Here is a 288,358-nt window from a genome sequence, read left to right as displayed (position 1 = left end):
GCACCCAAGTAGCATGCGTGCACGCCTAGAAGCAGGGTGTCCATGGGAGGCTTCCCGGCGGTGCGACCCCCGCGGGGACGCCGCCAAACAGGCCGCAAACCAGGCCTCCAGAAGCGGGAACAGGTCCAGGAGCATGGAGGTAAGTCTCTGGTCGCGGCGGTTGCGGCCAGAACCGTAACACAGGGAGAGGTTCATGCTGCCGCCGGTGGACCCAATTCTACTGACAGCAGAAGAGGAGGCCCGTGGGGCTGCCAGTGGATCCAATCCGTGCAGAAGAAGAGCATCTGTGGTGCCACCAGTGGACCCGATGCCACTGGCTGTGGAGGAAAGAGGTCCGTGCTGCCAAGAAAAAGCAGCGTGGTCCTACTGAAATCGACGGCATGGTCAGCGCTGCCTTACTGAGTGGAGAAGCAGTGCAGCCCCGCCAAAATCAGCAGTATTGCCAGCAGGGCTGCGCTGCTTTTCCACTTACTAAGGCACCACTGACCATGCCGTTGATTTCGGTGGGGACACACTGCTGAGGAGGAAGAGAAGTGCACCCTATAGGAAGAAATCCAATGCCCATAGCCAGAGGTTGATCCCTTGGCCACGGGGGTTGAAGAAGGAGACTCTGCTGCTGCCTGCTAAGTCAAGGGAAGTGAGTGAGAGAGAGCATGTGTGCATGGTATCTCTATCACTTCCAATCCCAAAAGCTTACCAGTCCCATGGTATGACCACCGGATCATCTTCACCAAGCTCGAGGTCAAGGACCATCCTCCCCTCTCCTTCCCTAAAAAACTATACAGTTTAGAAAACCATGCCCCTCGGACATCCTCAACCCCTACCTCACTAATGAACTATCCCACCTCGATCTCTCAGACGCAGACTCTGCCATCACCTCATGGATTAAGCTTACAACAAAAGTGGCAGAGCAAATGTGTCCTACCTCCACCAAAGTCCTACACCACCCTTCGCATAACAGAAAACCATGGTTCACCCCAGAACTAAAAGCCCTTAAGCAAGACCTTAGGAGGAAAGAACACTTCTGGAGGAAAAAACCGTCCACTACCTCATTAGCCACCTACAAGTCGCTTCTTAACACTTACAGAACCACCATCCTCAGATTGAAGAAAGACTTCTTCGCTAAGAAAATTCATCATTTCATTTTTGACTCTAAAGCCTTATTCGCATACGTCTCAGCACTCACTAAACCTGCACCACCCATCATACCCGGTGACCTAGCACTAGACAAAGCCACAGAACTCTCGATTTACTTTGAGAAAAAAATCTCCAACTTAACCTCCGCACTCAGCTCCCCTACTACATCTCCCTCAACTCTCATCTTCACCTCCCCGACTCATCAGAAACCTATACTTGATGCCTTCGAACCAAACTCATCAATGGAAATTGAAAATATCATCAAAAAACTGAAACCAGCGCTGCACCCTGCCGATCCGATACCGACAAACCTACTCCTTAGCATCCCAAACACCATTTCAAAACCAATCTCTGAAAATATCAACCTCTCCTTAGCCCAAGGACTGGTGCCCGACCAACTTAATATCGCCATCCTCAAACCCATCCTAAAAAAGCCCAACTTGTCTCCTATGGACCCATCCAACTTCCGCCCAATAGCCAACCTGCCCATGATTGCTAAAATTATGGAAAAAATAGTTAACAAGCAGTTATCAGATTACCTGGAGGAACATCACATTCTGTCTCCCTCTTAACATGGATTTTGGAAAACGTTAAGCACAGAAACCCTTCTCATTTCACTCGCAGACAACATCCTAACAAACATGGAAAAAGGTCAAACTTACCTACTTGCCCTTCTTGATTTTTCCGCCGCCTTCGATACGGTGAATAATGCATCTCTCCTAGATCGATTAACAGACATTGGCATCAATGGAGCTGCACTCAGCTGGTTCAGATCCTTTTTGTCCAACAGGCACTTTAAAGTTAGGATCAACAATAAAGAATCCCCCGCTGTCCTCTCCAACCTAGGTGTTCCACAGGGATCCTCCCTATCACCCACCCTCTTCAATATTTACCTTCTCCCGCTCTGCCACCTCCTTTCAAAGCTAAACCTATCTCACTATTTGTATGCAGATGACGTACAAATACTCATTCCAATCACAGAATCCTTACAAAAAACCTTAAACTACTGGAACCACTGCCTCCAATCAATTAACCACCTACTCTCCACCCTCAATCTGGTTTTGAATACTAACAAGACGGAGATTCTTATTATATCGAGAGAGGACACCGCCTCCAACCGCTCTCTATCACAAGCAGCCAACTTATCCTTTAAACACTCCCCTGTCATCAGAGACTTAGGCGTCACTCTGGACAACCAGTTCAACCTCAAGAAGTTCGTGAACAACACCACCAAGAAGTGCTTCTTCAAACTCCAAGTCCTCAGAAACCTTAAACCGCTTCTTCACTTCCATGATTTTAGACTGGTACTTCAATCACTAATCCTGTCGAAACTAGATTATTGCAATTCTCTACTACTTGGCCTACCAGCCAGCACCCTAAAACCCCTCCAGATGGTTCAAAACTCCGCAGCCAGACTGCTCACCAACACCAAGAAAAGGGACCACATTAACCCTACTCTTCAGAACCTACACTGGCTCCCCATCAAATACAGGATCCTCTTCAAGGTACTCATCATCATTCATAAAACTATCCATGACCTCACTACCCTACACACATCCATGCAACTAAAACCGCACACCTCCTCCAGACCTATCAGGAGTGCCTATAAAGACACTTTGTATGTCCCCCAAGCTAAAACCTCCCTTAGTAAACGCGCCATATCGACAGCAGGACCTCATCAATGGAATGCACTACCTCCTGACCTCAGACAAGAACCCTGTCATGCCACTTTCAAAAAGAGACTGAAAACATGGCTGTTTAGTCAAGCCTTTATGGACACCTAATTTCTCACCCTTTATCTGCACCCTCTCTATTAATATTCACATTCGTACTCCTTGGCCCACCTTCAATTTCTTCACTTTGTCCTATTTCCTCTAACTACCATCTCTGCCATTTCAGAGATGATACTTGAGGTCTGCTTTGCATTTCTATTATAGTTAATTATATCTTATGATATATCAAGAAGATTTATATATATATATATATATATATATATATATATATATATATATATATATATATATATATATATATATTTATATATTATTTATTATGTTTTATTTTATATTATGTTTTACGTTCTCTTAGTTTTCTTTGATATCTGTAACCTATGTTCCTTGTACCGCCTCCGAGCGACTGTTAACGTTACACTGTAAACCAATATGATTTGTATATTTTACAGGAATGTCGGTATAGAAAAAAATAAAAATAAATAAATAAATAAATAAATGTGTGTGGGAAAGTGAGAGAGAGAGAGCATGTGAACTTATGTGTGGGAGAGTGAGAGAACATATGTGCTTGTGTGTGGAAAAATGAGAGCGAGCATGTGTGTGGGAGAGTGAGAGAGCATGTGTGCTTGTGTGTGGAACAGTGAGAGAGAGCATGTATGCATGTGTGGGTTAGTAAAAGGGAGCATGAGTGCATGTGTGGGAGAGTGAGAGAAAACATGTGTGCTTATATGTGGGAAAGTGAGAGAGAGCACGTGTGCTTGTATGTGGGGGAGTGAGAGAAAGCATGTGTGTGTATGAGAGGGAGCATGTGTGTATGCACAACTACCCCAATTACTCTCTGCCTGATAATCCATGACAATTTCAGGGTATCTGGAAATCAAAAGTTCCCAGGTATGGAGTGTGTGAATTTTTAAAATCCTTTTTAGTTTAATTTTTCAGGTGTTATTTTCTGTGTCTGCTGTTTTGAAATATTTTACTGTTGTTTAGGACATTTAAAAAAAGCTTGTATATGAATTTTTAATTATGTGATCTTTTATTCATCAGTTTTTAAATAGTATTATTAGTATGTTTTTAGTATTATGATTATGTATTTATTTTACTTCTTGATTTTATTGTTTGATGTTTGAGGAATGGTGATGGTTCTGTTTTCTTCATTGTTGCACTGCATAAAGAATCTGACTTCTTGCGGTTTCCAGTTTGGTTTTTATCTGCCCATTTGTATTTCTACTTTATGGTTGCTCTATTCTGTATTTGGTGAGGGTCTGTTTATGTTCTGCATGTGTGTCTGAGGTGAGGCATTTTTCTAATAGGAAGTATATTAGTGTATTCGGGCTTTCAGAGAGTCAAATTCACACCCAACACACATCAAAATAGACCTAATACCATATGCATTCCAAATATCTTTTTTGCAGGGATTTCGTACTTTGATTTTTTCATTTATAATATAAATGCATAACTCTTTAACCTTGCACCACCCATCAGTTTGGGGGGGGGGAGGATGGTGTCAGTTTTTAAAGTTTGTATCATTAAAGGGAGTTGGTTTTTTTTTAAATGGGCCTGGGATAGAGAATTAATGAACGGCGGGGAGGGGGGGGGGGGGCTGGGGTTGCACAGTAATTGTCCACACAGAGCAGCAAAAAAGCTAGCACCGGCCCTGAAAGGGTGATGTCACCTGTACACATCTATTGACGTACTCATGCTCGTTTGGATGGAGCACTTGTATGGGGGGGGGGGGGAAGTGGCAGGGAAGGGGATGGGGGAGGGGTTGGGGAGATTATGTTTTAAGCGGGAGGGGGGTTAAGAATGGAGGTGCTTCCAAACTATATTTATTTATTTATTTAATTTTGCGAGTTTTATATACTGTCATTCGGTTTCGCCATCACAACGGTTTACAAAGTTACGATGTTTAACAATGTTTCCAAAAGTTTCATATGGTTGCTAACATAGAAGATATCATTTTTATGAACTTGGTTTGTAGGTTAATCAAGACATGTTACAGATCTGAGTAATAATCACATCTTTTCTTGGGTCTATCAGTTTGCCTAGTGTTAATAGGAGGGGAATGGTGTTTAAAGTCATTGGGTGAGTTGGTAGGCTTTGGTAAACATCCATGTTTTTAGCTCTTTTTTGAAAGTTTTAAGTTTTCTTGTATTCTGAGTTCGATTGGGAGGGTGTTCCAGAGTTTAGGGCTTCCTAGTGAAATTGCTCTCTTTTGAGTTGAGGTGAGTTGTTTAGATCGAGAAGGTGGGATCTTTAATAGTCCTTTATTTGCTGATCTGAGGTTTCTGTTTGGAGTATGCAATTTTATGGATGGACTTAGCCAGTTTGTTTGTTTATCGTATATTATTTTATGTAGTATGGATAGTATTTTGAATTCAATCCTAAATTTTATTGGGAGCCAGTATAGTGATATAAGTGTAGGAGTAATGTGATCATGTTTTTTAGATCCAGTGAGTATTCTTGCAGCTGCGTTTTGTAGGATTTGGAGTGGTCAGATGGTGTTAAGAGTTAAGTTGGATAATAGAGAGTTACAGTAGTCCAGGTTGGAGAAGATGAGTAGTTGAAGGACTGATCTGAAGTCGTTGGGGGAGAGGAAAGGTTTTAATTGACGTAATGTTAGGAGTTTGTGATATCCGTCTTTGATTTTAGTTGTGATGTAGTTCTTGAAGGAAAGTTCCTTGTCAATTATGACTCCAAGGTTGCGTGCATGATTGACTGGAGAGATAGCCACTTTTTGGTTCATTAGGTTGAGTGGTGGTGGTTGAGGATTGTTGTTCTTTCTATCCAGTATGATTATTTCAGTCTTATCGAAGTTTAGTATGAGTTTCATGTTGGTTAGTAGTTGCTTTATTTTGTTTAGGTAAGTGGCTGTTTTTTGTAGGTTTCTTCCGAGTTGTTTATTGGGATTAATATTTGAATGTCATCTGCGTATATGAAGTGGGTCAGGTTAAGGTTTGAGAGGAGGTGGCAAATCGGAAGCAGATAAATGTTGAAGAGTGTTGCTGATAGCACAGAGCCTTGGGGGACTCCGGTGTCTAGATTTATTTTTTTTGAAAGGGTGTCATTGATCCATACTTGGTATGTTCTTTGTGATAGATATGATGTGAACCATTGTAGGGTTTTTTCTTTTGCACCAATTTCTGATAGTTGTTCAATCATGATAGGTCGAGTAGGACTAGAAGGTAGTTGTGGCCGTTTTTGAAACCTTTGAGTATTGTTATGCCCAGGCTTGTGAAACCTTGGGCCGATGGGAGGATGGTATACCTTAGGAGGATCCTTAGGGTCTCTCGTCGGGTGGCGAGGCAAGACAGAAGATGTGACTGGCTGACCCTCGGCACTGGAGACTGAGGCAACTGTGGTGAAGGCAAAGAGTCGAGACGTCGGAGAAGCCAACTGTGTCTTCGCCACTGGAAGCCCACGGTCTCCCCGGGAGGAGCCCGTAGAGACTCGGGCCGCTGGGACTTAGGTGGACCTTTGAGAGGTCAAGGAGTCATGAGGATGGTGCAAGGGCTAACTGGAGCTTCACCCCTGGAAGCCTGAGGTCCCCCCAGGAGGAGCCCGTAGGGACCCAGGCTGCTGGGACTTAGGTGGGCCCTTGGAGACGATGGTCCCGAAGAAGTCCAAGGTCAAGTGCAGAGGGTTGTCACTTACCAGTCCAAGGTCACATACCAAGGGATCGCCACTTGCCAGTCCGAAGTCACACACCAGGAATCACCGCTTGCCAGTCTGAAGTCACACACCAGGAATCACCGCTTGCCAATCCAAAGTCAGGAACCAAGGAATCAATGAAACGAGACAGGAACCAGGAAGCAAGGATCTGAAGCACAGGAAGACTCACCGAAGCAAGCAGACTCGAACAACGCTGGAAGCTGTTGCCAAGTCAAGGAATGAGCAGAGGACGTCTCCTTATATACTTTCTCTGCTCTGGCTCATTGGAAACAGGTGCAGGCACTTAAAGGGATGAGGTCCCTTTAAATTCAGAAAGGAGGCGCGGCCTCGCACCTAAGGATGGCGGGGGCCATCTTGGATTCCCGACCCGTGGGGGAAGCCGCCCGACGCCGCGAGGAGGGAGCAGGGACACCTCACAAGCCTTGCAACCATCGCAGACACCCGCGCCGGTGTGCAGGAACGACAGGCCTCAGCTTCCCACGACTTACCCGACGCTGCCGCGGCGGCCTGCCAGTCCGGGTCAGGTAGGGGGCTGTGGTCGCGGCCGTCCGCGGCCACGGAACACAACAAGTATGGTGTCGTTTAATGATAGTAGTAATGTATCCGTGTTCAGTTGTTTCCTGAAGCCAAATTGTGTGGGTAGTAGGATGTTGTTTTCTTCAAGGTGGTCGCTGAGATGGGAGTGGATGATTTTCTCAATGATTTTGGCAATGAAGGGTAGGTTTGATATGGGTCGGTAGTTCAGTGGGTTTTCTGGATCAAGGTTGTTCTTTTTCAGTATGGGTTTAATAATTGCTGATTTTAGGCATTCTGGGTAGTTTCCTTCAGTGAGGGATAGGTTTACAATGTCAGTTAATATTTTAGTTATTGATAGAGATGTGAATCGGAACCGGAATCGGTTCTGATTCCGGTTCCGATTCACATCGTGGGGTTTTTTTCGTCCGGCCCAATCACGGTTTTGTTTATCGGCTGTGCCTGAGCCGATAAACAAAAAACTCACCCCGACCCTTTAAAACTAATCCCTTAGCTTCCCCCACCCTCCCGACCCCCCCAAAAACTTTTTACAGGTAACTGGTGGTCCAGTGGGGGTCCCAGCAGCGATCTCCTGCTCTCGGGCTGTTGGCTGCCACTAATAAAAATGGCGCCGATGGCCTTTGCCCTTACCATGTGACAGGGTATCCGTGCCATTGGCCGGCTCCTGTCACATGGTAGGAGCACTGGATGGCCCGCACCATTTTTAAAGATGGCGCTGGCCATCCAGTGCTCCCTCCATGTGACAGGGGCCGGCCAATGGCACGGATACCCTGTCACATGGTAAGGGCAAAGGGCCATCGGCGCCATTTTGATTAGTGGCAGCCGACAGCCTGGGAGCGGGAGATCGCTCCCGGGACCCCCACTGGACCACCAGGTACCTGTAAAAAGATTTTGGGGGGGTCGGGAAGGTGGGGAAGCTAAGGGATTAGTTTTAAAGGGTCGGGATGGGTTTAGGGGTTATTTTTGTGTGCCGTTTTTCCCGCCCTCCCCCAAAACGATAAGAGAACCCCCACGAAATTCCTATTGGTTTCGGGGAGCCCCTGATTTCTGACGATTTTGAAAATATCGTACGATATTTTCAATCGTCCAAAGCCCGATTCACATCCCTAGTTATTGATGGTTCGTTATTTTTGATCATCGTTATGGGAATGGATTCAATAGGGTTTTAAGCTAGGTTCATTTTTTTTGTGATCGTTTGGATTTCCAGTGATGATGCTGTTTCAATGTTGGGCCAACTTAATGTTTGAAAGTTCTGTATTTTCTGGTCTTGTGAGTTGTTGAGGTTATTTATGAGGTTTTTGATTTTTTCGTTAGAGAATTCTCGAAGTCGTTACTTGTGATCTTGGATGTTGAAGATAACTGGTCATCATTGAATGATTTGGTTAGGCTTTTTACAATATTGAAAAGTATCTTTGGGTTATGTTGGTATTTGTTTATTTTATTTGAGTAGAAGTCTTTTTTTGTTTTGTGGATGAGTTTTTTGTATTATGCTAGTTGTGTTCTGTATGCTTTAAGTAGTGTGGTTGTTTTATTGTTGTTCCTCCAAGTTTTCTCTTTTTTTCTGAGTTCATGTTTGGCTGATCTGATGTTGTCATTGTACCATTGGTTTGATGTTTTGGGTTTTTTATTGTTTTCTTTATCATGGGGTTTATCTTATCTGCTACTGTTTTAGTGATGGTGAGCCAGGAAGAAGTTGCGTTCTCTGCATTTGATAGGTCTATGTTTGTTAGTTCTGTTTCTAAATGTTCTTGAAGTGTTTTGATGCGAAAAGGTAGTCTGTATGAGAAGGATTTAGGTGGGTTTTTTATTCTAGTAAATTTACGGTTTGAATATAAACTTGCGTGGATTATAGAGTGGTGCAACCAGGGTATCTTCGTGATCTTTGTTTGGTGGTTAGTCCATATGTCAGTATTTATGAAGACGAGGTCAAGTGTGTGACCTGCTTTGTGCATTGGGCCATTGATGATTTGACTAAGGCCTAGTGATGAGAGCACGTCAATGATTGAGGAGCATGTGGGGGAATGGGGGATGGTATCGATATGTATGTTGAAGTCACCTAAGATAATTATGAGCTTGTTGACAGATATTTTTGTCAAGAAGAATTCAATAAGTGGTGAGCAGTTCCGATCCAGAATATTGGGGGGCAGTATATCAGACAGATTTGTAGTTTTGGTGAGTCAAATAGTGCAATTTCCAGTGGGGTATAGTTGTTAGTTGGGAGTAATTTCATCTATAGGGTTTTTTTTTTATGAGTAGCATTAGGCCTCCGCCTTTCTTTTTTGGTCTGGGGATTGAGAAGGTTCTATAGAAAGGGTTGTTGATTTGGTTGATTAGTACTGTGTCTGTGTTTTTTATCCATGTTTCCGTGATTGCTATTAAGTCCAGCTTGTCATCTTGAAGTAAGTTTTTGATGATGGGTAATTTCTTTATTAAGGATTGTGGATTAAATAGCATGAATGATAGTGCTAAGTAGCTGCTGTATGTTTTTGTGTTGTTGTGAGTTAAGGTAGGGTGTTAGTATTTGTGGTTTTTCTTTGTTTTCTTGCTTGTGTCGTTCTGGTTATTATCTAAGTTCAGGTAATTTCTGTGGTTCTTGCTGTAGTCAGGAGGATGAGGGTTTGTCATTTCTTGGGTAGTTTGGAAGGAAAGTATTTTTAAGGTTTGTAGTGCTTATTAGTGCTAGCACTAAGGCTTTCATTAAGGGGTGCACAAAGGGGAGTGCCCCTTTATCACGCCCCTTTGGCGCACGACGCATGGCGCGCAATGCTTGGTGGTCGCGTCCGAGGTTAACGGTCCACCATTTGAGGTGATGACGTTGGGGGGGGCGGGCCTCCCGATCGCGGACGTCATGCCTCTCGTTGGTTTTTTATTTTTTTTCAGGCTCTTGCCTTCTTTTTTTTTCTTTTCTTTGTGGGTGCCTGGTGCTGGGCCTCCTCACGGCTCAGGTGCCGGTGGTCGCATCTGAGTTAATGGTTCGCCGCTTGAGGTGATGACGTCGGGGGGGGCAGGCCTCCCAATTGCGGACATCACGCCTCTCGTTGGTTTGTTTTTTTTCTAGGCTCTTGCCTTCTTTTTTCTTCTTTTCTTTGTAGGCGCCTAGTGCTGGGCCTCCTCGCGGCTCAGGTGCCGGTGGTCGCATCCGAGTTAACGGTCCGCCGCTTGAGGTGATGACATCGGGGGCGGGCCTCCCGATCGCGGACGTCGCACCTCTCACTGGGTTTTTTTTTCCAGGCTCTTGCCTTCTTTTTTCTTTGTGCTTTTTCTTTGTGCGAAGAGGCCCAGTGAGGAGGCCTGGTGCTGGGCCTTCCTCATGCTGCAACATGCTGCAACATGCAGAACACAACGTCTTTTGCTTTGGAAATAAACCAGGAAAGACCTAGCTAATGTATATAATTTCAAGGGGGAAATCATTTATTGAGAAACTTTAAAACAATCAAGGTAAGAAAGTCACAAGTAGCTTAGATATCTGTGCCGTACTTTTTATAAAAGGCTTTACTCTGAAGATAGGCAGGAGGAATAAAGGAGGAAAACAGTTTTTTTCAGGACCTGCCCATGCCGTTGGAATTTTTAAACAGGCCCATTCAGACATATGAAATCTTGCAAGTTATAAAGACAAGTAAATCTTGTAAGAACCCTGATGGTTCTCCTATGATTACTATAAGATATTACACCAGAATGTTTAAGTTCTGTGTGTAACTTCTTTATAGGGGTCGTGCAAGAAGAAGGTTTCCCACCAGGTTTCAATCAGGCACACACTTTCATTGCTTCATACAGACCCATTTCTCTTCTGAATTGTGACTTAAAGATCCTTGCCAAACTCTTAGCAGACAGATTGAGTTTAATGATTCCATCCATTGTTTCCAACAATCAGGTGGATTTTGTCAAGGGAAGGGCGGCCTGCTCTCATATCGTAAAATTAACTATGGCCTTAATCATATGTAAGACTAACAATATATAAGCAGTGACAATATGCTTTGACTCTGAAAAGGCCTTCGACAGGGTCTCCTGGTGATATCTGTTTTCAGTTTTAAAGAGATTTGGTTTTGCTGGAGATATTCTCAACTAAATAACTTTCTTTATAGATCACCACGTTCAAACATTATTGCCAATGGCTATAAATCGGAAGATTTCATTATTCAGAGAGGAGAGAGGTAAAGATGCCCCTTATACCCTTTGTTGTACATTTTGTATATAAATCCTCTTCTGAGGAAAATTGATAATGATACTACAATTCAAGGTCTTAAGGGAGGCCATGCTTTTAAGATTTCTGCATTTGCAGATTGTTGTAGATGATACCCATCTGGCTATGAAGGAGAGATATTAGAGAAATAAACAACAGGTTCAGACTCTTCTTGTGGAGGCAGGGGAGGGCAAGAATATCGCTGAATTTACTTATTCGTTCTTATACTGAAGGAGGCCTCAAATGTAATAATATACAATTATATAATTTGGCATGCATGCTGAGGCATGTAACTGATTGGTTGTTTGAGACCTCTAAGTATACCCCTTTCCACCTATTACAAAGTTGGTTTGGTCCTTTCTCTTTGAACTCATTGATTCAAGTTGCAGAGAAGGACATTCCAGGGGGTATAACAGAACATCTCATAGTTTCTTTCTATAGGAAGGCCTGGTCTTTACTTTGTAAACTTACACATAAGGAAGATAAAAGTCTCCTCGTTCATTTCTATACAAGGTAATCCTCAGTTTGTACCTGGTTTAACCAATCCAGTGTTCAAAGTCTGGTCTTCAAAGGGACTCTCACAAGTTTCTCAATTCTTTATTAGTGATTCTAATGTGCTACATAGTTATCAAGAACTACAGTTTAGGTTCCAATTATCACGCAATGACTTTTATGCCTACATACAAGTACGCCACTATGTCCAAGATCTTCTCAGAAGAAATCCGGAATTTGCTAAAATTGGGTTTTAGAAGATGTTTTCATAGATAATAAAAGAGGAAATCCTTCCTGTGCTAGATTCCACAGAACACTTTTAAATTTACAGTCTGGAGATGATCTTGTGAACATTTTCATTAAATGGAGATGCTGGCCAGATTTTCTTTAACATTGCAAGAATTCCGTTATTTTAAAAATATAGAAAAATGCGCAGAAAATGTATTATTAAGAGAGACACAGAATACGTTTTTATGCTGGGCCTGCTTGACACAGGAAAAAATGTTTTGATTCACATTATGTGAAACTTCTATCTGCCAGAAGTGCTCTAAAGATATTCGCACTTATACACATAGAGGTTGATTTTTAAAAAATATGCGCACACGTCCATATGCGTGTGCTACCCAGCGCACACATATCGACGCGTGATTTTATAACATGAGTATGCAGGTGTGCGCATTTTATAACAGCGGGGGTGGCGCGCACAAGGGGGGCTTGAATTTGGCAACTTTTGCACAGCAACGCATCACAGCCTTCCCCAGTTCCCTCCCAGACCGCTCCAATTATGGAGCGGACTGGGAGGGAACTTCCCTTCCCCCTGTGCTAGCCTCTCTTCCCCTTCTCCTCTCTTCCCCACCCCGTAAACCTAATCTGCCGAACCTGGTTTTTTTTCTTCTTTAAGTTGCTGCTCCTCTGGAGCAGAAACAACTTGCGCATGCCAACCTACTGCTGGTGTGCGCTCCCCCGGCACAGTAGCAAATGGCCGCTGTAATGGCACCTCCAGCCCCACCCCCCCCCTTGCCCCTCCCTACCCCCAGACTGCCCCCTCCACCCCCCCGGACAGTCCCTTTTTAGGCTCCGGCACTTACTCGCATCCCAGGGTTTACGCACGTGACCGAGCCTGTTTGAAAATTGGCCCGGCGTGCATAAAGCCCAACCACGCTTGTAAAGCCAGGGATTTATACGCAACAGGATTTTAAAATCCTGCCGATAGTTTGTTTTGTGGCAGTGCCATGTGATTCAGGGTTTCTGGAGGGACCTACAGGTTTTTGTGGGTCCTCTTCTAAACATTCAATTGCCTTTAGATCCTACGATATGGCTTCTCAGTGACCAGTAAAGTCTTACCTAATCTGGACCCCAATACCCGTTTATTTTTTAATAAGGCCCTCTTAGTGGCAAAAAAAAAAAACCCTATCCTATTTAATTGGGTGGGGGTGGAGCACCCTAAGCTGATCCAATGGAAATCCAGAATGACAAAGCTCTTAATTTTTGAACACTTAAAATTAAGTATGACGTCAGAAAATGACATCAGAAAAAAGTTTATATTTTCTATTACAAATTTGGCAAGCTTATATTGATGTGCTACCACTGTTAGTCAGAAACACCGTTCTCAATTTGTGAGAATCATTTATTTATCTCTTTTTTTCTTTTTCCCCCAATTACTATTCCTTATACTTGTTACGATTCTGCCCTCAGGCAGCCTCTCCACCTTTTTTTGTTTTTTGCCTTCTTCAGCAGCCTGGAGGCTGCTGACGTACTCTCTCGCAGCCAGAGCCTTACTGCTGTTAGCAACGCGATTAGGAGGCCACCGACACACCTTACAAGCGGCAGGAGCCGCACTGCTATTTTCTTCCTAAATGGCCTGGAGGCTGTCGGCACGCTTCAGACGCGGAAGGAGCCGCTGCCAGCGTTGCCATGTGGCCAGGAGGCCACTGCCTGCATTTCTATGTGGCCTGGAGGCCACCAACCTACCTTGGGCCTTCTGTGGGAGAAGGGCCTATATCTTCGGACTCGCCTGCGGCGTGGAGCCGTCTCCGGTGCTCTCCCTGTGGCTTGGGAGCAGCTGAAGGCCTTGGCCTGGTTTGCAGCCTAGCTCCAGTTCCTGCTCCTGCAGTCTTCAGCATCTTCGCAGGATTGCTGTCCAGGGTCCTGCACTGCTTCCTGCTTCCACCTAGGTGATGAGCCTGACTCTCTCTTCAGTATTTAAAGGAACAGCAAAGGTGTGGTGCTCTTCTAACATCATCGTTGGAGTCGCCTCTTCAGCCCTACAAAAGGGGCTAGTCGTCATTCCTTCCTTGCCTTTGCAAGGAGCCAGTCCTCCCTAGGACGTCTCAGCCATCCAGCTTCTAAAGACTTATGTTCTTCGTTGGAATTCCATGTCTGTCTTCATTGTCCATGGGCTCACGTCTTCACACATCCAGACCATCTTCGTCTTCAGATGTCAAATCATCCTCTCGTCCACCTCCATGATGGACTTTCCTAACCTGCACCTTGGCATTCCCTTGCCTTTTCTTTACTGGCTGTGTAAGGCATGCTACGGTTCATGCTTCGTCTGAGATATTGTTGGATCTCTCTTTTCTCTACCTGTTTGGGGAACCATGTCTGTGGTCTGCAACCAGCCATGTTGGGCTGTGTAGGGCGCGCCGGCCGGCGTGGTCTACAACCAGCTCTCATCGGTTGTGTAGGGCGTGTGTCATGGCAGTACCTGTTCAGGATGGGTGACCTTGTGACTCTTTGTGAAATCCTCATGTACCTTGAGTCGTCCTTTTAATTCTTCAAGCAACTTCGTCTCCGTGATGCCCTCACGTATTTTGAGTGTTGTCTCATTCCTTTCGTCTTCGTCTGATGTCTTCATCCTTCGACCACCATTCGCCCTGTCGAAATTGTTGTTCCGGGCAGCAGGTCCGAAAGGGCTAGGAGTAGTCGGAGGACCACTCATGAGACCAAACATTGCGTTGTCTGGGTCTCTCTACTGTACTGCGTACAGGTGTGACAGCCTGCACTCGGACGCCTCTCACCTGCCTCGGCGCTTGCTGGAGCTCCTCTACAGCTGCATCATCGCCCAGGGATACACGTCATCACCAGAGATGGGTCCGCTACCCGCGGCCATAACACTACTATTTTGATATGTATTAGAATTAAGCTATACAGAATTGGTACAGGACCATAGAATTAGGAAAACACAGTTGCTTAGGAGCTTTGACCTCCTGTTTATAATTCACTGGAGTATGTTTATATGGGTAAGGGAGAAGGGGGAAACAGAGACTATGAGTCTTGGTTTAATATTTAATGGCTGTTTAGGAATGTTTCCTAATTTTATATGTTTTTGCCTTTGTGATTTGTTAATGGAGATTATATACTGCTTATTTTACTGTATTGTGACTCATGGTTTCTGAAAAAAACAATAAGATTGCAATATAAAAAAAAATCACAAGTGGGGTGAACAGGTAAATAGGGAATAGTTGTTTACCCTTTCAAACAACCCTAGGACTAGGAGACACTCCATGACACAAGAGTCCGGCAGATTTAAAACAATTGGTAGGAAGTATTTTTTCACTCAGCGCACAATCAGGCTATGGAATCTGTTGCTGGAGAACGTGGTTAAGGCAATTAACATAGTGGGGGTTCAAAAGAGGATTGGACAAGTTCCTGAAGGAAAAACAGTTATTAGCCAGGTAGACCTGGGAAAACCAGCGCTTATCCCAGGGAGTGAGAATCAAGAAATGGATCAATTATTTGAAATCTACTGGGTGCTTGTGAACCAGACTTGCCACTGTTGGAGACAGGATGCTGGCTCGAGGAACCTTGGTCTGACCCAGCTTGGCACTTCTTATGTTCTTACTATCAGGTGGTCTACTTATTGCCATCATATTGGAAGGTCACAAGGGTCTAGTGCTTTGTACAATATTATTTATTTATTTATTTAGAAACTTTTATATACCGGTATTAGTGGGGACATCATACCGGTTCACATATTAACAGAAAGGCTTGGAAAATACATTTCAACAAGGGAAGGCGAACTGGGCAGGGGGTTAACATAAGGCAGTATGGAAGATAGATTAAATAATAGTAAATCAACAATCTGTGATCTTTCTAAAACACAGAGCTCCATCTGGAAGCAATCAACCACTTATCAGACATATTGTGCAAGGTATGAGCATACATGGCTTACAATAGGCAGCACATACATACTCTACTACTACAAGCAGCCACATCTTGAGAGCAGTATCAGTTTTTTTCTGTGCTGCACTTACATTCCAAAGCAAGATGCGTACGTTTTTAAAAAATGTTTTAACCTTAAAAGTGACTACCAGTAGATGCTCGTTGAACTGAATTTTCACCAAAGCCATTTCTATAAGTGCATGTGTTCTTTTGTTGTTGTTATCGCTATTTTATTATAATTAGCATGAAAGAAAAAAATAATAAAGAAATATGGCAAAATGAACAAAATGCTAAATTCGTCAAAAGTAAAATGCCCGCCTGGAAGGAGGTACATCAGGGAGGAGGGCACTGCTGCTCAATCTTCCAGTCCAGCAGTGAAGCAAGTGGAGGGAGCAGAGAGCATGGCAGCACATCTCTGACTGGTAGCTGATTTAAAAATCTGCTGATGTGTTTCTGGTAGCTTTGTGAAAACTTTTAGAGAACAGTAATTACCAGGTTGCATAGTACTGTAGCTATTTCGGGAACATTAAAAGAAGAACAATGCGCCGAGCACTGACATATTAATACAGCTCCTTGCCTCTGTTCCTTCTTCTTCAGAGTTGCCAGCTCTCCCTTGTATAGAAAGGAGAATCACACCTCATTGGCCAAAAAACTGCTACCTCTTATTCAGTCTCCCGCTCTAAATTCTCTTCCTGCAGTGTACATGAGTGGAAGACTGAAATCTCCCTTTCTCTCTCACAAGATTTCCCCCCAAGGAGATCCTTCAGATATTGGGATATGGTTATTTTATTTGTTGTTGTTCTTTAAAGCAGTAAATGCTTTTTACAGTGAACACGAGGCAACATTGACCTTTCTTCCTGAGCTGGACTGCCACGGTCAGGAGACTGGGTTCAGGTCCCAAGCTTAGCTTCTATCCTCAGGAAAGTTATGGAGGCAGACTTTACACAGCCCCCTGGGGGTGAGGATAGGGAATACCATCCATCGCTCAACAGCGACGCCTACTGGACAGATTCAAGGCTCACACATAACAAAGGTCCAGAGGGAACAGCCCCCTGGCTGATGATTGCCACTGTGATAGCTGGACTACATTGTTGGGAATGAAGGCTCATAGCATTGAAGCCCCAATAGCATCTGGAAGCATAAAGAAGCAAGAAGAATGTGCAGAGTAAACCTTCTTCCCAAATACATTTGTAAACCTATTAGAAACTGCAAGGCAACCTCCTAACAACAGGTCATCTTACAATGAATGAACAATACACTAGAGAGAGAATTAAATGCTAACTGTCCTTGTGATTATGCTAGCGCAGGCCATAAATATAGTTTTTACTAGGCATTAATGACTATGAGACTGTTTTGTGTCCTTTAATCCACTGCCAGGCATGGAGGGCTAGGTTGTGAAGCCCAGATTTGCACAGATATTACACGTATCTGCCTTCCTGCATGCAGGACTTGCAAGAGAGGGATCTGCTATCTATCATACCCTTTCTTTGTTCCTTGCATAACTGTGTGTGCATTGTATCATCCTTCTCTTTCATAGCTCTGTTTACTCTGGTGAGGCTCCATTAATAATGAAAAGTAATAACAATAGGAACAATAACCCAGTTCTGGAGTTTATTAAAATAATGTTGCTCCTGCTGTCGGCAAAGTCAAATATTAAAGTGTTGTGCCTTATCTTGCGCGAACCAGCACTTTACATTTTAGTGTGAATCCTGCTGATTGGTGATCCAGGATGGATGACACCTGCCTTTATAAGTTTTAGAAGGTGTAAAAAAAAAAAAAAAACCCCACATACATAAAAGTGAGCCAGCTGATATAATGTATTTGTATTTTTAAAAGGCGTTTGACAAAGTCCCTCACAATAGACTCCTTATGATCGGAGGCAGAGTCCTGTTGTGGATTGCTTAACTGGGTAAAAGATAGGAAACAGAGAACAGGACTAAATGCTCATTTTTCCAGAGGGAGAAAGGTCATTAGTGGAGTAATCCAGGGATTTGTACTGGAGCCTGTACTGTTTAACATATTAATTATTCATCTGGAAAAGGGATCAGCAAGTGAGGTGAGCAAATTTGTAGATGACATAAAATTATTTACAACTGTTAACACAGCAGCAGATTGTGAGGAACTGCAAGAGGACCTTGTGAAACTGGGAAACTGGGCATCTAAATGGCAGATGAAATTTAATGTGGAACACGATGCACATAAGGGAAACATAATCCCAACTATAGGTACAGAATGCTGGATTCCATATTAGAAGGCACCACCCAAGAAAAGGATCTTGGGACTTCTTGTGGACAATACACTGAAATCATCAGCTCAGTGTGTAGCAGTGGTCAAAAGAGCAAATAGAATGGTAGAAAAGATCCAAAAAGGAATTGAGAATAAAAGGGAGAATATCATATTGCCTCTGTATTGAGTCATGGTGTGACCACAACTTGAGCATTGTATGCAGTTCTGGTCACCTCATCTCAAAAAAGACATAACAGATCTAGAAAAAGTACACAGAAGGGCAACAAAAATGATAAAGGGGATGGAGCAACTCCCCTATCATGAGAGACTACAGAGGTTAGGACCCCTCATCTTGGAAAAGAGACAGCTGAAATGGGACATGATTAAAGTTTATAAAATCACGAGTAGGGTCAAATTGGTAAATAAAGGACAATTATTTACCCTTTCAAATAACACTAAAACATGGAGATGCACCATGAAAGTAAAAACCAGCCAATCTGAAACAAATTGTAGAACGTACTTTTTCACTTAATGCACAATCAAGCTGTGGAATCTGTTGCCAGAGGATGTGCTCAAGGTGACTAGCATAGCAGGGTTTAAAGAAGCCTTGGACAAGTTCCTGGAGAAAAAGTCCATTAACAGTTATTAGTCAGGAAGACTGGGGAAAGCTATTGCTATCCCTGGGAGTAAGTAACAAAAAATATATATACATTTTGGAACCTGCCGGGTGCTTATGACCCAGACATCTCAGAGACAGGATGCTAAGAGCAATGGACCTTGGTCAGACCCAGCATGGTGTACCTTATGTTGTTTTGCTCTAAATCTAGATATCTGCTGCAGGACCTCCACTGGCCAACATTTCTACAGACACCTGTGTTTGTCCTTTTGCCTGAATTGTGGTTAAACAGAAGGGTAAACCAAGATATTTCCCAAGTGAATCCTCAGTCTGTTTGGCTGGCCCAAAGGATTAGTTTGTCCAGCAGTTAATGTTGTCTGGGATTTGGGGAACATAGTTTTAAGTGCTGGGTATTTTTTGCTGTACAGTGCTCTCCTTAGCAGCAAGATCTTTATCCCCCAGAGTGCGCCCCACCCTCACTGCCAATTTCAGCGGGCTTACTGGATTTCCCCACCGAGTTGAACCACCAAGTTCAGATTACTTCTGGAATGGCAGATGAGATCCATATTGCTTCCCGAATTGGGTGGGGGCATGTGGTTTAATTTAGGGTAATGCAGCAGGGATCAGCCTGGATAAATTCTACTGTTGCAGTCTTTAGGAACAATGGAATCAGTCATGGAAGAAATACATGTATTGACAAAAGATTAACCCCAGATGTACAAATAAAGAACAGGAAATTCAAAGCCATCATAAACGTGTTTGCACCAAGACAAAAGAAGACATCCAAACGTTTTTGAGCATGGTAACTTATGTGGCAATATTTGTACCTAACCTTTCTTAGAAAAGTAGGCCAAGTAGGAGGTAGTTCCAACACACAAACCCAAAAGATTAGCATCAGGATGCAACATAAAACAAAGATTTTGAAACATTAATAAGAACTGCTTAATGCACATGTGGAAAATAAAACATAGAACCTCAAAAGACAGATGGCTATATCTATTAATGCCTATAACGATAATTCAAAATGTAGTCTTACTACAGGGCTATAGACAAAGAAGGCAACCAGTGGCATATGCTTCAAAAAGGTGTATATATACTAAAATGAATTTTGTATTTATTGAGAGAGAGAGAGGTTAAAAGTATTTTGCACAAAATTCCAGAATTCTATTCATGGCTTAACAACCATAGCAGAAACTGATCAGAAAATGCTCATTTTAGTTGCCAGTAAGAGACAGAATTACATCTTCAAGAATTCAAAGACTTTTTTTTTCCAGCTACTGAAGAAGCGTCTTACAGACGTAATTGTGGAAGATGCTCTTTCAAAGGCATTCAAATCTCAGGGAGCTCAGTACAAGAGACAGCAGGGGAAAGAAAGAAAAAAAAAGGAAAACTGACAAAGAGATGTGAAGCGGGGAAGAAAACGAGACATAAAGAAGTAGCAGAAGCGTATGCTTCTAGCATAATACTGAAGACATGTTAGCTCATCAGGGGCCCTCTCCCTAGATAGATGTGGCTGAAATTGGGCAGAAGTGTTGGCACCACAGTACCACACTTCTATCAAATGTCAGCCCAATCTGTCACAAAGACATACATGTAGAAAGATGGACAGACAGCGAGACAGACTGGGCATCAACAATACGCACTCTTGTTTACTGAAATGCACCTAAAATCTGAAATAATGGAGATATGCTAAAGCATGGTGGAAATTAAATGGCAAACCTCTACCCTTTCACACACTGTATTCCAGCGTACCTTATATGTGAACCCACAAAACCAAAAACAATTGTTACACTGGTAATTAATTCATATGAATTACTCTCGCCAAATATATGTAGGCCCCTCACTCTAAGGGTCTGTCAAAATCATACAGACTCCTAATTAGGTATAGGGCCACCTTGCTTTAATTATAAACTATTTAAATTTTTGAACTTTTTTGCAGTTTTTTCTTTTTTTTAAAAAGTCAAGCAAAATGATCACTACTGGGCATTAAATCACCGCTGTTCATAGCACAAAAGTATCAAAAGATATGAGAGGAACCGCAATACTCATCTGTTGCCAAATACAAGAGCGGCGTGATGCGGCCGCTGGAAAATGAAGATAGCTCTAAAGAAGCCAAGAAATTGAGTGAAGGAGGCAAATCGCGATTTGAAAGCCGGGTAATTCTTTGAGTACCAGATACAGAAGGACATCCCCCTGAGGCAGAACTTCGGGTTCGAAACACGCGTGTGTCGGGGAGAGGGAGACCAGCCAAAATTTGGCAACAGATGAGTATTGCGGTTCCTCTCATATCTTTTGATACTTTTGTGCTATGAACAGCGGTGATTTAATGCCCAGTAGTGATCATTTTGCTTGACTTTTTTAAAAAAAGAAAAAACTGCAAAAAAGTTCAAAAATTTAAATAGTTTATAATTAAAGCAAGGTGGCCCTATACCTAATTAGGAGTCTGTATGATTTTGACAGACCCTTAGAGTGAGGGGCCTACATATATTTGGCGAGAGTAATTCATATGAATTAATTACCAGTGTAACAATTGTTTTTGGTTTTGTGGGAAATTAAATGGCTCCAGGATACGAGAGACTTAAAAGAAATGTTTGAAAATATTAAAGTGATTATAGTGACAGCATGCGGGCAGGGCCGGTGCAAGGAGATTTGGCGCCCTAGGCGAGCCTTCTTCCTTGCGCCCCCCCCCCCCCCCCGGTCTCGGCCCCGACTCCTACCTCATTCTCAATCACGCCCGCTGACTGGGGTTTTCTGGGTCGCGAGCAGATTGGGCACTGCTTGCGGCCCGCCAAATCTCCACTCCTCTTTGCCACCACTTGCGGCCCCATATGGCTCGCACCCAGTGGCGCACCAAGGGTCTCCAGCGCCCAGGGGCCAATGCATTTGTGTGCCACAGAAAATCAGTGGCATCTCTAGACAGAAGAATTTGTTTTGGGTGGGGGGGGGGGAGCCAAAATGACATTTCTTCATCACACCCACCTCTATAGCATGGATCCTGCTTTAAAATTGGTTATAAAAAAAAGTGTTGTTAAAAAAAGTCCAAAGGGTCCTCTGCATTATTTTAAAAAGCTGGCCAGTTTCACACTTCTAGTAAAACTACTATAAATTATTTGATAGCCTCATTCAACTAATTCTATATGGATTATGAGAGTGAAGTCTGGAATATATAGGAAGGGACAGAATGTCAATACAAATCCTGCACCTCCAGTTCTGTATCTCTGTGCATCCACTGAAATTCCCCCAAACAATGGAGCTTGGATGTTTCCCTTACAGCTCATCATACTAAAAGATATTTTCAAATTCTGGTGTCACCTCACAGTAACAGCAGCACAAACACCTTCCACTGCCAGACACATTGTGAACTAACATAAAGCACCGCAAAAGAGACACCCAAAATCTATACTGCAATCCCATCATAACATAACAGTAATAACACCAAGGACTCAAACAACAATAACCCTACCTGTGAATAAGCAAGGATAAATATTACACTGGGTCCTAGAATACCAATACACCACCTACTGAGGAAACAAAACAAACCCAATTGCTATAGATCCCTATGCTAGCAGAATCTCTCATCATGGTCACACACACAGAGCAGAGACAGACCTTCACCAAATACAGAATACAAAATAAAGGAGCACAAATTAGAAAAAACTGAAATGGAAACCCCAAGAAGCCAGACTCTGTGTATTAGCAATGGAAAAACAGAACAACCATTCCTCATAAAACAAATAAAATCAAGAAACAAAGCATCAGTTATAATAGTAAAACCATACTAATAAAATATTTTAAAACTACTGATAAATAGAATTTCTATTAATTAAAATCATATACATTTTTTACAATTTCCCAAACACCAATAAAATATTTCAAAACAGTACATATATCAAATAACACACAATAATTAAAACTAATAAGGATTTTAAAAAGCCCCTGCTGTCCATACATGGGAGCTCTTGATTTCCAGTCACCCTGATATTGTCGAGGATTAGGAGGTTATCCTCTCTCTCTCACACATACTCACATGTCCATTCTCTCTCACACATACACTGTCACATACATACACATTCATGCTCTTATACCCAACCATAACCTCTCGCTCTCTCAGACACTGACACACTCTCAGGGTGTAAGACACTCTCTTCCCCCCCCCCCCCCCCCCCCCACTCACACACACTCTTACTCCCCTGGATTTTCTCATACACACTCATGCTCTCACTGGCTCCCTCACATACACACAAACACACACTCCCAGGCAAGCTCCCACTCGTTCTCACACAGACACACACACACAGGCAAGCTCCTAGTCATTCTCACACTGAACCCCAGGCAGGCTCCCATTCATTTTCACACCACTCCCTCTCCATCCCCCAGGCATGCACACATTCATTCTCACACACACAGACCCCCAGGCAGGCACCAATTTATTCTCACACACACACATACACCACAAACAGGCAGGCACATATTCTTACACATACAAACCCCAGGAAGACACCCATACATTCTCATACACAGACACACCCTCAGGCAGGCACCCATGCATTCACACACATACACCGCCAGGCAGACTCCCATTCATACACATGCACACACTAAAGGCAGAGACCCCCTCTCTTTCTTTTGCCAGCAACCTCAGAGCCTCTCTCATCCCTCTGCTGCCACTGTCACTGCTGCTGTATGGCTATTGCGGAGGTGCTGATTGCTGCTATTGGCACTGAAGCCCATTCTGCTGCCTCCTCTGTGCAGGCCCCATGGGCTTCCAGTTGCTCTATGCTGATCTCGTACATTGTGAGATCTGCATAGAGAAAGTGCTACTCTTGCACATTCCCAAAGATTACATGTTCCAATCAGTAAAAAGTAATTTATTTCTTTTTACATTTGCTGTCTTATCTTAGTTTTCTAATCGGTTGGTCACAGGCTTTTTTTTTCCACCTTCCCTTTCTTATTTTTTTGCCAATTCCTTTTATAACATATTTCTTTTCTCTCCATCTGTCTGCTTCCCTCAAACACACAGTCAGGTTCTCATTCTCACATGCTTTCTCTCTCTCACATACACAGGCATTCTCACATGCTGTCCCTCATACAATTATTTATACACAGTCTCTCTCTTGCACATCCTAACTCTCACTCCCACATGCTGTCTTGCTCAAGCACAGGTTCTCACTGTCACATGCTCTCTCTCATACAATCATTCCTACACACAGGCTCTCACTGTCACATGCTGACTCACACACACACACACACAGGCTCTCTCTCACTCCCACATGCTGTCTTGCTCAAGCACAGGTTCTCACTGTCACATGCTCTCTCTCATACAATCATTCCTACACACAGGCTCTCACTGTCACATGCTGACTCACACACACAGGCTCTCTCTCACTCCCACATGCTGTCCTGCTCAAGCACAGGCTCTCACTGTCACATGCTCTCTCTCATACAATCATTCCTACACACAGGCTCTCACTGTCACATGCTGACTCACACACACACACACAGGCTCTCTCTCACTCCCACATGCTGTCTTGCTCAAGCACAGGCTCTCACTATCACATGCTGTCTCTCACACACACAGAGGCTCTCCCATGCTGTCTCTGCAAACATTCAGGTCTTCACTCACACCCACACACACATTCTCTCAACTCATCTCATACACGCACACATACACACTGTACAAACCCTCAGTCTCTCTCTCACCTCTGGGCCTCCTCTTCACGGGCCACTGCAGGATGGGCTCTGCAGCGGCCCCGGTCTTCTCGAGCCGCGCTGATCCTCTTCTGCACGCGGCTGATGCTCCTTCTCTTTCCTGCCCGCGCTGCTCCGGCCACATTTTTCTTCCGGGGCCGCGGGGGCAGGAAGGAGGAGAAGTTCCTGCATTGGCTGATGCTCCTCCTCTTTCCTGCCCGCGCGGCCCCGGCAACATTTTTCTTCCGGGGCCGCGCGGGCAGGAAGGAGGAGAAGTTCCTGCATTGGCTGATGCTCCTCCTCTTTCCTGCCCGCGCGGCCCCGGCAACATTTTTCTTCCGGGGCCGCGCGGGCAGGAAGGAGGAGGAGGAGCACCAGCATGTTTAGACGCGACTGTACCACGGTCCTGCCGATCTTCTTGCTGTGTGTATCCGGCACACAGCATAGCAGTAGTTCACCGCTCAGCCGCCATTGGGATGACGTCCACCGGCGGCCATTGGCCATCAGCGGCTCGGCGCCCCCTAATGCTCAGCGCCCTAGGCGATCGCCTAGTTCGCCTAGTGCTTCCGCCGGCCCTGCATGCGGGACCTGTTTCTGGGGAAATTAAATAACCATTTTGGGATAATCTTCACTAAGCCACCTATTCGCAAAGTCCCAGGTAATTTCTTTTTGAAAATTTGCTAGCAGTTACACAGATACAAAAGTAAGCCACATACTACTTTGCTCCTGTTATTTCTACAGTTGGGGTTAGGCAGGAGAAACTTATATGCAGCCATTGAAATATTTTTTTTTTAATTTCACATTTTAGACAAAAAATACACACTTGAGAAGAATTAAGAGCTAAATTGACAAACCAAAACATATAAAATTCATAATATAAAATATAATTACATAATTCAATATTGTATTTGTCTAATATAATTTAAATTTCACCAATCCACATAAGATCTCTGAAAAAAACAGCAAAGCATTAATGCCATCAATCTTTATACATAAACAATTAAAACAACAATAAACAAAATAAATAAAACAAAACAAAATAACAATAATAATCCATCAGGGAATGCTCATGTAAAAAGCCATCCTTAACGTTGTTTCTGAAAGGTCAGGGCTCTGAGCTCCACAGAAAAAGCTCTAGGCCTGGTTTTAACTAACCGTATCTTTTTAAATGAGGATAGAACAAACTTATGTGAACTCACAGATCACAAAGGGTAGGCAGGAGTGTAAATAGTGAGCACAAATGCAGAGGAAGGGGAAGATCATTGGTGCAAGCTTTAAAAGTTAATGAAGCAGTCTTAAATTGAATTCTACAAAATATGAGTAGCCAGTGTAATGAGAATATGATCAAAACATGAGCATCCTGTATAATTAGCCTGGCAGCAGCATTCTGGATCAATTGAATGATATGTAGCGAAGTGACAGATAAACTTAAATATGGAACATTACAATAGTATAGATGAGAGAAGACTATCGCTTGAACTATAGTTAAAAAATCAACCAAAATAAAAAAAGGTTTAACCTGCCATACAGTTTTTAATTTATAAAAAGCAGTTATTGCCATCATTTTTCTTTGAGATTTTTAAAGTTTTAGGGGTGGATTTTTAAAGTTATGCACGGGCGTAGATTTGTTCGAGCAACCCGGCACAAACAAATCTATGCCTGATTTTATAACATGCACGCGCTGCTGCATGCATGTTATAAAATCCAGGGTCGGCGCACGCAGGGGGGTGCACAATTGTGCAACCTGCGCTCGCCGAGCAGCCTGCCTCCGTTCTCTCTGAGGCCGCTCCGAAATCGGTGGCCTCGGAGGGAACTTTTTTTCTGGCCCCCCCACCTTCCCCTCCTTCCCCTACCTAACCCACCCCCCAGCCCTAACTAAATCCCCCCACCTTTGTTATGAAAGTTACGCCTGCCCGAGGCACGCCCCCAGATTCCGCGCCACCCCCAACACGTCCCAACACGCCCCCTAAGCAAAGCCCCGGGACTTACGCGCGTCCCGGGGCTTTGCACACGCCGGCGGCCTATGCACCATAGGCGTGCCGGCGTGCAAGTCCTCTGCGCGCGTAAATCTGGCTGGATTTACACGCGCAGGGCTTTTAAAATCTGCCCCAAATAGCACACCTCAAATAAGATACAGGCCGATTCAATATAAAGTGTGGGAGAGCCGGAGCTCTGTGCTGAGCGCCCGATGCGTGCCCAGCCACCTCTCCTATTTAAAAGAGGCCGAGTGCAAATAAGGAGGTGCTAGGGACAATAGCGCGTCCCTAGCACCTCCTTATTAGCGGAAGCGGAGGCTGTCAGCTTAATTTTACTGGCATCAGTTTTCGAACCCGCTGACAGCCACATGTTCGGAAAACGGGCGCTGGCAAAATTGAGCATCCTTTTTCAAACCTGCGGATCAGCAGACAGATTTTTTTTTTTAGTTTTTGGGTTTTTTTATTTTTGGGACCTCCGACTTAATATCGCTATGATATTAAGTCAGAGGGTGTACAGAAAAGCAGTTTCCTGGAGCTGTCTATGACTAATGCCTGCCTTTGGACAGACGTTACTTTCAGAATCCCAGGCAACTAACTAATAGGCTGATCAACATGCATTTGCAGTAATTAAAACCTTACCTAGCTTAAAATTATCCATATTAATAGGAGGGAGAGAGCAGTAACTGCATGCAAAAAATCATGCATCTTAGAACTAGGAGTAATGACAAGATCTGTTAAATTAAGTGGAAAACGCAATAAAATATCATCATCATTAAAATGAAACAAAAAGGAAAAAAAAAAGAAAAGAAAAGACAATCGTTTCCAATCAAGCCCTCAGATAAGAAGAGAAGAACAAGAAGAAAATGCATAAAGAGAAAACCATAATTAAATAGGCAATGAAAGTGACATAACATTGTCGTCTAGCTTTCACCGGGTTTAATGAATTCATGCCGCAAACTGCAAATTGATAGCTTTCCTGTACATACACAACATATATCAGTGCTGCTCGTGTTCATCAAGAAACTTCCTTAACGGAACTGGGTGATAAACATGTATTTAAGTCCTTGATATTTAATTATATATACACTTTGTGGGAAATTTAATAAAGAAATCTGCACCCACCTGAACCACCTGAGTACTTAATTCTAAGAAAACTTTTAACCTGAGCAGCTTTACACAGGTCTGGGAAATCTAGCCCTTGTGATTGTAGAACGTGTAATCTTTATTGCGGAAAAATGTCTTCAATGCATTGAACCTGACTGATTCAAAAACAAAAGAGGTTGCCAGTGTGGCCCTAAGCACAATTAGCTCCTGGGTTTGCTCCAGCAGCACGGAAACTAAGGTGTTTGGCTCTTCTTCAGCCTCATTCCTCTTACAAGTGGGCACATAATAAATCCTAGAAAGCAGAGGAAAAGGCTCGTCAAGATATTTAAGCACCTCTATAAAATACTTTTCTAACATGTCACATGGAGAAAAAAACAGAAGATTTAGGTATATTAATTCATCTTATATTCTATTTCATATTTCCAGCCTATCAGTTAAACTCAAATTGTCCCTGCACGGGGCTGCATCCATTTTCTGCAGGAAAGAAAGTTGAGATTAATATCTCTGCAGGGGCACCTTACAATCCTTAATTTCAGCATCCTGGCTTCCAGTCTTGGCAAGAATCAGACCAAGGCATCCCATCATAGATTATGTGGTTCTTGAAACAACAGACCAAATATTCTGCAGGGGAACCACTGCGGGTGCTACTGGAGTAGGAGAAAGTGCACACTTAACTGTAACAGGCAAAAGAACTGTCTCCAGAACTGATAATCCATGAGTTTCGATCTCTAACCTCCCCGCAGTGCCTCTGGATCCTATTTCAGTCAAAGTGACACCACTTCTGGGGTTAGAGAAATCCTGGGGACACACTTTTCATCCCCACTCCAATTTTCTGATTGCTCCTGCCATGGCAAAAAAATTTGAACTGTGAGATCAATCTCCTTCATCACTGGCTATGACATTGTCCAACAGTGACCCCACATCTGCAGAGGAACTGGGTGGAAGACAGCAATTATGACATTGGAGGGGAAGATCTCCCATCAGAGCTTCGGGTCACCTCCAGGGCTGCTGGTCAATGGGTCCCCAATTCTTTCATTTGCAAACCAGCTCCATCTGAGAGGCCAAATGCTGTCATCTGATGAATGAAGGTGCTTATGGGACTGATCACAGCTATGGGGGGAGGGGTTCGCCAAATGTACTCTGGCTCTTCCCTTCAACTTTGCCATTTTATAAAACGTAAAGAAAAACTGCAAATCACTCATTGTCCTCTACATCAAAGCTCCTCTGACATGCATGTGTCTGGTGAGCATTATCTGGCTCCTCTATTGAATATTTAATATGCTCACATAGTTCCCCCTCCTTCCAACCAAGTTACACCTCTGGAAATGCCTACATTTAGAACATCTAAATATAGCCATACTGAGAAACTACAGGGTAGATAATCAAACTTATCTGGATAAGTAAGTTAGCCAGATAAGACTTATCTGGCTAGTTTATAAAGAATTTTCAGTAGCACGGTTATGCTGCTGAATATACCCGTAAGCGTCACTAGTTAGCTGCTATTGAGCAGGTCTAACTTATCCGGTTAACTTAACCAGATAAGTCTGAATACCGGCACTAAGTTAACCAGATAAGCAGCTCTTCTATGATCCACCCACATCCCGCCCACCACTTATCCAGCTAACTACTTAGTCATATAAGCACTTATCTGGCTAAGTGGTGACCTTTGATTGCAGGCAAATGTTCAGCCATTGCCACTTAGCTGAATAAGTTGTTATCTAAATAATTAAGTAGCACTGAATATCGACCTCATTGTGATTAGATTTAGCTGCCCTGTGCAGGGCAATTCGGAGATTGGGAATTGGGGGAGACAGCAGGGACTCAGCAATTGAGTAGGAGGGTATGAGTGGAGGTGTGTTAGATGGGTTAGGTGGTATGAAATGAAGAGTTGGAGATGAGATAGAGTCATGAGAAGGATGGGGGAAACTAAAGGCTAAGGTTGTGACAGGAAGTGGATGAGAGGCAATGGAAAGAAATGGGAAGGGGTGAGAGACAGAGGGAAGGGATGGTCCAGTGAAGGGTTTGAGAGGGAGAAAATGGGACAGGGAAGGAGGTGAAACATAGGTAATGGGAGACTGGGTAGGGGATAAAAGACAAAAGAAAGGTTAGAGGCAAGGAAGAGGATGAGTGAAACAAGAAGCTGGAGCTAATGAGAGCATCGCGGCAGAAGACAATAGTTGAGAGTTGAGGAGTGGTGAATATAGATGATACAAATGGGAGAATAGGGAGTGAGTGAAAGATAGAGGTGGAAAGCTGAGGAAGGATTGAGAGCAAGAGTTAAAAACATGTATTTGGATTTTCAAATAATAGAAAGACTAGGGGGCACTCCATGAAGTTAGCATGTGGCACATTTAAAACTAATCAGAAAAAGTTCTTTTTCACTCAACGCACAATTAAACTCTGCAATTTGTTGCCAGGGGATGTGGTTAGTGCAGTTAGTGTAGCTGTGTTTAAAAAAGGATTGGATAAGTTCTTGGAGGAGAAGTCCATTACCTGCTATTAATTAAGGTGACTTAGAAAATAGCCACTGCTATCACTAGCAACAGTAGCATGGGATAGACTTAGTTTTTGGGAATTTGCCAGGCTCTTGTGGCCTGGTTTGGCCACTGTTGGAAAGAGGATCTGGGCTTGATGGACCCTTGGTCTGACCCAGTAAGGCATGTTCTTATGGGGGAATAGCAGGGCTTTGAAGGAGTGAGAAAGTAGGGAGATGAGCTGGTGTGAGAGAAGAAAAAAATGGTAAGTAGTTGAGGTGAAAAGAGGGAGATTGAGGACTGCAGAATGAAAGTGTTGAAGGAGTAAAATCTAGCTTGGAGTAGAGAAGCAGAAAAAAGGGAAAGATCAATGTCAGAGATAGGAAGGGGAGCCAGAGAAGAATACAGGAGAGAGAAGATACAGAAAATGTAAAGGAGACTCTGGAAGTTAGGAGAAAATAGACAAGAGGAAAGCAGAAAAGAGAATGGGACCAATTTGATTAGAAAAATAAAATGCCCATACAACAAAGGTAGAGAAAAATATATTTTATTTTCACTTTAGTGACTGGAATATGTCAGCTGAGGAATGTGTGCCTCTTATATTGCGCACATCTTGTATTTAGCCCAAGCTGAGAAGAAATACATATCTGCTTCACTTTCTCCAGTGTTGTACTGCATGCAGAGTTTGACTTCTCAGGGTTTCCATTTCAATGTTTGTCTGCATGTTTCTAATTTTTGGTCTTGGATTCTGTATTTGGTGAGAGTCTGTGTTCTGTGTGACTGAGGTGAGGGATCCTACTAGCCTGTAGTTTTTGTGTAGGAATCTATAGCAATCCAGCTTGTTTTGTCAGTTGGAGGTGTATTGGTGCTCTAGGTCCTGGTGTAATATTTGCAGTGCTGCTTTTTCATGGGTAGGATTGTTGATGTCTGAGTCTGGCCGTTAGTGATGTTCTGGCATGGAAGGTTTGCTCTATAGGGTCCAAGTGCATTTTTTTTTTTTTTTGCAAGGTTCACAATGTGCCTGATAACACAGGGAGCTTGGGTTGTTACTGAGGTGACATAAAATGTGTATGTTAAGCATTAATTTTTAATATTTAAAAGAGCGATGTTCAATTAGGTGTTTTTACAGGCTTGTTTTTGGGATGGACGGAGGAAGCTGATCGTGCTGAGTTTATGTATTTTGGAAATTTATTTCTCACCTTATCATCCTAATGCCAAAAGCGAGGTACAAAATCTTGGTGGGGGGGGGGGGGGAAGGGGTTGGAAGGACCTATGGGCATGAGCCCTGGGTCTGTTAAGTACTTAGCAACGTCCCTGAGAAATGCTGAAAACTTTATGGCACTGCGCCTTTGTCCTGCTCTAGAAGGACCATTTCTGTGAGGGGGGGGAGAGAGTGCTGCAGTCTGTCAGCAGTGGTGCCAACTGCGCCAAACTTGTGATGGGGGCTTTGATGGTACGGACACCTCTCCTCTGGGAACCGGACTGAGACCTCCAACTCGCTTTGCATTGCCCACCTCTTTAAGCCCCAGTTCAGCCGAGCCCGAGCTGACTTAGAGGCGAGAGGCTCTGTATCACTGGGGACCGTTCCTTGAGCTATCCTGTCTGGCTTTGAACATTTTACAAAGCAGGCATTGAGAGCTGCCGGCAGAGTGTGGCCAGTTCCTGCCATAAACTGACCCCAGAATGTAAACTAATCCAGCAGCTAGATTTGTCTTTGGACCTTGTCGGCAGTTACTGTTCAAGTGCAGCAGAGCTGGGATCTTTTTTTTTCTATTGCCGTCTTCTAGAATTGCACTTTAAAATGTAACAGGCTACAGCCAGTCTCTACTAAAGTTCATTTCCAAAGCTGTTTCTGTTCTGAATGCAAAGTGATGGTCCTCCTTATGTAGGTCACATGGCTAATTTGCATTTTGATTTACCTTCATATTGTATGGAGCATATTCTGGCTCATTTGTAATATGAAACAGGGCACTGTATTTCACTCCCCCCTCCATTTCCTCTACCTTCAGTTTATCTCCGCAATTCCTCCTATCCCCTCGCTCTCTCTCTCTCTCTCTCTCTGCCTACTTCACATTACTCTGCTCTCCGCTCAGTAATTTCTCTCACAAGTGCGTGCATATAAAATTGAGCAAGACATTCTTTAATCACAGGAGCACACTGCTCACAGTCATCTTTTCCTGTAATATGTACATCGTGTGCGATGCATAGACACAGGCTCCGTACCAATTTTCAGCAGCATCACCTACGAGGATTAGGCTGCTTTGCAGTCCACCGGGGCGTGCCAGCTCTTGCTTTCACATGCAGCAAGAAATGACACCGGAGGGCTGATGCGGCTGCCCTGGCGATGCGTCCCGGCGACTCTGAAACAGTCATTGCTTCATGGCATTGCAGCAGCAGCAGCAGATGATGCACTCCTGCCCCAAGTGCAGGAGAAGCTAAGTGAAGCAACCCCGCCTGTATGTAACCTGTGCACATCCAGTTCCTATATTTAATTGCTATCTACTGTCAGGAGGAAGAGGAATTGGGTGGAGTTCTCTTAAGGAAGGATCTGGCTCCCCACAGTTTCCGTTCCCATGTGGTCTTCCCCCCCTGGTGGTTTCAGAAAAGCAGAACCGAGGACCTTGTGTTGAAACTGTACTGAGAATTCAGCTCGTGGGGGGAAAAGGGGAGGGGAGTCGAGGGAGGGGGGTTAGGACACAATAATGCAGCAGCCTAAAAGAGGCAAACATTTAGGGGTGGATGCGAAATTAAGAATGGGACACATCTTTATAGGATCTTGTTTCCTGGAAGTCTACACGTGATAGTTCTCCATTGATTTCTTTCACTTAATGGTCTCTGCTGTACTTAATTTTTTTTAAGGTCCAATTCATTTTTTACATAGTTTATTCTTTTTCATTATTTTTCTCGTTATTCAGAGACAACTTGGTTTACAAGTGAGACAAGTGTTTCCACAACAAATGTCTTAATACAAAATATAAGGCAACTGCCGGGGTCTCCAAGCCTTTTTTCCTTCCTCTCTGTTAGGATCCGTGAGTTAGTGGGCCCTTGACCCGAGGTGAGAGGTGGTACCGCCCACGGGGAGGAGCCCCACGGGGCCTCACCGTCAGGAGGCGAGGTCTGTAGCAACAGTTGTCACAGCCCAGGGAGTACAAAGAGAGCAGGAGACTGGGGTGTGAATATGAATGCCAGAGTAGGTCCTCCTGGTGGTGAAGTGCAGAGCAGGTCCCGAGGAGCAGGGAATGCAAGGCAGGGTATGGAGGAGTGCTGAGAGAGCAACCCCCAAGGGGCAGAGCCACGGAGTGAGTCAGCATGGGAGGAATGACATAGGCTTACCCAAGGAGCAGGGAAGCCCAGGGGTCTCTGGCAACGCACAAGGACACTACCCCGAGGAGCGGGGGAGTGCGGGTACAGTCTCAGAGGTAAAAGCAGAACGCTACCCCGAGGAACTGGGAGCGAGGCGTAGTCACTGAAGTACACAAGGCGCTGCCCCGAGGAGCGGGGAAGCACGGCACAGTCACTGAAGTACACAAGGCGCTGCCCCGAGGAGCAGGGGGCACGGCACAGTCGCTGAAGTACACAAGGCGCTGTTCCCCTGAGGAGCGGGGAGCACGGCACAGTCATTGAACTACACAAGGTGCTGCCCCAAGGAGCAGGGAGCATGGCACAGTCACAAACATAAAGGCAGTGGCCCGCAGAGTGGGGTACACCAACGCTGAGTCTCCACGAAGCAGAATAGTAAGGCAATGGTCCACAGAGCGGGGTACACCAACGCTGAGTCTCCATGAAGCAGAGTAGTAAGGCAATGGTCCGCAGAGCAGGGTACACCAACGCTGAGTCTCCACGAAGCAGAATAGTAAGGCAATGGTCCACAGAGCGGGGTACACCAACGCTGAGTCTCCATGAAGCAGAGTAGTAAGGCAATGTGAGTCTCCATGAAGCAGAGTAGTAAGGCAATGGTCCGCAGAGCGGGGTATGCCAATGCTGAGTCTCCATGAAGCAGAGTAGTAAGGCAATGGTCCGCAGAGTGGGGTATGCCAATGCTGAGTCTCCATGAAGCAGAATAGTAAGGCAATGGTCCGCAGAGCGGGGTATGCCAATGCTGAGTCTCCATGAAGCAGAGTAGTAAGGCAATGGTCCGCAGAGCGGGGTATGCCAATGCTGAGTCTCCATGAAGCAGAATAGTAAGGCAATGGTCCGCAGAGCGGGGTATACCAATGCTGAGTCTCCATGAAGCAGAGCAGTAAGGCAATGGTCCGCAGAGCGGGGTATACCAATGCTGAGTCTCCATGAAGCAGAGTAGTAAGGCAATGGTCCGCAGAGCGGGGTATGCCAATGCTGAGTCTCCATGAAGCAGAGTAGTAAGGCAATGGTCCGCAGAGTGGGGTACACCGATGTTGAGTCTCCACGAGTAGAGTAGTTCCGGAAGCAACCCAGAGGAGCGGGGAAGCTGACAGACAGCGTCCAAGGAGCAGGGCCCTCCGAGGAGCAGATAGCCAGAGACAGGAAGGAGCCCCCGAGGAACAGGTACCCGAGAGTGTCTCACGCCAGGAGATGCAGAATACAGGAACCAGCATCCGTAGAGAGATCAGCAGGATTCAGCAAAGAAGGAACTCGTTACCAAGTCGATTAGAGCCAGGCCCCGGTGGTGCTTAAGAGTCCAGGGCTAGTGATGTCATCAGGAGGAGACGCCCCTGAGGTTCCCACCCTGGCGTCCTTAAAGGAGGGCCATGTAGTGCATGCTGAGGAAGGCCCGGAGGAGACATGGCGGTCGGTGGCATCCTTGCCGCCCTGGGGGGTCCTGGAACAGGGCAATGCACATCGGAAGCGGCTAGCCACAGCCGGGAGTTCCCCCCCCAAGGAAGCGAGCGATCACAGCCGTCTGCCACCGACGGTCATAACAACCCCCTCACAACCCTCATATTCCAGACCTTCACATAATCTGATTTACATACAAATGAGCTTATTTTCCTCCAGTCACATTCAGCCCTTTTCTCTTCTAAAGACTTTTCACTTGAGCATTAGCTCTTGGAGAAGGAGACACTAACATTTTGGCATTTAAACTTGTTTTTAAATACCCCCCCCCCCCCAAAAAAAAAAGATCACTCTTTAGTGAACAGATTCCTATTCACTAAAGATAATAGATTCCTCCATTGATCCAGAAACTGAACTGATATAAAAAAAAAAATACCTTGAAATATAAAACAATGGATGACGTAAATTAGTACAGCGTTTCCCAACTGGTGGGCCGCGGCTGCAGTCTTCAGCTTCTCTTTTCCTCCTGGCCTGCAGGATGTCCTCCCGCCAGCAGGGGGATTGAGGAGCAGACTTTATCCATTGCTGCTCCTGCTTCCTCCCTCTGCTGGCTTTCCTGTGCAGTTCTGTTTGAGAGGGACACCAGGCAGAGGAGGAGGAAGAAGCAACACCAGCTAAGTGCTGTTTAGACTTCTGCCAGTTCCAGGAGAGGGGAGAGGAAAGGGCAGCTGAATTTGCCATGGGTGAAGGGGAGGGGAAGGGGGAAAGGAAGGTGATGATGCCAGAGGGCTGGAGGACAGGGAAGGAAAGGGAAGATAATGATGCCAGAGGGGGAAGGGGTCACAGAAGGGAAGGGAAGGGGAAACTGATGCCAGGGGTGTGGAGAGAGGGAAGATGATCGTGAGGCCAGAAGGTGAGGGGGAGGGGGAGAGGGGGAGAGAGAAGGTCCTAATAATGCCAGGGGTGGGGGAGAGGTTATGATGATGATGCCAGGGTGGAGGGAGAGGGAAGGGGATGTTGATGAGGCAGGCGTTAATCATAGACAGCACCAGGAAAGTGTACAGAAAAGCAGAAAAAAAACTGCTTTTCTGTACACCCTCTGGCTTAATATCATAGCGATATTAAGTCAAAGGTCCCACAAATTTAAAAAAAAATGTCCATCAGTGCGCGGGTTCGAAAACGGACGCTCAATTTTGCCGGCGTCCATTTTCCGAACCCGTGTCTGTCAGCGGGTTCAACAACCGACGCCGGTAAAATTAAGCGTCTGTTGTCGGACCCGCTGACAGCCGCCATTTCCGCTAATAAGGAGGCACTAGGGACACGCTATTATCCCTAGCGCCTCCTTATTAGCACGCGGCCTCATTTAAATACAGAATTGCGCATCTAGGAGAGCTGCCTGGGCGTGCGTCGGGAGAGCGGGCGCTCAACACGGAGCGCCGGCTCTCCCGCACTTTACATTGAATCGGCCTGTGTGTAGGTAGGTGTCCTTATTACAGACCTCTGGGTAGAGCCCATGGTGATTTTAAATGCGCTTAACTCTCCCAGCAGCTGTGTTGGAATCCTAGTGGAGGGGTCTCCTTTGTTTTGCAAAAGTCCTACCTTCAAACATCTTCCTTCTTCAATTCGCTCCAGATTTTCAGGACAGGTTGATCCAGTCCTGATTTTACTCCCCTGAATGCAAGTACTCATAGTCTTGATTTTCTTAGGGAATGCAATAGTGAAATCAGAATAAGTCCCAGTATACAATGGGGTAAAACCAGGACTGGATTAACTTGTCCTAAAAGTCTGGAGCCAGTTGGCAACCCCACTTCCTTCTCTCAGACACCCGGCTTGTCCTGACTCCTTGTTGTGCAGAGATCCGGATGGGAACTCCTTCTCTGAGTCTTCCTTCCTTTGGTGCAGCTGTTCTTTTATCCTCAGCTGTTACTTCAGGTGATTTCTCTTGTAGAAAAATCTGTGGGATAACTGCACTGCAATCCCAGTGAGGAAGGGGGATCCAAAAAATCCTCCCCACTAACTGAAAGTCCGAACAATCTTAAAGCTTATCTGGATACTTCTTTCTAAACTGGAGTTCATGCCGTCACAGGTGCTTGCCACATTCAGGTGGTGAATGGGCTCACTGGTCTTCAGCCCCTGTCCTCTGAGTACGGGCCAGCAAGGATGACTTTCTCCAAAGAAGCAGGGTGAATTCAGTTCCTTCCAAAAATAAGGCTCCTCTAGCCTTCACTGACTCCCGCAGCAGGATCCATCACGGGTGCTTGCCTATCTGGGGTTTAGAGTAAGCTCACAGGTCTTTGGTCCCCTGGTGAGAGCCCTTTTGCCCCTAAAGGGTATCAGGCTCAGCAATCTATCTCTCTGTAATTTAAATTAAGAAGGACCCTCTGGCAGGAAGTGCATGATGAGGTATCCCCTCTGAAAGAAAACTCCTTAGGGCAAGGCCGGGAGGCCCTACCAGAGTGTGGAAAAAATACATCTTTACTCTGCAGCTGCTTTCTCGGGCTGAGTGTTAAAATGGCTGGGCTAAATAGACCTGAGTCACCCACTCCAAAGGCTCCTGCTGGGAGGGCCTGAAGGGATGGATGACTCCCTTTCTAACAGGCCGATACAGTACAGTGCGATCTGGCGGAGCTCACTGTTAACCCGCGTTTGGAAGCGCTATCTTTACCCCTTATTCAGTAAGGGGTAATAACGAGTCGAAAACGCACGTCCAACCCCCCCCCCCCCCCCCCCCCCCCCCCCCCCCCCCCCGAGACTAATAGCGCCCGCAACATGCAAATGCATGTTGCGGGCTCTATTAGGTATTCCCGCACGATTCAGAAAATAAAATGTGCAGCCAAGCCGCACATTTTACTTTCAGAAATTAGCGCCTACCCAAAAAAAGTTAAAAAAAATTTGAAATGGGCCCGCGGCTCCCGGGTTGAAAACTGGATGCTCAATTTTGCCGGCGACCGGTTTCCGAGCCCGTGGCTGTCAGCGGGCTCGAGAACCGACGCCAGCAAAATTGAGCGTCGGCTGTCAAACCCGCTGACAGCCACCTCTTTTTACCGCTGGCCCTAATTTAAATATTTTAGTTTACTGTATCGTGCGCACAGGACACAGGCGCTCGCCCGCTCTCCCGCGAACTTTACTGTATCGGCCTGTGTGTTCTAAGGACAGGGACAGTGACATCTAGTGGCCAGACCCGGTAGGGGTGCCACACTTCTTTTTTTGTACTTGACTTGTCATATGATGCAATCATCATTGTTTGAATCATTCAACCCACATATTTGAATATTTTTTCAATAAAAAGAAAATAACTTTAAAAATAAGAAACATGAGGGAATACTCAGCTGTTTTGAAAACTGACCATATGGAAGGATTAAACCTCCTGTTAAAAAAAAAAAACAGTGTGGACTTGAGAATGACCTTTGAGAGTACCTCATCAATTGCCTTAATCAAAGCTCCTGCATTGCAATGGTACAGTGGCCAGTGTGACTTAGGAAGAACACATTAGATAATCCTTCGCTGGTCCTGTACCCTCTATATTAATGCAGCCATAATAACTATACAGGGCTATATATGAATCATAGCTTTATTTTGGGAGAAAGGAATAGGGGAGTGCAAAAATAAGCAAACAGAATTAGAGCAAAAGTTTCCAAAATCCTTCTGTCAAACAGAATGTCTATGGCCTCAAGGATATAAAGAATCCTAGAGAGTCAAAGTCAAAATGAGGCAACTGCCACTGCTGTCTAATGTAGGTGCCCGCACTTGGCAGATGTTCAATCAAACTGGTAGTTGTGGAGCACAGGGTGCAGTTATAGGAGAAATAATAAAGATCAAATGAAAGCACACTTAAATTGGATAAAGTAGTTGGTCTTTAACCTCAAAGGCTATATGACCACCCTTTCAAATGAGGAATTTAGCCAGGAATTTCTAACTTAACTAGACATAATAGAAACATGACAACAGAAAAAGTCCATGTGGCCTATCTGGTCTGCCCATCCATCCACACCACCTACTCAGCTCTACAATCCCTCTCTGTAAAGAAATATTTCCTTAGATTACTCCTGAGTCTACCCCTTTTCACCCTTATCCCAAGACACCTCATTCCAGAGCCTCCTTTCTGTTGAAAGAGATCTGCCGTTTGTGCATTGATACCTTGAAGGTTTTAAATGAAGCTATCCTATCTCCCCTATCCCACCTTTCCTCTAGGGTAAACATGTTTAGATCTTTAGAACACAGCTACCCGTTGGACCAAATCCATCATGTTTATATCATTTTGAAGATATGGTCTCCAGAACTGAATAAATGAGGTCTCACCAGAGGCAATATCACTTCCATTTGTCTGCAGACCATTCCTTTCCCTAGGCACCCAAGTATCTTTCTGGTTTTTGCCTTCACCTTATCTACCTGTTTGATCACCTTAAGATCATCAGATACAATGAACCCTATATCCCTCTCTTCTTATATGCTTAGACAAATTTCACCTCCTAAACTGTAGCTCTCCCTTGGGTTTTTGCAGTCCAAATGTATGACTGAATTTTTTTTTTAACATTAAATCTTAGCTGCCAGACTCTAGATCATTCCCCAAGCTTCACTACATCCTTCCTCATGGTTTCTACACCTTTCTGGGTGTCTAGCCTGTTTCAGATTTTGGTATCTTCAACAAAAAGACAAACCTTTCCAGATAGTCCTTCTACAATATTGCTTAAGAAAATGTTGAAAAGAACCAGTCTAAGGACCAATCCCTGTGGCGTACCACTAGTGATGCCCCTCTCCTCCCTTTGTCGCCTCTCGCTCAACCAGTTTCTAACCCAGTCTGTCATTTTAGGGCTCATACCAAGGGCGCTCAGTTTGTTTATGATTCGCCTCTCTGGAACTGTGCCAAAGGCCTTACTGAAACTAAACTATATCTAGTGCTCTCTCCTAATCCAACTTTCTGGTTTCCCAATCAAAGAAATTGATCAGATTCATCTAACAAGAACTACCTCTGGTAAAATCATACTGCCTTGGATCTTGCACTCCATTGGATTCCAGAAACCGCAGTATCCCCTGTTTTAGCAGCGATTCCATTCATTTACTGATCACAGAGTTCAAACTAATCAGCCTGTAGCTCCTGGCCTTCTTCTTCCATACACTTTTGTGAAGAGGAGCCACACCCGCCTGTCTCCAGTCTTCCAGAACTTTTCCTGACCCTAAAGAAGCATGGAAAAGGACAGCCAGCAGAGCAGCTAGGACATCTCTAAGTACTCTTAATTCTCCCATTGCTCTATCTACTTTTAGTTTAGCTAGCTCCTCAAAGACACAGTCTTCTGAAAATTGTTTGAGGTTTACCTTGCTTCCAATCCTACTTGTGCCCATGTTCTATGGCCCTACCTCTTGGCTCTTCCCCAGTGAACACTGAACAGAAATATTTGTTAAGCAACTCTGAGTTTTCCTTGGCAGCCTCTACATTTTCTTGGTCTTCATCTCTGAGTCTCATAATGCCGCTTTTGCACACCTTCCTATCTCTAACAAATCTAAAAAAAAAAGTCTTGTCATCGTCCCCCCATTCTACCATATTAACTATTTTTTTCTTACATTTGCATCTTTGCATTTCTGACTACTTTCCCAACTTTTCATAGCTTTTCCAGATATCATCGCCTCTCTTTCCTTGTCTGCGATCTCTTGCTATTTATGAACATTAAGCATTTTTTCCTTTTCCTTTTCAGCTACTTCTTTTGAAAATTATAGTGGCTTTTTTTTCCTTTTATCTGTATTTGCTTTCGTTTACAATAGTTCCTCTTAGTTTTGACCACTGCCTTTTTACTTCATCATCGTTTATTTATATCATGCCTTTCTAGCTAGGGAGTTCAAGGCATGGTACAGAGAACACAAATTAGAAAATAAGTATGATTTACATGTTATAATATAACCAAGAAAGCAGATATTATATTTAGGACTTCTGATTCTAGGAATTATATAAATTTCAAATTTAGGGGGTTTCATGCAATTAGGTTATGTGGGGTACCAAAAACAGATGTTTATCAATGTCTTGATGGAACAGTTTGACATTTTTGCTGCTTTTTTAGGTAGAGTCTATAAGGCATAAATCAGTTTTTCATACTGTGTTGCTTAATTGATTCGAGGGTAGTAAGCGCCGTAACAAGCCAGCTACTCCTATGCTTATCTGTTTACCCAGACTATGTAATTCATTCCTTGTTGGTTGATGCTGAATATACATCATATTTTCTTCATTTTCCCTGCCGTTGAAGGAGAGAGCTATGCTAGATGTGCATTGAAAGTGAAGTATCAGGCTTATTTGATTTGGGGTAGTAACAGCCGTAACAAGCAAGCTACTCCCCAAGCTACTCATTGGGGTATTTTATTGGAGGCTTTTAGTTTTAAACAAAAATTAGAAGTCCTAACATGAGGCTGTATATGAAAGCTCATATGCTAGAGAGAAAGTGGAAAATCCCTTAAATTTTCCCATCCAACTAACAATTCCATGAGGTACACCCCCCATTTTAACAAAATTAGTTTTCCTGAGGTTAAGGAACTTCATGGTTGAATGAATCTTCACTGCTTGCATTCTAATACTGAAACATAACATTCAACAATCACTGGACCCCAGATGATCGTCCATTACAACATCAGAAACACTGTCCCCATTGGTAAGCACCAGGTCCAGCACTGCCTCCTTCCATATGAGTTCCTTTACCAGTTAATGGAGAAGTTCTCTCAGCAGAGAATCCAGAATCTCCCGTCTTCTAGAAGACACCATCGCCGGGACATCCAAATCAACATCCGGCAGAATGAAATCACCAAAGAATAGCACCACCCCTTTCAAGCACTTTTATAAATAACCTTCATTAAATCCCTATCCATTCCTTCTGCTTGTGATGGAGGTCTGTAGTCACACCAATATGAATAGATGTTCCATCCCTCTTTCCAGATTAACCCATACTGCCTCTTCCTTAACTCATAAATCCTACAGTTCAATTGCAGGGTTATCTGTCCCTGGGCAGTTACTCATAAGTTACCAGAATATAGAATCTCTACAAGGTGGATCAGTTTGGATCAGATACTTTTATCATAAATTATTTCTTTGATCCAACTATAGTGAGGTCCATAGTCAAACGCATTTAGCCAGATAACTAAGAAGTTATCTGGAGAAATTAAAATTTGCCCATAGCCGGATAATTTGCAGGCGCTGCTCCCATGAAGGATCTGTTGCGTGCATCTGTTCTGCTTTCTTTTGTTGACAGAGTTGTTGTGGAGGCTGCGTGTACAGATCTCGGTGGTCTGGAAGGCATGGATGAGCGGAGAGCCTTTCGCTCAGATAGATGGGTCCATCTCCTCTTAGAGCCTCTGGTCATGCTGCATTCCTGTCCTAAAGTTATCTGGGTAAATTTATCTGGCTAATACTAGTTAGCCAGATTAGTTTATCCAGATAGCTAGCAGTGCCGCACAGTGGCTGAATATAGCCCTCATAGTATGAGGAAAATGGGGTGTGAGGCTGGTGAATGTCCCAATAAAAACCGTCCTTTATTAGGGTAAGTCACTCATATGGCCAAGAGCTGTCAAATTCTGACAATGTAACAATTATTTAGTTCCTATAGCAAGGTTCAGCAACCTTTTAAAAAGTAAAATAAAATCAAGATGCACTATTATGAAAAAAAATCATAGGTACTCATTACCTGGGTGCTCCAGAGCTAGGGCACCCAAAAAATATTTTTGCAGGTGACTAACATCCAGAGAATTTGCTATCCCTATCCATGCTGTAAGACATGCCTTCCCTCAAATTCCAGTTCTGGTCACCTTCCTCTGATCCCTCTCCTGGAGCACTGGGCCATGTTTAGAGCAGGAGCTTTCACTGTGGAATCTGGAGTAAGAGGAGGATTGGCTAAGGGAATGGGAACAGGGAACTCAGCATTCTCTCTCTATTCCCAAAGCCAATGCTATCACCGCTGCTGCTGCTGCTCCAAAGACAGAAAAGAGATGAGGGCAAACAGAGGGCAGAGGGTGGAGGAGGCAGGATACAGAGGGAAGGCAAAGGAAAGCAAAGAGGCAGAAGATGAACATAGAGGGGAGATGGGAGGAAGGGATATAAGTGAACAACCACAACAAAATCCCCCTAAGAGAGGTAATACAGCCAGATGCTGAGTCACAGAGCTTTGTTGCTCCAAGACATGCCAAATAGTGTTGCTAAAGCTCAATCTATAAAACATTTTCTTTCCTCATAGAAACGATTTCACTCAAAGAGGTGTCATTTAAAAAAAAAACTCAGTGGAATGAAAGACAAAATCAAACTATTAAGTCTCAGCTCAACTGACAGTTTAGATCTTATTGCTCTTCTCTTATTGTGGGCTTTGAGGTTGAACAGCTGCCACCAATGCCTCTTCCCGCCCCATAAACTATGTGATAAAACATAGGCATGGACCATCTAAAAACAAAACACTCTGCTGGGAGCAGAGATAACTGTCGTACTGCAAAGAGAAAGGATGAATGATCATGTGAAGTTTCCTGTTAATGGAGGGAGCCTTGTAGTAGAGCACAGGTAGGGAAATATACATAACAGCAAAAATCCTGCCAAGTCGTTCTGAAAATAAACCTTGGCGTTGAACCTGCAGGAGTTGTGTTTATCATTTCTAAGTTGGCTACTTGACATCAGGTAAGCCAACAGCATATTTTCACAGTTAAAGTTGATCAAGTACAACACCCAGCCCACTTGCATTAAACTCTGTTTACAAATAATGCAAGAACACCATAGAAGCTTGACCACTTGTAGGATTGCTCTCCTTATTCCAGGGCAGTAGTTGTTGCCCTCCTCATTGGTTCTCTACCATCCTAAGTAAATGAATGTTAAGATCCCATACTTAATACAACATCCCACCCTTCCCCTCCCCACGTGTCTAACCTTCAAATTTTATAATAATCAAAACAGCTGCCAAAACTATGGGCTGATATAGTAAAGTCTGCGTGAGAGCGGGCAAACGCCCACTCGCCGGTGCGCACAATTCAGTATTTAAATTAGGTCCAGCGGTAGATCCGGGTAAAAGGAGGCGCTAGGGACACTAGCGCGTCCCTAGCGCCTCCTTTTTGACAGGAGCGGCGGCTGTCAGCGGGTTTGACAGCCGACGCTCAATTTTGCCGGCGTTGGTTCTCGAGCCCGCTGACAGCCACGGGCTCGGAAACCAGACACCGGCAAAATTGAGCGTCCGGTTTTCGGCCTGACAGCCGCGGGCCGAATTCAAATTTATTTTTTATTTTTTTACTTTTTTTACTCTTCGGGACCTCCGACTTAATATCGCTATGATATTAAGTCGGAGGGTGCACAGAAAAGCAGTTTTTACTGTTTTTCTGTGCACTTTCCCGGTACTGGAAGAAATTAGCGCCGACCTTTGGGTTGGCGCTAATTTCTGAAAGTAAAATGTGCGGCTTGGCTGCACATTTTACTTTCTGTATCCCGCGCGCATACCTAATAGGGCCATCAACATGCATTTGCATGTTGAGGGCGCTATTAGGTGCCACGGGTTGGACGTGTGTTTTCCTCCCCTTACTGAATAAGGGGTAAGGGAAAACGCGCGTCCAATAGCAGGCTAACAGTGCGCTCCGTCGGAGCGCACAGTACTGTATCAGCCTACTAGAAAGGCATTTGCTGAAACAGTAGCAGGTGCAGTGGTGGCTTTCTGTCTTGGTTATAACATTTCCTCTTCTACAGGTGATTAAATACCTCTCTGCCTGTCTTCACTCGTATGACCCCAGTTGTAGTTTGAGATCTTCCCAGCAGGCACTTTTGACCACTCCTCCTTTATCAAGTGTTCACTTGACTTGCACCTGGAACAAAGATAAAACTCCAGATAACACAAAGCTCTGCTGCACGACGTTCAGAAGGATGCAGACCGTGCAACCACATCACACCTGTGCTACACAAGCTACAATGGCTGCCAATAGCACACAGAATGAAATTCTAAACTCTGACGCTGACATTCAAGGCTCTAGGAGGAGATGACCCATCTACCTGAGCGAAAGGCTCTCTTATCAATGCCTTCAGACCACTGAGATCCTTTCATGGAGCCTCCACACAACTCCGTCAACAAAAGAAAGCAGAAGAACAGATGTATGCAAGAGATCCTTCAGGGGAGCAGCACCTGCCCTATGGCAGATGAGCTCTGACAAATGCATGACTGCTCTCACTTCAAGAAGCAATGAAAGCCTGGCTTTTCTATCCAGCTTTTAATGCTAAACCCAGAACCCAAAGCTGCTAAACTGACTATAGGAAACTGCCTGGTATTCACCTCGAATTGCCTTGAATGTGCTGTTGCTGCTATAGTCTAGGTTTTAACACAAACAAGAAACCTCACTTGATCAAATCAAGATGTGTGAAGAAATAATTTTTAAACAAAGAGAATGACCATCATATTGCACAATCACATCATTTAAGGCTCAAAATGCTGCGCTTTTAAGTGCATAAGTGCATAAATTTTAGCCATCAGTCTTTCTAGAAATTAAGATCCACCAATGTTCCGTTAATATTCCCCTTTCTTTTTTTTTTTTTTTTAGGAAACATTTGCAGTGTATAAACAGCTCAAAAAAGACTTATCTGTAAAGTTATTTTTAGGAAGCCAAAGGGATGCTGTATATAATTAGTTCCATAACATTGTAGTTGAATTACCCAACATTGCAATGTTTCAGAAGATGAAAAAAGAAATCAGCAGAGCCCCAATATAGTCACAAGAGGTACATGAAAAGCTCAATGCAGACACTGCTTGACATGTTGCAGGGGAGGAGTGCTGTCAAGGCTCCTCCCCTGCAACTATATTGGGGCTCTGCTGATTTCTTTTTTGATTTTGTTCCCCTGAAGAAGGAAGAAATTTCATCTTCCAAAAGATTGCAATGTCGGGCAGTTCAACTACAGTGTTATGGATCTAATTATATACAACATCCCTTTGGCTTCCTAAAAATATCTTTACAGATAAGTTTTTTTTGAGCTAGTTATACACTGCAAATTTTTCCTAAAAAAAAAAGGGGGAATATTGGACGGAACATTGGTGCACTTAATTTCTAGAATGACTGATGATTAAAATGTATGCACTTAAAAGGGCAGCATTTTGAGCCCTAAATGATGTGATTCTTATTGAGCAATATGATGGTCATTCTCTTTGTTTAAAAATTATTTCTTCACACATCTTGATTTGATCAACTGAGATTTTTTGCTTGAGTTGATTTTCTTCATTCTTACACTTTTGGGGTTTTTGGATCTGACAGTCTAGGCTTTGCCATGGAGCTATTTATTCTTAGTTAGAGCTTTGCCTGGTCTGTTGATCTATTTAAAGTTATGCCTTAAGGTGTACATAAGGACTTAAGAAATTGCCATGCTGGGTCAGATTAAGGGTCCATCAAGCCCAGCATCCTGTTTCCAACAGAGGCCAAGCAGGCCACAAGAACCTAGCAATTACCCAAACACTAAGAAGATCCCATGCTACTGATGCAATTAATAGCAGTGGCTGTTCCCTAAGTAAACTTGATTAATAGCAGTTAATGGACTTCTCCTCCAAGAACTTATCCAAACCTTTTTTGAACCCAGCTCCTAATATGGAACCTAACATTGTGTAACTACAGCAAGAGTTATTTTTCCCTATATGCAACACCTTGCACTTGTCCATATTAAATTTCATCTGCCATTTGGATGCCCAGTCTTCTAGTCTTGCAAGGTCCTCCTGTAATGTATCACAATCCACTTGTGATTTAACTATTCTGAATAATTTTGTATCATCCACAGATTTGATAACCTCACTCGTCGTATTCCTTTCCAGATCATTTATATATATATTGAAAAGCACTGGTCCAAGTACAGATCCCTGAGGCACTCCACTGTTTACCCTTTTCCACTGAGAAAATTGACCATTTAATCCTACTCTCTGTTTCCTGTCTTTTAACCAATTTGTAATCCAGTTTGTAATCCACTACCTTATTTTGTCAAATGCACTATGAAATTGCTGCTATTTAAAATTGTTTACACCTTTGTAATATGTAGCTACAAATGACCAGGTGATAAACTAATATTCTAATACAGTATGCTGTAACCTGCTTTGCGTGAATTTTGTATTCAAAAAGGCAGGAAATAAATTCAAGCAATAAATAAATAAATAAATAAATAAATAAATAAATAAAGTTTTTCGTTATCTAGCTTCTACTTTCTGCAACAACATCCCTCTAAACCTCTTATTGAGTCTGACTATATTATATTTAGGTAGTTGATTGATTCTTATCTCTTTCAGATAGATTTTGGTTAGGTTGTTATTATTTTAGGTAATGGTCATTGACATATTTCAACATCCTTTGAATGACAGGAACTGGTGTTTTTCCATCCTGGAGGGTTTTCCAGTGACTGGCTAGGCTTGTGTAAGTTGGGGTGTATGCGGAGTAGAGTAAACAGGGGGCAGTGTCAGATTTATTAGGTACAAACTGGCCTGGGATGGTCATGTGGGTAGGTTTTGGCTACTGTTTTAGCACTGGCTGTATTATGAGTGGTGGAGCAGGTTGGGTCCAGTGTTGTTTTATTTATTTTAATGATATGCCGGGACTGTTTGGGGGAGGAGGGGTTAAGATGTACATAGTTTTATTTCAAGATCATGTGGTTTGCTTGGGGGGGTTGGTGATGGGGGGGTTATTTATCATTTTTGATATTATGTAAGACACTTTGTTGATTGCAAAACGCAGAATATTAAATGCAATACATACATTTGATTTTGTGTTTGCTTAATGTGGACTGGTCCTGTCTGTTTCTTATGTTTTTATGTATGATTTTGTGGTGAAGTTTCTTCTGCATATTTGTTCACAATTTGGATGGTTATTACCAGGGAAGCAGTATATAAATGATTTAAAATATATAACTAAGGAAGTCACGTGATGTGGTGACTGGGAGGCAGATGCAAGTTCCTTCTGCTCTGAGAGCCGCCTCCTTTCCAGTCTGATTTGACTATAATCTTCCAATTATAAAATGACAAAAGGCCTTACATTCCCTCCATGAACAGTACATGATTGTATTGGGGTGCTAAAAGCTAACATCTCCATTATGTTGGTGTACTCAGACAATGTTACTGCACAATACTATGATGGAAATGATGCAGGTTTATGTTCTTTGACGGCCATGATCTTGCAAAAATTGGCCTGAGAGTGTGTTACCTTTACTTGACTTTATGGAAACTCGATATAACTCTAAAAGGAGCAGCACAGTTGTGGCCTTAGTGCCGGACTTGCACCTGACATTGGTACTTTATGGACATTGGGGTGCTGGATGGGCCATTTTTGAGAACTGAGAGAAACATAATTCACATGTCCTCTTTGCTATCAATAAGATCATGGGCCTGTTCAAGCATTTTCTTTAATATCGCTGCCATAATAGATTTGAGTGGACTCTGGCATGTTCCATCCAGGACCTTCAGTGACTGAACATGCATGCACATCTTCATCAACAGTCTTGTGTGCAAAATTCATTTAAGTCTGAGCAGTTTCAGAGTGTGACATTGCTGGAAATTTGAAATCCTTGTTAGAGACTTTTCCTGAATTGTTAGGATGAGGGTCTTGTGGTCATGGCCTGGATCAGTTAAGATGCCTGGAGGGTTTTACACTCCCAGAAATGAAATTAGACTCATGTTTCAAGAACACATATGACTCAGTCCAGAACTGATTACCTTTTGGTGTCTACACAGGTCTTTTTTTTTTTTTTTAGAGTAATGGATGCTTGTATTGGACCTCTTGAAACTTTAGCTCATGTTGTGATTTGGATGGATCTTAATTGGACTGATTCAAATACCAAGAGGAGATTATGGAGATGTTCATCATATATGCATGGGATCCTGGATTTCAAGAATATTTGATTAAGAAACGAGGGAAATTTCAGGAAAATAATCAACAGCATATAGACGCCCCTGCTTTGTTCTAAGAAACAGCCAAGCAGGGCTGATCTGGGGGAGAGGGGGTAAACAGGGGTGATCACCCAGGGTCTCGCATTTTGGGGGGCCCACTCCACCATGGTAGCTGCTTCCCCAACGCTATAAATTCAGTGCTCCACAGTCCTGCTTTTGTTGATTCACCCTGGGCCCCACTCCTGCCAAAGATCCACTGGGCAACAAATTTTCACAAAAGTCATGTTACTGAAATGAAATTAGTCAATTCTTATAAATTTCCATGTGCTAAACACGAATGTGACTGTGAAAATGCAAAATTGGCTCTATTTTTTTGTAATATGCAATAATATAATTACATCTTGAACTCTAGGCCGATAGTAGGAGACCTACGGTTAATACCGTTTGAAAAATGAAGTCATAGACTATGTCTTAGATTTCTTTGCTTGTCTCTTGTACACCTGTTCGGGAGCATCTCTGCGGAGTGTCCAGCAGTAGTCAGCCAGCATGGATATTTCAAATGCTCACCCTTTCTGACTGGGCTTCATATAGTACACTGCTGACGTCAGCTTACTCAGCAGCAGCATGGCAGTAGAACTGCATTGCATCAGAAAAATGATGTAATAAACTCTGGATGATGTGTGCATGACGGTATTATGCAATATGATGCAATATTACATCATTCTAGGCTTATTTAGGATGTTGTTACAGTCCTACTGGATAAATTTACATGACTAAACATAGAAAGTGAACTATATTAAATATCTTCAAAACGAGAGCCAATAAAAACTTTTCATGGTCATATTCGTGTTCAGCACATTAAGATACTACAGAGTAGGACCTTTTTAGGTCAGTAACACTTTCATTGTTGCCCAGTAAGATCAGCCCTGCAACCAAGGGCCTCATTTTCCAAAGCTATTGTAGGCTTGCCTGTTAGCGCAAGCCTGCGATAGCTAGCGAAAGTAGTGCAGGCCTGCACTACTGAAATTGGGGCGGAGTCGGCCCCAGAAGAGGAGGAGTCGGGGGCATCACCGGGGCTGACTCCACGAGGACGGCGCGCACAGCGGAAAGGTAAGGCCCTTTTCGCTGGCTATTTTGCGCCCAATAACTACACCTTCTATGGTGTAGTTATTGGGTGCGATGCCGGCAGCGATCACACCGCGGCGGTGCGATCGCTGCCGGCTAGCGCAGGAGCGCCCGACCCCACGCCCTCCAGTAGCGCAATTTTCTAAAGTATCACAGGCCTGCGATACTTTAGAAAATGAGGCCCCAAGGTTGTAATGAGAGGGAAGGTCATAGCTTATATGATGAAAAGGAGAAAGACCTTGACCGCAGGTTGCTGCAATAGGAGAAACAAGTGTAGAAGGATAGGTAGACATTGCACAAGAGGACCTCAGATGTAGCCAGGACAAATTATATTTCTTCTCAGGTGGCTTTGAATACTCTAATTCAATAGAGGAGGGAAAAAACATGCTTTATTATACATTCTAATTATCTAAGCATGGGAAAAAACCTGAGAATATGCTTGCTTCTCTCACCAAAACTTGGGCAGAGCATAAATTCATAGCAGCAATTAGAAAATGATAGAAAATTAATTAAATTTAGTGAACAAATGTCTAGAGTCTTTTATGAGTTTTACAAATGATTGTATTCAGCAGAAGAAAGTGTAAGCCCTGGATGGATTGGATCTTTTACTTAGCACCCAGGGGCACATAGAAAGAAAATGTAGAGATGGACCCTTTCTACACAACTCCTCTCAATCTCTATTCATCAACTCCTCCCTATGATAACTTTCATCTGAATCCAAGAGTTCCAATATGCAGGGACGAACATGAGCTCTTATACCTTTCCTTTTTTTTGCCATTTAGCCCAATCTCCGTCCTTAGCGTAGGGCAGCAATAATTATATAGTCTCAGCATCCAATAAACACACAACAGAGGAATGAATGGTGGTTTCCAACTTCTTTACTGATAGTTTGATTAGATGATTGCACAGTATTTACACTTCTCTCATTCAATTGATTAGCAGCAATAAATAATAAGATAGCAGATAGACAGAATAAACTTGTGACTCCACTTCTTGGTAAAGACTCTACTTCTAATGGAAGATTTATATTTACACAGAATTCCTCCTTGTATCCAGTTCCTTAAATTCCTCAGATTATGCAGATTAAAGTTAGTTTAATCTTCCTTCTCTTCCCCAGTTTATTCTCTGGACCCTTCCCACTAGAGGTGGTTAGAATAGCTACACACAGTCCCAGTATTAAATCAGAACTCAATCCCAGATGTAATACTTTTCCAAAAATCCTCTTTAAATACTTTAACTCCTTATACAGCACCTGAAGGGTACTCCACTCTCCTTTTTAATTATTTAACTCCTTTGTCTGCACCTGGTGGGCACCTCTCACCCCTTTATATTGTCATGTATTTCTCTACTCTTTAGGCAGCATTGGGTTCACTTGTAGGCCCCATATCGTAGAGTCTGGGGCTATCCAAGTGAGGTCATAAACTTCTAGAAAGGGAGTTATCAATTATCCATATCTACAACAACTACTCCCCTGCATTCCCAGATCTGGTATCCTTAGCCAAAAATCAGGTGCAACCCTCACACAGCATGCCTCTGATCACTTTATAGTGATATAATTTGCAGGTTTGGGTTAAAAGTTTCCTTAAAAACAAGAAAGTTAGTGTGTTTTGGCAACCCCTGATGACCCGCTTAGTGCTGACTTTCTGGGATGAGGTGAAATCCACCATCTGGACAGAATGACTGGTCCTGGGTCGAATTTAATCAGATAGTGACAAGTCCAGTTTATAGCCCCTTGTGGCCAATACTAGTCATGGACATACAGGGGAACATACCTTCTACATCCCAACAGGCTTATTGGCCCTTTGGGACCGTGGATTTGTGACATAGGAATAGGATGGCTGTTATCAGATTGAATTTCCTCAGATAGACAAATATGGATCAGCCAAGTCTACAAAATCTGGTACTTCCACACTTGTCTTTCCAGGTCCATGGTATCTACCGTAAATAGGAATCCATGTCCTCAACGTTTTCTGTATTTGTTAGCCCTTATGGGGCTGGCCAGAAACTGCAGGTCAGTTCCCATGGCAACTGGTTTTATAATGCCAGTAGTCAGTAGTGCAGCACAGTATGCTTGATGGATGGCTAATCTGTGATGGCTGTTCTTCCTTACTTTCTTCCAGAAAAATAGTGCCCTCAATGCATTGGGTATTCAGTATATTCCCTGCAGGTATACAGAAGTCTGTTGATTTCTCTTCTGGTTGTCTTTGTATCTCTTCCCATATCCTCTGGAGCTCCCCCAGATGCTGTTGACATGCCTTTCTTGATCTCTTAGGATACATACAACTGCATTCTCTAACTAGGAGCTGAGGGACATGACCGCCTCATCAAGCGAGGAAACATCTCCCACATTCTGGCTACTTCAGTTTATATGATAGCTTCATTCTTTTTTCAATTCTAATTTCTGCACTGATGCACCTCTGAGGCACTTGGCTCTGTATGCTGTTGATGTTTTGAGGCCCCTCTATTTGAGGGGTTGGAATGTCTGGATTCTCATACTTTTCCTGCAAATATTCTGCAGCATAATGCTCATGGCTGCCAAAGTGCCGGCATTGATTTTGTTGCTGCCTTCAATCTTCCTTCTCATGGGGACCAGAGTAGTGACTTCGGAATTGTCAAGTGGGGGACCTGAAGTAGTGGCATATGGCTATGCAGTATCTCCCTTTGTTCTTCTAATACTCCCCTAATCAGGAGTCTAATGCAAATACTTCTATTTATTAGGCTCTCCAAGGTTCCTGAAAGTTCTATATGGGCCAATTCATATTTAATGTCATTTCACAATCCCAGGAGAAATTGGTGCCACTGGGCCAGTTCATTCCACTGATTGTCTGCTGTAAGCAAACTACACAGGAAATGACTGAGCCCAATCCTTGCTTCAGCTGCTGCAGGATGCTTTCATCAGTACGAGCCCAGTATGGATCTGCAAAATTATAGTTGAACTCATGAGAGAAATCTGCTAAATTCATCAGTTTGGGACTACCTTATTGTGGGCGCTCTTCAATGAGCCAACTTATCAATTGATCATCAAACTATCTTCATTGAAATAGTCAGGACGGATCCTGAAATGTAGATTGTATTGGCTGAGGGGTCCTAATAGTGCCCCCTATTCCCATCAAATCACTCTATCATCTCCTTTATCACCTCCTCCAAATGCTTAAGCTGCTGCATCAAGGCATTAATAACTTAAGTGCTGCTTTCTCCAGTATTTTATTCTGCAGGTACTAAAAAGTTGCCTTGGATCTCTTCCATGCTGATTACAGGCTGTCAGCCAAGAAGAGATCTGAACTCTGCTTAATTCCAACTGCACAATAACAAGTGTAGCATTAGAACACAGAAAGTCTCCTTAGAAACAGAATTAGTTACCACGAATTCTAGCAGGGGTTTAAAAGCAACAGTTTGTGTTGTAATTTTTAACCCCTCCCAAGAAGGATAAGTTATGCAGAAATCAGAGCAAGGACTCCGAAGCACATAGATTTTAGGGCATGACATCCTGTTGATGCAGAGATTTTTAGGTGTGCATTTCTGGGATGCAGCCCAGTGGCTGGACTCACTTTCACACTTGCATTAACTATCTCCTTAATTACACAATCAAAAAAACAATACAAAAAAAAAAAAGCCTGGCTGTAACTGAGTGCTAGCTAGACTATAGCTTTCCTATGTAACACCCCCAGTAAGGTACTCCTTTTAGCTAGGCACAGAAAAAAAGACTTCAGTTGCAGTTTGCATAGACAAGGTCCTCTTTTTTTTCCTTCTGGCTGCTTCATGCAGCAACTCTGGTGAGCTCTAGGTCTGGGAACAGTACAGGAGTTCCAGAAAATTGTCAGTTTGCCAGCCTGGAAATGTTAAATACAACACTTTCAGGTTCAATTCAGCATTTATTTTCAGAACAACTAAACACTTTATTAACCTTACCTCTAATCACAAATGTAAACTCCCTCTGGATCCCAGCAAGATAAACTCCAGGTTCAGCCCCATAGACTAACACTAGCCCTAGATGCTTTACCCCACCTCTGACCAGGAGTTACATTTCCAGCATTAAGAAAACGTGAGTTAAGACCACGCATCTCTCTGCAATGGGAAGTAATAGCTAATGCCTTGATTAACATGGCATTTGCATGGAGGAGCTCTAAGCTGTGCACACATTTCTACTCAGGTTTGCATGCCCAGTTTTATGAACAAAACTCCTTACTACATCAAGAGTAAAATTCCATGCACAGAACTGTGCATGGATATGTGTGCAAAGCCGCACACACCTTATTACATCGAGGCCTCTATGCTTGGAGTACAGCAGGTTCACAGTCCTTAACAGGTCAATTGCCAAGCAGAAAGATCCAGTTCACATCAGAATCTCACTGTAGACAAAATGCCCACCTAGAGACCAGCCATAGGATATACAGAGCAGATCACACGTGGCCAGACTCATGTTTCAGCTTCCCACCTGTCAAGATGGCACAGTGTGGGTGTGATATGGAGACAATGCTCAAACTGCTTGGATGAGGAAAAATGATTTCTCTTCCTGGAGGATTGGGTCTCGAAGGAAACCTCCCTCCCACTCTTAACAACAAGAGGAGGATGAAGATCATCTGAGGTAACCGCTTCAGGGATGTGGTACAGATGAATAAGGGAAGGAGGCCAAAAAAAATCCCACACAAAACAATTAGGGATTAAGGTGGTTAAGTATTTCCAGGCACTTTTCCGACCCAGTGTTTCAGTGACCAGTGCTGTATCTAGAGTTATTTTCCATTTACTAATGAACAAAACATAAAAAGGGATAGGAAACAGGTTTTCTCTTTCTTTGTTGCTCTTACCATGTTCTGCTTAATTTTTGTCTTCCTTATAAAAGTTAAATCTCCGTACCAAATATTAATTACTGAACTGTTATCTGATTTTTTTGGATTAAGCAGGTCTATTTCTTTCTTTCTTTCCTGCTTTACCTCTTTCCTACTTTCCTTCAGGTACAGCAGTGCGTATCTAATAGAATTAAGCCCTCTTGTTTTAGATCCAGATTTTAATCCCCTGCAATTTTCTGAATTTCAATAAGGTTTTGGCGATAAAAAGTAAAACTCGGTGTTTCCGTGCTGAAAACTCAAACTTCAAGGGAAAAGGAAATGAAGTACCAACTGCTGGAACTGTTACGAACCTCTTAGGTTCGATCTTGCATTGACTGTAAATTATTCATTTAAAAAAAAAAAATCACCGTGTGATGCAGAAGGCAAAATAGGAGTTATGTGAAGATCTTTAACATGTGAAATTCTGGGAAGAAGCAGCCCGTGTCTTCTGGCTCCTTGTTCCTGAGAGTGCCTGAACATTGCTCAGGACTGCTCTTACCTGCTTGCTCATACTCTCCTTGCTCCTGCGGTAAAGCACCAGCTTCGGACTTAGAGTCACCAACCGGCTAGCATTTGGCCAGCCTAGGCAGTAAACGGTACCAGCAGCTTGCAGGACCATTAAATCAACAATGTAATTGCTGGAATTCTGCCAACCATCAGGCTCCACGTTAGGAAACACCCCCCGCCCCCAACACTTCTCTCCTCGGACCATCCTCCCAGCCTCTCCTCTACCCTACCTCACAGACTTTTCTTATTGTGCAGGGGACATCCTAGGTTCCACCTGTAGAGATGACAGTAGTGACAAACTGTGCAGACATACAAGCTGGGGACTAAGCCAGTGCATACCCTTCTCCCAGGATCCATCTCCTGTACAGAAGCTAGGAAGGAGTGGAGCCACCAAGGCACCTGGTAGCAGAGTGCTCACTGGCTCAATCCCCAGCCCATACACCTGCTCAGTTTGTTGCTGCTGTGGCCTCAATGGTTGGGCCTAGAATGGCCCTTGCACAATAAGAAAAGAAAAGCACGTGGGAAGGAAAGGCAGAGATGGGTGGAGGTTGAAAGTTTGGGGGCAGAGGCAGGAGGGGGACTGTAAAGGAAGAGAGACGAGGTGAATGGGGCAGGACTAGGCTGGTCAGACATTTTTTTAATGTTGGAAAGTTGGCAGCCCTATTTGGACCAGATTTAAGTTTCAGATTATAGCAGGACAAACAAAAGTACAAAAACTCCAAAAGTCAGTTTGCATCTGCTTCCAGTACTGAAATAGCATATTTTTTCGCATAGTGATTTAATTTTCTGCAAGTTCTGGAAGAGGAAAGCAATTCATATCGGCTTGCTTGTCAAGTGAGGGGCAGGAAGAGTTCTCATAATCTAAACACCCCTCTCTCTCTCTCCTGATTTAGCAATAGTCTTTCAGCATCACACAAGTAGCCAACTCATGAGCCATTCTTCACTAAACACGTTAGCCAGGTTCAAAATTAGCATCAGAGCCCTGTTGGGGCTGACTAGGATTTTGACAAGATGGGTCAAAATGGTTGGAAATTAATCCAAGCCTCAACGGGACACAGACAGGAATGTTTTGTAATAATGGGATTTACATACCTCAAAGAGAAAAACAGCCAAAACAACTAGGAACTCGGCCAGAGAAGAGCAGCAAATAGGGTGCCAAAAAACAAAAGACAAACAAGTATAAATAAAGGGTCAGAGGAATAAAAAAAAAGAGAGAAACAGAAGAACAGGTGTTCCTGGAGGAGAGTTGGAGATGTGGAAGGGGAAGGGTCAGAGATCTATTCAGAGTGGCACCGTTGCACAGAAGCCTTGGAAAAGAAGAAAGACAAGTCAGTCTGGAAGGTGGAAGGAGTAAAAGAGCAAAGGTCAGAGAGGGAGAGACCTAGCCCGAAGAGAGCCACAAGTGAATTGCTCAAAGTGGCTGGAGATGAGCTAAGGAGGCTGGACACCAGGTCCTGGTCAAATGTAGGCATGGTCCTCTCTTCAAACAGCCAGAATCTATTGGTGAGATCAGGCCAAGAAGATGGTGGGGCCTGAGGGAAGCAAGGTGCTGAGGGTGATATAGGCCTGTCCAAGAGAGCAGCATTAGAGAGCTGGATGGATTCCCATCACATCACACTCAGATAATCCCAGTTGTATCAAACAGGCTTGTGAAAACAAATCCATGTCACATTCGTATAATGAATGTGAAGAGATACCATATAACAGTTGGATAATCCTGATTGTGCCAGGCCACCTTCTGAAAATGGATCCGATGAATCTGAAGAGTGAGCCACTTATTCCTGCTTTGCAGTACTAACATCACATGCCGTATCTCCTATTACGTAAAGATTGTCAGTATTCTTTTTGCTTCTCTGCAGTCTTTGGAACATTTTCTTGATCCATGAGTGAAAATGTTTGAGCATGTTGATTTTGGTTTATCACAATTTTACTAAATATTTTGATCTTCTATTAAAAACAGTCACTGAAAGTAGGGAGGAAGAGTGGCCTTGTGGTTTATAGCAAGGGGCAGCGAACCAGCAAATCCTGGTTCTCCCATTTATATTCCTATGACCTTGGGCAAGTTACTGTATCTTTCGTTGCCTCAGGTACCCACTTAGATTGTAAGCTCTATGGGTAATGGATTTATTGTATCTGCATATTTATCACCATTGTACAGTGCTGTGTGTATATCCAGTAGCGCTATAAAACCAAGTACTATTGTAAAGTAAGGACAAGCAATTAATTCCAATTGAATCTGATCTCTTCCTTCAGATAGGCCAAGCTGACCATGGGATATCTAGACCCCTATAACTCAGCATAGTTGCAGGTGAACTGACAATGCCTTAATACAAATTTCTGACAAGGGCTAAATCTGCCCCCGGGGCTCAAGTGGCATCTATAACCAGTTGCAGAGACAAAAAGAGCATGGACTGTGAAGAAGTCATCCTGCTAATTTTATGCCCCAGATCTCCCAAGTAATTTCGAATCACACATTTCTGCCTGCCTTATGGGAAAAGAAAACCAAAACCTTTTCACACAGACTTGCCTGAATGCTCTATTTAAGTATTCACAATATAGTATACCAAATGAGGAAACTTCTCCCCTTCCCCTTAAAAAAAAAAGGCCTATCCTCAAATTGTACAAGTTTACAGCTCATAGAACCCACTAAAGGTCCTTTGCTTAAAATCCTTATATTATGATGTCACAGCGGATTGTGACAAACTGTGCCAGTTTGCAAAACACCCGAAATGCATTCTGTTGAAATTCATGCTGAGTTTTGGAAAAATTCACTGTGAAAATGCTACTGTTTATTCCTACACTTTATGGCAGATATTTCCAGCGGCATGTCAATTTGAGATGGCAAACTAAAAGAATTTGCCTATTTTCCTTGTGCCGTGATAAATTTCCCATCTTCCTAGTTTGTGGCAATGCGTATCTGACTAAAGGAATGCTGGATTATGTACAAGTTTTTAAATAATAAGAGATTGAATTGGCCGCATAATATTTAGTGTACAGAACAGAAGACTAAAGTAAGGATCTAGACGTACTGGAAGGCTTCTACCATTTCTTATCAGGGAAAAATGCTCAGTGCGTCTGTTCAAAGTGTTATTTGTGCTTTGCATGACAGAGAGGGCTGTTTCAGAATGATTTTGTTGTTTTCTGGAACTAACTCAGCGCTCTATGCTACTCCCTTGTTTTTGACACTGTTGCCATCCTCTTTTTTTGTTTACTCTCTCTATGACGATGGGTGGTACGGCTCTTCTTCCGCCATCAGTTCAGATGCAGTATCTAAAAAAAAATCCCTAGAGCAGTTTGAAGGGGCGGCGGGTGAATTTGGTATCACCAAATATGCAAAACGCAGACCCTAGGTAGGGGAGGCAAATACCAGTTCCTAATCTGGAGCAAAGATGGTAAAGTCATACAACACATGAGACTTAAAACCATCCCTAAGAGGCAGCCCTCATACTGACGAGCAGCACACAGAACAGAGGTATTAAAGGTTTTTCTGTTGCTCCACCTCACTTCTTCAAACTCAAAAATAAATAGTTCTCACTCACTGCCTTATACAAATGTAGACTGTTATGTTCATGGACCCTTGAACCGGCTGTAACAGAACAAGCCAAAGTCAGAAGCCAGGAACAAGCCGAAGTCAGATCTGCAACTAGAGACTCTGGGAGAGTAAACCTCGTTGCAAGGTAAGGCATAGGGATAGCTGCAGGGTTTAAATAACCCTGCAGCATCTGACATCATTGCAGGGCGGTCTTCCGTTTTCCCGCGCTGGTCCCTTTAAATCTTAGAGTCTCTGTGCGCACGCGCGCTAGGGGATGGAGCAGGCCTGGAGAATCAGCGGCGCCTCCCTTGAGGAGGGAGCGCCGCGGCAGGAGTCAGAACGGGCCTTGCCTGCCGAAGAGAGTTCCCAGTGACCCGGGCCGGCCCCGAGGTAGGTGGAGGGACTGGGGCACAACCCAGGACCTTAACATAGACAGTTTATAACAATGATTCAAGTGATTATGAAACGTGAATATAAAAAAATTGTATAAAGCACTAATGCACTAACATAAATTGAATAAAAATAATTTTTAAATATATATTGGTAACTTCAAATTGAAATGTTACAAAAATACAAAATATAAAATGAAAAATATCATATGTCAAATCATCAGTTACATGAAAATGCAGATCTAAAATAATATGAGCTGAGTTTTCCCTCTCTCCTCTGTAATGCCGAAACATTCAAGTGACACATATACTTTGGAAGTCCTAAGAGGAAGTTTCTACAAACATTTAGAAGTTCTATTCAAGATACTTTATCAAAGGACTTCTGCTCAGTTCATATCATTTTAGAGTTACGTTTTCATGTAATTGATGATTTGTCATATATTTATCATTTTATATTTTTGTAACATTTCTATTTGAAGATACTGATATGTATAGTATTTAAATAAAAGTTGTTTTTATTGAATTTATGTTAGTGCTTTAGTGCTTAATACATTTTTTCGGTGTTGCGAATGCACCCAGCGGGCCCTGAGGAGGGACGCAGAGGTGCGATCGCCTGCTCCTGGGAGAGAGTGAGCCCTTGGCCCTTGGGGCAACTCAGGGAAGAGCCCCTTGACACGTCCCGAAGGAGGTGAGCGAGTACAGGCATGGGTGGAGCAAGAGCACAGGAGCTGGTATGAAGCAGGATCAGCCCCCTGTTGTGTCGGAGGTGGACCCTTGGGCTGAGGTGGGGTTGACGCAACCAATAGGCAGGGACCTATGGGTCCCCACCATCAGCAGGTGGAGTGGGCTGAAGCTGGAGGCCACTGGAGCTTCACCTATACCAGCCCTCGTTCCCCCTCAGGTTGAGCCTTTGGGTGCAGGGGCCAGCAGGACTTAGGTGGGCCTCAGTGTTAACTAAGGATGGAAGGTAGTTCAGCCCAGAGACAGCAGCTGGTAGATGACATAGTCCTATCCTGGACAGGATTCAGTACGGGAACTTGGGCATCAATGGAACAATAGGTAGCTGGTGGCGCCCAAGCAAAGGGACGCCTAAGCCTTTAAGTCCACGTCCAGAGAATAGGCAAGGAGAGGCATCACTGACAGGCTAGGAACAGAGCCTGCAGTAGAAGTTGTGGCAAGCGGTGTAGACTCTGGACACAGGAGAGTCTGTAACGTAGTCGTTCAAAGCAATGGTCAGAGCACAAGAGAAGGCAGGTGTAGTTAATCAAGGCAATGGTCAGGGCATGGAGAAGGCAGGTGTGGTTAGGCGTGGCAGATGCCCGGGGCTGGAGAGAAGCTGAAGAGTAGTCAGGCGTAGCGGACGACCGAGGCTGGAGAGAAGCTGAAGAGTAGTCAGGCGTAGCGGAGGTTTGGGGCTGGAGAGAAGCTGAAGAGTAGTCAGGTGTAGTGGAGGTCAAATCCAAGAATCGGTCCAATACACAGACGAACAGGAACAAGTAGTACAGGAACCGTGAATCACAGGAAACAGGAACACCAAGAAGACACAATTCGGAGATCAGCAACGAGTACTTGGAATACAAGGAGACTTGTTGCAAAGGCAACGCTACTGAGCGAGGCCTGAGCCTTTATACGCTGAAGAGTCTGACATCAGCATCCGGGACCGCAGCCAGGTTCCCACCGCAGGCCCTTAAAAGAACTAGAGATGCGCGCATGCGCACCAGGGAGGAGGAACGGCGCTGATGGTGGCATTTCTCTGCAGGCCACGTGGAGAGGCCTGATGAGCAGGGACATCCCGGCTGGCAACACTGGGTAGCGAGGCAGGACCGGAGGCACTGGAGGGAACCCGAGGTCGGAGTTGGTGGCCCCTCGCTGCCAGAGAAGAGGAGCCAGGCCCTGGAATCCGTCTGAGAATGTGAGAGGGCCGCGCCACGGGGCTACATCGGGCAGTGCGAGTAACACCCCCCGCTGAGCCAACATGCACCAGTGAGGTCAAACAGAGGCAGATGGCTGGAAACGAAGCGACAAGGAACTGGAACAGAAGACTCCGGATCCTAGAAAACATGAAAAGAGTCAGAGAACATAGAGGAGACGAGAACTCCTGGAACTTGGACGAGACGAGACTCTGGAGACTTGGACAAGATGAGACTCTTGGAACATGGGAGAGACAAGACTCTTGGAATGTGGGAGAGACGAGACTCTTGGAACTTGGAAGGCACTGTCCATCAGGGTGCCCTACGCAGACCGATGTGGACTGGTCACGGACCACCCTGTCCCGCAGAGCGCCCTACTCAACCTGAGAGGCTGGTCGCAGACCATGCGGAGATCAGGACATGCACAGGATGGAGAAAAGGATCCGGACAGCGCTTGAAAGGAGGCCCAGTCAGAAGGAGACTCCAGTCACCCAAAGACGGACACCAAATGAGACGGATTTACTCTCAAGAAGGTCGGCTGGAGACGAAGTCCGGTGGATGGCAAGGCTGCTCGTGGATTCGTCAGGATCAGGATTGGAATGAAGGACATCGATACACAAGAGAATGGTACTTCCGAACACAAGGACATCTGGACATCTGGGCGAGTGGACATCTGGACATCTAGGACATCTGGATACGGATGAGGAACACCAGGGCTTCTGGAAGAAGAATCCAAGGAATAGAACATACCACGAGGGACGAGACCCAGAACATCAGACGGAGACATCGGGAGCAAGACAAACATGGAACATGAAGTCATCTGGTCAGGAGCAGACCCCAGAGGACCTTGACCGGAGAAGAGGAGACATGGAGGACCATGGAATCCGGTAGAAGGCGATGGAATCTGTTGGAATCTGTTAGAACCAGGTGGAATCTGATGGAATCTGGTGGAACCTGGTGGAGGGAGCGGCGGCGGCACTAGGGCTGTGAAGACAGGATCCGGCAGCAACTCCCGCCACGAAGAAGGAGAAAGCAGTGGCGGCGGACTCCTGCCGCCTGAGGGAATCTCAGCAGGGTTTTCCCCGCTGTGGAGGAGTCAGCAATGGCAGCTCCAGCCGTGAAGGGTGGAAACAGCTGCAGCGGAGGCAGCCAGGGCCACAAGGGAGGTCCCGGGAGCGGCGCTAGGCCGCAAGAAGAGAGAAGCAGTGTTGGTTGGCATAGCTATAGGAGGTGGGCCTGTCCTTGGGATGGGGTCCGCGGACAGGATCTTAACATTTGGATTGTTAGATAAGAATGACAAATGAGCCCATATTTGTTCAATTTGTGGATGCTTGAAATGAATTGAGGGTTCTCTAAATGAAACAAATATTCTTTGTCTCATTTGTATAAGTTTCGAATTAATTTCTGAAGCCCAGTCTTCAGCTGTGTACTGCTGAGTAAAAAAAACAAAACTGGTAACTATAGCAACTAGCTCTTGCCTGTCTGATCTCACTGCCTTGGTAGAGCCTTGACAGAGCCAAGGTAGGACAAGTTGGCAAGAACACTAGCCAGAGAACAAATAATAGTGGATCTTTTTAAATAATCTATAGCTGCTATCTGATAAAGTGATGCTGACCCACTCCCTCTGTAAAGTATGAGCACGTCCAAGAAGCTCTATATTTCCTCTCTAGCTGTTGGTAGAGAAGGACATGCTACTAGAAGCTCTCATAGACACCATCATAGCCTCCAGTGAGGTGATAGGAGAGAGAGAGATGATACTGACAATGTTGACCTTAACCCCCAGGAAGAGCAGGCAGCACAGGTAGAGAGCATAAGTGATACCCCTGGCGTTTTTCCTCAGTATCCACTCCAATAAAAGCATCAGTCCCCAAGAATGTAGATAAGGGATTGCAGAAGAAATCTATGATCTCTAGGCACTTTAAAGTGAGGGAGGACCTGCATTTTGCTCAGTGTCAGGTCGATACAGTAACGTGCAGTTAAAGATTGCCCATCTGTAACGTGCTGGGAGCGCACAATACAGACGAGTAAGGCGATCCAGCGATACAGTCTCCAGTTTCACGCGTCCTTAGCGCTTCCTAAAATAGACTCATAACCCTTTCCGCACCCAGCATGTAAATGAACGAAAAAGCTGTATAATGAAGGAATAAGCTATTCCCCTCCGATACTGTAACGGGCGCTGATACTATCTCCTCAGTAACCCGCTGTTTTGCCGCGGCCTTAACGTGTTAGTTTACCGCCTCCCCCTAGTAGGAGTTAGTGTAGTGTAGTGTAGTGTAAAAAACATTGCTTACCCGCCCTGGTCCCATCCGGTCTCCGGTCCAGCCCGTCCGGTCTCCGGTGTAGCCCCAGTCCGGTCTCCTGCAGCCCGTCCGGTCCCCTCCTCCCGAAGCAAAAAAAAACAAAAAACGAAAAAGTAGCAAGGCTCGGGCCTGCTACGGCAGACCCTTCTCCCTTCCTCCCGATTTCGCACGGCCATTCATCCAGGCAGAGGGAACCGGTGGCGAAAACGGCCCACGGTTCCCTCTGCCTGGATGAATGCACGGCCACCGGCAGTGAAGGAATGGCCGTGCGATTTCAGCGCTGAAGGCAGTCACATGCCGTGACCACGGCATGTGACTGCCTTCAGCGCTGAAATCGCACGGCCATTCATCCAGGCAGAGGGAACCGGTGGCGAAAACGGCCCACGGTTCCCTCTGCCTGGATGAATGCACGACCACCCAGCTCCCTCCACCTGAATTAATGCGCGCCTGTGCGACCCGGCCTCGTTTGAACACACGCCCACCCGCCCCCCGGATCCCGCTGCCGCGCCCCGCCCAATCGAACACGCGCCTACCCGCCCGCGGCCTCGATCGAACACCCGGCTCCCGCCGCCGCCCGCCGGCCGCCTGGACCCACGCCGCTGCCTGGATGACCGCATGAAAGTGACAGGTATTTAAAAAAAAAAAATTTTTAACACTCAGGTTTTTACATATTTTTGGTTTGTTTTTTTTTACACTTCCTGGTGCCTGTCATTTCAAATGTCATTTGAAATGACATTTGAAATGACAGGTACCAGCGCACCCAGGTTACTGTATAGGCGCTGTATTAAGCGCCTATACAGTAAAATGGGTTACGTGGGCATAACCCTTCCCTAACGCTTTAAAGCCGCGGCATGCATTTGCATGCAATTAGAAGAGAGTATCGGGGACTAAGTGAAGAGAACTGTGTGTGCGGGGAGGAAGGGTGCGCCTGACACTGCCGCACTGTTTCTACCGCGGCCTTACTGTATCGACCTGTGTGTTCACTGCAGGAAGGATATCGGTTGAGGGAAGCAAGTGGGGCATTTCACAAACGTTGGTATGCAGCATCACCTGCAGAAGCAGCACCTGCTAGTATTGGCATCAGGAAGGGTGACAAAACTAACCTAGGGATCCCTTCTGCCACTCCAAGAAAAAGCGAGAGGGAAAGGGTTGAAACACTGAAGACTTTTCCCCAAGCTGAACCCACTTGTGTTCCACTATTCAGGTGGCAGGCCAGCAGTCCCCAGTCATGTTTTTGAAGTGGCAACCTAGAATTCTATAGCACTATCCTGGAGCAAGATTCAGGCAGCATCTAAAATAGTAATGAGGCACAATGAGGAAATGATTGTCCTTGATGACCATCCCCTGCAGGTAGTGGAGAATGTGGTGCAGCAGGCACAGCAGGCTAAGACAAAGGGGAGTAGCGTGCATTTAACCAGTGATATATGGATCAGCACAAATACTATGCACCCTTACATCTCCCTGATGGCACACTAGTGTAATCTAGCTGAGGCAATGGCTGGAAGCAGCTTTAACAGGGAATAATCATTAGGGTGCAGTGGCCCTTGCTGCATATCCAGTTGATACATAGCTCCCAAACCTTGTGCAATATTCTTTCAGCCATAAGAAAGATGCTGGAGACTTGGCAGCTAGATCAAAGAAGCAGGAGTCTTCAGCCAGGTTTCTTTCTGACAGACTGTGGTGCTTTTAGGGTAGCCATTGCTTTGCATACTTGCTGCACCTGGCTTTCTGAAGAACCTGCTAGAGAGAGGCAGGAAAATAGCAGGGCATTTCCATCAGAGTCTGACAATAGGGCAGCTTCCTGTGAGAAGCAAGAAATATTTTAGATGGCTCATTAATCTAATTCAAGATGTATACTTATGAGGCAGCTGGTACAAATCTTGAAGCCCTTCAAGGATGCCACAGAAGATCTGAGTTCTAGAAGCACCACCCTGGGTGGGCTCATCCCTATATTAAATATTTTGGAAGAAAGGTTAGAGGACTTCCATGAGCAAGAGGGAATGGAAGCAGAGGTATTGCAGTTTCTAGACTACTTGCTGCAGCAGCAGATGCAAGAAAGACTGAAATTTCTTACAAAAATAATACATACATTCTCACTTCACTGTGTGATCCATGGATTAAAGGGAGTCTCACACTCCAGTCCCAGGATCTCACATTCATGAAGGATATGATGGTAACTAGGGTGTGCGAACAGGAGCACCAGAGGCAGAGGCACAGTGGGGATGTAGCACAGGAAGAGCAGCCACGTCAGAGTAGTGCACGCAGGAGCAGCACTCTGTCAGCTAACACTTCCTTCCCCACCTCAATACACCAAAGTCACATTTCCCACAAAGAACCATCTCTCCTGACACCTCTCCTGACACCTCTCCTGACACAGGCCATAACTAAAGAAGTTGGCAAGAGAGACCCTTGGCTCAACCAAGCAAAGGAAACAGAGCCCATCAAGAACATGGACACAGATGAACTGGCATATTGGGCACACAAGTCTGCAATCTGGCTAGACTTAGCCAAGTTGGCTCAGCACTGTCTTTCCTACCCATCAATCATTGTGCCCAATGAACATGTCTTTTCAATGACAAGGAACATTGTTAGCCCTCACTGCTCAAGGATGGTGCCAGAGTTGATGGAAAAGCTGATCTTTTTGAATATCAATCTGCCTTTGCTTGGGTTTCCAGAATTTCCATGCGAGTGGCAACATGACTGAAATCACCTTGAAGGCCTTGCTGCTACTCTGTCCACTTGCCATGCCCCAGATGTACCACATTAGAGGTCTTGCTACCACTGCTCTGCCTATTTGCCATGCCCCTAATGTATCAACTTAGGGGTCTTGCTGCTACCACTCTGCCTACCTGCCAGACCCCAGGTGTACCACCTTAGGAGTTTTGCTGTTACCACTCTACCTACCTGTCTTGCCCCTGATATACCACCTTGGGGGTCATGCTGTTAATCTGCCTACCTGCCATGCCTTTATGTACAAGTATGGGAGTTTTGGTGCCTCCATGTTGTTTGCTGTTTGGATCTCAGCCTAGTTCTCCCACCCTGTTTGTTTGCTTGTTGGTTATACTAGGATGTTTTGTCCTCAGAAAAAAAAACGTTGAAAAAAGGAAAAAAAAAAATACAAGTTTCTCCTCTCACCTCAAGTCTTTTCTGATTCTCTATTATTTTGCTGTATATCTCTAGGATCCAAGTATAGTTCTCCTACCCTTCTTTTTTCTTGGCTATATTGGGGTGTGTTGTCCCCAAAACCCCTCAGTCAGAAGTAACCCAACAGAAAAGTTGCACAGGAGAGACCTTTACATGTTCTCAATGTGGCAAAGGTTTCAGTAGAAAGAAAGAACTAATGCAACACCAGAAAATCAACAACGGAAAGAGACTGTGCTCAACTACAGAATATAAGAAAAGCTTTCTTTATAAAGCAAACTTCACAAATTACCAGGAAAGCCACACTGATGAGAGATCATTGTCATAATCTGATTGCAACTAAAGTTTAAATCGGAAAGCAAATTTCACAAGAAAAAAAAACCAAAATTCCACCCAGCAGCAAGATCAATTTCAAGCCAAGCTTTCCCAGACACTTAAGCAAAATCCAATTGGATATCTCCACCGTATCCTCATGCTCCATTATTTAGTATCCCTCCCTACTAAATTTGAATTCCGAGTCAAGTAGTAGCTCGAACTCTCCATCAGCGGCCCTCAGTTCGGAACTTACTTAAGCCCAGTTATTCTCTCTAATGCCAGCTATATTTCATGTCATAATTACGCTCTTATCACATGCTTCCCTCCCTACCACATCGTTCAATCGTTTACGTAAAACCGCTACATTTTTCTGTATAATGTGATTCAATTTGTTCAAATCGTTTTTAATGTATTCTATTTATAGCCCCTTGGCATGTTTGTATATCTCAGAGAGATTGATTTACTGTTTAATTGTTTTTTATTGTTTTTTTTATGGAGTTGTCCTGTTCAATTGTTTTATGTAAAACCTAGGACCTTTACTTAGGCCTTGGGGGCATTTTTCTGTTTTTCTGTTCCATGTAAACTGGATTGATTTGTATTTCTTACAAGAACTTCGGTGTATAAAAATCCAAAATAAATAAATAAAATAGAAGTAGAGAATGTAATAAAACCTTATGCCACAAAGGGGATACTGATGACAGATCATTGTCTCGTACTAAATCTGACGAGGGGCAAATGTTTTAACAGGAAGACAGACATCTCTCATGCCACTCTGCCTTGCTGCTATACCTTCATACTACACCTTGGGGGGGGGGGGGGGGGGGAGGATGACTTTCTGGCAGTCAGCCTTGCCGCCATACCCCAGATTCTACACTTCAGGGTATTCTTGCCACAGTGGGCAGCTGCTTAGCACTTCTCATGATGCCTTGGTGTGCTAATGCCAATCTTTATCCCTTTATCAGTGCCTTGGGGTTTTTCCAGCCATCCTTTCTGCTTTGTTCTCCATTCATGGTGCCTTAGGATGTTGCGTCCATTCTTGTTACCACTTTGTCTCTCTTGCTGCCTTTGGGGGTTCAGACCACTTTTGTTGATGCCCTCTTTTGAAGCCTTGGGGTGTTCTTCCCTTCTTGCTGCTTCTTTGCTCTTCTCACAATGCCTTGGAGAACACCTGCTATGGCTGGTACCCCCTTTCCTCCTTTACAGTGCTCTAGGCTATTGATGCCTCTTTTGGTGCCATTTTGCCACAGTCTAGGCACCTTGGAGTTCTTTCCCCTTCTGATGAAGTCTTCCTACAAGTTTCATTAGAACTGAGGAGAAATCTCTGATTTTGGAGCCCACAATAGGCTGCAGTGCTTCTCCCATTGACATTAATAATAAACAAATGACCAAATAAAGCTAATGAATAAAAAATGTTTTGTTCGAAACTAATGAATCAAATGGTGGTGGCCCTATGAAATGAATGAATGAAGTGAAACTATTTTTTTCCTCTGAACATCCCTAGTGGAGAATATTGTGCTATACCTGCCGGTTGTGGCAAACATCTAGTTGAAACAATTGAAAACAATGCAGAAGAAAATTATTAGGGAGAAGTGGAATGCTTCCCTGTGGAAGATTTTGTCAACAGGCAACAAATAAATGCTCAGAAAGAAGCAGATGCATCTCTTGTTTTCTATCCAGTGCTTGGGGCAAATATTTTCTGAAAACAGGTGTTTGTTCTTTTTAAGAATGGTCAGCGGAGATGACATGCCAAACGCCTGGCTTTCTTGATACAGATATGTGAGATAAGCTAGAGCTTTGTGCCCAGGCCTGTTTGTCCTCTTATCCAAGTGCAAAATCAGCAGACACCTGTGCCAGCACGCTTATAAGATGGCCTGCCCATAGCAGCGGATAGGAAAGAGGGAAATCAGTGGAATAGTAACCAGGTGATTTGTACCATAGTGGCCTGCAGGTGCAGACTGATGCCCTTGGAAAAGATTTTATAGATGAAAGGTTGAAAGATCACCTCTCTCTCTCTCTCTCTCGGGGCTGGGGGGGGGGGGGATTATTTGATTTTATTGTTTTGGTCCAGAGGTTTCCTCCTGCTCCTTTGGGTTTCCATCTCAGTCAGGACCAGCCTATGTTGGGCTGTGGTACCAGAAGCTGTCATTTACAGCTACCTTGGGGGAGGGTGTGTTCCCATATTTTCTATCCCTTTTCCTCAGTCCAGCCATTGCAGAGATGGTCCTTGGCCAGGAACCAATGACCAAGGCTCCCTCTGGATGGACAGGACTCTCTTTCCCCATCCCATGGGCTGTGAGCATTACCTCGGCAATATCCCCAGCTCTGACAAGCCCAGGGAGTAAAGTCCTGGCCCCAGGAATCAAACCCAGGTTCCCTGTATGGCAGTGCACAGCACTCTCACTGAGTCATCAAGTCAGCCCATGCATTCTTGTTTTATTTATTGCTCAGTATTTATATAGCATTCTACACCAGAGTGTGTTGTGAAAAATTGCATACAGCAACAAGGAGTACCTACCCCAAAGAGCTTACAATGTAAGTGGGTACTTGAGATCATAGGCAATAATGTGATTTGCCCAGCCAACAATAAATGTCAGCATCAGAAGTAGGATTTGAATGCTGTTCTCCTGGCACCTAGACCACTAAGCTAACCACTAGGCACACCGTCTCCCTATGTGCATAATAAATACCCAAAGAAAATCCATAAAAAAACATAAAAAAATGTCAGCTAAAATATAAAACTAAGCATTTTCTTAAGGAAATGGTATCATATGTACGGGTGCTTGTGATTTTTTAATCTACAGGCTCTTGTCCGCAATGGGCTTCAACCAGTATCATAAACCAAGAACTAAAGCTCCCATCATTTTGTTCAGATTCAGCAAACTTTTATTTATCCTTGAAAAATTGTAAAAAAAAAAAAAAAAAGTCATAATATCATTTAGCTTTCTACCCCACTCCTCTCATGCTAAAGTACTCAAACGTTATCCTTCAGATACGTTGTTGCACTTTATCTAGGACACTCCCCTACATTTGCAGTCGCGCAACCTTTCCTTTAAATGTACTCTGCAATTTGTTTTCTGAGCCAGTAATTTTAATTCCCTTTCGGGTGTGAATGCTATTTGCACCCTCCCTATTGGTGGCCTTCAGTTCCAAAAACACATTCTGTGCAAGATGTGAGAAATGCACAACCTTGGACCCTGAACAAAAGATCCTAAAAGACGGGGAGGGAAGCACACGAAACCCAGAAGCTTCTTTCATATGCATGAGGTTACTTGTTTTCGCAAGGTGCAGAAGCGGAAGCTGCTACTGTCAATGTGTTTAGGAAACCGGTGAAAGGAAATAGGCACTCCTGTAGCACTTTAACCAGTTGAGCATCTGGCTCAGAAGCTGCTCCAGCTGGGCTCTGGTCGCGATGGGGTGCCTTGAGGAAGACCTAACAATGCTTGAAGAAAGCGATGACGTCTTCTGTGAAGGTAAACAGCCTTATTTCAAGTCAGTCTTCGCTTTTTTCTCCCCATCATGTCTGATAATTTTCAATAAAAAATAATAATAATAATGGTTTGAGTTGCAAATATTCACAGAATAGCTTAATCATCAAAGCATGCATGTGTCTGAGGTTTGGGTGCACTTTTTCAGAAGAGATGCTGCAGTTCTGTGCCTGTTTCAAAAACCCTTTGAAAACAAGGCCTTGTCTGAGAAATAGAACAAAAAAAAAGCATCCTGCTTTTTATCATGACATTTTGTAACTGAGCTACTATTGACCTCTGTCTTTTACAGTAATAAGTTTGTGCTTTATTAGAAAGTCCCAATGACGCTGGCAAAATTAAATCTGGGACACATGCAAGAGACCCTGTGTAGAATAACATTCTAAAGAAGTCTAGAATTGCATAGCAACTTTAAAAGATCACGTTTTATTACTTCATGACCTGCATGTTAAAGAAGCATGACCTGCGTGTTAAAGAAGCTCCTCGCGTGTGTGTATGTGGGTCTTGCGTTTCTCCTGTGGAGGTGGATGAATCGGAGTAGATGGGTGTGGACTCTGTGTGTGTCTTGGTGCGGAGAAGGGTGGGATGATGTGGGGAGGTACATGGTTGGGTGGGGGGTGATGGGCTGTGCGTGGTAGGACATGGCTGGGCGGGAGTGGTCAGGGGTGTTGATGCAGGTTAGGGTGTATGTGAAAGGGTTTACGGGGTGTATGTGTGGGGTAAGGGTTGGGTGGAGAGTGGAATGTTTGTGGGGGTATGGAGCGGGTGGAGGAATGGGATGAACTGGGATGCATGGGTGGTGGGGAATTCTGGGTTCACTACCCCCTCCCTCTCCTTTCCCACTCCCTTCTCCCTTCTGTTACCTCCTACCCCCTTTACAGCCCCCACCTCGGGCACCAGCAACTCCCCTTCTTCAGCTGTCGGGGCCTGGGCTTTAGTTCTGCCGGCGCTGCTTCCTGACCAGTTGCATCGCTTTAGTTCCATTCGTGCCTTTCTTTTCTTCGGCTGGTGGGGCCTGGGATCCCCCCGACCACGGTTCCTTTTCTCTTCACTTGCATCTCCCATGCTCATGATTTCTTTTTGTTGCCAGTAACCCAGACAGATAGACGAAACCAATATAAGAGCATTTTCCTTTTATAGAGTGCACTAGACGTTGACGTCACAGCAGGGTAAATTTTCAATGGGGGCACCTAACTAGCAGCGTATCTGTTTATTTTTCAGCCTGCACACCCAGTTAGTTTTCTAACACAAGGGTACACTTTTTAAATGAGGGACAGCAACTTTCGAAGGCCTTTCTGTAAGTAAAAAAAAAAAAAAATTATCTGCAGAAATTGGGGCTTTAAAAAATTGCCCGACCTGTCTGTGGGTTAAAGTGAAAAACATAAAAGAAGGCATCTCGCAAATTGTAAAAAAGAAGAAACCAGAACTGCAACACAAAACTCAAAATTCTTATTCAAGTACAAATTCTAAACTAATATTGACTTCACTTAAATTCTGAGATCGCAGCATCGGACTTTAGTGCAATGCATAGAACTCATAATCCACTGCAATGGGCTGCAAGTAGTATCAGACAGCAGCAGCAGCAGCAGAATTCATTCATTTGCTGGTTCAAATAATAACCTTTAATTTTCCAAAAAAGCTGTAATAACACTATAAATATGTATAAAAAAGGATCCTATCTCAATATTCATTATTCATAGTTGTCAGTGCTCCGACTTCTACGGTGTGAGGAAACAAATAAGCATGGGGGTAACTTGCTGATGTGGCACTTGCTATCCTTAACCAATAAGCTGATACTTCTGATGCAACTCAACATTGTTCTCTGCATCAATGGCAAGAGGTAACAGGGAATTGGATTCAAACAGCAAACAACAAGGGCTCGACTTTTACGGACTGGGAATCTGTTAAACATGGGGGAAACCTTCACGGCATGGCAGATGCAACTGTGGGCTTGCTGGGCGGACTGGATGGACCATTTCATCCTTTTCTGCCGTCATTCCTATTTTTCTGTGTTTCTCTAAGACTTATGAGGCCATGATGTTCTTTAACACAATGTTACAAAACACCCCTGCATCCGATGTGCAACCGACTAATGCATTCGAAATGTAACCCAACCTGACTCAGGCCAATGTTTCGGCATGTGGTTGAACAAGGCGCATGATTTCTACTTGCGGACTGCAGAGACAGTCCTCTGGGATCAGGGATTAAAACCATGCACATAGTCTTTGATTATGCAAAAAAATCACCCACAGAGAAAGCAGATGCAGATTTCTGTGGGTGATTTTTCATCAGGCAATAATCAAAGAAAAAGTATGCATGTACTTTTGGGTTTTTTATATACCAACATTCAATCTGACATATCACATCAGGTACTGTAGGTATTTCCCTATCCCCAGAGGGCTTACAATCTAAGTTTTGTACCTGAGGCAATGCAGGGTAAAGTGACTTGCCCAAGGTCACAAGGAGTGACAGTGGGACTCAAACGCTGGTCTGCTGGTTCATAGCCCACTGCTCTAACCACTAGGAACGTTGGAGCTTTGCAAACCCTGCATGTAAACAGTAACTGCAGTTAGGAACTAGGTACTCAGTTTTGGTTATTCACCCCTAAATGAATGCACGTTCTTTACAACTTCACCCCTGGAATGCTTCTTGTTATTGCAGTTAAAATTATGCACATACTTTCAGGCAACTGAAAATTCTCTAACATAGATTCAGCTAATCTACTGTTACTCCATAGTTTATGCATGGAGAGCCTGACTGAGCCTTTGAAAATGTACCCTATCATGTTTTGCATGTAATACACCAAGTATATGGGAAGGGTAGATGTGAATAGGAGGCTGCCTGGGGGGGAGGGGATGGGTGTGTTTGTATGTGAATGGGAGCCTGGGGGTGTGTGTGAAAGCTTTTACCACCCCCATTAATCCATGACAAGCTCAAGATGACTAGAAATCAAAAGTTTTCAGGTATGGGAAGCAGGGTATTTTTCCCTTCTTGTTTTAATTATTGGGAGTTTAATGTGTCTGCTATTTTAAAATACTTTATTGCTTTTTGGAAATGTTTTAAATGTTTTATATGAGTTTTTAATTATTTGATGTTATTCTGTTTTTCATCTTTTTGGCAATATTATTTTTATTAGTATGATTTATTATGATTGATTTATATTTCTTGATTTTATTGTTTGATTTATGAGGATTGGTGATGTTTCTGTTTTTCCATTGTTTTGTAATATACAGAGTCTAGCTTGTTGGAGTTTTCAGCTCAGTTTCTGTCTACACATTTCTAATTATATTTTATGATCTCTCTATTCTGTATTTGGTCAGGGTCTGTCTGTGATCTTCTTGTATAAGCGAGGTGAGGTATTCTGCTAGCATGTATAGTTTCTATGTAGAAATTTAGAGCAGACTGGTTTGTTCTGCTTTCCTAATGGAAGGTGTTTTAGGGCCTGATCTAATATTTGCCTTATCATATATTGGGTTCTCCTGTTTGCATGCTTGAGGTTAATACTGTTTTGATATGGGGTTTTTACTATATTATCATCATTCAGTTTACTGAAGGCTATTCAAGAGTCAAACTCACACCTGAAATGCATTACAATAAACCTAGTACTATACGGGTTTCAAGTGTCTTTTTTTGCAGGGTTTTCTGGTTGGCACCACAGCAGTGGATGTTTTCTGCACAACAAACTAGTGCCGGCCACAGGGCCCAACGACATCAATTTTATGGACCGGTGGGTAGGGAAGGAGCACCTGAGGATCATTCCTTCACAATTTGGAAATCTTGGACTCGTGGATGGGGTAAAATAGGTTTGGGGGGAGTGTGTTGATTTTCATAGTTTCGATTGCTGGGTGAGTAGGGGAGGGTTTGGGTGGTAAAAGGGGGCATGGGATAGAGCATGAGACTGACAGTTTCTATTGTGTGTTGCTTATTGGGGAAAACAACAAAAATTTTGAGTTAAAAAAAAAACAGAACGGTGGGGAGAGGCAGCAGAGCGATTTTTCGCACAGGCCAGCAAAAGTGCTAACACCGGCCCCGCTGGAGGTCCACCAGAAGGGATGCAAGAAAGTTTAGCTAGGGAAAAAAATGAGTGGGCTGCTGCCTTGGGCCAGGAGAGTGAGACCGAGGAACTATGATGGCCCCGAAAACTTCATGCAGCACTGCTGGAGACCAGGAGGAGGAGGAGGGTCAGAACAGCCATGTTCGCACCCATTAGAAGCCTAGAACTACACTGCCACGTGCTTAGCGGAGGTGGGGAAGAGAGAGACCTGCTTGCAGCCCTCAAGAATCCTCCCCCCCCCCCCCCCCCCACTGCTGCACTTCCTGAGGATTTGGGGGAGAAAGGAGCCAATCGCGCCTGTCAGAACCTTTGCAGCTTCTGCTGCTGCGCACGCACGGAGGACAGCAGAGGAAAGCCGGGCGAGGAACCTGTCCCACACTACTGCCTCGCGCTTTGCCACTGGCCTGACGAAGAGAGAGAGGAGAGCTGCCCCGGAAAAGTGAGTAGAAGGGCTGAAAGGAAGCAGGGAAGAAATGGGACTGGGATTGACAGTATGAGGGGAAAGACGGAGGGGAGAAGGAACGAGACAGGTGCAAAGCAGGTAACAAAAGTATTCGGGTACGAGAGCGCTGGCTTTCCCCTGCCGGCCCAAATTTTCGAGAGGAAAACTCCGCAGGCAGTTTCCCTTGGGAAATTAGATTGCAGGTCTGCCGGGCCCTGGTGCTGACTTTCTGCCCGGTCATGCCAAGTTGCCAGCCTGGAACGTTTTTGAACTTTTCCCCGTTGCAGCTGGATTAGAAGGTGGAATGGCCTTCAATTGTGAGGGCAATTATTAAATAGCTTTGGAAGCTGCCCTCCCTACATATTCAGTTTGGATCCAAGTCTGAATGATTCTGGAGTGCGTCTCATTCTTTCTTTTGTTATGGCATGCAGAAATTAAAGAGAAGTGCATGGGGGTCCTTGAACCTTCTTGAAGCTGAAAAGGGATCTGTGTTTCCTGGAAGGTTAAGAGCCCCCTGATCTAGGAGTTTTCTCAGGGGCAGAGTTTTATCTGGTGAAGGAGAAAATGGAGAAAGTGCCTGGATTATAGGTGAGGTTTAGAGTCACAATAATAGATCACAGTTTTTCCATCCTCTATCTGGTTTCATGACAAACACAAAAGCCTTTCTTGTCTAATTGCTTAATCCAAGCAAGGGAGACAAGCTGAGTACATTTTGCTAAAACAGAAGGCTTTTATTCTACCAATACTGCTGAAGCTGTCTTCTCCTCTCCTTCCTTTGCATCTAGCACTGAACAAGCACCAGAGCTACCGAAGGAACACACTTATGCAACATGATGATGCGATTTGAACACAGTGATTTATTTCACCAGATCAGTGTTGTAAAATTGCATAAAAAGGACAAAGGAAATGAGGATTTACGAGGCAGCACTGCCCACAAAGGATGTGAGCTAGGTTCAGCTCAGATGAGTATAAAGTTGCCAATATTATACAGTAAACGGGTCAGGGTCACCGTACATGCCAATATTTGAACACCATGACAATAGATAAAATCCAAAAAGGCCCATCCAGTTTTCCCAGCAGCAATTTTATGCGCATCTATCCAAAGACGATCACGGTCCCACGTGGAACGCAACGCAACATTGTGTCCCCTTTAGCGGTGCAACTGCTGTTCAGTGCAGATTACCCCGTGCCTTCCAGGAAGCACAATGCAGCCTTATCACTGCTGCGCTGGATTGCTCAGTGCTTCATTACCATTCTCTTGCCACCAGGGATCCTCTGTTTTTATCCCATGCTTTTTTTTTTTTAAGTCTATCACGTTCTCATCAGCACCTTCTCCAGGAGAGCTTTCCAGGCATCCACCACCTTCTGTGTGAAAAAGAACTACGGTACCTCCTAACATTGTCCTTGCCCTATGGAGCTTCAGATTTACTCCTGGGGGAATGCTGCGCTACTGTGGAATGCAGAATTTGTGCAGAATTCCCCTCCCCCCCATGCAGAATTGCCAAATTCTGCGCAGAAAAAGCAGAGGAGATCCCGGCATGCCGCGAACTGAGCACGTCCCACGGCACACGCTCCGTTCGCGGTGAAGATGAAGGCCCGGTGCACCGTTCGCGGCACACGGGGGCCTTCCCTTTTCGCCGCGAACGGCACACCAGGCCTTCATCTTCGCCGCGAACGGAGCGCATCCCGCAGCATGCCGGTGAGAGAGAATATGTGTCAGAGAGGGGAGGGGAGGGTGAGAGAGAGAGCAAGAGGGTGTGAGAGAGAGCATGGGGGGGGGGATGCCGGTGAGAGATAATGTGTGTGTGTGAGAGAGGGGAGGATGACAGACAGCATGGTTGGTAAAAGGGGGGTGGGGAGGGTGAGAGAGAGCAGGAGAGTGTGAGAGAGAGCATGGGAGGTAAGAGAGGGTGGGGGGATGCTTGAGTGTGGGTTTCAGAGAGAGGGAGCCTATATAAGGAGATTGCGAAGGAGTGTGTATGTGTGTGAGAGATTGGGAGCTCGTGTATATGAAAAAGGGATCGTGTGTATGTGAGGGTGCTAGCCTGTGTGAAGGGATTGTGTATGTGTGAGAGAGAACCTGTGTGAAGGAGTGCGTGAGAGACATAGATAGCCTGTTTGAGGATGTATGTGTGAGAGAGAAAGGGAGCTTGTGTGGGTGTGTATGCAAGAAAGAGGGTCCTGTATGAGGAGATGTGTATGTGTGTGAGAGAGTGAGGGAGCCTGTATGAGGGTGTGTGTATGTGGAAGGGACACTCTTACAGTGAATTTCTAGGGAAATTCTGCTCAAAATATTTAAAATTCTGCAACTTGAAGTAATAACTTTTTTCTGTATTAATTTAAAATGTAATTACTTAAAGACTGTCATGTAAATTGTGTTATTTTGACCAATATAAAGTTTGCAGAATTTTGCAGAATTTTCAGTTTTTGTGCGCAGAATTTTAAATTTTATTGCGCAGAATTCCCCCAGGAGTACTTCAGATTGTGACCGCCAGTTCCATATCTTCTTTTTCACTGAAAAGTTTGACTTCCTGTGTCTTAATACCTTTCAGGTATTTAAATGTCTGTATTGTATCCTGCCTGTCTTGCCTCTCTTCTCAGGTATAACATATTAAGTTCCTTCCAACTCATCTCATTGAGTTTTGGTACAGATCTTGCACCATTTTGGTTTCCTTTCACTGGACCATCTCCAGTCTTTCTGAGGTATGGCCTCCAGAACTGAGCATGGTACGCAAGGTGAGGCCTCACCAATAACCTGTAAAGAGGCATTATCACCCTCTCTTTTTCTACTGGTTATAGCTCTCCCAATGCATCTAAGCATGCTCTGGCCACCACCTTATCACACTGTTTCACTACCTTGAGATCATCTAACACTGTCATACCAAGATCCCTCTCCTGGTTGGTGAACATCAGCTTTTCACCAGCTCTGCGAACTGCTCCCATTGATTTCTGCACCTCATGGCTTTGCACCTTTTTTGCCATTAAATCTCAACTGCCAAGTATTACACCACTCCTCAAGCTTTCTCAGATTGCTTTTCATTCTCTCTGCTCCTCCAGAGGTGTCCACTCTGTTGCAAATCTTAGTGCCATAAGCCAAAAGGGAAACATTTCCCTTTAACTTCTCAATGATATGGCTAAGAAAAATATTGAACAGAACTAGCCCTAGGACCAATCCCTGGGGCATTTTACTTATCACTTTAAAATAGGCTTTTATGGCGTGGTGGAACCATTTTAACTTTTCTCAAATACATATCATAAACTTTGGGAGGGAAAAATAGTGTTTTGGGGTACATTAGTAGAGTTGGCCCTCTGAAAACTGAACATTTTACAACTATGGTATTTATAAAACGGTAGAAATACTTTTGCATTAGTTTCTCTTTAACAGATATACATAGGGTTTTGCTTTGTATATTTGTGAAAATTATAAAGAAATAATTATTAAAAAAAAAAAAAAAAGAAAGACATTTGAGCGAGGTGTGTTTAGGGCAACAGATAGAATTTATACATGCAAAGAACACTAAAACATCTCTCAAGAGACAGCATTGCATCCAGGCACCATGTAGGAATTAGATTATGTCAAATAACCAAACCAAATTGTTTCATTGTATTGTATCAGCTTTTACTAGAATGCCAAGTGCAGCTCCTGCAACTACATCTCCTTTATCAGAGAAAAATATCCTTCTGTGTGCCAAGTTGGCTTTTTCTAACTCCATTTTCAAAACCATTTGCCATTGACTCGGAGCTGGAGAAACTATTTTTTGAAAGTAGGACCTAACGTTTGCAGTGCTTGCTGGTTTGTGTGTGATGCTGTGGCACCAAACTATCAACCTCCCCGCCGGCTCTTCCCTGCAGCTTTCGGTTGCAGAGACCACAGGCTGGTAACACCGGTGGTGCTGGAAACAGTTAGTTAACATTTATTTATGTATTATTTTTTATATACCGACATTCGATCTGAGATATCACATCGGTTTACATTCAGGTACTGTAGGTACACAGGCAATGAGTGTATGCTCCATGTCAGAACTTCACTGCTCCTCCTGGCACTGTAGCTTAACTGGCGAATAGTTTATCAAGTGAAGGACTAAGCACCTCCTTCAAACAGGAATGAAACTGTATCAGAGGAATGCCTTTCAGCCTCTGGATTTTTATTTCTGTCACCGCCACTTTCCGTTCTGTTTTGTTGCTATTCCTGTTTTAGTTGATGGGGGAGAAAATGGGAGATTTAGAATTTACATTGCTACAGATTGCTTCTTTATTACGGCTGTTCATGGTTAGGCTTATTGGCGCTGTCTCTTTAGTAGAATTATGAAGATAGGCAGCAGTAATTTGCTGCCAGGTCAGCGAACCAGAACTGCTGTGAACAACTTGCTTCCTTTTTTCCCCATTTGGAAATCATGAAAGATGGAGGCTGCCGCTGGACGCGACCCAATAAATGCCTCTTTTATTTAGAAAATTACCTCTGAAGATAGGCATAGGCATAAGAAGTGATAATTGTAGAACAGAGAGTCATGCTTTCAAACAAGAGTCCTAGCCTAGAGAGTACTAGTAAAGTTTCTTTTTAAAACAACTTTACATAATATTGTAAATGTATTTGTGTGGCTAATGTCCCAAATGGTAAGGTAATTCTAGTTATAAACGCTCTGTACCTTAACCAAATATGGTGCATTTTGGCCCCTGCTATTCTAATTAACCAAACTTGTATAACACCACACTCAGAGGCCCACATGTAATCCCCTAGCCTATCATTGTTCTTGTAGTACTAATCTATATGACCTACTGTGTTGTACCAGATATGATAACCCAACTTTGTAACTTGTAATAACTTGTAATAAATAAACAATAACTAAACAATGATGAGGATAATTTTCTATGACAACACTTAAGCCCTTTCTAAAAATGTATTGGCCCTCTCCCTATGAACATATCGTGTATTTATAGGGTTAAAAATCTGCCATGTGTCTACATAGATAAAACCTGAAAATACAAGAACAAATTTCATCTTTCTAAACTTTTTGTGCTAGTGGTCATGCATTTGCTATAATGTCTGTGAAGAAAAACTCTTAGTATTTCATGATGCATAGAGGCTATGACACCCTGCACTGGGAGTCTGCATTGCAAAATATTGAGGACTTTCTCTCTGTGGCAGAATCTCATTCATGTTGAGTTTAGAACCACAGAAATACATATTATAGTAAAATGCGATCATTCTGTGTGTTCTGTTCACCTGTGGAAATTTCATTTATAAACTGGATGACTACATTCAAACCATAGGTAGGCTAAGAGGTAGCGCATATTACATTGCATATTAATACTACTTGGGGATGTTTGACTGGTATGACTCTGGTAAGATTAGATCCAGCACAAGATCATAAATTATGTGTAGTCAATGACATAAATATTTATTTCCTTGGTTACCAAGCATGATTATTAAGCTGCATGTGGTTAAGCCTAGGTGTCATGAGGCGGTGCACTACTGGTTAAAATGAAAAGGTCTCAGAAAGAGTGTTAAGTCCTTGCTTCCTCCCAAGTTATCAGTGTATTGTACACACTGTAGCAGTGCATACTGTAAAATACGTCCCTGGCTGTGATGGGACACTCGGTTCTTCTGTGAAATAGCCAGACACAAAGGGGCGGATTTTAAGAGCCCTGCTCGCGTAAATCCACCCGGATTTACGCGAGCAGGGCCCTGCGCGCCGGTGCGCCTATTTTACATAGGCCTGCCGGCGCGCGTAGAACCCCAGGACTCGCGTAAGCCCCGGGGTTTTCCGAGGGGGGCGTGTCGGGGGGCGTGTCGGGGGGGCGTGTCGGGGGGCGTGTCGGGGGCGGGGCCAAGCAGCGCGCCATTTTCGGGGCGGGACGCGGCATTTCGGGGGCGGGCCCGGGGGCGTGGTTTCGGCCCGGGGCGGTCCGGGGGCGTGGCCGCACCCTCCGGAACTGCCCCCGGGTTGCGTCTAGCCGCGCCAGCGGCCCGCTGGCGCGCGGGGATTTACTTCTCCCTCTCGGAGGCGTAAATCCCCCAACAAAGGTAGGGGGGGTTTAGACAGGGCCGGGGGGGGTGGGTTAGGTAGAGGAAGGGAGGGGAAGGTGAGGGGAGGGCGTTAGCGAATTCCCTCCGAGGCCGCTCCGATTTCGAAGCGGCCTTGGAGGGAACGGTGGCAGGCTGCGCGGCTCGGCGCGCGCCAGCTACACAGAATAGGCAGCCTTGCGCGCGCCGATCCAGGATTTTAGCGGATACGCGCGTATCTACTAAAATCCCGCGTACTTTTGTTGGCGCCTGGAGCGCCAACAAAAGTATGCCAACGCGCCGTTTTTGAAAATCTACCCCAAAGGCAGGAGTGCTAGCTTCCAGAATGTTTTTTGTTTTTTGTTTTTTCAAAAAGATAGCCATACCACCGAGCACATATAGGAGAGAACAGTTTTTTTGTCTTGTTGTGCACTTGCAACCTTCCCTGTAGTTGTTCTCTAAAAATTATATTCAAATCCACTTCAAAATCAGAGCTGGAGCATTCTTGTCTAATGCAGCCCTGCGTATGTAGACACAATGTTGTGCTCAGGAGGTATGGTGGGACCTGAAGAGGGACTTTCTCTCTAACAGCACGTGTGTCTCTGAAGCACTGCATACATCTTGTAGCATTATATAAATGATTAATAAAAGTAGTAGCCCTGGGAGTTTGCTTTAATTCAAATTTGCCTACTTGGCAAGAAGCATTGAAGAGCTCAACCAGCAATGCATCAAATCCTCTCTGCGCTTCATGACCACCCTCTAGACTTTATAGTTTCAAGAAGTGCAAAGTAAAACCTTTGTTCCAGGATTATGATCTGGGTTTGGAGGGGGGGGGGGGGGCGGGGGCTAGTATGACTGTAGAACAAAGTGGCAGATTTTGATGTCATCTTTTAGATGAGAGGACTAGGAAGACCTCAACCTTCCAGCATTTACATTTATCAACTGAGGAAGTCCAAGTTATGGTAGGAGCTTTTTTTTAATTTATGCACTTTTGCTGTGTGAATGAAATATCAATTTGTGAGGCTCATTGATCAGCTTAAACCAGGGAATATAGCGGTTCCATCAGGGTTTATGTACATTGCCAGATACTTGTTGGAGGAACTTTGATTTGAATACCGAGAGCTAGCTGAAAGTTGTACTATCATGTCTCCAGCAGTAGGGCCTAGAAGCTTAGGCATCACCCCTACAGCAAGGGTGGCCAACTCTGGTCCTAAGCAACCTCAGAGAGGCCAGGGTTTCAGGATATCCACAGCAAATATGAATGAGATAAATGTGCATACAATGGAGGTAGCACATGAAAAGCTATCTCATGACATATTCATTGTGGATATCTTGAAAATCAGGCCTGTTTATGCCTCTTGAGGACTGGAGTTGGCCACCCTTGCCCTATGGCAAGAAGTCATAGAAAGCCCCTCCCAGGAGTTACTGGGTTGCACACTGCAAATCATAAAACTCATACATCCAGTGTTGCTGGTAGTGGTGGTGTTGTTGTTGTTGTTGTTGTTGTTGTATGGTTATTGCTTCTTGAAAACAAAAACTTGCAGTTGTTGGTACTAAACCTGCCAGAGACTGTCTCACTCTGCTCAACAGAGCGCAAGGCTCAACCTTAACATTGGCAATATGTTTATATAAAAACATGAAAAATCCCAGGGGGCCTTTTGCAAGTGAGATTGAGCTCTTGGGCATTTTTGTAATTGGGATCTGATCTTCAGCACTATTTTTCATCTGACATAAAGGATTGCCTTAATTATAGGGTGAGCACGGTCACCGGAGCACAACAGATTTTCCATGAAGAATGTTATAAGACGTTACCATCCTGGACCTTTACCTGCTAAATGTTGTTACAGTATCAGCAGTGTTTTAAGCTGTACATTGTAACGACCTAGAAATGGGAACAGCAAGTGAGGTGATCAAATCTGCCAACGACACAAAATTATTCAAAGTTGTTAAATTGCAAGAGGAGTGTGAGAAATTGCAAGAGGACATTACAAAACCGGGAGACTGGGCATGCAAATGGCAAAAGAAATTTAATGTGGGCAAGTGCAAAGCGATGCACTAAGGGAAGAGGTTCCACATTAGGAGTCACCTCTCAGGAAAAGGATTGTGGTGTCATCATTAAAAATGCTTTGAAATCTTCTGCTCAGTGTGCAGCAGCAGCAGCCAAGAAAGAAAATCAAATGCTAGGGATTATTAGGAAAGGAATGGAGAATAAAGCAGAGAATGTCATAATGCCTCTGTATCGCTCCATGGTGTGATCTCATTTTGAGTATTGTGTGCAGTTCTGGTCACCACATCTCAAAAACATATAGCAAAATTAGAAAAAGTACAGAGCAGGGCAACCAAAATGATAAAGAGGATGAAATGATTCCCCTATGAAGAAAGACTAAAGTGGTTAGGACTCTTCATCTTGGAGAAGAGACGGCTGAGGGGAGATATCTATGATAGAGGTCTATAAAATAATGAGTGGAATGGAACAAGTAAAATTTAATCAGTTGTTTACTCTTTTGAAAAGTACAAAGACCAGGGGACAAACAATGAAGTTACTGAGTAATACATTTAAAACTAATAAGAGAAAGTAATATTTTACTCAACATATAATCAAGCTCGGGGGGGGGGGGGGAGTGGGAGAGGGAGAGGGTGAGAGTCTCTGGGAAGGCACACATTTTTTTATACCATTGTAGGAGGGGCAACTAGTAACTCTGACTGTGCATGTACCTCTGACTGTGCATGTAAAAGTGCCCCCACTTTTACATGCACAGTCAGAGGTACAAACAACACAGTACCCATCAGTGAAGATTTGATGTGATCTGGAGTGAGGAAAGGTACACAAAGACGAGATTTGTACATTGTTCTCTTGACCTAGTTTGATGCACTCTCTACCTAGCTGCTATCAAGCCAGGTCGAGAATAAGGTACGAATTTCATCTTTGTGTTACTTTCCTCACTCCAGATCACATCAAATCTTCATTGGTGGATACTGTGCTGTTTGTACCTCTGACTGTGCATGTAAAACTGCCCCCCAAAACCTAGGCCACCACCAAAACCCTTACCCTGCGTTACTAGTTGCCCCTCCTCCAGTGGTATAAATAGTTTACTTATAAAGAGGTTTTCTCTCTCTCTCTCATTACCCTAACCACACCCCTCTTTTATCACAGGCACAGAGGGCCTGAAGAATCCCATTGTCTTTTTTAAATTTTCCATTGATAGGGTAGCTGCAGCTCAGTGACAGTCTACCAAAATGGTACACATAGAAACATGATGGCAAAAAAAAAACAAACCCAGACACATGCAGTCCATCTAGTCTGCCCATCCATTTAATTTATCCAATTCTAACAATTCCTATCACCCCCTCAGAGATCCCCTGCATTTATCCCATGCTGATGAATTCAGATACAGTTTTTCCTTCCAGTACCACCTCCACTGGGAGGCTGTTCCACGCATCCATTACCCCCTCTGTAAAGAATCATTTCCCAAGATTGCTCCTGAGTCTACCCGCTTTCATCCTCATCTCATGGCCCCTCATTCTAGAGCCTCCTTTCCATTGAAAAAGGGCTCACCAGCTATGCATGGAAACCTTTGAGATATTTACATGGCTCTATCATATCTCCCCTAACCTACCTTTCCTCTAGGGTCCACATATTTAGGCCTTTAAGACTAGCTCCAAATGCTTTAGAACTAAGACCACTGATCATTTTAATTGCCACCCTCTGGATGACTCCAACTGTTTTATATTCTTTTGACTGAGTGGTCTCCACTTAGTATTCTCACCAGGGACCTACACAAGGGCAATATCACTTCTCTTTTTCTGCTGACTATTCCTCTCCCTAGGCAGCCAAGCATCTTTCTGGTGTTTACTGTTGCTTTATCCATGTGTTTGGCCACCTTAAGATCATCAGATACTATCACCCCAGATCCCACTCCTCTTTTGTGCTTAGAAGAATTTTGCATCCAATACTATATCTCCCCCTTGTGCATTTGCAGCTAAATGAATTACTCTGCATTTTTTAGCATTAAATCTTAGTTGCCAGTTTCTAGACCATTCCTCAAGCTTCAGTGGATCCCTCCTCATGTTTACCTTACTTTCCTGGCTGTCTACCTTGTTGCAAACCCTTCCCAACAATCCTTCTGCTATGTCGCTCATGAAAATATTGAAAAGAACTGATCCCAGTACTGATTCCTGAGGCACACCACTTGTGACACCCCCTTTCTCAGAGTAAACTCCATTTACCATTTGTCACATCCCATTTAGCCAGTTTCTAGCCCAGTCAGTCACTCTAGTTCCATACCATGAGCGCTCAATTTATTTATAAATCTCCTGTGCAGAAACATGTCAAAGGCCATACTGAAATCCAAGTACACTACATCTAGTGTTCTCCCTTGATTCAACTCTCTGGTCACCCAATCAAAGAAATTGATCAGATTTGTCTGACAAGATTTACTTCTAGTATAACCATGGTGACTCAGATTTGCAATCCATTTGGATTCCAGAAACTGCACTACCCTTTGCTATAGAAGCTATTCCATTAATTTGCTCACCACAGAAGTGAGATGAACCAGCCTGTAGTTCCCAGCCTCTTTCTTACTTCCACATCTGTCTCTCTCCAGTCCTCCTGAACTACTCCCAACTCTAAAGAGCATTGAAAAGGTCAGCCAGAAAAGCTGCCAGGGCATCTCTAAGTTCTCTCAATACATGGCCTGCAACACAAACCCTATGCAGATAGGCTTTGCCATGGACTGACAGGTTAGAGTCAGGGAGCAACCCCTTAAAGGCACTACAGGGCTCCAATACAGGACTGAAGCTGGTCTTCTGCCTAAGCAATCCCCTCCCCCACAGGTTGAGTCCTTGGGCTCTGGAGGCTGGTAGAATTTGTCTTATGTGAAACATCAGGGGACAGATTGGGAGCTGAGCACAAGTTGGATGCAGAGGAAGGAGTAGACTGGACGAGGCAGGGTAAACTGTACGAAACAAGGCAGGCTTGAAGCTGAGGGCAGGCACAGGCTGAGAGCTGGATAGAGGGACTGGCTGGGGCCAAATACAGAGCAAAGGTTGGGGCTGGATCTGAGGCAAAGGAAAATTGCAAAGCCTGGGGAATAGACAAGGGTCTGAACTGAACTAGGCAGGACAAGAACTGGACAAGGACAGGACTAGACTAAATGAGGACAGGGCTGGACTAGACAGATTACAGGGAACAAGAAAGCCCAATAAGGCACAAGACTGGGCAAAGTAATCCTAGTAGGCCCAGTAGGCATGAGACTGGGGAAGCTAATACCAGTTAGTAAGACAGAAATGCCCAAGAGAGCACAGAGCAAGGCAAGGAGACCTGAGAGGCCACATTGCAAGGCCAGAAGACCTGGAAGGTCCCAGAGCAAGGCAAAAGGCCAAGAGAGGCCACTGAGCAAGTGAGAGGCCAAGAGAGGCCACAAGGCCTGACTAGGCCTAAACAGACTGCAAGGCAAGGCAGAAATCCCAGAGGTCACAAGGCTAGGCAAGGTAGAATAGCAAGGTAAGAGTGGCTAGATCAGAGAGCTGAGATGACTTAATGAAGAGGATTGAGGCATTAAGCAGGCTGGGTTAAATAGGATTGAGGTCTGGCCTAGTAGGGTCAGTATGGAGATAACTGGCAAGGTAGTAAGTTGAGGACTCCTGGCGGAGTGAAGACGGTGCAGCAGGTTGAACCTTGGCACGGGAAGACTGCACAGCAGAGGAAGCTGAGACAGGCTTAATGCAACATACACAGAACAGGAGAGCAAAGAAGGCTCATAAGTTCCACTTAGTCTGCCCAATTCACTTCTTTGGCAATGCCATTGAACACATTGATCTCTGGTAGGGATATGCTATCATTTGTTCCATTTTATTTTGTTTTGCTTAGCGCACATTAACTTTTTTTTAGCACAGTTAAAATGATTAATGTGCACTAAAGTGATTTAACACAAACATAAACCATTGAGCACATGTTAAAACGAAATGACCCAAAACAACACCTAAATGAAAACTAAGCAAAATGGCACAGCCAAACATTTGTCAGCCACACACCCTTGATCTCTGGCTTTCCCTTCATTTCTTTGCAATTTAGGCTCCTTTGTGCTTATTTCATGCCTTCTTGAATTCTCTTACTGTCCTTGCCTCACCCACCTCCTCTGTAAGGCTATTCCATGCTTCCACCACCTTTTCTGTGAAGAAATATTTTCAAAGGCTTGGGTCTACCCCTTCTGAGATTCATATCACTCAATGCATACTGACTGGAAGAAAGATCAGAAATGGGAAATATGATTTGAAAAAAAAAATGCAAATATTTAGCTGACTTCAACAAAGTAGGAGGCTTTTTCCATGAAAAAAGAAATTCAAGGTCAAGCTGGAGGAAGGAAGACTCAGAGAAAATACAAATACGTCTTTACCGAAAGGGTTGTGGATGTCTGGAATAGTCTACTAGCAGAGGTCGTAATAACCACAACCATGACCATGTCTTGGGACAGGTAGAGAGGGCAGCGATAGGTAAAAGCGATGGGGGCACCCCTAGATTTTTGATTAGTCATGGAAACCTATGCTCAATCTCATATAGAAGACCAAAAGGGTAGAAGACAAAGTCAACATGCACAGATCAGCAGTATAGAGTCAAGATCCCAAGAAGAGGAGACCAGATCTACCAACAAGATAGCGCAACAAGGCTTTGATACATTCTTAAATATAATTGAAGGCAGGTGTCCAATTTCCTTATTTGGGCTGCAGGGTAATTTCCTAGCTGTGGAGAAGAATTGAAATGCTGCAGATGGTCAAGCTTGTATGACTGGCAGAAAGGAGATATCTTTAGAGCAGAGGGTAGAGGTGGGGTAAAGATAGGGAAGGGTGACTGGTACACCTGGAACAGTGTAGGATCTCATGCTTGTATACTGGCAGCTGGGAGATATCCTTAACCAAAAGGTAGGTAGAGGCAACCAGATAGATTGGGTGGGCTATATGGTCATTATCTGTCAACATCTACTTTGTTACTATGAAAGTATTCTCGTGTTTAACAAAATAAACACGTCATCAGGTTTTTAACAGAAAAAACAACCCTTAAAAGTCAACAAATTGTACACTTTATCTGTAAAACATTTGTTAAAGTTACAGAGTATCACCAGCCAGAGGTTATTTGAAGCCCTGGCCACAACTGTGATATTCATCCCCAGTTTCCTCCTATGTGGGAAGGCAGCTTGCTCAAGCAGAAAGAGAGCTGTCCTCAGACCAAAAAATATGAGCAAACCTGAAAAATGAGGTCTGTAAAAATCCAATTCTGTTTTTTTTTTGTTGGAGCTTCATCTTGCTTGAATGCATGGCTTACGTTCTGCTTTTCCCTCTTCCGAGAGCTGGGAGAGTAGAAATAATCGGATTGTCCCTGTTCTGAAACAAAAAAAATGATTTAAGCTTTACTAACCTTATTTTATAAGTTCAAATGCAAACAAGTTATCTGCATAGCTACACATGGACCTACAAACTGCTAACTTCTATGGCACAAGCTACATAATATTCCAAATGCCATTGTGTAACAACTTGTTGTATTTTTGGCAGGAAGTAAAATAGCAGCTCCTGGGAAAATTGGCAGAAAGGAGGATTAGTAATATAAGCATTACTTATCTTCTTTCCACTGAACATTGGGTCCCCATGGAAATGTTTTCAAAACCTGTATTTCTTCTGTAGATAGAATGTAGTCCCTGTTTTAAGAGATCTGGGCAGAGAAAGGTATGAAATGCTTCTTCAGCTAGCTGCAGACACTGGAATATGCATGAGATAGATTTGCATGCCGAATGCTTTGATTGCATGCATATCTATCTCATGCATATTCATTAGGGAAATCTCGAAAACCCGAGCTGATTGGCGTCCATGAGGACTGGAGGTTGCCTACCCCTGAATAAATTGCCTGTGTGACATGAAACAATATTTTTGTAATTACACCTGATCAAAAGCATCAAATTGCTGTCAGGAAACCCTTTGATCAGATGGTGCTGAACTGTAAAGTGAAAGTAAAACAAGCTTTCCTAAAAAAAAAAAAAAAAAACCCACTCAGAAGCAGTATCCAACTCTGGCCCTCGAGTGCTGCGAACTGGTTGGTTTTATTTTTCAAGATTATCCATCCTGAATATTCATAAGATACATTTGCATGCACTGCTTCCAATGTATGCACTGACTTCAGTTTTGCAATGCTGTAATTAACAGATATGATTTAAAAAAAAACAAAAAACAACACCACAAAAAAACACCCTTCCTTTAATTAAATAAGACGTGATGAGAGGTGCCAGGCTCTGCTTTCAGATTTTGTCAGGGAATACAGAGTGAGGCAATGAGAGAAGAGGAATCTGTTCTGGCTGTCTGGGATGCATGCAGGCATAGAATTCTCTGAGAATTTATTGTACACAGAGAAACCAGAGGGCAATGATTTGTTCATTTATAAGCAAGAAAAAAAAATATATATAAAAAATATGCACATACCCCCATGAAATTACTTTTTCTTTTTGTTTTACCATTATGGCTCATGGGTATCACAACAAGGTCCTTAATTCCGGTCCAAAGCAATGCAGAGCATAGGAATCGTCAGTACAAAACTGGAATGACCAGAACACTTCCAGAATCTCACTTGGCAAATTTTATTCATCTTTGCCCAGTGAAAGATCTAACGAAATAATTTTGTGTTATGGTTGTGGACCCTTGGGCCGGCTGAGACTGCAGGTGTTGCACTGTGGGGACCCACAGTGAGCGTCGCAGCCGGGAGGTGGCACTGAGGAGAGACTCCGAAGAAGGCTTCACCACCAGAAGTCCGAGGTCCCCCCAGGAGGAGCCCATAGGGACCCGGACCTCTTGGACTTAGGTGGGACCCTATGCAACCAAGGATCCAGGAAGCGGCCGAAGAGATGGTCGATGAGGATGGTAGGACCCAGGGGGCTGGAAGAGTCTTCACCCTCGGGAGCCCTCGGCTCCCCCCGGGAGGAGCCCGAGCCGCTGGGACTTAGGAGAATCCTCTGGGCCAGCAAGAACCGGATACCTGAGGAAGCGGATGAAGCTGGAGTCAGGGTCCAAGAACGAAGCCGGGTCAGAAGCCAGAAGTCCGAAACCAGAACCAGGGGCGGAAGCTGAAGACGGAGTCAATGGACGAAGCAGGGTCAGAAGTCAGAAGGGATGATCCAAGATCCAAAGCAGCAACTAGAAACTCAGGGAACTGAGTGAACCTCGTTGCAAGGCGAAGCATAGCTGTAGCTGCCGGGTTTAAATAACCCGGCAGCCTCTGACATCATCAGGAGGGCTGTCTTTAGTTTCCCGCGCTGGGCCCTTTAAATCGTGAGCCCTGGCGCACGCCTAGGGGGCGGGGCCAGCCGCGGATCGGCGGCGGCGTCTCCCTCTCAGGGAGAGCGCCGCAGTAGGCCACGCTTCGGGCCTGGGCGGCCGACGAGGATCTCCCGCGGCCGGACTGGGCCGCACGGTAAGTGGAGATCCCGGGGTACGGCCCGGGACCGTAACATTTTGTCATTGGTCCTGTGCTCTTAGCCGGAGAAGTAATTATACAAAACCCCTAACAAAAAATGCCTGTTAACCTTAACGTATGTCAGATAGCTTCAGCAAGAAAAGAACTGCATCAGTAGGCCAGCCTGGCCCTTTCAGCAGGCAGACAGGATGCTCTCAGATATCTGGAGACCTCGCCTTCCTGCGCCCTGCCCACATACTGAAATTTCATTTGTGTAAGATACTGCAGCAGACCTGTTCTCGCGATCCCCGCCCTTACAGAACAGCAAGACGAGAAGGGTTAAAGGGCTGTAGCTTTCTTGTTGATGCTAGTCTCTCTTTTAGCCTTTGCTTCGTTTTATGACTTTGTACACCCTTGGAGGGTGGATGCAGGCAGCTGTGGTACAAGCCTCCCTTTTCATCTTGACCCATGGATATAATTTCATATTTTTGTATCTGTTTTTGCTGAAAAGTGGGAGGTAGATTTGCTGTTGGGATAAAAAACAGAAGCATGACAGGGGAGAGGACTATTTCAGGGGGTGTGGAGGGTATAATGAAAAGGCTTCCCAAACCTGTCCTGGGGACTCCACAGCCTGCCAGGTTTTCGGGATATCCACAATGAATATACACAGACAAATGAGCACACATTGAAAGCCCAGTGTCTGCAAACTTATCTCATGTCTTTTCACTGTGCCCATCCTGAAAATCTGACTGGCGGTGGGATCAGCGGGTCAGGTTTGGGAAGCCCTGATCTAATAGAATATGTGCAACTAGCTCTCACAAGAGTTTTTTTTTTTCGAGAATTTAGTTTCTGTTGGCTTTCTGCTACTGCAGAATTTCTCCATGTGAACGAAGTGCTGGGTGACACGCTCCCAAACACCCCCCACCACCACCACCCATCTCTTTTGCTTGTCAGACTCTGTCTTGAGGTTAAATTGTCTCCTTTGGGTTCAGTGTGCAAATTCTCAGGTCAGGGGCATCTCAATACTAACTGCTATTTTCTAGCCCATTTTCCAACAGGGCCAAAAGATTTTGAAGCCTGCATCCTCACATTTTGGCTAACTGCTGCAAAAGAAAAAAAATGTTATTTGGAGCAGTTTACATGTTAAACATTCTGCAGCCTGAGGGTGTTGCAGGAATATAGCATGCAAATGCAATTCAAAAAATCTCAATGTGACATAGCTCAATCAAATAGGAAAATACACAGACCCACAAGCAATCAAAAGTCAGTAACGGTCCCTTTATCTGGAGGAGCCACTGAGGCTGATATGCAAAATAAGCTGAGCCCCTTAATTTAGGCCCCCTAAGTTAGGGGGTAGATTTTAAAAGAAGCGCGATCAGCCTACTTTTGCTTGCGCATCAGACTCAAGCAAAAGTACGCTGGATTTTAGTAGATACGCGCGGAGCCGCGCGTATCCACTAAGGGGTAGATTTTAAAAGAAGCGCGATCAGCCTACTTTTGCTTGCGCATGAGACTCAAGCAAAAGTACGCTGGATTTTAGTAGATACGCGCGGAGCCGCGCGTATCCACTAAAATCCTGGATCGGCGCGCGCAAGGCTATCGATTTTGTATAGCCTGCGCGCGCCGAGCCGCGCTGCCTCCCCCCGTTCCCTCCAAGGCCGCTCCGAAATCGGAGCGGCCTCGGAGGGAACTTTCCTTTGCCCTCCCCTCACCTTACCCTCCCTTCCCCTACCTAACCCACCCACCCGGCCCTGTCTACACCCCCCCCTTACCTTTGTCGGGGGATTTACGCCTCCCGGAGGGAGACGTAAATCCCCGCGCGCCAGCGGGCCTGCTGCGCGCCGGGCCGCGACCTGGGGGCGGGTACGGAGGGCGCGGCCACGCCCCCGGGCCGTAGCCACGCCCCGTACCCGCCCCCAAAACGCTGCCGACACGCCCCCGCAACGCCGCGCGCTCCGGCCCCGCCCCCCGACACGCCCCCCTCTGAGAACCCCGGGACGTACGCGAGTCCCGGGGCTCTGCGCGCGCCGGGAGGCCTATGTAAAATAGGCTTCCCGGCGCGCAGGGCCCTGCTCGCGTAAATCCGCCCGGTTTTGGGCGGATTTACGCGAGCAGGGCTCTGAAAATCCGCCCCTAAAATCCTGGATCGGCGCGCGCAAGGCTATCGATTTTGTATAGCCTGCGCGCGCCGAGCCGTGCTGCCTCCCCCCGTTCCCTCCAAGGCCGCTCCGAAATCGGAGCGGCCTCGGAGGGAACTTTCCTTTGCCCTCCCCTCACCTTACCCTCCCTTCCCCTACCTAACCCACCCACCCGGCCCTGTCTACACCCCCCCCTTACCTTTGTCGGGGGATTTACGCCTCCCAGAGGGAGACGTAAATCCCCGCGCGCCAGCGGGCCTGCTGCGCGCCGGGCCGCGACCTGGGGGCGGGTACGGAGGGCGCGGCCACGCCCCCGGGCCGTAGCCACGCCCCGTACCCGCCCCCAAAACGCTGCCGACACGCCCCCGGAACGCCGCGACGACCGGGCCCGCCCCCGACACGCCCCCCTCCGAGAACCCCGGGACTTACGCGAGTCCCGGGGCTCTGCGCGCGCCGGGAGGCCTATGTAAAATAGGCTTCCCGGCGCGCAGGGCCCTGCTCGCGTAAATCCGCCCGGTTTTGGGCGGATTTACGCGAGCAGGGCTCTGAAAATCCGCCCCTAGGTGTCTAGTTGTGAAAGTCGATGTTCAGCTTCTGTTTCTCATCCCTAACTCCACCCACCCACTTTTTGAGTTCCTAAATTTAGGAACTCCGCCCCAGTAAATTTTCAAAGTGGCCAATTTAGTAGCCTAACTGCTAAAGTTAGGATCCTTAATCCATTGAAAATTGACCCCAATGTATCCCTGGAAGGCCCATCGTTTCTCAGAGCATAAAGTAACTTGGTTTTAAGAAAACCTCAAACTCCTCAATAAATAAATAGCATATCAGATAAATAGCATATAAAAATAAAGACATTTGTTGATCAGTGATGAGAGTTTTTGACAAAATCTGTTATTTCTTTGAGTTTTATGCAGTGTTTTAGAGGCTTATTTTCTGTCACGAACAAGTCCCGTTCAGTTGGTGCATGAAGGCTCCAAGCCTTTACCTATTAGGTTCTCACAGGGCCCTGCACATTTCACCTGCGAGCGGCTCTGAATAGCTACCTCTTGGACTGAATGTTTGCACCCACTGTAAAAGAAGCTGTATGGGGTTTTTTTGGCACAGCTGCCAGCTGTCTGCACAAGTCTGGGTTTCTTTTAATGTCCGTCTTTGAACCTTCTGGGATTGGCTGTCCTGTCCTGAGTATTAACAATAACTGGGACTGAGCAGAGTGCTGGGGGATGGCAGTTTGGAAAGCTAGAACTGACTCAGAGGGACCTAAGCTGTAGTAAGTTTAAAAGTTATCACAGGTAAACTTTCAGATTTGTTGTGTGTGCGTTAAAACGGGCTTTAGCACCTGATAAAGCAGAGGCTCTCAACCCAGTCCTCAGGACACACCTAGCCAGTCAGGTTTTCAGGATATTCACAATGAATATGCATGAGATAAAGATTTGTGTACAATGGGGGCAGTGCATGCAGAGTGTGCTCTAAAGACTGGATTGAGAACCACTATACTAAGCTGATATCAAGGCAACAGAAAGGCCCACCCTTGGGCTGGCCCAGTAGCTCAGTGGTGGTGCTATGAAAGGTATCTGGGTTTGATTCCTGGGTCAGATCTTCTGGACAGCCAGGGCCGGGGATACTGCAGAAGCAACATTTACAGCCCCTTTCCAAGGGAAGGAGACGTCCCAGTCACCATGTAGTGGCACCACCCTGTGGCCAGATTTAAGGCCCACGATTGCAGAATGTGGGAAAGCAGCTCTGGTGTGTGGCACTCCGCCGAGGTCTGTCACAGCAATGACTGGAATAAAGCAAGCTGGGAGGGGATATCAAAACAGAGGAAAACAGTCCCTAGGTAGCTGCGAATGAAGGCTCTTGGTGCCAGATCTCAGCCCTGGTTCTGATTGAGCTGGAAGCCCAAAGGAGCGGGAGGAACTGGAACAGTCACAAAAAAAATAAAAATGGCCACGGTAAGCTCAGTCATTTCAGCACTCTGCATGGCAGTAGCATGGGGCCCTCTCCTGATCCCCTTCCTCCCAGCCCCCCCCCCCCCCCCAAACAATCTAATCGCACTTCAGGCACTCCTCCCCTGCGATCACCCCCTTCTAATCTAAGAAGCCCCTTTCTTTTGAAAGAAGTCTCTTGCCCCAGACACCCTCCCCCCCCCTCTTTGCAAGATCTCCCTCCTCTAGCCAGCAGCAGGAGAGCCTCGTACCTGCCCTGACAAAGCATGACGCTATGGAGAACAGCACCGAGCATCCAGACAGCAAACGAACAGTAGGCAGGGGGTAGGGGGTCCACCTGCTGCCCACTGCTGGTGGGGGGGAAGGGGTCTTTCGAGGGGAGGTTGCCCAGATAAAGGGGTTTCTTTTGGAGGTGGATGCTTTACAAGAGAGAGGGGACCCTTGAATGGGAGGCTTCCATAAGGGAAAGCTACTGCGGGGGAGGGAGGAGGGAAGTGCCCATAGAGGGGAGAGGGTTCTTCATTCAGGGGAAAGGGAACAAGGACCTGACCATCTTCCCTCCACCCCCATCCTCTCTGTCCCCCGGCATTACTGACATTCCCCTGACTTACTCTTCCCCCTCCAGGAAATTACAGGCCAGTGTGGGAAGGCTCTACTGCCAGGCTAGTCCCAGAAGTTCAATTTCCTGCAGTAACCACTGTGATCTTTTATATAGGCAGGAAAATAATAAGCTCATTACCCCGCAATGTACATAATCAGCATGTACAGTCGTGCTAACATTTTTTTATGGCCCTGCTAAATAATTGGTTCCTACTGTAGCCTTCAGTGCTCTTGCTAACAGTCATAACCTTGCTCACTAATGGGCAGAGAGCACATCTCAGTGCAATGGTGCTCAGCCCAGCCAGTTGGGTTTTCAGGACATCCACAATGAAAATGCATGAGCTAGATTTGCATGCACTGCCTCCATTGCATGAAAATATATCTTATGTATATTTATTTAGGTGGTGTATATTCCACTTTTCAGGTACCTCAAAGCGGAGTACATTCAGGTATTGGTTTGCATTTCAAGTTTTTATAATTAGGGTTGACTGCCTCCCAGCCTGTTCAGCCCCCCACCTCCTCTTTTTGGGCTTTAGAGCTTTAAGGAGCTTTGCGTGCCTATGAAGTGCTACAGCATGGCATGCTTTCCAGAAAGGAGCTGAATTACTGCACAAGCACCTATGCAGGGAGCTCTTGGCACGCAGAGACGGCTGGGTTTGCGCTTGGTTGCTACGCGATACAGTGAGCAGGAATAGGCGGCTCTCCTCAGCCCGCTCGTGTGCATGTCCCATGTGCCACAGCAACACCGATCAGGGGGGTGGGGGAATCGGCTGCAAATCAGCCATCCCCTGGCGTGATGCGCAAAATGCAGAGAGGGGTTAATGAGCCCGAAGGTGCACTCTCCGCAGCTAGCAGAGGGGTCCTCGTGTGCAGCGCATTGCATGTGAGCGTCGATTATTTATTTGCACCGATTTTGAGATGAACGAACTGTTAGAGATGAACTGCGAGGTTCCACGTTTCCCCAGAAGGTAACATTTACTGCTTCATGTCAAAATACCTCGAGCAAGCCAATTAAACTGTGTGGAGTAGCTCCCTGAGTATTTTATTCTCCAGTACAGTAACTTCTTTCCAAGTTCTGGGTTAAGCATCTGGCGGTTGGTAATCCTTCTTTAATTAATCAGTTCTTTCTCTCTCTCCTCTCTCCTCGGGACAGAATAAGGGCTGTTTGTGAGATTTCCTGACCGGCAGTGTCTCATTTCTTGGTGGAGTCAGCTGTGCCGGCGAGGATCCTCGGATGGGAGGGGGGGAGCGGTGCTGCCTCGGGCAGGGCGGACCGGAGGAGTTTTGTGCTCCTCAGCTGCCGTCGTTTTCTCTGTTACCAGTCCTGCAGCAATCCCTCTGACCAGAGATGTGACAACAGCTCTGCTGGGAGCTGTGGATGTTCTGCTGACCAAACAGTTTCCTCCTGCTCCTTCCGGATTTGATTTGTCATCTTTCCAGAGCCAAGCTGGAGGCAAGTTACATTCATGGTCCAGCAGGTATTTCTCTGATCCAAAAGGGCCCACACTCTAAGGCAGGGCTTCCCTGGGGACCCCACAGCCAGTCGGGTTTTCAGGATATCCACCATGAATATGCATGAGAAATATTTGCATACACAGGAGGTAGTGCATGAAAATAAATCTCATGCATATTCATTAGGGAAATCCTGACTGGCTGGGATGGGGGGGGGGGGGGTAGGACCAGTTTGATGAGCACCCCTGAATCAAAAATCACTGGCCTAGTGGTTTTCTCCCATTCTGTGCCTATGGGGAAAAAAATGCTTAGTAAATAAGATCCTAAATGTATACCTGAAGCAATAGAGGCTGAGGTGACTTGCCCAAGGTTACAAGGAGCACAGGTGGGATTTTAAGCCTGACTTCCCTAGTTCGTAACCTGCTGCTCTAACCACTAGGCCAGTGATTTTTGATTCAGTCCTGGGGCCATTCTAGCCAGTCAGGTTTTCAGGATAGCCACAATGAATCTGCAGGAGCTAGATTTACACACAACTGAGATAGTATGCATAGCAGTTGGGCTATCCTGACAACCCAACTAATATGCAGCCCTGACCACTGGAGCTGGACAATCCTGTGCTGGTATCATGAAATGTCTGTGGTCCTCAAATTGCAGCTCTCTCTCAACCCAGTCCTCAGGACATACCTGGCCAGTCAGGTTTTCAGGATAGCCATGATGAATATGTATAAGATACAGTTGCATTCAATGGAGACAGTGCATGCAAATCTATCTCATGCATCTCTTTTGTGGATATCCTGAAAACCTGACTGGGTAGGTATGCCCTCAGGACTGGGTTGAGAACCACTGCACTAGACTACTCCTCTGTTTCCAATTCAGTCAGAACCCCAGGGTTAGGTTTTGGTGTCATGATCCTTCATTCACAACTATCTGTGAATTTATTCACCTATTTTATATCCCCTCCCAACTGATTTTAGTTCAGTCATTGCAGTAACAGTCTTCCCAGAGTCCATGCTGTAATCATGGACCCTCAATCCAGCCATCACACGTGACCACTGCCATTGAGTCAGGTGGCTGTGGATTTTAGAACTATTGTGATTTGGTAGTGAAGTTTATTGGTTAGAACAGAGAACCTGTTAAACCTCAAGTCACTATGTCAAACCTCTGAGAGACTTTGGGTAAGTCATTTTATTCCTCTGTGCCTCAGGTTACCCAGCAGGAATCAAGTAACCAGATCAACACTGTTCTTTTCACTCTCCCACTATTAAAAGCTGTCATACAGATAAGGCAGCAAAATTAATAACCAGACTTTCTACCCCAGAGAAGGCTGCACCCATAGGCTCGCTGGAATCTAACATAGCATAGTAACATAGTAATGATGGCAGATAAAGACCAAGTGGTCCATCCAGTCTGCACAGCAAGTTGCTCATGAAAGTAACTGTCGCTCCTTGCAAGTTATTCCCATGCCTTCCCTTAAGAGTAGTAACTTTCTTCATTTCTAACATCTAGCCTCTAGGGATCCAGAGGGTTTATTCCATGCCCTTTTGAATTCATTTATTATTTTTATCCTCACCACCTTTTCCAGGAGGGCATTCCAGGCATCCACCATCCTCTACATAAAAAAAATATTTCCTGATGTTGGTTCTGAGTTATTCCCCCCTGAATGAAAAGTGCAATATGAATTCAAGTTGTTATTCTCTCACTGTACCTAAATATTTATTATAAGCTTCATTTGTTTGATCCATGGTATATTCTACAATTTATTTTTCTATGCAGATTACACTTTTTAAAACATAATATGAAATACAAACATAAAATATCATGTAAAATAAAACCAATAAATAAAAAAAGTATTACAATAAAAATTTTAAAAAATATTTCATAAACACCCTGCAATAATACAATATCAAGTATTTGAAAAAAAAGGTTACGCCAGCTAGTCCATATATGCCTGTATATTAAAAAAAAAGTTTTAACTTTTTTTTACTATATAAAGCTTCACAACAACTCTATGTTACAGAGACCTTGAAGTCCCTTGACGTAGATTATATGGCTTACTGTAAGCAATATTCTAATTAGCCTCTGTTTTATTTGAGTCGTTGAGCTCACTGGGGGAAACAGTTTGCTGTATGTGTTTTGCATTCTGTGCACTTTTCTGTGACTATGTGGGGCATGCAACAGAATGGTACGATATAAATACAAAATTATTAGTGGTACCATTAGTAGGATTAGTGGCTACTGGAAATTCCCCGGCTTTCACTTTGGTTCACTTTGGTTTGCTGACGGAATCAGAGTGCAGCGCATTGTACATGAGGACCAAGGTTGCATGGGACCTGACTGCGTGCCATTTTTTTCTTCCCGGGTGGTTTTCTTCTCTACTAACTACATGTCAGGCATAGCCACATGGGCCCCTGCTTCCTAAAGCCGGCTGCTGTTGTAGCCACAGACTTGGCTATGTGCGCTGGAGGCCCCCTCTGTAAGATGGAAGCTGCATCTCAGCAGTCCTGGTGTTCCTTGCTCTCATGTCAGTTGTACATTAAGCCACATGGGGACCTTGCCTGGTAACCTGTTGTTGGCATATACAGCCAGTAAGTAAGGATCAGGTGCTCGTCTTTGTCCACACGGGCCCTTGAATGGTCGAGGCTGGGGGAATCACTGTTGGACGCTGCTAGAAGATTATCACTGCTCCTAACCAGCCAGTAGGTGCATTTGGCAGGGTAAGGAAATGAAGATTTTGTAAGAGCAGTCGGTTACCTGATCTTAGCAGCAAGGCAAGTCCCCGGTGGGACCGACCAGCTTCCTTACCTCGCTGGCCAGCAGCAGATAGCGCACAATGGGACTGATTCCTTCGCAGTAGGAACGAAATGTTTTCTACACGGCTCGGCGTGTAGAAAACATTTCGTACTCATTGCCCAGAGTACTTTCTCTCCCCTGCCCCCACCATGTCTCTGCTTCTGTCACTCTGAGCCTGTCATCCTCTGATACTCCTAAATCTGAATTGCATAGTTCCCATAAGTCTTGTTGAAACCACACTCTTTACTTTCTGAAGTATAATTCAGTAAAATAACAAGGTTCACGTGAGAAGGAAGACGTGAAATCCTGTGCTGAAAAAGTGTGAAATAAATAACAATAATGTGCGGACAGATGTCAATGTTAAATAAAAAGGACATATTAAAAATTCATTCTTGGATGATCCCAATAGCTCGGTGGCTAGTTTACTATGCTGGCAGTAGCCTCCCCGGCTCACATTCCTACACCATGTTGTTGGCTGGAGTTCAGAGCACTATCCTTTGGGAAAGGAACCATGGGCCTCTGTTATGGCAACACCTAGTCCAGGGGTGAGCAACTCCAGTCCTCCAGTGCCTCAAGGCAGTGGGGTGTTTGAGCTATCCACACTGAATATATTCATGCAGTGGAGGCAGTGCATGCAAAAACCTCTCACGAATATTCAGTGTGGCTACCTTGAAAACCCGGTCGAGGACCAGAGATGCCTACCCCTGGCCTAGTGACGGGGGAAAGAATGGTATTGGAGAGCACTTTCTAATAACCAATAGTGCCCCAGTGGGTTGCCACAGGACCTGCACTGTACCTAAGGTAGAGAAGAAAAAAAGTCTGAAGGCAGCACATGATGACTCCCTGACGAGACCTTGAGGGGACTGAGAAAAGAGAGATACCTTGCATTTGAGCAAAATGAGGATCATCCATCTACACAAACACTTAAAAAAATGCTTTGACAATTCTTTCTCTGAAGTCTCTCTCTTTCTACTGGGGAGCACTTTGTGGCTAAAGCAGCAATTATACCAATTAATTTGTCATCACAGTTTCATGCGAGATATTTTGAGCAAAATATAGCATGTTCTACTAGAACAGCCTGACACACATTAAAACCAACAAAACATTACTATGCAACAGGACAGTAAAACAACTAAGGATGTGCATTCATTTTGTTACTGTAGGTGCACAAAAATGATTTTGTGTGTGTACACGAACATGTGTGTGCATAAAAATGCTTCATAATCACATAAGAAACAAAACAAAATTATAAAACACAACAAAAATTAGTGATAATCCCCCCCCCCCACCTAAAAAAACAGCCTCCCCTATATCCAAGGAAATGCAGTGCAGAAGTGATTGTGAGGACCGGAGTGTCTGAGCGATCAGCTGAAAGGAAAAACGCACACAGCCTGCTGTAGTTAGAAGTGGATGGCAAACAGCTGCCTCCAGCTCTCTCCACACGGCACACATGACACCACGGTCAACAACTCTCTTTCTCTCCTTCCCTCCCCCTCCCTATCTAACTCACTCCCACAGTAATTCTACCAGGGAGAAGAATAGCTGCAGCTACCAGTGTTAGTTAGATCAGCCAGTGACTAAAGACAAGCTGTTGAATGATTTTTTTTTTATTTTTATGTTATTTTTTGGGGGGGGGGGGGGGGTGGATTGTTTATTTTTTGGCTGGTACCAAAACAGAGTAAGCCAGCTAGGAAAGCCAAGGAACATTTGCTATGAGACTTTACTGCCCGAGATGAAGTTTAAGTATCAAACCAGGGGGTGCTGACCATCCGTCCCAGCCATGAAGTGAGGCCACAAGCTTTAGGTAGGTAACCCTCTGCTGATTTTCCTAAACTCTTCCGCAAGCTGAATGAGGTTCTGCGTGTTTATTTGCGATTTTCATCCCCATGCTGTTCACTCCATCTTCTGCTGTAATCTCGTGTGTCACATATCCCCGTTGCTGGGTTACCGTACTGGAAAATGAATGCTTAGCTAGCTGCTGAAATTAATTGAGACCGTAAGAGGGAGAGGACAGAGAACAGAGAGAAAAGTCTATATTATGTTATTGCAGCATGTGTTACATTAGCAGCATGAGAATTGTTCGGAAGACAAGAGGGGCTGAATGTGGACAAAGCACTGACAGCAGGAGTGAGGTAGGGAAAGGGCTTCAGGACAGGAGAATGGAGTATGATGTTGGCAAGGAAGGAATAAAAGGGGCTCAGAGGCCTGCCCAGTGCTGGGGGATGCTGCATAGGTGGCATGTGCAGCACCTGGCAGGGAGGGAGGTCTCGGTGGCAGCCTCTAGTGGTTGGTTGTCCAGGTGCAGGAGCCATGGTCTCTATTCCCTGACTACGGACTGCTGCTGCCATGGCTGAGATAGTTGAGAGCGAATGCTATAAAAGAGGAGATCATTACCTCGATGCACATTTTGTAAATGCATAATTTCTGGAGTCCGCATTTCATACTAAGGCTGTAAAGGTATTTTAATAGCTGTGTGTGCTGCTTGTGATCATGCCTAGAACAGAAGATATCCTTATGAGATAATTGCCCACCCTGAAATATGTCATTAGCCAAAGGCAAGGGCCTCTGTCGATAAGGCAAAGGCAATTAATTATCTGATCGATCATTTATTTATTTATTCTAAAGCTTTTTTTTAGCTTGCCTATATTGAAACCTGCAAAATTGCTTGCCTTCTGCCAAGGATTCATCGCTTTTAGAACATGGAATCCAAATAGATATTGTGTTAAAGTTCTTTTTGTTTGTTTTTAAAGTTAAACTTCTGCATTAGTGGCAAGATTTAGCATGCATCCTCTGTCAGTTAATTCTCACTGAATCTGGTCACATATTGACTACAGATAACATTTGTTGGTTTTCTTAAGTTTATTTTGACATTTATTAATCTCATTTACCAACAACAAGTGGTCCAAGGCGATATACAACAATAAATAAGACATAGTATTCCATATCCTAATGTGAATTAATGGGTCTCTGACTTCCCCTGGAATCCCTTAACTGTGCCTCAGGTTACATTGTATCCTCTTTGCTCCCTTCCCAGTACTGTACTGCCTGCCAGGGTCTAAATATTACCTCAGCTGCAAGACTTCATTCCACTGTTCACCTCCGGTGCACACTGCTTGTACATTCAACCAATTTCAGCATTGCTACCCCCGTTCATCTGTTTTGATGGTGTGATACATCATCATTATCATCGCTTTATTTATGACACACTTTTCCACCAGGAGAGTTCAAAGTGAGTTACAAACATTAAGCAATAGACTAGTCAGATACAGTATCAGTATAGCTCGTTGGTATTTAAATACAAGATCGCTCAAGGAGCACTCAGCAGGACCAGAGGGGTGTCTGTGTACAAATGTTGGTGGAAGGTGTGGAATTAATGGCAAGGAATGAAAGTTGCTTTGATCAGCCTGGTTTTTGCTGGTTTTCTGAAGGTTAAGGCGGTCAGGGACAAGCCTGATGCAAGGAGGAAGGGAGTTCCCTAGGGCTGGAGCAGAGCCAGTAAAAGTCCATTTTCTGGTGTTCACGAAACATATAATTCTGGGCAGTGGGATCACCAGATGAGCCTGAGGCCATGACCGGCATGAGGACGATGGCATATAGGGGGTGAGAGAGTTGCTAAGATAGGTTGGAGTAAGATCTTTGAAAGATTTGTAGGGCAGGGTCAAGATCTGGAATTTGGTGCGATGAGAGTGTTGAAAAGCAGTGTAAGGTTTTCAAGTTTGGGGTTATTCAGTCAAATTTGTGCATTCACTTCTTGGAAGGCAGGAATAGCCTAGTGGTTAAAACAGCAGGCTACAAACTAGTGAAACCAAGTTCAAATCCTGCTGCTACTCCTTGGGGCAAATCACTTCACTCTCCTTAGCAGGCAAGCTCCCTAGCAACAGAAAACAGCATACTTTGAAGTGTTTGAAAGGCAGAATACAAATAAATTGGATCAGATGCAGTCTGTAGTATTTTGTATGAGCTGCAGGCAGTGGTTTAGGGGATTGTCACATATAGTGAATTACAGTAATCAAATGGCAGATAACAGTGGCCCAGATAGTGGTTTTGAAAGCCATCTTGTCAAATAGAAGACAGAGGTGGAAGAAAGCTGTTTTGTTTACTGTGTGGTCATGGGACTATTTGTTTGTGCCTGCACACTAAAATGTAGTGCCTTGCCTGTTAAGAGGTATTTTATAATGCATGTTACATTCTTACCAACACATGCACTGCTGAATATACTGGCTATTGCAGGAGTTAAAAAGTTTCATTGTACCTCTCTGTCCATTTTAGCTTATATTATTCTTTGAAGTTATATTCATCAGACTGATTTTTGCTATGTTTGCAAGAATGAAGCTTAGTAGGAGCAAAAGTCAAGGTCTCCTAATTAGACAAAAATGTATATTCTTTTCTTATCAGTAACAAAATATGCTGTGCTTGAAGCTAATTATAATTAGTACCTAAGTCATGCTGACCTGTTGATTAATCATGACCTAAGACATGCTGCTGAATCATGCTGACTCCAAATGTAGAAACAGTATATAAGTCTTTCTGTATGTAATGGACTTTAGAACGCCCTCTAACAGCTTATTCAAGGTGTCGCCTTCTCCTTGTAATATTGGCATATTACAATAAATTTGGCAGCATTGTACAGGAACTGTTCTAGGAATGCTAGGAGAGCGATCCCATTTGAGGGGATTGTGTGCCCTTGGGTCTCGGCATGATCCCAGAAGACTCCAGAGCAGCACCGAGGTAGGCGATTTGTGTCTAAGCATGGGTGAAGACTGAAGGTCTGACCCTCTACCGAACCTGCATGCTTCTGGAAGGCCAACAACGCAATGTTGGATATTGAACAGTCCTCCGACCATTCCCAGCCCTTTCGGACCTGCTGCTAGGTATCGGCAAGAAGCAGCAGGCCGGACTGAGGATGAGGGCAGACGAAGGCCTTGTGACATAGAAGACTCTAGATGAGACGAGGAGCTTGGAAGACTCTGGGCGAGATGAGGAGCTTGGAAGGTTCAAACATTAGCACTGTCTCTCAGGGTGCCCTACACAGCCCACCACACCGGGTGGACACAATGGGCTGGTCACGGACCACCCTGTCCCACTGCGGTTCCTACGCAACCTGGAGAGGCTGGTCATGGACCACGCGGAGAGCGGGACAAGCGCAGGAAGGGAATCCAGCTGAGACGAAACTCCAATGACGAGAACAGGAACCGACGAGATGGATTTACCCCAAAAAGGTGTCAGCTGGAGAACCAGAGGAGCTGGAGGGTCAAGAGGACTTGCAACAAGCGAAGGGGGTGCGGAACCTCAGAACATCAGGAAGTGGAACATCAGGAAGCCTGGACTAGGAACCTTGGAACATGAAGACATGGAACATCAGGAAGCCACGAAAACTAAGGAAACAACGAAGACTCAGGACATGGAGTGCCAAGGAAGAACAAGGAACAAAGACCTGATGGAGCACTGGAAGACAGGAACCTTCAGGGACGAAGAACTCCGATGCAAGGCAAAGCAGGACTGTTGGAGAAGCCCTTTTATAGGGCTAGCAGGAAGATGCCCAGGAAGACATCATCAGATGGGGCCCGGGGCATATCTGTCCGCGGGCCCTTTAAATCATGATGAGAGGCGTGGCCACATGCCTAGAGAGGCAGACAGGAACAGAGGCAGCTCGGCGGCATCTGTTCCGAGAAGTAAGCAGGCGCGAGCGGCTCCCTGCCATGAAGGTGGGCTTAATGGCGGCCCCAGGCTGCAGGACAGGCCCCAGCGGTGGCGGCTCTATGCCGCTGAAGATAAGGCAGACTCGGCGGCTCACCATCGCGAAAAGCAACAACAGCACGCCTCCGGCTCGGTCACCGGACCACATCAGGGGAAGACCGCGGCAGGCTCCGTTCGCCACGGAATGCAGCAACAGTGGCGGCCTCCAGGCCGCTTGGGAAGTAAGCAGGATCCACGGCTCCTGCCACGATGAAGGCCCGGCGTCAGCAGCATCTGGCCACATCGGGGAACAGGCAGCACAGCAAGGTGAGAGGCCTGCTCGCAGGGGAACTCCGCGGGCAGGAATCGAAACAGTACCCCCTCCTCAAGCCTCATATCAACAGCTTGGAGAGAATGCAGGTATCAATCCATGCCGACAGGGGGTGATCAAGGGTTCAAAAACGGAAGCTGGCAAGTCCGGGAACTGGAGCGAAGCAAGACCAAGAAATAGCAGACAAGAAACAAAGCCAAACAAGATGAACAAAACAGCACAAACAAGAGGCAAACAGCACAAACAAGAGGCAAAGCAAGACGGAAAAAACAGCACAACAGCCAAACAAGACAAAAATCTGCAAAACCAAGACAGGCAAACAGCATAATCAAGAAAGCACAAACGAGAAACAAAACAGACAGCAACAAAGACAAGCAAAGCAAACAACAAAACAGCAAACAAACAAGCAGCCCAAGCAAGGAACAAACAGCACAAATGAGACAGGCAAATAGCAAAACAGCACAAAGGAGCAACTCAACAAACGGCACAAAGGATGAACAAGCAACCAAAACAGCACAAACGGAGCAAATAAACAGCAAGAACAAGCAAACAAAACAAGGAGACAAAACACAAACAAACAAACAAGGAACAAGCAGAGTAACAAAACAACAACCAAGGAGCTAACAAAACAAGGAAACGAGACAAGGAACAAACGAAACAAAGAGCACAGGAAACCTCAGGAAAGACCTGGGAGGGAGCCAGGGTGGGAACAACCGGAACCAGCAAACCAGATAGGGTGCAGGTGCCTCCTGCAGGTCGTAAAAACACCATCCTGGAAAAGGGTGAAAAAAAATGTCTGGATGCAGTCGCCTCCTGCAGGTCATGGAATCCAGACAGCTGGTGCCTCCAGCAGGTCGTGAAAAGGAAGTCCTGAACCAAAAAAGAAATTTTGGGTTCAAATACAAGTCCAGGAACAAACTCAAGATGAAGACTTTGCAGCAGAACTCCAGTAACAAGGCAAGCCCCTTCACAGGAACACATTCACCAGACACATGGCCTTGCATTCTGTTCTAGGAATGCTAGGAGAGCGATCCCATTTGAGGGGATTGTGTGCCTTTGGGCCTTGGAACAACCCCAGAAGACTCCAGAGCAGCACCGAGGTAGGTGAGGCGTGTCCAAGCATGGGTGAAGACTGAAGGCCTGACCCTCTACCTAACCTGCATGCTTCTGGAAGGCCAACAACACAATGTTGGATATTGAACAGTCCTCAGACCGTTCCCAGCCCTTTCGGACCTGCTGCTAGGTATTGGCAAGAAGCAGCAGGCCGGACTGAGGATGAGGGCAGACGAAGGCCTTGTGACATAGAAGACTCTGGACGAGACGAGGAGCTTGGAAGGTTCAAACATTAGCACTGTCTCTCAGGGCGCCCTACACAGCCCACCACACCGGGCAGACCCAATGGGCTGGTCACGGACCACCCTGTCCCATTGCGCGCCCTACACAACCTGGAGAAGCTGGTCACGGACCACGTGGAGAGCGGGACAAACGCAGGAAGGGAATCCAGCCGAGACAAAACTCCAATGATGAGAACAGGAACCGATGAGATGGATTTACCCCAACAAGGTGTCAGCTGGAGAACCAGAGGAGCTGGAGGGTCAAGAGGGCTCGGAACAAGCGAAGGGGGAGCGGAACCTTGGAACGTCAGGAAGTGGAATATCAGGAAGCCTGGACTAGGAACCTCAGAACATAAAGACATGCTCCGAGGTTCATCAGTAAGCCACGAAGACTCCGGAAGCAATGAAGAACAAGGAACGAAGACCTTACGGAGTGCTGGAAGACAGGAACCTTCAGGGATGAAGAACTCAGATGCAAGGCAAAGCAGTACTGTTGGAGAAGCCCTTTTATAGGGCTAGCAGGAAGACGCCCAGGAAGACGTCATCAGATGGAGCCCGGGGCATATCCGGCCACGGGCCCTTTAAATTATGATGAGAGGCGCGGCCACGTGCCTAGAGAGGCAGACAGGAACAGAGGCAGCTCGGCGGCATCTGTTCTGAGAAGTAAGCAGGCTCGAGCGCCTCCCTGCCATGAAGGTAGGCTTAAGGGCGGCACCAGGTCGCAGGACAGGCCCCAGCGGAGCCGGCTCTATGCCGCTGAAGAAAAGGCAGACTCGGCGGCTCACTGTCGTGAAGAGAGACAACGGCGTGGCTCCGGCTCGGTCACCTGACCACATCGGGGGAGGACCGCGGCAGGCTCTGTTCGCCGTGGAATGCGGCAGCAGTGGCAGCCTCCAGGTCACTTGAGAAGTAAGCAGGGTCCGCGGCTCCTGCCGCAATGAAGGTCCAACATTGGCGGCTTCCGGCCACAACGGGGGACAGGCAGCACAGCAAAGTGAGAGGCCTGCTCGCGGGGGAACTCCACAGACAGGAATCGCAACAGGAGCCCATTCATCCTTGTCTATTGTTGTGGAGCGATTAAGAGGGGAAAGATAAAATATCCACACTATCTAATAGTTAGCCAGATACATTTATCCAGCTAATTTTAGACTTGCTGAATAGTAGGTCTAACTTAACTGGGTAACTTAGCTGGATAAGGCCGATTATTGGCACTTATCCTGTTAAGTTAACTGGATAGGTAGCTCCACCCAGGAATGCCCCTGTCTCCCACATTTAGCTGGATGAATATTTTGCCACAGCAGCCTCACACGGAGGTGCAGTGGCACGGGCGGCGCGCTCCTCTCAACCCTCGACGGAAAACCTAAAACTTGACGTCTGCAGCCAGCTTCACTTCTTTCTAAATGAGCCTGCGGAACGGCCTTCATCCACCTTTCAGCGCAGAGGGCCAGATGTGTGAAGCATTTTTCCCTGTCCACACACTGGACTGGCAGGTCCCTTTCATGCCTCTGGTCCAGGGTATGGGAAAGAACCGGTAATGTGCCAGCCCCACGGCTCAGGCTGCAACAGGGCACAAAACTGTGTGGGAGGTCAGGGGTCGGGATCTCCTGTCTCGGGGGGGGCGGTCAGGCCTGGGTGTGCCGGAGGAGGGAAGACTGCTGCTGCCGCCGTGGCGGTCCCTGCCACGCTTCAAGATGCCGCCCGGGGAGAGCAGGTGCAAAGACGGCACACAATGACACAGGAAAAGGGGTGGGGACGAAGGGAACGCACAGCTGGCAACCATTATTTTTTTTCTGATAAAGATGGCTTTCCCCCCCCCTCCTTTTTTTTAAATTGTACTATGGGAATTTATAGAATTTTTTTCTTTTACTTTTTAACCTCTAAGCACAGCAGAAATAATAGACTTGACGCAAAGCTTGCCTCGCAGGCATCTTTCTTCCATTTCAACAGAAAGCAAAAATTTAAAGTGACAGGTGCCCGGAACTGGTGCAGTGCGGGGTGCTTGCTCACAGAGGCCTAATGCTTCGGAAAGCATTAAAAGAACCAAGGGCCCCATACAGTAGGCAACCTTGCCTTGATATTTACTGCATTAGCGCACTCTCATCGCTGGCAGAGTGCACCTTCTGTAGTACTCGGGCTTTCATATTAGAAACGGCAGCTCTACCTTCCGAGATCAATCCAGAACGCCACAGCCAGTTATATCGCGAAAACTAATTATTCTGCTGAATTAACAAATCTGACAAATCTCATTTTCACCTTTCGGTGCAAAGCTCAGATTTTCAGGAGAAGCCACAGCCCCTGAAAATGTAAGAGCCCTGTTTAGCCTTGGACTGAAATGAGCCTGCCCTTTCTATGAACTCACTAAGAGGCACTAATATTAATTTTACTTGTTGAAGTCATACTTTTTTCCTATAATTCTATCCATTTACCCAGCCTGCACCTCCCATACACAAGGGAGACTATTAGAAAACTGCTCTTTACTTCCATAGTAGATATAAGTAAGGACTGGAGGAACTATCCTTATAACGGGACTAGAAAAGGACGACCTAATGATAAAGGGGATGGAAGGGCTCCCATATATAAGGAAAGGCTAAGCAGTGCCGGTGCGAGGGTGTCCAGCCACCCTGCGCGGTGAGGTCCTCATGTGAGATCCCTTTCTCTCTCTCTCTCTCTGCGCAATGCAAATTGCACACCACAAACTGCCCCAGCTCCTCAACTAAATACATACCCCTAAAAAAAAGGAAAACGCCTCCAGCTCCGTGCCTCACCTGTGTCACATCTCATCCTTCCTGCATGCCCTTCAAAACTGCTGCCCTTACCGGCTTCTCTGCCACCCCGCCCACTTCCAGTGCCCCTAAGGCACCACCTACCCCGCCTAGTGCTTCTGCCGGCCCTGAGGCGAAGCAGGTTAGGGCTCTTCGGCCTAGAGAAGACATAGCTGAGAGGCAATATGAATGGCATAGAATGGATAAACAGGGAATAGTTATTTACTCTTTAAAATATTACTTGGACTAGGGAAGACTCCATGAAGCTAATAGTTAGCAAATTTAAAACAAACTGGATAATTTTTTTTTTTCACTCAGCACACAATCTGTGGAATATGTTGCCAAAGGATGTGGTGAAGGCAGTTAGCATAGCTGTTTTCAAGAAGGGTTTGAACATGCTCCTGGAGGAAAAGTCTATAAACCATTATTAGCCATTTAGACTTAGGAAAGCCACTGCTTATCCTGGGTTATGAGCAAGAAGGACTGAATCTATTCTTTGGGATCCTGCCAGGTACTTGTGACCTGGAATGGCTTTTGATCTGTCCCAATATGGAATTCTTGTCTTCTTTTGTGCTAAATTATAATTCAATGTCTATCTTATGTGGTAATAAAGAACGATTTGATAAGACATCCCCAATTGTGTGTAGGGCACAGTTTTGGTCTGACTAGTAGTGCCTCTTGTTGATTTTGGATTGGACAGTCATTTAAGCAGAGAGTGTGACGATTTAGGTAAGTACAGACAGATTCAGGAAAACTGGGGGAAGAACATTATGGCACTTACAAAAAGATTGCAACAAGTATTATGTATTATACCTTCTAACTTCCACTATGCATAGTGAAGCCAACCGCACCCTGTTTTAATGGGATTCAGCATTTATGCTTTCTGTAACATATTTAAAGAAACACTAAGCAATTCAGCATGAAGCTTTTAAACAATATGGGCCAGATGTAATAAGCATTTTAATGTGTGTGTGTGTGTCACGTTTCAGTTTAGTGGCCAATTCACACCAAATTTTCAGGACACGTCATGGGAACAGGGGGACGTGAGGATTCTGTGCTTATCGCAGACTGTGATCACACGTGTCCCTAAAAGCAGGCTACTTTGCCTTTGCTTGGAACTTCTTGTTTCTCATAGGCGCAAAATATGAAAACCCCTTCAGTACACCTGGTCCTAAGTTAGGGAAAAGAGAAGAATATCCAACAAACAGTTTTCCATGATCTTTAGAGGACATCAGGTTTGGTCATTTTGTTAAAAGCCTTTGGCACAATTAACTTATTAGGTTACTTTTCTAAGGATGTAAGACAGAGAATGGCATATGCAGGGGCAATTGGGCAGGATGGGTGGGCCAGCCAGCATCCATTATATCATACCATGACTTTCATTTTTATATAGCGCACTTGTCACCTGAAGGAGATCCAGGGCAGTTCACAAAAAGATTCTAAGTACAATAACAACTATTAAGTCTCCTGCTCTAAGCATCTATCCCTGCACGATCTCTATAGTTTCACTAGCAAACATGGCGAGCATACCATGAGTCAAAGATATAATGGCATGGGCAAATACAGCAGTTAAAAGACACTGTGGAAAATATGAAAACTGAGGACTATGAGTTAGTTTACGTATAGACCGTCTTCCGAATTTTGTTAATTACCTGGCATTGCAGTACAGTGATAATAAGCGCTGTCAAATCAGGTTTAGTTCTGAAATCTTGTCTCTGCATACCTAAAAGATTTAAGCAACTAACAGCTAATTTTGCAGAATGTACAGCAGGCTTGTGCAGTTGATGGTTTTTTGGGTTTTTTTTTAATCTGAATATGAATGAAGTAAGCTGTATCATGATTCAGAACGACTTGGCTTGGCTGTAGTTGCTATGGTAACTTTATTTGGCCTGCGCACTGTTGCACAGTACATATGATACTCAAATTCTTGTACTCGATACATAAAAGCTTGATTCAGGAACATGTTTCTCACAAAGAATGTAGATAAAAAAAAAAATGAGGGAACGGGAGGAACGAAATTAGCCAATCAGATTGACCATTTCAGACTTTTCCAGTGTTTACCTCCCTGTAAGTGGGAGATATGTGCTTGCCATAATGACTTGTAACTGATCCTGTATTTTAATCCATTTTAAGGAAAATCTATAGTCAAGTATGACAGTGCTCGGTTATACAAACCTAAGAGTGACAACAGCTCTGAATTAAAAGTGGAAACAAGAAACTATCAACTTACTGGGACCATACTGTTGTGTAATGGAAGCTAAACAACCTTTAATTGATTAAAATGCCCTATCTATAGCTTGGCTGGTTGATGGGTAGCACAGTAAAGGTGTGGGCAGTGCTGAAGCCCAGAGAGAATGTACTAATCAACATGATGTGCCGCATGAATTGAGCCCTCACAGACACGGTTAAACGAAATAAGTGTGCCATCATGGGAGAAACCCATATTCAGTGACTCACCACGTGAACATCTATCAACTGGAAGCCACTGCTCACTAGTCCAGTCATTTTTAATTACAGTACACTGTATGAAGTGATAAATATTAGAAGCTCCAGCATGATTTGTTAATCTAAGCCCATACCGACCAGAAATTAAAGTCCTTTTCCAAAGCAGTCTGACCGCCATAATTTTTTGTTTTACTCAGAAGAGCAGGACTACCAGGCACCTGGAGCCCAGTAGGACAGTCATTGAAAAAGTCAGACCTGACTAGAATTTCCAGCACAAAAGGTGAGCAAATACACCAGAGCTAAAGATTCAGATGATTTTGAAGACGTCTGTTGCCAAATTCAGCTGAAACTGCTGGAGATTATTGCAATTATAAGATCACACAACTACCGTATTTCCACGCATATAACCCGCGGGTAATGTGCGTTTTTACCTACCCCGCATGCCCCCCGCGGGGTATAAACGTGGGCGGGTTATCCAGAAAAAATTTTACAACCAATAAAGTTTCCCGACTCTGAATAGGCTGCAGCTGAGAGGAGTCCGTCCTATCCCTGCGCCCGGCCGCTTCCTGATTGGTCGCGTGTTAAATCTAGGCCGCAGGCGGGTGGGCGCTTGTTCCAGGCGGCGGCGGCGGGGGCGGGTGGACGCGCGTTAGTTCGAGACGGCCGGCGGGTGGTCGCGTGTTAAATCTAGGCCGGGTCGCACAGGCGCGCATTCATTCACTGCCGGTGGGGGCAGCCCCCACCGGCAGTGAATGAATGCGCGCCGAAAGCAGCTTGTTCCAGGCGGCGGTGGCGGGTGGACGCGCGTTAGTTCGAGGCGGGTGGTCGCGTGTTAAATCTAGGCCGGGTCGCTCAAGGCAATCTAGGCCGGGTCGCTCAAGGCAGTCACATGCCGTGACGTCACGGCATGTGACTGCCTTGAGCATCGAATCGCAGGGGTCGCATTCATTCACTGCCGGTGGGGGCTGGGGCAGCCCCCACCGGCAGTGAATGAATTCATTCATCCAGGCGGAGGAGCCGGCTGCTTTCAGCTGCCGCTGCCGGCTGCTTTCGGCGCTCAAGGCAGTAGCGGCGAAAGCAGCCGGCTCCTCCGCCTGGATGAATGAATGCGACCCCTGCGATTCGATGCTCAAGGCAGTCACATGCCGTGACGTCACGGCATGTGACTGCCTTGAGCGACCCGGCCTAGATTGCCTTGAGCGACCCGGCCTAGATTTAACACGCGACCACCCGCCTCGAACTAACGCGCGTCCACCCGCCACCGCCGCCTGGAACAAGCTGCTTTCGGCGCGCATTCATTCACTGCCGGTGGGGGCTGCCCCCACCGGCAGTGAATGAATGCGCGCCTGTGCGACCCGGCCTAGATTTAACACGCGACCACCCGCCGGCCGTCTCGAACTAACGCGCGTCCACCCGCCCCCGCCGCCGCCGCCTGGAACAAGCGCCCACCCGCCCGCGGCCTAGATTTAACACGCGACCACCCGGCTCCCGCCGCCCGCCTGGACCCACGCGGCCCTCCGACAGGTATTTAAAATTTTATTTTTTTTTTGAATTGCGGGTTATATGAGGAGGCGGGGTATATTAAAACTTTTTTTCATAAATCTTGAAAACCTGCGGGTTATGTGTGTGGGCGGGTTATATACGTGGGCGGGTTATTGTCGTGGAAATACGGTACACAAGGAGAACAAGCATATTTTCCTGATTAAAATACCATAAACTGAATACAGTATTACATTAGGGAGAAGCTTCTGCAGAAAAGAAACATGTTGTACTGCAAAGCATTGATCTGATGTTGCCTTATGAGTAGTCACAAATCGTAGCCACAGAGAGATTAATGGCAGATAAATATTGTCAGGTCAGTCTGGCCTGCCCATTTTCATTACCTCGTACAATACTACAGCACACATTCCTTGATTGCAGACTTTACCCTCATTTTCTCAGCTCTAAGGAATCCCTAGGTCTATCGCATGCTTTTGTGAATTCTGTTACCATTTTATTCCTCTCATTAACTCCACTGGAAGGCTGTTTTAAGAATCTACCACACTCTCTAATTTAAAAAAAAGGTTCCTTGTTACTTCTGAGTATGCCCCCTGCTTCATATCTTGGCCATTTGCATGTGTCCAAAAAGTTAACTCATCTGGTTAAAACTCATGTAAGAGCTTTTTCAGTGGCTGGACCAGTTCTGTGGAATTGCTTTCCAGAATCCCTGCATCTACATTCAGGAAGTTGCTCAAGACATTTTTATGTCAGCAGGCACTGGTTCAGGTTTAGGCATTAGGGTATGTATTTGCTGCTTTGTTATGAGGGTTATGTTGTGTTATGTGCGCTTTATGAATGCTTTTATATTGTTCACCACCCTGAGTTGTGGATGTAAGCCACATACAAATGTGTTAAATAAAAATAACCCCTCTCCCCCCCCCCCCCCCACCGGGGTAGAACCAGCCAGGCTGGGCTGGGGGGGTTCCTCAGAGAGAACCAGACCTATGTGCCCTCATACCCACCTCCTCCTAGCATGCCGCCCCTGGAGCCTGATAAGCATGCTGTGTTAATCTTATACATCACATGGAATTAGCTCAGCTGGCCAGTGAATTCTGAAACCACCTGAGGTACCAACATTCATGAGGGGGCCTAGGTGTCACCAGCTGAAATGCTGATACCCTGCTTTAGAACATTTTCTTCTGCAGACAAATCCTTGCCTCTGGTGCATTATTTGTACCCCTGAAATATAATCCCTCATATTTAGATCCTCAAGTGTCACATTATAGGTGTAAAGACCTCCTTAGGATCTCTGCAAGAAGCGAGGCCTAGTAGAAGTGGAGCAAACCGCTTGCTCTAGCCTCCCTATGAGTTGCTGGAGTGACTGGCTCCTGCCTGCTGAAGAGCAGATGAAGCATAGTGGGAGTGTGGCATTTTTGCTGGGAGTCAGAGGAGAGAGCATCCAGTTTGCTTGGGTTCCCCTTTGCCAGCTATCTGGGCCTTATATCCCTGGTTCCTTGGAGTAGGAAGTGAGATTGCCTGCTTTTGAGTCCACAACCTGATTAGTAAGTGACTGTGTCTCACTATTTTTGATTGCTTCCAGATTTTTCGGACTTTAATTCTGGAGATTTTTCCTAGTTCCCCTCCTGCTGCCCTGGGAAAGGCTAGGAAGAAAGAATCCCAGTTTTTCCATCTCACACCCAGGGGTTGGAACGTGGTAGCTCTGTCTCTTTTTAGTAAACTCTTTTGTAGTTTTGAGGGGGGGTGGGGGTTGTCTGTTTCTTTTTATTTTGGTAGGAAGTTGTCTGCCACCTCCCTGGCCTGAAGTGGGGAAAGACAGGAGTTTTTTCCCTGCTGGGCTCCTGTTGGAACTTTCAGCCTCAGGGATCCAAGTGCAACCTTTCTCTCTCCCCCACCTCCCACTGCTGGAGGTCACCATCTGGAACTGCTGAGCACTCACCAACTCATTGCAGCCTCTGGGAAAAATGCATGGATTCATGCTGTGGGGAGCAGGATTCACCTGTGGGACCCAAGATATCGCCAAACAAAGCCAATCCACATCAAAGCTTCTGTTCCTAAACAAGATAGAGAATTTACTAGAAGTCCAAGAATCAAAGTCCAGAAAAGGCAGAAAAAAAAAATCAGTCACAGTCCAAAATACAATAGAACAGGAGAAACAGCTTCTTAGATAATTCACACATCTCAAAGTGGTTACTATCTTCTCATGCAGGTTCAGTCACCAGACAGAAGAATTTTTCCAAGGACTGTCACTAGGACCTATTCCTTCCTCAGGCCCAAATGACAGACAAAAACCTCTTCTCCTTTATCCCAAACGGACAATTTTATCATGAGGTAAGGTGAGTTGACTGCCTCAGGCGGCAAAATTTGGGGGGCAGCAAATGTTCCTACCCCCCAAAACACTCCTATAGTGGCCACCTCACCTTGCCATAAACATATGATTATCGAAGTGCCTGCGGTGTCATGGTGAATCCCATCTTGCCACGGCCTAAAGAAAGGAAGTTCAGTGGGGCCATAGTGGAGCCCATTCCACTGCGGCAAGACCCTGAAAGTAAGTGTGTGTGTGTGTATGCATACATGTGAGTGAGCCTGTATGCATGTGTGAGTGAGAGACTGTATGCATGTGTGGGTGTGCGAGAGAGCCTGCATACATGTGTATGTGGTATGGGTGTGTGAGGGAGCCTGTGACTGTACATGTGTGAGTGTGTGTGGTGTACATGAGAGCCTGTATACATGTGTGAGTCTGTGTGAGAGCCTGTATGCTTGTGTGAGTGATAGCCTGTATGCTTATATGTGTGTGAGAGATCCTGTATGTGTGTGTGTGTGTGTGTGTGAAATAGCCTAAATGCATGTGTGTGATAGCCTCTATGCATGCATATATGTGTGTGTGTGAGAGAGAGAGACTGTGTATGTATGTGTGCATGTAATAGCCTGTATGCATGTGTGAGTGCGTGTGAATGAGAGCCTTATGCATTTGTGGGTGTGCATGACAATCTGTATGCATAATTCCCTCTAAACTGAGCACATAAGCAACTGCTCATATATTTCAGAGCATCGCTCAAAGGTTTTACATGGTCGCCCACATACATTTTTCTTTGTGCTATATACAGAAAGCAATACTAAAACTGGTGCTGAAAAATTGTTAATTTAAAAAAATTATTGCTCACATGAAAAAAAAAATGTATGCACACCTAGTGCTTCAAGGGAGCAATGCCTGTGTGCATTTGTGAGTATAGGTATGTGTGTGAGTGAGTCTGTATGCATGTGTGGGTGTGTGAGAAAGCCTGCATGCATGTGTGTGTGTGTGTGGTGTGGATGTGTGAGAGAGCATGTGTGAGTGCGTGCGTGGTGTGCTTGAAAGCCTGTGTGCATGAGGGTCTGTGTGCATGAGTGAGTGTATGTGAAAGAGAGGGGGTGTGTGACAGCTTGTGTGCAAGTGTGGAGGAGGAGAAAGCCTTGGTATGGGGGGGCACAAGTGTGTGTATGTGTGAGGGAGTGTGAAAGTATTTGTGTGTGCAAGAGAAAGAATAAAGTTTGTACGGTCCTCTTCCCAAATCTATGACAATCTCAGGGTGACTGGAAATGAAAAGATTCCAGGTATGGAGAACATGAACTTTTTTGTTGTTGTTGTTAGATTTAACTGTTGGGTGTTTTTGATGTCTATTGTTTTGAAATATTCTATTGGTGTTACGGTCCTGCCCGCGAGGAGCGCGGGCAGGCCCTCACCTTTGTGCGGCTGGCCGAGCCGCCGCCGCTGCTGCCGTTGCCGCGGGTCCTCCGCGGTGTCCGGGCTCCTCCCCGGCTGCCATCTTCTCCGTGCAGCGGGGCCGACCCACCGCGAGCTCTCCTCGCGGTGGGTCGGCCCCGCTGTCCCTCTGGGCTGTCTCCGGCGTGCTCTGCCGTTCCCGGGGTCCTTGGCCGGCAGGGAGGGCGTCCCTGCCGGTGCCTGCAGCCAGCTTCCCTCTTCCTGCTCACCTGCTCCAGTCGTCGTGGCCGAGAGCCGTCCCAGCAGCCTGCCATTCTTCCAGCTGCAGGGCAGGGCTGCCCCGACGTTCCTCTGGTTCTCCACGGCTCCTCCATGTGGCTGGGAACGCCACCAACGACCCAGCTCTCTCCAGCTTCCTAGGGCGTGAGCGCGCGCCTCCCGTCTGTTCTTCAAGGGCCAGCCAGGTGTGGCCCCCTGCTGGCTCCTCCCTGGGCGTTGTCCACCTCAGCTCTACAAAGGGATTCGGCGTCCAGTCTGTCTTTGCCTTCGCAAGGAGTTGGTCACTCCTGAGACCCTCGTTCCAGGAGCTGCCTTGTCTTCCAGCCTTCTGCAAGGTCCAGTGTTCCATGTTTTCCGTTGAAGCTTCTTGTCCAGTTGTTCCAGTCCTGATGTCTTCAGTTGTTCCAGTCCTGATGTTCGCCTGTTCCTGTTCCTGCCTTGAGGTCTGATTCTTATCCAGTATCCATGATCCAGTCCAGATGTTATAAGCCTTGACCCTTGATCCTGAAACTCGCCTGAAAGCTAAGTACTTTGCTTCTGAATCTCTTGAAAGCTATCACCTTGATCCTGTGTTCTCCAATGTCCTGGTACCTTGCGGCAAGCCACGCCATGGTCCGTGACCAGCCCTCGGGGAGGGCTGATTAGGGCCATCTGTGATGCAAGCCATGTACCTCGTTCCTAAGTCTCTGAGAAGTCCTTGTTCCTGATCCTGACCTTGATCCTGTGTTCTCCAATGTCCTGGTACCTCGCGGCAAGCCACGCCGTGGTCCGTGACCAACCCTCGGGGCGGGCTGGTTAGGGCCATCTGTGATGCAAGCCATGTACCTCGTTCCTAAGTCTCTGAGAAGTCCTTGTTCCTGATCCTGACCTTGATCCTGTGTTCTCCAATGTCCTGGTACCTCGCGGCAAGCCACGCCGTGGTCCGTGACCAACCCTCGGGGCGGGCTGGTTAGGGCCATCTGTGATGCAAGCCATGTACCTCGTTTCTAAGTCTCTGAGAAGTCCTTGTTCCTGACCCTGTCTCCTGCCTTGGCTGCCGGTGTGCAGCAATCCAGCTTCTTCCTTGATGTCGGTGCCAGATCCAGTTCCTGATCCAGTCCCATTTGTGCTGCCCTTCGTTTTGTCTGGTTCCTGAGCCTTCTGGCCTGTTGGGCCCTGGAGTGGCCAACAGGTGGGATTCGTCCCTGCGCTTTGGAGCTTCTGCCCTGCCAGCCGACGGGGCTTCGGATGTCAGAATTCCAGCATCGGAGTTCGCGTCGCCTGGTTCTCTCCTGCATTATCCCGCTCTCTGCGTGGTCCGTGACCTGCCCTCCAAGGCAGTGTCGGGGACGCGTGGGACAGGGTGGCTCGTGTCTCAGTCCCAGGAGTGGTCTGAGCCGGGTACCCTGAGGGACTGTGCTCAAGTCTTCCTTCAGTCCTTGTTCCTGAGTCTACATCTGCACCTTCATTATCTCGCTTCTGAATCTACTTCTGCATCTACAGTATCTTGCTTCTGAATCTACCTCTGCATCTACAGTACCTCGCTTCTGAATCTACCTCAGCATCTTCAGTACCTCACCTCTGAATCGACCTCTAGTACCTTGCTCCTGAGTCTGCGTCTGCACGTCCAGTATCTTGTCTCTGAGTCTATGTCTGCACTCCCAGTACCTTGCTTCTGAGTCTACGTCTGCACTCCCAGTTCACTGCTTCTGAGTCTACGTCTGCACTTCCAGTACCCTGTTCCTGAGTCTCGTCTGAATCTATGTTCCAGTCTTCGCTGTCCTGGCCTCTGTCCGGCCTGCCGCTTTGTGCCGTATCCTGCGGCAGGTCCGAAAGGGCTGGGAACGGTCGGAGGACTGTTCACAAGACCAACATTGCGTTGTTGGGTCTTCCGAAGCGTGCAGGTCCGGAGGAGGGCCTGTCGCCTGGTCATCACTCCAGTCTTGCTTCCGTCCTACCCATGCTCGGGCATGCCACGCCTCCCGCGGCCCTCTTCGGAATCCTCTGGGGTCGAGCCGCGGCCCAAGAACACACACCGCTCTCAGGAAGTGGGATCGCTCCTAGCGCTCCACAACAATTGGTTTTTGAGAACTTTAAAATATATTTTGAATTGAATTATTGAATGATGTCCTGTTCACCTCCTGTTTTGAAATATTTATTTTCTATTAATATAGTTTTACCATTATGATTGATGTGTTATATTTCATTATTTTATTATTGTTTTATGAGGAATGATGGTGCTTCTGCTTTTACATTGTTGCATACAAAATCTGGCTTCTTGCAGTTTCCAGTTCAGTTTTTGTCTGCACATTTCTGTTTATACTCTATTCTGTATTTGATGTCAGTCTGTGTTCTGCATGTGTGATCGAGGTGAGATATTCTGCAGGCATGTGGTTTCTGTGTGGGAATATATAGCAGCCTGGCTCTGTTTTCCTAATAGGAATTGTATTGGGGTTTTAGGGTCTGGTGTAATATTTGTAGTGTTGCCTTTCATAGGTAGGGTTGTTACTGTTTCAGTGCAGGCATTTAGTGCTATTTTGGTATGGGAATTCTGAGCCATGGGAAAACTGAATTGCAATTACAATATTTATTTAAAATCATTTGTTAATCACTTTATCGAATAAAATTCTCCCTACGTGACAATATAGTGCAATAATGCACTTTTTAATAGGTTTGATATCATATGGGTTCCAACTGTCTCTTTTTTTTGCAGGGTTTTCTGGCTAGCACCTCAGCAGTGCATGAAAAATAATATACGTGTTGTGTAATATCTTTTACCTCAGAAGACTATGAATGCATAGTATTTAATTCTGTGTGGTAAGGACTGGGAAGCTGGGGGCGCAAGGCTGTAAAGTTCGCCGAGTATGCCTAATACCCTTGCACCAACCTGGAGAGAGTGCACCTCACACAGATTCCCACCATTTAACCATCTCCCATTTCTTCAGGGGAAAAATGCTGGGGAAGCAAGGGAGGCAGGTGTTAGGGTTCCTGGGAATGTTGCAGGATTACAAACTGGTTAAAAGACAGGAAACAGACAGTAGGATTAAATGGTCAATTTCCTCAGTGGAAAATGGTAAACAGTGGAGTGCCTCAGGGATCTGTACTTGGACCGGTGCTTTTCAATATATTTATAAATGATCTGGAAAGGAATACGACGAGTGAGGTTATCAAATTTGCAAATGATACAAAATTATTCAGAGTAGTTAAAACACAAGCGGAATGTGATGCATTACAGGAGGACCTTGCAAGACTGGAAGATTGGGCATCCAAATGGCAAATGAAATTTAATGTGGACAAGTGCAAGGTGATGCATATAGGGAAAAATAATCCTTGCTGTAGTTACACGATGTTAGGTTCCATATTAGGAGCTACCACCCAGGAAAAAGATCTAGGCATCATAGTGAATAATACTTTAAAATTGTCGGCTCAGTGTGCTGCAGCAGTCAAAGCAAACAGAATGATAGGAATTATTAGGAAGGGAATGTTTAATAAAACGGAAAATGTCATAATACCTCTATATCGCTCCATGGTGAGACCACACCTTGAATACTGTGTACAGTTCTGGTCGCCGCATCTCAAAAAAGATATAGTTGCGATGGAGAAGGTAAGGAGAAGGGCAACCAAAATGATAAAGGGGATGGAACAGCTCCCCTATGAGGAAAGACTGAAGAGGTTAGGGCTGTTCATCTTGGAGAAGAGACGGCTGAGGGGGGATATGATAGAGGTCTTTAAGATCATGAGAGGTCTTGAACGATTTGATATGAATCGGTTATTTACACTTCGAATAATAGAAGGACTAGGGGGCATTCCATGAAGTTAGCAGGTAGCACATTTAAGACTAATTGGAGAAAATTATTGTTCACTCAACGCACAATAAAGCTCTGGAATTTGTTGCCAGAGGATGTGGTTAGTGCAGTTAGTGTAGCTGGGTTCATAAAAGGTTTGGATAAGTTCTTGGAGGAAAAGTCCATTAATGGCTATTAATCAAGTTTACTTAGGGAATAGCCACTGCTATTAATTGCATCAGTAGCATGGGATCTTCTTAGTGTTTGGGTAATTGTCAGGTTCTTGTGGCCTGGTTTGGCCTCTGTTAGAAACAGGATGCTGGGCTTGATGGACCCTTGGTCTGGCCAAGCATGGCAATTTCTTATGTTCTTATGTTATTCTATCTGCCACTCTTCTGGAAACTCTGACCCCTGCCTTCTCCCTTCTGCAGCACTTCAAATCACTGACAGAGCCAGACTCCAAGCGTGTGCTCAAGGATTTGACCTGTCCCGTGCCTTGGCAGCAAACTGCCTTGGCTTGACTTCCCCCGACAGAAATGGTGCCCCGTGGGTTAGGGGGTCCTAATTCTTTCTAGATGACCTGCTGCCCTTGCCACAGAGAAAGGCTGCTCTCTCCAGCAGATCAACAAAACCCCAGGCTGAGCACCACACTGGGGCCATCCTCCCTGAGCTCCCAACAGGATGTCCTACTCTCAAGCCAGACTCCTCGAACCTCCTCCCAGTGCCTCATGGAAGCACCATATATACACACTGCCCATTCCTAAGGGCCTTTTGGTTTTCAGTTTTTATTTTACAGTATTTTCCTAGCAATTTTATCTGTGTTTATTACAACAAAAGTGAAAATTATAGTTACCTGTAAAATGATGTTTTTTCCCACTGGATTTCTCCTGTTTTTGTTCTTTTTTTTTTTTTTAATAAACATTGATAAATTTATAGGAAAAATAAAATAAAAACTGAAAAAGGAAGGTACTTAACCATCCCCTTTGGGTGAAGAACCCTCCTGTCACTCACACTACGGGCTGGCATCCCCTGAACCTCCCAGGGCTGGAAAAGTCTTGATGATAAAGAATAGCGAAGCCTAGCTGGCTCGACACCAAGGAAAATCAGTGAAGAGATTTGATGGAGAAAAGGAGCTCATCTGGAGACATCCCCTGCAGGAGTCACTACCCCTTGGAGAGAAAGGCATGTGAGAAGTGGAGTATGGAGAACATCAGTGACGTCAGGTAGTTTTTCTACTTTTAGAAGGGAAAACTATTTTAAATTAGAGAACCCCCCTTTCCATCCTGAGAACTTTCTTTCCAATACCTTAGGAAGGAAGATCTCTTCAAACCATAGGGGCACTTACATGGTCTTAGTAACATCTGGGACATGGATATGACAGTAAGGAAATGTGTTTGGTGTCAGCTTGTCACCCTTGAAGACATTACCCAGTAACCTATTTTCTTGGAACAAACATCCTACATGTCCAATCTAAATTCTTTGGCACCTCCATCCATCAGATGCACTCACTGAGTTAACACCCACATAAAGGTTTTCACCCTGCATCTTGGGCCGTGTAGGTCTACGCTTCTTTCAGAAAAGCCATCCTTGAGGTCTGTTGAGACTTTACATGGACTTAGCCTCGGGGCTGGGTGTGACCCCTGCCATCTCACAACACATCTAGAAAAGGGGCTACATAGGATTTATTGGTTGCCCCTCTGGGCTGCCTCTACTCCATCTATGGCATCTGTCAGTCATGTTGTGGAACATTGCCTACCAGCATAAGGACTTATCAGTCAAAATAGCCAATTTTGTTTTTACCGATTATTTAAGCTCTGAAATCTGGTGAACAATATGAAGTTGTGTACAAGGTTTAAATCAGGACCTATATTTTTTTTTTGGGTTCCAGGCAATTTATAGCTATTACTCAAGTATCATGCTGTATATTACTCAGATGCAATTTGGAAGCATTACCAGGGCCAGATCTAGGCTAACCAGCACCCTGTGCGAAAAGTGAAATTGGTGCCCCTCTCCTCCCGCCTTGGGTGGGAGCAGGTCTGGCATAGCAACTCCCTTCTTCAGCAGTGGCTCCAACACAGTGATCATCCTTTTTCTCTCTCCTTCCTAGGATCCCCTTTTCTTCCTTCCCCCCACCCTTTACCCAACATCATTGTCCTCCCTGACCTCCTCTCTTTTTCCCTCTGCCTAATTGATAGAGGGGGATGCCAGCTTGGTGAAGCCCCCTCATCCATAGCGCCCTATATAGCCGCATAGATCACTCCCCCCCCCCCCCCCCCCCCAATAGCTGGCCCTGAGCATTATACTATATTTCTCTGAGACAAACTGTAGGTTAACACCAGGGATAGGCAACGCCGATCATGTAGTGCCACAGACAGGTCGGGTTTTCAGGGCATCCAAAATGAAAATGCATGAGATAGTTTTGCATGCACTGCCTCCATTGTTTGTAAATCTATCTCATTGTGAATGTCCTAAAAATCAGATCTGTTTTGTGGCCCTCTAGGACTGGAGTTCCCTATCCCTGGTTTTTAAATAGCTGATAAAGGTGAAATCTTTTCTTTAGTGTTTGGAGGAGTAGGCACATATGGAAGTGCCTATCTGAAACACACCACCTTCATGGGAGTTAGCACAACCAAATCTATTTTTGTTTCAAACTATATTATCTTATATGTATGATAGCCTTGGCCAACAAACAAACAACAGAAATGAACTACATGCTAATCCTCAACGTTGCATTAACAACTGGCGATTGGATTTCCAGTGTCTACTGAAAATGTCTTTTTGAGTTTTGTGGTCAGCACTTACACCACATCAATGCTCCAAAGGAGAAAAATCTCCTTTGCTAACATCACGAGGGCCTCAGTTCTTTGTTTGCCTGCTGGAAGCTGTAATATAGAGACTGGCCCTCTTAGTGCTCGCCAGGCATGTCAGAAGAGAGGCAAGTGCTTGGTACTGACTGTATATCCTATTTTCAGCTGGATTTTTTTTTTTTTCTTGAGCTCATATAAGGTTAAGCAAGCAGAGAACAAGGGGCAGTTTCTTTCATTGTGTCAAGGCAATTATTCTGATTCTCAGCTTGCTAATAGAAAGATGCTAATAACATATAATGAATCCTCAGCATAAAAGAAACACAAGTGTAAACCATGGCCGTTTTTTTCTTGATCATAAATCTGAAATGCTGATATGTGAGCTTGTCTAATGGTGACTGATGATGTTTTATGGCTGTTGTGCTGAAATGTTTCGCCCACATTCCCCCATCCAGTCCGTACGTACTTGTTTATTTTTGGCCTTGCTAAATCTGCTTGAACTGTGCATGGACACGTTTTAAATTCTTAAATCTCGTGTTCTGTAGTCGCAGAGAGATACAAAGCGCTACCCTCTCAGTAGTTGTGGTGCCATCGTACTCATTTGGCATGAATTAATGAAGGCTGAATGTGCGTGGCAGTACAGAACAGATGGAGTGCCCGGGTTCAGTGTAGGTGGTGGATGTTTTCAATAACGCTTTACATGAAGTGATGAAAGCATGTTGTTTTAGGGACTACAGAAAAATGCAGCAAGATGGGGGAAAACCAGGACAAATGAGGGGGTCACTGTTTAGGCTACTGGTAGTAATGTGTACTTGGGGACAGCTAGTATGAAGTTTTTAAAGAAAGTGGCTCCTCTGTTCCTTGGGCTTGTGGTGGCCGAGGGTACAGGTCTTCTCGAGAGTTTTGGAGTTGCATGTCTAAAGCAAGAAGCTCCTCCATCCCATGAGCTTGTGGTGGTTAATGGGGAGAGGGGATCCAGAAAATAAATAATATTATTTTGTGAGGGCATGGTTGAGTGGGAGAGGAGGGGGGATTATCCTAGATAAAACCAGGCTTGCTATGGCGATGGAAATTGAAGGAGTTTAATAGATTCTTCACCTCTCATTTAGGACCTCATGCTGTAACTCTATGTCCTGATAACTTGTACAACTGTGTTTTTTTCTTTAAATGTTCATAAACTTAGGCACCGGCAAAAATGGTTTAGGAGCCAGGGAAACAATTTTTTTTCCTTACAATTTATCTTACTTTTTCTTGGTCAGTTTTTGCGGGGTTCATTTTGGCGTTTTCTTACTTTACTTTTGCTTTTCTTTGCTCTTTCCTCCTTCCAGCTTCATCCCTGTGCCTCAATGTAACTTTTATCTTCTGCCTTCTAGCCCCGTCTCTTTATCTCCCACTTCCCGCCAGCCTCTTTCCTACTTCCTTCCTTCTGCCAGCCATAGCTGTCACTACTACAGATGGGACAAGGGGTGCGTGCCCCCCCACCCCCTTAAAAAAAAAAAAAAGTGTTGCCAATTCAGTTTTATAGACCTCCGTGGCTATCTTCCACATTCCTGCCAGCCCGGGGCAAAGAACAAAAAGAAAAAAAGAACACGACAGAAAAACCTCCACCGCGTTTTCTAAGTAGTTTAATAGGACCGCCGGCCTCGGCCTCCCGATGCTCACTGACAGCAGGGCTCAGTCTGACGTCATCTCCTGCCGCGGCGCAGGGCTCAGTCTGACGTCATCTCCTGCCGCGGCGCAGGGCCCGTCTCCTGGCTCCTACCACGAGGCCATGTGGCTGCATGTGGCAGCGGAAGACGACGTCAGCTGCTCCTGCTGCCGGGTCGAAGGTGAGGAGAGGCAGACTGGAAGGAGGGTCAGTGACATTAGCAGGCTACTTGAAAAAAAAAAAAGTTACTTTCTTCAGCTGTTTGTTTTTCACGTTGTGGAATGGTGGGCACAAATGCCCGGGAGGAGGGGAGCCTGGGGTGAGAAGAGGAGAGGAAGAGAGTGCCTGGAGGGAGAAGGGAGATGAGTGGCTGGAGAGTGCCAGGAGGAATAGGGCAGAAGGGAGAAAGAGTGTCGGGGGGGGAGGTGAGGAAAAGAAAAAATACCTGGAGAGAGAGGTGGAGGAAGTGCCTGGAAGGAGGGAAGAGAGAGGACAGAAAAAAAACAAAATGAAAAGACAGGCAAAAATAAAAAGAACCTCAGAGGAATGGCCCATAGACAGGACCATAGGGTGAAAGTAGACGTCCCCATAGGAGCTGGACAGCAGGGATTTCACCACTGAAGATTGAACACGCAAGGGAGGGTTATGTGACCTCTTTGAAGTAGCAGTGGTGCATGGCTGTAAAGTAAGTGGGAGAAGCCTCAGTATATTTGGCGCCTTCAAAATTTGGCCCTATAGGCAGTTGCCTATGCCTAAATCCAGGCCTAACAGGAGGGAGGGGGAGAGAACTGGGGATGGTGGAAGAAGGAGAGGGCTGGGCTTGGATTTGAGAGAGCGAGGGGACCATGGATTGGAGGGAAGGGCAGAGGGGAAGGAGAAGAGTGTTGGATAAAGAGGAGGAGGAATGGGAAAGCGAGAGCATGGAAGAATAGGAAAAGGAGACAAGGAAGAAAAGAAGTGCGACCAAAGTATTCAGATATCAACTTTGAAGGAAACGGACAAGAAAGGGAGAGAAGTGAAGCAGAAAAGGAAAGGCCCCAGAGAACTAAGGGGGAGCGGGGTCTCAGTGATGGGGAAGAGCAGGGACTTAGTGGTTGGGTAGAGTGGAGAGGTGTGTTAGATGGCCCGGGGGTGTGAGGCTGGGTGCATAAGGGTTGGGAGGGTAGCGTGATGGAGTGAAGGACGTGGATGGGCTGGGAAAAGGTTGAGAAGTAGTGTAAATGGACAGGGGTCTGTGAAGGGGTGAGAGAGTGTGGAAATGGGGCTAGGGAGGGGGTGAACAGCGGGAATGAGAGTCTGGGTAGGGGAAAGAGGCTGATGAGAGTTAGAGGAAGGAAGATGAGGATAGGGGATGGGTGAGTAAAAAGGGTGGGAGTGGGTGAAAGACATATACTGTAGGTGGAAAGAGAGGCTAGGGAAGGTGTGAAAGACAGAAAGGAGAAAGGGAGGGCTGGGGAACGGGTGAGATTGAAAGCTGGTAGGTAGGTGAGAGGTGAAAAGAGGGAGATTGAAAACTGGAAGGTGATAGATGAGAAGGAGGGATGAAAGGCTGTGAAAGGGAAAGATCTATGTTAGAGACAAATGTAGGAAAGGAAGAAAGGCGGGGAGGAAAGAAACAGAAAGCAGACTCCTGGAAAAGTACTTAGAAAATTGGCAAGAGGAAAGTGGAAAAGAATGATTGGGGCCAACCCAATTAGAAAATAAAAAGCCCAGGTAACAAAGGTAGTAAAGAAAATTATTCGTATATCCTTGTATTTTGCTCAGTATGAAGGGAGATGCATTTCTGTTTCTCTTTCTTCAGTGTTGCACTGCATGCAGAGTTTGGCTTCTCAGGGTTTCCATTTCAGGGGATTTATCGGCATATGTTTCTAATTTATGGTTTCTTAGTCTGTGTTAGGTGAGGGTTGATCTGTGTGCTGTGTGTTTGACTGAAGTGAGGTATTTTACTGGTGTTTAGTTTCTGTAGGGATCTATAGCATTCTGGTTTGGTCTGTTTTCTAAAAAAAAAAATGTTTTGGTGTTTGGGGCCTAGTGTAATATTTGCAGTGCTGTTATTTCATAGGTAGCACTGTTGCTGTTTGAGTCCTGGGAGTTAGTGCTGTTTTTTGTTCTGGCAGGTTCTGAATGCCTTTTAAGAACACAAGAGGTGCCACGCAGGGTCAGACCAAAGCAAATCGAGCCCAGCATTCTTTCACTGACAATGGCCAGTCTGGATCACAAGTATCCACCAGATCCCCATTAGTTAATCTATTTCTTGAATCTCACTCCCAGAGATAGGCACTGGCTTTCCCAAGTCCACTTGGCTAATAACTGTTTATGGGAGCAGGGAATGCTGACAGTGCTGCATTCCCTGTCGTCCTGCCTCTTGCTGCTCCTCCTCTACCTGCTTGAACCTGTTTAAAGTGGAGATTCACACCAGAGGTAGAGGAGGAAGGGTACCTGCAGGCACAGAGAGTGCAGATTTCTCTTTTGACCACGGCCTGCACTGCTGCTGCCGATGTAACTGTAGGGAGAAATGAAAATGAAGGGCTGTATTTCATCCCTCCCTCTCCCCTGGGGGGAGAGGGAGGGATGAAATACAGAGGGGAACTGGAAGGCTCAGAAGAAGAGCGAGAGGTCAACCTCCAGAGAAAAATCATAAAGTATCCTCTCCTGCTGCTTTGAATTGTAAAGCAAAAAAAAATTAATTTATGAAAATCAACAATGCTCTAACAGGCCAATACAGTACTGTGCGCTCCGGTGGAGCGCACTGTTAACCAGCATTTGGACATGCGTTTTCAACACGCTAGCTTTTCCCCTTATTCAGTAAGGAGTAATAGCGCGTCGAAAACGTGCGTCTAATCCCCCCCCCCCCCCCCCCCGAGACTAATAGCACCCGCAACATGCAAATGCATGTTGATGGCCCTATTAGTCATTCCCGCGCGATACAGAAAGTAAAATGTGCAGCCAAGCCGCACATTTTACTTTAAGAAATTAGTGCCTACCCAAAAGTAAGCGTTAATTTCTGCCAGCACCGGGGAAGTGCACAGAAAAGCAGTAAAAACTGCTTTTCTGTGCACCCTCCGACTTAATATCATGGCGATATTAAGTCGGAGGTCCCGAAAGTTTAAAAAAGTAAAAAAAAAAAAATTTAAAAGCAGCCCACGGCTTGTGGGTTGAAAACCGGACACTCAATTTTGCCGGCGTCCGGTTTCCGAACCTGTGGCTGTCAGCGGGCTTGAGAACCGATGCCAGCAAAATTGAGCATCGGCTGTCAAACCCGCTGACAGCTGCCGCTCCTGTCGAAAAAGAGGCGCTAGGGACGCGCTAGTGTCCCTAGCGCCTCTTTTTACCGCGGGCCCTAATTTAAATATTTTAGTTTACTGAATCGCGCACACAGGACACTGGCCTGTGTGCGCACCGGGAGAGCGGGTGCTCGCCCACTCTCCCGCGAACTTTACTGTATCGGCCCGTTAATTTGGAGTGAACTATTTTCTTCTTAGATCCCCCACTAATTTACTGTGCCCCTTTTTGACAGGACATGTTTTTGTGAAACGGGGAGCTGATATGGTCCATTTGTTAAAGCTTCCCTTTGGGAAGTTGCCAGAATAGATTGTTCTTGCAGTGATATGTAGAAACCACTAGAATTATCTCCTGACCCTATGAGGGGAGAGAGAGTCTTTCTCTCTTCTTGCTGCAGGAGGCAGTCAGCACGGGAGCTGTGGTGGGCAGGGTACGAGCTGCAGACCTAAGTCAGGGGGTCTGTAAGTTCTGGCCTTAGTTTTAGAGAAGTTAAGGAGGGGAGAAGAAGTCTGAAGCTTTCCATTCCTGTATATTTTTCCTAATAGTACGAGATGGAGTGAGAGTTTCCCATGTGTGGATGATAGCTTTTACTCTTAAGGCTTGGAGTGAGAGAATTTCCTTTGGTTTGCTAGAAGGTATCTGGAAACCACACAGCTGCTAGCAGTGATTTTCTTTAAAAGAGACAAGAGTTTTCCGTTCTGACTCTTCCAGTCAGCATGACCCGGTGCCATAAACATGCTACACTATTTGGGAGAAAAGGAGCCCAATACCTACATAGTACTCAGCCTAGGGAGAAGGAGGAGACTGTCCTGCTAAAGATCAGTACGGCCACTGGACTTCAGGTATCGGGGCTGTACTAAAAATTGTAGACAACTCCAGTCCTTGAGTGCATCAAGCAGGTCTGGTTTTCAGGATATCCACAATGAATATGCATGAGGTATATTTGCATGCACTGCCCAAACAGTATGCAAATCTATCTCCTGCATATTCGCTGTGGATATTCTAAAAATCAGACCCCTTTGTGGCATTCAAGTAACAGAGTTGCCTACCCCTGCAGTAGGTGAACCTGCAATAAACAAGGGGAACCTGTGTGTGTGTAGGCTAGGGTTGCCATCTGGCTCCATGTCATAAGGCAGAGTTTCTCAGCCCAGTCCTCAGGGCACACTTTGCCAGTCAGGGTTTCAGGATATCCCTATGAATATGTACGAGATAGATCTACTGTATGTAAATCTATCTCATCCATATTCATTGTGGATATCCTGAAACCCTGAGTTGCCGTGTATGGCCTGTGGACTGGGTTGAGAGCCACCGTCATAAGGAACAGGCTAATCCAGTTCTGGCTTTATCCCACTGCATGCAGAGACTTGTAGTTCCTATTGTCCTATTGATTTACCTCAGAAAATCAGAGATTGTTTTGTCTGAGTCAACATGTGTAATCCCCCAAGGGCCGTAGAAGTGAATTTTCTCCCCTGTTCAGGAACAGACCTACACCTTTAGCTCCCCCTTTTAACAAAGCTGACAAGTTACCCAGTTCCAGGAGGGAGATTTTGGGCCATTTCTGGATTTCTCATTCTGATTCATTATGGGACCTGCTGCACTGAATTAAATAGGAGGAATCAGAAACTACAAATGCCACCATGCTTTGGGAGGTAAGTGCAAAATAGGACTGGCCAAAAAGTTTCCCTCCTGGACCTGGATAACTCTGCTTTATAGTGAGGACACAGGAAATGGGGGGGGGGGGGGGTAGGGCTACACATACATTTGAATTCTCTTCAAATCATATAAGGTTTATTTTAATGTGTTTTCTTTGAAGTGTGGGAGTTTAGTAGAAAAATTAAACAAATACCTTGAGTATAGGCTTAACACCTAATCCATGTCAATCCTGAGAGGCTAATCCAGTTCTGGTTTTGCCCCTTAGCATTTATAGATTTGAATTTCCCATTTCTGTAAGAACATAAGAAATTGCCATGCTGGGTCAGACCAAGGGTCCATCAAGCCCAGCATCCTGTTTCCAACAGTGGCCAATCCAGGTTAGAAGTACCTGGCAAGTACCAAAACACTAAGTAGATCCCATGCTACTGATGCCAGTAATAGCAGTGGCTATTCCCTAAGACAACTTGATTAATAGCCGTTAATGGACTTCTTCTCCAATAACTTATCCAAACCTTTTTTTAAACCCAGCTACACTTAACTGCACTAACCACATCATCTGGCAACAAATTCCAGAGTTTAATTGTGCATTGAGTGAAAAAGAACTTTCTCCGATTAGTTTTAAATGTGCCCCATGCTAACTTCATGGAGTGCCCCCTAGTCTTTCTATAATCCGAAAGAGTAAATAACCGATTCACATCTACCCGTTCTAGACCTCTCATGATTTTAAACACCTCTATCATATCCCCCCCTCAGCCGTCTCTTCTCCAAGCTGAACAGCCCTAACCTCTTCAGCCTTTCCTCATAGGGGAGTTGTTCCATTCCCCTCATCATTTTGGTTGCCCTTCTCTGTACCTTCTCCATTGCAACTATATCTTTTTTGAGATGTGGTGACCAGAATTGTACACAGTATTCAAGGTGCGGTCTAACCATGGAGTGATACAGAGGCATTATGATATTTTCCGTTTTATTCACCATTCCCTTCCTAATAGGAACGGGACAAAATCAAAGCAGAATCAGCATCTCATGGTGGTAGAGAGAAACATTTTGCTTTATGTAGAAAGTCAGTTCCTAAGATCCCAGAGATGATTAGCCATGGGTAAGAATACAGAATATCTTGGATATAATCAGTTCTTTCAGCCTTGATGTTTTATACAAACAAAGATAAATAAGGCTTTATTACCTCCCACTCTGGCCCTGCTAATACAGTCCAGAGCAACTACCTGTGTACTGCTATGAAAGTATTAGTTTTGGTGACTCTACTCTAGGACACTTACACTTGTTGGAGTTTGTTTTCAATAGTGTACTTAACTGCAAAAGCACACATTAGTCCTGTGGGAATTCTGCACTACTGTGGAGCCTGGGAGGTGAGAGAGAGCATGTGTGAGGATGCATGGGTGATGATGCCAGAGAGAGAGAGAGCCTATGTGAGGAGATTGTGAAGGAGTGTGTATATGTGTGAGAGATTGGGAGCTGGTGTGTGTGAAAAAGGGAGTGTGTGTATGTGAGGGTGCTTGTTTGTGAGAGAGAGAGCCTATGTGAGGGTGTGTGTATGTGTAAGAAAGAGAGCCTGTGTGAAGGGATGTGTATGTGTGTGAGAGAGGGAGCCTATGTGTAGGGGGGATGAGCAAGAGAGGGAGCCAGTGTGCATGTGTCTGTGTGTGTGAGAGAGAGACAGAGGTAGCCTGTGTGAGGGTGTATGCATGAGAGAGAAAGGGATCCTGTGTGGGTAGGTGTGCAAGAGAGAGAGGGAGCCTGTATGAGGGGGTGTGAGTGTGCGAGAGAGAGAGGGGGGGAGTCTGTGTGTGTGTGTGTGTGTGAGAGAGAGAGGGACAGAGGGGAGTGTGTATGTGCACTAGAGAAGAGAGAGCATATGTGTGTTTGTGTGTGAGAGAGAGGGACTGAGGAGGCAGTACTGAGAGCAGGGTCAAACTCTGGGAGTGGAGATAGAGTGGAAGTGATTGAGCCTAGAGGCAGAGGGGAGAGATAGTGGAAGGGGGAAGAGTTGGGGCCTGAGAGGACAAAGTGACCAGGGGAGTAGGGAGAGCGAGTGGAAGGGACACTCTTACAGTGAGCTTCTAGGAAAATTCTGCTCAAAATATTTAAACTCTGCATCTTTAAGTAATAACTTTTTTCTGTATTACATTTTAAATTAATTACTTAAAGACTATCATGTGTTGTTTTGACCAATATAAAATATGCAGAATTTTAAGTTTCAGTGTGCAGAATTTTAAATTGTTTTGCACAGAGTTCTCCCAGGAGTAAGGTGTACTTTACAGATCAGAAACCCAGGCTCATTTTCTAAAACAAGGTTAACATAAAAGATGAGGGCGATAAAGAGCATACGGCCCATCCAATCTGCCCATCCACTCCTCCCGTTCAACTTGAGAGTCCCTTCCTCTCCCTCCGAGATACTTTTTGCTTTTCCCATGCTTTCTTGGATTTGAATACAGTCCTCATCTCCACCAGCTCCACGGGGAGACTGGTCCATGCATCCACTACCCTCTTTGTAAAAAAACATTTTCTTAACTTACTCCTTAGCCTACTCCCTTTATCCTATGAGCCCCTCACTCCAGAGCCTCCTTTCCATTGAAAGAGCCCTGTTTCCTGTGCATTTATTCCTTGCAGGTATCTAAAGGTTTCTATCGCATCTTCCCTTTTTTTCCAGGGTGTACACGTTTAGATCTCTAAGTCTGTCCCCCATATGCTGTATGATGCAGACCGTACATTGTACATGAAGACCGGCATACGCTTAATTGTGTTGAATGATGATGTTAAGTGTGCGTGCATTGCTGAAAACTTTAATGTGCGCCTGTAGTTTCCAATCCAAGCCCTGGAAATGCGGCTGAAAGTGAAGGTGCACTTCAGGTGACTGAATATCCACTAATGCGAATTCGGCAAATCTAACCATGTTACTCCATGCCATATGTGCATAGATCCCAACAGACTGTTTGAAAATGTGTCCCTGTAGCCTAGTACATGAACCTCTTTTTAGTTATTAATGACCTACATGGTTTGGTGGTTTGTGTAACTCCGAATTTGGGGAATACTTTAAGATTCATAGGCTCAGTCAGAAAAGACATGAGGGCTAAGTCGCAATCCGCCCTCTTCAAGCCTCATACAGCAGATTCTTTGTCAGGGAATGGGGGGGGGGGGGGAGAGGGGAGGAGGATATCCTCCAGGGCCCAAGGCATTAGGTGTGTCAATCATCAAGTGCATTTAAAAGAACAAGGACGCTTGACTGGTGGTCCAGTGTATACCAAAGCACTTGTCAAATAACAGGAATCTGACACAGAATGCCCTTTTCCTTTGATAAATCCACAATCCAGAAAGATGCACATGAATCAGCAACTGTGTGGTCCCTCCTGTCTGTTACCAAGGTCTCCCTTATTCATTTCTGAAGGATCTCCTTCTATCAAGACCGTACAAGCGCACTCCCTCCAAATTAGAGTTCCATGCAGATGGTACCTGAATAATGCTGTAGCTCTGGTTGGATCCTTTCCAAGAGTTTTGCCATGCTTGCTCTGGCTCTCTTGAGCTGAGTGACTCAGATGGCGGAATACACAAATTCCCAAATGAAAAAGGTGACAGGAAGGGTGGAAAACTTCCATTTATTTATGTATGTATGTATGTATGTCTTTTTTTATACCGACACTCATGATACCAATCATATCGTATCGGTTTACAATAAACAGTGGTGCAATAACATTAAAATTAACAACTTCGTGAACAATAGGCTAGGAGAGAGGGAGAGAGTGAAAAGTTACAATAAACAGGGGTACTTGAACTGGGAGGAGGAAAAGCCAGAGTAGTGGCTAGCATAGAAATAGGTAGTATTTAGTCTCAGAAATAAATAATATACAGATATATACATAAGGCTATAATAGACTCTAGTATTCAGGACTGAATGTAATCCACTATACATACTTTTAACTTACAATCCAAAATAAAGAACTTTCTCTAACCTCAAAAAGTATATTCGGTCAGAGAGTCTCTTAAATCCGCACACATCCATGGCCCACTGAAATGGGCCTAGGATTTCTCCAGGAAAAACGGAACTAAAAAAAGACAAACAGCTCTTCCTCCTTAGACGTTCAGCACAAAACATCTACAATTCCCCTAGGGTCTCTGCCTTAAATAGACACAGGAAACAACCATTGCAGCAAGCTCAATAGGGGTGCTGTGGCATAGATGGTATGCTCCTCTCTCTTTCTCTAAATGTCTTAGCTTCGTAGGGATCCTAGTGGAGCTCTACATTTGCCTTTTACTTTCAGCATCCTTGAAATTAATCTGTATGGTACTAACACGGGTAAAAACTAGGACAGCTCAGGCCTGCAGTAATGTCCTCCTTCCCATACAATTCTAGTTATTTATTTATTTGCTTTATATTCCGCTTTTCAATGTTCAAAGTGGATTACATTCAGGCACTGTGAGTATTTCCCTGACCCCAGGTTGGACTAAGTTTGCTCTGCCTCTGCTTCCAGAAAGTAATGCTTTGTGTGTTCATGATTCATCTCCCATGGGAAGCAGATGGCCCGTGCCGCTATTTTGCGGTTTCTTGCTACTACCCACCACAAACAAACAAATAATGGTTACAATTAATTGTTCCTTGTGTCTGGATGGTGATAGGTAAAGCCAATGCCATGGCGAGAAAGATATTTGTGTGAAGGGAAAGACAAAATAATCTTAAAGATACAATGAGGGCGTTTCAGTTGATGACAGTTTGAAGCCATCTCAAGCTCTATCACCAAGGTTCAGCAGGACACAGGAAGAGGCTGGGGTAAGGAGGAGTTGAGTGAAGCTCTAGATAACAAAATGTGCTAAAGTGGCAGACAATTGGAAAACAGACATAGTACTTTTTGTTTATTTATTTTTAACGTTTATAAACCACCCATCATTAAAAGCTCAAAGCAGTGTACAAGCTAATAGAAAACACACACAAAAAATATTAAGCAAGTCACAATAACATACAGTAAAAACAGTTCAAGTAAAATAAATGTAAAAGTATAAAAGCCTATTGCTAGACTATAGTACAGAAAGTCCTGCTGCCAGGAATAGTGACAACAGAAAAAATGACTTCTTTGCCACGACCAGGCAGTTGCACAAACTTGGTGCTTTATATAAAGAGGAATATTCAGCACTGCCATATGATTAGGATTAAGAACATAAGAACATGCCATACTGAGTTAGACCAAGGGTCCATCAAGCCCAGCATCCTGTTTCCAACAGTGGCCAATCCAGGCCATAAGAACCTGGCAAGTACCCAAAAACTAAGTCTATTCCATGTTACCGTTGCTAGTAATAGCAGTGGCTAATTTCTAAGTCAACTTAATTAATAGCAGGTAATGGACTTCTCCTCCAAGAACTTATCCTATCCTTTTTTAAACACAGCTACACTAATTGCACTAACCACATCCTCTGGCAACAAATTCCAGAGTTTAATTATGCGTTGAGTGAAAAAGAACTTTCTCAGATTAGTTTTAAATGTGCCCCATGCTAACTTCATGGAGTGCCCCCTAGTCTTTCTACTATCTGAAAGAGTAAATAACCGATTCACATCTACCCATTCTAGACCTCTCATGGTTTTGAACACCACTATCATGTCCCCCCACTCAGCCGTCTCTTCTCCAAGCTGAAAAGTCCTAACCTCTTTAGTCTTTCCTCATAGGGGAGCTGTTCCATTCCCTTTATCATTTTGGTAGCCCTTCTCTGTACCTTCTTCATCGCAATTATATCTTTTTTGCGATGCGGCGACCAGAATTGTACACAGTATTCAAGGTGCGGTCTCAACCTGGAGCGATACAGAGGCATTATGACATTTTCCGTTTTATTCACCATTTCCCTTCCTAATAATTCCCAACATTCTGTTTGCTTTTTTGACTGCCGCAGCACACTGAACCAATGGTTTCAATGTGTTATCCACTATGACGCCTAGATCTCTTTCTTGGGTAGCAGCACCTAATATGGAACCTAACATTGTGTAACTATGGCATGGGTTATTTTTCCCTATATGCATCACCTTGCACTTATCCACATTAAATTTCATCTACCATTTTGATGCCCAACTTTCCAGTCTCACAAGGTCTTCCTGCAATTTATCACAATCTGCTTGTGATTTAACTACTCTGAACAATTTTCTATCATCTGCAAATTTGATTACCTCGCTCGTCATATTTCTTTCCAGATCATTTATAAATATATTGAAAAGTAAGGGTCCCAATACAGATCCCTGAGGCACTCCACTGGCCACTCCCTTCCACTGAGAAAATTGTCCATTTAATCCTACTCTCTGTTTCCTGTCTTTTAGCCAGTTTGTAATCCATTAAAGGACATCGCCACCTATCCCATGACTTTTTACTTTTCCTAGAAGCCTCTCATGAGGAACTTTGTCAAATGCCTTCTGAAAATCCAAGTACACTACATCTACCGGTTCAACTTTGTCCACATGTTTATTAACTCCTTCAAAAAAGTGAAGCAGGTTTGTGAGGCAAGACTTGCCTTGGGTAAAGCCATGCTGACTTTGTTCCATTAAACCATGTCTTTTTATATGTTCTGTGATTTTGATGTTTAGAACACTTTCCACTATTTTTCCTGGCACTGAAGTCAGGCTAACTGGTCTGAAGTTTCCCGGATCGCCCCTGGAGCCCTTTTTAAATATTGGGGTTACATTAGCTATCCTCCAGTCTTCAGGTACAATGGATGATTTTAATGATAGGTTACAAGTTTTTACTAATAGGTCTGAAATTTCATTTTTTAGTTCCTTCAGAACTCTGGGGTGTATACCATCCGGTCCAGGTGATTTACTACTCTTCAGTTTGTCAATCAGGTCTACCACATCTTCTAGGTTCACCGTGATTTGGTTCAGTCCATCTGAATCATTACCCATGAAAACCTTCTCCATTACGGGTACCTCCCCAACATCCTCTTCAGTAAACACCGAAGCAAAGAAATCATTTAATCTTTCCACGATGGCCTTATCTTCTCTAACCCCTCAATCATCTAACGGTCCAACTGACTCCCTCACAGGCTTTCTGCTTCGGATATATTTTTTAAAGTTTTTACTGTGATTTTTTGCCTCTACGGCCAACTTCTTTTCAAATTCTCTCTTAGCCTGTCTTATCAATGTTTTACATTTAACTTGCCAACGTTTATGCATTATCCTATTTTCTTCTGTTGGATCCTCCTTCCAATTTTGAATGAAGATCTTTTGGCTAAAATAGCATCTTTCACCTCCCCTTTTAACCATACTGGTGATCGTTTTGCCTTCTTTCCACCTTTCTTAATGTGTTGAATACATCTGGACTGTGTTTCTAGGATGGTATTTTTTAACAATGACCACGCCTCTTGCACATTTTTTACTTTTGTAGCTGCTCCTTTCAGTTTTTTTCCTAAATATTTTTCTCATTTTATCAAAGTTTCCCTTTTGAAAGTTTAGCACAAGAGCTGTGGATTTTGCTTACTGTCCCCCTTCCAGAATAGAGGATTCTGAAGTATGGACTGCTTCACTCCTGTCAGCCTGTAAATGTGGCTGTTCCTGATCCTCCTCAGCAAATCAGGCCTCTTTCCTGCCTTTCTGCCTCCACATCATTGCATCCCTGTTTCTCAAGGACACAGGGGCCCTGAGGGGAGGGGGATAAAGAGGGGAGGCCTTTATTCCTCAGTCAGGTAAATGGTTTGCAATGTCTGGAGCTATTTAGCCTGTGATGGTTTTCTCATGCTACAGAAAAGATATTCAAGCCGATTAAGGGAATGTTTGGCCCTATCCCCTCGGGATTTGCTGCACAACCCTGAATTTTCCAGAATAGAGGTCAGTCTAAGCCTATCAATCTTTGGCAGTAGGGCAATGTAAGCCAGTATAAGGAAGTCTATTTTTTCATAGGAATATTCGTTTTTTAAGTCTATTTGAAATGTTCACAAACTTGAGGAAGGAGGGATGTCTCCAGGCACAAGGAGAACGTATATCCGAGTCCCCATGGCCTGCACTGCTGCGTGTGCTGCTGCCATGGAGGGCGATGGGAGAAATGGAGGGCTAAGGGTAGAGTTGCCAACTCCTGAAATTTTTTATTTTTTTTTTCCACTGACAGTCTGCCAGATTTTCACTGACAGCCTAACATTGTTACCAGCATGCAATCTATCGTTGTCATACGGTACACAGCTGGACTTAACTGTGCTGAGATCCACTTCTTTTAAGCACCCCAGAGTTCCCACTGCCCACATCAGGAGTCTGGGTACTGTTTCAACAAATTTCATCTGACTGTGATTGAGATCTTGAAATTGATGGACAGTCCTGCTCATTTGAACTAAGCTCTGCTTTCTGGCTAGAGCAGGACTGGAGCCAGAAAGGCAAGAGCAACCTCAGCTGTGGAGGTACAGCTATTTTCTGAAAGTCTTTGAGGCTCTTACGCCATGTTGCATCTGGTTAGGAGCCACTCTTGCCTCTCATGGGTGCTGCACCTGCTTGCAAGTCATATACAGCCCAAGCAGAAGGGCTGAGGGGCATAGGTGGACAGATGCAGGGCATCAAAATTACATATGTAGGGGCTGAGATGTAGCGCCCCCCCCCCCCCACCAGGACCGGTGCAAGAGTATTTGGCTCTGTGGGCAAACACTCAGTCATGCAACCCCTCCAGCACAGTGCACCCTCCTACCAGCAGCCGTGGCGCCAGCACAGTGCTCCCTTCTTTGGCGGCATTAGCTTTGACACAGCACCCCTTGTGCTGGTGGGATTTTGCCACCCTCAAACCTTTGGCCCTCTAGGTGGCCGCCTAGTTTGCCTAATGGAAGCCCCAGCCCTGGCCCCCTGCTGTCAAGTGCCAGAGCCTTGCAGAGCCTGTGACTCAGCCCACAGCACCAGAAATACAGGCCCATGCCTGACTACAGCACCCAGGAGACTCAGGCTTTTGCTTCAAGACATTTTTTAATGACATGAAATTATATTTATGGACCTTTATACGCATGTAATTTTGGGATTGCTTTATTTTACCGTAAGGGATGCGCCTATCCCTCACTAACCAAATTGCCCTTAGTATACGTTTGGAGTAGAATTTAGCATTTTTCAGACCCATTACCAATTGCTAGTCAGTTGACTAATGGCTGGAAGGAGAAGAAATACACAGGAGAAACAAAGAAAATAAACAACATACTTTATTATTATCATTAAATGCCTGCATTTAAAGACAAACATGCACTGCCTACAATTTTCCATGCAAAACTTGTTTTTAAAGTTCCAGTGCCACTTTACTGTTGGAATTTTGTGGCTCTCACCTTCTCTGCATTACATTGGCCTACCATAATGCCTACATTAATCTAGGCAGCAATCACAGGACTGCAATTGTAAACTCAACTATAATCCAGCAATTTATCCATGGCTGAGTTTTATCAGCTCTTGGGGGGTGCATTGAGTAAAGGTTTGCAACAGTGTTTTCCCCGCTGAAGATAATGGGATAATTAATTGATACATCTGGCACATTTCTGGCACTGAAGCAAACTTGGCACAAAAGATGGACCGCATAGGCCCAGAATAGCCCTGCAGCACCTCTTTGAAGCAACACCAGTGCATGGCCTTAAAACAAATGGAAGAAAGCCCCTTTTAAAACCCGGAATTTGGCACCTTAGGCACTGCCTACACTTAAGTCTGGGCCTGAGACTATGAAGACGAGGTCCCTGAAAATCAGGAAAAGAAACATGGCCAAGTCCTGGACTCTGTCCTTGGTGCTGCAGCCTGACCTTATGCAGTTCTTGCACTGAAGACCATCTCAGAGGGCAAAGGGAGAAAGAGGAAAAAGAAGAGGGAATTTTAGCATTTATCATTGTATGCCACCAATAAACATACTCTAGAGGATATAAAATCCAATGAGAAAAAGACAGCAGGTGGAAATGAATATGTCTTTAAGTCATATCCTACGGCTTAGCCTGCTCTGTGGCAAAACGAATGATGATTCCAGTCCTTCAGACAAACCAAAGACATGTCAGATTAACAGAGATACATAACTTCGGAGAAACTCCTCGGCTAAGATTATCCCTTCCTTCCAGTTCCCATAATGAAATAAAGCACAATGCTTACATCCTGATGAGATTACCCAGCAATCTGATGACCATTAGAATGGCTATAAGCCTGAAAAGCAATATATTTAGTGTTTCAAATAGCAATAAAAATAAAAATGACATGAATTTGTAGAAATCTGAAAAGTTTCAATCTGGATTCCAGTCATGAGAAACAAAAAGTACAGAATTTTGACATTGCTGAGCTGAAGTAATAAGAAAAATCTTATGACTTCATGAAATGTAGATGTACAAATAAATAAAAACAAGTTTGTATCTAATGTAGGCGCATTTTGCCCTACTCATCTGTCTGGGTCCAACACCCCACTGCTGCCACTATCACTGCAAGCTCAGGGGTATCAGCAGCAGCAGCAGTAAAGCTTCATGCATGTGGACAGACAGACAGACGGACACAGCCTCAAACATAGGTTCTTTCACTTATTGTGAAACGCACTTAAAAAAAACAAAAAAACAATTTTCTCCTTACCTGTCATAAAGCAGGTTTGGAAAGTACTGGTGCTAAGAGCATTGTGCACAGACTAGGCGGGCCCCATTTTCAGGGTGTCCCTCGGTGCATCTGGTAAATTCTTTGAACATAGTGTCCTTAGCCTTCCAGACGATATGGTTTTGTTAAGAGTTTCTTGTGTAGCTTGATGGTTAGCATACAGCAACCTGGAGCCTGAATACGCAAAAGTGATTTCCCTTCTCCTCTGTTTTGACCTTGAACAAGTCACTTAAGCTACTTATCTAGATGCAATGACAATGGCAAAAGATGCTGCATTATGAACTTTTGAGTTTTTTAATCAGTTTTTTTTTTCAATTACTATATGCCGTATATGTGTGTGTTCATTGAAAAACTACATTGTTATGAACACAGTATACTACTGTATAAGTAGGTGTGATAGGGTTACTAGGAATTTGTCTTGGGGTAAATGTTGAGGAACTTCACTTAACCTCTGTTTGTGGGTTATGGTGATGAGTCATTGTGACAAGGTTTATAAGGGGTCTTAGTGTGTTCCTTTAAGAGGGCGTGTGGCTGGAGAAACCACGAGGGGGATTCTTGCTTGAGATCAATATAAAGAGGTGTTCAGAGCGGGAAGTCGGCAGATTTTCTAAGAGATTGAATCAGGAGTGAGGAGCTCCACAGTTCCGAGGAAGCATCACTAAGGCAAGCCTTGGGGGAATCCAGTGGGAAGTGAGTGAACTTCCATACCTTGGAAGTGCTGGTGGGACTATGACTGAGAAGAATCCTGTGAGTAAATGTGGGTACTGAATCTCATCTGAACTGAGGAGGAAAGGGAAGCATTTTTTTTGTACTGTGCTATTCAAGTGAAGATTTGGAGGAAGAGTGTTTCATTGCTGTTGACGTTGCTGCTAAAGAATTTGTGAACCCTGATTTTATTCAGTGAATTTTAATATTGATATCTCTGACGGCTGGAAAACCCCAGAAAATGAAAGATTTGCTTTGTTGCGGATACCTTTTGAGTAAGACCCTCCTTTATCCCACGATGTGGGTTCATAGGAGGCATCTTCTGGTGACAGAATTGTGGGATCTGAAGATTTTGGATGGGTCACAGAGGAGAAATAAGTATTTTGGTTTTTAGTTCCCTGTCGTGCTTGAGGACCACTACTCTTGCCTCTCTGCCATGTCCACTGCACCGTCTGCTCTACAACAGTTTTGTCTTTTGAAACAAACAGGCATTAGGCAGTCTTTTATGTACTCACATAACAAAAAGGTCTCTGCACAAGAATCACCAGAGATTAGTTAAAGAGGGATGTCAGCAAGCCAGGAGAATTTATTGTCATACACTCCTTAGAGCATATATCACTGAAATGGTGGAGGTAGACAACCTCAGTCTTCTGTATCATTCATCCCACACACAGTCTATCGGGCCGATACAGTAAAAACCACAGGAGAGCCGGCGCTCCGAGGCGAGCACCCGCTCTCCTGAAGCGTGCCCAGGCCACTCTCCTGGGCGCGTGATAGAGTATTTAAATGAGGGCCCGTGGTAAAGGAGGCGATAGGAACACTAGTGCGTCCCTAGCGCCTCCTTGTTGACAGAAGCTGCGGCTTTCAGCAGGTTTGAATGCTGACGCTCAATTTTACCGGCGTCCGTTCTCGAACCCGCTGACAACCACGGGTTCGGGAAAATGGACGCCGGCTAAATTGAGCATCCATCTTCCAACCTGCGGACCACGGGCAGATTTTACATTTTTTTTAAATTTTGGGGCCTCCGACTTAATATCGCTATGATATTAAGTCAGAGGGTGTACAGAAAAGCAGTTTTTTCTGCTTTTCTGTACACTTTCCCTGTGCCGACTGAAATTAACTTCTGCCTTTGGGCAGGCATTAATTTCTGAAAGTAAAATGTGCGGCTTGGCTGCACATTTTACTTTCTGTATCGCGTGGGAATAATTAATAAGTCCATCAACATGCATTTGCATGTTGCAGGCGCTATTAGTTTTGGGGGGTTGGCCGCGCGTTTTCTCTACGCGCTATTACCCCTTACTGTATAAGGGGTAAAAATAGCGCGGCCAAACCGGGGCTAAAGGTGCGCTCGGCTGAGCGCACCATACTGAATCGGCCCGAATGTAATAAAGACAAGCTTTTTTTTTGTGTGCGCTCTAAAAGTCAAACGATGTTGGCAAACAAGTATGTGAAACAGTGTGAACCCACAATAACTCCATTAACTGGTGTTCTGGCACTGCCCTTCGTCAGGGGGGATATCAAAGTAAACTTATTTGGCCATGTGCTTCAACTTGGATGTTTAATTTTCTGAGATTTTTAGGACTCTCCTTTCATCATTCATTACTCTCTTATGTACTCCATCAGAGGGTTATATATTGTATGTAGCCACCTCCTATTCCAGTTACATAGGTGGAGGGGTGTGTGTCTTGTTTAAAGGGTCATGTAAACATTGAAATGGACCCCGACGACAGAAAGCACAGAATTTCTGCAAAAAGGCACTCCATATACCGGGCTGTTGTTCCCAGTGGTTTGCATTTATTTTTCGGGGAGAGATGTGGCCTATCTGCAGTCTCTATTTCTATTCATGCAGCATACGTCTCACCTCTCTTCCGTTCCATTAGAACGCAGGTACTGGCCTCTTAGGAAGGAGGGATCACAGGGGAAATCCTTTGTTTTAGGGCAGAAAAGACGCCATCTTTATCCAGCCCATGGGGTTAGATCCAGAAGTTTGCTACTGTTTGGCTACCATGTAAAAACTCTTTGGCTGACCCCCTTGTCTCATAAGAGCATGTGACTGGCATATCTGAGCTACCAGTGCACAGGGACCTTCTACTCAGAGTTCTCTTTGGAGGGTCCTGCTAGAAGAAAGGGGGTGTGGGATTTTTAGGGTCCAAATACCTTCCCATCTCCTCAGGCATCCTTACTCCCATTAGCTTTCATCGTCCTCAGCCCATTTAAACTGCCCCGATGGGTGTACAATAAAATTTCACAATATCAACAGCATTAAAAACAATAAATATCAACCTCTCCAGGATTCTACTGCACCCCTTACTAGAATGGGACACTCAAGGGCCTGTGTGCTAAAGGTTTTTCCCCCCTTTTGTGTCTATGGGACACAAATGCTTGGTGCATCTGTCCCAGCACAGGAGTAGCAGAATCCTACCACTTCCCCCAGATAAGGTAATAACTTTGTCTAGTTAGAGAGCAAACACACACATACACACACATAAAACAATATATACTTTGTTCTACATTCAGTATTTCTCTGAAGACTGTCAGGGACCTGATTTATGAAAATATTTTTTCTCATAGGCACAAAAGAGGTGAAAATATTTCATTAATTGGGTTCAAGCTATCAACTAATGCAAGCGTAAAGTATTATACTCTGATGCATGTCTCGTCTCCACGTGCTGTGATTTGTTTCTCTGCTGCCGCAACTGCTTTGTGCCTAAATTTTCCCACCTGTGCTCTTTTGCAGAGATATCATCCAGGATTCCAGATATCATGTCCGTAGGGTCCCAGTCATTCTCCCTGGGAGGCCCCAATGGAATTCTTCGAAGTCAATCCTTTGCCGGCTTTAGTGGTCTTCCGGAACGAAGATCCAGGCAAGTACAGCAGCAGTTGTTGTTATTATTATTATTATTATTACTATTATTATTATGGAAAGTTTGTAGTCCTGGAAGTGAAGCACATTTCTTTGTCTGCCCCACCCAGTACATTTCTTCATTTGAAAAAAGTCACAGGTAATCGTGAATGCAATCTCGTGGCAAGGTCACCCAACTAAAAAATGAATAATAGACTAGGGGTGTGCATTCGTTTCCTACGTATTGGTAATCCGCAACATATAGGGCCATATTCGTTGTATTCGTGGGGAAGCAAAATGTATCGCGATTCCCCACGAATATAACGAATCTTCACCGACTTATTCGGCCATCTAAAGGAGCGAATTTAAACAAAACCCCCATCCTCCTGACCCCCCCAAGACTTACCAAAACTCCCTGGTGATCCAGCGGGGAGTCCGGGAGCCATCTGCTGCACTCACGCCGTCAGCTGCCGGTATTCAAAAAGGCGCCGATAGCCTTTGACCTTACTATGTCACAGGGCTACCGGTGCCATTGGTCAGCCCCTGTCACATGGTAGGAGCACAAGATGGAGCCGGCCATCCATTGCTCCTACCATGTGACAGAGGCTGACCAATGGCACCGGTAGCCCTGTGACATAGTAAGGTCAGAGGCTATCGGCGCCTTTTTGAATACCGGCAGCTGAAGGCGTGAGTGCAGTAGATGGCTCCCGGACCCCCCGCTGGACCACCAGGGAGTTTTGTTAAGTCTTGGGGGGGGTCAGGAGGGTGGGGGGTTTGTTTAAATTCGCTCCTTTAGACGGCCACCAGGGAGTTTTGGTAAGTTGTGAGGGGTTGTAGTTAATTCAATTTTAGCCAGGAAATGAATAAGAATGAACGCATGAACGTATCGGGGGGCCCCCCTTGCCGAATGCAACGTATCTGCCCCTGACGAATACGAATACCGAATGCAACATATGCTGACCCTGTGCACATCCCTATAATAGACTACTATTTTCTTTCTTCTTTTAAATAAAGGAGCCCTGCTTGGAGTGTCAAAAGATAGAGAGATTGGGGTCCCTAAAATAATACACTTATGGTATTTTTGGTCTTTGTGTTTGAGGAAGGGGAAAGGAGACCCAGATGCCAAGCATTCTGGCATAGGATAGAACTGTAAATATGAAATGCATAATTTAGATATATTCGCTATCGCATTTGTTTAGGAAAAAATTTCTATCCTCAGCTAACAAAGACAGTTAGCTTTGGGGCATTTCACATAGGCTTTGTTTCTAATCTCTCCCATGTCCTGACTGAAAGCTGTTTACTGCTGATTTCAACTCAACCATGAGCATAAGGCTTTTTGCAGGAAACCACAATAGATAAAATGTTAGTAAACTCTCATCCTCTCAATTGAAATATCATGCCTGTGGCTTTTATTTGCCTTAGTCCCATATAAAAACAACGTACACAATTACATACTTCTGTGACAACTTGGCTCTTTCCCAGAACTGCTAGGGTCTTCTGTTCATTGGCTTTCAAATAGATTAAAATAACTTTTCCTGCTCTGAAAGATTTCTCTCCCCTGTGCTTTTCTAATGCTCATCCATAAAGCAATCAACAAATGCAAAGAACTCGGAACACAGGCCTGTGAAGCTAGAACAAGTCAGAAGCCTGGGACTTTGAAATCAGTCCTCTGCCATATTGCAACTAGAGCCGGAATGAAGGAATGTGGCTAATGAAGTTTGAGCAAACTGTAGATACCAAGAAAGGCATCCATTTCAGAGCCTGGTAGTCAGCTACAAATGTCAATAGTCGAGTTGTGAGGAATGGTTATAGAAGAGAAGGTCAGCAGCCCAACATCATTTTCCATTCATCTTCTAGTCTTCAAGCAAAGATCCTACAAGGGCTTTGCATGTATTGTTAATGGGTAGAGGTGAAAGCATAGCACTTCAGGATTGATGTAATAAAGCGCGTTGACCATACCATGGATTTTTACTCCCATTTTCAGCGCTAAGTAACTTCAATATTAAGATGGGGTTTTAGTGCTGAAAAAAAATACAGTAAAGCAGGTCAAACCCATGCTGAGATTAGCGCAGGTACATGCAGATTGCAGGGTGATGAGCTTATTAGTTACTACTCTGCAACGCAAGGAGGGAACACTGCCTAGCGTGCCTTTTTTTACCAGGTGAAATTTAACTTCTAGTCAGATGCAGGAATGAAACTTTCCAGAGCAGAGAAACTGTACGGTGTATTAACAAAAAGGAACAAAGCTGGTGAGCGTGGTCCTCCTCCTCCCAAGTTCAAAATAATAGCTGTTCAAAATTTAGCTGGGCCAAGCGAGCCAAAAACCCCTCCCTCCCAGCCACTTTCAAAAAAAATTAAGTAGCTGCGAGCCCTGAATTGGGCCATCTAAATTCCAAACCCTCCCCCATCTCATCCCTCCCGAGCCGAAGGAGGAAAAGACCTTAATATTCATTTCTTTACTCCTTCATGGCCCTTCCACTGTCAGCTGTCAAAGAAAGAATTCTGAAAGGGGATTGGTCCTTTTACTGACAACTGACAGTTGAAGGACCAATCAGCGGCCAGTGAAGGAATGAATCAATTAATATTAAGTGCCAGTACAGCTTGGCGCTATCCTGGCCTTGACAGCAGCCCGGCTTTGGGAAGTAAGGTCTTCTCCTCCTCCGGCTTGGGTTCCGTGGGGGCGGGGAAAGGTTTGTCATTTAGGTGGCCCAATTGAGGGCTCGCGGCTACTTTACTTTTTTGAAGGGAGGTAGGAGGAATGGGGTTCAGCCCACTTGGCCTGGCTCATTTTTGAAAGTGGGAGGATGAGAGGGAGCCCTGCTCAGCCTAGCTTTTTTTTTTTTTAACATGGGTGGGGAGGGGGGGTATTTTTATAGCACGCAAATGGCCAATGAGTTAAAAAAAAACAACACTTTTTTCCATTTAGTAAGCTTTTTTAACTCTCAGTCTATTTGCATGTCATTAGCTTACTGCAGCCCGTGGGGCCATTGTTTTTTTTTTTTCTACCATCATAAAATAAAACCAACACTATAATTTAATGCCAGTTTTAGCACTGGTTTTAGTACATTGGCCCCTGAGGGCCAGATTTAAATTTTGAGTAAAAAAAAAAGTGCAAAAACCCTGCAAATCAGCTGCTGTGACCAGTTTTGAAATAGCACATCTTTTGCCCAAAGAGTTAGTTTCTTGCAACTTGGAAAAAAAAATAAATTGACAGTCAAGTTTTTTTTAAGGAGATATTTCTTTAGAGAGTGCTCAATTTAAGAATGGGGCAGACATTCCACAAGATTTTTCAAGCATGAGTTTTGTGTGGAATACTTTTATTTTTCAGTCCTTTGGTAGAAGATGCACCATTTCAAAACCGTACAAGTAAACTGACTTGTTTTCTGGCATTTTTCGCCTGCTTATTTTGCCCCCGACTTCTGGCCTTGGGGGAGAGATGGGTACAACAGCAACCCAACATCAATACCTAACTAATCCTTGACTAGGACAGTCACTAAATTCTTCCTGAATTTTAAGACGTGGAACAGAGAAGAATTTTGATCCCTGCCACCAGAGGAAGAAATCATTAGACTATTGCGAGATGAAATTGCCCACCTTATTCTTGCCAGGGCCAGATCTGCACAGACTGAATTGTTCATGATGCTCTGTAATATTGTTAGAATTTTTAGTCCTGCTAAATGCATTTTTAGTCTTTTACCCTCACCTTATTTTGGGTCTCCTGACTCTGCTCTAGAGCAATGCCTGCTAAAGAAGATGAGGTGTAAGCAATAGAGAGTTATTTTTATAGACACTTGATAATTCTGCCTTTTCTCAAGAATTGCCTCAAGGGGATTACAACTAATTTTAAATCAGTTGTGTTGTGTCCTCTGGGTGCGCCTGTGGCTGTTAGCTTTCCCTGGAAAGACAGGTTACAAGGACAAGACAGCAAACACTGCCCATCAGACACATGCTTAGACCTGTTAACTTTGTTTTTTTGTTTGTTTCTTTTTAGAAGTTATTAGAACCTAAAGCTATTCTCTTGTAAGATGTTTATCGGTCACAATTTGTTTCTTTTTGATTACCTGTATAGGTGCAACTCTTTCCTCGGAAATTCTGCCACACCCAAGAAACCTCAGGCCAAGCTGAAGAAAATGCACAATTTGGGCTACAAAACCAACAGCACTCCAAAGCAGCCTCAGCCTGAAAGGGTGGAAGAGGTTTATGGGACCCTAAAGAATGGACTGGAGTAAGCGCTTTTACTATTCTCAACAGGCCAGAGTTTACCCTCAATGATCATTTAAAGAGAGTGCGACGGGAAGGCAGCACCCCCACCCACCACCACATGATCGTGAAATCCTTGGTTAAGATCTCCTTCAAACATCATATTGCTAAGTACTCAGGATGTTTGATTCACTTGCACTGAAAGCTCACACAGAATGTGATGAAAGATAAACTGCATAAGAGCCATTCATCAAGGGTTGTTTTTTTTCCCAGACATAGAATGGGAAGACAACCCTGAGCCAATCAGCATCAATGAAGCCCTTTATATTGTTTGCAATTTGCAGGGCAGGGCATGAGCACAGATGACCTTACTACAGACAGATAGGACCTGATGGTCTGAGGTGCGCTCAATAGTTGAACTTACAGTCATGCACTCGTTTGTTTGTGTGCAAGCTTTACTCCTGATGCAACAAGGAGTTTTGCGCACAAAGTGTGTGGGTAGAACTGTACGCACTGTTTAGCGCCCTCATATGGAAATCCCATGCTAGTAACCCCCAGGGTAGAGAGGTGCTCTGGCTTAACTCGTGCTGCTTTCTGAGTGCTGAAAAGTTTACTCCTGGTCAGAGATGGCATAAAGTTTCCAGCACTGGTGTTAATCTACAAGCCGAAGCTGGAGTTCTAGTGCTGGGATCTATAGTCGGTATTTTATGTGCAGAAAACCTGCTTTGCAAGTAAACCATGTTTTATGTGCTTTAGGTAAGACATTCTTTGCCCAAGGAGTTGTATTTTTATTTCATCTTCAAGCATGTATGTGATCTATTTTGTATTTTCTGTACTTATGAATGTTTGATGTGAGCTGCTAAGGACCTTGGATAATGCAGCATAGAAATGTTTTAAATAAATCAGCCTTGTCTTTATGCACATTTTCTGCACATTTGTGAATTTTTGAACTCCTGGTGCATTAGCATCCCATTAGCTTACCGCATCAGGAGTTAAAAAAAAAAAAAAAAAAGAAAATTAGCTTGTGCATTAAGAAACTGAGCACCAAAGTCCGGCATACAGCTTTCATGCTCTGCAAATTATTATATCAGCCACACGGTCTGGCAAAGAGAGAATAGGGGGAGAGGGATTTGTAAACTGATCCTCAACAAGTATGTTACTTGTGTGTAGATTAATATTTATTTAATATGACCTGTCCGTATATTGGTTTTGGGGAGGGAAACAGAATAACAGGATGTTTTATCTCAAGGTCTGGGAGGTGAGCAAAAGTGTTTCTCACAAAAGCATAGCACAAACATCTTTTAAACATGGGAAGGACAAAGGCATTTCCCCAGTACGTTGGGCTGGCTGAAAGTTGTCCTCAGAAAGGCTCTTTTATTCCTGATCAGCCACCTACAAAAATAGGAGGTGCAAAATACATGCATCATTTGTGAGAACTTGCAGATCAGTTTCAAATGAAAACTGCCCGTATATCTAGCTGATAGTTTTTATTTTATTCTGAATTTGTTTTATTTCTCTGAGAGTGCTCTATTTAAAAGAGCTTCTATAATGTGTTCCTGTCTGAAATATGTCAACAGTGAGTATCTGGAAGTTCACCAGAAGGAGTTGGACAAACTGACCACACAGTTAAAAGACATGAGGACAAACTCTCGGCTGGTAGGTAGCAGCTCAGTATTCAAAGCTTTAGAATATATTTATGTAACAAGAAGGACGCCATACCCTAGCAAGCTGGAAGTTCCACTTGTAGAAAACAAGATGGCAGCCTGGATTTAGATGTCAGAATTACCAGCATTTCAGAGTACAGCTTCAGAGGACATTTCTCACAGGGAAGTGTTTCAGAGGACAGTCCATCAGCAGGGATGATCCAATGTGGTTACATAGCTTGGAGCAAGTCAGAGTGTGCAGGTTACATCTCTCCAGCTAACCGCCCCCCCCCCCCCCCCCCAAAAAAAAAAAAAAGACAGTTCAGTATGATACTCTTTATATGTCTTCCCCCTCCCATGCACACTTCTTACCTCTTTCTGCCTCCTCCTTTGACAGCTTCAGTCTGAACCACACAGGGCCCTTAAGATGGCACCAACCTGCCCTGCGTGGTTCAGAATTCAGACTGATGCCAGCAGAAAAGGAGGCGCAAACAGGTAAGAAGCAATGCTCTCCTCCTGCTGGCAGAAGGGAAGGATGAGGGAGAGGATTAAAGCACAGGGCACCCCCAAACTGTAGGACCAAGTGCATTCATTCCAATTTACACTCTCCCTTCCCCCACCTACAAGTATGGTCCCGACCCATCAGTAGCCTCTAACCTATGTGTATGCACTGAGGTGATTACAAGAAAAGAAGCAATGAGGAGGTATCCAGCCTTGCTAGAAAATTGACGATTGCACATGCAAGTCACTGACCAACACATTAGAAAGTTGCAATCCAGTCAGGAATAGCAGCTGTCAGATATTCAATTAGCATCTCTGCTTATCTTGGAAAGATTTTTCAGCATTTTACTATAGATTACTTATTTAGCATTATATTGCTGTCAGAACTTGTAAAAATAAAAGAATAGTAATTCAAATATAGGTTTCTGTTTAGGTTTTATTTTACTTAATATACTGTAAGTATAAATAATCCAAGCAGTTTACATACTAAGGAAACAAACAATCAAATAACAATCAGTTACAAACTAATGCATAGATATAGGTGGTATACTTTGATTATAGAACTTTTATAGCTATAAAATAATGAGTAGTTCCTGTTCATACCCCAGATCAGTCCATACAAGTGGGTTTTGCATCCCTACCAGCAGTTGGAGGCAGAGAATAAAAACCTTTTAGGTATTGCTACATAACTGAGAGTGCCACCTGCAGTCCCTCAGTATTTCTCTGTCTCCAGCAGATGGTAGAGGTGTAAACCTGCAGTCTGAACTTTAATTTAAAAAATAAATAAATAAATAGTAAAAAAAAAAGAGAAGAGAAGAAGATGGGAAGAAGTGAAGACTGGTGCTTCCCAAGGTGTTAAGTTCCTTTGTGGGCCAGCCCTCGGGTTGAGCAGGGCGAGCAGGGGGGGTTGGTAATCCCTAGCCAAGCTCGACCCTCGATTTCCAGGAGGAGGGAATGCCAGGGGTCCTAGTTCTCTTGCTCCCCCTGAGGCCTTCTCACATGCCCATCAACTGGATCAGCCGGGAGCACCCAGAAACAGGAAAGTATATCTTCCTTTTTCTCTCTGGGTTGCTGTCACTTTAAAAAAAAAAAAAAAAGAGTATTTGCACAGGCCTTCTTTCGGCTGTGTCGGCGGTTGGCTGTGAGGTGCGATTAGCTCCTCGGGGGTGAGAAGGGACGCGTGCAGCTCGGCAGCAGCACCTGGGGTCAGGATAGTGCCTGCAGCAGCGTTGCAGCGTTTTTCTTCGCACTTAGGGTTATTTTTACCGTGGGCCATGACAGAGTCATGGCGCCTCCTGTGGAGCATGGGAAAATTTGTCGGGCCTGTGGTGTGAGGCGATTGCGCCTCAATGGGGCCTCATTATGCACTGGCTGTGCCTCCGGAGGAGAAGGTACCTCAGCAAAAGGCTCAGCAGATGGGCGCTGCACTTGTTCGGCAGGACCTGTTCAGGAGGACCCGGGGGGGAAGGGGGGTTGTCGAAGGAGACAACAGTCATGTTGCCTCCATGTGGCAGGAGGCCTGCAATGGATAGGGACTTCAGAGACCCCACTATTTCCAGTACAGCAAGGGCTTGTAGAGGATATGGGGAGACAGGAAAAGACCTAGTGGAAAAGGGAGCCAATGTGTCTGATGGCTTTTCTGTGGATTTTGTGTTGCTGCTACATGAGGTCTATCTCGCTAAGAAAGAAGAGCAAGTAAGTGGTTAGCCACCCAGAAATCCCAGAGCTCGTCTACGAAGCCTCGGGCTGAGGCGCAACCCAGGTAGGGGGCATTCTTCCTCTGCTGGACCTGGGACACCTGTCTGGGCTGGAGGAAGACTCCTCGGAAGGTTCAGAAGGAGATGTTCCACTGGATCCGTGAGATGACCCGGGCGCTGATCCTGGAAGGCTTCGTTGGGCAGTGACCCTGATGAAGAGGAGGTTCCTCTCGCAGAAGGGAATGACCCTAGGGTGGTGAGATTGTTCCATAAGGAGGAGTTGCGGCCTCTAATTCCCCAGGTGCTGGAAGAGCTGGGGATCAAGATCATGCAGAAGGATTCGGACAATGAGGATATGAACCCGGTATTGGGTGGACTGCATGGACCGCCAAAGCTTTCCCTTTGCCGAAGAAGGTGAAGAAGCTGATTGACCGGGAATGGGATTTCCCAAAGGCAGGTCGGAAGTTGGCCAGGGCTATGGCCAGGTTATATCCCTTGCCAGATGACACTTTGAAGGGTTGGAAGTTTCCAAAGGTAGATGCGGCGGTGTCTGCAGTAATCAAGAAGATGACCGTTCCAGTGGCAGGTTCGGTGGTGCTAAAGGATGTCCAGGACCAGAAGCTAGAGATCTTGTTGAAGAGACTGTTTGAGGTTTCAGCTTTAAGCTTTTGAGCTGCAGTCTGTGCTAGCCTAATGCAGAGAGCTTGTTTGTGCTGAATGCAGAAAGTGCAGGATAAGACATCAGGGGCCTCTGCTGATTCCAACCAGGAGGCTCAGTTGGAGGTGGGAGTGGTCTATGTGGCAGATGCACTGTACGATATGGTTCAGACGTCTGCCAGGAATATGGTGTCCACTGTAGCCACCTGGAGACTCCTTTGGGCAGCGGATGTGTGGTCAAAAGCGCAGATTTGTAATCTCCCCTTCAAAGGATGACTGTTGTTTGGGGAAGATCTGGAGAAACTAATGAAGCATTTGGCAGAATCTAAAGGGAACATGTTGCCCAAAGATAAGAAGGTTGGCAAGAAGACCTTTCCGCTGCACTCCCACTTTTGGAAAATGAGGTTCTGCTTCAATAGGAGTTCTTCCAGATCCACACAGAAACAGGGTTCAAGAAGGCAGTAGTCCTTTCGAGGGACCCTTAGACTGGCCAGAGATAGCTCCGGACAGTGCACCAGAAGAGCTAAGTCCACTCAATGAAGGTGAGCTGGTTCACTCCTGCCTGGAATTTGTTGAGGGAGGTTATCCTTTTTTTATGAAGAGTGGACCAAAATCATTTCCGATTAGTGGATTCTGGAAGAGATAAGGGATGGCTACGCCTTAGAATTTTCAAGCTCCATTAAGGAAGCCTATGTGCTGACCCGTTGAACTTCGACCATCAAGCGGACAGCTGTGCAGGACATGCTACTAAGGCTGCAGCGCCTGGAAGCCATCATCCTGGTTCCCCTAGCAGAACAAGGGCAAGGAAGATATTCGGTTTACTTCGTGGTTCACAAAAAGGAGGGTTCCTCTCAGGCCATTCTAGATCTGCAGAGGGTCAATGTGTCCTTGTGGGTGCTGCACTTTTGTATGGAGATGCTGCGGACGGTGATTGCAGTGGTGCGCAAGAAGGAGTTTCTCGCCTCCTTTGATCTAATGGAAGCGTACTTGTACATTCCCATCCGAGCAGATCATCAAAAGTTTCTGCGCTTCTCGATGCTGGGAGAGCATTTTCAGTTTCAAGTGCTTCCATTTGGGCTGGCGACTACACCAAGAACTTTCACGAAAGTGATGGTGGTGGTGGCGGCAGCAGCTTCAGAAGGGAAGGGATTCTAATACATCTGTACCTGGATGATTGGCTCATTCAGGTAAAGTCAGAGATGGAGTATCACTGTTGCATCCGATGAGTAACGGAATGCCTAAGGTTCCTGTGTTGGGTGATAAACCTGGCAAAGAGCCACCTGGAGCCGTCTCAGTCAATGGAATATCTGGGGGCTTATTACCCCAGAGAGGATGTCAAGTTGCAGGCTCAAGTTTGGTTGCTGAATCTGTCTATTCCCAAAGTCTGGGATTATTTACAACTTCTAGGTTCCATGGCGTCTACTCTGTGGTTAGTGCCATGGGACTTTGCTCACATGCAACCTCTCCAGAAGGTGCTTTTGTCCTGTTGGAATCCGTTGTCGGAGGAGTTTCAGCTACCGTTGCCACTCCAGGGGGAATCCAGATCCAGTCTCTTGTGGTGGCTGTCGCATCCCAGGTTTGGAGAAAGGAGTAGATCTGGAAGTTCTGGACTGGGTGGTTCTAGCCTCAGTGGTTGGGGAGCAGTATGTCAGGGATCGGTGGCCCTAGATCAGTGGTCACTGGTAGAGGTGCCCTAGTCGATCAACCATCTGGAAAAAGAGACAGGTTGTCTTCCTTCCACAGATTCAGAGGCATGTGTTGCACATGTTCTTGGACAATACGATGACAGTGGCCTCCATCAATTATCGGCAAAGAATGGAGAATTGGTTAGTGGCTCAGGAGGTTCAGGTGCTCTTTGGGCTGAAAGACAACTAGCAGTATTAGCAGCTTCTCAATTGGTAGGAGTGGACAATGTGTAGGCAGATTATCTCAATAGGTAACAGTTGGATCTGGGGGAATGGGAGCTGTCAGAGGAGTTTGTTGACCTCATTTGGTGCAGGTGGGGCAAGCCCCAATTCGATCTCATGACAATTTGGGGAAATGCCAAGGCGATCAGGTTTTTCAACCACAGGAGGGAATTTGGATCCGAAGGAATCGACGCTCTAGTACAGACGTGGCCAGTGAGACTTCTGCTGTATGTATTTCCCCCTGTGGCCACTCATAGGTTGGGTGCTACGTCGCATCGAACAACATCCAGGAAAAGTGATCCTGGTGACAGCGGATCTGGTTCATCCAACAGTAGATGGTCCCATCCGGTTAAGTCACCTGCTGGGATTACTATGCAAGGGCCCATGTTTTCAGAACAAGCGGATCGCTTCTGTATAGCAGCCTGGCTTTTGAGAGGCGATGCTTCCGCTTGAAGGGGTACTCGGAACTGGTGATTACTATTCTACTTCAGCCTAGGAGGTCATCTTCTACTTTGGCATATATCCGAGTGTGGAGAATGTTTGAATTATGGTATGGGGTCCTTTGCAGGTCGACGTTGCCCAGGTCTTGGCCTTTTTGCAAGATGGTTTCTCAAAGGGTTTATCTTATAATTCTCTGAGTTCAGGTAACAGCCTTTGGCTGTTTCCTGAGGAGGCTTCAAGGGAGGCCATTAGCGTCTCATCCGGACATCGTACGCTTTCTTAAAGGAACACATTTGTGTCCTCTGGTTCATAGGATGTGTCCATCTTGGAACCTTAATCTGGCTCTTTGAGTACCTTGTGGGCCTCTTTTTGAATCATTGAGAAGGGCATCTTTGAAGGACCTTACCTTGAAAGCTATGTTCCTGGTGGCAATTTGTTTGACTAGGTGAATTTCAGAGTTACAAGCTTGATCATGCAGAGATCCTTTTTTGCAGATTTCAGACAACGGAGTCTCATCGCAAATGGTTCCTTCCTTTTTACCCAAAGTCGTATCTCCCTTTCATCTCAGTCAGACGGTGGAATTGCCAGCCTTTCTGCACCCGACATCTGATTTGCCCCATGTGAAGAAGCTTCAACTTTTGGACATGCATTGGATTTCGGCCTATATCTGTAGGGGTTGATAGGTTCTGGAGGGGCTGTGGACGCATTCTTCTAAGGCACAGGCAGCCTCCTGGGTGGAGCACCATTTGGTATCTCCTCAGGAGATTTGTTGAGCAGCAACTTAGTCTTATTTACATACTTTTACCAAACATTACCATTTGGATGTTCGGGCTCCAGAGAATGCCATGTTTGGTGAAAGTGTGCTGCGTGTGGGTCTTTCTGGTTCATACCAGTGTAGAAGGGATTGGGTATATCCCACTTGTCTGGACTAATCTGGGGTATGAACAGGAAAGGAAAATTGGTTCTTACCTGCTAATTTTCATTCCTGGAATACCCCAGATCAGTCCAGATTCCTGTCCCCTTATTGTTCCGAAAGACCTTTCCTGCTTCTGGATGCTGCTGGTGGTGCAGAATTTGAATGAGTGATGCAGAATTTGAACAACATTATACAAAGTTTAAGCAGTTTAGGGGCTGGAAGTTTTTTCATTAACCTAAGTTGAGGGTTCAGATTTGTTGGGGGTTCCAACTTTAATCCTCAGCTCACTCTAGAGGGAGAAATCCTGGAAAATAGTCATCTTGGCTTGGGTACAGGTCAATTCTGAGGGACTGCAGATGGCACTCTCGGCTATATAGCAGTGCCTGAAAAGTGTTTTGGGGTTTTTTTGTGAATATTTTTATTGGTATTATACATGAAAATACACACTGTATGAAGAAAAGTAAAACAAACTGTTATGTATAACCCAAACCCTGTCAACACCCCCCCCCCCTCCCTCCCTGCACACTTAGTCCCAAAGAATTAACAATCAAGGTATTGGGTCTCCGCCGAAAAAACAGGCTTCACCCCCATAGGAGTTCGATAAAGGATAGTAAAGGAGAAAATTAACAATGAAGGAGTCTCAATCGAGATAGGATCCTGTGTAGCTGTTGAAGTTGAGGGTCCTTTTCAGAAAAGGAGATCGAATATTTTGAAGAGTCAAATGCAGATTAATTCTATTGTCATTAGTTCATCATGTCTGATCACCCGTGCCTTCACACCTTGAGTGGAAGCCCACTCAAGGTGTGATGTCCAAGTTGTTTGAAACTTTTTCAAGGTATGATGTTTTACTGCTGTCATCTGGTTCATGGTACACACAAAATCTACTCGTGCCAGTATGGTCTTCAATGACGGGCAATGAGGCGCCTTCCACTCTAGCTATCTCAAGCCTTGCCGCCATACACATCTGTATGATAAAAGGATATTGTGAGCACTGGGGATTTTGATCGACATTATTTAAGAACGCCGCTTCCATATGAAGACCAATAGGTTGTTTCAAGATTTGGGTCAGCTGGTGTTCAATCTGTCGCCAGAGGGGCCTAACACATTCTCCCGACCACCACATGTGCAGGTATGTGCCTACTGAGGTACACCTTCTCCAACAAGTTCCCTTGGCAGTCGGCAATATTTTCGCTAGACGCTCAGGAGTTAGATACCACCGATAAAGTTATTTATATCCATTTTCTACTAGCATTGCGGACATGGAGGCTTTGCTCAACTGGCTGTAAAGCTGTGCCCATTCATCCTCTGAGTAGTCTTTTGCGAGATCTTTGTTCCAAGCTCTGATATGAGTTGGGGTACAAGTAATTTTCATATTTAACAACTGGTAGACCTTGGCAATCAGTCCTTTGACATGAGAAGAAGCCATACAATAGCCTTCAAGCAAGGTTTTCCCCTTGCCCAAGTTGGCCTTTATCTGGTTGCTTAGACAGAAATGACGTATCTGATAGTAGGCCAGGTATTCAGTTAGAGGAAGATTGTACTTCTGACTCGCCAATCCAAACAAAAGTAAATCTCCCCCCCAAAGATTTTTAAATCGGATAACTCCGTTTGTGCCATTTTGAAAAAGAATTCAGGTCTAGGCAAGGCTTGAAGGAAGTACTGTGGGACAGATACAAAAGGTGATAGCAATCCTTAGTTCCCATCAATCTCGCCTTCCACTTATCCCAAATTTTTAACATGTGTCTCATAGTAGGGAGCATTCGCGGACATGATTTCCAAGTCTTTCTGGGTTGCCACTCTAATGCTGCCAGCGGCATGGCAGGTATCAGTGATTGTTCAATAGTTGCTCAATGTTTGACCTCAACGACCTGATGCCACACTATTAGAGGTCATAGTTGCGCCGACACGTAGTACCACATAAGTTTGGGTACTCCCAACTCTCCGTCAAGCTTACTCTGATATAGGACATTTCTGCTGACCCGGGTCGGCCTCCTTTTCCAGATGAACCCAAATATTCTCCTTTGCCAGAGCTTTAGGATATCATTAGGGATGGGAATTGGCAATGATTGAAATAAATACAACAATCTAGGCAATACATTCATTTTAACAGTCGCTATATGACCCAGCCAAGAAAAAGGGAGGATATACCACTTATCCAGATCCAGAAAAATTTGTTTTATTAGAGGTGTATAATTCAGACTGAAAAGGTCCGATGCATGAGATGAGATGCAAATGCCAAGATATTTGAGGTTTTGGGAGGCCCAACGGAATGGATGCTGTGTCTTTAGCAGTTTAACGAGGTTGGGCCTACAGGTTAAATTTAAGATCTCTGATTTTTCCCAATTCACCGTAAATCCTGACACCCCGCTGAACTCTCTAATATCGTTTTCAGTGGCCGTTAGGGAATCATGTGGGTTTGTCATGGAGAACATTATGCCGTTGGCAAACAAAGTAATTTTAAATGTGTCCTGAGAGAAAGTAAAACCCGAAATTGCATCATCATCTCTGATGGTGGTGGCTAGTGGTTCTAGGAAAATGGCGAAAAGGAGAGGCAATAGCGGGCAACCCTGCCTAGTTCCGCAGCTCACTTGGAACCGGTCCGAGTATCCGCCATTAATCTTAAGACAAGCTTGGGGATTTGTATATAAACCCTTTACCTACTTACAAAAGCTAGGCCCAAAGCCCATTTTCTTCAAAACACAAAAAAGAAATGGCCAATGAACCAAATCGAACGCTTTTACAGCATCGATGGATAAAAAGATAGATTCAATCTTATGTTCGTGAGCCCACCACATCATGTTAATCAGTTTACGTATGTTGTCTCCCACTAATCTGCCAGGCATAAAGCCCGCTTGGTCTTGATGGATGAGGTCGGTTAAGTATTTATTCATTCTTTCCACTAGGATTTTAGCTAAGAGTTTGAGGTCCAAGTTCAGTAACGAAATGGGTCTGTATGACCTGCAAGCGGTTGGATCCCTCCCCGGTTTTGGCAGAATCGTTATACCATATAAAAGTTAGAGTTTGGTGCTAAGGAGCCCCCCTGTTCTTAGATAATTAAATACTTTCCGTAAGTACGTTACTATATAAGGAGCGAAGGATTTATAGAATTTTGCAGTAAGACCATTGGGTCCAGGTGATTTCCCTATTTTTAGTGTTTTAATAGAGTGGAGGATTTCAACCGTGGATATTTCTGCATCTAATATAGCCTGGGCTTCTGGTGATAAGCGTGGTAAACTGACCCCTTCCAAATATTGCTCGATCACTTCCGTTTGAAGAGTACAGTGTGCTGTAGAAACTCAAAAATCTCTTACGGATATCAGTATTATTCGTTAAGAGTTCCCACTTCTCATTTTTAATCTTAGCTATTATGTTTTGATAAGAAATTTGCTTTAATTTATGGGCTAAATGTCGTCCAGCCTTATTTCCCCCTTCAAAGTAGTCCTGTTTAGCTATGTGCATAAGATGTACCATCTTGGCTGACTCTAATCTTCAAAGTTCACCTCGGGTTTTGGATAAGAGGAGCCAGGATTTTGGCTTACCCATGGCTTGATGTTCTCGAGTAAGGCTCAAAATTTTTTGTCTCAGTTCTGTGACCTCTTGTGCATCTCTTTTTGTTACATAAGTAGCCCTAGAGATAAATATTCCCCTCAAAAATGCCTTTAAGGATTCCCAAACTATCGGAGGTGCTAGCTCTCCAGTATCATTTAAACAATTATAATCTTTTATCTGTGCTATTAAGGTGGCTGTGAACCCGTCATCAGCTTAGGAAGGCAGTCACCTCCTTGAGCTCCTGCCTATTCTAAAGTGTGGCCTGGGATAGGTTGGCATACACTGATATTTCCTGGCTTTCCCAAGTCCATCGCATTTGCTTCCTAGCCAAGCCAGCTATTTTCTCTTTCAAGGTATAATCATGAAAACAAACAATAATGTCTCTAGCCTGATTAGTGCCAACTGCTCTATGGGCCCTGTGGGCTCAATCAAATTTAATGGTAGGCATCTGCTCTGCCTCAGAATCTTCGCTGCTTTGTAAGAGAAACAGGCAAAAGCGCTGTATTAGAGCAGCACAGTCCTGATTTTCTTGCGTCTCTGAAAATCCTCTGAAGCGGAGATTACCTCTGCATGCTCTGTTTTCTAAATCAACTAATTTAGATTTCATACCTTGATTTTCGTCCAATAAGTCAGAGTAAGCTTCTTGCATATGCTTTGTTGTCTCTGCCTGCGCTTCTACCCGCACATCGAGATCATCGATCCTGTGCCCCAATGAAGCCATTTCCTCCGGAAACTCTCCCATCATTTCCTGCATCTCTTTTTTTTATAGGTTTTAAGATCTTGGCGTAGGGCCCCAAACCATTCTCGAAAATTCAGAGCAAGTCGGGGTTGTTTCGTTGTGAACATTGAACGCGTCCTCCGAATCCGAGCCGCCATCTTGAGGGTCTGCACCCACGGCCCGCTCTCCTGCGTCTTGCTCGCGCTCTCCAGCTTTTTTATATGAGAAGCAATGAAAATTGACCAATTTTCGTTTCGCTGCCATCCCGCTTGATTTCAGTGACTTATCCCACAGCTTTCAGCTCTTCCACTCCGATTTCAGTCCCTGAAATTTCAGGTTTATTCCTGGCTAGTTGAGGAGCACACTTCTCATGCGGCCATTCAGCCCAATGATGTCACTTCCTCCTGCCTGAAAAGTTGTTATTCTCTGCCTCCATATGCTGGTAGGGATGCAAAACCCACTTGTCTGGATTGAACTGTGGTATTCCAGGAACAAAAAAATAGCAAGTAAGAACCAATTTTCCTATATTCCATTGGTCAGTTATTGTATTAAAATTAAAAAATAAGATAAATTCAATCCTTTTGCACAGATGGCCATCACCCATATGAAGGGACATTAAACATTGGAAAAACCCAACCTGGTCAATCAAAACCACCAATCTGGGATTTTTGAGGATTATATAGCAGCCTACATGCACATGGCGTGTGCCAGTGAGGAAGGTTTGAGTCATACCCAGTATGTTACAAACATGAAAGATTTAAGGCCAGATATACTATAGAGTTTTTCTCATTTTGTGTCTATATGGGGAAAATGCTTAGCAGATAGGCCCCTGTGTAAGGGAGCTATGAATTATTTTATTACCTCTTTATTAATTAAAATAAATTAACAATCAAGAGAATCTTGAAAAAGAACACTTCGTTCATATCATGAAAATCTAGAAAAAACAAAAATCTCACAAAATAAGAATAAGTATATGAAATTACATTACTTAGTCTACATTATGAGGGAGGAGATATTAGAAATCATATATCTAAGGAAACAGCTATAGCAAAAATGTACAGGTCCCAGAAACAATAGGAGTCGGAACAGTTCTATTTTGCAAAAAGGTCTCCAGTTGTACAGGATCATGCAAAATATACTTAGTACCTTGGAATTTAATTAAGCATTTACAGGGAAACTTTAATAAAAATTGGGCTTCAAGAGCTAAACCCCTAGGCTTTGAAGCAGGAAACAATTTCCTCCTAGATTGTGTTTCCCTAGTAACATCAGGAAATATAGAGATCTTCTTTCCCATAAATAATGTCTTTTAGAGAAAAAAAAGCCTTAAGGTTAATTGCTTGTCAGATGCCTGGAAATAAATAACCATAAGAGTAGCAGTTTCTACCATATCACTTTGAGATTGTTCTAAAAAAGCGATCAAATCTAATTCTCCAGCTAAATTAAGATTAACATTAGGTTCTTCCTCAATTGTAGTCCCTTGACCATGGTCAGGCAAGTAAAACGCCTTTGCAATTTTGGGTACAGAATCAGAGAATTTTAGAAAATCTAGGTAGAACCTCTTAAGCATCTCCAAGGGAGAAATAATTGGACATTTGGGAAATCCTGGAAAAATGGAGATTCAACCGATGTGAATAATTTGAAAGATTTTCAATTTTAGAATGCAAAATCACAATATGTTTCACTAAGAAATATTATTTTCCTGTAGGACTAAACAATGTTGATCTTCACTAGTTATTTTCTTATCAAGATCTTTTATGACCTGAGAATGAATATTAACTACAGAGGTAAATGATCCTAAGTAAACCAGCAAAGAGTCTATCCTGGTAGATAAAGATATTTCCATTTTAGAAATGGCAGTCTGTAGTGCATCGGCAGTTATTACTTCAGGCTTAGATGCACAAATCAATTCTCTTCCTGGAGGGACAGCTAAATCTGTTGCCTCATTAGCTGAAATAGGCTTACCAGCAGGGGTAAGAGGGAAAGATGCACCCAAACCACTCTCTGCTCCTAGTCCAGATACCAGAGAATTAGAAGCCTGAAGTGGAGAGAGAGCTCCTGAGCTAAGGAAGACCGTGACTCTGATGGAGCAGGGTTAGAAACACCCTGCTGACAAACCCCAGGTTGAAGTCTCTGGACTGAAAAGGAGTCCAAGATTATTAACTGGTTCATGGAAGGGGGTGAGCAGGGCTGGGTGGGACAGTCCTTACCATTCCCTTCCGTTTTGGAGTGCAGCTTCAGCGCACCAGATAGCGGCGTGCCACCTCTAAAGATTTTATATGGAGAGGGCCCCAGAAGTGGTCAGAGCCGCAGGAACCCAGAAACACCAGTGGATGCAGTAGGAATTGGCCTCTCTCCCTCGCAACTTGCCGACAGGAGCAGAACGCATAGAGTGGCAAAACGGCATCCTCTGAGTCTCTCACTCCCCCAGAGCAATGACTAATAAGTACAGAAAGTTGGTCATCTAGGAAACAGAAACCATGTATGCACACAAAATAGTCTGACAACTGGAATTACTTCCCTAGAAAGGGACTTTGTTTCTTTTTAACAAGATGGTCTAATGAAAACTTTTCCTATAAATGAAATCCACTGTATCTGTTGCAGGGTATATTGTCTTATTTTATATGTATTTGTATGTGTTATAAAGGAACAAGAAGCCTGTTGTACAAGATAGGATATGAAACAATCACACCAAAAATGTAAGATGAAATATTTTAATTCATATTTCTCTTTATCTGCAGGGTGTTCTGTATGATCTAGATAAGGTAAGTTAGCTAATTGAACAGAACTGCTAAAGAGAAGTTACACGACATGTAGAGAGAGATGGGTGGAGGTCATGCATGCTGTTAGATTAGCATGCAATACCAAAAAATCAGAGATTAAACTAAACTTTCTAATGGAGGATTTTTTTTTGTATTTTGCCAACATTATTTTTTGATATAAATCTGGTATACTAGACACATTTACTTCTAAAACACTCATTTCCAAATCTTGGCATCTTCTAGCATTCAAAAGGAAAAAATCGACCTGCTCCTCAGACTGTGACTTGGCCCCCTCCAAGATATGTGGTCCAGAACAGGGAGGGACCTTCCAAAGAGTAAATACATACCACTCCCACATTTAGATTGAAATGAATGATATTCCATTCTATAGCACATTGCCTCCCCAATGCAATTGACTTTATGTGAGTGCAGCTGATGAAGGGACCAAAAAATGTACAACTTCTCTCACAGTGTATACCATGCATACAGCTTCTGAGGTGGAAGATCCACAGTGACACCCTGGGTCGGGCACCTTCATAACTAGCTGTAAAAAAAAAAGAAAAGGGAGAAAGAAGTTTGAAGCTAAGTCAACATGCTTCCTGTGCCAGGCTCTCGTCACCCAACCATTTCTCCTCTCCCTCCAGCACCTTTCTCTTTCTTCACACCCCCTTCGCAAACACACATAGACACAGTGATTCTTTTTTATTGGCCTAGCCGTTTCTACCTGCACCTTTGGGCCTTCATCTCAGTCGGAACTGGTCTCTGCTGACCTACAGCACCAGGAGCCTTCATTCACAACTATCCAGGGCGTGTCCGCCTACTTTTATAGCCTCCTTCCAACTTGGCCCAGCCATCGCAGGGACGGCTTTCGGTCAAAGGCTGCAAACTGTAGCTCTCCCACCCACCCCCACACCCCCACACCCCTTAACCTGGCTAATGTGATCCTAAGTCTGGCCTCTAGGTGTTGCCCCAGGGGTCCACGTCTACTGCCTCTGCAGCATCCCCAGCCCCATCCAGCCTATAGAGCTGGAATTAGAACCTGGGTTCTCTGCAAGGCAGTGCACAGCACCCCCAGTGAACCACCACACCAGCTCTGCATCCATTGATTCTGTGGCTAAGGTGCTTCCTGGTGGATTCTGTAATCCTTTTTGTGGTGGGCATCGAAGACCTTAAAATCTCAAACATGCATGCTTTTTTTATTTGCTGCATTAAACCCATTTTACATCTCTGGAAGCAAAGTTTCCCCTTCTTCAAGAGAAGCCTGGCTGCCAATCAGCAATTACGTTTAAAAATGCCAAACTAGGGACTTGTAGGGAAAAAGTGAAAGCTGATGAGCATGAAGAGGTCTTTCTATCACTTATGACATATCTCCTCACTAGTGCTAATCATGAAGCCTTTGCTTAATCTAGTCAAGAGGACAACAGTATTTAAAATGCGATACAGCCCAAATTGTGCAGGATGATGTCTCCACTTGCATACTGTTATTCTCACCTGTTTTACCAGCCTCTCCTCTTTGACGTATTGTGATTATGATATTGAAAAGCTTGCTCAGTAACAAGAATTAAAATTAAAAAAAAAAACAAACCCAAAAACACAGGGTGCACCCCCTACCAACATGACATTTGCAGCTGCTCCTCAGGAAGGAGCAGGAGATCATGCCAGGGCACAGGCTAGCCGTTTGGCAACATCTGTCCGGGAGCTGCTTCAGTAAACGTGTGAATTTAGAACTTTCCTCTAGTGCTTTCTTTGAACGGAGACGATTAAGAAATCTAAATAATGAAATGAGAAGAACATATATGTGCAAACCAATTTATAACGTAACTTTGTTTATTTTCTTGGTCCAGCAAATCAAAGCAATTGAACGATACATAAGAAGACTTGAGTTCCACATCAGTAAGGTAATGTCTGGTCTTTGTTTTGTCACTTTGCTAGCTGCCATCTCCAGAATCTTTTTGGAGAAAGTGTTTCCCGTGGACATGGGCAATCGACCCCTACCATGTAACGCATTCCTCTCCCCCTCAGACAGTCTGCCCAGGGCATCGTAAGCATTGTTATTTCACAGTCCAGGTGGAAGAGAAAGACAAGACAGGTTTCAGAGCTCGTAAATGACAACGGAACTCAGGCCTCTTAGGCACTTTCCGTATCTATTCCCAATCTGACCTTTTTCCTTCTGGAAGTAGATATGAAAAATGTCAAAATGGAGGAGTATCACAGACCATGCAGTGTTGGTATTTTTAAAGACATTTTGATTATAATAATCTGCATGTAGCACTGATTTTAAAAAGAATTACATGAATGCTGAAGGTTGGAATGATTTCCTCACCCATGATTATTACATAGTGGCTTCGGAGAGCACAAGAGAGTGATTGTGAATCCATCTACATATTAGTTTTCAGTCTTCATTTTCATGCTCTTGCAAATGGTGTTATCCAGAGATTTAACTTAATTTCCATAGCACAACAATTGAGCAGTTTTTAAATGTCTTTTTTTTTTTTTTAATATAAAGGTAGTGCTTAAAGCTTTTTATCTCTCTTTGTTAAATCTTGTACAACAAGAACAAACAACAGATATACAAAACTCCTCCTCTTGGTTGTGGGATTGGGAAGAGGTGTGACTGGGTCTTTCGTCATTCGGTTTGCTCTTGGGTGGGTTGAATGTCTTCCTGACATCGTCTGGCTTTCTGCAGAAGAATCAAAAGTATTTAAAGCCCTTCCTGAAACCCTACCTAACCATGTACAATGCCCATATTTCCCAAGGATCCTGGAAGAAGGCTGAATGTGTATATCACATTGGTCCAGGCAAAAAAAAAAAAAAAAAAATAGAAAGAAATAACATTTCCCTCAGTTAACTGCGTTACCCAGATTTTACCTATAGTTTAGATTATCAGAAGATGTACACACATCAACAGATTACCAGTTTCCCCCTCTCATTTCTTTTACAATTTGCGAGAATCTTAGTCAGTGTGCATGTGTGTGGCCGACCAAGTGACCTTCTTGTGTTTATGACCACATTTGGTAGTGCCTAGCCTTAGACAGGAGATGGTTTGATTCCATATTACAGCTGTTAATATTTGCGTTTGAGTGAGTGCCTTCCCAGTGTCTTTTACCCAGAACAAGAGGAGACACAAGAGGCATTAGTCTATTCTCTGTAAGCAGGTATCTTCACTCTTTTCTTTTGCCTCTCTATAAATACAATGTGGCTTTCGGTACAGAAGATAGAAGAGGTGCCAGTGGGCCTCTATGACATAGCGTTCTGCCTCAATGAGATACAAGCCTGATGATGGGTATCTCCTATTCAGATGGCCATTCTTTCCTCCGTGCCCTTCCCCCCACCTCCTTCCCCCATCACCACCTTTGGACGGTTTGCTGTGTATTGTGCAAGGTATCGGTGTGAGTGCATAGCATACCAGAAGGGGTTTAGTGCACAATGAACTGTAGAAAGTTGAGAAGTGCTGTTTGTGGAGGGAATGCTCCTCTTTGTTGTACAGTGCCGCTCATTTATCAGTGAGGGAAAGTGCAAAGGAGATGAGACATATTTTTATGTCTTCATAGATATGAGCTTTACCTAACTCAAGTATAGCACTCTTTTCTTTTCTTGAATATAAATATAAACGTTTTTTTCAACCAAAAAGCATGTACATATCATTGTCCTTAATTATTTTCTTTTTCCCATTGAATTCTATGCTTTTGATCATATTTAAATGAGATAGTGTGGTGGCTGAAATGTGGGCTATGGGATAATGCATACTGTCACAAAGCTAATAATGTGATATGTGATTCAGAGAAATAATTGACCTAAAAACCTGTGACAAAGGGATTTATTCAGTTTTCTCAAGCTACTTGAGGCCTTTGAGACATTGTATTTATTTAATATAGGATTCAATTTATTTATTTATTTTTGCAAGTAACTTATGATTATAGATTTGTCTGAGTCCAGAATTTTTAGATTTGTGTGTATGTGAGTATGTGGAGGGGGATGAGGCTGGATTCAAACCCTATCTGCTAGTTTCTCTCTGAAGAGTTCCCTACCAATTAGACATTGGTGTACTGATCTTTCTCCAGTTCCTGTTTGTCCATGATTAAAGCACAGGGCGTATTCACAGTGCACACTCCTGAATGAACTTCAGAAGAACTCTTTATCAATGAACAGGCCTCTGCATTTGGATAACAATAGTACCAAGTGCCAAGCATTGCTGTCACTCATTTGTGCATGAAATAAAGTGTGGAAAACAGGAAGCACAAAGACAGGTGGCCAAACTTTCCACTGGCAAACAAATCTGTCATACTCTCTGCCCTCACCCCATCAAACACAGATACACAAGCCAGCATGCCTGGTATACCCTGGTGCATAAGTGCAAATGGAAGATATTTATAGCAGCTCTTCAGAGTGTAGACAAAGGGTGACTTGATCTGTCAAACAGCATATGATTCATGCGTTTAGACAGGGTTATTTTGGAAGCCCTAAGGTACCGCCTTGTATCTTATGGAAAGATAAGATAATGCTTGCATCTGTTCATCCTTGCTTAAGTCCTCCACTTGCAGGTTGTCTCCTTTTTTTTTTTTTTTTTTTTAAATGGCTGACCTCTCAGATAAATTGTATCACTAACAAGTTGTCCAGCTGGTCCCCTGAGGTTTTATTTGTCGTCATGAATTCCGACAGAAAGGTCTAGCTAGGATTTTGCAAAGCGAGACACTGTGCTGAACGCATTATCAGACAAAGGATTTGGAAATCAATGGAATTATATATACATATAACTTCCTAATTGTAAAAAAGTAGTAAAAATGAAAAAGGAAGGATGGAAGAAGGGAATGCCAAGGAAGCTGCAGTCCAGAATCCATCCCATCGCTCCGTGCCAGCGCGGGGCAGAGATCCTATCTCTAGACTATTTTTCTGCTTCTGGAGATAGGATATACAGTAGGCTCCTGTGCTCCAATCTGACTAATAAAAGCATTCAGCAGAAGGGATAAAACACGTGCTGTCATACTGGGCAGAATATTATCATTTGGTACCGAATTCACTGCAAATTGTAACCGTATAGTTTTAAAACCCAGAAAGCAGAGAGTTACTGTTTAAAAAAAAAAAAAAAAAAAAAACAACCTACAAGCAAAAGGACAATTTTGTCTCATCCACCTTGAGTAGAGATAAAGTATTTGAAAGAGGAAGAGCCCCCAAAAGATTCTGGTCCTCACTTTAGGTGCATGGTAATAAACATTCAATGTCTCTTGAGCATGCGAATACAATAAGTCACCAGATCGTCAGGCTACAACATACCAATGAGCTATATCCATAAGACCAATCTTTATTAAGAGACCTTAAGACCTGAAAAGTGAATGCTAAAGAAGGGACCTCTCATTTATTATTGACAGCACAATGCAGGAGTAGACTAGGGGATGGAAGCGGGGGCTAAGAGCCAGGGAAGCCAGCAGTCAAATCCTGCTTCTTGTATTCTCCAGCAAATCACTTTTACCCTCCCTCTGTTGCCTCAGCTACCATTTTAGGGGGGTCATTTATCAAAGGCTTATCGCACGCGATAAGCCTCTATCGCATGCGCAAAGGGACTTTCCGCATGCGATAGAATGCAAATTAGGGGGAGGGGAGGAGTCTGGGCGGGGAGGGGCGGAGTCGGCGGTGTCTTCGCAATAATGTTACTAACCTCATTGTTGGCAGTAGCGCACTGAATAGCACCACCTTTCACGGTGGCGCTATTCAGTGCGAAAGCCGGCATCTGGCGCACTGCCATGGTGCGAAGGCTGCGGGCTTTCGCAGGCCCATCCCCCCCTTCACCCCCCCCCCCCGCCCCCCGTTTTCGCAGGATTCATCATTCTGCGAGGATTGATGAATCCAGGCCTTAGATTCTATATCCCCCTGTGGTAGGGGACTACCCATTGTAACTTGCCTTAAGCCTGGATTTGGAAAGGTGAATAATTAGATCACAAAGATCCAAATGTATTGCCCCTTTCCTGTGGTCTCAAAGAACAAAGGGAAGGAAGAGGAGAATGATATAGAGCAGCGGGAATGGAGATAATGATGAAGGGCTGTGAAGGCTGAAAGATTTAAAGGGAAGAAAGCAGAGAGGATAAGGAACGCAGAGGAAGTGGCTCAGCACCTAGGAAGGGTAAAGAGAGACTAGCTTGCCCTGGCTCTGAAAATCAGATGAGGGTCTGTGGCTCGGTGTCACCCTTGGACATTGAGAGGGGGAGTGGAGCAGTGAGACGGAAAAAGGAGCCCCTGTGGCGACTCAACTAGTGCCCCCAGTTCTGTAAGGCAGAACTAGATTCTGACCTCCTGGATCCAAAGAACCAAACTGAGACCCAGTGCTGCCCTGGAAGAGAAGAGCTGCCTATGACTGTGGAAGGTGCAAAGGAAGGAGAGGGTGAAGGAATGGGCAAGGCTGGATTGGTAGTTTAGGAAGTGGGTTGGGGAGGGGGGTCTCTTGCATGCCGGGATTATTTATTTATATGTAAATAATTTAGGTTTCAGTAAAGAGAGAGGTTTCCCTATATCTTAGATGAGTTGGAGGGGCATTGACTCTTTTGTGCCAGGGGTGCAAAAATCATGAATCTGGCCCTATCCAAATCTTGCTTCATTTGTCACATAAAAGGGCTATGTCAGGGGTATGGGTATCAATATTTCTTACGAGAGGTGTTTGCTCTGTTTGAGGGGGTTGGGTATGTCATTTTGTTAACTATTATCATCTTAGGTCCCTTTTTGTCATTTAAATTGATCTGAAGTGCAGGGTCCCATTGAGATCCCTACAAATGTGTGGTCTTGTAGAAAGGCTATGCATTTATAGAAAGAGAGAGGAACAAACCCTCTATGCCAGAGCACCCCTATGTGAGGCTGCTGCAATGGTTGTTTCCCATGCTATATAAGCCAGAGACCCCTAGAGGAGCTGTGGATTTTTTTTATTTGAAAGTTGGAGGGAGACAAGTGTTTCTTTTCAGTTCCTTTTCCCAGAAACATTCCTAGGGTCCAATCAGTAGGACCAGGAATTTTGAAGATTTGCGAGACTTTCTGAATTATTTTACCTTTTTTGGGTAAGTGAGGACTTCTCCTTTTGGAATTTAAGTTGCAAGAAAGTTTTTCCACTTTTTCCTTTCTGTTTTGTTTGGGAGCTGGTTTTTATTTTTCCCATCTGATTCTCTCAGCCTGACAGGGTCAGTGCCAGCACAGCAGAAGTATTAGAGAAGGTGGGATATTGTTCCAGCGTCCAATGTGAGTGGAGGAGAAAAGGAGAGGAGAGTCTAGGTCACCTATCCAGTGTTCAGCACCACCTGTGCCCATCTGGTTCAACTAAGTCAGAAAAGGAGAGGAGACATTAAGAAATTGATGTGAAGTAAATGGATCCAAGGCAATTGACTTGGGAGTTTAAACTGAGAAGAGACCTCCAACATTTATTGTGAAATTCAAATCCAGAATAAGGAGAGCCCTTGAGGATTGGTTTAAGTGATCCAAGAACCGCAGATTCACATATTTACCCATTTCACTTATTTTGTGGATATCATATAGAAGAAATTTGGAGACTACCATGTTTTATGCTTACTCCAAATCATCAGTAAAATTGTGTTGGTAACTCCATCTACATGCATCCAGTTTGGTTATTGGCACCTATTAAAGAAGCAGGGACTTGACGCCCAGGAGGCTATCCTCACCCCCATCCTCCTTCCACCTTAAGCAGCAGGATCCTGTAGGATCGGGGCTGAAGATTTTGAGTGAAATGGGAAGTTCATGTAGCTCTGGGAATTGTGAATGTGACCCTTGGAATCCTTCATAGGACACTAATCTGGGGGTTGCAGAAGCATAAGGGAAAATTCTAGATTCATCACTCTTCAGATGGAAGCCTTCAATGCTATAGCGCATCTAATTAAGGGCTTTATAATCCCTTCTGGTTCCATATATTACAATGTTTCTATTGTTTACTTAGCTAATAGCCACTGCTATTAATTGCATCAGTAGCATGGGATCTTCTTAGTGTTTGGGTAATTGCCAGGTTCTTGTGGCCTGGTTTGGCCTCTTGGAAACAGGATGCTGGGCTTGATGGACCCTTGGTCTGACCCAGCATGGCAATTTCTTATGTTCTTATGAAATAGAATGAACAGAAACTTTAGGGGCCATCTACCGTAGGCTGAGTAACTAGAAATCGGTCCTTTTACATACCTGAAATTGCTCTGCGCACATGTACTAGAGAGGCAGGATGTGAGCTAAGAATACAGGGGAAAAAAATTAAATTTGAGAGAAAGCATTATAAACCTTTAACTAATAGATGTAGTAGTGCTGTCTCTGTGGCCTCTAGTCTTGCAAATCTTTAAAGAAGTGCAATGAGAATGACACACAGGACCGGGTTAAATATCCCTCACCCAGGCCTTGAATGTATTTATGTACTTGTATCTGTCTTGTTTCACAAGAAATACAATTGTCACAAGTTGACTGTGTCCAGCTATCTAGCTATTTACATGAGTGCCATAGATAACCAATGCAGCAGTTTCCTGTTTTCACCCTCTGGGTCCTTGGCATGTTACCCTCTGAAAGGACAACAGGTGGAAACTAGAATATAAGAAACAGTTAAAAATAACAGAGACAGGTGTGGAGGAGAAGCCGGCCTTAGTTTCCTGTTGCGCTTCTTCTTACAGTCTAGTGGTGGCTTATTATTAATGTACCCAACACATTACCATATCGTAATCTTAGGGAAAATATATTGGTTATTATATCTGAGATTGATAGTTTGTCTTATTTTAATTTAGGAGATAATTACAGGTTATGCCAGTTGCAAAATATGTGCAGTTTAATGACAAGAAGAAGGGAAAATGTCTCCATGGAGTTTTGTGTAGCCAGAAGAAGGATTTTTGTAGAAGTGGTCATATGATAGACACACACACACACACACACACACACACTCATTCACTCTCCTTTTCCAGAAAGCAAGAACAACATAGCTATTATTAAAGACATAAAGCTTCCATTGAACCTTTGGGATGAACCCTTCCTTTGAAAGTGGAATGCATGTCTCTTGTTTCAGAAAGTTACCCTTCTCCTGTGTTCAGCGTTCCTCACAGCAGGGAGTCCACAGGAGATGGGCCTCCTGAAATTTCAGAGAGAAAGAGGGGAAAAAAATGGATTTATTCAGCACGCAGTTCAATCTGCTTTTTTTTTTTTTTTTTTAAATTTTCTTTCAACAGCAGCCTGTGTAATCTACCAGCAGCTCATGACTCACATGGCACAGGGCACATGCTGGAGGGCACAAAGCAAGGTGGCTTTTGTTGTCCTGGTTATTGTTCTCCATTGTAATTCTATAGAAATGTATGGGAGGCATAATTTAGCAACAAATGGTGCAGAATTGCCTTGCACTAAGTTATCCAAGGCAATTTTGTCAAGGGGCCTAAATTGCACGCCCCCCCCCCTTCTGCCCTCAGGGGATTAATCCTCCTGCAGTACTTCTGAGACAGCTCTTTCCGGCAAAGGTGGGGGCACTATATAGAAGGAGGGATTAGCCTCCCAGGAGCAGGCACAAGACCTTGATCTAAGGCCTATAATTAGATGTACTGCTTCTGTTCTACTTCAGGAAAACACAGGAAAAAAAACCCCCTCCAAAGTCAGAACCAGAAGGAAAGGTATGACTAGCACTGAAGTGAAGACTGTGATCGGTGACAGAATCACTCTGTGGGGCATTTTGCCTTCCCACATGAAACATTCACCCAGAGTGTTTAAATGCAAAGCTGACAAGATGAGAAAACCTGTTGCCTCTGGAACAGAGAATGACTTACTATTTTATGCACCTGCCCTATTCAGGCTGTACTGTATATTTAATCCTTTTGAAGGGGACTCTGCGTAAATAGGCAATTTTTCATTCCATTAATTATCATAATTCCTTTTCTACTCTGCATTCTTTTGTGATTTTAATGTACATAGGACCAGATTTAAGGTTCAGCCAAAAACATGTAAAAAGCCTGCCACTCAGTGTGCTTGTACAATATGGAAATAGTATACTTTTGCCCCCCCCCCCCCCCTCCCCCAAGGCTTAGCTCTGGAAAGTGAGTCACAAATATTACTTTTAAATTAATCCACTAAAAAACTTGTTTGTTGGCCTTTACTTCTGCAACTTCTGAAAGATTCACAAAAACATATTGTGTAAACAAAAATGTATGTAAAAAAAGTTCAGGGGAACTTCACCCCGATCCTTACATTTACCCCTGAGTGGCACCAACTGTTGCTTACACAATTTTTTTTTTCCATGAAAACTTTGTTCCTTCGAGAGGAAATTGAAGCCGTAGACAAGATGTGCATGGATTTGAAACTCTGCATATGAACTGACTCCCAGGCTTGGTTTTTTTTTGTCTTTTGCTTTAATTTTGCCAGACTCTTAAATTTGGTCCTAAGCTTGTAGGGGGGGACTTTATAAACAGAAGACAGCAGGCACCAGGTAATTTGCCAGCTTCTGCTCAGAAGGCACCTCATTGTGGTGGAAGCGATTGGCTTGGATGGCTGTGTGCGAGAAGCCTATGCAGCAAGGTACTCCATCCGTCCCCACCATGTGTCAGTGGCTCCCAGCATTGCCACTAGTCAAGTGCCTTCCTAAGCAATGCTTTTTTTAATTCGCTTTTTTTTCACTTTTTAGTGTAACCTGCAGGATATGTGGAGGTGGCAGTAAGATTGTCCCATTGTGGTGAAGGGTCTGTAGCTCTTCAAGTTCCTGGAAAGATGACATTAATTGTGATTCTTGTCTTCATGTTTTTTTCTTCACTTGTAACAGGTGGATGAGTTATATGAAGCCTATGGCAACCGAAGGCGCCTCCGAGAAGGTGCCTTCAAAATGAAGCAGGCGTTCGCAATGTCCCCTTCCAGCAAAGCCGCCCGAGAGAGCTTGTCTGAGATCAATAAAAGTTATAAGGAGTACACCGAGGTATTTGCTACTTGATTTATTAGTTGATGGTAGCTAACTTCATATGACTTGTTTAGTACATTGAAGCTCTAGGTTAACTAGCAACTGAAATAGACAAAATCACTAAGAGTCCCTTTCCAGTCTCCCATCCCCATTTTCATTTTGATTTTTCCTTCATTTTCAACTTGGTTGCCCAAACAATTATAGAATCTTAAGTATTTCAGGGCACTGCTGTACTGATCATCACTGGAGACACCAGACAGGCATTATAGTGAAACAGGTATGAAGGCTGAATCAACAACAAGAATTCTGGAAGAAGATTTTAAAAAGAGGAAGCACACTTAGAATAGCAAGGACACACCTTTTAGTCCAAAATTTTAAAAAGTCAAAGAAATAAAATACCTAAGGCCAAAAAAAGAAAGGCAATCAAGAGTAAGACCAATAGAGAATGCAATATGGCCAAGAAAGAAGCAAACGGATATTTTAAACAACCTAATTAGTGTATCTCCTTTAAAGGACAATTTGATAATGCAACCATCCAAAATGCAAAAGCAGAATACATTCTTTTAATATGAGTGCCTGTTAGAAATACAAATCTTTCAGAGAAAAGGTCAAAATATACTTCATAAAAAAAAAAGGAACTCTCCTCTATGAGCAACTGTTGAAGGAACAGCACCGATCTTTTGGTACACTAAGATATGTTTTTCTTAAATATAACAAAAAGCAAAACAAGAGAAGTCTCAAAATATTCAACTCCGAGCCAAATGATGCTGTTTAAATGGTATTAAAAAAAAGTGCTGCTGATGACAAAGAGGGGATAACCTTCCCTTAAAAATTACAAAGATGCACTATTTATTATCATTTACATAAATAGCGCCTATAAAAATATATAAAAATATAAAAATAGCCAATAAAAAATATTGTCTTACAGCAATATTGTAATTTTATTTTGCTTTAGTTATATGTTCCAAGTTGATCTTAGTTTGTATTTTATAATAGATTGTATTTTATAATAGATTAATTGTTCGATATGTTCTATGTAAACCGCCATCCCGGCGATAGTTATCTCTGTTACCTGTGAACCAGAGTGATATGTATTTTATACAGGAACTTCCGGTATATAAAAACCAAAAAATAAATAAATAAATAAATGTTGTCTATGTGAGTTGAGGGGACTTTATCCTTCACTTCTTTATGACAACCATTTAATTGAATTGAACACTCCCTGAGTCCTCTCTTGTTTTGGTTTTGATATAATTAAATATGGTGTGGATTGCTTTTATGCTCCTTGTTTTGGTAGTGGTCATTTCTTAGATATGAAATGTCAGTGGTCATGTCCCTGGGGGTAGGGAGTCTCAGCCTGGTCAGCCAGTGCTCAACTGTGATGTCTTGGGGTGCACTCTAGCTGGGTTCTAGAGGGAGCTGCTGTCTGTGGCCCCTGGCCTAGAACTGTCACTGCCATGGCTGGGCTAGATGAAAGGTTATAAAAAGGGGGGAAGGTACCCTGGGTAGAAGTAAATGAAGGTTCATTGCAGTGTAGCCCAAGAAGAGGCCTGTTCCAATTGAGCTGGCAGTCCAAAAGGAGCAGGAGGAAACTGATGGGACAAAATAGAAGAATATAAACCATGGGTTACAATAGCATGTGCTGCTTTTTCCTAAATGAAATATTTGCTTCCAGAATTTTGGCACAGTATGTTCCATTTACACCTGTGTAGCATTTTCAAGTCTTAAAGTCCTTGTTTTGATCTGAGTCCCTCTTTCAAAGCTACATAGCTTATAGGCAAGTCTTCACAAGTAGGGAACTTACTAGTGGCAAGACACCTTCCTGCTCTGTACACAAAACCAGGGTCTTGTTTCAGAAAGAAGGGTTCAAGAGCTAGTATGTGATTTCCCCAGCCTTGCTGGAGACAAGATCCGGGACCACTGCACAGCTGGGGCTGGGAGAGAGAAAGACGATCTTAAAATGCAGTAAAAACAAGCAGGCAGGCTAAGGATCTCTGAACTGGAAATGCATTCTGCTCGTCATCTGCTAGGCAAGGGGGAGCGACTGTGCAGCTTTTGTCCATTAAGAGGGCACCTTGAAGAAGAGATTAATGGAATGCCAGTTTTTAAAAAAACTACAATAAAAACAATAATTCGGGGAGGGAAATGGGGCAGGCATGTGTATTGTCAGAGAAGATGGCCAGCTGAGCCATCCTCATCTTCCGGCCTTAGTGCAGCTCAAGCAAAGCAGAGGGAGGGATGTGATTAAAAAGTGGGAACATAGTGGCCCGGAAATGGAATGGAGAGTTCTCCTCCAAGGGCCTGGTTCTGAGTCCCTGTCTTGGTGGGAGACCTCCACAACTCTTTGCTTCCATCTTCAAACCTATTTATTGGAGAAGGCCCCTCCTATACAGAAGCAAGAATCGGGGAATTGGGGGGGAAGTGGATATAATGCTTGTGGCACTAAATCAGTTTCTGCTTAGCATTCATGTTGGAGCCTTATGTATGGAAAATCTCTTGGTATAATTTTGGTCCCGAGTCTGATTTTTTTTTTTTTTGTGTGTGTGCTCTGCAGAATATGTGCACCGTAGAAGCAGAGATGGAAAATCTCCTGGGGGAGTTTTACATTAAGATGAAAGGTAATTTCTTTTTATACACAAACAGTATACAGATTCTCTTTCTAAAAATTCTTTGAGGCCATCTCGAAACCATAGAGTCGAATGTATATGTCTCTCATTCATGCACTGGAAAAGTATAATTCAACCAATCTGTCCTTATGCTAAGCTGAAAGCTCTACATGAGGAATGTGTGTTACCCAAAATGGTTTAATTCAGGGTATAAAATAAAAAGCTGACTTTAATTTAAAAAAAAAAAAATGTAATTTCTACACCCCTCTGGCAGCCTTTTGTCCCAAAACACAGTCAGTTTTCCATTTAACTTCTGGTTCTGAGGTTATTCTGACTCCTTTTTTCCTTTCTCACCTCACCCGTCTTTCCCTCTACCTTTGACATCTCTCATGCTGCATTTCGATGTCTTTCTTCACCCTTTTATTTCTTTGTGTAATGTTCTCTTTTTGCAGTTTCTCCTTCCCTCTCTTCTCACTTCCCGTCTTTCCTACCTCTGCCCGAGGCCATTTTTACACTCTTTAGAATTCCTCTGTCAACTCCTCAAACTCCATCTGAGCCTCTATCCCCCTCCCTACCCGCAAACTCTCTTTTTTTTTTTCTCCCTGACATCATCCTGGACTCTCACTCTTGCCCCTCGATGCCATCTCCATTCTCTCCCAGTAGAAGTATCAGGGGGGATTCAACTTGAGAAAGCGTATAATATGGCCCTACTGCTAGGAGGGCAAAAACCGAGGAATTCTGCTCCTCCCCTTCTCCCAACCACCTTTTCTTTACTCTTTGTTGAGGCTCCACAGGGAGAACGCTCCACCCCATTCCCAGCACAGCTAAGGCTAGGCCGGGGAAAGGGAGGACATGCTTTCCTTGACCCATTCCATAAGGCTTGGTTTTGCCTTAAGGACAGAGACAGGCTTCACCACGGCAAGGGAACAAGTGATTTTCTATTAGGAAGTGGGTTGGATAGGAAAGAGAATTGTGCTCTTTGTGTCTCTGGCAGAGCCAGAGCTACCGTCATGCCGCGTTGATGCCCATAGGCCAGAGAGGGCCCTGCTTAAAACCCTTTGCCATTGGTTCCCAAACCTGTCCTATTGACCCCCCACAACCAGTCAGGATTTCAGGATATCCGCAATCAATACGGCTGAGCAAAATCCGCGTACACTGGGTCTGCAATATATGCAGATTTATCTCAGGCACATTTATTGTGGATATCCTGAAAACCCGACTGGCTGTGGGGGTCAATAGGACCCCCACAGCCAGTCGGGTCAATAGGACAGCAACTCCCAAACCTGTCCTATTGACAGGTTTGGGAGTTGCTGTCATAGACCTTAAGGATTTAAAAATTATGTGATACATGGACGCTGACTCTCGACATTCAGCAGATTCCCAAAGAAAACCCGCCAGAGCATCAGCCGGGTATATTCAGCGGGTCAGCCACGCTGCTAAATATCCCGGTTAAGTTAGCTGCTCAGTGGCTGAATATCGACCTCAAAATTACCAGGGTTGCCAAGTGATCTGAGTTCCAGAGTGGAGGCTTTTGACTGTTTTTCATTTTTAAACTTAGAAGCCAGGGCATGGGTGTGTCTGTAGTCCTGCATTGTCTGATTGAAAACAGCACTGCAAGTACCAAAATGCATCAGAAGGGGGCAGCTAAAAGCCAGGACAGGCCCACACGCTCCATCCAGAAACTGTGTCACTTAGCAGCTGGTACCTTTTAATTCCCTTTTGCATAAGCCTGGAAGCTTTTCCTTTATCCTTCTTCCTGAAGATGGCAGCAGCATCAAAGACTGAGTTTAAAAATTAGCATTTTTAACTCATAGTCTTTTCTGCAATCCTTAAAGTCTTGGAATGAATAATTTTTATTCATTCTATTTTACATTTTGTACCAAAGGTGATAGTTAAATTGAGGCAATATACCTTGATATCAAAACTATTCTAAGTAGTTTTGTTTTTTTTTTTAATACCCTGATTGCCTTTGCTAAAGGTATTGCCATGCTTGTGCTTTTTGTGTGTCTCTAAATGGCTACATTTGTGTGGTAGAATCATAGCTTCATCAAAAGGATTGAAAGTGACTTTTAAGAGGTCATCTCATCTGTATCTCAGCCTCATGGCAAGATTCAAACTACCTAAGTTATCCCAGAGAGATGTTTGCACAATGTGCTCTTAAAAGCCTCCAGTGACTGTGCCTAAATTACCCTACAGCTGAAAACTTTTTTTTTTTTTAATCTTTATTCTGAATCTGCACAGTACAGAAACACATGAAGTGGATCAGTATACCTTCACTGTACATATCATAATATACAATATAATAATATGATGCACATCAACAGGTGCCAACAGGCAACACTGAAAGGCCTTGCACGGTCACAGTTTTGTTTTTTCCAAACCATGTTCTGTTTACCCATTTCATGGCCCCCCCCCCCCCCACTCAGAAACCTCTTATACAGGCACATTCTAAACATCCAGTCCCACCGTCACACCCAAACGTCTGACTTAAATCTCCTCGACTACCTTTTAAGCACATGTTCTCTCATTCTGCTAGAGACAAGGAACTGGTTATCACTTTTTTTTTACAACTTCCCTTTGTGCATCTGATATCAAGTCACCCCCCCCCCCCCCCCCAGCCTTCTTTGTTTCTAGGAAAAATATCCCCACATAGTTCATATTACCTTTATCTTCCTTTATCTCCTATGGACTGAATATATTTTTTTTTAAAAAGCAATGAGATTACCATATTATGTGCAACTTACCTTATAAATGTTTAGACCAGAAGGGAGCGTTCAGTCCTGAAAGCCAGTCGAGAAATGTATTAAGTTCAATAAAAAGTATAAAGTTAATTATGCAGCACTGAATGAGTGAAAATAACATTTTAGTTAGCTTTATACTTCTTTTCATAATAATCTAGCAAACAGTGGTGTGCGATCTTCCCTGCTATGTACACAACAGGGAGGAGGTTGGGTATATTTTCCTAGCAATAAATATGTCATCTTAGGGAAAGAGATGTGAAGAGCTCTCAACAGCCCTATCTAGCAGTGCTTTCTACAAAGGTTTGATGGCTATTTCCCTAGTATTGATTAGAATGAAAATGTACATGGAAAATGTTGTTGAAGAGAATACATCAGAAACAACCTGTCAATTTGAAGTCAAAGCACATTAAACTAGGAATCTCAGCTCAAGGTAGAATTACAATCACAGAGATGTAATCCTACTTTTCTGGGGGGGTCTTGTTAGACTTGCAACAAAATATGTGTGGCTCAGGCCCTAAATTCTGGTGCTTGTAATGTGTCCTTAAACGTTTTCCCAAAACTATCACTTAACCATGAAATTAGCAAATAGCACATTTAAAACAAATCATAGAAAATTCTTTTTCACTCAATGCACAATTCAGCTCTGGCATTCATCACCAGAGGATGAGGTTAAGGCAGTTAGCGTAGCTGGGTTTAAAAAAGGTTTAAATAAGTTCCTGAAGGAGAAATCCATAAACGGCTGTTAATCAGGGAATAGCCACTACTAATTTAGGGAGTCATTTACTAAGCATTTTTGCCATATACACAGAATGGGAGTATTAGTAAATAGGCCCCTTAGCCCAGCCTCTAAATATTGACCCCCATGGAAATTGTAGTGGTGCAGTAGGATAGCACTGTTTTGCTTATTCCTTTTAAGTAAGGGGCGGATTTTCAGAGCCCTGCTCGCGTAAATCCGCCCAAAACCGGGCGGATTTACACGAGCAGGGCCCTGCGCGCCGGGAAGCCTATTTTACATAGGCCTCCCGGCGCGCGCAGAGCCCCGGGACTCGCGTAAGTCCCGGGGTTCTCGGAGGGGGGCGTGTCGGGGGCGTGTCGGGGGCGTGTCGGGGGGGCGGGCCCGGTCGTCGCGGCGTTTCGGGGGCGTGTCGGCAGCGTTTTGGGGGCGGGTACGGGGGCGTGGCTACGGCCCGGGGGCGTGGCCGCGCCCTCCGTACCCGCCCCCAGGTCGCGGCCCGGCGCGCAGGAGTCCCGCTCGCGCGCGGGGATTTACGCCTCCCTCCGGGAGGCGTAAATCCCCCGACAAAGGTAGGATGGGGGTTTAGACAGGGCCGGGCGGGTGGGTTAGGTAGGGGAAGGGAGGGGAAGGTGAGGGGAGGGCAAAGGAAAGTTCCCTCCTAGGCCGCTCCGATTTCGGAGCGGCCTAGGAGGGAACGGGGGTAGGCTGCGCGGCTCGGCGCGCGCAGGCTATACGAAATCGATAGCCTTGCGCGCGCCGATCCAGGATTTTAGCCGATACGCGCGACTACGCGCGTATCTACTAAAATCCAGCGTACTTTTGTTTGCGCCTGGAGCGCAAACAAAAGTAGGCTATTCGCGCTCGTCTGAAAATCTACCCCTAAGTGTATGTAGAGAGGAATTCTAGGAGGAGTATGCCCTTTGTGAACTCAGAGTAGAGTGATCTTAAGAGGATATTCTGAGATGGTATTCTTCATTGTGATTCTGAAGGAAGAGATTCATGTATGATTCTAAGTGAGGAGTCTTGGGGATTCCTATAGGCCTGTCAGTCGTTCTAGTCACTGCAGGGACATCCTTTACAATGGAAGCAGGAGAGCCCAAGGAGTACTCCTAGGCATTTACCAAGTGGCGCCTGGAGGAATGATGGACACTAACTACATTAAAGAAGCTCCCTTGTCCTTAGAAATTTCCTCCTGTTAAGAAACTATTCTGGGATACTAGCAGTCATTCGACAAATAAAAATCACAAAGGAATGGGTCACAGAATCCCACAGCAAAGATAACACTAGCAACAAAATAAACACTTTAATCTTCCCTTCCTTTAGCAGGGCATCAAGACCAATATTTGTTCTAACAACCCATGTGCATTAGTCATTCTTCAACCATAATCTCATCAGTACTCGCACAGATTCACAGAAAGAAAGTTGTGATAATTTTGAACAAAAAGCTATTAAAACTCTGATTAAGTAATGCCAGGGTTATGAGTTTGAGGTCTTGGGTTCACCAATGAATGGGAAAAGAGAATATTTGGTGCCTGGGGGCACTCTGGTGGTCACAGAGGGGAAAGGTTGATTTTTTTATTTTCCCTATCCAGCAGTAGAAAACTGTTCTATTAAGCCTCTGATCTAGGTCCAGTCCACCATCTACCCAACCAATGTATGGTTTTTTTGGAAACCCACAGAGAAACAGCATCAGATCCTTTTCATTATATGTTTCCCTAGCTGGGGTTAACATATGAAAGACAATATTAAGGCAGTTTCCAAGAGAGTTTATGCAGAGTTGTATATGGTGTGAGAATGGTACCCATTCTTGGAGAACTCCGATTTAAAAACAGTCACACATTGATTGATTGATTTGATTTATACTGTATATATTAAAAAAAAACAAACCCTCAACTTTTAGACGTGCATATCTCCCACTTTCTTAAACACTTATATATCTCCAGCCCACTTCCAATCAGATCCAGTCAAGATCAGGAGAAGGTACCACAGCGTTTACTAACAAACTTTTACCTGCTAGGGGAAAGGAATGTTTTTTAAGTGCTTATTGAAGGCCCCCAAACCAGATGGGGACTAAATCTAAATCTAGGAAAATTTAGGGACTAAATCCCTAAATTTGACTGAAAATCCTCCTAAATTTAGGTGTTGGAAATGTAGACACCTAAGGGGGTCAGTTACTAAGCTGCATTAGGCATTTACCATGTGTTATTTCTCCCAGCACCACAAGTATGGTAAGGAGTCCATTAGCATGCAAAATTATTTATCTAAAAGACTTATAGCCTACAAATCTACAATTCTTTTTTTTTTTTTATAATTTATATCTTTATTAATTTTCAATCATTCTTACATGATTAATAATTTTCTTACACAATCAAAAGTAAATAAATGTGCAATTGCATAAACTCACAATAAATTTCCACAAAATTATACAATTATTGCACTATTTAAAATATAATGGGAGCCAAATAGCAATAAACTCTTAGGAAATTTTAAGTATGGAGATAAGGAGGACACATTACTTTTCTAACCCACTGTAGTTACTGAGGCTTGATTCAATTTTTCAAGTTCTTTATCTCTTATAAATTTCTCCATATGTTCAGGTAACGAGAAAATAAACTTATTTCCTTGGTAATTAACAAAACATCAGCAGGGGAACTTTAAATAAAAAGTTGCCCCTAGCTCTAATGTTTTAGTTTTCAACATTAAAAACTGTTTCCTACGAGCCTGTGTAGCCTTGGACCACAAAATAACATTTCTCGGTTTTTTAGAGATTTCTCAAAAATAAACTCCTTGTCCCTTTCCTGAACAAAAGAGACAAACAAAGTTGTTCTTTTATTTACTATGTCTAAGGATTCTTCTAGAAAAGTTGATATGCCTGGGGACTGTATATCCTCCAGTCCACCTGGCTTATCAACTTTAAATGGGAAATAATAAATCTTAGATATAAGAGGTATTTCCTCATTTCTACAGGTTAGATTTTCTTTTAGATATTTAACAAACATTTCATACGGGGATAATAGTCTTGAATATGGAAAATTAACAAATCTGAGATTCTTAATCCGCATTAAATTTTCCAAATTTTCAATGTCATTATGCAACATTACATTATCAGCTACTCGTATTGTTTCCACACTCTGTATACTTTGAACATTAGTTGACAAATTATTCACTCTCTCATTTATATCCAATAATTTTTTACCCTGTTCAGCAATAGATACCTTATTGTTATTAACCATCATTGAAAGAGAGGAGTTCATCTGAGTAACATTGTTATCAAGTCTCAATAACATCCTCCAAAGATCCCCTAACGTAACTTTGGATGCATCCAAGTCAACAGCTTGGATGCTTACTTGAAGTGGAGATATATTTCCACTTTCACCTTCCTGTTGTAAAGAAGACAAATGGTGTAGAGCTTCCGCTCCCTCCACTTCGGGAGGGGTTTCAGCTCTACTTACGTTTGCAGTCTCACTTCCTGTGGATCCTTCCACGGTTGCTGCACCCGGGGGTTGGGAGGGTGTGGGTCTCTGGCCAGGACTTAATGAGACTTCAAAAGAGTCTCTATCCACGTCCTCTGATGGCCTATTGAGTCTGCTTAGAAGAGTGTCCATCGGTCCGATTCTGGGGGTGACCGGAGAAGATGTATAAGCTCTGGCCTTCCTTTTCCGCCCCATAAATCCAATTTAAGGAGGATTCAGATGCCAACCAGCCAAAGACAGTCAAAGCCGGTCTAAGCCGCGCGCGCCGGCGGCGACTAAGCGCCGCTTCTCGCGAGATTTTATAGTCCGTCACAGGCTGATGACACCCGGCACACGCAGCCCTCACAGCTGCGATCAGTTCTCACAATTGCCGGCGCCTGCAGGACTCGGTGGGTCCTCCGCTCTCCCTCTTTCGGCTCCAACACACTCTGGCTCTCTCGGGGTTTTAAAGCCCCGGCACAGGCTGATGACACCCGGCACACGCAGCCCTCACAGCTGCGATCAGTTCTCACAATTGCCGGCGCCTGCAGGACTCGGTGGGTCCTCCGCTCTCCCTCTTTCGGCTCCAACAGACTCTGGCTCTCTCGGGGTTTTAAAGCCCCGGCACAGGCTGATGACACCCGGCACACGCAGCCCTCACAGCTGCGATCAGTTCTCACAATTGCCGGCGCCTGCAGGACTCTGTGGGTCCTCCGCTCTCCCTCTTTCGGCTCCAACAGACTCTGGCTCTCTCGGGGTTTTAAAGCCCCGGCACAGGCTGATGACACCCGGCACACGCAGCCCTCACAGCTGCGATCAGTTCTCACAATTGCCGGCGCCTGCAGGACTCGGTGGGTCCTCCGCTCTCCTTCTTTCGGCTCCAACACACTCTGGCTCTCTCGGGGTTTTAAAGCCCCGGCACAGGCTGATAACACCCGGCACACGCAGCCCTCACAGCTGCGATCAGTTCTCACAATTGCCGGCGCCTGCAGGACTCGGTGGGTCCTCCGCTCTCCCTCTTTCGGCTCCCCAAATCTACAATTCTAAGTGGATTACAGTCAACCAGCCATAAAAATAAGGTATTTAAAAAACAGATACTGTTTTTGTCTCTACTGCCTCTACTGGGAGGCTGTTCCATGCATCCACCACCCTCTCTGTAAAGAAATATTTCCTAAGATTGCTCCTGAGTCTATCCCCTTTCACCATCATCTCATGACCCCTCATTCTAGAGCCTCCTTTCCATTGAAAGAAGCTGACCACCTGTGCATGGAAACCTTTGAGATACTTAAATGTCTCTATCATATCTCCCTTGTGCCGCGTTTCTTCTGGGATATACATGTTTAGATCTTTAAGTCTATCCCCATATGCTTTAGAATGAAGAACCACTGACCATTTTAATAGCCACCCTCTGGACCGATTCCGACTCCATCCTGCTTATATCCTTCAAAGGTGCAGTCTCCATCAAAAGGCATGCTAATAGGCTCATTAATACGCAAAACCATGTAAATCAAATAATGTGGCTTGCCTGAAAATTTGCAAGCTTTGTTGTTTGATTTAAAGTTACTTTCCCAGGGAGCACCGGGACAATAACTGATGTTAGTATGCTCCTGGGCCTGTGCTTAAAGGGCCTTATTAACCCAAATATGTGCCCTCCTCAGATGTAAAAGAAATCTCGGGGGTCTGGTGAGACCCCTTGTTTCCCCCCCCCACCCTGCTGCTCCCTTGAGGTGGCCCCAGTTTTGAAAAATGTAATGAAAGAAAAGAAAATGTTCTTGGTACAAGCCCCTCCCTCCCTCTCAATCCCCTCACCTTTTAATCCCAAATGAACTGCCCTAGGCTTCCAGTCCTCTTCCCCCACCCTAACCTTCCCTTTGACCACCCCCTCTTGGTGTACCTTTAAATACCTGGCGAGTTAGTGGGGCCTGGAGTACCTCCAAGGTTCGGACCCGGCACCCATCATTATCAAAATGGCACCATCCCAGCCTGTTTTATAATTTTGCTCCTATCTAGAGGAGACGGGGGATGGAAGAGGGGATCTCACCAGACCCCCCAGGAGATTTTTGTGACTGGGGGGCACATATTTGAACTAATAGGGCTCTTTAAGATGATGGTAGCCTCAGAATGTGGGATCACCATAGTGTGATAATTTCATGGCTCTGCTAAGCTGCAGTATTTTTCTCCACGGTATTTAATCAGCAGGCAAAATACTATGGAGTTTACTAACCTGAGGTACCGAGTACAGCAGCTTCTTAAATCCCACAGTATTTTCCCCTAAATGCTGCAGCTTAGTAAATATACCCCTTAGGTGCTGAGCATTTTTTTTTTTTTTTAATTGACCTCTTACTTTATACATGTGTGTGTAAAGAATAAAAACCGGAGAGCTTGTTTTGTTCTTCCCCCTTGAGGCAATATAAAATTCTTTACCATTGTCAAGTGGACCAGATATGGCTGTATAAAATGAGGCTGACTGACAATGGTACATGTCACAAATGCAAGAGGGAAGTGGGATCTTTCCTTCATCTCTTTCTAGATTATCCTAAGATTTTTGGATTCTGGCAAGAAATTGTTTCATTTTTGAAACTGTGTGCACAGGTATCACTGCCATTAAATGGGCAAATTTTATTGTTGGGAGATCTGGAGGGGGTAAAGACCACATTTCCACAAGTGAACAATGTTGTTTTATCACTTTAGCTCTTCTGGTGGCACAGCAATGTATTTTGAGGGAATGGATCACTGATGTAATTCCTTCTGTTGCGCTTGGTATGATCAAATGTCTGTCATTATGCAAATGGGAAGATAGGATGTGTGTTACTTAACCCGGAGAATCTTGGAGAGCTATGTGGATCTTTGCCGTTGGTTTTTTTCAATCATTACCCCAAAGTTCAAAAACTAGGCTTAAAGAATTGGGCTATTTCCCAAACTGGAAAACAGATCAGAAGATTCAGGCCAAAATTCTGATCCGAGCCATCTACTCCTGGTGTCTTGCCATTTGTAAGATGAGTGATAGCCCTGAATTTTTTGGTTTCTGAGATGGGCAAATTCAACTATGTCAATTGTTCCAGAGAAATAATGGGCAACTGGATCTGCTGGAAAGATTTATTTCTCGCCTTCTGATTGTGCTCACTGGCACTATATAATTCTTGATAATACTTCTGAAAGATCTCAAAACTTTTCCCTGAGTTGGTTGTAGGGGCACCCATATCATCCCTTAGACCTGTAATGTATGTTTTATGACAAGTTCCTCAGATTAAGTGCGACATCATCTTGCCTGCCTTGTTGCCAAATTTATAGAACTGAAATTTTAAAAATGTAGTGAGCAGCTAGCTTTAAGGTATAATAAATGATTGAGAGAATTTCTGGTGATATCCATGTGTTTCCTATGATCATCTGACATGGACGAGACTTGTAATTTTTTCTGCTTCTTGAATAAACTAGTAAGCCTCAGAATGTTAGCATCCCTTTGTTTCTTTTTTTTTTAACCACATAGGCCAGTATTTTCCCCCTCAAGACTGCTTTTCCCACGCCCCGGGGTTATCCTGAGTAAATCATTAAATTGACAATATTCCTTCCTTTTGTGTCTTAACACCTCACAAAATTCGGCATCTTTTATCAAACCCAGATTCATACATCAAAGTATATTCATAGCCCTTTGCTTCTTAATTCTTAGAATAGCACCCACTGGGGAATGGTCTGATATTATGGCAGTCCCAACAGAGGAGCTAAGCACCATCGGAAATAATTTCTCTGATAACAAAATGTAGTCCATTTTGAGTAAGACTCATAAGGATGGGAAAAAAAGTAAAGTCCTTCTCTCCCGGATGCAACGTCCTCCTTATATCAAGAACTCCCAATTCCCATAGCAACAAATGTATTCCCTTTAGATGTTCCTGGGATCTGGGTGTCCTAGCTGGCTTACAGTCTTCCACACTAACAGGGTATTGAAAAAATGGTGACCAAGGAGAAGAAAAATTCAGAAGCGTAAACATTGGAAGAATAAACATTACCAACGTTATATTTTGCTCCTAATAGGTGCCTAACACAAAGAGATATCTGCCATCTTTATCTTTTATGCTCTTTTAAAAACAAATGGTACATCTTTGTGGAAAAGAGTGGCTATGCCTCTTTGCTGACGAGAATAGGAAGCATAATAGCATGAGTCCACCCAATCTTTTTTTAGTTTAGCATGTTCCTCATCAGACAAGTGGGTTTCCTGCAGATAAGCCAACCGTGACTTATCTCTTTTTAACACAGTAAGTAATTTGGTTCTCTTTACAGGAGAATATATCCCATCCACATTAAGCGTAACCAATTTAAAATCATCCCCCATTCCCAAAAAGAATATACATGTTTGTTACAGACCCTGACTCTCCGAACCCCCCAGCTAAGGTTCAAAGTACCCCATACATAGACATTCCAATTAAAAGTTCCTCATATGTTAATACCCAGCAAGTCCCAAGTCCCCAAGAATATAAATCTGACCTAATAGCCAGACAGACGTCAATCTTGACTAAATCTCCATACCCCATCATTCACATCTTCCCTGTCCCCTCCCGCCCTGCCCCCCCATACTTGCACAAACATACAGCATATACACTTGCCCCATTAGTTCATTGCAGCACATTCTCTTTGCTCCTAGAGACCACCATCTCTCAGCTTTACCCATTTCCTCCTTTGCTCTCAGCCATGAGTTGGGCCTGTGTGAGTCCTCCCATCACACCCAAATCCTCTGGGCCTTACCAATCTTCCTGATACATCACAAATCCTCACAGTACCCTACCCAGGTAAGAAAATAAATCAGCGAAATAACAGTAAAAATAGAACTTTGTCAGGAGAACAAACAGTGAAATAGTGAATTATCAAGTTATTTTGAAACAAAAAGCCATCTTGAATCATGGTAGCCTATTGAAGAACTGTGACATCAGAGCAAACTAATCTGTCATATAGCTAACGCAGCCAAGGGTCAGGAGAAGCAAGATAGGTAGTATAATCTTTCCATGCTCAATTTCACTTCCCTTATATAGTGGACTTCTGAGATAAAAGTGGTTTGTTTGTGTCCCCCATCAGAGCAATAGACCCCCAGAAGTGCTCAGTGAAAAATCAAAGTTGATGTTCTGCAGTGTACTTCCTAGAGGTGTTGTTGTAGCACATTCACGTCACAGTCATAAACTCTGCATGTTTCTGCTCAAAGTATATTATAGCATGTCGAAAAGCATAGCGTTCAAAGACTGTGACTAGCCCCAAGTGCCATTCGTGTCTCACAAAGTAGGAGGTGAAACAAGGTTCCATACTGTTACTCTCCAAGAGCCATCATCAAAAATATAGTTTGCATGTAGTAGTCTTTTAATATCTCTTCTAGCAGCTCACCCTAGTTGTACTTTTGTATAAAGACTATAATTTCAAATAATGAAAGGCAACAGCGATGACTCCAAGCGCAGCATTTAGTCACCCAGTTATCATATATAGGTCTACTTTATTTCGGCCATCATCCATGAACAAGATAAAACATAATGAGAAAGTGAAATAGTGTTCATATAGCTCAAAGCTGCGGTGATGCCAACATGAAGCTATGCGGTACATAACTTCAGATTTGCTTGGCAGCTTCTATAGATAATTTTGAATCTGCTCTTTCCTAGAGAGAAATACCATTGTGCCCGCATGGTACATTCTGAGCTTAGCAGGATAAAGAACAGCAGATTTTATCCCCTGCTTGTCCAGTTCACTACAGGTAGACAAGAGTTCCTTTCTTTGTGCAGCTACTCTTGCCGAAAAATCATTGAAAATCATAATTCAGGTCCCCTCATAATAGACTGTCTTTTTTGTCTGGTAAGCCCTGAAAAGCTTGGTTTTATCTGCCCAATTCAACATATGAGCGACATTTGGCCTAGGGCATTTATTATCCGGCCCACTCGATGTGCTCATTCACATACAATAGGCCTTACCGTGATGTCCAGACCCAGTGTTTCAGGCTCTGAATTGGTTAACTTATCTGGCAGCCCAATCACATGCAAATTATTGTGCCTGTTTCTGTTCTCTTGGTCATCAACTTTTTCGATTAGATCTGTATTTTCCTTCTGAAGTGCAGCTATCTGCGTATCTATTTGAGCCGCATGATCTTCGCACTTGGAAATGTGCTGCTCAACCACCGTCAATTGTCTGCTGTGTGATTCCAAGCCTTCTTTTATTTCGTCAATCGTCGATTGGATTCTGGAGAGACGATCTTCTAAGGCTGCCGAAACACTTTTTGAAAGAGTATGGATCAATTGTTCAGACACCCCTGCCATCACCTTCTCGGGCGTACATTTAGGTGAATCTGGCACCATCTTAGCTTCCAATGCTCACTGCTTGTCTCTCGTTCCCCGGGCCAGTTTAACACTCATAGCTCAGTTCTATGAGCAGCAAAATGCCCATCCAATCTTTATTCCACTTCAGGAACAAGGTCGCTGAGGGTCTATAACAAATGAACGCGAGGGATGTAGTATGAAAAGGGGGACCCACAGAGCTCCCCCCTCTCGTGTCCTCTCAGCATGCTCCCATAACCGGAAGTCTTATAGCTTAGTTCTTATCTGAATAATACACTCTTTTGTGCTAGAAGTATATTTCAGATAATATCTATATGTGGTTACATTTGACAGCTCCTCAGAGTTAAATGCATTAAATTCCAGGAACTTGTACGGAGGAGACCATAGAAAATGATAAAATTGTTGGCCAAAAAAGGAAGTTTCCCAGCTAGAGAGGAAGAGTTACCAAACTGAGTATCAAAAAGTGACAAATCTATAATAGTTTGTCAGTATCAGTAAGGCACTTCTGAAAAGTACAGAGCACTTGTGAAGAGTTGCTGCCATCTAGGGATGATGAATAGGTTTAGCAAACTTTGACAATAATGCAGGCTCCTTGATTACTCTTTATTACATGGAAACACTTGTATAAATAGGACTGATGCAATAGCTAAGTGGCTTTCAGTGTGCACTGCTGTTTGGGATATTCATATTCAGTCCCAAGGTCTGACCTTCCATCTGTTTGGTAATTGATTGATTTAATTTAAGATAAATACAACACATTTGTACTGTCTAGGACAGGGGTCAGGAACCTTTTTGGCTGAGAGAGCCATAAACGCCACATATTTTAAAATGTAATTCCATGAGAGCCATACAATATGTTTAAAACTAAATATAAGTAAATGTGTGCATTTTATGTAAGATCACACTTTTAAAGTACAATAAGTCTCTGAAAATATTACACCAGGCCTTAAGACACCAATACATCTCCTATTAGGAAAACGGACCAAGTCAGGCTGCTATAGAGTCCTACACAGAAACTACACGCCAGCAGAAAACCTCACCTGAATCACGTACTGTCCCTCACCTAACATAGAATAAAGAGACCAAAACGCATAACAAGAAGCATACAGAAAAAAATGAATTGGAAACTGCAACAAGCCAGAGTCTCTGTATGCAGTGTAACAAAGGAAAAAAGAAACATCACCCATCCTTATAAAACAAATCAAGAAATATAAAATCATCAGCAGTAAAACTGTACTAACAAAAAGAACATATTTCGAAACAGCTAATGAGTGGAATATCCAATAATTAAAAACACATATAAAACATTTCCAGATACCAACAAAATATTTCAAAATAGCAGACACAAAGACCCAGTAATGAAAAATAATGATACAAACATTTTTTTGCTCTGCATACCTGGGAACGTTTGATATCCAGGTGTCCTGAGATTGTTCTGAATTAGCAGGAGGTGGGGTGGTTTGCTTGGAACTTTCTCCTCTCTCAGTCACATACCAGCGCTCTCTCTCACACTGGCTCTCAATGACACACCTATACACACATGCTCTCAGTACTCACATATACATGTTTTTTCTCACTCACTTATATAGGCTCTTAATTACACATTTACACACATGCTGTCTATCTTTTCACGCTTACACACACACACAGGCTTTCAATCACATAAATACATGCTGTCTTTTTCTCTCACACACAGACTCATTCACATGCTTACAAACATGTCCTCTCTTTCTCTCATTTACACACAGGCTCTCAATCACATACTCACATGCTCCCTCACCTAAATCAGCTCTCAATCACACACAGACACACATGGTCTCTCTCTCTCATTTAAACACAGGCTCTCAATCACATACTCACATGCTCCATCACCTAAACCAGCTCTCAATCACACACAGACACACATGATCTCTCTCTTACTTATACACACAGGCTCTTAATCATACATACACATGATTTCTCTCACACACAAAGGATCTCAATCATACACACATACTCTTTCACACAAACAGGTTTTCAATCACAAACTTACACATACAGGTTCCCAATGGTAAACTTACATTCATGCTCTCTCTCTCTCTCACAGGCAGGCTCTCAATCACAGACATACTCTCTTTCACATGTACAGGCTCTCAATCATTCACATACATGCAATCTCTCACTCTCTCACACAAACACACACACACACGCCCCCCCCCCTCGCGGCCCGGAAGAGGAAGTGGAGAGTATCGGGTGCCTGCGCGGCAAGAAGAGGCCACGCTAGTGCGCTCGGCATCGGCCCGAAGAAAAGAAGACTGCAGCGCGGCTCGCAGGAAAATGAAGAGGTTCAGCCGCGGCCGATGGGACTCCGCCTCCGCGAGGGCTGAAAATGAAGAGGTTAGCGTTGGGAGGAGGCTGCTGCTGCTGCCGCGAGTTCCCGGGGTGGGGGAGAGAGAGAGTGAATGAGCGAGCAAACACACATGCTTGCTCGCTCATTCACTCTCTCTCTCCCCCACCCCGGGAACTCGCGGCAGCAGCAGCCTCCTCCCAACGCTAACCTCTTCATTTTCAGCCCTCGCGGAGGCGGAGTCCCATCGGCCGCGGCTGAACCTCTTCATTTTCCTCCGAGCCGCACTGCAGTCTTCTTTTCTTCGGGCCGATGCCGAGCGCACTAGCGTGGCCTCTTCTTGCCGCGCAGGCACCCGATACTCTTCACTTCCTCTTCCGGGCCGCGAGGGGGGGGGGGCGAAGAGAGCACGCCGGTGCCGCTGACTCCAGCTGTCCTGCCGTGTTCCGCCCAGGCTGACAGCATTTTAAGCCCGGGCGGAGGAGGACCGGGGAGCAGCTGGGTCAGCGGGAAAGTGTGGCGACTGTCTGCGAGCCAGATGCAGCCCTCAAAAGAGCCATATCTGGCTCGCGAGCCATGGGTTCCCGACCCCTGGTCTAGGACTATATTAGATGTCTATATCATTCTAAGAAGCTGCAAGACCCTTATCTTTTGGGCTGGCCAAAACTGGGAAGCTGCAGAAAGAGTATTCACAGTTCCTAGGGGTGGAGAGTTCCAGCTGTTGCACAATGATGACATCTGTGACCAGACTCAGAATGCATGTATGCCAGGTTCTAAAAGGCATCATGGTCTGTGTGGTCTTTGGTGAGAACTGTGCCTAGAATGGCTGAGTGACCAAAGAATTGAATTATGGATGCATGCTGGATGTGGTATACTTGGATTTCAGTAAGGTTTCTGGCATTTTTCTACACAGGAAGCTCATAAATAAGTTGAGCAGCTGAGTGTGGGTCCTAAAGTGAAAAACTGGGTTAGAAACTGATAAGCAACAGAGAGTAGTAGCAAGTGGAGTTTAAATCAAACAAAGGCGAATTATCAATGGAATACCTCAGTGATCAGTTTTGGGTCTAGCTCTATTCATTATTCTTATATTTAATATTGCAAAGGAGCTGGCAGGGTAGCTTTGTCTTTTTGCAGATGTTAAATATATCTACAACAAGGGGATACTTCAGAAAGAGTAAAAAAAAAAAAAATGAGGTGATTTAAAAAATTTGACTACTAAATTGAATCCATAGAAGGTATCGAGTCATGCATTTGGGTGTAGAAATCGAAGAGCTCGGTACATGGTGATGGTGAGAATGTGGGGTGAGTATTGAGGAACTGTTGTGCACCAGTCTGGAGAGAGATCTCAATGTGATCACATCTGACCATCACAAGCCAACAAACATGCAGTATATTGTCAAGAGCTGGAGGTATGTTAGGGTGCACAGGGAGAGGTACTACCAGTAGAGAAAAGTAGGCAATCATGCCTCTGTGCAGGTCATTGGAGGGACCTCATCTGGAGGATTGTGTCTATTTTTTGAGGCCTTTTATCTAAAAGGATATATAGACAGACACAAGCAGTCCAGATAAGGGCTACCAAAATGGTCAAGAGTCCGCACTGTAAGCCTTAAAAAATGAGACTAAGAGAGTAAGGCAAAATGGGATAATATAGAGACATTTAAATATCTCAAAGTCATAAATACAAGAAGTACATTTTCCCAGTGGAAAGGAAATTTTAAAACAAGATGTCATGGTATGAGGTTAAAATGGGATAGACTTAGCAGCTAAGAACATACTAAATAACCTATGTACTCAACCTTCATACCAGCTATCATTAGATATTTGATATATGAGGGTTGAATACTAGGTTATTCACTATATTCATAAACTTAGAAGCAACATAATGAAGTAGTTCTTCCCAGAAGAGTGGAGCTGGGAAAGGCCAAAACAATAAGGGAATTCAAGAAAGCCTGGGATAACCCAGAGAATCCTTGGATGTGAGGGTGAAGCCTGAAATTGGGTAAACTCTGCAGGACAGCATCAGAAATGTGCAGACTAGATGGGCCTTGCAGTCCATACTGGCTATCATATTCTGTTTTAATGATTTGCACAAGCCCTAAATTTGGCTCAGTGGAAAGAAACCCTTCTAACACTTGAAGAATTTTAGAATTGTTTTTTAATTTTTGGGGGGTCAGTCCTTAAATTTGGTCCATTGTGCCTTAAGCAGAGCCCATCCAGAGAATTTCTTTGTGCTATTGATATTTGTATGCCTCAGGTGCTGGTACATTGTTCAGCAATTGTACTGCCTTCGGCATTTGATGTCTAATTTGAACCCCTAGATAGTCAAACTTCTACCCCAGCTACAGATATCAGATAAACTCAGGTCTTGGTTACCAAAAGCATTTATTTGAATGAAGAACAGTTCAACACAATTAATGAGAAGGTGCCAAGAGTAGCCGAATAGGTTGATAAGAAGCTGTAATAGATTTCTCTAACAGCTGACCATAGCAGTGGGTTATTTCTTCTTACTTTTTCTTAACATTTTTATAGCACTGCATTCATAAGAGTAATAAGAGTTGAAACGATGATACTCCTTAGAGCCCAAAAGAGGATGAGAACAAGCTGCCTGCCAAGAGCCTTCTTCCATTTGAAAGTCTCTGCAGAAAATAAACTGTCCCAGAAGTTCCTTGGTTGAAGGGACCAATAGGAGCAAACAGAAACAGACCCAATAGGAAGTTCAGAAACATTCAAGCAATAACCAATCAGGGCAGTGAACTTAAAACTTGCAGAAAATCTAAACTGTGCAATATCAAAAGTTGACCCTGGGTGACAGCATATTAAAAAAAAAAAATAGTGATACTTTACCCACCTTTTCTATGGCCCTGAAAATATTTTCTGTCTTCACCCTACCATCTTTCAACCTATCTTTCAAAAGATTTGCTATGTTTTATTAGATGAGCTCAGGATTAAAGACTGTTATTCTCATGCAAGCATGGAGTATTTATCATCTGCCTAAGAGAGAGACAAAATCAGCTATATACTCACTGACTGTACTTCTGCCTGTTTATGTACTGAATATAATTAAATGAGGCATTTGGACACAATGGCCTTCAATCAATAATTGGATAAAGCTCGTATATTTAGGTAATCATTAAATAAACCTGCATCATGATGAAGTAAGCCCACATGACCATGAAAAAACACACACAATGATTACGGATGTGCATTTGTTTGAACCTACATAGATAATATCAGTGACAATATAATTGAAAATACCATTTCATTTCTGAAACAAAACAGTAGAAAAAAACCTCAAAATTTTGTGTTTTTCTATTGTTTTTTTTGTGCGCACTAATTGCAAATAGTGTGCACAGGTATCCAAAACAGTGCAAGCTGAAGGTCTCCAGAGACCCTCTGTTCCAACCCCTCCCCCCCCCCCCCCCCACTACCCGTAGAGGTGGCTGTTTCAAAAAAAAAAAAAATATATATATATATATTTTAAAATAAATCCCCAGTCACTGACCCTGCTCCCACCCCCAAGCCCTTCCCCTTTGATAAACAAATACCCCCTCCCAAGAGCCACACCCCAATGGCCCACCCTAACCCACCTTTCTGACCCACCCCCTCCCTCCAGACTCACCAAATTCTCCCTGGTGGTCTAGTGGGGGGCTTTTACCCCATCGTGTGACAGGGGCCACCCAATGGCACCGGTTGCCTCTGTCACATGATAGAAGCAAATGGCGGCCACTTGATCCAGGAGTGGAGGAGTTACTCCTGGGCCCCCACTAAACCACCAGGGAGAATTTGGTGAGTCAGTCTTTGGGGGTCAGGAGGGCAAACAAGGATTGGCCACGGGGGCACCGGCTCCCAAGGAGATATTTTTTTTAATAAAGGGAAAGGCTGGGGGTAGAGGGCAGGGTCTGCGACTAGAGAGTTTATTTTAGAAAATACTTTTTTGGGGGTAATGGCTGCCTCAAGGGGAGGTGGGGGGGGTAGGACAGGGGGTTGCAGGAGACCCTTTGAATCTTCTTTTTGGTTTAAGGAAATCAAAATCAAAAAGAAAAAATAAATACAACTTAAAAAAATGAAAAACACCCAAACAAAATGATATAAAAAAAGTAAATGCAATTTTTTACTGTGAACATTCCTAATAGAGATGTGAATCGGAACTGAAATCCGAACCGATTCTGGTTCCGATTCACATCTCTAATTCCTAATAATGATTGAATAGAGTTTTGCGTTTCCATTGCAATGCAATCTGTTCTACTTGTGACTTACCATAGTTGCTCCAACACACAGTTTCACTCCAGAACTAAATGTTTTGTTTGTGCCTGTTTATTTGTATTTTTAAAGCCATAAGATGAAGCTTATAAAAAAAAACCTCTCATACTGAAATTGCTCTCAGATATTACTTAGTAATTGACGATTACATATAGCTGTTACGCAGTAATATATCTGATCCTGTCACTCGAGCATTGATCACTACTGCTTGCATTTACTCACAGGTCTGGCAGGATTTGCTCGTCTCTGTCCTGGGGATCAGTATGAGGTGAGTGACTTTTCAGCTCCGTTCCTTAAAAAAAAACAATAAAAATTACTTTTCACATAGTGTCATGAAATGGTTTTTTGAAAGGCTTGTCTACAAAAAAAGCTGCTTGACTTTGCCCACATATCAGGAAGCCAGTGTCACGCTTTCCATCCTTTTTTTGCACTTCTCTTTAGCTGCTGTTTGGCTCTTGTCTGTATGAGTTTTAGTTTCAAACGATACCTATCCAATCCAAAACCAATGAAAGTTTTGTGGGCTGGGCAGAGGGGATTTGCAGCTCAGGTGTGCATAGGCTTTCACACTAGCCCTGTTACAGTCATCAGATTTAGGCAGGCTTGATTTTGGTTACCAAGGGGGTAGCTTTTTTAACAAGCTTTCATAAATTTTACATCAAAAGCAAGCCTATGTTTCACCAGTTTTCAAAGCAAACCTGTGAGCTGGTGAGTTCATTTTGAAAATTATCCCTCATGCAGTTACACCTGTTATGCGTGCAGAATTTTTATTTTTTTTGGGGGGGGGGAGAATTTTACATTCATACCTTTTGAAAATGCAAAAATATGCAGGTAAGTACAAACCCCTCCCCGACACCACCGTTGGTAATGTTTCCACTCAGTCCAGGTCAACCTACCGTAAATGAATAGAGGCCGTGCACACGGAAGCTTCGCCACGTATTGAGCAAACAGTTTTGTTAAAAGACTATTTCCGTGGGTAAAGCACTGTTTTGCCTTTGACAATCACCCTTCCGATTTTCATGATCACTCCGGCTGAAGGAAATTATTAGATTGGGTATAGCAATGGACAGACTGATGACTGTGAAAGCCAGTGATCTTGCAGACAATAATCCCACTGTATATGCCTGATTCACACAAAAGAAAATGTAAAGTATTAGGTCAAATATATTTCTGCTCTTATTTATTTATTTATTTAAGGTTTTTATATACCGGCATTCATGATAAAATCACATCATGCTGGTTTACATTAAAACAGTGGTGCATAAAAAGAAAATACAAACAGGAACTGTAGTGCGGAAGAGAGCAGTTACAAAAAACAGGGATGCTTAAACTGGGAGAGGAAGGAAAAAAGAAAAGGTTGAAAGCATTAGAAATATTTACAACGAACAGTTAATTGAGCTGGTTGAGTTATAGAACTTGAAATTGAGGGACATTAGTTGGAGTCCGGGAAAGCTTGTTTAAAGAGCCAAGTCTTAAGTCTCTTCCTGAAGGTTGGGAGGCATTGTGATTTCTGATGTTTATTTATTTATACAAACTTCTATTTGCCTCAAATTATAGCATTCCTAGTGTCAGCTTTGATAGATAAGAGACAGTCAATGAATCCTGATAATGATGTGCTGAGTTTATACTTTTGAAATCATGTTTCTGTTTTTTGGCTCAGCAGTTTCCATCTGCTTTTTTTGTGCTTCCTGCTCCTACAAAACCAGCTTCTAACAGTTGACAGCAGGGGTGTCCATCTCCGGTCTTCATAGGTCACATACATTCATACCACCTCTGTGGTATGCATATTTCTCTCATGCATGCTCATTTGGGATATCCTGAAAAGCAGCTTGATTTACAGTCCTCACGGACCAAAGTTGAACACCCTGGCCTTCAGCACTATCAGGCTGATACAGTACAGTGCGTTCCAGTGGAGCGCACTGTTAACCTGCATTTGGATGCGCGTTTTGGATGCGCTAGGTTTACCCCTTATTCAGTAAGGGGTAATAGCGCGTCGAAAATGCGCATCCAACCCTCCCGAGACTAATAGCGCCCACAACATGCAAATGCTTGTTGATGGCCCTATTAGTCATTCTCGCACAATACAGAAAGTAAAAGGTGCAGCCAAGCCGCACATTTTACTTTCATAAATTAGCGCCTACCCAAAGTTAGGCACTAATTTCTGCCGGCACCGGGAAAGTGCCGGCAGAAGCAGTAAAAACTGCTTTTCTGTGCATCCTCCGACTTAATATCATGGCGATATTAAGTCGGAGGTCCCAAAAGTTAAAAAAAAAAATTTTAAATCAGCCCGCAGCTCGCGGGTTGAAAACCGGATGCTCAATTTTGCCGGCGTCCGGTTTCCGAACCCGTGGCTGTCAGCGGGCTCGAGAACCGATGCCGGCAAAATTGAGCGTCGGCTGTCAAACCTGCTGACAGCCGCCACTCCTGTCCAAAAAAGAGGCGCTAGGGACGCGCTACTGTCCCTAGCGCCTCTTTTTACTGCGGGCCCTAATTTAAATATTTTAGTTTACTGAATCGCGCGCACAAGACACTGGCCTGGGCGCTCGCCCGCTCTCCCACGAACTTTACTGTATCGGCCTGTATGAGCTTTCATTCACAGCTACCCAAGGTTTTTTCCTAATGTGTATCCCCATCAGATTTCAGCCCCACCCCCAATGCCATAAGACCATCCGAACTCTCTCAGACTGCATCTTCTTCTGGAACAGAGTTCACAAATGTGACCCTCAAGAGCCACAACCCAGTCAGGTTTTCAGGATTTCTACCATGAATATGTATGAGGTCTATCTGCAGTGGAAGCAGCTCATGCAAATAGGTCTCATGTATACTCATGGTGAAAATCCTGAAAACCTGACTGGGTTTTGGCCCTCGAGGATCGAGTTTGGGGACCCCTGTTCTGGAACCCGAATCTGGAATATTAGATGCTGCTGCTGTATGACTGCAGAAACTCCCTATCCCCAGGGGCTATGAACTTTGCCTCTGTGGCTTCCTCAGCCCTGGCAGGCCTGAGAAAGAGAAGCCTTGGGAATCAAACCAAGGTCTCCCATCATGCAGCCCATTAAATCATTTTTCTACATGCATTACTCCTGCTTTTTTTTTTCTACAGTCCTTGCTTCTCCTTATTTACATTGCTGGGGCTTGGAGCACTGTTACTGTGCTTGAAGGGTTCCCTTCTAGATATTAAATTTGTAGCAAAACTAAACAAATGCCCAATGGCAATAGTATTAGCGTACCAGTCATCCCCACTAGTGTCAGATAGTTTACTATTTAAAAATGGTATTCGGTGAGACTTGATAAATATTTTGTTTTTCATTTTATTTTCAACCTTATTTCTTCAACACTTTTTGTTTAGCCGTACAAAATAAAAGCAAAGAAGGTTCTGCTTTAGTGTCTAGAGGGGTCGGTTGGTCTTAAGCAGCGTGTCTCTGTGCCATTCCAAGATCCCGTTTCCTCTCTTCTCACCTCCCTTGTCCTCCTTCCCACCTCTCTACACAGTCTGACAGAATGTCAAACCTTGGGCCCAGAGAAGTGCTGTGCGCTAGCATACTCCAATCTTGTTTCCCTTCCTTAGATTTTCATGAGGTATGGACGACAACGGTGGAAACTGAAGGGAAAAATAGAAGTTAATGGAAAGCAGAGCTGGGATGGAGAAGAAATGGCCTTCCTTCCTCTTATCAATGGATTGATTTCAATTAAGGTAAAATCACCGCATTTGCACCGCCTGGGACTGTGCTGGACACCCATAGCTAGCTAAGAAACTGCAATTCTAGCATCTTTGTTCTCCCAAACAAATGTGGATATTAGCCCCCAATAAAAGTATGTCAGAAAATAGTCTGATTGTGTTCTCTTTACATATTATCAGTTTTAGAAACATTGGGGCAGATTTTTAATCCTACGCGCGCTGGGCACATTTGTGCGCGCCGGTATCGCGCACAAATATACACCCAATTTTATAACATGCGCGCGCTGCCGTGCTCATGTTATAAAATCCTGGGTCGGCGTGCGCAAGGGGGTGCACACTTGTGCACCTTGCGTGCGCTGAGCCCTAGGGGAGGCCCAATGGCTTTCCCCATTCCCTCCAATGCCGCTCTGAAATCAGAGGGAACTTTTCTTTCGCTCCCCCCCACCTTCCCCTCCCTTCCCCTATCTAACCCACCCCCCGGCCCTACCTAAATCCCTCCTCACCTCATTTTATTTTTTTACACCTGCCTCTTGCAGGCGTATCTTGCGTGTGCCGGCCGCTGTGCCGGAGGCCTCAGTCCTGCCCCTGGATCGGCACCACGCCCATGACCCCGCCCCCTTCCCTCCCCCTTTTCAAAGCCCCGGGACATATGCGCACGCCGCCGAGCCTATGCAAAATAGGCTTGGCGCGCGCAGAGGCAGGTTTTCAGGGTTAAGTGAGTAAGTTACCGTGTAACCCTTTGAAAATCTACCCCATTTTTCCTTCATTCTAGTGACTCTTAGGAAGTGGAGAATGACAAAGAATTAGAATCAACAGTAAAATCAGCTATACTCCAGGATTTTTCAAGGATCTGTAGTCACACGTCTGCTTGGAACACCCACTGAATTTGTTTCTAGGGTTTACAGGAGCGTCTAACTTTTTCTTGCTGAATCACTAGCACTTTATAATACTGTGTACCCTTGCACCTGATACGTAATATATCCAAAGTCAAGCAAAGCAGTAATGTCTGGTAGAACGGCGCCATATTTTGCTTACTCTCTTTTGAGTTCTGCATCTGTTCACATGGAAGGTTTATCCAGTGGGCTTATTATTTTCAGTGCAGACAAATGTAACCCCTCTCGGGGCACATAAAATGATGAGAGGTTCAGGTCTCAGGATTTTTGGGATTCAGCAATTTGGGTCACACAGAGGGTGAAATGGACCCGGGCTGAAGGTGGTTGTTCCTCTTGGACTGCACAAGGGATCCCTCCCTGGATCTCCCCTCTGCAAACTCTACCCCTCTCTTCATCTTGCTGCTGGTAGTCAAAGTGTCTCACATACACGTGCCACACCAAGGTCGAATTGAAACTTAACTATTTAATTTTCTGGTGATACCAGCCGGCAACTATATCCAATAATGTAGATGGCAGAACAAAGTTACAGAATAGCTAGGGACCTTCATTTTTGTTTTTTATTGTTCTTTATTTTCCCTGGGAATTTATCAGGGTTTATTGTGATAAGAACAAAAACAGGAGGAAATCGGTTGGAAAAACAATGGCTCATCATTTTTCAGGTTAAATATTAGCATTTACTTTTGGTGGACAGAAGCTAGAATAAAAAAACAACATCAGATTCTCCCACTCAGCAGCATCCTCATCTTCACCCATCCCCTGCCTAACATGCTCCTCTCTGTCTCCTCCCACCCCATCAAGAATACCCCCATTCCCCCTCCCACATACATACACACACTGCAACAGCATTCACCCTTACTGGTGTTGGCTCCAGACTTCTTTTCTCACCCTCGGCAGCATTGCTTACTGAGGCTGCCTTGCTCTGCAACACTGCACTTCTGCTTTTATGCAGGGCCAGGGATCCTGCTGGAAAGTGCTTCTAGTGGACAGGGCCTGCTTCAAATGCTGCTTGGGAGGGGAGGAGGTAGGACTTGAAACATGGCATGGGCGGCACTGGCGGGTTTAGCGCTTTCACTGGTAGGGAATGGGTGTGCCTATCCTGCACAGGTGGATCCATAAACTTATTTGTATTGATTCTTCAGGGCTGGAACCTTACCAGGCTAGCTTGAACACAGTCTCTTACTTTCAGGGCCTGGATTCTTGTTCGAGAGCGGGGAACGATTACTTCCAAAGCCCCAAATGCTAAGGGTGACCCTTTATGTCTTGGTTCTCATCCCTGGGAGAAGGGTACCTGTGCGTCTCAATATGTTCTGAAGGTGCCAAATAAAACCACTGGAGCCACTGAGGTTTTATTTGGCACTGATGGAATATGGTACAATTAACAATTCACAGCACCACAGGGTCTTTTATTTTTACACTCTCTTACTCAATCTGCGCAGGAATCCCTGGCACCAGAACCAGGCAAACTTTTACCCTCCAGGGCTTGGAAAAGTAGAGTTCCCAGATGGGCAGGACACCTCCTTCCTCCTGGAGAGTATGGAGGGTAGGTCTTCCCTAATCTGCACAGCCCCAGACATGGGGGTTCCCCATGCCCTGAGGTCAAGTGGTGCACAGGCTTCTACCATTTAAAAGCTTAAACCTGAAAAATTTACCCAGAGAGAAAATCCTAAATAGCTAGTGCGTGGACTGGATAAGGAAACTCCTCCTGACCCCGGTCAGTATCCCCGGGCAGGGTTTGCCTGGCTACTCTGACTGGGCCTGAAAAACAACTCAAGCAAAACTTCTCTCTACCGCCTGACTCTTAGCAAACCTACAGGGACTGCCTCCTGAGCTCTCTGTAGGGAGATACTGTATAGACTCTCCAGGGGGACGGCCATTCCAGTCCTCTCAAACAGGCTGATACCTGATTGGATGCATGTTTTGGACACTCTAGCTTTACTCCTTATTCAGTAAGGGGTAATAGCGCGTTGAAAACATGCATCCAACCCCCCCCCACCCCCCGAACCTAATAGCGCCCGCAACGTGCAAATGGATGTTGATGGCCCTATTAGTTATTCCCGTGCCACACATTTTACTTTCAGAAATTAGCGCCTACCCAAAGGTAGGCGCTAATTTCTGCCGGCACTGGGAAAGTGCACAGAAAAGCAGTAAAAACTGCTTTTCTGTGCACCCTCCGACTTAATATCATGGCGATATTAAGTCTGAGGTCCTGAAAGTTAAAAAAAAAAAAAAATTGAAATTGGCCCGCAGCTCGTGGGTTGAAAACCGGACGCTCAATTTTGCCGGTGTCCGGTTTCCGAACCTGTGGCTGTCAGCGGGCAAAATTGAGCGTCGGCTGTCAAACCCGCTGACAGCCGCTACTCCTGTCCAAAAAGAGGCGCTAGGGCAGCCTGAAAGGAAGGGGCTGCATTTGAATGATAAGCTCCCCCCTACACCAACCTGCACTACCACTAGCCGACACAGGAGAACCCAGGACTTACCGGTAGCGTGACCATAGGGTCCACTACATACTATGAAAGATGGAAATGTTTGCCAGATTTCTTCAGAATTATTTATGCTTTGCCACATGAAACTAGGGGACTGTCCCTTAGACCTCCTGCTCCCTGCTGTCCAAGAGAGGGGGTTGACAGGCGGCAATAGCACCAACAGTTCCTATAAATCCTAAATCCGTCATTGCTCCAGCCTCCTACATACTGAAGGCTCCTCTCAATTCTAGAGACTCTAGAGTCCAAAAAAAAACAAAACATTCCCAACAAACTTTACCCAGATTATATACCCTCCTTTGGCTATTCCTAGAGATGATAATCTTTCAGCTCTCTTAAGGGGAAACCCACACTAGAACCCCTTAGTAAACTTTTCTGGAACATTCTCCTTAACAGGCATATAATACTGCTCATTACTGTACCTTCTGCCATCTGATGGCAATTCACTGGTATTGCAGCCTAATGCCTTATTTTTTTTTTTTCAAAACTCCACCACAGAGACAGCTCTTGGTCTCCACCCACCCAAAATCTCTCCAAGTACCAGACTTTTATACACGGCCCCAATCTTGGGATCCTGTCATAGGTGGAGAGGAGTGTGAACTGAATGAAGAGCCACATTTAGGGTTTGCTGTAAAAATATACTTTTCACTACCTTTCCCAGAACACTAAAAAGGATGCCAGACCACCAGAGTTGATGACTCCCATGTTAGTGGCTTTTTAAGAAATCAGCAGAAATGTGTTGAAGATTTGCTTGGTAGGGTCAGGGCAAGAGGCTTATTCTTGGAGAAAGAGAGGAGAATGACAGTCCCAGTAATTGCCTAGTGCAGGCTGGAACTCCAAGAGCAGACATAGCTGGAGGATGAAAAGCATTTTAAAAGAGAAAACAAGAGAGGGAATCTGCTTTCCTCCCCCCCCCCCCCTGTATTAGACCCTTTAGATTGAGCTGGATGCCCTGTCTTTCCCAGCTCTAAAATTATAGACAACTAAGACTGTAAAAAGAGGTCTAAAAGCATAGTCATGATGCAATAAACCAATCATGTTAAACTCAGCTGATTTCAGGTTTCTCTGCAGTACACCTAAACACCTGTGATTAATTGTTTTTCTACAAAATGAAAGGTTGGGGTTTCAAGGACAAAATACAGTTTTAAAATAAATAGAGCTGTTATCTCGAAGGAAAATAGTGTCTGATACAAGTTAACAGTAATAAAACAGCATTCTGTTTAATAGAAACAGCTACAGCTCCCATTTCACTTATAATTGTGCTACTTTACTAGGTCACGGAACTGAAAGGACTGGCCACTCACATCCTCGTCGGAAGCGTAACCTGTGAAACTAAAGACTTGTTCTCAGCAAGACCTCAGGTGGTTGCTGTTGACATCAATGACCTTGGAACCATAAAACTAAATCTTGAAGTCTCCTGGTAGTAAGTAGAGCTGGCTATTTCACTTTTTACTGGTCAGCATCAAAGGACAAAGCAGACATCTATTCCCCTTTCTTCTCTCAATAAATGTCCTAAATCATGCAATGTTTAAGAAATGTGTCTGTATGGGGGTTTTTTTTTAGTTCATATTTTATTTGTGTCAGTATGTTTTATAACCAAAGATATTTTTCAGAATTTACAACTTGTGCTTTTATGAACCAGTTTTCCTTGACATACCCAGATCAGTCCAGACAAGTGGGTTTTGCATCCCTACCAGCAGATGGAGGCAGAGAACAAAAGATTTGAGGCACTGCTACATAACAGAGAATGCCACCTGCAGTCCTCCAGTATTTCTCTGTCTCCAGCAGATGTAGAGGTGCAAACCTGCAGTTCTGATTGAAAGTTGAAATTAGGAGAAGTCTTGGATCAGCTCCCTGAGGTGCTAGGTTCCTTTGTGGGCCATCCCTGGGGTTGAGCCAGGAAACCGGGAGGTTGGATACCCCTGACTGCTGTGGCCCGTTGTCTCCGGAGACCTTGATAGCCAGGGGACTGGCTCACTCTGGATTTCTGAAGTCCCCTCCTACCAGCTGCTTTCTCTATTCAGGAAGTATCCCTTTTGTGATCCTTTGCATTGTTTGTTTTAGTTTAAAAAAAAAAAAAAGGAGCTGAAGTATTAGAGACAGGAGAATCAGTCTGAGGTTCAGTCCCGGGGCGGTCAACCAGCGGGAGATGCCGGGTTTGGCAGGATGGTTAGGGCAAGGAGTGTGCCATGTTTTGTTTATTTTTCCCCGGCGAGGATATCTTTTTGTGCGTGGCACACTTTTCGCACGGCGCTTGGGCTGCCGCCATTTTCCCACTCACCGCTTGTGTCGGTGCTTTTGCGTGTTTTGCGTGGTTCAGCAGGCCAGTCACAGGTTGCCGCCTTCTTCGGAGCGGTGCACTCGGACCGCGCTGCGACTGCATGCTTCATAGTGGCCAAACTGCGCATGGAGGCTTGCAGGGCCTGCGGGCTCTGGTTGGCCCAGCTTAATTCTCGTTCCCTCTGCACAAGCTGTGCTTCAGGGGAGGAGGGATCCTCCACGAAGGGTCCAAAGGCCAGGAGGGCCTCCTGGTTCACGGGAGCCATATTGGTGGCCAAGGGAGGGGTTTGTCTCTGTTGCAGCTGCATCCTCGAGGGATCACAGCCAGGGGACTCCACCCTGCCGGGAATCCAGTGACTCCCCTCCTCCACTCTCTCCTGCAGTGCAGGGGCCTGAGGAAGGTAGGAAGGGGGGTATGGACTCAGAGAACAGTCTCCTTGAGCAAGGGTTCAAAGATCCGGAGGGGTTTTCCTCCGAATTTGTCCTGCTGTTGCACAAAGCTTTCATGGCTAGGAAGGGTGCAGGAGAGAGGAGATCCAGGGAGAGATGACCAGTTCCGCCCAAAGGCTTCGGCGGGTGCTTCTGGGGACTTGCTTAAGTGGCTGGGGTTGCGTGGCAGTTGTGCAGAGGGTGACCCCAGGGACTTGGATGACTTGGTAGAGATGTAGGAAGATCCAGCCTCACCGCAGGGAGCGGATCAGGATGGGGGTCAGATCCCTGATCCTTATGTAAGCAAGGATGATCCAGAGCTCGATGAGGGGCCCGTGACTGAGGGGGATGATCTTCAGGTGGTTTGCCTGTTTAAGAAGGAGGAGTTCCGACCCCTCATTCCTCAGGTGTTGGAAGAATTGAGGGTTAAGCTGACTCAGGAGGAGTCGGACAATGAAGGCATGAATCTGGTCCTGGATGAGCTGCCTGGTCCGCCCAGTACCTTTCCGTTGCCTAAGAAAATTCAAAAGCTGGTCAGCCAGGAGTGGGAGTTCCTGGAAGTGGGCTTGACGGTCAGTAGGGCGATGGAGGAGCATTTGGATGGCCTGAAGACTCCTAAGGTGGATGCGGCGGTCTCTGCAGTGACTAAGAAGACCACAGTCCTGGTGACGGGTTCCTCCCCTCTGAAGGATGTTCAGCACCGCAAATTGAAGATTCATTTGAAGCACATGTTTGAAGTGTCAGCCTTGAGTCTTCGGGCCGCGGTGTGTGCTAGCATGGTGCAGCGGGCCTGTCTGTGCCGGATTCAGAAGCCACAAGAACAGGTGTCCACCTGTATGCTCAGTCCCTTCAGGCAGCATGTCTGGAGGCTGGAGTGGCCTTTGTGGCGGTTGCTTTGTATGATTTGGTGCGCACGTCCACCAGGAGCATGGTCTCGGCGGTGGTGGCACGCAGGCTTCTGTGGTTGTGTAATTGTGCAGTCTTCCTTTTAAGGGGAAACTGCTATTCGGGGAGGAGCTGGATCAGCTGATGAAGTCCCTAGGGGAATCCAAAGGGAGCAAACTGCTGGGGGATAAGAAGAGCATTAAGAAGGTCTTTCCACCCAGGTCCCGTTTTTGGGATTCAAGGAGGTTTCATTCCAGGAGAAGGAGCCTCAGCCTTGGGGCCAAAGGAGTTGTCAGAACAGCAGCATCCCTTTCAGAGTTCTGGCAGATCCTCCAGAGGCCTTACCCCCTCCGGTCAGGGGACCGGAGGGGGTAAGGCCTCTCAGTGAAGCCAGGCTTGCCTACTTCTCACTGGGAGTGGTAGGGGGCAGATTGTCCCATTTTATATAGGAGTGGGCCTCGGACTAGTGGGTTCTGGAGTTTGTAAGAGGCGGTTATGCCTTCGAATTTTCATGCCTGGTCAGGGAAGCCTTCATGGAGTGCCACTGCTCGTCCTGAAGCAAACAGAAAGCAGTAGAGGGGAATCTGCAAAGGTTGATAAGCTTAGAAGCTATAATTCTGGTTCTGCTGAGCGAGCGGGGATGGGGGAGCTATTCCATTTATTGTGTGGTACCCAAAAAGGAGGTCACCTTCCATCCCATTTTGGATTTTCAAAAGGTAAACATAGCCTTGTGGGTACCGTGTTTCCGGATGGAGACATTGCCTATGGTGTTAGCAGCAGTTCACAAAGGAGAGTTCCCAGCATCCTTGGATCTAACCAAAGCTTATCTACATATTCCCATTCAAAAGGCAATCAGAAATTCCTGCAATTCATGGAACTAGGACATCACTTCCAGTTTCATGCCCTTCCCTTCAGGATGGGTCTTAAACCACATTCGACTAGATTGCAGGCAGCCTCTTGGGCAGAATGTCAGTTGGTGTCTGCCCAAAAGATGTGTAGGACCACGATGTGGTCCTCACTTCATACTTTCACCAAGCATTACCTATTGGATATTCGGGCATAGGAGGATGCGACTTTTGGTGAAAGTGTGTTGAGAGCAGGTCTTTCAGGTTCCAACCCTGGGGTTTCTGGTTCACCTTATGAAAGGGGAATGCTATCTACTCATTGGCTTGGGTACAAGTCAATACTGAGGGACTGCAGGTGGCACTCTCTGTTATTAGGCAGTGCCTCAAAGATTTTGTTCTCTGCCTCCATCTGCTGGTAGGAATGCAAAACCCACTTGTTGTTATTACAGGAATGAAAATTAGCAGGTAAAAACCAGTTTTCTTTTCTCAAAGGTTCCTTTGCCTTACTCTCTTTAGGTTTGGAACTAAAGCATTATTTAAGGAATTAAAGAACCACTGAAGAAATCCTCCTGCAGTATTAGCTTATCTATCAGGACTATTTGTTGCCCTCATTGAAAAAATTCAATAAAGATTGTTTGTCATGCTAATTTAGAGGGTATTTTTCAAAAGGATTTACACGTTTCAATGTAATGTAGTCATTTTCAAAAGGCATTTACCCGCATAAAGTGCATTTTCACAAGTAAATCCTATGGGCAATTCAATGGCATATAGGATGTATATGCCATTGAATTGTCATGTAGCAATTTTCAAAAGCCAATTTTAAGGAAGTAAATGCTTTTGAAAATCAGGCCCATAATGTAATATATACTTAACAGTTCCCTACCTCTGATTCTTGCTTTCCATGTAGGATGTCAATCATTACTTCCCTCCTCTCCTTACTAATTATTATGCCAAGCCTATATACTCACCTTTTCAGGGTTCAAATCCTGCTGACATACTTTTGAGCTTGGGCAAGTCACTTCACCCTCATTGCCTCAGGAACAAATGTAAGGGGTCATTTACTAAGTTGCAGCATTTTCCCTCCGGTAAATACCATGGGAAAAATACCACAGGTTAGTTCCCCCCAAAAAAGCTATTCGATGGCATCCTATGGCCACCATCTTCATAACGGGGTCTAGCAGCATGAAACCCCCCCCCTCTCAGAATAGGGAAAACCCCCAGGATCTCTTGAGACCCCCCTGATTCCTCCCCCCCCCCCAGTCACCCCCATGAGGTGGCCAAAGAAGGCAAAAAAACAGATGTGAATTAAATGAAGGCCCCAACTGAACGTTCCATTTGATATCAACGCCCCACCCAGAGCTTGCACCCCCTACCTGTAATCCCACCCCTCTGGTTCATACTATAAAACCCCTGGTGCCTTCTCTTTGTTTTGTATCCTCCCCCTCCCCATCTCCATATTTACCCACCTCTTGTATTACACTTCATGCATCTGACAAAGTGCACTCTGTCCTCAAAAGCTCATGCCTCAGTAAATTGGTTAGTCTATAGGTGCCAGCCCCCTCTTGTCATGTTCGCTACACCAGACTAGCATGGCTATACCTCTGAAAGTTTTCTTTCCTGAATGTCTCTGCACTTTTCCCTGCCAAAATGCATCTGGCCTGAACTGGAACCGTTATTATGACGTTAAAAGGCGAAAAACTATTTGCACTGGGGTGGGTGTGCTTTCATGACCTGAGGAAAGTCCTGTTGTTTTGCAGCCCATTTGATAGTGAGGACCTGACCCCATCCACAGGCAATGTAAACAAGGCATCGGCTCTCCAAAGAAGGGCCTCCATCTACAGCCAGGGTACGCCAGAGACGCCAACCTTCAAGGACCACTCATTTTTCGTAAGTTTGGTTTGATGTCTCAAGTGTTTGTCAAATGAGGAATTCAATGGCTTTAGCAAACACCACAACCTACGAACTCAATTACACTTAGCCTCTAATAGATACTTTTAAATGCTTTGCAAGCCTTGGGCTCTATGTGTTTAGCCTGATTCTTATCAGCAAGCAAAATGCTGCCTGCGGTATCTGTTTTATAAGTGAGGTCAGTGCAACAGATAACGATTGTTAATTACTATTAGGCTGCAGTAGTTTTCTGATGCCTTTTCTGTGCTTAGTCATAGCACAAAAGAAAATTAGGATAAGCCCTGTTTTAAGCTTTCACTATATCGTCTTCTAAAATTAGCATCTGTAAAACCATGTTTCAGTCCGGCAGTTCCACCTGTGTGCATTCACTAACTCCCCTTCTTGCTTTAACCGATAAAGAACTGGCTGCACCCTCCACAAGACAGGCTGCGACTGTCAGTTCTGGAGGCCCTACAGGACTCTTTCTTTGACAAGCTGCGAAGAAGTCGCTCTTTTAGTGATCTGCCATCGCTCAGGCTGAGGCCTAGCACAGGGTGTGAGCGATATGTGAGTTTGGTTGGGGGGGGGGGGGGGAAGATGTGTGTGGTGAATGGGTGGGACTGGTCAAGTGGCTTTTATGTGCATGCCCTGGCTATTTTTTTTTTTTGCACTTTGCTGCCCTTTGCTGTTTTGCTGATTGGTTACTGGTAGGAAACATTTACCATATACACGCAAAGTACATGAAAGCAATCTAGAGATGGAAATATTCTGTTGTGGCTACATGGCACAGCATCATCGGGGTTTTATATGTGCTACAATGCCTGCTTCCATTTTAATTTGCATTGTAATAATGCATTGTAAAGAAAAATATCTTCATACATTCAGATATAGTTGTACAGTAGATGCCTAATTGACCTGTGCAAAATCAATCTAGATAATATTGCTTTGCTTTAGTTTTCCTAGACCAAATCTAAGTTACCATAGATGCGAAGATGCAGTTACCATCTACTGATTACAATTAGCAGAACAGTGCTGGGCTTATTTGAGTGACTTCTGCCTCCTCTGTCTTTGGATTGCCATTCTGCACACATCAGTTTATTTTGCTGCCTGACACTAAAGATTTACTATTTGCAAGGAAAACTCAGAAATATGACCCCTCAAAGTTTCAGCTTTTTATCCCTTAAAATCTGTTTGGCTGGATTGGACCCCTGCAGATACTCCTTATGGATATGGCCTTCAGCCTACTATAGTTTTAAGTTTTGAAAGGAATCTTAAAGTTCCTTTATCATTTCTTTGGGGACAAATAAAAGCAAAGAGTTTCTTAAAAAAAAAACAACTTTGGGATGTCTGTAGCCAAGTATCAAATTCCCCAGTGCTTTTGGAGCTGTTAAATAATTTCAAGATAATTGGCAGGCTAACCAATTGTGTGTACTTCTATGAGCTTCTGGCAAAACAAAAGAAACATATTACCCCGAGGTAGGATTGTTGGAAGTTGTGGGAACTTTGACTGACACAATTAGATACTGCCGCATGCCTTACTATGTAAAATCTTCAGGGAGACCAGCAGAGAGAGGGGAGTCGCACAAGTTCGGAACCTGTGTAGCCTCACTATACTAACTGCAGACACAGGGTCCCAACAGTTCCTTCAGGAATCATCTCCAGGAAGCCTCTCCATGGATATAGTTTTTCCAAATGACAACTCAGCTGCAAATATTGCTTCTACTAAATGGTTCAAATACAGTTTGAGTAAAGTATCCACAGCATGCCATAATCCAAACAGAAAAGTGCATCAACATCAGAAACATGTTGTAGCCCCATTGTAATAATACGCAGTGAGCAAAGACATGGAATTGATTTGTTCATTGAATACAACCGAAGCCAGCAGAGAAAAGCAATATCGTGGTGATGCATTCCAGTGTGCTTGCCTTAGACATAAAAAAAAAAGCCTACTGTATTGTGCAGCGCTGTGATAAGAGTCCTGTTGGATCACTAGCTGTACATGCATTGTGGACAGCTTTATAAATAAAATAAAAATTAAACTTAGTGTACAATAATATTCACTCAACATGCATAATTTTCTTAAAGAAGTTATAAAGTACATAACCTAAACAAATTCTGTTTGAGTCAATGATTGATTAATGGTAGATTTTCCTGAAGAAGGACCAGCACAAGCTCAGAAAATCAGTTTTCACTGAGCTAACTGGCTATATCATAATTATTTATCTCTGGCTTTTCCACCACATAATATCTGCAAAATTCTTTGCCTTCTCTTCTTCAAAGCTCATCAATTCCTATGCCAAACTTTACTAGTTTCATGTTGGACTACTTTAACGTTCTTTTAGCTGAACTCACTGCCTCTATTTTTTTTGTTTTGATGAGGCAGTTTTCGCCTGCTCCTTTGGGCTTCCAGCTCAATCAGAAAGTCGGCTGGGTTTTGACCTCATGAGCTTTCATTTCCAACAATCCAGGGATTTTTGCCCTATTTTATATCCCCTCCCAATTTATTTTAATCCAGTTATTTCTGTGGCAGTCCACGGCAAGGGGCTTTAAATCTGGCTACTTGCTGTCACCATTTAATGATGCCTCTGTCTCCCTCCCCACAAGGGCTGTGACTTCTGTCTTCCCTGTATCCCTAGCCTCAACCAACACAGAGAGCGAAAGACCTGAACCGAGAATCAAACCCAAGTCCCTTCACATCCGCTAGGCCAGGCCTTCTCACCTCTTCTTCTCAATGCTTCAACATCTTCACATCTCAGTAGCATGCCTTCTTTTTCAGTTACTTTGCAGCTCTCCAGCCTCTCCCTTATTACCCTGCCAATGCCAGTAGTAGCATCAGGCACACTAGGTGTGCTCCTAGAGTGCCACGGTGCTGGGGGTGGCACAACAATGGCATTTCTTCAGGATTGGTGCAAGGATATTTGGCGCCCTAGGCAAACCTTCAGCCATGCCCCTCCCCCCCCCCCCCCCCCCCCCGCTCAATCCCAGAGTCTTTTCTCTCTCCTTCAAAGGCATCCTTATCCCATCCCTCATCCAATCCTTATTCTTTCCCTCCCTCCCTTCTCCACATTCCTGCTCTCCTACTCAATCTCCCAGTCCTTGCTCATGTCCCCACCCCCCAATCCAAATATCCGCTCCCCCATCCCCAGGCTTCTCTCCCACCGATCCCCTTTCTTCCCTCCCCACCTGGGGCCACTCTCTCTCTCCCTCTCTTCTCTCTCCCTCAATCCCCCCTCACCCAATCTAAGTCCCTGCTCTCCCCTTCAATCTGCAAATTCCCACTCTCCCACTTAATCCTTCAGTCCCTAGCCCACTCTCTCCTCTCCAGCCATCTCTTTCTCCCTCCATGCCATCTCCCCAGGTCCTGCTATTGGAGCCCCTGTACTCCCCTCAGGGCTCCTCTCTCTCCCTTCCCACCTCTGCTGTCTGACCCAGCCTTTCTTGTTCTCTGTCCTGTAACCCCACTGGCAGGCTTACCTGCAGCCCAGCTTGTTTGCAACTGTCTTCCTCAGCTCCATATTCTCCATGGCCCAGGTTTACAGTCGTGCTGCCTCTGATGACTCAGTGCACTGCTTCTGCAAGAGGCCCCTCACGCTGGGTCTGCTCGGCTGGAGCAGGTCTCCTCTTATTCCTTCTCATGCACCCCTGTTCCTGCTCCATTCCCCCTCAAGTGCTCACGGCAGCAGATAGCATGAGCTTCTCTACTGCATGCGCACACGAGGATTTCCTGCCTTCCATTCCAGGCTTGGGCTTCCAATAATAACGATGCTGCTGCTGTGGGGGGTGGGGCAGGCACAAAGGCCTGAGAGTGAACGATATGAGAGAGGTGTTTAAGCTGCAGTTGGCCGGACCACTGATAGTAAATATTCTTATTTTATTTATTTATTTAAAGTTTTTACTATACTGACATTCGTTAGAAACATCACATTCTCATGGTGCCACACCTTGGAATAATCTCTCTCCAGAAACTGAAGATTCTCCATCACTAACCATCTTCCACTCACAACTAAAAACACATTTCTTCAAACTCACTTCTGCTCACTCCCTCAGTTAAGGGTAGATTTTAAAAGGAGCGCGCATGGTGTACATGTGCACTCCCTACCCGGCATGTGCACATGTACACCCGATTTTCTAACTTGCACGCGCAAGTTATAAAATCAGGGGTCGGCACGCAGAAAAGGGTGCACAATTGTGCACCTTGCGCGTGCTGAGCCACGCTGCCTTCTCCCGTTCCCTTCCCCTAACCTGACCTTCCCACCCCTTCCCCTAACTTTTCCTCCCCCTAGCCCTACTCTAACCCCCCAAAAGTTTTATTTTACCTTTTGCGCCTGCCTCTGGGCAGGCGCAAGTTGCGCGCACCGGCAGCCTGCCAGCACGCAATCCTCTACCACAGCGGCAATGGCCACTATGTCGGAGGCCTCTGGCCCACCCCCGGACCGCCCCTTTTGTAAAGTCCCGGGACTTACACGCGTCGCTGGGCCTTTTTAAAATAGTCCCTGGTGCGCGTAACCCTTTTAAAATCCGGCCCTTAATTTCCAAAATTTACCAGTCTAGTATCCACTGAACTTGTTTTGCACATTGTATGTAAGTTACCATGGTCAAAGGCACCATATATATCCATAAATAAATACCTTTATAACTATTGTACCAGTCTGATTCACAATATTTTAAACCAGGGGATCTCAAGTTTCAGCCAGTAAGAGCCACAAATAAGTTTATGTATTTGGATATCAAAAAAAGTAAAGCCATGAGATTTATTTGCCTGCAGTGGCTCTAATATGATCACTTTGCATAGTTTGGTTATCCTGAAATCCAGAGCTATTTGTAACCCTGGCGTATTGGACATTCCTGCCTGATGTTAGTAAAACACTATTTGACTCATCCTGCTTACCAAATGAAGATATGCGGGCTTTCTGAGTGTTTTCTATATCATATGTTTTCTTTCATTTGCTCTGGCTACATATAAAATCATAGTTTCTCTTATCTTGTTTAAGAAAGTCATGTGATTTAATTGTATCTCTTTATTGCTGTTTCAGTCTCATTTGCCTGATGATGTCTTTGAAAACGGGGTGACAGCAAATGAGAAAAGACCACTGTCTCTCAGTTTTGGTGATCTTCCCAATGGCGACTGCACCCCACCCTCCAGATCAACTGCTTCATCTGATGCCCTTGGCCTTTCCAACCCTGAGATTACCATCACTCCTCCAGATCTCAGTCTTAGGGACATAATGTCAAATCCCCCATCCGTGGGCAGCTGTTGTGCCAGCTCCTCTGCAGAGCCGATGCTTCAGGTGAAAGGCTTGCCAGCACAATTAGACCACACCGAACAGAGGACAGCTTCCAATGTCTGCCAAAAGCCCCCAGCTCCTGCCAGTGATAACCTGTTTTTAGATACTAATGTCCCAGTATCACTTTTGCAAGACCCAGATGAGGTTTCTGAACTGAAGCCTGTAGAACTGGACACCTCTGAAGGGAACATCACCAAGCAGCTGGTGAAAAGACTGACTTCAGCAGAGACACCAACAACACAGGAGAGGCTGATCTCAACAGAGGTGCCAAGGACACTGGAGAAGCTATACTATGACGGCTCTGTAAGTTGTGAATCTGAAGGATACAGGTCTTACTTAGATGGAAGCTTGGAAGAAGCACTGCAGGGACTTCTTCTAGCTCTGGAGCCTTATAAAGACCATTATAAAGAATTTCAAGTCTTGGATCAGAAGTTAATGGAGTTGGAAGACATTCTAAAAGTAAGTACGCTTAAAAATAATAAATCTACATAAATGAATTTCAATTACAAATAATCAAATCTTTTACAGAGAAAAACTTCACTAGAAAAGGTGCAGAGGAGGAGGTGCATTCCATTCCCTTTGCCATTTACGAAATGGTAAAGGGAATGGAACGCTCCCTTATGTTGTGAGGCTACACAGATTAGGGATCTTCAGCTTGGAACAGAGGCGGCTGAGAGGGGACATAATAGAAATCTAAAAAATCATGAGTTGGGTGGAACAGGTAAATAAAGGATGATTATTTACCCTTTCAAATATTAAATTTCAAATTTCAAATATAAAAAAAATACAAAACTTCTCCCCCAATCCAATGACACTATTCAACATAGTGAATAAGCTTATTGCTGATATGAACCCTGCAACCTCTTGCACAAATAAAATCTATGTCAAGACCTAGCCAAATTTTTCAAAAATAAAATCAATAAAATAATCGAAAACATAAACAAAACCCTCTCCAAAACACAACTCTATTCACGAAAGATGTAAGCCCATGGTCCACCTTTGATTATTTCTTGACCATAGAAATAGACAGACTAATTAAATCCCTAAATCCTGCCAACCATGATCTCAATAAAATCCCAATACACACCCTAAAAGAAATATCCCATACCATCACCCCAGTAATCACAAACATCATAAACAACTCTTTGAAAGAAGGAGCATTGCCTGACTGCCTAAAAATCGCTATAATCAAACCCATTTAAAAAAAAAAAAAGAACCTAGATCCCACAGAGCTTAATAATTATAGGCCCATCTCAAACTTATCCCTTCTCTCCAAACTAACTGAAAAGGTAGTACTCAAACAACTCAATGAACATTTAGAACAGAATAACATACTATACCCAGCACAATATGGTTTCCGAAAACACTTTAGCATAGAAACCTTACTCCTCGCCCTATCAGATACAATCATAAGAGGCTTCGATACTGGCCAACGCCACATCCTCATAATGCTAGATCTATCTGCGGCCTTTCACAGTCTGTTACACAGATTTACTGAAATTGGCCTGACTGGGACAACATTGGATTGGTTCAGATCATTTCTCCATAACAGATCATTTCAAGTACATATTAATAAATCCAAATCAGATTCAATACCATTAGAAACCGGAGTCCCACAAGGCTCAGCATTATCAGCCACACTGTTTAATATATATCTCCTCCCATTATGTCAATTCCTCTCTAGTCTCGTCATCACATACTTCATATATGCTGACGACATCCAACTTATCATACCGGTGACAGACACACTAAAAAACGGATTCAAACTATCAGCCTCATATCTCAACGACATAAAAAAACTCCTAAGCCAAATGCGACTCTGTCTCAACATGGACAAGACAAAATGCATTCTCCTGCAAAGAAAAAGTACCACACCCAACACAGACAACATCATACAAATCGACAATACTATCATCAAACTCAGTGATAAAGTGAACGATCTGGGTATATAGATAGACCCTGAATTAAATCTCAAAAAGCACATATCCGCAAAGATCAAAGAAGGTTTCAACAAATTTTTAACACTGAAACGATTAAAACCACTGCTAAACCAAACTGACTTCAGAACCATACTACAATCTCTGATCTTTACAAGCTTTGACTACTGTAACTCCCTGATGTTAGGCTTACCTAAATCAACTATACAACCCCTCCAAATTTTACGCAACGCGGCAGCTAGAATCCTAACTGGTCATAAAAAAACGGAACACATCACCCCAGTACTAAAAGCACTTCACTGGCTTCCCATCAACAAACAGAGTTCAAAGTACTATCCATGCTTCACAAATTTATTTATTTATTTAAGAGCTTTTTTTTATATTGGTATTCGTGGGTACATCATATCGGTTTACAGAAAACTTAATGAAATACATGGAACATTGAAAGGAGGAACGGGGAGGGCAGGGTAGAACAATAAGGGGGAAATGCGATAGGGAACTTTAAGTCAATATAACGCAATATAACTTTAAATCAATATATGGGAAGGAAACCGAATGGCTAAATAATGTAATCCAGCTACAAACACCTCGACGGAACACGAGATCAGCTAATAAGGCTTTATTAGCCATTCCCAAAGTCGCAACAGCCAAACTCAATATGTATGGGAGAGAGCGATCTCACTGGCTGGCCCGAACCTATGGAATACACTCCTCGAACCCCTAAGACTCAGAGCAATATAAAACTATTTAAAAAAACACCTCAAAACCTGATTGTTCCAACAAATTTATACAGACGGCATAGGCTAAACAACATCAACACAATTACCTCCCAACACACTCTCCATCTTCAGTCCCTCTTACAAACCAAGTCTCTATTGTATATTGTAAGTAAGTTCTAAAGTTCTTATTGAGCCGTTGTCTTTTTTCCGTTCCTCTTACTAAACAGAAAAAACAGATTATTCTAATTCCCCCCTTAATCCCGCTCTCACATGACCCTCACTAATACTTGCAAACCGATCCCATTTATAGTCATTCCATAAGAATTTACATTACCTTGGTATTATTATTTATTGTCTGTTTTTACTGTTCAACTGCTATTTCCACAACTTGGAAACTTCCAAGATACTTTTGTTTTAATCCTCTGAACTGACCACAGATTGTAACCCTCCATATGTTCTTTCGTTATACATGTAAAATGTTATATGTATTGTTGTTATACTTGTAAGCCGTTGTGAAGGCCAGTACCAAACATCAGTATATAAAAATATCTAAATAAAACAAATGGTAGAAAGTCATTTTTCACCAACTCACAATTAATCTGTGGAATATGTTTCCAGAGGACATGGTCAAAGCAACTAGCAAAGTGGTTTAAAAGAGGTTTGGACAAGTTCCTGGAGGAAATGACCATAAAACATTATTAGACAGGAAGACTAAAGAAAGCTATTGCTATCCCTGGGAGTGAGTAAAAGGAAATATATCTTCTTTATGGAATCTACCAGGTACTTGTGACTGGGCACTGCCAGAGACAGGATGTTGGGCACAATGGACCTTGGTTTCACCCAGAATGGCATTTTTATGTTCTTATGTTCACAATAAATGTTTGTGTGCATTCCTATAAAGATTCTGCTTTAAGTTTATTTTATTTATCAGAGGGTAGAGAGAACTCTATAAAAGATTTTAAAGTGGCCAAACAGGTGGATAAAGCAACAATAAAAGCCAGAAAGATGGATAGGGAGAGGAATAATCAGCAGAAAAATGGAGGTGATACTGCCCCTGTCTAGGTCCCTGGTGAGACCTCACTTGGAATACTGTGTACAAATCTGAGGGCTGCACCTCCAAAAAGATATAAACGGTCCAGAGTTGGTCCAGAGGGTGGCTGTGAAAATGGTCGGTGGTCTTCATTCCAAAGCATCTGGGGATAGACTTAAAGATCCTAGAGAAAAGGCAGGATAGGGGAGATATGATAGAGATATTCAAATATCTCTAAGGTTTCCATGCATAGGAGGTGAGCCATTTTCAATGGAAAAGAGCTCTAGAACGAGGAGTCATGAGATGAGGTTGGAAGGGGATGGACTCAGGAATAATCTTAGGAAATATTTCTTTACAGAGAGGGTGGTGCTTACGTGGAACAGCCTCCCAGTGGAAGTGGTGGAGATAAAAACAGTATCTGAATTCAAGAAAACTTGGGATAAATACAGGGGATCTCTAAGGAAGTGATGAGAATTATAAAGCTAAATTCATTGGATAGATGAGCAGACTGGATGGGCCATACGGTCTTTTTCTGCCATCATGTTTCTCTGTTTCTACATTCTGAAGTGTTAATTATTTTAACTATTAAAACTTAAGATACTGGTGTTTTAAACCTGAACATTTGTCAGATACAAGTATTGATATATATATATAGAAACTATAGCTCTGGGTGGCAGATTTGCCTCCAAAAGGGATTGCCCTTTGATGAGCCTCAGAGATGAGCAGTACAATGGGGGTAAAGCTATAAGATTTGTTTAGAATATTTTGTATATTTAAGTGCTGTGCTAGTGCTATGTGTGTAGTTCAGCTAGGTTTAAATATTGAGTTTGTTTAGGGGAGAAAGAGATGGTACAGTCAGAAACTGTGTAATTATGTACTATTTTATGCATGTTTATTTTGTAAGCCGCCGAGATCTTTGGAGTGGCAGTTGATAAATAATTTTAAAATAGCTCAAATAAGAGAATTTTGAGACAGATCCCAGTAGATCAGTTGGAGGGTAGCAATTTATTTTGTCTACCTGACCTTATAAATGCAAGATCTATTAATTATAAGATTTCTGTGATTCGTGATTTCATTTTGGATTACAATTTGCAGATTTAATGTTTTACTGAAAACTGGCAGGAGAAGGGGAAACTATTGGGTTAATCCAGCTCTGTCCACAGGAGGATTCATTCCATCAGAAGTCTAGGTCTGGGGGGATGGGGAGGAGGTATAGCAGTGGTTTTCTTGATTACTTTGGGGTTGGAAGTTTGTGAGATAAGACAGGTGGGAAGAGCGGAATGTGTTTTAGTTTTTAGAATTATTAAGGATTTAAAGTTGATGTTGGCGTGTTAGGCTACAAAATCAAATGGATCTCTCCTTCAGCAATTAGTAGAATTTATTGCTGGAGTATGTATGTATGTATGTATGTATTTATTTATTTATTTAACACTTTTATATACCGACATTCATGAAAAAAGATCATATCATATCGGTTTACAGGGAACGAAGTATTATAACATAACCTTAACAAAGAGGAGCTTAAAATTTACAATAAAACAAGGGAATGGAACTGGGGATGAGGAAAGAAGAGAGGACAGATAACTCATTAACTAATTACAACCTGGAAGAACTGATCTAAGACATGGCTATTGCTAAGTGGCAGTTGTTAGCCTTGATTAGGGAAGGCTTGTTTGAACAATCAGGTCTTAAGGTTTTTTTTTGAAAGTCAGCAGGCAGGTTTCCTGCCTAAGATCCGGAGGTATGGCATTCCAGATGGTGGGTCCAGCTATCGAAAAGGCCCATTCTCTGGTAGTTGATAGCTGGGCGGCTTTGATAGGAGGGGCGTGTAGAGATCCCCTATAGGCCTCCCTGATGGGTCTGGAAGAGAGGTGAAGTGGGATTTGTAGGTCGAGAGGGACCTGGTGATGAATGGTTTTATGTATGATAGTAAGAGATTTGTGAAGAATTCTGAATCCTATAGGGAGCCAATGCAGATCTCTGAGGATAGGGGTAATGTGATCTCTCCTATTGGTGTTTGTCAGGATTCTTGCAGCTGCATTTTGGAGCATTTGTAGAGGTTTAGTGGCGGATGTTGGGAGACCTAGAAGAAAAGCATTGCAGTAGTCAATCTTAGAGAAAAAAATGGTCTGGAGAACGGTTCTGAAGTCTTGGAAGTGCAGTAGAAGCTTCAGTCTTTTAAGTACCTGTAGTTTATAGAAGCAATCCTTTGTCGTGTGACTGATAAACTTCTTTAAGCTCAGCTGGCTCTCGATTGTGACTCCGATCTCTTGCATGTGTGAGTAGAGTATTAGTGAGGGGTTGTTGTTGGGGGTCACAGTCGTCTGGAGAAATAAGAAGGAGTTCCGTCTTGGCAGGGTTCAGTACCAAGTTGAGGTCAGTGAGGAGGAGATTTATTGCTTGTAGACAATTGTCCCAACACTTGAGTGATTTAGTAATGGATTTGGTAATAGGGATCAGGATTTGAACATCGTCTGCAAATATGTAGAATTTGTGACTAAAGGGGATGTTCTGTTAATGGGATGGCCAGTAATTATTTGAAAATTATGGAGGAAGTGGGTTTACATCAAATAATTAAGCAGGCCATAATCTTGATCTGGTGTTTATAACAAAGGTAGATTGTTAGGTCTGGATCAATTGTTATTGAGCAGTTGTCTTGGTCGGTTCACTTTTAAATTGCATTTGTTATGAAGGTAAGGGAGCTCCTGAAAAATAAAAAATGTTATGAATTCTTCAAGGAACTTGAGACATTTAAATGTGGAAAATTTAACTGAGATATTAGAGACTATGGAATACATTTTCAAAGGAGTTAAGCACACAAAAGTAGCATATATTGTATCAATTTCAAAAGCCTATTTACACTCGTAAAACCTTTTGAAAATTCAGTGAAATTTCAAAGGAGTTATGCACATAAAAGTATACATTTTTAAAAGCTAAGCCTGTAAAACCCAGTTTTACACATGTAAATCCCTTTGAAAATTACCTCCTATGCCTTTAGGAGCAAATTTTTAAAGGGTTACGCGCGTATATTACACGCATAACCCTGAAAATATGCTCCTGCGCGCGCCGAGCGCAAGCCCCGGGACGCATGTAAGTCCTGGGGCTTGAAAAAATGGGTGGGGCATGGGCGGGGCAGGGCCTCTCCACTGCGGCTGGGCCTGGGGATCGCACACGACTCGGCCGGCGCATGCAACCTACGCCTGCCCAGAGGCAGGCGTAAATAATAAAATAAAGGTGGGGGGGATTAGATAGGGGAAGGGAAGGGGGGCGGAAGGAAAGTTCCCTCCGAGGCCGCTCCGATTTCGGAGCGGCCTCGGAAGGAACCGGGAAAGTCATCGGGGCTCCCCTAGGGCTCGGCACACGCAAGGTGCACAATTGTGCACCCCCTTGCGCGCACCGACCCCAGATTTTATAACATGTGTGCAGCTGCTTGTGCATGTTATAAAATCAGGCATAGATTTGTGCATGCCAGGTTGCGCGCACAAATCTACTCCCGTGCGTAGATACAAATATCTGGCCCTTAGATTTTAGGGGAAAACATTGGATCAGGAGATGGAAATACAGAATAATTCCTTACAGACCTCATATATTACTAGTTGCCCTTCACTCCTACCCGGTCTGGCAATCATTTGCACGAAATGGACTCTGAGACTTTCAGGTCAAAGCACCGTTTAAGCTGTTAACTCGTACGTTCTATGGTAACACTACTTATTTATTACCGGCCTTTCTTCCTTCCAGCTTGTTGTAAGCTTCCAAGTTCTCTCTCCCTGTTGATTGTAACTTTGACTTATTCCTACCATTGTTATCTGTCATTTTACTTGAATTGCTACTCCAGTTATTCCCTTGTTATATTGTAAACCGATCCGATATGGTTATTTACTATGAAGGTCGGTATAAAAAACTGTTAAATAAATAAATAAATAAATAAATATATGTCCTGGGCCTCTATTAGAACTCACTTGATTAATCGAAATAAAAAATCCCCTTGGTTTCATGCTGACATGCATTTTTTGAAACAGCAGATGCAGCATGCAGAGCAAATGTGGCAGAAATCCAAGTCCTTGGGCAGTTTGGAAGTTTGTTGGGCATGAATGAAACAGTATAAGCAGGCAATACTAGCTGAGAAATGGAAGCTTCTTCCTAATCAGCTGCTTGTAGCCCAAAACTGACCCAGCAAGCTGTATAAAATAGATAGACATCTGAAAGGTCCACCACTGCAGAATCTGGGAGTTGGGAGGTCACTGCTGTCCGCAGAGCAGTTTGCTCAGTTTTTTGAGGATAAGATCCTTTCAATACAAGAAGAGATTGAGAATGATAATTTGCCTCAAAGTATTTCTCTTGGGTGCTGTAATCCCTAAATTGGTTGATCAAAAAATACAGGATGGGTGGACCATGGATGAAGAAGTTATGGATAAGGAAATAATGAAGGGACCTCAAGCTAGTGGAGTCAACGTCTTCCAAGAAAAAGTATCTGATTCTTTCAGAATGGTAATGCAGGTAGAAATGGAGAAGCTACTATCTGTTAGGTCCACTACCTGTTGCCTTGACTCATTCCCCCTCAAAGTATTTATAGTCACCAGGGAGGACATTAGTATCAAATCTGATCTAACATACATTTATCTTTGGCACAAGACAAGGTGCCTTTATTGCTTAAGGAAGCAGTTATGAGGCCAGCTCTGAAAGAGAAGTACAGCTAACCTGACCTTGTTGGAACAGTACCATCCAGTGTCTCATTTTCCTTTTTTAAGTAAACTGATTGAACATGTAGTAGATCAGCAGCTTCTCCAATTTGTAGAGGCTGCTGCATTTCTTTGACCATATCAATCGGAATTTCGAGTAAGCCATGCTACGGAGATAGTTCTGTTATCAGTAATAATAAATGGTGCATGTATACAAGCACACAAGACAAGAGATTGCATCTGATGCTGCTTAACATGTTCACACGTTCAACATGTTAGATCATGGGCTGCTGTTACAGATATTGCAGGACATTGATATAAGGGGTAGTGTTGTGGCTTGGATATGATCTTTTCTTGCTACATAGGATGCAAGAAGCCCTATAGGAGGATGAGGACTCCACGCCAAGGGCCTTAAGATTTAAAGTTCCAGAACAGTCTGCGTTATCCCCTTTGCTGTTTAATATCTATCTGGCCCCTGTGGTGGCAGTGATTTTCGATTTTGGTGTAGAGTGTCACCTCTTTGCTGATGATTTACAGCTGATTTCTACTGTATTGTATTCTCAGATCAACTTGCAGCTGTTTCAAATTTGAATTTGTATTTATAGGCAGTTTCATCCTGGCTGACTACATAAATTTAAATTAAATCCAGTAAGGTCTGGGTTGCTTTGGGAGAGAGGACTTGTGGATTTTTCCTCAGATTGCAGGGGTAGAAACCGAAAAATGTGGTTGTAAGTTTGGGCATTCATTTGGATGTGCAGCTGACAATGGGTGAACAGATTTTCCATGTGGTAAAAACCACTTTTGTAAGTCCCTAGTATGTTAACTGTTCTCTTTGTTGTCTAGAAAAGATCTGCTGATTGTGAATTGCCTGGTTGTTGGTCAAACAGATTATTACAATTTACTTTATCAAAGGTTAAACATTTGCAGCTCCTGCAGAATACAAATACAAAGATGATAGAAAGCAAAAATGTGATTGTTACACCCATTCTGTGTTGTACAAGGCATTGTATTTTTGTAAACTGTGTTAACTATTGTGTTATATCTTGTGATAGATTGTAATCCACCTTGAGGCTTGCATTTACTAAAGGCAGAAAATCAAGATTAAATAAATAAATTGCAATGAATATAGGACATACAGTTGACTTCTGTGTGAGGCAACAAAGATAAGTGATGAGATTGGAATTTTAGAATGTATCTGAAAAAAATGTGACATATTAGCCATATACGTGTCTCATGAATCTTATTAAAGGAATGTCGGTTTCCTTAAAAAGCTGTCAACCCGAGGGTGTGTGAGGAGGAAGGAGTACAATATGCTCTGACTCATCCCCTTGCCGCCCCAACTCCGCCCCCAGCATGCTATCACACGCGATAAGCGTTTGAAAATGACCCCCTAAGTTAGCAAGGGTGGGAGGCTTGTAACTGGAAGCAAGATATTGGATGGTTGGGGCCTTCCATATGACAAAAATTGCAAACCACTCTTATAAAGGGACTCCTTGATTAATGAATACAAGCATAACCTTTTTTGTATAGTGGCTTTTTCAGATGTGTAACACATTTATTTCTGGACAGACCTAATAGAACAAAGTAACATATATTTGTAAAAATGGAAAGATATAGCAAATTCCTCTAGTGTGAACAGTGCTGAGGTTTTGGAACCAATGTACGTATATCAATAATTGCATACAGCAATACTATATATATTGTGTGTAATTATGCACCACAATTTTAAAATGTTGTCATTTGAGCTTCATTTTGCAGACTATCATGGGCAGAAATATAAAACTGAGATTACAAGCAATAAGTCAGGAATGTAATTAGTTACTGATACGACTGGCGTCTGTAGGTTGTAATGCTTGTGATTGGACTAATGTAAGAATAAGCCAGAGATCTTGTGGTACATGAACCTTTAAAGTGACTGAAGACCTATTTTCACAAGAACAGACTGCTAAGATAGGAAATTAGGCAGTACCTCTAAATATATAATTTACATACAGGAGATGCTGTAATTATTTCATTACCTTGAAAGGTTGTAAATTACCACACAGACAACTAGAAGGTATAGGTCAGCGGCAGGCAGATCCATAGAGAAAACGGGGACCTAATTCTATTTGCCTATAAGCAGGTTTTAGTGTTCTCTGCTGGATTGGCATTTAAATTCTATTCTAGCAAACAAATCTGAAGGAAGGTTATGCTTGAAAAATACTTTTACATCCTTTTTTTTTATTTGCTGATGCCTTTTATTTCTAGATTTCTCTCTGGATAGAAATACTTTTAGTCTTCATTGGTTCATTTTGTCTTTGCAGTGCAAACCAACTGTAAACCGAAGCAGGTCTTCAAGTATAAGCCTAACGGTTGAGAGTGCTTTGGAAAGCTTTGATTTCCTGAATACCTCTGACTTTGAGGATGTTGTCCATGACGAGGATGATGACGGTGATGTTTGTAATGGTGGAGGTGCCGACTCAGTATTTTCAGACACAGAGACTGAGAAAAGCAGGTACGTCCGAAGAAATGGCAACTTGATCAAGCTAATTCTTTGTCAGTGCACACATTATTCAAGGAAGAAGAAGGCTAGACTGAAAATCTTTTAGTGGTGGCATCTTATTTTTTTATTAATCACTAGAGACATAAAAGCTGATTTATCAGATAATATTGGATCAAAATAAGTATCCCAATGTTTTAATAAACATTTTATTGGTATTATACAAGAAAAAGAAGAACATGCATTCAACAAAAAGATATCAGTTATAACAAAACAGTTCTTAAATTATCAGAACTCTTTCTCACAGGACAAGCAGGATGGTTGTCCTCACAAATGGGTGACATCGAGGATGGAGCCCACCACGGAAAACTTCTGTCAAAGTTTAAACAGAACTTTGACTGGCCCCTACTGGGCATGCCCAGCAAGGCACTGACCCTGCAGCCAGCAGGGGTCTCCCTTCAGTCTTCTTTTTTCCGCGCAGCAGTTGCCACGCGGTGAAAGGAGCTCTCTTACCACGTTCCTGACAGGAATTCGGTTTTTTTCTTTCCGAAGAAAATTTGCCCCTCAGGGGTCTCCCTTCGACAAATTTTTGTCACCTCCGCGAAAGCCGGTAAGTTTTTTGCCGATTTTCATCAACTGCCGTCGATTTTGGCCCTAGAGGCCTGTTGGCACTTACCAATCCCGCAGCTAAATTTGGCCCTAGGCCATGGCGACGGGGTTCCGTCGTTGTCCGGATTGCACCCGGACTATGTCAATCACAGATCCCCATCGGGTCTGTGTTCTATGTTTGGGAAGTGAGCATGATGTCCTGACTTGCACTAAATGTGCCCTAATGACACCTAAGGGTCGTAAAGCCAGGATGGAGAAGATGGGGCTCCTCTTCCATGCACCCACCCCAACGCCATCGATAGCATCGACGTCATCGGAACCGGCACCGTCGAAGTTGCACCACCATCGTCAACCCTCCGGTGACCGTCCTCCACCGATGACTTCTCGGCCGTCGACTCCTGTCCCCTCCCCGGATGGGCGAGGAGATCGGAAGGATAAGCATCGCCATCGACGGCACAAGTCTCGGCCCGTCGAGGATCCACAACCATCGACCTCTGATCAGGCCGAGCCACCGACAAAAAAGCCTCGGTCAGACCTGGCACCGTCCACGTCTCGTTCGCAGGCACCGAGGAAACCCTCACCCTCCCGGGGTGCGGGGGCCGTGATCCCACCGGTTACAGTGGTACTTCCGGCCCTGCCTCAGCCTCCCTCTCCCGTCGAGCCGGGTATGGTTACCCCTGGTCTCCGGGCAGAACTGGACCGGCTGGTCCAGGAGGCCATCGAGAATGCGATGCGAAGATTCCAGCCTCCACCGGCACCGCCTCCGGCACCGATTCCGGCACCGCCACCGGCATCGACCCCGGCACCGACTCTGCCACCGAGGAGGGAACCGACCACCGAGCCTCTAGTGGAAGCGTTGGCACCGATACTAACTCGTATGGAGGCACTCATGGGCGCCCTTCCATCGGTGATTCCAGTAGCACCGACTACACCATCATCTCCGGAAGGACATTCATCGACAGGAGAAACACCGTTCCGGATTCCCCCGTCCGGTGTCGTTCCATCGGTGCCTTCACATACCTTTCCACCGATTTATCCTTCGGCTCCATCGATTCCAAGATCGGCACCGATTCCATCGGTACCCCCGAAGCCCTCGATGCCGTTCACAGTTCCGCTTGCAGCACCGATTCCATCGATGCCTTTGGATCCTCTACCAGGTCCTTCAGGACTGCAAGCCCTACATGATCCTTATGATACCTGGGGTGATGATACATCTTCAGATACAGATTTACCATCCCCACCATCTCCTACAGAGAGTAGAAAACGATCTCCTCCTGAAGATCTCTCCTTTATAAATTTTGTAAAGGAGATGTCAGAAATTGTGCCTTTTCAGCTGCAATCTGAGACCGATGACAGGCACCAAATGATGGAGCTGCTCCAATTTCTGGATGCCCCAAAAATCATCGCTTCCATCCCCATTCACCAGGTATTTCTGGATCTTTTAAAGAAAAACTGGGAATCACCTTCCTCTGTGTCACCAGTTAATAAAAAAGCTGACTCAACATACCTCGTTCAGTCAGCACCAGGATTTCAGAAGTCTCAACTGGATCATCGCTCTGTTGTAGTTGAGTCTGCGCAAAAGAAGGCCAAGCGCCTAAAACCACACTCTTCCACTCCCCCTATCAAGGACAACAAATTCCTTGATAGTGTGGGCAGGAAAGTGTATCATGGGGCTATGTTGATATCTCGCATAGCTTCATACCAACTTTATATGACTCAATACAACAGAGCTATCCTTAAATAGATGCAGGACTACGCTGACACATTACCGGACCAATACCAGCCACAGCTTCAAGCCCTCCTTCACAAAGGATTTGAAGCTGGGAAGCACGAGATCAGAACGGCCTACGATATCTTCGATGCTTCCACGAAAGTCTCAGCTACTGCCATCTCAGCCAGACGTTGGGCTTGGTTAAAATCATCCAACCTTCGCCCAGAGGTCCAGGATCGTCTAGCCGATTTACCCTGCTTGGGGGACAATCTGTTCGGAGAACAGATTCAACAGATTGTGGCGGAATTGAAGGATCACCACGAGACGTTGAAACAACTTTCGTCTGTTCCATCTGAGGTATCCTCCAAACCACCACCTAAGAAGGACTCTAAAAAGTCGTTCTTTCGGCCACGTCGTTATTACCCTCCGTCGACTAGGCCTCGTCCGGCTCGATCCTCCACCAGACCTCAGCTCCGCCAACCTCGGAAACAAAGACCTGCTGTAGCCCCACCTCCCGGGCCTGCGGCAAGCCTTTGACTTCCCGATACGGAGCACATGCCATATCCCACTCCCCCACATCCCTGTAGGGGGTCGTCTGTGCCACTTTTTACAGCATTGGATACGGATTACCTCAGACCAGTGGGTGCTGGCAATTATCGCACAGGGTTACCACCTCAATTTCATAACTCTTCCGACAGACTCCCCGCCTCTTCAAGCATGGAGTCTCTCCAGCCACTTGACTCAATTACAACAGGAAGTATCCCTTCTTTTGCAATCAAATGCTATAGAACCTGTCCCTCCCTCTCAACGAGGCAAGGGATTTTACTCCAGGTACTTCCTAATTCCAAAAAAGTCAGGAGGGCTACGTCCAATTTTGGACCTTCGGGCCCTCAACAAGTACCTTCAAAAAGAAAAGTTCAAGATGGTAACCCTGGGCACGTTACTCCCTCTGCTGCAAAAGGGGGATTGGCTATGCTCCCTCGACCTCAAGGACGCTTATACCCATATTGCGATAACACAATCCCATCGCAAATATCTGCGGTTTCTAGTAGGCCGCGACCATTATCAATACCGAGTACTACCTTTCGGTCTGGCATCTGCTCCACGAGTCTTCACCAAATGCCTCGTAGTTGTAGCAGCATTCCTCAGGAAGGAAGGTGTCCACGTATACCCCTATCTGGACGATTGGCTAATCAGGGCCTCCACCCCTCAGATTGCCCGGTCCTCCCTACAATTGACAATCAACACACTCCTTTCCTTAGGGTTTCTTGTCAATTACGAGAAATCTTGCTTCGTCCCATCTCAAACCTTATCTTTCATTGGGGCAGACTTGGACACCTTACAGGCAAAGGCCTACCTTCCGCTTCAACGGGTCCAAACTCTCATGTCCCTAGCTCACCAGCTCCAGTCTCAAGACACGGCCACGGCTCGCCAGTTCCTCATTCTCCTAGGACACATGGCATCCTCGGTTCAAGTCACTCCCATGACCCGACTAGCCATGAGAGTAACACAATGGACTCTACGACACCAATGGATTCAAGCTTTTCAGCCTCTGTCCTCCATAGTCACAGTCACACAAGCGCTGCGCCTATCCTTAACCTGGTGGACGACTCAGGTCAACCTCCTTCAGGGCTTACCCTTTCTTCCACCGGATCCGCAAGTAATCCTAACCACCGACGCTTCTCACATCGGTTGGGGAGCCCATGTGGACAACTTTCAAACCCAAGGGTTATGGTCCAACGAGGAAGCCGAACACCAGATCAATTTCCTGGAACTTCGAGCAATCCGCTATGCGCTCCGCACTTTCAAAGATCATCTCTTTCATCAGATAATCTTAATCCAGACGGACAACCAAGTGGCCATGTGGTACATAAACAAGCAGGGAGGCACAGGCTCCTTCCTTCTGTGTCAGGAAGCTGCGCAGATCTGGGCGGAAGCCCTCTCCCACTCCATGTACCTCAGGGCCACTTACCTGCCGGGAGTAGACAATGTATTGGCAGACCGGCTGAGCCGTGTCTTCCGACCGCACGAGTGGTCACTCGATCCTCTGATAGCGACCTCTCTGTTTCACAAGTGGGGTTCTCCCCGCATAGACCTCTTTGCGTCCCCTCAGAACCACAAAGTGGACGATTACTGCTCTCTCATTCGGAGCCAGCACTCTCGGCCGAGGGATGCATTCTCCCTCAAGTGGACAACCGGTCTGCTCTACGCATTCCCTCCACTTCCTCTTGTGTCAAAGACTCTCGTGAAGCTACGCCAGGACGGAGGAACCATGATCCTGATAGCACCTTACTGGCCACGCCAAGTATGGTTTCCAATACTCCAGGATCTCTCCATCCGCAGGCACATTCCTCTGGGAAAGGACCCGCATCTGCTCACTCAAAACGACGGATGCCTCCTCCATCCCAACCTCCAAGCCTTGTCCCTGACGGCATGGATGTTGAAAGGTTAGTCCTTCAGCCTTTCAACCTTTCAGATTCCGTTTCTCGAGTCCTGATAGCTTCACGAAAGCCTTCCACAAGAAAGTCTTACTCATACAAATGGAAAAGGTACACATCATGGTGCACTTCTCAGTCCCTTGATCCCCTTTCCTGTCCAATCTCCAAATTCTTGGACTATTTATGGCATCTCTCTGAATCAGGTCTTAAAACCTCTTCCATTAGGATGCATGTCAGTGCGGTAGCCGCCTTCCATAAAGGTGTACAGGGTGTCCCTATTTCAGTACAACCCCTAGTAACACGTTTTCTTAAAGGCTTGCTCCATCTGAAGCCACCCTTACGGCCTCCGGCCCCATCCTGGGACCTTAATCTGGTTCTTGGTCGTCTAATGAAACCTCCTTTCGAACCTCTGCACTCCTGTGAGTTAAAATATCTCACATGGAAAGTGTTATTCCTTTTGGCTATCACTTCAGCTCGCAGGGTTAGTGAATTACAGGCCCTAGTTACCTATCCGCCTTACACTAAGCTCCTGCAGGACCGGGCGGTACTCCGCACTCACCCTAAATTTTTACCTAAGGTAGTTTCTGAGTTTCATATTAATCAATCCATCATACTACCTATCTTTTTTCCCAGGCCCCACTCCAACTCTGGAGAACAGACCCTGCATACCCTAGACTGTAAACGGGCTCTAGCCTTTTACCTAGACCGTACAGTTTCTCACAGGAAGAGCACTCAATTATTCGTCTCTTTCCATCCTAACAAGTTAGGACAACCTGTGGGTAAGCAGGCTCTTTCCTCCTGGTTGGCGGATTGCATTGCTTTCTGCTATGAGCAAGCGGGCATCCCTCTTCAAGACCGTGTTAAAGCACACTCTGTAAGGGCCATGGCTACGTCAGTGGCACACCTTCGATCGGTGCCGCTTCCTGACATCTGCAAGGCTGCAACCTGGAGTTCTCTCCATACCTTTGCAGCCCACTATTGTTTGGACAAAGCTGGAAGACAGGACTCCATCTTCGGCCAATCTGTCTTGCGTAACCTTTTTCCAACGTGATGTACCAACACCCTTCCACCTTCCCGGTAGGGTGCGGATGCCCTTTACCAAATTCCACCCCAGTTGTAGTGCCTGTTGCACGTCGTTGGGTGCATTTGGTGCAAGTCAGGACATCCTCAGCTCGGTACTCACCCATTTGTGAGGACAACCATCCTGCTTGCCTGTGAGAAAGCAAATGTTGCTTACCTGATGTAACAGGTGTTCTCACAGGACAGCAGGATGTTAGTCCTCACGAAACCCGCCCGCCACCCCGCGGTGTTGGGTTTGTTTTGTTTTTACTTTCTAGGCACTGCCTGTAGCTTTGAACATCAGACTGAAGGGAGACCCCTGCTGGCTGCAGGGTCAGTGCCTTGCTGGGCATGCCCAGTAGGGGCCAGTCAAAGTTCTGTTTAAACTTTGACAGAAGTTTTCCGTGGTGGGCTCCATCCTCGATGTCACCCATTTGTGAGGACTAACATCCTGCTGTCCTGTGAGAACACCTGTTACATCAGGTAAGCAACATTTGCTTTCCATTGTTTTAGTATGAGAGATTTTGCCCTAGTCCAGGTTTTCTGTCTTTCATCTCAGAGATGAAAGGCTGCTAGGACTATATAGTATTAGGTTATGAGTTAGTAAGGCAAACCTGGAACAAAGCCTCGCATATGAAGCTAGACTGGTTTGCTTCCAGAATTTAAATCAGGTGCTAACTGACTAGATATACCTGGAAAGAATTCTTCCTTAACATATACCTGGACCTGGATTTATTTATTTGGGCTTTTCCTCCCTCTCATTTTTTTTTCATAAACCTAGTGAGTATTTGCAGAGGATTAAGCTAATCAATAACTCTAACCCAGCCTGGTGCAAGTTTGCTTTGGTGTGTGCCAGTGGTGACTGACAGGTTGCTTTTGCTTTCATGTGCTCCCTGCTCCTCTTTAATCATTCACTCTTTGTGACATGACATTTGTCACTGTCACCCCTCATGCAGCTGAGATGCATCAAGCTGCGGTAGTGCTCTACTGTGCATTAAGCCACGTATATTACATGATAGAGCACTATCGCGACAATATGTGATATTTTGCATCTCCCTTCCCAGGTTCCCTTCCCTATTACAATGATCTTCTTTGTATGCAATTTGCATGCATAGAAGGTCATTAATAGGCAATTTGATGCAAATATCTTATTGCAGCCGACCGAGAAGCTGGTCAGCAGCGATAAAATACCTACACCTATCTGAAAAGCGGTAAATGTGAGGTAGAAAGCCTGGGACCCCAACGAGAGTCACAAGGCATTTAAAGAACTGGCAAAAAATGAAAAAGTTGCACACCAAAATGGGGAAGTTGAGCAAGGGTCAGTGCTCATCCCTGAATTAACACAGGGCCACCAGTCAAGGTCCATTCAAACTCTGCAGAACGCAGTTGCACGTATGCTTTTATGTAGACAGTCTTAGAGATCATATCACTCCCTCTTCTTCAGAGATTACATTGGTTGCAGACAGAATTAAATTTAAAATTCTTTTATAGGTTTTTAAATCATTGAAGATTGTTGGCCCTTATTACCTATCTACTCTTTTAACTAAATATGAACCCAAGTGATCCCTAATTGCTCAATCAGTTTGTCTATTATCCTTACTTCCTATAAAGGAGTATCACTGGACAGAGACTTATAAACACGCATTCTCATAAATTGGAGCACAACTATGGAATGGTCTTCCTCAATATCTGAGATTGATTGAAGATGTGAAAGTGTTTCGAAAACAACTAAAAATGGATCTGTTTATTAAAGTGTTTAATGTTTCATAGTGATATTTTTATTATTCAGAAGAATTAAAGTGTACTCCTTGAATTTGCTGTGATGTGCTGTTTTTATTGTTTTTATTTGTTATTTATGTATCATTTGTACACCACTTAGAACATATTTAATAATTTGTGATTTATAACTTTTATAAATAAGTAAATGTGAATATAATGTTTTGCAACTTTGGGTTGAGCAAGACATTACTACTTTTACTTGGAAATAGCTGATCTTTTAGATAAAGTAAAATTTCAAATGACTTAATGCAGTTTCCCAGGTTAAGCTAGACTGTACTGTATGTACTGTAACTTCCTACGGCCCTTTGTGATGTGTTCCATTTATCCAAAGTCAAGAGATAAGGATGACACAACCATGCAGTAAAACCAGTTACCACTGGAGCAGAAACCTACATTCACTTAAGAGTAAAATTGTTTTTCTTTACCTCAACACAGGAGTTCTCACCCCATCTTAGAAGAGTACAAAAAGACCTAGTTATCAGGATGTCCACAATGAATATTCATCGCCATGTACTTGGTTCAAAAATCAGGTTCATTTGAATATTTTTGTTACTCTGAAAACCAGACTTGATTGTAACCCCTGGAGACCAGAGTTGAGAACCCCTGCCTTAATTGGCAAACGCATGTTAAATTAAGGGAAGTTAGATAAAGTAGCTCCTAATATTTTTTTATTTATAAAAATTCACTTCCTCTCAGGAATTTCTGAAGATACAAAAAAGCTGATTTTTAGTTAGACTTCAAGAGTGCTGACTTTAAGATGAGTGTTCCCTGTACGTACCAGGATCAGTCCAGACCGTGGGTTATGTCCCCAAACCAGCAGATGGAGTCAGCCCAAAGCTTTGAGGGGGTGTCACCATAAGTACTACTACCCCCTCTGCAGGAGTCCAGTATCTTCTGACTCCAGCAGATGCGAGTAGGGGAATCTGGGCTTGCTCCCGATTACCTACCTATAACCTTTTGTGCTTCCCTTGATTGGGGCTTTATTCTCTGTTTTTGTTAGCTATTTGTTTGGATCAAGTTGTGCTTCATTTAAAAAAAACCAAAAAAACCCAAAGTTAATTGCTTAATTGGAGAGGCGTGGCTTCCTTGTTGTGCTTCTCTGTCTCTCTTTCTCCTTTCCCGGCGCTAGTTGTTGCTTCACCGGGGTAAGTGGCATTTCTTTTTCTGCTGTTATTTTCTTTTTCAGCTAGGTTGGATGCGGCTGCCGGTGGGACCGGCCTCCCAGCGTCTTCTCCCTCTCCCGCGGCCATTTTGCCGGCTCCGCGTGGGCTGCAGCGGGGAGCAGGGAGATCGCTTTCAGCGGGTTGTGCGGCCAGGAAGGCCCCCCCGCGGCGCCGCTTTTTTCTCGGGCGGGTAGTGAAGGCCATCCGGGCCCCCCCGCAGCGGCGCTCCGTTTCGCGGCCCCCCCCCCCCCGAGGTTACCAGGGTGTTTTTGGCTGCCGGGGACTGTTTTAGCTCGCGATTTCGATGCCGCGGCCGTCGCGTTGCTCGGCCTGCGGCGAGCCTGGATCGCGCGTTTTGAGGGAGGGAATCTGTGCTCGGTGCCTCCCCGGGGGGGAAGGCACGTCTAGGCCCCTCACTCATCTTTCCCCTCTGGCAGCCTTGCCCGGGCGGCGTGGGCCGGCCCCTCCCCCATTCCTGGCGGGAACGGCGGCCATTTTTGCATGCGCTGTGCCCTGAAGGAGCTCAGGCAGCGCTGGGGGACGGGGAAGCCTCAGAGGGCTCTCCCCCGAACTTACTACCGGAGACAGATCCGGAGGAAGACCCGCAGGGACAGGGTCCCCCGGGGCCCCCACCCGCGGAGGTCCCCCCGAGTAGGCCGGGGTTTTCCCCGGAGTTCATCCGCCTGATGCACACAGCTTACCTGCAGGACCTGGCTGCTCCAGCGGGACCGCCGCCACCCAAGCTACCGCGACCTTCGTCCCTCTATCCGGCCCCCCCCCGCTCCGGCGGGCGTGGGGGCCCCACAGCTCCCCGGCCACGCCCGGCTCCCGGTGGGCTCGGGGGGAACTGGGTCGGCCCCAGTTTCCCCTGGGTCGGACCCTGCAGCTTCGGGACAAGGGGACTCCACTTCAGAGGGAGAGGATCCACGCACGCTGCGCCTTTTCCAGCGGGAAGAGCTGGATGACCTAATCCCGCAAATCATTCAGGGGTTGGACCTCGATCCCCCGCCGGACCCGCCAGCTCCCGTTGCGCCCGCTGTCGTCACTTCCTCAAAGAAGGGGGATCCGGTTCTGGCAGCCCTTCGTCCGAGGGCTCGGGCTTTTCCCATTCACGAGTCGTTCCTGCAGCTTCTCACCAGGGAATGGGATGCCCCGGAAGCTGCTCTAAAGGGCAGCCGTGCCATGGAGAGGCTGTACCCGCTGCCGGAAGATTTTCTGGATCTCATCAAGGTACCCAGGGTGGACTCCGCGGTGTCGGCGGTCACGAAGAGGACGACCATACCGGTGACGGGTGGAGCGGCGTTAAGGGATACGCAGGATCGCAAGTTGGAAGTCTTCCTCAAGCGGGTCTTCGAGGTCTCCGCAGTGGGGCTGCGGGCGGCGATGTGCAGCTCGCTTGCCCAGCGGGCCAGTCTTCTCTGGGTGCAGCTACTGCTCACTTCTCAGGTGTTGCCACCCGAGGAGGCCGCCCAGGCGGATAGGCTGGAAGCTGCGGTGGCGTACGGGGCTGACGCCTCCTATGATCTTTTTAGGGTTCTCGCCCGCTCCATGGCCTCGGTGGTGGCGGCACGTCGACTTCTATGGCTACGCAACTGGGCGGCGGACACGTCCTCCAAGTCGAGTCTGGGTTCCCTGCCATTCAGGGGTAAGTTCCTGTTCGGGGAGGATCTGGACCAGATCATCAAGTCTCTGGGGGAAAACGCGGTCCATCGCCTGCCGGAAGACAGATATCGCTCCACCAGGGCATTTTCGTCCTCTCGGACCAGAGCCAGGGCGCAAAGGCGATACAGGAATTACAGACCGGCGGCGTCTCGGCCCTCTGCCTCCAGGTCACAGCCCTGGTCACACTCCTTTCGCGGGCGCCGCCCCGCGCGTTCCACTTCCACGGCGGGACAACCTTCTCCCAAGTCCTCTCAATGATGTTCAGCTCGCCCACTCCGCCGTCCCCAGGATTGGGGGGCGGCTGGCGTTCTTCTACGAGGAGTGGGCGCGGATCACCTCGGATCAGTGGGTCTTGGACACCATAGGACACGGCTACGCGTTGGAGTTTGTCCGCGCTCCGAAGGGACGGTTCATCTTCTCCCCCTGCGGCTCGGCCCTCAAGCGAAGGGCGGTGCAGTCGACGCTGGACAGACTGTGGGAGATAGGCGCCATTGTGCCCGTACCCTCCGGAAAGGTGGGCTCGGGCCATTATTCCATCTACTTCGTGGTACCGAAGAAAGACGGTTCCTTCCGCCCCATACTGGACTTGAAGGAAGTCAACAAGTCCCTTCGGGTGGTCCGGTTCCGCATGGAAACGCTGCGTTCGGTGATCGCGGCGGTACATCAAGGGGAGTTCCTGGCCTCCTTGGACCTGACGGAGGCCTACCTTCACATCCCCATTCGCCGGGAGCATCATCGTCTTCTACGGTTCAAGATTCTGGATCAGCATTTCCAGTTTGTGGCGCTTCCGTTCGGATTGGCAACAGCCCCGCGCACCTTCACCAAGATCATGGTAGTCGTGGCGGCTGCCCTTCGGAAGGAGGGTATTCTAGTTCATCCTTATCTGGACGATTGGCTCATCCGAGCGAAGTCTTTTCGGCATGGACAGGCTGCAGTAGCCAGGGTGATAGAGTTTCTGCAGTCCCTGGGATGGGTGGTGAACTTCTCCAGGAGCTCCCTCGTGCCTTCGCAGCGCTTGGATTTCTTGGGGGCGACCTTCGACACCCGTCTGGGCGCGGTTTTTCTACATCAGGACAAGGCGCACGCCCTGCGGGAGCACATACAGCGGTTCTCTGCATTACCAGCTCCCACCTCCTGGGACTATCTGCAGCTCCTGGGGGTGATGGGTTCCACCATCGATATGGTTCCTTGGGCATTTGCGCACCTCCGGCCTCTGCAAAGAGCACTTCTATCCCATTGGAAACCACTCTCGCAGGACTACCAGGTGATACTCCCGCTGCCCCAGTTTGCCAGGAGCAGCTTGGCCTGGTGGATGGTCCCGGAGAATCTGGCTCGCGGCGTGTCCCTCGATCTACCAAATTGGGTAGTGGTAACCACCGACGCCAGTCTCGTATGCTGGGGAGCAGTCTGCGACCGCAGCGCCACGCAGGGGACTTGGTCCGCGGAGGAGTCGAAGTGGTCCATCAATCGTCTGGAGACCAGAGCGGTCAGGCTGGCGCTTCTCCACTTCCTGCCACTCCTTCGGAATCGGGAAGTCAGAATCTTATCGGACAACGCGACTACGGTGGCCTACATCAACCGACAGGGCGGCACTCGCAGTCCGCAGGTCGCGCTCGAGGGCAGCGATGCTGATGCAGTGGGCGGAACGGCATCTGGGCCATCTGGCGGCCTCGCACATCGCGGGCGTGGACAACGTCCAAGCGGATTTCCTCAGTCGCCAGCTTCTGGATCCCGGAGAGTGGTCCCTCTCCGACGAGGCCATGCAGCTGCTCGTCCAGCGGTGGGGATCCCCCCACCTGGATCTCATGGCGTCCGCCCAAAACACCAAGGCTCCTCGTTTCTTCAGTCGCCGGAGAGAGCGGGGGGCGGAGGGCGTCGATGCTCTCGCTCTCCCGTGGCCGGCCGATCTGCTCCTATACGCGTTCCCCCCGTGGCCGCTGGTGGGAATACTACTCCGCCAGATAGAGGCTCATCAGGGGACTGTAATCTTCGTCGCGCCAGAGTGGCCAAGACGATCTTGGTTTGCGGACCTCCTCCACCTGGTAATCGACGGACCCATCCGGCTGGGTCATCTTCCCCGCCTCCTACACCAGGGACCGGTATTTTTCGACCAGGCAGAACTCTTCTGTCTTGCGGCCTGGCTTTTGAGAGGCGCCGCCTCCGACGACGGGGCTGCCCGGAGGCGGTAGTGTCAACGCTGCTGCGTTCTCGGAAGACTTCGACGTCGGTGGCCTATGTGCGTGTCTGGAAGGTGTTCGAGCTGTGGTGTACCGGCCTGAACACAAGACCCACGGAGGCGTCTGTCCCTCAGATCCTCCAGTTTCTACAAGCGGGGGTGGACAAGGGGCTCGCTTACAACTCCCTTCGGGTTCAAGTGGCCGCTCTTGGCTCCCTCCTGCGTGACGGAGGATCTCTGTTACAACACCCGGACATCGTCCGTTTTCTCAAGGGGGTCAAGCACTTGCGGCCTCCATTGCGGGACCCTTGTCCCTCTTGGAGTCTCAATCTGGTACTACGTTCCATGTCGGGACCTCCGTTTGAACCGCTGCGGAATGCGACGATTAAGGATCTCACTCTCAAGGCTGTGTTCCTGGTGGCCATCTGCTCCGCTCGACGCATTTCGGAGCTGCAGGCTCTGTCGTGTAGAGAGCCTTATCTCCGGTTCTCCGATTCGGGAGTTTCACTTCGCACTGTGCCCTCCTTCCTTCCGAAGGTGGTGTCCGCGTTCCATGTGAATCAGACGGTGGAACTTCCATCTTTCCCTTCGTCTGAGCCGCGGTCTCTCCGTCTCCTTGACGTCAAGCGCACTCTGCGTCTCTACCTGGAGGCTACGAATGATTTCCGGACTTCTGACCATCTCTTCGTCCTTTGGTCCGGTCCCCGGAAGGGATCTCAGGCCTCGAAGATGACCATTGCCAGATGGCTGAAGGCCGGCATTGCCGCTTCCTACATTGGGGTGGGGCGGACTCCCCCACCCGGCATTGTGGCACATTCTACATGCTCTCAGGCGGCCTCCTGGGCGGAGAGCCGCTCGGTTTCTTCGCAAGAAATCTGTAGAGCGGCCACCTGGAAATCGTTGCACACGTTCTCAAGACACTATAGACTACATCTCGCCTCGTCCGTCCATGGACACTTTGGCGAACAGGTTCTACGAGCAGGCCTCGCAGGACCCCACCCGGGTTAGGGAAGCTTGGGTACATCCCACGGTCTGGACTGATCCTGGTACGTACAGGGAAAAGAAAATTATTACTTACCATTACTTACCTGCTAATTTTCGTTCCTGTAGTACCATGGATCAGTCCAGACGCCCACCGCATTTGGGTTCTACTCCTGCTCAGCTGTATTTGGGTGCTGATTCTGCTCAGCTGTTCCTCATGTTACAGTAGTGTCTTTACTGCCGTTGTTTTCACGTGTTTCCAGTTTTCACTGTTTGTCACCGTTCTCTTGGAGGTTGACATGCTATGCTCGTGACCTCCCACCCGTTGGTGGGACGGTTCCAGTTTCTCTATTTAGATTCAGCGGCTTATTGTTGCCGTCTTGTTTACACTTGATCCAATCCGGGGGTTTCTGTTTACTCGGGCTTTGATATACTCGATACTGAACTCCTGCAGAGGGGGTAGTAGTACTTATGGTGACACCCCCTCAAAGCTTTGGGCTGACTCCATCTGCTGGATTGGGGACATAACCCACGGTCTGGACTGATCCATGGTACTACAGGAACGAAAATTAGCAGGTAAGTAATAATTTTCTTATTATGTTGAGGAAACCCTTTCAGAAGCCAAGGATCTAAAGGGCACAGAAAAACTGTAGACAGCAATAAGAGGAAGCACAGAGAAGGCAAAACATCTCAGTATAATATTGGCTAGTTAAGGAAACAGAATAAGGAAACCAATTTGCTCCTGTAAAGAGACTACAGAAGTAGAGCATAAAGACAAGCATCCAGCAATTGTTAAAAAAAGGAAGAAGACAGGCAAAAATACTATTAAAAAAAACAAAAAATAAGGAAGCAGATGAGCAAAGGCCCAAACAGAAGAGAAAATTACCCAGACAGGGTATATAAGGGAAAGGCAAAGAAAACCCAAACCCCCAAACAAAGACAGAATAGTACAGATAAAAGCAGAAAGTGGGGTCAGTAAAGATGGATGCAAGCAGAAGACAGAAATGTTAAACCAAGGCGCCTCTCCTGGGGGCACGATGCAATATTTAAATTAGGGCTCACGCTGTCTAGGAGGCACTAGGGGCTGTCCTGGATAAGTGCAAGGTGATGCATATAGGGAAAAATAACCCATGCTATAATTACACAATGTTGGGTTCCATATTAGGTGCTACAACCCAAGAAAGAGATCTAGGTGTCATAGTGGATAACACATTGAAATCGTCGGTTCAGTGTGCTGCGGCAGTCAAAAAAGCAAACAGAATGTTGGGAATTATTAGAAAAGGAATGGTGAATAAAACGGAAAATGTCATAATGCCTCTGTATCGCTCCATGGTGAGACCGCACCTTGAATACTGTGTACAATTCTGGTCGCCACATCTCAAAAAAGATATAATTACGATGGAGAAGGTACAGAGAAGGGCTACCAAAATGATAAGGGGAATGGAACAACTTCCCTATGAGGAAAGACTAAAGAGGTTAGGACTTTTCAGCTTGGAGAAGAGACGACTGAGGGGGGATATGATAGAGATGTTTAAAATCATGAGAGGTCTAGAACAGGTAGATGTGAATCGGTTATTTATTCTTTCGGATAGTAGAAAGACTAGGGGGCACCCCATGAAGTTAACATGGGGCACATTTAAAACTAATCGGAGAAAGTTCTTTTTTACTCAACGCACAATTAAACTCTGGAATTTGTTGCCAGAGGATGTGGTTAGTGCAGTTAGTATAGCTGTGTTTAAAAAAGGATTGGATAAGTTCTTGGAGGAGAAGTCCATTACCTGCTATTAAGTTCACCTAGAGAATAGCCACTGCCATTAGCAATGGTAACATGGAATAGACTTAGTTTTTGGGTACTTGCCAGGTTCTTGTGGCCTGGATTGGCCACTGTTGGAAGCAGGATGCTGGGCTTGATGGACCCTTGGTCTGACCCAGTATGGCATTTTCTTATGTTCTTATGGGCTTGAGTCCTTTCACTGACAAATGTCAGTGAAAAGGACCAATGGGCAATAAGTGAAGGAGTGAATAAATTAATATTAAGTGCCCGACACTTTAATATTGATTTATACACTCCTTCTGGTGCCGGTAGTCAGATTCGGAGAATGGATGCTGAATTTATCAGCGTTCATTTTCCTAACTCCTGCCAGCGCTTTTTTTAAACTTTTTTTTTTATTTTTTTTTTTTTTAAAGAATTGTTCCTCCTACTTAATATCCCAACAATATTAAGTAGGAGGCAGAACAGAAGAACAGTTTTTTCTGCTTTTCTATACTAGTTTTAGGAGTGCTCAGCAATTAACGCCTGCTCCGGGCAGGCATTCATTTCTGATCGCTAAAATGCGCATCCTAGACGCACATTTTTTTTGCATAGGGAGTAAATAGCTAATAGCCTCATTCACATGCATTTGTATGTGATGAGAGCTATTAGTTTCACTCTGTGTTGGATGTGTGATGTAGAGGCGCTAATCCCTTTATTGCATAAGGGGATTAGTTAGCTCCTATATAACCCGTATCCAACTGCGGGTTATACAGTGCACTGGGCTAAGCGCACTGTATTGCATCGGCCCCAAAGAGAGAAAAAGAGACATGCTAATAGCAAAATAGAAACATGATGGCAGAAAAAGACCCCCTGGTCTACCTAATCTGCCCATCCACATCAACTACTCAACTTTACAATTCCTATCACTCTCAGAGATATTTTGTGTCTATTCCATGCCTTCTTGAATTCAGATACTGGCCTTGTCTCCACCACCTCCACAGAGAGGTGGTTCCATGCATCCACCAACCTCTCTGTAAAAAAGCATTTCCTTAGATTACTCCTGAGTGTTCTCCTTTTTGCTCTCATCCCATGACCCCTCATTCTAGAGCCTTCTTTCTATTGAGAGAGGCCTGCTTTTGTGCAGGGAAATCTTGGAGGTACTTAAATGTCTCTGACCACTGATCATTTTAGAATCTACCCCTTGGACCAACTCCGGCTGACTTGTATCCTTTTGAAGGTGCAGTCTCCAGAACTGTACGAGTATTCCAAATGAGGTCTCACCAAGGACTTATACGGGGGCAATATCACCTCCCTTTTTCTACTGACCATTCCTCTCACTATCTAGCCAAACATCTTTCTGAGGGCTTGTTGGTTTTTTTTATCGCCTTATCCACCCATTTGGTCACTTTAGGATTATCAGAAACAGTCACCCCTGGATCCCACTCTTTTATGTTTAGAAGAATTTCAGCTCCTATACTATACTGCTTCCTTGAGTTTTTACAGCCCTGCATTATTTAGCATTAAATCTTAGCTGCCAGATTCTATTCCTTGAACTTCGTTAGATCTCTCCTCATGTCTCCTACACCTTCCTGGCCATCTAATCTGTTGCAGGTTTTGGTATCATCTGCAAAAGACAAACCTTTCCCAACCATCCTTCCGTAGTGTTGCTTACAAAAATGTTGAAAAGGACTGGTACAAGGAGTCACTAAAAGGCATATAAATAATTGTGAAGTTATAACAAATCCAATTTCAGAGGAGAAAGTATTTAAGGTACTGTCTCAGCTTTAAGGCAGTGGGATCTCTCTCTCTCTCTCTCTTCCTACAGCCTCCCTCACCTGTGGGCCGCAAGTCTGGATCCTGCCATGCATGTACACCCACATGGTCCTCAGCAGCAGGGCACATGTGCGCCTACATCTGCAGGTGAAGGATTATGGTGCCTCACTCCCGGACACTGATTTCTTAAAAGACAAGTAGCAGGATGGGTGGCCACCTGGGGACCTTCTGTGGCACACCAGTTGGGAAATGCTGCTTTAAGGTGCGCCCGATCAGGACCCGGTGCCATATCTCCTTTTAGTTGTGACAGTACATTAAATGCTTTCTTGTCTGTAAATGGATTTGTTGTCATGTCACAGTTATTTATACCCCTATTTTAATCAAGTAGATTACAAGACCCTAAATAACACGTTTCCATTGGGTGGAGAAGTTCTTCACAAACAAACTCTGAAGAGGTGACCAAAGTAATGGCTTAGGGACTCCAAAATGGACATAACCCACCAGAGAAGGTCTTACCGATGACTCGTGTGGAGGCATTGTCACTTTTTTTTTTTTATTAGTAATATTTCTTCCTTTGCACCCTAGCTTTCTTTATGATCTCACCATTGTCTTGTTGCACCCTGAGACCTTTCACTTTCAACCCATATCACTATCTCAACCCCCCCCCCCACACACACACACACACACATCAAGTACAAGTCAATTGTAGGTCATTGGCAAACAAAGGAAGGAAAAATATTCCAAATAAATTGAAAGGACTTAAACTTTTATAACTGAAAACAAAAAGATGCAAACAGCAGTCCAGCAGAAAGTGTAAGCTACTTAGTCTTTCCACCAAGTGTCATAAGTGTTGGTGGGAGGTCATATGTGTGCTGGTATAAAGAGAACTAGCCCTCAGAGAATAAGGCTGATCTCTGAAAGCTGGAGGGTCAGACCTGAAGGAGCTGAGGCATACAAAGAGGTATATAGAGAAGACTTCCAGGGATAGAGAGAACAGTCCCACCTTCGCTCTGATAGCCCCCTGTGCTACATTAGAGAAGTAAGGTCACCTGGAAAGAAAACATCAGCTTGGTACAGCAGGAAGTGATTCTGTAGCCAGGACCTACCCTCCAGACCAGGGGTAGCCAACTCCAAAACTCAAGAGCCACAAACAGGCCTGGTTTTCAGGATAACCATAATGAATATGCATGATTACAATGGAGATAGTGCATGCAAATCAATCTCATTCAGATGTAATGTGGATAACCTAAAAACCAGGCCTGTTTGTGGCTCTTGAGAACTGAAGTTAGTTACTCCTGACCCAGATGATAAGTTATCCTCTTGCACAGAGAATGTGTCTCCAGGTGTGAGTGCCCAGGTGGGAAGGGCTAGGACTGCTGTTATTATTGGCAACTCAGTCAAGAGAAATGTAGATAGCTAGTTGGCTGGTGGACTTGAAGATTGGTAACTTGCCTCTCTGATGTGAAAGTGGCAGACCTCATGCACCATCTAGATAGCATTTTAGACAGTGCTGGGGCGAGGGGTCAGCTGTTGTAGTACATATAATTACCAACAACATAGGGAGGTACATGAGGGAGGTTCTAGAAGACAAATTTTAATTTTTAGGTAAGAGATTGAAATCCAGAACCTCCAAGTTAGAATTCTCAGAAGCCCTCTCAGTTCTACATGCAGGACCTCAGAGGCAAGCTGAGTTCTGGAGCCTAAATGTGTGGATGAGATGATGATGCAGGGAGAGAATTTTAGATTTGTTAGGAATCAGGAAACATTTTGGGAAAGGAGGAGCCTATTCTAATCTTAACCAGGGTAAAACCAGGCTACTGGCACCAACATGCAAAAAGAAGACAGAGCAGCTTTTAAACTAGGTCATGGGGAAAGCTGGCAGTTGATCAGGAGCACATGGTTTGGAGTGAGGTGTCTTCTAAAGATGCTGTTGAAACAGGAAAGTTAGACTACTCTGATAGATTGTGGTAATGGCTGAAGTAGCTCAGATGGATTTAAATGCAGAGCAGACAAATACAAATAATTCCAAATTAGCTGTATCAATTGCTAATAATAAGCAGGTTGTCAATACAATAACAATTGAGAGGGCGAAACTCAGCCTGAGTTGGGCTCATTTTACAAAGAATACGTCTCCATCAATAAAATTTCTAATCAGACACCTCTTGGCGTCTAATCTACTTTGTTGCCCTCACAGCTTTCTTAGATAGCCTACCCTCCTGCTTTGTTGGTCCATCGCTCCATGGTGAGACCACACCTTGAATACTGTGTGCAGTTCTGGTCACCACATCTCAAAAAAGATTTAGTTGCACTAGAGAAAGTGCAGAGAAGGGCGACCAAAATGATAAGGGGCATAGAATGACTCCCCTATGAGGAAAGGCTAAAGAAGTTAAGGCTGTTCAGTTTGGAGAAGAGACGACTGAGCCGGGAATATGATAGAGGTCTACGAAATCATGAAAGGCCTTGAACAGGTTAATGAAAATCGGTTATTTACTCTCTCCGATAATAGAAGTACTAGGGAGCACTCCATGAAGTTAGCAAGTAGCTCATTTAAAACAAACTGAAGAAAATTATTTTTCACTCAGCGCATAGTTAAGCTCTGGAATTCATTGCCAGAGGATGTGGTTACAGCAGTTAGTGTAACTGGGTTTAAAAAAGGTTTGGATAAGTTCCTAGATGAAAAATCCATAAACTGCTATTAATTAATAAACAATAGTACTTTGAGATCTATTTAATGTTTGGGTACTTGCCAGGTACTTGTGACTTGGATTGGCCACTGCTGGAAACAGGATGCTGGGCTTGATGGATCCTTGGTCTGGCCCAGTATGGCATGTCTTATGTAGGATAGAAGTTCTGAAGGAAACAAACTTCACTCTGGAATGTTTATGGATAGAAATTTCATGTGTAATGGAGAGAAAGAGGGGAGTATAGCAGTGGGAATATACTACTACCTGCCGGACCAGATGAAGAGACAGACTGTAACATGCTAACAGAGATTAGACAGGCTTGTAAAACTGGAACCACAATAATAATGGGAGATGTCAGTTACCCCAATATTGGTTAGGTAAATGCCTAATCAGTACATGCTAGGGAGGTGAAGTTCCTAGATGCCATTAATGACTGATGGAAACTACTTTAGGTCTGGCTCTCAGATGAACGCTGGGCTATGTACGAAGGGTAAAGGTGATGAAGCCACATGTCAATAGTGATCATAATGCAATTAAATTTGACATAAGCACTGGAAGAATAATATGAAATAAAACGAATGCAGTAGCATTACCTTTAAAATGGGAACTACGATAACATGAGGATATTAGAAAAAAACGAAAATGAGCTGTTGCAAGGGTTAAAAGTTTGTATGAGGCATGGAGATTTCCATCTTAAAATTAGTCTGCTGTGTCTTTAAAAGTCACCAGCCACCTCATTAACCATCCTGCATACACAGTTACAGGTTGGAGCATCCGGAGGCCAGAGGACATCTCAGTGAGGCTCTGACAGAAGACACAGGAGTTGGTACCAGCGTTGCTGGCAGTCCTCTGCCACTGACCACAGGGAACGAGAGCCTGGACATTAGCCTTGTTAGGCACCTGCAGTATTGCACCCAGCTTATACAGGTACACTTCGTGTCTTCTAAGGAGTTCACAGGAGGCACTTTAAACAAAAATGAATGTAATTGAAGCTGACCAGAAATGTGACTTGAACTATAGAGCCTTAGATGAATGCAGCAGGTGCTATACACCCTATGTAGAAAAAAATAGTGATAAGCATAAAACTGTTTATTCTGGAATTATTTATCTATCATGAGCATGAATTGTGTCAGAGTTGCCATCTCATCCTGATTAGGAGGGTAGTTGCCCTCTTTTTTTTTTGTTACTCAAAATGCTATAGCATATTCCCCACTCTACCTCCCTGCCAAAAGTCTTATTAAGAAAGATGTATTCTTCTGTTTTCATTTTTCACTCTTCAGACCTCTCACACATGTTTTCCAAATGTATCCTGGCTACCCCACAGCCAGTCAGATTTTCATGATAGCCACAATAAATATGCATGAGACAAATTTGCATACATTGGATACCATGCATCTCATGCATATCCATTGTGGATATCCTCAAAATCCGACTGGCTGTGAGGTCAATAGGACAAGTTTGGGACCCACTACATATTACATAATTCTGGCATCCTCTGGTGATCAAGCAATGTTCCCCTGTGCTCCAGTTTTCCTACTATAGAGTAGACTGTCCAAAATTTTCATGTGAAGGAAGAGAACTGCTAAAGGAGTATCCCTATCCAACACTCTATACAAAAAAATTAGGAACTATACAATCTATTGTTTCCTGTGGAATGTAGCCTGCTTAAAAATGTTTGCTGTAAATAAGGTCAGACCAATTTGGAATCGCATCCTGTTGAGTATGTCCACAGTTAAAAACTAGAGTTAAAATAAGATAAGCATTGCTAGCTTGAATTAAGTTAGAACCTGCCTGGAGTGAGATGCTGGTAGAGTGAACTGCTAAGAGTTGGACTATTGTGAGAGTAAGGCTGCCTGGGGAGACCCTGGGCTATTAAATCTAAATGGCATTGAACCTGTAAGAGGCTAGTTGGATTAAATCCCTGTTAATTAATTCCTAACCTAACCTTTAAAATACACAGTTTAGCATTCCAAGGAACTTAAACTTTGTTGAGCATTGCCCACTCCCTTTGATAACTAGATAAAAAAAGAGATGCAGCCAACAGTCCAGCAAGGTGGGGGCTAGCCAGTCTTTTGCAATTAGTATCACATGGACACTTATCTGCCTGTTGGTGAGAGGGTATAAGTAATCACCCTGTGAAAAGACCTCCTAGCCCTTAGAAAATGAGTACGGTCTCTGGTGACAACAGTTGTAAACCTGGAGTTGCTGAGGCAGACAGAAAGATATATATAGAAGAGATCTTCAGGAACATAGTATAGCCATCACACTATCACTCTGGCAGCACATGTGCTGATTTGGAGGACCCAGGTCACCCGGAAGGAGAGCATCAACTTAGAAAGGTAGGAAGTGATCTTGTAGGTGGGACTTGCCTTCCAGACGATAACTTGTCCTCTCGCATTAAGGATGAGGCATGTGCCTAGGTGGGTAGGGATAGAACTGCCATTGTTTTTGGTAATTCGGTCATTAGGAATGTAGATAATTGGATGAATGGTAGCTCTGACAATCACTTGATAACCTGCATGCCTGATGCAAAAAAGCAGATCGCTCACATCACCTATATAGGATTTTAGAGAATGCTGTGGAAAAGCCAGCTATCGTGGTACCTGTGGCCACCGGGACATAGGAAGGTGCAGGAAGGAGATTCTGGAGGCCAAATTTAGGCTTCTAGGTAGAAGATTTAAATCCAAAACCTCTAGAATAATGTTCTTACACATGGTTCAAGTTGAATGCGACAAGACCCAAGAGGCAGGCACACAATTAAAGTCCTGGGGCCTTTTCTCATTTCTTCCCATTGTTGTTCAGGATCGCCTAAGTTGATTCCAGGATTCTCTATGAAAGGGCGAGAAGGGGGGAGAATAATCTCCAAAGGCCTAGGTGTTTAGTCAAAGTCCATGTTGATAAGAGTAACAGTCATGCGGGAGTCCACTCATAGGTTCCCACATAAATTTACTGAATTGATGGCAGTTTTGAAGCTTCCTCTAAAGGGTGGCAATACTGGTGGGTAATTGGTGCAAAATGACTTCCCAATTGTCCATACCTTAACTCTGGTGTTTTTATGCTCAGCTTTACTCTCCTCTGATGACATTTAGTCCGCTTGGTACTTATCGCGCACTTCTCTCCTCCTTCTCCTTAAATATCTGGGTGACATACATCGTGGATGATCACCGGGGAAGAGGGGGCACTCGCCTCCTTACTTTCCTACTCCTCTGCTCGTCCCAGAAACTGGATAGGATTCAGTTCCTCCTACTTAACCTCTGATGGGTCAATGAATTCCTCTGGATGTGAGACTGCACTGGAAACTCCAACTTTCTCCTCTAACAAAAATAGAAATAGAATAGAGCATTTTGATAGAGAGGATGTGGTAAAAGCTAATTAGGGCCTGATTCACCAAGGCTTTTCTCCCATTCTGTGTCTATGGGAAAACAATGCTTAGTGAATCTGTCTCTATGGTAGCTCAAATGAAGAACAGAGGAATATGAATGATTCCAAATGACTTAAATCAACCGCTAATAATAAATAGGTTGTGGATAAGAATCAAAAGAATACATTTAGACTACGATGCTAAATGAAGATGTAGACATAATAGGCTTCTCAGAGACCTGGTGGAAGAAGGATAGCCAATGGGATACTATGATACCAAGGTACAAAATATATCAAAATGACAGGAGAGAGTAAACTGGTACTGTATGTTAAGGATGGCATAGACCCAAGCAGGATAAAAGTTGTACAGGAAACAGATTGCACTCTGGAATCTCTCTGGATATCCCCTGTGTGGCTCTTTCTTTTGTATGAAATAAAGGACCAATGAGAAGGCCAGTGTGTGAATAAATGCATATTAAATGCCGGTACAGCTCTCTGCCATACCAGCATTTAATACTGAAGCCAGCGGGAGGAGGACAGAACATTTCCTCCTCCCGCTGGCTTAGCTGTACACTGTTGGGGGTTGGGGAGGGAGGGTGGGAGGTTCAGAGGACAGGTGAAATTGGGGAGAGGGTTTGGGGCTGCTTTGCCGGTACATTGAAGCTTGTCGGGGGGAATCGGGAGGCAGCGGGGCCGGCTGTGGTTGCACAGCCATTGTGGGGTTTTTTTTGTTTGTTTTTGTTTTGTTGTGGGTTTTTTTTTTGCAGGGAGGGCAGTTTTCTGGCTAACTTTAGGACTGCTTTTTTGCTGACCAGAGTTAGCCAGAGAACTTTACCTGGATAGCTGTGATATTCAGAGTTAGCCGGGTAAACTGGAGCCAAGGCCCAGATCACCCATATCCTGCCTCTTTTTTTTATCCTATAAGCTATATTACTTCACAGAGAGACAACATACATAATATAATTTATTATTTTTATTTAGAAAACACAAGGTATTCACCTATCTAAACATTTTAAAATCTAAACTTACACATTCAACCACCATTCACACACCAACATAAAAATTCTGTGTTACACAAACAATTCAATTACAATTAACCAATACACAAACAAAGGATCTCCTTGTTTCGCCTTCCAATCAGGCTTCCTCAGGGACTTGGTCTCAAAAAAGCCGGTTGATTTTCTCCCAATATTTCTGTCTTGAGACCTCTTATATTTATATCCTTACTCTCAGAAAATAGAAATCTCCACACAATTTTTATTCTACCTTCAATATAAGTCAGGGTTATTTCCAAACGGACACCTCTTCCACCTCTTTTTTTTATCCGGCATAGTTTTAGCCGTGCAATGACTAACATAGCTAAAACACAACCGGGCAGCTTAGAGGGATTTTTTGTCCGGCTAAGTCTTGAATCTAACCAGACAAGCCCTTTTGAATATTGACCTCGTGGTTTTTCAATTTACCTAATTCATAGCCTGCTATGAGCGAGTGGCATGGATTAAAATAAATGAATAAGTATACATATGCCTTGGTGTTAGTTGAGACACCATGATTTAAAATGCTTTCTGCCTGCCTGCCTGCCTGCCTGCTAGCGTAAGGAATAATAGTACTTTAGCAGAAATGCAAGCAAGACACATATTAAAACTGTGCACCTTGAGGACTATAAGAAAGGAGAGTCATTTTTGTTTACAAAAGGGAATTGGGGAAACAGTGCATCCTCCTTGAATAAATGAGATCAGATGACAGTGCACACAACATGCCTTATCACATGGGTGAGATCATGTGGAGGAATTTAAACTCCACCTGTCCAGGTGTATCTAACCATGAAGACTGGTTGGTTGTTTCTTTTGTTTCATTGAACAAGTCATTTCCAGATTGCTTTGCACTTTTGGGATAGGTATGGAAAGGCTTGTTGCAACCTGTCATGGAAGATTGCTCTCTCTCGAGGGAGCTCTTTATGGATGTGCTGCTGAGGCTTGTTAATGAAGTGATTTTTGTTTCCTTTTGGCAGCAAATCATGTGCTCAGACAAGGCTTCTTTGGTTGTAAGAGGTCTTTTGGATATGCTCGTCAAACAGATTCTGGTTCTGGAGAAACTGGCCCAGATCAGTGCCGAGAACATGGGGAACCTCAGCTCAGTAACAGAAGGTAAACACAATGCAGAGGGCATCTTGCTAGTGGGCTTCCAGGCTCACAATGAGCCACCGACGGTCCCCAAAAGCTGTCCCTCCACCCCATGAACTGGAAATGAAGGCAAGATTGAACTTGATTGCGGCAATTGAGGTCATGCTTCAGAGCTGCAGAATCAGCCATCCAGCAAGGGTTAGGGGAGCAAATTGCCTTCAGGATTAAACAATAAAACAATGTAATGTGATGTCACACTACAAAGAGGTAACAAAGAACACCTGGCAGGAGAGGAAAGCCCTTTATCACCTGCCAGATTGTTGAAGCAATGAATTATACATAATTGGATTGTTTCATGTTTTATGAAAATAATCTAAGTGAACTGAAATAGGAGCATGCAGCCTGTGAAGCCCTTGCTTATTTGACCTGTTATTTTAGTTTTTAATTTAACTGCAGCAGTATATCCTTCATATAGCATCTGCATTCAGTGGAAACTTAGGACCTGAATTTTATAGGGATACATAATGGGAAACAACTGTTTGTAAAGCTGGCCATTTTTGTATGCCCCTTAAATGTGAATGTTCTAGCATTATGTTAGAGGAAAAAAATACCCCTTCTATGTATTTATGTATTAAAAAATATTTCTAGCCTGCTCGTTCCACCGTTCAAGGCAGGGTATGTAAGAACACACATTATTAACTCGAAAAAAACTTACAAAACAAAACACATCTTTCACCAAAACCTGCAAACTAACCCCCTGCTCAAAAATTCCTTATATTAATAGCCTATTCAATAGGTTGATAATAGACCAAGCTCAATTATATGGATATCAAATCAATTCCACAGTGACTCAAAATCTTGTTCAAAGAAAAAGGACTTTTAAGGGAGAGGAAGCAGAGAATATGTTATAGATCTTATACCATCAAAAAAGTCAGAAACTGGCATTAAACACTTTTGAAAAGTAACAACGCCACAGTAAATTGGAGTTCTTAGTTTGAGACTTGTCCAGGTCAAAAGACTGTGCTGATGACATAGGAATTACCCAACTGAACCCCTGAAAAGTTTTTCTTCTAAACGGAATGCTTTTACCATAGGAGTTCCTCTAGGTGAAATCTATCACTGACACCTGGAATTCACTGTACTATCTCCTCTGTGACATCTTTCCCAGCCACACCTTAATGGAAAAGTAGCAGAACTGCTAACCAGCCCCCCCAGACAGAACCCGATAACCATGCGTGCGTATCTGCTGTTTCACCTCAGCCTTCAGCTGATAAACCCCAGCTTCCTCCGGGGAACCTCTAGACTGCAGCGGGCTGCGGCATGCCTTGAGCATAAACAAGACAGGATCTTCTTGACCGCAAGGCAGCATGAAAGTACAGGCTTCTATAAGCAAACCAGGAGGCTGGTTCCCAAGGATAAATGTAAATAAAGCACTCACAATCCAGACAAGCAGTTCAACGGCTTACCTGCGGCACTTGGTGAAATGAGCCCAGCCTCACCTGCTGACTGTTTCCTGGCAGGTGGCCATGTCTGTATGCATAACATGACTGCCATGCTCAGCTTCCCACACAAATTGTAGCTGGTGACTTGTCAGTTAACATAGGATTTGTTGGGGGGGGGGGAGGGGAGGGGGTGTTACCAGTTTTTCTGAACTTAACTCACCAAGCAAATTAATGAGCAAGATGATAAACAAGCCTCAGAAATTGCTCATAAGTCATTACAGACGACGCAGTTTGCAATTTGAAATGCGACTCCATCCTGGAAGGTTGGACGCCAATATTCAAATTTCGCTGAGCTCTTCAGTTTAGGCTCCTAAACTAAATTATGCACCTATTTTTTTCATTCATCAGAGGTTCCTGAGTTGTGGGCTAAAAATAGGGCCCTAAATATAATTTAAGGAACCTAAAACTGAAGCTCCAGCCTTCGTTTCTTGTACCTGTAAGTGCCTACGTTAGGTGCCCAGTGCTAGAAGTCCAGCGCTGAGCACCTAACTTCATTCTGCCAACCTGGCTCAGCCTCTGGCCCAGCCCACTTTTAAGGCACCTAAATGTAGGATCAAAGTCTAGAAAAAAAAATTGGTTCCTAAATTTAGGAACTCGGCGGTGGAGAAACCAACATCCCACAAATAACGGGCAACTTTGACTCTATGAAGTTGAATTTTGGTTTAGTAGGTATTCAGATATCTTCCTAAATTCCCAGTACATAATATTGCTAGGTACCATTTTATGCATTTGTTTCTTTTCTTCCCAAAGCTTGAAATAAACATATACTTTTTGGACCTTATTTGTCAATTGGGGCAGAGTTACTAATATAGGTTACTTATGCCTACACAAAGGCCTCTTGGTCTGCTGCTTCTTTATCAGAACATTGTTCCCCATAGAAAACAGCTGGCATTAAAACATGGACATGCTAGTATACTGAGAGAGTGTGCTCCGAATTTTAGAATCGATTTATATCTCCTCCTTAGAAATGTGATCATGTTTACATAGGATTATGTGCACTTTACTGTTCATTTCCCAGAGGTAGAACCTCAACCAGGGTTTGTGACAATCATTCTTATAAACTGATTTGCTTAGACAGAGAGCGCTATGCAAGTAACAGTCACAAGCTTCAATATGCCAGCTTAGTTCTAGCAAACAAACCTTGTTAAAGCTAATGCTTTCGTTTAATTTCTGGATTTCAGTGGGCCTCCTGTTTGTCATTCATGGCTTTCCCCTGTAATCTACCAGAATGGTAAAATAGAATGAGTATTAAACTACAATGATAAAAGGAAAACTGTTCAGCTGGTGCTATTAGCTAAAAAGAAAAAATATGGGATACAGACAAATATGTTGAACGTGCATGTGTTGGGGGTCAAACATGAGTCATGTGCGTAATGTACAGAGCGAGATAGAAGCCCATATTTGTCTTTGGTAGCCCCCATAGTGGAGAGATTTCCATCATCAGGTAATTGCCTATAGCCAAAATAAGATGTTGAGAGCTGAAGATGTAGGGCATCTAATGAATTCATAGACTATTGCTCTGGGGAGAGAATGGCTTAATAAGATCACTTTTAGAAACAAAAATATTAAAAACACAACTTTTAATGGGGGGGTTTTTTGTCTTTATTTCAACTGCCTGTTCAACTGCAAAAGTTCTATCTCCTCTAAGTCTTTGGAACTGAAAGATCAATTTATATGAGTATTGAAGGGTAAATTTTTGGTAGGGCATCTGGCTACAAAATTATGCAGGTGCTTTTATCCATTTTAAAACAATGGTGTAAGTCAGGAACATTCACAGTATACCTACAACACACATACTCTTTTAGAAACACAGAGTATGCACACAGATTACAAATACATCTCAAAACACCATCTCGTGCCCCCACGCTCCAAATCCATCTTTTTTTTTCTGTGCAGCCAAAAGTATGTGCATTGTGAAAGGCTGTATCTGCTTTCAGGCAATTAAAAATCCATTTACTGGGTAGGCAAGTTAAATAGTTTTAGGCACCTGACTCTTCCAAATTTTACTCCGAATGTTTCAGAAAGCTAACTCAAACAAGAAAACACACATTTTTATTGTTCTGTTTTCATTCTTCCAGCTATTCCAGGATTTCATAAAAAGCAGTCCCTCCTATCCTTCTGGGCAAAATGCTCAGGACCTATGAGTGTGTACCATACCTCTACTGACAAGATGATAAAGCAGCTTGATGCAAGTTTTGGAGAAACAGTAAATGAGGAGTGTCCAGGACTTACAGAGACAGGTACAAAAAAGAAAAATCACCCTGGATCAACCCACCGGGATTAAAAGCAACAGTTTGGGGTGATCTGTAAATGTGAGATACTAAAAACTAATTTAACGGTGAATTTTCTGAACATTTCTCTCAAAGCTGTTTAAAATATCAGAGGCTGTCCATCACATTAGTGTAAACCTAAAAGTACTAACTTGCTTGTATTATAATTTTTGATAAAAAAAAATAAAAGCTAAAAACATTGTGCAGCATTCCTGCATAATTTTAATATTTTTAATTCTGCAAAACACAAATTGAAATAGCCATTCTTAATTTATCACTGTAGCACTGAAAGACATAAGAACATAAGATATGCCATACTGGGCATATCTTATGGGTCCATCAAGCCCAGTATCCTGTTTCCAAGTCACAAGTACCTGGCATACATACATGTTTTTAAAATTAACTTTATTTGCTGTTTGTTAATAAATCATTGACAAGCTCATTTCTATTTTTCCTGTGCAGCATTCAGAACCTTGGTGACCCAAATATTGGACCAAACGGAGCCGGCCCTTTCATCTAGCCTTGCCTCAGAAGTCATTACTGTTTTCCAGTATTACAACTTTTTCACCAGTCAGAATATCAGCGATCTAAGAAACTACTTAGTCCGCCTAGCCAAAGAAGGTAGTACAATTGTCATTTGGTTTGGCAGTAAATGTATTGGGTGTCTCTGCCTGCATGAAGTCCTGTGCACATGCACATCTAAAGGTTGAGAAGAAGCAGTCTGTCATAAGTCTTCAGCTCCCCCACACACACACGGGCAAACCCCTTATGTAGGTTACAGACATCCCAAATAGACATTTGTAGTAGAAAGTGATCAAATGTGAATATTTTACATCACATTTTTGCCCACTGTATCAACCGTAATCAGCACTGGAGCTTCATAATATCCTCTGCTGATGGTAAGAGTAATCTCGAGCATCTCTTAACTTTGTTTTGAATTTCTCCTGTATTAAAGGAGCCCATTCTTACTGTAACAGATCTCACAGAGCTCCATTAATGCAGCAGTTGGGTATCTTTTACTTTATATATGATTTTTGATAGACTAATATCGCTTGAAATGTAGTGGAACTGTACCTGAGGGACATGGCTACTAGGTAGCCAACTTCAATATATAACAGGATATTATTTTATTCTTATTGTTGTTATTTTTATACTCTCTCATGCATTCATTAATGTATAATGTATAAGTCTGCAAACTCAAGGTGTGGCTGGCAGTATGCACATAAAGAGATTGTTCTGCTGCAGACTGTTTTGGGTTCTTGCACAAAATCAGCAGGATCCATCCTGCTCCAGACTTGTAGGTTATTCAGAGATTACAGGAGTCTAATAGTGCTGTGCTCTCTAACCTCAGAATGACCCTGCACTCACAAACTCTTGGTTAGGGGTGAGGGCAGTTGCTGAGGGAAAAAAAGTCTAAGGATACGGAATCCTGTGGTTAGGAAAATGATCTCTGGGGATATGCTTTTATTTAGTTAAGACAGCAAAAAAATGGTATTGCTCAGCATTTCCAGTGATGGCAAATATTAGCTCACACAGAATTAGCAAGTTTTTGACAGTGGCATTCTAGATGTAGAAATCATGCTTCACATTTAACAAGGAGCTGAATGTCATGGAGTCAATGTTCCTTCCAATTTTTGAAAGACTTTGTGTGCAAAAATTTTCTTTTGTGCATCTTTTTATAAGCTGAGTTCAAATTTGTGCGCTGTGAGCCGGTATAATACAAATAATTGGGAGTTCTAGCTTGCACTATGTTTTGCTGTGTGTGCAAGGTTCACAACCTTGTGTGTGCGTGCACATGTGCACAGCGTAGAAGGAACCGTGCTTGGAGCGCCCATGGCTGGCAGCAGAAGCTTTTCTCCTGTGTTCTTAGCTGATAGTACGGTAGTACCACAGAGGGCATAAGGGTGGTAGAATAAGGAAGGCAAAGGGCCACAAACCTAGACCACATCCACAGAAATTTGGAAGCTTTTATCTGCATATTATAAGTCCTCTTGCCTTGCCCAGTTCCTCACCAATATTTCTGATTTTCGGGACAGTTGTAAGCTATGTGCATTGATCCTTTCTATATCTCAAACTTTTCCTGCCTGTTCTGCTTGTCGTTAGCAGATAAAAATAAAATACTGACATGTCTTGTTTTTTTTTTTTTTCTTTCCTTCTTCGCTGCCTTAGCATTGCTGTTTCAGATTCTCCAAACCTCAAGAGATAACAAGCTGCTCCAGAATGTGACAGAGCAAGCAGCCTGCTGTCTGCCTCCCCGGCCAGAGGTCCTTAGGGCTCTGGCTTTGCTTCTGACTGAAAGTGACAGTGAGGACAGCCAGGCTGAGAAACTGCTCTTATCAAATGCGGCAGAAAACAGCTACTTCAGAAAGAAGGTGAATGACCGTCTGAAAAGCGCATACCTTCCAGCATAGGGATTAAAGAAGAAAGTAAGGACGATAGACATCTGAGCCCTGCCCTGCAGTTGCTTCTATGTCAGGAAAAAATGTAAAATCTGGCACTCCATCATAACTGAAAGAAATAAAATACTTGGCCACTCTAAATTCTTCCTTCATGTGCGAATACCACTGCCTGGCCTTCTATAACATTTGGAGGAAAATTGCTTTAGAAGCAAATAATGATTGATGATATTTATTTATTTATTTATATGTATTTATTTTTTAACATTTACCCTTCTCTTCCTCTCCCCAAAAAGCATTCTTGACTATATTGATTCACTACCCTTAAAAACACATGATTCTTATTTATATTATTTCAAGAAAGAAGAACTCTTCCAGTCACCCTCTGCAGACTTCGTGTCTGTATACCAGGAAGAGATTTAGGCTGCTCTTGCCTTTTTGCTTTTCTCTTCAGTCTTGTTCTCATTGTCTGCAGGCTCTGATTTATTATTGCGAGGCGCTGACCCAGTCTGACCCCCTTCTGCAGAAAGCTGCTCGTTTGGCGCTGAAATGCCTCCAGGTAAATGTGATTTGTCAGGCCCATGAAGTCAGTGGTGCCGGGCTGCATTACTTTCCCATCAGATCTCACAGGATGAAACACAAAACAAGATTTTTCTTTAGCAGGGCGGCTCCAGAGTTGAGGCACGTAATGTAAGAATATAAATGTCTGGGGCTGGCCTGGTAGCTCAGGTAGTAAATGCTGTGCACTGCTGCTCCCTAGCTTGATCCCCAGATTGGAGCTTCTGCTTCCCAGGTCGGCTGGGGTTGGGGATGCTGCAGAGGCAGTGATCACTGCTCCAAGGTTGACAGGAAAGGAGTTGTGGTCATTGCTTAAGGTTGACATTGAGTTGCCAGATTCATGGCCCATGTTTGCTGGGTTCTAGAAGAGGTTCTGGTGCAAGGGCCCCTGGTCCAGGACTGACACTGCAGTGACCAGACTGGGAAGGATTTCAAATAGGGGGACTATATCGGGGTGGTTGTGAATGAACGCTCATGGTTCACTGGTTCTGACTGACCTAGAAGTACAAAGAAGCAGGAAGAAACTGCCAGGTCAAAAAAAAGAATATAAATATCTGGCAAATGCACATCTCATTTAGCTTTGTTTTCCTCTTTTAACTTGTTTCATATTTTATATTTGCTTTTTTTTTTAGTTGTTTTCACCCAGTCAGCCTAACTCCATTCATTTCTATGAATGATTGCTCTTTTGGAGCTAGAAGATTTAATGGTACCAAACTGTGTCAGGATACCCTTATGAATATACATGAGATATATTTGCATGCACAGCATGCAAATATATCTCATGCATACTTATTAGGTCTATCCTAACAGCCCAACTGGCTGGGGATGTTCATTGACCCATTTGAGAACTACTGTATTTGTCCAAGAAAAATCTGAAAATCTCATCTCATTGTTATTATGATAGTCATGTGTGCTATCATATAATTGTAGGAAACAAGAATCACAGTTGGTACAATATGGTTTATTATGTATTCAGTACAGAAAATAAAGTCCAAAAGAAATCACAGTCTCAGTACCAAAGTTGTCCATCCACTGGGAATAGAAAACCCCTCCCTGGGCACTTCCCCTGATAACTGCTCCTCTCGATGCAGCTTTCCCAGAATCCAGTAGATTAGAACTGGATTTACTCTCAGTCTAGGCAAAGACAGATGAACCTCTGCTTGATCCCTTTTCTTATAGAGCAGCTCTTGGGACCTCTCCCTGTAAGGTAGTCTTCCTTTTGAGTTCCCCACAAGGCAAAATCCACTCTGCAACCTCTCTTGAAGAAATCCCATCTTGTGACCTTGGGCAAGTCACTTCACCGTTCTTTCCCTTAGCTACAAATTTAGGGCCTCAATTTACTGAGCATTTTTCCCATAGACACAGAATGGGAGAAAAGCCTTAGTACATCAGGTCATTAGACTGAGCCCTTTGGGATAGGGAAATTCCTGAAGTAACTGAAGGTAATCTGCTTTCAAGTGCTGAAAAGTGGAATATAAATCAAATAAATAAGTAAGCAAATAAGTCTGGAAGCAGCATCCCTCTCCTTTTTTAAATCTCTTCGCTGCTTCTTCAATACAGACTCATGGATCTACCCTTGAACCCCAAGACAATGCCTGCCTGGTCCTGAAGGCCTGGGCACCTTCTCAGGCCAGGAAACAGGACTGGTAGTCCTCCCCTCTTGGAGAAACCATCCACCAGCACCGCTCTCTTAAGCAGAGAGTATTTGTACTTGAGGGTCTAACAGGTATCACCCTCAGGTTTTACCACTAACCGGGCATGAAATTAAGATGAAAATAGCTGTCCGTTTCTGGGAAGTTTAGCAATAAAACAAGTTAGAAAATGTTTAAATAATGAATAAACCAACATGATTCATGCTCATCTATCTCAAAATCCACTCAACCAATTTTTTCTGAAATGTGACAGATGGACAGAGATTGAGACTGATTTTCTCTCCCTGCTGAAAACAAGAATTCTAACATTTTTGGGTGACACATTGCATGAGTGACAACCAGGAGTAAACATTAAAGTGTCATTGGAACCATAACTCTTGTTAGCACTACTGTGCCACCCTAATCCTTATTCTCTTTCATTATTTTTTTCAGGATACAGAAAGTATTCAAATGCTTGTGATGTTGTGCCAGTCCGATAAGGAAGATGTGAGAAAGGTGGCTACAGAAACCCTACTTTCTCTTGGTGAGTTGTATCATGCACACAGAGGACATAATTTTTGATTGAAAGGATATAATTTCAGCCTCTGTAGCACCCCAAAAGATACTACATTTTATGCTTGGAATATGTGTGTGGGGAGATTCAGCTGACTGGAGGAGTGAACCAATCAATATGTTATGCTTACATGTGCTAGCATAATTAGTTGTAGATTTACTGAATGTACAGGAACTAGTCCATTTGTGGCTCATATAAACAGATGGCATAAAATGATGGCAGATAAGGATTGCAATATTCAACAAGTCTGCCCATTCCTGTTGTAACGCTGCAAAGTCTAGCCAATCTAGGCCTTTACCTTCACATCCAAGTCTCCTCTGTCCTGCTCCCATGTTTTCTAGAATTATGTTACTGTTTTTGACCACCACTGGCAGGCACTTCAATGTATCCACCACTCTTTTTATAAAGAAATATTTCTCACAGGTCAAGCAGGATGGTAGTCCTCACATATGGGTGACATCATCAGGATGGAGCCCAATCACGGAACACTTTTGTCTAAGTTTCTAGAACTTTGACTGGCACCACTGAGCATGCCCAGCATGCCATCAACCCTGCATCCAGCAGGAGTCCCCATTCAGTCTCTTTTTTTCCACGCAGCTTTTGCCACGCGGAGTGAGGAGCTCTCTCACAGATTCCGGACAGGATTTTTTTCCTAAGGAAAATTATCAAACATTGCAAAGATTTTCACCCCGGCTGGGGTCCCCTGTACACCGTCAATACCCGCGACCATTCAGTAAGTTTTTACTAACTTTTCGGTCAGTTACTGACGGTTCCAGCTCTTAGGCCTGATGGTCACAGACCGTGCCGCGGCCTAAATTTTTCAACGGCAACAATGGCGATGGGTTTTCGTAGGTGCCTGGACTGTCCTCTGACAATGTCCATCACCGACCCTCACCAGGTTTGCTTTGTCTGGCCCCTACCCACAATGTGGATACATTACAACTGTGCCCAAATGACACCTAAGGGTCGTCGGACCCGTTTGGAAAAGATGGCTTTATTATTTCATACCAAGCAGCTTCCTTCAGCTAAGGCTTCCAAGTCATCGACACTGTCGCCTGCCAAGTCTCATCATCGGTCGGACACCGATGATTCTCGATCATCATCGAAGGCTTCAGCTTCTGCTTCTTCGTCACCGGACACAGGTAAGGGCAAGCATCAAAACAAACATCGGCATCGGCATTGAAAGACCTCACCGTCTGATCTAGGTGCACCAGTGGCTTCAGCTTCAACTTCGACCAGGCCACCGAGGAAGAAGGCCCGTGCTGTGGAGCCCCCATCCTCCTCTGTGCCGGGTACACCGAGGCGTTCCCCGTCTTCGGTGGGGATGGCGACCGAGACTCCACAGCATCGGTGGCACCCATCCAGCCTCCCTCTCCGGAACTGGTCTTAACAACACCAGCATTCCATGAGGAATTGAATCAGATGGTTCAAGAGGCGGTGGTGCAGGCTCTCCATGGACGTCCGGTTCCGTTGGCACCAATGCCGACTCCGATTCCGGCACCATATCCAACACCACCGATGCTCGCACCACTACTTGACAGACTGGACTCCCTCATCAGTGCTCTGCCTTCAGCACTGGTGAAAACACCGATTCCTCCTGCTCCATCAACGCCCATCCATCTCTCCTCCGAGGAGGAGAGTGCAACAATGCCGGATCTGATTCCGGGGCCTTCTGGAGTATTGCCACCGAGGTGTCCACCGATGTCATCAAGTCCTTCAGTGCCCCTTCTGCCTCCGATGCCGCATCAACCTTTACTGATGCCGTCACCGATGGCACCGGGGCCTCCTCCGATACCTTCGGTGCCCCAACCTCCTCCGGCTGGAGAAGGCCCTTTTTTACCATCTGGAGGCCCTTTGGATGCTGGGGATCAATCCTACCAGCCCTGATCTGATGATTTCTCGGATTCCCAGGATACAGGGAATATCCCATCTGAACCTTCATCATCAGAGGAAAAACGGAGATCCCCGTCAGAAGACCTCTCTTTCATAAATTTTATCAAAAAGATGTCTGAAGCCATACCATTTACTCTCCAGACTGAAGAAGACTCCAGACACAAAATGCTAGAAGTCCTTCAGTTTGTTGATACACCTAAGGAGGTAATCTCCATCCCTGTCCATGAGGTCCTACTTGACCTTCTTTAGTGCAACTGGGAGCATCCAGGGACAGTCCCACCTGTTAACCGTAAGATTGATGCTACTTATTTAGTCCAATCAGCACCTGGCTTCCAGAAAACTCAGCTGTCCCACCAGTCAGTGGTGGTCGAATCCGCCTAAAAGAAGGCCAGAAGACAACAGCCTCATTCTTCCGCACCTCCGGAGAAGGAGCAGAAATTACTCGATGCTTTTGGTCGTAGAGTCTTTCATGGGGCCATGCTAATCTCCCGTATTGCAGCTTACCAAATCTACATCTCACAATACAACAGGTACCTATTTAAGCAGCTTCAGGAACTTTCTGATTCCCTCCCTGACCAGTTCCAGGATCAGTTCGATTCTATTTTTAAAAAAAGGCCTTGATGCTGGCAAGCATGAGGTGTGCTCCACTTATGACATCTTTGACACAGCATCCAGGGTCTCAGCAGCTGGGATTAGTGCCAGGAGGTGGGCATGGCTGAAATCCTCAGATCTGCTTCCAGAGGTTCAGGAGAGGTTGGCAGACCTCCCCTGTATAGGAGATAACCTCTTCGGCAAGAAGTTTCAGGAGACAGTCGCTCAGCTCAAAGATCATAATGAGATGTTGCATCAACTCTCTGCTGGGCACACAGAGTTCTCCACCTCTTCTAAACGGCCATTCAGAAGGGAGGCTAAAAGATCCACCTGCAAAGCATGCAGATACTACCCTCCTCCAGCTCAGTCTCATCTTTCCAGATCGTATCAGAAGGCTCAACCTCACCAACCTAGGCCTCAAAAGACACAGCCACCTCCGCAACCTGGTCCTTCTTCAGCATTTTGACTCCCCACTAGAGAGCAATTGTCGACTCCCACCTCTGCCATCTCTGCCACTTTACCAGCACGTGGCGCATGATCACCACGGATCAGTGGGTCCTGTCTGTTGTAGCTCAAGGTTACCATCTAAACTTCCTCTCAATACAGTCAGACTTTCCACCTAGTCCAGGGTGGAGTTCCATCGACCACTCTCCACTTCTAGAGGAGAAAATAGATCCCTCTTTCAAGCCAATGCTATAGAACAAGTTCCCCCTCTACAAAGGGGAAAGGGCTTCTACTCCTGATATTTCCTAATACCAAAAAAAGTCGGGAGGCATTCGTCCAATATTAGATCTTCATGCTCTGAACAAGCATCTACGAAAGGAAAAGTTCAAGATGGTAACCTTAGGCTCTCTACTCCCTCTTCTCCAACAGGGAGAATAGCTTTGCTCTCTAGATCTACAAGATGTGTATATGCACATAGCAATAACCTTGTCTCATAGAAAATACCTTCGGTTCCTCATCAGAAACCGGCACTTCCAGTACCGAGTGCTACCATTCGGTCTCGCATCGGCACCTCCTGTCTTCACAAAATGCCTGGCAGTAGTAGCAGCACACTTAAGGCACCTAGGCACTCACGTCTATCCTTATCTAGACGACTGGTTACTGAGTGCCCAGTCTGCGGAGGCGGTTCTTCAATCCCTCCATCTCACCTTGTAACTACTACTGTCCTTGGGATTTCTAGTCAATTATCAAAAGTCCAAGCTGTCTTCGTCCCACCTCCTTTCCTTCATCAGAGCAGATCTCAACACTATCCAAGCAAAAGCTTTTCTTCCCAGGGACTGCGCTCATACGCTTGCTGCACTTGCACACACTATGCAGACTCACCGAACCACGTCTGCTCGTCATGTTCTCATTTTGTTGGGACACATGGCATCCTCGGTCCATGTTACACTGATGGCTCGACTTACCATGAGGGTAACACAGTGGACCTTAAAGTTCCAGTGGCCTCAGGCCCACCATCCAATGTCCAACATTGTCCATGTCACCAGGCAGCTTCATCTCTCGCTGGTTTGGTGGTTACAAGACTCCAACCTGCTCAGAGGGCTACCTTTCCAAGCTCCAGATCCTCAGGTTGGGGAGCCCATGTCAACGGCCTGCAAACACAGGGAACCTGGTCTGCAGCGGAGTCACAACATCAGATAAAATTTCTGGAGCTCAGAGCAATCAGATATGCCCTTCTAGCCTTCAAAGATTGCCTATCCAACAAGATAATCCTAATCCAAAGAGACAATCAAGTGGTGATGTGGTACATCAACAAGCAGAGTGGAACTAGCTCCTACCTGCTGTGTCAGGAAGTAGCACAAATCTGGGCTTCAGCTCTCTCTCATTCCATGCTACTGAGAGCAACCTACCTGGTGGGCGTGGACAAGTACTAGCGTACAAACTCAGTCGCATGTTTCATCCCCACGAGTGGTCCCTGAACCCCATGGTGGCGGAGAACATATTCCAGAAGTGGGGGTATCCAAGTATAGACCTCTTCGCGTCGATTCACAACCGCAAAGTTGAGAACTTCTGCTCCCTCCGTCGCAGTCACAACACTCCACCGAGGAACGCCTTCACCCTGTCTTGAGCAACAGGTCTCCTGTATGCCTATCCCCTACTTCCACTCATAAGCAAGACTCTCGTGAAGCTATGTCAGGACAAGGGATGCATGATTCTCATAGCCCCTTACTGGCAGCGCCAGGTGTGGTTTCCCATCCTTCGCGACCTCTCAGTCCGTCCTCAAATTCGCCTAGTCGCAGATTCGTCCCTGATTTCACAGAACCACGGACAGCTGCATCATCCATACCTCCAGGCCCTGTTGCTGACAGCCTGGATGTTGAAAGGCTAATATTACAATCACTCAATCTCTCGGACCCGGTATCCTATGTCCTGGTAGCTTCATGGAAGCCTTCTACAAGGAAATCTTATCATTCCAAATTGAAAAGCTTTTCCTTATGGTGCACATCAGAGGAAATAGATCCCTTTACATGTCCCACTACGAAGTTCCTAGACTATCTCTGGCACCTCTGAGTCTGGTCTACAAACTTCCTCCATTAGGGTTCATGTCAGTGCGATAGCCACTTTCCATAAAGGTATAGGAGATGTCTCCATCTCAACGCAACCCTTGGTGGCTCGCTTTATGAGGGGTTTGCTACACCTAAAGCCCCCACTGCGTCCTCCAGCCCCTAGTTGGGACCTCAATGTAGTATTGGCACGGCTCATGAAAACTCCATTTGAGCCTCTGCACTCCTGCGAGCTGCATTATCTCACTTGGAAAATGCTCTTTCTTCTTGCTATAACATCCGCTCGCAGGGTCAGTGAGCTACAGGCGCTGGTAACATACCTACCTTACACGAAATTTCTCCATGATCGTGTAGTACTTCGCACTCATCTGAAATTTTTGCCAAAGGTAGTCTCTGACTGCCATTTAAATCAATCTATTATCCTACCTACTTTCTTTCCAAGACCCCACTCACATCCAGGTGAGCAGGCTCTGCATTCCTTGGATTGCAAGCGTGCACTAGCCTTTTATTTGGAACGCACTGCAGTCCATAGGTAGTCCACCCAGCTGTTTGTCTCCTTTGATAAAACTAAACTGGGAAACTCGGTGGGCAAGCAGACCCTGTCTTCCTGGTTGGCGGACTGTATTTCTTTCTGCTACCAGCAAGCGGGTCTTCCACTCCAGGGGAGCGTGAAAGCACATTCTATTCGAGCAATGGCAAAGTCGGTAGCACACCTTCGTTCTGTACCTCTTGCTGACATCTGCAGGGCTGGAACATGGAGTTCTCTCCATACCTTTGCAGCTCATTATTGCCTGGACAAGGCTGGCAGACAGGATTCTATCTTTGGCCAGTCTGTTCTGCGCAATTTATTCTCAGCTTAATACTCAACTTCCTTCCAATGGCCCGCTGGGAATTTCAGGCTGCCTTCTTCACCAAACCCACCCCTATTGTGCCTGTTGCAAGTGTTTGGGTGCTTTTGGTACATTGCTCGGGCATCCTCAGCTCACTATTCACCCATATGTGAGGACTACCATCCCGCTTGTCCTGTGAGAAAGCAGAGATGCTTACTTGTAACAGGTGTTCTCACAGGACAGCAGGATGTTAGTCCTCACGAAACCCGCCCACCACCCCGTGGAGTTGGGTTCGCTTGCGATTTGTTATTTTATTTTTCGCACGTACTTTTTACTATACACGAGACTGAAGGGGGACCCCTACTGGATGCAGGGTTGGTGGCATGCTGGGTATGCTCAAAGGTGCCAGTCAAAGTTCTAGAAACTTTGACAAACGTGTTCTGTGATTGGGCTCCATCCTGATGATGTCACCCATATGTGAGGACTAACATCCTGCTGTCCTGTGAGAACACCTGTTACAGGTAAGCAACTCTGCTTTCCTTATGTTACTCCTCAACCTACCCCCTTGTAGTCCTAAATCATACCCCCTTGTTCTAGAATTTCCTTATCAATGAAAAATGTTTGCTTTTTGTAGATTATTAATAGTCTTTTGGGTATTTGACTGTTTCTATAATATCCCCCTTCTCCTTCCTCTCGGGTATATGTATTTAGGTCCATATATCTCAATGCTTTTGGTGCCCTTCTCCAGACTATCTCTACTATGTCTATATCCTTCTGAAGAGAAGGCCTCCAAAATTGGATACAATACTCTTTCTGAGGTTTCATCAATATCCCACAGAGACGTTATCGCTTTTTTTTTTTTCTACTGGAAATACCTTTCTGTATGCACCCTAGCATTCTCCCTACTTTTTGTCACTGCCTTGTTGCATTGTTTTGCTACCTTAATGTCATCGGACATGATCACTCTGACCTCTCTCCTGCTTTGGTGCACAACAGTAACTCATCCCATCAAGTGCTATTCTCTTGAATTTTCGCACTGTCGGTAATGCTATTTCTGCAATATAAATGCATAACTACACTTTTTCACACACTTTAGTTGACAAAGTCTTGACTATTCCTGAAGTTTTCTTGCATCACTCCTCATTTTTCTGCTCCATCTGGAGCATCCACCCTGTTGCAGATCTATGTATCATCTGCAATAAGTTAAACTTTTTCTAGCAGCCCCTCTGCAGTGTCACTTATAAAATTATTGAACAGAACCGGACCCAGGATTGATCCTTGATAAGCCCTCTCTCCTTGGAATGAGCTCCATTTATTACTTTCCTCTGTTTCCTATCACTCAACCAGTTTCTAACTCCCTTTTCCCCCTCAGGACCCACCCCCTAATCTGCATAGTTTGAGATTCCTATGTGGAACAGTGTCGAAAGCCTTCCTGAAATCCAAGTACTGTATACTACATCCAGTGCCCACCCTCTGATCTAATTCTTTAGTTTACTCAGTCAACGAATTTGATCAGTTTTGTTTGATGCGATCTTCCGCTAGTAAAAACCATGGATGCTTTGGATCCCATAACCTGTCAGATTCAAGATATTCCATATTTTTTCCTTTAGCAATAACTTCATTAATTCATGCACTAATGAGGTCAAACTCTTTGTTCTGTAGTTACCAGCCTCCTCCCCATTATCTCTTATGTAGAAGTGTGACATCTGCCCATCTGCAGTCTTCTGGAACTACTCCTGTCTCCAAAGAATTGATGAGCAGAACTGGCAGTGGAGCAGGCAGACCCTCTGAGTTCCTTTTACATCCTAGGATGTATCCTTTATGTCCCCAGTGTCTTGTACACTTTCAGTTTTGCTAGTCCCATGCAAATCCTCTCTTCTGTCAATGGAGTGGTATCAACCAATTTGTTCTATGTACCCCCTCCTATTTGTGGGCCTTTTCTAACCCTTTCTTTTGTGAACATTGAACAAAAATATTTACTCAATATTTTTGCTGTTTCTTTGTTGCTCTCTATACGTTTCTCCTTTTCACCTCTGTCTTAAATCCCACCTTACATGTTGCCACACTTTCAAATCTAAAAATCTCCATCCCATGTTACTGCTTCCTTCAGCCTTTCCAGATATTTTTCCCCTGACCTCAGGGCTGGTGCAAGGGGATTAGATGCCCTAGGCACCTTCTGCCTTGGGCCCGCCCCCCCTCCTCCCCTTGTCGTGCTGCCTCCACCCAGTCACGCTGCCACCCTTATTAGGGGGCGCAAGCCATGTAGGGACGTGAGCTTCCGCACTGCGGCGGCAAAGAGGAGCACTGCCACACCCATTAGCGGGCGCGAGCCATGTGGGGGCCACAAGTGGCAGCACCACAACAGTAAAGAGCAGCTGCTCGCAGCCCCACATGGTTTGCGCCCCCCCCCCAATGGTCGTCACCCTAAGCTCAGGCTTAGTTCACCCAGTGCTTCCGCCAGCCCTGCCTGTCCTCTTCTTTCTGAGATCCTTTGTTCCTTTTAAATGTTAATCTTTTTGTCCTTCAGTCACCTCTTCGGAAAACTATACTGATCTCTTTTTCTTTTATTTAACATCCTGCTGGTGATAAATTATATAAAAAGGAGAAAGAGCAGCATTTAAACTAGATCATAGGAAAAGCTGACAGTCTCCCATGAGCGCATTGTTCAGAATGTGGTATTTTCAAAGGATAATGGCATAATAAGAGAATTAGAATATCCCAATTGAGAAGTTATGGTAAAGAATGAAGTAGCCCAGGTAGAATTAACTAAAGAGCAAACAAATATGAAAGATTCTAAATTATCTGTATCAACTACTAATAAGTAGGTTTAGGATAGAAATAAAAACATAGCCTTAATTGTATGTGAATGCCAAAAGTTTAAAAAGATTGGAGAGTTAGAATGTGTAGCATTAAATGAAGGTTACCCATCAGTTGGCGTATACATTACAAACTGCTCACCATCATTCACAATTTAATCCATAATAAAAACTGTTGGCTCTCTTCTACTTTACATTTATATACTCCTTCTCGAGCCCTAAGATCCCAGAACCAAATGCTCCTGCAGATACCTTCTCCTAATCTCCTAGGCTAGTCGTCACCCCGAGAAAGATCCTTCTCTATTAGGGATGTGAATCGGGCTCGGACGATTGAAAATATCGTCAGAAATTGGGGGCTCCCCCAAAACAATAGGAAAACCCCACGATATTGATCGTGGGGGTTCTCTTATTTTGGGGGAGGGCAGGAAAAACGGCACACAAAAATAACCTCTAAACCCACCCCGACCCTTTAAAACTAATCCCTTAGCTTCCCCCACCTGACCCCCCCAAAATGCTCCTACCATGTGACAGGCCGGCCCCTGTCACATGGTAGGAGCACTGGATGGCACGCGCCATTTGTAAAGATGGTGCAGGCCATCCTACCATGTGACAGGGGCCGGCCAATGGCACGGATACCCTGTCATATGGTAAGGGCAAAGGGCCATCGGCACCATTTTGATTAGTGGCAGCCGACGGCCCGGGAGCAGGAGATCGCTCCCGGGACCCCCACTGGACCATCAGGTACCTGTAAAATGTTTTTGGGGGGGGGTCGGGAGGGGGGGGGAAGCTAAGGGTTAGTTTTTAAAGGGTTGGGTGGGTTTTTTGTTTATTGCTCTGGCGCAGCCGATAAACAAAACCGCAATTGGGCCGGATGAAAAAAAAAACACGATGTGAATCTGAACCGGAATCCAAGCCGATTCCGGTTCCGATTCACATCTCTATTCTCTATAGCAGGCCCCATCATCTGGAACACCCTCCCCGCACACATTTGTCTCATAACTGACACTAAGGAATTCAAGAAGCCACTAAAAACCCATCTTTTCAAATGTGCTTTCCCGGATTAACAATTTTTGAAATTTGCCTTCCCCCCTCAGTACCATTGCTGTTCCCTCCTCTCTCTCCAGCACTCTATCTTTCGTGTCGTAAAGAATCAGTCAGTTTTATTATTTTAGTTAAATATGTATTTTAATTTTTATTATTTTACATTAATCCTATTCTATTCATTTAATATTTATTTTTAGCTTTATGTATGTTTTCATTGTAAACTGCCCCGAACCTTGGAGAGCACAGTATATAAGTATTTTAAAATAAATAATTAAAGATATGGACATAATAGGCATCTCATAGACCTGATGATAGGGGGATAACAAATGATACCAGATACAATTATATCAACATGACCGGATAGAGCAAATTGGTGGAGGGTTGGCACTATATGTTAAAGATGGAATAAAGTCGTCAGGATAATTTCCTGCAGGAAACAAAATGTGATGTGGAATCTGTATGGTTAGAAATTCCACATTTGACAGAAAAAAAAAGCATAGTAGTGGAGATATATTAACATCAACCTAACCAGGATGAAAAAAATCATATAGTGAAATGCTAATGGAAATGCTACTAAGTACACCATCCAAAAAGTGGAAAATACATAACACAAAAAATCAAAGAATCCACCATTCACTCTTTTTTTTTTTTTTTGCTATTTAAAGAGTGAATGGTGGATTCTTAGATTTTTTTTTTTTATGCAAATGGAAATAGCATTGTCAACACAGTAATAATGGGAGATTTCAATTACCCCAGTATTGTTTAGGTAAATGTCTCATCAGGACATGCTGGGGAGGTAATGTTTCCAGATGCCATAAATGACTGCTTGATGGAGCAGCTGTTCCTGGAACCAACAACAGGGGGGATCTAGGTGTAATGTAGAACCTGATGCAAGGGATAACAGTGGTGGAGCTACTTAGCAAAACTGATCATAATGCACTCAAATTTATCATAATCACTGGAGAGCGGACACTAAGTAAACTTTAAAAAAAAGGAGACTAAGACTATGATAAAATAAGGAAATTAGAAGAATCTAATAGGAGTGGTTACAAAGATTAAAAGTTTGTATAAGATGTGGACATTGTTTAAAAATGCTGTACTGGTAGCCCTGATAAAATGTTCCATGTTGTCGCAGGTCGGGGTTAGTGAGCACTTGGGCCGCTGTTAAGTTGATACAGCCTATCTTGTGTGGTCACAAGATAAGCCTTAACAGGTGGCACCTGATACGCCCAAAAGCAAAATCTGAGTCGGGGCAGGTTGAGAACAAAGCAAAGTTGAGATACTGGCTGAGGTTGAGTCAGGTGGAGGACAAAGCGAAGTCGAGGCAGGCAGAGATCAAGAAGAAGTCAAAGTCCAGGCAGAGGTCAGCACGAGAAGTCAATCCAAGGAAGACACAGCGAGGAGGCAGGAGCGTGCTGGACACGCTGGAACAAGGCAGGAAAACGGGAGAACAGGAACAGAGTACAAGCAGGACAGAGACATGCAGAGGCAACTAGCACTGCAATGAGAAGAGGACCTGCTGCAGAGGCGCTGGGTGTTTGCTCTGAGCTTCCCTTTATACGAGGCAGGATGTGATAGCATTGGTGTGTGTCACAGAAAGTTCAGGCAGCAGGACCTATAAAAGGGCTCAGGACCTGGGGGACGTTCAGCCAGGTTCCTTGGATGCAACACAATGCCAGAGGCACTTGAGACCAATGGTGAGGGGAGCAAACTAAGTTTATTAAAGGCAGAAATGCCTCAGTTAATGTTAAGCAAGTGCCGAATATGGTGCATCCTTGTGCTATTAAGAGCTCCTCTCCTGCTTTATTTCTTTCTCTTGATGCTTAAAAGTCCTTTGATAAGGTTGATGACTTTATCTTTTTGGATTTCTAGAATGGTAACGTTTTGGATCTGGTATTCTGCATATGGTTATGGCTTTATATAATCAGCCTAAGGTTAGCCTTAAAATTAATAGTGCTCTATCCCCCTTTTTTGAGCTGGATAGAGAGACCTGATAAGAGTAACTCCTCTCATCTTTGCTATTTACATTATTGTCTCAAGCTATTTGGGTCAGTAGAGATACAGTGAGTGTTGAAATAGGTGACATCACAAAATTGCACTGTACAAGGATGATGTGTTAAGTTTCTTTGAGTCAGCCCTCAGTGTCTCTTCATTGTTTAACTCTTTACACGGAATGTGGAGCTCTTTCTGATTGATGACTTGATTCTAAATCTCTTTTGATTCCTTTTAATTTGTCAGATGATTTGATGGAGAATATATGCTCCAACTTTCCTTTTAAAGGGGAATATGATTGTTTCCAGTATCTTTGAGTTAACATCCCTACTCAGCTAACAGACCTTTAGCAGTTGAACTTCCCTCCAATGACGATTCAATTGAGGAAGAATTTGGGGAGTTGGATCTCTACAAACAAAAATGAATGTAATTAAGATGAATATTGCTCTCAGATTTATTTTTGTAACCCCCATCCCCGAGTGTGGACTGCTACCCGAAAGGGCCATAAAAAAATGTTTGTTTTTCCTCTTGGGGGCTGGAACCTTACCAGGCTAGCTTTAACACAGTCTCTTACTTTCAGGGCCTGGGTTCTTTGTCAGGTGGAGGGGAAGGTTACTTCCAAGACCCCCAAGTACTAAGGGTGACCCTTTATGTCTTTGTTCTCATCCCTGGGAGAGGGGTACCTGTACGTCCTATTGTGTGCCACTGGAGCCTCTATGTTAGTGTCCAAAAATAAAGTCTTTTCTGTTGAAAATGTATGTAGAATGGCACAACTTAATCCACAGCACCACAGGGTCTTTTATTATTAGAATCTCTTTTCTTAATCTGTGCAGGAATCTCAGCACCAGAGCCAGGGAAACTTCTACCCTCGAGGGCTTGGAAAAATAGAATTCCCAGGAGGGCAAGGTATCCCTTAGCTGGGCAGGACACCCTTTCCAAACTATCAAAAATATGTTACACTCTTTGCACAGAGAGAGAAATTCTTTTTCTTTCCCCGGGGTGTGAAAACATCTGATGGGCTTCTTCAGTGATCTCAAAGTTCCCTTTATTCAGAGTTAGATGGTCTTCAAGATCTTTTTTGGGTTCTTACATAGTTTCTTTAGTTCTCTCTGGATCCCTGGTGGGAGGAATCCCCTTGAAGAAAGCAGCTTTCTTTGCTTCAGACAGGAAAGAAGGGCAGCCAAAACTTCCTCCTGGATCTTGAAATCAAAATCTTTCCCTTCAACTGAATTTAACACCATAGTGCCTGCTTGCAGCACTCTAGTGCATTCACCCCAGAGGAAGGTCACTGACACTTTCTTCCTCGTGGAGGGCAGGTCATAACCATCAAGCCCAGTATCCTGTTTTGAACCGTGGCCAAGCCAGGTCACAAGTACCTGACAGGATTCCAAAGGCTAGATAGATTCCGAGCTGCTTATCCCAAGAATAAGTAGTGGATTTCTGGCCCCTGCTTTGGGCCTCGGCCTGAATCATTCGTTTAAAACAAAATGAATGAATAAGATTTGTTTCATTTGGCGGCCCCCGATTAATTTTGGGGCCCTCCAAATGAAATGAATTAGCCTTATTCGTTGGTTTTGCAGTTTCATATTAAACAAATGCATATCCCTAAACACCACAGGGAAGATGTCACTGGAAACGTTCAAGGGGATGTGGATCATGAGACATAAGATTCCGATGAGGAATTGGCTTTCTCACCTCTGGAAAAGGGAGAAATTACATCTGATTGAGAGCCACATCGGACTCTACTCAGATGTTTTTCTTTTTTCACAGAGATGTCTTGCTGAGTTTTTGTAGGCTTAGATCCTGAACATGCTCGGCACGGCCCGAGTCTGTTGGCTCAGACCCTGAACACACTTAGTGTGGCCTGAGGTCAATTTAAGTTAATTGTCCTGTTTCTTTCTCCCTCTGTTTCCAATTCAAGAGTTAATTGACCTTCAGTTGAATGTCCCAATTTTCCTATATTCCATCTATTTCATGGTTCCAAAAAAAAAAAAAGAAAGGGACATGTCAGCCTATATTGGATTTAACAAAGGTAAATGTGACTCTCAAGGTTCTCCTTTCTGCATAGAAACTCGGAGGTCTGTCAAAGCAGTGGTATGCAAAGGAGAGTTCTTGGCATCTCTCAGTTTGACAGAGACGTATCTGCACAGAGCCATCAGGCCGGAGCACCAGAGATTCCTGAGGTTCATGGCCCTAGGAGAACATTTTTGGTTTTGAGCCCTACCCTTCAGCTGGTAACAGCTCCATGTACCTTCATCAAGAAGATGGTAGTGGTGGCGGCCGCATTGCAAAAGGAGGGTGTGTTGATGCATCCATGTCTGGATGACTGGCTCATTCATGCAAAATCAGAGGATGTCTGTCAACAATCAGTACAAAAGGTACTGATGCATTTGGAGTCTCTAGGATGGGTGGTGAACCTAACAAAGAGCCATTTAGTCACCTCAAACTCTGGGGTATCTGCAACCTCAGTTTGACAGGCTGGCAGAGTGTTTCCATGGAGAGAGAGTGCTGAAATTGCAGAGTCAGATTCGGCATCTGCTAAAGCTTTTGGTGCACAGGATCTGGGACTATTTACAGGTTCTGGGTTCTATGGCATAGACATTAGAATTAATGCATTGGGTGTTTGCAAATATGTGGTGAATGCCCAATACATTCTGCAGGGGGCTCTTCTCTCCTGTTGGAATCCGTTATTGGAAGAGTTTCATCTTCCTCTTCCATTACAGGTGGAAGCTAGGGTCAGTCTTTCATGGTGGCTTACTCGCACCAATCTCGAGCATGGTGCGGAATTGGAGGTTCCAAATTAGGTAATAGTCACCACTGATGCAAGCCTCATTGGATGGAGGATGGCATATCAAGATCAGTCGGCGCAGGTCCAGTGGTCAAAATGAGGCCTCATGGTCTATCAGTCAGTTAGAGATGAGAACGGTGTGTTTCGAGGTGCCTCCCTGTCTGCCACAGTTAGAATCCGTTCTGGATGTTTGTATATCAGACAATGCAATGATGGTGGCCTAAATCAGCTGTCAAGATGGCACCAAGAATCAGGCGGTGGCTCGAGAGGTCCAGGAGTTGATTCTCTGGGCAGAGTAGCACTTAGAGCAGCTGCGACAGATTTTCCTTGGCGGAGAAAGTTAGACCCCGGGGAATGAGAGCTGTTTAAGGCAGCGATGTGTTTCATTCATGAAGATGGGGGTACCCTCATATGGATTTAATGGCGACCAAAGATAACACCAAAGTGTCAAGGTTTTATAATCATCGAAGAGAACATGGTTCTACCATGAACTGGAGGGATTCTTCTTCATGTCTTCTCTCTGTAACCTTTGTTGGACAAGGGATTATGGTGGATAGAGAAATATCCGGGCAAAGTGATCCTGGTAGCTCCAGAGTGGCCACATCGACCATGGTTCCCAGATCTGATGAATATGGCCATAGATGGGCCGCTGAAGATCTGGCATCGGTCGACTCTTCTCCACCGGGGCCCAATATTTTCAGGTCAGGCAGATCACTTCTGTCTTGTGGCTTTGCTTCTGAGAGGAGACAAATGAGATGGAGGGGATAATCCAAAGCAATTATTTCCATCTTATTGCAGGCTAGGCGACCCTCTACATCAGGGGTGGGCAGTTCCGGTCCTCGAGGGCCACAAACCAGTCTGGTTTTCAGGATATCCCTAATGAATATGCATGAGAGAGATTTGCATGCACTCTGCCTTAGTTGTATGCAAATCTGTAATGCATATTCATTAGGATATCCTAAAACCTCGACAGGTTTGTGGCCCTCAAGGACTGGAATTGCCCACCCCTGCTCTACATCCTTGGCATATGTACCAATTTGAAGGGTCTTTGGGTCCTGGTCTGCTGTTGACAGAGTGCAGACTGTTCATGCTGTGGTGTCACATATTTTGGCTTTTCTGCAGGAAGGTTCTGGTCAAGGGACTGGCCTTTAACTTTCTGAGAGTCCAGGTAGCGACATTGGTTTGTCTCCAGGGAAGTGCTAGGGTATCCTCTGACTGCACATCCGGATGGTATACAATTTCTTCGGGGAGCTAAGAACTTGCATCCTCAAGTGCGGAACGTTTGTCCGTCTTGGAATATGAATCTAGTCCTTAGTGGATTGTGAGAGGCTTGGTTTGAACCACTAAAGAGGGCCACTTTTAAGGATTTGACTCTTAAAGTGATTTTCTTGGTGGCTATTTTTTTACCCAGGAGAATTTCAGAGCTCCAGAATTTTGTGTCACGATCTCTTCCTACAGATTTCGGATTCGGAGGTATATGCCTTTATATATTGTGCCTTTTCAGCCTAAGGTAGTCTCGGCATTCCATCTTAGTCAGGCAATGGAACTTCCAGCTTTTCCAGATTTGGATTCCTCTATGCCTCACATCGGGGAGCTTAGGCTCTTAGATGAGAGGTGTGCATTATTGAGGTATTATAAAGGTCACTAATGATTTCTGTAGATCAGATCGCTTCTTTGTACTGTGGCATGATCCAAAGAAGGGAGATAAAGCATCTTAAGGCTACAATTGTGTGGTGGCAGAAGGAAGTGATCGCCATTGACTTACATTTCTAAAGGCGTGACCAGTGCAAAGGGGTTTAGGAGCGCACTCGATGCATTCTCAGGTGACCCTCTGGGCTGTCACAACTGTCTCTGCATGAAATTTGCAGGGCGGCTACAGGGAAGTCATTGCACACTTTTGCTAGGCATTATCACTTGGAAGTGAGGACTCTGGCTTCCATGTGCTTAACTTGGGTGGAACTCTCCAGGTCCCACCCACGTTAAGGGGAGCTTAGGTACATCTCAGGAGTCCGGACTGATCTGGGAAAGGAAAATCGGTTCCTACCTGTCTGCCGCTTGTACTGTTGCTTTGTATATATTGTGTAGTTGTTGGACGTTTTCAATGCTGATTGCTTATGTTAAATTTGGGAAACGAGTTTTCCATTGTCTTTTTGAGCATCCTCATCCTCATCTTCCTCCGACTTGCTGGAGGGGAGGAAGTTTGCTTAGTAGTTTATGGTTGTTGCTGTCATCTTGAATTGAGTACAGGTCAATACTGAAGGGACTGCAGGTGGCACCCTGAGTTATGTAGTGTCAGTGAAACTTTCTCTGTCTCCATCTGCTGGCAGGGAGGCAAAACCCAGGAGTCTGGACAGATCTGTGGTACTATAGGAATGAAAATTAGCAGATAAGAACCAATTTTCCTTTTAGCCCTACTCTGTTTGCTATCTTTTATTTATTTATTTTTTTTATTTGTTATTTTCAAATGACAAATACCATCACTTGTTACAAGATTCAGATAATTACAATACTTTTTTACGTAATAATTTGTCTCATTTACACATTCAATCTGATAATATACTGAAGAAATATTTGAGAAGGATAATTGTAATAATTAGCGGTACTTCAAGGAAATAGAATAGTAGGATTAATCCTACTATCTGTAACAGCTGAATTTGAGAGTTTATACTGTCTATATTCTATTGCATCAAATTCCAACACAACAAATTACTGGGTGTGGTAATCAAGGAACACACGCAATTGTGATAGTTCAAAAAACAGAAATTTTTGATTCTGATAAAAAATCTCACATTTGCAAGGAAATTTCAACGTCATCTTACCTCCTATAGCTTCTACCTCAGTTCTCATATTAATAAATTTCCTTCTCCTTTCCCGAGTTACCCTAGAAAAGTCGGGATAAATCCAAATTTTCTCACCATGAAACATTGACAATCAATTTCTCATATATAGTCTAAAGACTGTCTCTCTATCTGAAGCAAAGGAGAAAGAGATATGTAAAATGGCTCTATTTGTTATCACAGTGTCAGTACTAGATTCAATAATTTCAGATAGATTTAACTGACCTTCATTTGACTTATTCCCTACCACTGTCTTACTTTTCGATGTTACATAATAAATCTTAGCTAGAACTGGCAACGCTTGCTGGGGCATTTTTAATATTTGTATAAAGTACTCCTTGAGCATATCATAAGCTGAAATTAAATCATGCTTTGGGAAATTAATAATTCTTAACTTAAGATATCTCAAGGTGTTCTCTATTCCTTCAAATCTCTTATCATAAACAATCTCAGCCCTAGCAAACTTTTGCTGCCAGTTCTCCATTTACACAATCGAGTCTCCATCTGAACGATATCCTTTTTATTCTTCCCAAGGGAAGCTTCAACAGAATTAATTCATTGATTAGAATCTATTGTCAATTTAGACAGATTTATAATTGTTCCTTCTAAAGATTTTATTGCAGCCCATAACAATTCTAAGGTAATTTCTGGAGGTTTTTCCATAGTTTGCTCATCACCATCGGCTCCTTCAATTCCCAACTTCCCCATTGCTGGTTGGATTCCTTCTCCAATTTTCTTAGGTATTAGATCAAATTTGAGAAAATCTGTAGAAAGGCAGTGTGGTGGAGGAGGAATATTTGGTGCACCAGGACTTAATGATGTTTCAGCCAGAGAATCTGATACCCGCTCAGAATCAGACTTCTCAATGGCCTGTTCCACTGGTGTTAGAGCAGTAGTTGGTGTAAAAAAGGTCTGAATTTGCTGCTGAGAAGGCTCTACTAAGAGAGAGGATGCAGCCATCTCCCTTATTTTAGCCTTCCATTTAGTGTGAGGCATTTAATTCTCGCTCTTATAATTTAAATTCCAGCAGTCCGGCATTTTCACACAACTCTCAGAAAGTCCTCAATTCCTTCTGAAAGGAGGCCGAAGATACAGAAAGAAAATTTTTACTTACGAATTAAGTCCACAATTACTCCCTTCGTTATTGAGAAATTCAATCCGGCAACTTAACCCGACAAAGCTGCGTGCCCCTTTGGCGCGTGTGGCTTCGGCAGCGCGCCAACATCGGCAGCACGCCGTAGGGGGGCTAGTTTTAAACTTTAGCCAGTCCCCAAAGATGACGTCAGGAATATGGAAGTTGCAAGTTAACAGCCCCGACTGGGCGGGAGAGCTTCTCCTTACCCTCGGCTGCCTCAGGAGTGCAGGTAATATTCCTCCTCAGCCTCCTGTTTGCTATCTTTTAACTAGTTGGAGATCCACACTAGGACACTGCCCCCTATCCCATGACTCTTTAATTTCCTAAGAAGTCTCTAGTGAGGGACTTTGTCAAATGCTTTCTGGAAATCAAGATATAGTGTATCAACTGGCTTACCTTTATCCACATCTTTATTTACGCCCTCAAAAAAAATGTAGCAAATTTGTGAGGAAGATTTCCCATGGCTAAATCTATGTTGGCTTTGTCCCTTTAAACTATGCTTATGTATATGTTCAGTAATTTTGATCTTTGATAGCTTCTACCATTTTGCCTTGCATAGACTTCAGACCCACTAGTCTGTAGTTTCCTGGATCAGCCCTTGATCCCTTTTTAAAAACTGGAGTTACATTGGCAACCCTCCAGTCTTCAGGTGCCATAGATTATGATACTGATAGTTTACAAATTTCCAATAGCAGTTTCGCAATTTTGTTTCTCGGGTTTTTTTTTCAGAGCTCTGGGATGTATAATCATCTGGTCCAGGTGATTTGCTACTCTTTAGTTTGTTAGTTTGTCAGTTTGCCCTAGTACATCTTCCAGTTTCACTGAGATTTGTTTCAGCTCTTCTGAATCATCACCTTTGAATATCATTTCTGGCATGGGTACATATCTTACATCTTCCTCAGTGAATACCGAAACGAAGAATTCATTTAGATTTTCTGCTATGGCTTTGTCATCCCTAAGTGCCCCTTTACTTCCTTTCCACCAGCAATGCTTGTCTCTTGTACATTATATGAGATATTTCTTATGTTTTCCTTGTGACAGCTATAACCTCCTCTGATCAGAACATTAATTAAAGCATTATGGTATGAAACAAAGTGTATGTATTGTATAGTGGAGTTATCTATACCTCCTCAATAGCTATAGTAGTGTTATAATATGAACCTAGCATTTAAAGATACCTTATAACAGTGATAGTAAAGTTGAAAAGGGTGATTCTGAATTAGGTACATCCTGAATGGTCTTAGTCAGGCCGATACAGTAAAAGTCACAGGAGAGCGGGCAAGCACCCGCTCTCCTGTGCGCGCGATTCAGTAAAAAAAAAAAATATTCAAATTAGGGCCCGTGATAAAAGAGGCGCTAGGGACGCTTCTTTTTTGACAGGAGCGGCGGCTGTCTGAGAGTTTGATAGCCGACACTCAATTTTTCCGGCATCGGTTTTCAAATCCACTGATAGCCACAGGTTCGGAAACCGGATGCCAGCAAAATTGAGTGTCCGGTTTTCGAGCCGCGGGCCGATTTTTAAATTTTTTTTTAAATTTTATTTTTAATTATTTTTAACTTTTTGGACCTCCGACTTAATATCGCCATGATATTAAGTCGGAGGGTGTACAGAAAAGCAGTTTTTACTGCTTTTCTGTGCACTTTCCCGGTGCCGGCAGAAATTAACGCCTATCTTTGGGTAGGCACTAATTTCTGAAAGTAAAATGTGCAGCTTGGCTGCATATTTTACTTACTGAATCACGCGGGAATAACTAATAGGGCCATCAACATGCATTTGCATGTTGCGGGCACTGTTAGTTTCGGGGGGGGGTTGGACGCGCGTTTGACACGCTACTATCCTTTACTGAATAAGGGGTAAAGCTAGCGCGTCGAAAATGCATGTCCAAACGCGGGTTAACAGTGTGCTCCGCTGGAGCGCATTGTACTGTATCGGCCTGAGTGATAGGCGTTAGTATAGGTTTCATTGAAAAAGCAATTAACAGAAGTCTTACATCCATTACATATTATAATTATATATTGCATCATAACAGAGGATGCAGGCAACCTGAGATATTTATACCTCCTTATACTAAAGTTTTGCAAGGGGTATAACTAGTACCCATGCACACTAAACTGCTGAATACTTGAGGATAATTATGGAATGCAGATGAATGTCTGTAGAAAGAGGAACAGTTGAAATAGATAGCAAAGTAAATATTCAGTCTAAAGGTGATGTGGAATGAATAACATGCACCACACTGTGCTAGTAATATAGATTGGTATGCAGGTTTCAGTTAAGAATTGATCAATAAACAGAAGCCTAACATTTGTGCTGTTATATTTTAGTATTCAGGCTCAACAGGGGGCGTGAGCTATTCATGCTCCCCTTTTGCACCAAATGCCAAAAAACTCTATAAGATGAACTGAGTGGCATTAGTGGTAGATGGTGTGAAATAATGAAGTACTTATATTCCAAATGCTTTTCACAGCTTTTATAGTTTTGTAGAACTTGGGAATAGTGGGTATATCAGAAAATGGTAGAGAGGTGGGGGATAAGGGGCAGAAGAGAAAAAAGATGAAAAAACAGTGACAGACTTAGTGAATGGAATGACTATTACTGTACCCCCTACTGGCCAGTTAGAACTCTGTTAACATCAATGCGCACTTGACAGCAATTAATGTTCTTTCTATACTAAAGGCCTAAGGAAGTGATATTAAATCCAGTGTTTAAATTCTCCTAGCCAGTCTGTTTTTAGGATAATTCTGATTGATAACCATGAGATATAGTTACATACATCAGCCTAGTTGTTATATCCATTTGGTATTACTTTATCTCCTGCATATTCATCGTGGATAGTTTGAAAACCAGACCAGCTTGGAAGAGGGGGCTATGGCCCTGGTTGAGAACCACTGGCCTAAGGAAAACTTCATCAGACAGCAAAGCCAATATTAAACTATTTTTCCATCAAAGGTTAGAACTCATCTGCATACATAATTTTCTTGAAATTTTCCATCATTTTTATTAATCACATGATTCTCTTCTACTACTTGTCATTTCTGTAATGCTACACAATATACACAGCGCTGTTCAAATACACAAAATGACAGTCCCCGCTCAATAGAGCTTACAATCTAATAAGATAAACATATAGGACAAGAGACTTGGGGCATTTCATAAAGTAAGACAATGGTTAAAAACTAAAGGAAAGAAAAAGAAAGTTAATGAGGCTAAAAGCAGACAATCAGACCTAAGATTTAAAAGCAGCCTCAGAAAGGTGGGTCTTTAGATGGGATGTAAACACGGCCAGAGAGGGAGCATGACACACAAGTCCAATAGATAGAAGTCAGCCCAATGTAAAATTAAGGCACAATGAGAATGACTTCTTACCTAAAATGCTGCAGACCATATTAAAACTTTTTTACTTTGTTCTCAGGAGAAGATGGAAGGCTTGCATATGAGCAACTGGATAAAGCACCTCAAGAAGTGGTTAAAGTTGGAACCCGTCGTGGGGCCACCGATGCCACAGCTTTTTAGCTACAAGCCTGCCTGCCTGAAAGTTCACAGTATTAATGACTGGCCCCTACAATCAGGATGGTGCTGTAACGGGATGCGGGGACAGAAAAGGAAAACGAGAGTGCAAAAGCTGTGCAACCTGAACAAACCTACCCTGAAGAAACTTAATGTTCCTAATGGCTCGTCTTCATAGCTTATGATGGAACAAGAACGAAAGACCTTTTTTTTTTTTTTTTTTTTTTTAATTACTGCTTGCATGTAAGCTTGAAGGATAAATTAGAACGCCTCATCTAAATATGTATTTTATTTTAAATTTTGTATTTGCTTTACAATTATTGTACAAGATTAAAATGTGTGATGCTTTGCCGAAAAGGTAAGGGAAGCAGAAGGGATATGAATAGCCACTTAAGAATCAGTATTGCTGTAGAAATCCCTGGTGGTAAAATAGATGCCTTTGAGTGCTATGAACTGTGATTATAGCGGGTACAAGGCAGGGTGCTGCCAACTCTACCAGTTCGTTTTTCAACAGAGATGAACAGCCTGGACCTCTTCAGTTCAATTATTTCCTCCCAACCCAAGATTGAAGAGACACACCCCTCCCCCCCTCATCTGCTGCCTGTCATTGTAAGTCTCTATTAAGCTCTGAGCTCAGTGGGTTTTGCTTTCATTATTATCATTTGTATAGCACATACCAGATGTATGCAGCACTGTATAGAGACACATAATAGACAGTCTCTACTCCTTGGTGCTTACAATCTAGCCAGGGCAGACAGTTAATGGTTCTGTATTAATTCAGGGATTTTATTGTGCTACTAACCAGTCATAAAGGCTAAGTATAAATGTATGTAATGTTAAGTATACAGATCTTTCTGGATGGAAAGTGAAGATAGTATTGGCAATGAGGTCTGGCACTTCATTTCTGTAAATGCAAAAAAAAAAAAACAGCATTAAACTCAAGTCTTATTGTTTGTTTTAAGATTAAAAATAAGAAGCAGGTGTCTATGCACATATGTGAGTGGATGAATGCTTATGATGGCATTGCATTAAGCTGAGCATGCGACAATTCATTAAGTTATGTGTACAATTCTTACAGTACATTTTTAAACCAATCCCACTTGTTTATGTTTTACAGCTCTTTGTATTTATATTGTTTTGATGCGTAATGTAGACATTTGTATTTTGATGGCTATCAATACATCATGAAAAATGCTAACATAGAAGCCTGCTTTTCAATTTGGCAAGAGTTGTATTTTGACTGTGAATGTTACATTGTACATATATGTAGATTTGTGCATATTTATCCATTGCTTAAAAAGGTATATTTGTATAATTTGAAATGTTTACTCATGCGTGGAAGAACTTATCTCTTTTATGGGAAGTGAAGGGTGAGGTGTCCTGCAGGGCTACTTTGCATCCCATGTATGTGCACAAGTTGCTCCTTATCACCTTTGTACAGGCTTGTGCTTCATTTTGCCTTTTAATTTCATGTCATTTGTACTTGCAGTTCTTGCCACATATAAGTTATAATAAAGACTATTTTTAAAATATTAATACATCATCAGAAACAATTCTGCTTTGTTATATGAACATTTATCTTGTGGCTTGATAATTAGATGTGTTACCATGAGACTATAATTGGACTTTGACTTGAACTGTTACATGGCAAGAATTATTTTGATGTGGATCTGTCAGTCTACATAGCACTGTGCATTATTAATTGTGCAATAAGAGGGCCTTTTTAGAGGTAGGTCAAAAATGTCTATTTTACCATTATAGTTGCAAACCATGCCTATAATCTAAGTAGGGGAGGTGCACCAGATTGTGATTGCAGATCATGAGGGAAATCCATAAAAGCAGGGAATAAAGGACAAAAACCTCTGATATTGGGATCTATCATTTATTTCCTGAATTCTTAGGTTCTTTTTTTTACTTGTTGTTGATTGCCTTACTGCACTCAACAACCTACTCACCAGCCTCAACCTCGTCCTTAACACCAACAAAACCGAAATCCTCCTAATAGCCCCAGACAACTGCATTCCGCTTAACCCCCCTATTTCTTCCCAACTCCCCATCACGTTTATAGACCACACAACGCATGTAAGAGACCTGGGTGTGCTACTAGACAACCAACTCAACCTAAGCAAATTCGTAACCACCACTACTAAGGAATGCTTCTTTAAATTGCAAGTATTAAAAAAATTAAAACCACTTCTGCACTTCCAAGATTTCTGCCTGGTACTACAATCTATCATCCTCCCGAAACTGGATTACTGCAACTCACTCCTTCTGGGCCTACCCGCCAGCACAATCAAACCTCTTCAGATGGTCCAGAACGCGTCGGCCAGGATCCTCACAAACACCAATAAAAGGGAACACATCACCCCTATCCTCCAGAACCTTCACTGGCTGCCAATTAAATTCAGGATACTCTTTAAAGCCCTCATGATGATCCATAAGGCCTTACACAACATCTCCCCCCTCAACCTAACCTTCCAACTTCAGCAGCACACCACCATGAGACCCATCAGAAGAGCGTACAAGGACATGCACTTCTCCTGGCCAAAACAGGCCTTGTGCAACAGTAAGACAAAATCTGTGGAAAATTCTTCCACATCATCGTCCCCTGCGCCAGGCACAAGCTCCTCTGCCTGACCTTCCTCACCCTGCTCTTCCAACCTGGTCTGAATTGCTGGCGAAAGCAGGGGAGGGGACTCCCGAGAGACTTCCTGTCTCTTGCCGTATGTCTTCTTCCTGCCTGAGAGATCACCAAGTTTCTCCGGAATTAACAGGGCCCTGGGAATGAGTGACCCTTCTGCTGGCCGCAGATTTCTCAGAGGCTCTCTCTCCTCCAGAAGCATAATCCCGGCACAGCGCAGCTGCATTCAAACTCATGCAGCTGGAGCAACAGGCCAAACATCTCTACCCGCGCTCAGAGACCAACGCAGGCACCATTACCCTCACCTTCGGTCGAGTCTGCCTGCTGTGCTAAATTGTTGGTGCGTTCACAGCCTGAATCGGAAGCAACAGATCCTACCCCAATGCTCCACCAGCTCCTCAACAATGCCCAGAGCTCCTGATCCAGTGAGCTGACAGCCACTTCCCTCCACGAAAGCCAGCTATGTGATCACACAGTTTGACTGCCTTCCACTGCTAGCTTGCTTTTTTTATTTATTTATTTTTTTTAACTCTTAAAGAAACAGTGGTTCCAAAGAAATAATCCCTAGCCAGAAAAGATAATACTTCCCTGCTGCTGAAGAAAACCTCAGGAAAGAAGCCTCGGAGAAGCCTTCAGGAGGAAAGCAAAATTGCTTACCTGTAATAGGTGTTATCCCAGGACAGCAGGATGTAGTCCTCACATATGAGTGATGTCCGTGGATGGAGCCCTAACACGGAAAACTTTCTGTCAAAGTTTCTAAAAAGCTTTGACTGGCACACAGTGCACTGAGCATGCCCAGCATGCCATGATCCCTGTGTCCACAGGGGTCTTCCTTCAGTCTCGTTTGTAGCAAAAAGTGCAAGCGAAAAATAAAATAAGAAACGTATGTGGACCCAACTCTGCGGGATGGCGGGTGGGTTTCGTGAGGACTACATCCTGCTGTCCTGGGATAACACCTATTAGAGGTAAGCAATTTTGTTTTATCCCAGGACAAGCAGGATGATAGTCCTCACATATGGGTGATTAGCAAGCTACAGGCTGACTCGTATTACAACAGGCCAATAGCAGACAACACGTGCGGAGGCACAATAATTGGGGTGCTATTGGCAATGATGAGGTAGCCTGACATCACAGCAGGTGGTTGTGGAAGGAGTTGGGGATCATACTGGAAGAAAGCTTGTCAAGATAGGTTGGCCAAAGGCAGAGCCTTGACAGACTTTCATTGATAAGTAGTAAGGGGCTGTGAACGTGTGAAGATAGCTCCATGTCGCAGCCTAGCAGATGTTGACAACGATAGTGTGGTACTGATGTTGTCATGGCAGTTATAGAATGTGCCTGCACTCACCCCTAGAGAGAGAGGCCTGGTGCATCATAGCAGAATTCGATACATTCTGCTAGTCAGGTGGAGAGAGTCTGTTTGCGCACTGGAACTCGCAGCTTGTCTTTTGTCAAAGAAGGAAAGAGTTAGGTGTAATTCATATGGAGTGTAGTGCGATCAAGATAGAATGCAAGTGTACCCTTACAGTCCAAGGAGTGGAAAACCCTCTCGCCCTGGTGAGAGAGAGGCGATAGAACATATTCTGCCCACTTTTTCCTGAGTAAGGTGAGAGGCTGTGTCTACCTTAAGAAGATTATGAGAGTGAGTACGTAGGATCACTCGGTCACGGAGGAATGCAGAGTCGGGTGAGTATGCAACAAGGTGTGTAACTCACTGACCCTGTTGGCAGAAATGATGACTACAAGGGAAAGAAGTTCCCATGCTAGACTGTTAAGTGATAGGAATGTAAAGGCTCGAACGGGGAACGTATGAGTCTTGTAAGCACTAAATGTAGGCCCCATTCCGTAACCAGTGAACATAGAGGTGGCTTAATCAGTGGATAACCCATGGTAAGCTGACAGAAGGGGTTGAACCATTAACCGGGCATCCCCACTCCCAAATGGTACGCTGAATTGGAACCGAGGTATACCCATGCAGAGGATGTCTGAGAAGCAGAATCCGAAGGAGTAAGAGAAAAAGAGTTGTATAGAAAAAAGGGGCAATACCCTTTTGTATGCACCATGTTTGGAAATCATGCCATTTCGAATGGTAAGATTTATGTGTGGAAGGCTGTTGTGATGCTACCAGTACCTGAGAACATCAGTGAGTCTGTAATTTGAGACTGACCTGTGAGAAGGCAAATTGGTTACTGGTGTGATATATTGAGAAGTATGGGAAAGCATACTGGTCTCAGCCAGAACGTGGGTCTTAGAACAGTGAACCCCATCCCGGTGCAGCATAATAAGAGTGCTGGCTATGAGAGGTGTCGAAAGAGACACATATAAGAGGCCTTTGTTGCAGCAAAGGTGTCCATAGGAACGCATTCTGAGACATGTGTAGGGAGTAGAATCTGTCCACTGTATGGTTCGATTTGGATGCAGAGGGCAAGGTTGGTTGACCTCAGCACTAGAAGATTTCTTGCTACACATGTAGTCAGAGACTTTGAGAGGATGGAAACATCTATGGAGAAGGTGTGCTAGTGCGTTCAGTAAGTCTGTTAGATAAATGGCCCAGGGATGCATGGAGTGTGCAAGGGCCAAAGGCTAGAGCTGCACAGCTTTCTAGCAGAGCAGCTAAGAGGTTGTACATGCTTGTGTGTTCGAAATACCACACTGTCACTATGCTGACTGTCTGTATACACAAAGGTTTGTTGCAGAGGCAGTATTGTAAGGCATAAAGGCATAACTCATGGCTCGAAGCTCCAGGAAGTTGATGTGAAACTCTGTATGGAGCGGAATAGATGCATATTGGGTTGGGAAGATTTAACATTTTTCTATACCGACCTTCATGAAAAAGATTCATATCAAATCGGTTTACATGGAACTTAGGGACTAACTAAATAACCATATAACAAGAAGGCAAAAGCAAAGTTACATATAACAAAGGAGATCGAACTTGGGGGTCTAGAGTAGCCGGGAAGTGGACAGCAAAAACTAGAGGTTAAATATATATGTATATACTGAGATTGGTCAGAGAGTCTAGCTGGTTGGGCGATTTGATGTGGATTTGAACTCGTCAACCCTAAGTAAATGCGACTATGAGCAGGACCAGCCAAGGATTTGGTTCTAGATCGGTAATATGGATCAGACGAAAGCGGTTGAACAACTTAGATCCACTGATAATTGAAAATTCCACTGAATCTTACTCATAGCAAATCTGGACATATGAGTAAAGTGGATAGTGAAAAAATCCGGTGGCCCAGCAATGAAAGATTTGAGGGGCTGAGGTTATGTTGAATGTGTGCAGAGATGTGTAGGAATTTGCTGAATGTCTGCACAGTTTTTGGACTGGCAGTTCGTTGCAACTGTAGTGTCCAGAACTGTTCTATATGGGATTTATGGTAGTAAAACAGCAATCCCAGGTAGAAGATTTATAGTGAGTCGTTGAGAAGATAGAACTCCTTGCTTGGATTGACTGTTAGGCAGTTGTCCATGCAAGGAAAAACGTGAATGATGTTTTACTCCGTAGAGAAACAGCAGTCACTGCTAGTGATTTAATGAAATACCCAAGTTGCCGAAGCTTGAGCA

At 44.4% G+C, this 288,358-nt stretch overlaps 1 protein-coding gene across 7 annotated transcripts; it reads left to right on the top strand.

The window, feature by feature from the left end:
* The first annotated feature begins 69,976 nt into the window (after positions 1–69,976).
* RIPOR2 (RHO family interacting cell polarization regulator 2) lies at positions 69,977–284,019 on the top strand. 7 transcript variants are annotated; one of them, XM_029590790.1, is made up of 23 exons: positions 125,247–125,375; positions 144,115–144,241; positions 148,289–148,444; positions 149,997–150,075; positions 163,187–163,210; positions 165,052–165,105; positions 173,955–174,104; positions 176,641–176,704; positions 196,731–196,774; positions 200,072–200,197; positions 204,830–204,978; positions 209,752–209,881; positions 210,302–210,448; positions 214,915–215,625; positions 225,835–226,025; positions 246,557–246,725; positions 251,170–251,305; positions 254,862–255,023; positions 255,516–255,674; positions 257,223–257,425; positions 257,925–258,008; positions 260,092–260,182; positions 282,059–284,019. In XM_029590790.1, the coding sequence occupies exons 1-23, from the start codon at positions 125,318–125,320 to the stop codon at positions 282,157–282,159; spliced, it is 3,315 nt and encodes a 1,104-aa protein (XP_029446650.1). In that variant the 5' UTR covers positions 125,247–125,317; the 3' UTR covers positions 282,160–284,019. The 7 variants fall into 7 exon arrangements, with proteins under 7 accessions (XP_029446644.1, XP_029446647.1, XP_029446645.1 ...); XM_029590784.1 differs by lacking the exons at positions 125,247–125,375; positions 210,302–210,448 and adding an exon at positions 69,977–70,086; XM_029590787.1 differs by lacking the exons at positions 125,247–125,375; positions 210,302–210,448 and adding an exon at positions 95,500–95,677.
* The last annotated feature ends 4,339 nt before the right edge of the window (positions 284,020–288,358 follow it).

This window comes from Rhinatrema bivittatum, chromosome 2 (genome assembly GCF_901001135.1).
Source record: "Rhinatrema bivittatum chromosome 2, aRhiBiv1.1, whole genome shotgun sequence".
Classification (NCBI taxonomy): domain Eukaryota; kingdom Metazoa; phylum Chordata; class Amphibia; order Gymnophiona; family Rhinatrematidae; genus Rhinatrema; species Rhinatrema bivittatum.
This window is presented reverse-complemented; position numbering and strand designations above follow the sequence as displayed.

What these genes read in the sequence shown, in the direction of transcription:
- RIPOR2 (XM_029590790.1), top strand. Translation starts at nt 125,318, where the DNA reads ATGTGGCTGCATGTGGCAGCGGAAGACGACGTCAGCTGCTCCTGCTGC. An exon ending in ACAGAGACTGAGAAAAGCAG is followed by an intron (nt 226,026 to 246,556) that starts GTACGTCCGAAG and finishes CTGCATACACAG; the next exon opens with TTACAGGTTGGAGCATCCGG. An exon ending in ACAGCTACTTCAGAAAGAAG is followed by an intron (nt 257,426 to 257,924) that starts GTGAATGACCGT and finishes CATTGTCTGCAG; the next exon opens with GCTCTGATTTATTATTGCGA.